Source organism: Tiliqua scincoides, chromosome 8 (assembly GCF_035046505.1).
Source record: "Tiliqua scincoides isolate rTilSci1 chromosome 8, rTilSci1.hap2, whole genome shotgun sequence".
Classification (NCBI taxonomy): domain Eukaryota; kingdom Metazoa; phylum Chordata; class Lepidosauria; order Squamata; family Scincidae; genus Tiliqua; species Tiliqua scincoides.
This window is the reverse complement of record NC_089828.1, coordinates 36,084,285-36,351,471: the sequence shown is the minus strand read 5'-3', so window position 1 is coordinate 36,351,471 and position 267,187 is coordinate 36,084,285. Positions and strand designations below refer to the sequence as shown.

At 46.3% G+C, this 267,187-nt stretch overlaps 7 protein-coding genes and 2 pseudogenes across 13 annotated transcripts; 2 read left to right on the top strand and 7 right to left on the bottom strand.

The window, feature by feature from the left end:
• Positions 1–16,597: 16,597 nt before the first annotated feature.
• On the top strand, positions 16,598–16,714 carry LOC136659876 (5S ribosomal RNA; annotated as a pseudogene).
• A 14,356-nt stretch (positions 16,715–31,070) lies between these two features.
• Positions 31,071–40,578, bottom strand: LOC136659267 (serine protease 57-like). The gene is made up of 5 exons (XM_066636401.1): positions 40,524–40,578; positions 39,857–40,028; positions 37,169–37,313; positions 32,139–32,399; positions 31,071–31,223 (listed from the first exon to the last, which is right to left on the bottom strand). Exons 1-5 carry the CDS (start codon positions 40,576–40,578, stop codon positions 31,071–31,073), a joined length of 786 nt encoding a protein of 261 aa, XP_066492498.1.
• A 15,278-nt stretch (positions 40,579–55,856) lies between these two features.
• Positions 55,857–109,411, bottom strand: PIP5K1C (phosphatidylinositol-4-phosphate 5-kinase type 1 gamma). 6 transcript variants are annotated; one of them, XR_010794792.1, is made up of 20 exons: positions 109,205–109,411; positions 90,536–90,567; positions 87,563–87,655; positions 87,197–87,327; positions 86,764–86,881; positions 86,428–86,580; positions 84,301–84,600; positions 83,666–83,871; positions 81,368–81,451; positions 81,090–81,138; positions 79,302–79,386; positions 78,209–78,370; positions 73,639–73,777; positions 73,348–73,380; positions 71,244–71,372; positions 67,796–67,931; positions 67,388–67,434; positions 64,151–64,225; positions 62,321–62,472; positions 61,077–61,118 (listed from the first exon to the last, which is right to left on the bottom strand). XR_010794792.1 is itself a non-coding variant. In XM_066635031.1 (19 exons), exons 1-19 carry the CDS (start codon positions 109,326–109,328, stop codon positions 60,205–60,207), a joined length of 2,115 nt encoding a protein of 704 aa, XP_066491128.1. In that variant the 5' UTR covers positions 109,329–109,411; the 3' UTR covers positions 55,931–60,204. The 6 variants fall into 6 exon arrangements, 3 of the variants coding, with proteins under 3 accessions (XP_066491127.1, XP_066491128.1, XP_066491126.1); XM_066635031.1 differs by lacking the exons at positions 62,321–62,472; positions 67,388–67,434 and adding an exon at positions 55,931–60,207 and having other exon boundaries at positions 61,032–61,118; positions 71,268–71,372; XR_010794791.1 differs by lacking the exon at positions 61,077–61,118 and having other exon boundaries at positions 61,611–62,472.
• A 17,492-nt stretch (positions 109,412–126,903) lies between these two features.
• C8H19orf25 (chromosome 8 C19orf25 homolog) lies at positions 126,904–136,071 on the bottom strand. The gene is made up of 3 exons (XM_066636134.1): positions 136,002–136,071; positions 129,493–129,654; positions 126,904–128,463 (listed from the first exon to the last, which is right to left on the bottom strand). The coding sequence occupies exons 2-3, from the start codon at positions 129,626–129,628 to the stop codon at positions 128,267–128,269; spliced, it is 333 nt and encodes a 110-aa protein (XP_066492231.1). The 5' UTR covers positions 129,629–129,654; positions 136,002–136,071; the 3' UTR covers positions 126,904–128,266.
• A 4,147-nt stretch (positions 136,072–140,218) lies between these two features.
• MRPL54 (mitochondrial ribosomal protein L54) lies at positions 140,219–143,205 on the bottom strand. The gene is made up of 3 exons (XM_066636381.1): positions 143,065–143,205; positions 141,805–141,961; positions 140,219–140,483 (listed from the first exon to the last, which is right to left on the bottom strand). Exons 1-3 carry the CDS (start codon positions 143,162–143,164, stop codon positions 140,351–140,353), a joined length of 390 nt encoding a protein of 129 aa, XP_066492478.1. The 5' UTR covers positions 143,165–143,205; the 3' UTR covers positions 140,219–140,350.
• A 3,123-nt stretch (positions 143,206–146,328) lies between these two features.
• Positions 146,329–166,775, top strand: LOC136659465 (amyloid-beta A4 precursor protein-binding family A member 3-like). Of its 2 annotated transcripts, none has more exons than XM_066636682.1 (12): positions 146,329–146,498; positions 151,020–151,396; positions 151,723–152,581; positions 154,166–154,205; positions 156,329–156,474; positions 157,309–157,395; positions 159,126–159,284; positions 160,492–160,692; positions 161,775–161,987; positions 162,653–162,772; positions 163,634–163,774; positions 164,405–166,775. In XM_066636682.1, the coding sequence occupies exons 2-12, from the start codon at positions 151,068–151,070 to the stop codon at positions 164,474–164,476; spliced, it is 2,367 nt and encodes a 788-aa protein (XP_066492779.1). In that variant the 5' UTR covers positions 146,329–146,498; positions 151,020–151,067; the 3' UTR covers positions 164,477–166,775. The 2 variants fall into 2 exon arrangements, with proteins under 2 accessions (XP_066492779.1, XP_066492778.1); XM_066636681.1 differs by having other exon boundaries at positions 151,015–151,396.
• A 1,074-nt stretch (positions 166,776–167,849) lies between these two features.
• Positions 167,850–191,490, bottom strand: TJP3 (tight junction protein 3). The gene is made up of 21 exons (XM_066636400.1): positions 191,443–191,490; positions 190,065–190,189; positions 188,865–188,967; positions 186,622–186,667; positions 186,532–186,576; positions 186,169–186,474; positions 185,328–185,431; positions 182,535–182,697; positions 181,700–181,790; positions 181,117–181,181; positions 180,124–180,199; positions 179,880–180,036; positions 178,991–179,099; positions 177,420–177,639; positions 176,186–176,379; positions 175,178–175,273; positions 173,622–173,692; positions 171,714–172,025; positions 169,921–170,181; positions 169,626–169,696; positions 167,850–168,057 (listed from the first exon to the last, which is right to left on the bottom strand). The coding sequence occupies exons 1-21, from the start codon at positions 191,488–191,490 to the stop codon at positions 167,949–167,951; spliced, it is 2,772 nt and encodes a 923-aa protein (XP_066492497.1). The 3' UTR covers positions 167,850–167,948.
• Positions 191,491–193,745: 2,255 nt separating this feature from the next.
• On the bottom strand, positions 193,746–193,865 carry LOC136659758 (5S ribosomal RNA; annotated as a pseudogene).
• A 26,682-nt stretch (positions 193,866–220,547) lies between these two features.
• Positions 220,548–244,814, bottom strand: APC2 (APC regulator of WNT signaling pathway 2). Its single transcript, XM_066635172.1, has 15 exons — positions 244,674–244,814; positions 243,589–243,679; positions 242,683–242,872; positions 242,023–242,131; positions 240,156–240,269; positions 239,690–239,767; positions 234,067–234,159; positions 231,549–231,945; positions 230,438–230,533; positions 229,135–229,274; positions 228,800–228,877; positions 228,083–228,199; positions 227,193–227,407; positions 221,070–226,161; positions 220,548–221,027 (listed from the first exon to the last, which is right to left on the bottom strand). The coding sequence occupies exons 1-15, from the start codon at positions 244,812–244,814 to the stop codon at positions 220,548–220,550; spliced, it is 7,431 nt and encodes a 2,476-aa protein (XP_066491269.1).
• Between the last annotated feature and the right edge of the window lie 22,373 nt (positions 244,815–267,187).

The following is a 267,187-nucleotide window of genomic DNA, read 5'->3' as shown; positions in this document are numbered from 1 at the left end:
AAATGCCCCAGGGAGCACACCTGATAACAAGAGACTTGCATCCTGGTGCCCTCCCTTGCATATGGCATTCTGACATGGCCCATTTCTAAAATCAAGAGGTTGCACATACACATCATGGCTTGTAACCCGTAGTGGATTTTTCCTCCAAAAATTTTGTCCAATCCCCTTTTAAAGGCGTCCAGGCCAGTCGCCATCACCGCATCCTGTGGCAAGGAGCTCCACAGACCAACCACACACTGGGTAAAGAAATATTTTCTTTTGTCTGTCCTAACTCTCCCAATACTCAATTGTAGTGGATGTCCCCTGGTTCTGGTATTATGTGAGAGTGTAAAGAGCATCTCTCTATCCACTCTGTCCATCCCCTGCATAATTTTGTATGTCTCAATCATGTCCCTCCTCAAGCGTCTCTTTTCTATGCTGAAGAGGCCCAAACGCTGTAGCCTTTCCTCATAAGGAAGGTGCCCCAGCCCAGTAATCATCTTAGTTGCCCTCTTTTGCACCTTTTCCATTTCTACTATATCCTTTTTGAGATGCGGCAACCAGAACTGGACACAATACTCCAGGTGTGGCCTTACCATCGATTTGTACAATGGGATTATAATATTAGCCGTTTTGTTCTCAATACCTTTCCTAATGATCCCAAGCATAGAATTGGCCTTCTTCACTGCTGCCGCACATTGAGTCGACACTTTCATTGATCTGTCCACCACCACCCCAAGATCTCTCTCCTGATCTGTCACAGACAGCTCAGAACCCATTAGCCTATATGTGAAGTTTTGATTTTTTGCCCTAATGTGCATGAAGGACACTGATCAACCAAGGATGGGGATCAGAAAACTGGAACTGTCCCAAGGTTGAAGATCAGAAAACTGGGACTGTCCCTAGCTAGCAGAGACAGTTGGGGCATGTACAGGGTTAGGTCCAGGTTGGAGCCTGTGACAGGATGTCAGAACATGGACTCAAGGTCAAGCCTTCAAAAACACACTTCCAGGCTTGAGCCTGGGTGAGCCCTGGCTCAGATCTAGAAAGAAATGCATACACTGAAAAAGGCAAACTAAGGATCTGTATCCTGACCTGCTAAAGCACAGCTGAGGCAACATATTGCAAACAAGCTGATGATGGACAGACTGGCTTTGTTCAGCTTCCAGAGAGAAGATCAGAAAACGGGGACCCTTGACAAGTTGCAGAAGGAGCAGGAGTGGTGGGTGGGATGGTGTGGGGAAGGGGGCCGTGTGAGGTCTGTCTGGGACTTTTGATCCATTCCCCCTCAGTAAGGAGTGGGACATTCCCCCCCCCTTGCCAAAGGCTACCCGAGACAGCAACCCTGTGAAGGAGCCAGCCAGCTGGCATTCAAATCAAAAGGCTGTTTGTTCCTTAATCTCGTGAACTAATCGTTCATTTCTTGTGAGTGAGTCCTCTGCAATTTCCGTCTCGGCAGACACCAGACACTCCCATGTTTTCAACTTTTTCCCAAGAAGCTCAGCTTGGAATTCAGGTTCATTGGAAGGCGGGGGTGTGTGGATTTCCCCTTCCAGCAACTCAGCTTGGATTTGTTCCTCTGACTGCCACCTATTCCTTAAGCATGCTTCCCTCAGTATTATATAGGGCAGGCTTGCGCAGATTGGGACATGCTGAGCTGAATGGGCTTGCCAGCCCTATATAGCAGCCTGCCAAATGCTTGACAAATCGACCTTCTTCCCCTTCTTCCCTCAACCCCATAATTTGCCTCAAGAACATAATGTTTATTTCCAGCCTCATAAGGACTAGAAACTTAGAGCATTAACCATTTCAGTCAGAAAGAAATAGGGACAATCCTGAGCAGACAGCAAACAGATTGATCAGGTTCCTGCTGGCCAGTACCCATGACAAGTGGTTGCCAGTTGTAGAGGTTCCTGGTGTGTATGCATTTATGTCTGTTATTTTATTTCAGTATTATCTTACCCTTCCTGGAAGGGGCTCAGGAGGGTGCTCTCTTTCTTCCTCACTCCAACTTTCTTGGTTGAGAAAGAGAGAGAGAGAGAGAGAGAGAGAGAGAGAGACAGACAGACAGACAGACAGACAGACAGACAGACTGGCCCAAGGAAGTTCATTGCTGAACGGGAATTTGAACTCAGGTCTTACAGTGCAGATGCACCAGCCACTAAACCACATTGGCTCGACTGAATGGTGAAACTTAGCAGCCACCTGTCTCTATTACAGATGATGCAATGCACCATACTTTACATGGGAACTTGATCTGACAATCTTACATAAGAATTACTTGATCTGACAAATTTAAATAAGAACTTGATGGATTGGACCCAGGAGGTCCATCTATTTTGGAATTCAGTTTCCAACACCTGCTAGCTAGATGGCTTTGGGGATCTTACAAGTTGGGCATGAAACCTACAGCCCTCCTTTGTTGTTTGTGCCTAGCCTCTGGTATTCACAGGTATACTGCCTTTAAAACATGGACATCCTCTCCAAGCCCTATGGCTTGCTCCAGAAACATGCTTCACCATGCTAGCACAATGCTAGCACATGCTAGCACCATGCTTCAGAAACATGTCAAGGCCTTTTTTCAATCTGCCTAAGTGTATTGGTTGCCTTCCACATCTTGCAGCAGTAAGTTCCACAACTAAACTCTGTTCAGAGTAAAGCAGCATTTCCTGTTGCCAGTCCTGAAGCTACAAATAACAGTGTGACCAAGACAGTTTGATTTCTGGTGTGTTTTTGCGAACAGGAAAGACAAAGGAAATGTAAAATGATGGTCTTTCTTTTGAACCACAATGGACAGCTCATAAGTTCTCATGCTACCTTCAGCATCCCCAAAAGGTACCTGCCTAGGTACAGCCAGCCCTTCGATGAGGCCAATTGGTCACCTCAGGCTGCAGATTGGCAAAGGGGGACAACTGCCTCCAGCTCCTTAGATTCAGAAAAGAAGAGCAGAATGGAAGAAGGAAAAATGGAGTGGAAGAGGAAGTCTTTGACACTCTAGCCCACCACTCTCCTATGCTCTTTTCCAGTCCAGAGAGGACAAAGAGTGTTGACAGGAAGGTTGACAATGTTCCAGGATTGGCCTGGACTCTCTAGGAATTGGCACTGATCTCCAGGTGAGAACTTGAAGTGACTCAGGAGATCTTAACAGGTCCTCCTTGGTTCATAATGTTATATCATGTCCGGGAGAAAAAAAAAAAGCATAGTTCAGAGAGTAGACGGCAAACCTAGGTGGGGGAGCATTTGACATGCTGCCTCAGGTGTCAGGGGGTCATGGGTTGACCATGTACACCACGTACATCGATCACATGGTATTGCACATGGTATAGCAACTGGAATTGTAATAAACACCATCACAAATGCAACACTGAGATCTGCAAATTCATTTGCATTTCATCCATGCATGTATTAAACTGGTAAACAGTCAATCTGCTGTACTTTTTTCTCTTTGTCTACCAGCACTTGTTGAAACTGTTGCCAGCCGTTCTCTGCCTTCTGAGCTCACAAGTTCCCAGAAGAAACACCTGGCCGCAAGACTGCTTTGGAAAGAAAACCTCCCGACACATGAAACGCACATCTTGGTGCCAAGATTTGTAATTCTAGAATCCTTGTATAGCGACGCATCTGGAGACCAGGTCTGGCTCTCCTGCTACCTTGCCTTCAAAGAGGAAGCATTGTGCAATGCCCCCAAACAGATGGAATGATTAAGCCCCCCACTTCAAAGCAGAGCGTCTCCTTTTGAAGCCTGAACCTGGTTTCAGAGCTTGTCTCATGAGGACTGGGGGTGGCGGCGGTGAGTTTTCTTACTTTAATTTGAAAGTGGTAAATACACAACGGAAGCCGGCGTTGCCGTCTCCACATTTCAAGTATTGGCTACAAAACCCTGGCACTCCTCAGATTAAATGGAGAGCACTGCTGAGCAGCAGCAGTGACAATGGTTATTTTTTGCACGTCTTGGGGGCAACTAGCTAACATTTTCCCCCACAATACCCCAACACAAAGTGCTTTTGCAGGGCAACGTGGGGAAAAATGGCAGCCCAGACTGGTGACAGCCATTTCTTTCTCACAGTGCTCCAGAATGATGCTATGTCAGGGTCATTGTGGGGAGGTGGAAAATGGCAGCTACGTGCAAATTGGTGGCCAGGCCCATTTGCCCCCAGGGAGCCTGGGTGTGGGCAATGTGGACTGGCTCTACTGTGATACTGGGGCACTGGCAGTTGCACAAGGATGTGGGAAATAGCCTGAGTGAAACAGCTGATAACACAGGCCAATACACATTTTGCTTGCTTAAACATTACACCAATTCCTGGGTATATTTGGGGTGCCGATTCAAAAAATGGCATCCGTTTTGGCCTATCACACCTAGTTTTGGAGATATAGTATAACCTCTTTAGTGAATGGTTCAAGCAGCTTCCTCATGAGGAAGCTGCTTGAACCATTCACTAATGAGGCTATACTCAAATCTGCATGCATGGGAAGGCGCCAAGTCAAGGGGCCCTTGACTTGAGTGTTTTTCCGGATCTTCCACGCTCATGACTCAAATGTACACGAGTCAGCAAAAAAGTGCATTTTTGCAACTTGGACTCATCACCTGACTCGAGTTCCCATCCCTGCTTAGAAACTCATTAGCTTTGAATGACAGAAGAGAAAATATGCAAATTTTGATCATATTTTCAAGTATGGGAGAGTCAAATTATCATGCGGGCTGTCCTTTCAGCAGTGACACTTCAGCACAGCTCAGCAGCTGAGAGCAGCAGGTGGTGGTGCTGGGAGAGCCTGAGGGCCGAACAAAGAGCTTCTGGGGGCCACATCCAGCCTGCGGGCCTTAGTTTTTACACCCCTGCTCTATGGTGTCTCCACTTTTAAATAGTGCTGAAAGTTCATTTCTGCCTCCCATAGACTGTATTTAATTATTTGTTTTACTTTATTATTTATACTTATTTTAATTTGCCTGATGATGTCGTTTCCACCATGACATCACTTCTGGTGGGTCTTGAACAGATTGTCATTCTAAAAATGGGTCCCAGTGCTAAAAGTTTGAGAACTCCTGCAATAAGGTGTTAGTAAGTTGACACCCTTGGGGTGGGGGTGTGTGACACCACTAGTGACCAAAATCACTAAATCACAGTTTGGAGGAATAATACAATAATACCATCATGTTATATATCGATCAATGCGTAATTTCATGCAGAATGTGTTCTGCCTTTGTTCTATCAAAAGGTACAGCCAAAAAACCAGTGGGGGGGAAGTGATGGTGCATCACCACACCCACCACCCGGGGTGTTGCCCCGCCCACTGCATGGGGGGTGACGCGCTGGCATCCTGCACCAGGTGACGCAAACCCTAGTGACGCCACTGGTCAGACCGAGGGGTCAGTGACCCAGGAAACCATCTAGACAGCCACACATGAGTGGGTGTTGGGAAATTCTAAAAATGCAAAAGATTCTAAAAGATTTGAGGCAACCAAACTGGATTTTTATTTACTTATAGAAGGCATGAATTTACAGAGGCACACTTGTGATTTCAATGGCTTTTATGAGTAGAAAAAGTCCTGTGTACAGGTCCCTCAAAAGGGACATGCATGTCTACTCAGAAGTAAGATTCTTTTATTTCAATGGGGTGTACTCCCAGTTAAGTATATATAGGATTGAACCTAAAGTCATGGAAGGGGTTCTACATGTGATTTTAAAAGCGGGGGGGGGGGTATTCAAAAGCTGAAAAAATGGAGGGAAGTCCCAAAGATGTCCTTCTTTTAGGGCATCATTGGGTCAAGACTGTACAGGTATGCAGCGCATAACGACCTTTCAGACTATGATGGACCACATATACGACAACGGTCCCTTAAGACTCTAATGGAGTTGAAAAACCTTGTGGGTCTTGTGAAGCAGTGTAACCTTGTGTAGCTGTGACCAGTGGGTCGCAATTCAGTTTTCGGTGGGTGATGGCCTGGTGCCAGCTGTAGTGCCACAAAGCATTCTGGGGTATTACCCAGCTGCCACTCTATGATGTACACATGTCACCCAGGGGCTTACGCTGGGCAGCAATCCCCAGCGGGGAAACAGGAGGACCAAAGGGGGCAAGCGGAAGGAAGGGGTATCCGGACACAGGGAACTCTCCAAGGAATGTCCTGGAAGGACAAGGAGCCAGCCCAAGAGGGCGAGGCTCCTAAGCCTTTGCTGTAGTCAGCCTCCTCACCTCTGGGGCAGGGCAGAGGCCTCCTAAGAGACAGGACAGCCCAGGTGCAACTGCCCCTCCTAACAGAAAGGGTGGGACCTGCAGGGAGAGGACGGGAGATCTCATGAGATCTTAACCCCAGGTGGGGCCAGGAAGAGGAAGGGCTAGGAGGAATGCCCAGGAGGATAAGAGGAGAGGAGACAGCCAAGGAGGGAGGAAGCACCTTCCTGAGCTCCATAAGGAAGGGGCTAGAGAGGGGAAGGGAGGAAAGGAAAGCATTGCCTCTAGTAGAGGAGAGGTAAACAAAGTGGGGAGACAGCCAGGGGCTGGCAGAGGTTCAAGACTCTGGCTCCTTGAGGAAAGAGCTTCCCAAGGGCTTTGGGAGATCCCCAAGTACAGAGGACCCGAGGAGCACCTCTAAGCTGAACCTACAAACCGGGAGAGCGAAAAGGAGAGGAGGGCACCAGCCCGACCCAGCCCTTTCCAAAGAGACTACACTGACGCCAGAACTTACCTGCAGAGAACCCCACACGCCTGACACCTTTCCTGGTGAGGACTGCGGGAGAAAGGTCAGTGGGGCAACTGACCCCTTGATTTCAGGAAACTGGAGAGACTGTAACTGAAACTGTACCCAGGGGGTACTGGGGTTTTGTGAGGGAACAGGACCCCTCCATTAACGTAAAAGCCGCAACTAAAGTAAAGAAGGTAAACAAACCCCTTTTTTCAGCTCCCCGTTATTCGCGCTGACCAGGGAGAGACTGGGCGGGTCTAGACGGTACAGCAGAACCAATACCCTGGGGATCTGCCCTCAATATGGACATTACAACACACCACAATGAAATTGCCTAATGACGCAGGATCACAAAACATATCCCCGTTGTTAACGAATGCATACTTGTATTCATATTTGCCACATGTGTATCCTGCCCTCACCTTAAAGAGCTCAGGGCAGCATGGTCTTCAATTGGCCCCATTTTATCCTCACAAAAGTGTAGGTTGGGCCGAGCAGTTGGCCTGGCATCAGTGAATGAGCTTCATCTCCAGCCTCAGTTAAGCACTTGATTACTCCACACCCTTTTTTTCTCCACTATAGTCATCTGCTATAGCTTGTCTCATGTTGTTCTAAAGAAGGGTGATGCTCCTTTTCTTTAAAGAGATGGTAGAAAAAAGAGAATTGCCCTACAACTTGTTACCAACCATTCAAGGTAAAACTGAGCAGCTGCAGCTGCATGACTGCTCAGGCAGTGCATGATGTACAAGTGTCCATGCGCATGCATTGCTGTATATGTGCACTGGGGACTGCCAGCACATATGGTGGGAGGCCCCATGCCCACACCAATGGCTCACCCAGCCACACCAATGGCTCACCCTGTGCCACCAATGGCTTACCAATGGCTTACCTGAGCTGAAGCAGGTAAGGTGGCAATGGAGGTGGGTTGTAGGCAGTTTGGGAGAAGATCGGGGAGAATCAAGGTAGAAAGTGGGATGGGTTGGGGGTTGCTCTGGACATTCTCCCTGATTGGAAGGAAGCTGGTTCAGAGCAGTGACTCATGCAGATGCCTCACAACCTCCTCTGAGGGCAGGTGATCCTGTGCTCTATCATGGCTGGTGGCTTGGAGGGAGGCAGATGGCTCAGCAGTTTTGCGATGAAGCAGGGAGCCAGTCAACAAGCCTGTAACATAGTGGCAGTTTGCTTACATGAGAAACTAACACAGAAGCTGCAGCCTTACAAGATCTGATGGAATGTGATTGGCTCCATGAATCAGTGGGCTTGACTGAAAGCTGAAGTACCACCTTCCCACCATTGCAGTGGTGGCAGCAGTGCAGCACAGTTGACATCCAGACTACTTCCTATGCATGCAAATCTCACGATGGCACTAAAAGAAAGTTGGCTCAGCTCTACTGTCAAGAGTCCCAAGTTCAAGACTCCTCAGGTCCAATTATTCCAGCTCACAGACACATTAGAACCACCCTTAATTAAGACGATTGGCAGGGCAAAAAAAGTCAGAGAACTGAATCAAGGTCAACCTGCAGGTGGATACTCTGGGTCTATGGGAATGATTTTTTCTTGGTGCACCAGCAGTTCTTTCATGGTAGGCTAATGTGCCCCAAGGCACACTTTGGAAAATGCTGTTCTAGAGTGTTACTTTCTACCTCTCTGGTCTTTCCACCTTGATGTCTGGTATGATGCATTCTGGGATAACAAATGTTTCCAATAGTTGCTCCCAGCCAAAAGGCATCCATAGATCCATTGATGAGGGCATACTTTGGACATGATGCATGAGAAATCTGGTCCCTTGACACAAGCTACAAAATTCCACCCACTGCACCCTGCTGCCCCACACTTCCGTGGTGGTGTGAATAGGCCTTCTGGGAAGAAATTCCTGAAAAATCTGACAAGAAAGACATTCCAGTGCAGTCCTTCATTAATTATGCATCACAAGCCAATGTTTAGGACTGCCAGGGTGCAATTCTATCTTGCGCTGGAACAGGCAAGCCAGGAGGCTTGCGCTGTTTCCAGCGCAAGGTAGGGCACCATAGTGGCTCAGCCGAAGGTAAGGGAATACTCTTCCCCTTACCCCTGGGTAAATCAATGCAGCACCTATGAGTCTCATCGGATTTGCGCCACCTCCTGAGGTGAGTTTGAAGCTTGAAGCTGCTCTGCGTTGCTCTGGGAGCGGGGTTGGGGTCCAGCATAACTATCGGGTCCTGGCCTCGCCTCCTGCTCCCCGCCTGTCTGTCCCTGGGGCCACCCACTGCCCCCCTCCCACTCTGGAATGCCTCTCTCCTGCCTCCTCCCCACCCACCCCAGAGTTTTGAGTCATCTGAGCTCGGCCAACACAAGGCTCGGTCCGTCCCTTGGCATGGAGGTTGAATTCAGCCTCTGCGGGCCAGTGCCTCTCCATATGCCAACCTGTCTCACGGGGAGGTGCAAATGTGCATTAAGGTACATTTATGACCCTCCTGGGCCGGCACAAGGGACTTGTGCCTGCCCAAGGACACCACAGGATTACGCTCCCAATTGGTTAACATTAGTTGATTAACAGCCCAATCCTATGCCCCGGGGCCACTGCAAGGAATCACAGCACTGAAATGGTCACCGTATCCTGCAAGGCCAGGGTAGCCACTGGAGTCTCCTTGGGGTAAGGGAACAAATGTTCCCCTACCCTGGGTTGAGTTCTGGCAGCCCCAATAGCTCTCCCTGGAGCTGCAACAGCAGCTCAGGATTGGGCTCAAAGAATGTTTCTCTTGACCAACGTATCCAATTAAGCAATGAAAAATAAATGCATTTGCATAGTTTCAAAAGCTCAGTATAGGTTCTGTTTTGAGACACTGAAGGCATGGGGTCTCTCTACCAGAGGCAGTCGTCACTCTCTGCTATGTTTCCTTGCTAAATCACTATCACAGTTTTATCTCTCTTTTGGACAGCAACTGCTAAAAATTTATTAGTCAGATTCTTCAGAGTTCAGGACACTCTCTCCTAGTGTCTCTAGCAGTTAAACCTCTCAGGATGTGGACCACAGATGCATCTCATCCCCAGAGCATATGCACATCAATGCGTAGTATGAACATGAAGGCATCGTGCAGCCTGCTGTACTGTACACTTAGCTGTTTTGAACTTCTGATGCCACACTACAGAACAATATAAAACTCTAACCAAAAGAACAGTCAGCACCCTCTTTCTCTTTAAATCAGCAGAGGACAGGTTATTGCAGAATAGATGAATACAGCAGGCAACAGAAAAGGGGGACCTTCAAGCAACTGTTAACACTGGGAAGAGAGAAAATTAATCAAGCAGTTATCCTTGTGATAAAACACAAGTACATCCCCATTGTCCTCCATGAAATGAAGGAAGTGTGAAATAATGTAAGCTTTAACCCTAAGAGCTATCGCTGGTTTAACCCATATTTAACCTTCTTATTTTCTTTTTCATTTCTTATTCAAAGTTGCATGCAAGAACTCATGTTGCCTCCAACCAACCAACAGGAAAGCACGTCCTTGACGTATTATCTTAAAAGTTAAAATGGTCTCACACAGATCAAAGTCGATTGCTACTAGTTTATTCACCAATGCTTGTGTTTCTTCATTGACCAGTTCAATGGAGGATGCTGTGTAAACCCCCTAGGATGCAAGTTCCACAGAGCTCAAAGGGGATGACTGCAAATCTTGTAACCAGACTAATTTGCAACCAAGAAACATAAGCCCCGCTGGATCAGGCCAAAGACCCATCTAGTCCAGCTTCCTGTATCTCACAGTGGCCCACCAAATGCCCCAGGGAGCACACAAGACAACAGACACAACCTGTGTCCCGGTGCCCTCCCCTGCATCTGAGGCAGCCTGCCTCTAAAACCAAGAGCTTGAACATACTTAGTGACTTGTAACCCGTAATGAACATTTCCTCCAGAAATTTGTCCAGTCCCCTCTTAAAGGCATCCAGGCAAGACGCCATCACTACTTCCTGTGGCAAAGAGTTCCACACACTAATTACACATTGGGTAAAGAAATATTTTCTTCTGTCTGTCCTAACTCTCCCAACACTCAACTTTCGTGGATATCCCTTGAGTTCAGATTCAGGTAAGCCTATCGCTCTGGCCATGCTTAGATGCACTCTTTTCTTTCCTAGCTTTCTTTTCTTTTCTCAGCCGTGTCCTAGCAGTGGAAATAGCATCCCAGAATACCGTCCCAGGAGACTGTTCCCAGATACATTCAGTTTGGAAAGCTCCCAGATTTCCTTGGGCTTCTAAAGATCGGTCTTCTAAAGGTGGATGGAGAGGGAAGTGGGACAGTTTAAAATACCCCCACATTTGCTTACCTTCGAAAGGTTCTGCTCCCACAGAGTAGAACACACTCAGCAATAGAAGGCAGATTTTCATGTTGAGTCCAAAGAAGAAATCAAAAATAATGTACCGGCTGAAAGTTCGCTAGCAGCAGCCGTATCTCCACCAACTTCCCAGCAAAGGAAGAGTGAGGAGTGGTCGTCTCACTAGCCAATTTTGAAGAATCCAGCGCTTTCCTCCTCGTCTTGGCTGCTTGATCTTCAAGAAAGGGTCGTTGTCTGTTTCCTCCTCAGAAGAATCCTCAGTTTCACCCTCTCTATATAAAGTACTTTGAGTGTGTGTGTTTGTGTGTGTTGGTCTGCACACTCTGAATCATAAGTCTGGGGTAGGCGGTGTCAACAGCAGCCAGTAATGTGGTTAGGGAGGGCACTGTGTCTCCCCAGGGCCTGGCTGGATGCAAGCATGTGCTGTTACAAATCATTTCTTAGACTCATCAATAATATTGCATGGACGGAGTTGCACGGGGTTTCTTTGGAAAGAAGAAATGAGTGAGAGACAGAGGGCTGGCTCCCAGCTTCTCTTTCTTCCTTTTTTGTTTTCTGTTTCTGTCTGGGTTTTTCCTTTTCTTCTCCTGCCCCCAAAACTTGTTCAGATCTTCTGTTATGTGCAGCAAAGCCGACCTCTTTTTTGTTTTTCCCTCTCAGTGCCTTTCCAAAGGAAAAAGTGTGTGTCCAAAAAAACATTCCACTGGAGTCAGCCGTCAAATGTTTAAAACATCTTATATAATAACCTCTCATACTTCTGCAGCTCAGTTCCCCCATCTGCTTTTCTCTGCTGAACAGAATCATAAGAAAGCAGAGAGGGAGTAGAAGATAATAGGAGGATAGGCTGTGTCTAGAGAATCAGGAGAGTTCCACTGGGAAAAGACGCTCCCCAAATGTCCTTTTCTCCAGGAATTCCATAGAAAAAACACAACTTTTCCCTGCTTCAAGGGAGCCATCAGCTATTCCACCAGTCCTTACACTCACCTCAGACCTATTTGCATTTTTATAAAATCAATACACCTCAAACAAAGGCAAGGTGCAAAGGCCATCATGCTTGATGCTGGGTCACCCCATCAGCAGAAAGCATCCCTGGGCAATTGCTGGGGCCCCAGCTCCCCAACAGGGACCACAGCCCTGCCAGGGAGCGCTGGACCTGGCTCCCATTTTGATTTTCCCACAGTGCCCTGACTGTCTTGTACAACGTTGTGGGAAATAAAAAAATAAAAATCCCAATTAAAAAATGGCACTTGCAGCAGAGGTTGGCCGTTTGTATTTCCCCAAATGTCTTAAAGCAGGGGTGTCCAAAGTTTTTGGCAGGAGGGCCACATCGTCTCTCTGACACTGTGTTGGGGGCTTGGGGGGGGGGGGGAAGAATTAATTTACATTTAAAATTTGCATAAGTTTACATAAATGAATATATTAAAGATGAACTTATATGAATGAATGAAGGTCTTGCAATAGTTCAATGCCTATAAAAGACCTGGCACAAAGCAAGACTGGCCTTTCCTTTGCCGCTGCTACTGCATCACAGACATGAAACAACAAACAGTGGAGGGAGCCCTCATCCCACAGCTCATGTGAGAGGTCAAACAGTCGCCCTCACTTTGAGAGCAGTTGCGTTGGGCCAGTGTGGGCTCCAATGAAGCTCCAGAGGGCCAGAGGCTCATTGGAGACTGGGGGCTCCCTGAGGGCCACATTGAGAGGCCTTGAGGGCCACAAGTGGCCCCAGGGCCGGGGTTTGGGCAACCCTGTCTTAAAGCGATCAGGGGCATTGTGACAGCTGGAGCTTGTCTGCTGAAGCCTCTATCACCCAAGCTAATCCACCTCAGGGGGCCCATATATGCATAAAAGGCAAAACAGAGCACTTATTGATGACCCCCCCCCCCAAACCTGCAGTCCTTCCACACTCTGGAAGCAAAGGGCATGAGTAAATGTGGGCATACAGAAACAAGCAGCAGCCATTCTCTACTTTCTGGAAACACAACTAAGGGTCAGAGAATTGGTGACAGAGGCAGTGATCTTAAGGAAAGAAGAGGAAAGGGTTATTATATATTAGGCTGTACTCAGGTACTCATTTCCACGTATATTACTGTGTTTGGGTTCATTTTTACAGATCAAAAATCTGCACAGTGTACACAGATTGTACTGGTATTGAATGGAATGTGCAAATAACTGCCAGCCCATCCATGAGGCCAACTGAAGTGCTTTCCTCGGGCAGCAGACTGGCAGGGGTCATCCCCACCTGGTTCATCTGCTTGCCTGTACTGCACCCTCCTCCCACTGCTTGGACTGGAAAAGGAAGATGGGTCAGAGCAGAAATGTGGCATAGAGGAGAGCATTTGGCTAGGTCGGAGTGTTGTGAGAAGAAGCAAAGGCACTGAGAAGGTTGAGGATTCTGCCTGGCGTGCAGAAAGAAAGAAACAAAAATACCAGCACTGGCTTTTTTAAATCTTATATTGCAATACAAGGATGCCAGTCGGTGGGTGCCTAAAAAGCTTGCCTGCCACCTCTCTCTTTCAACACATTTTTATACACTTAAAAGGTCCATGCAGCACATTCTTAATGTGTACATAGTTGCTTATTACTAGTAAATATATCATTAACTATTTTAATTCCTTCCAGAAAGAGGCACTACAGATTATCCCTTGTTTTTCCCTTGGTAGGTTAATATTATCTCCATATCTCATTTACCTGGGGTCCTTCTGAGGTCTTCCAGGAACAATACCTAAAATTAGTCAATGCCCCCACTTGACTGTTTGATGGACTTAGCACATTCCTTCTTGCAGCCCCTTATCATCTTGTAACTCAAGGCTCTTCTCTAAATTTTCTATTGTCTACTCACTGTTTGTGTTTGCTCCTGAGGCATTAAGGAGTCATTCCTTAATTTACTTATTTACCCTTCTCTGGAAGACAAAGGAGAAACAAGGAATTATCCTGCTTCCCAGCACTTTGCCATTTTAGTAAAGTTTCAACACATGATGTTCAGTTCATGATGGGGTCTCTAAAATATCTAATGAAAGAACACATTTCATTTAATTTGTTTTATAATATATTCTCACTTCAAGAGCATTTGGTCAAACTTACCGTGGTCATGGAGTCCTTCTTTTGCAGCAGCCTCTTCTTCCTGGTCTCCTGGGCACAGCCATCTTGGACCACACAAGATCTTGCGCAACCCAAGATGGCTGGGCCCAGGAGAGCCCAGATGGAGAGACCATCAGGGACATCCTGTGGCACCCCTGAAAGTGAGGGCGCTGTGGTGCACAGTTTGGGAACCACTGGGCTAGGATGCCAGTAGACCAGAAGCTGGTACATCACAGGTAAAGGGAGCAGCATCTGGCATGCCATCTCAGGCACCCATCAGTCTGGGACAGCCCTGATTGCACCCAAGTGCGGACTAACCATAATTGCACCTGGGTACAGTTTAACGTATGAACAACCTGAAAGAGGGAGCAAAAAAATGAGGCAAAGTTTGCTTGCAAAAGAAGAGGAGGCTGATACCCTCTTTTTCATCACTGAGAGCAGCCATGTTCCCATTCACATCAAGATGGCTGGTCTGCATGTGCACTTGTGCATCAATAATATGGACAGAAACATGCAAATGTACATCAGCAACTGAAATCTGTGAGAAACTGTGCATGCTTCAATTCCAAAATGCATTGTAGAAACTAGTTGGAAAGGAACTAGTGGAAAGGAACATACGTTGGACGGTGCATGAAGAAGGCCAGTTGTGCGCCTGCATTAACACATCCACACACACATTTCAGGACCATTGTTATGGGCTGTCATGGCTATAGTTGAATTTGCTAAGAAGAAACTTCATGCCAGATGCTAGTAAGGACTCCAGACAGAGGAGACACAATAAAAGATAAGTCCACACTTGACTTACTCTATGTCATCCAATCCCTTGTTAAAGCCAGCCTCAGGCATAGGTTTGGTTGTACAGCTAGTGGAAAGTATATTTATTGGATTTGTTCTGGCTGCCTGTGTGCTGGGAGACTCAAGTCAGGTGGCTACAATCCTAAGAACATGAGGAGAGCCCTGATGGATCAAACCAAAGATCTACCTAGTCTAGCAACCAGTTTCCAACGATGGACAGTCATAGATATTTTGAAAGCCTACAGTCCCAGCATGCTTGTAAAGCATAAAATTCTCTGACCCCAGCAACTGGTACTGAGCATTCTGGTACCAGCAAACTGGTACATGCATTCAAACACGTAGTTTCTATGTTGTGATCCCCTGCATCTAGTATTCTGAGGTAGGCTGTTTTTGAATATGGAGGTTCCATTCCTAACCATTATGCCTCACAGAAAAAACGTGTGCCTCTGCTGGATCAGACCAAAAAGACATCTAGTCCAGCATCCTGCATCTCACAATGACCAACCAAATGCTCCAAGCAGGGCACAATGGTAATAGTCTTCACCCACTGGTATACCGCAGAAATTGGTATGGAAGGGTAAGTTGTTTCTGACCATGGAGGTTCCACCTAGTTATCTTGGCTAGCTTGAGAGACCTCTAGAAAGAACCCTGCTGGTTCAGACCAAAGGCAAAATAATAATAATAATAATAATAATAATAATAATAATAATAATAATAATAATAATAATAATAATAATAATAATTTCTATACCTTGGTCGTCAGATTTCTCATCAGACTTTATTCAAGGCAGTTTACATAGGCAGTTTGCATAGGCAGTTTACATAGGCAGGCAATTTAAATCCAATATGCCTTCTTTTACAATTTGAAAGAAGGTTTCTATCTTTCAAGAAACCACAACATTCAGATGTTTCTTTCTTGATCTGGTTTCACATTCTGGCCTCCATCCTCCCACGCTCAGAGCAGATGGAATAACTCGGCTCAGCTTGTCAGCTGCTTCAAGGTTCGGTGCCGGTGGCCTCGAACTGGCGACTTTCGGATGTTATCTTCAGGCAAATGGAGGCTCAACCCTCTAGACCAGATGTTTGGACAGTACATTGCCCGCCAGATTCCTGCAGGCAGCGTTGCATCCAAATTCCAACATGGAGTGCCTCTGCTCTAACTCCTCTACTCCTCTACACTTCCCCTTCCATTCCATCCCCAAGTTCCATTTCCAATTTATGGAGCAGGAGAGTGATTTTCAACATTTTTCTCATCATGACATACTGACCTCTATGGTATTCTCTGTGATCTTTGCCTCTTGTAATGTCACTTCTGGCTTCCAAGAGACTCGTCTGAGTTCCGCAGCTCTGTTTCTAGGGCAACTGTCTATAGCAACTAATTGTCCATCCCTCCACTGGTTTGCTAGCAGAGGAAGAAGAAAGGACAATTCATTTCTAGACAATTGCCCTAGAAACAGAGCTGCACAATGCAGAAGAGTTTTTCCACTATTTTCAATGCTGTGCTCCAAATTCCAGTGGCACACCTGCGGAGCTTCCATGGAACACCAATGTGCGGTGGCCCACCAGTTGAAAATTGCTGGCGTAAGAGGAACAGAGGTTGGCACATCACCAGGTCAGAGGCCCAGGGGGAACATTTGGCACATTGCCTCAGAGTCCAGAGGGTCCCACATGGGTCAAAGGCAGAGGGGTTCTGCCAGAAAAAGCAATATGACAACACTCAATAGAACCTAGGGCTTCAAGATTGGCTTTGGCAGCAACTGTTACCCTGCACATGCCCGATCTCATCTGATCTCGGAAGCTAAGCAGGGTCAGGCCTGGTTAGTACTTGTATGGGAGACCGCCTGGGAATACCGGGTGCTGTAGGCTTATACCATAGTCTTTCGAGACTGAAGGTTGCCAAACATCATCAAGATTGGCTTTAGACTCAGCATCTCTCTCCTTTTCTGTAGAAAGTATACACTGGGGATAGCATCAGTCCCCTAATGGTTTCCATATGTTCTTAATGTGTCTTAGCATGTAATTAGTTTGTGGAACTCTTTGCCACAGGAAGTAGTGATGGCACCTTGCCTGGATGCCTTTAAGAGGGGATTGGACAAATTTCTGGAGGAAAAGTTCATTACGGGTTACAAGTCATAGTAGGTATGTGCAAGCTCTTGGTTTTAGAGGCAGGCTCAGTGGTGTCGCTAGGGGTGTGTGGGGGGTGCGGGACACACTGGGTGACGCGCAAGGGGGGTGATGCGCACTGGGAGGGTGACGCGCTAAAATCGCAGTGGTTAGGTGTAACACCATCATGTTATATACTGTTGGATGTGAAATTTTGAGTGGAATGTAATGCCAAAAATGGGAGTGAAATGTCTCCTTTCTATCAAAAGTTATTGGCAAAAAAACGGAAAACAAAAAATGCATGGAGCCCAATGGAAAGTGAAAGCGAACCGTATTGTGCGATTACTCGTGAGTATGTGAACTTGCCTTAGTCCTTTGGAAAGGGCAGGCTGAGAGGGATCCAACAACACCAGAATGGTAGTGTAGCCCCCAAAAAACACAGAGAAAGAGGTCCCTCCCTCCAAGTTGGCTAATGTATTGAGCCCTGTGGTAAGTGAAACTAAGCCACGTGGTTGCATTTACTCATGACACCACTAGTGACCAAAATCACTAAAATCACAATTTGTAAAAATAATACCATCATGTTATATATCAATCAATGTGTAATTTCATGCAGAATGCGATGAAACAAACTGTGTTGAAATATCTTTATTCTATCAAAAGGTATAGTCAAAAAACCAGTGAGGGTGGGCAGATGGTAGATCACCATGCCCACCACCTGGAGTGTTGCCCCGCCCACTGCATGGGGTGATGCGCTGGCCTCCCGCACCGGGTGATGTGAACCCTAGTGACACCACTGGGCAGGCTGCCTCTGATTATCAGAAGCAGGGGATAGCACCAGAACACAGGTTGTGCCTGTTGTCTTGTGTGCTCCCTGGGGCATTTGGTGGGCCACTGTGAGATACAGGAAGCTGGACTAGATGGGCCTTTGGCCTGATCCAGCAGGGCTCTTCTTATGTCATTGAGTAACTGTGAACTATCAGACCAAGGAATGGGTTAACAGCAGATTCCTGGCAATTGCTTCCCTGGCACTGTTCCTTAAAATGGATACACAGATCCATACTGTTGTTTTCCTCTGTTCTGCTAGGAGTCTGGCTGGGGGCAAAAGGGAGTGGGCATGTTTTGGCTGCACTATTTGGGTCAAAGATTTTTTCAGCCTGGATCCTGGTCAAACCCTTCATTCAAACTCCAGATCTCTCGCCATGCCAGCACTTGTCCTCTCACACTCTTGAGACAGAGTTACAATGCGAAGCCTAGGCAGGTCTGTTCAGATGTCGGTCTCATTGAGCTCAATTGGACTGACTTCCAGGGAAGGGTGTCTAGCATTGCAGCTTTTGTCTTGGCACCAGAGACACTGCAAAATGTGCCAGGCATCAGCTAGTCCTTTTGCAAATCCCATGAAATATGTGAAGCTGCTGCCTTCAATGGACTTCTTCCATTGATCTATTCTTAGCTCAGTAGCATCAACTCCAACTGGTTGCAACTTTTAAGCCCAGGCAGAGCCAACTAAAGCAGCCTCTTCAGGCAGCAAGATTGATGGGGATGTCCATTTCTGTCTACCTATTTGCCTCCACTGCTTCTCCTCTTCCTCCATTCCCAAGGAAGAGGAGGACAGAGAGGAAGAGGAAATGTGGAGGGAAGGAGAGTGCTGAGCTACAAGGGAGAGTTGGGAAGAGCAGAGCAGGGACGTGTGGTCTGGGGGCGGCAGGTGAGGCTGAACTGCCCCATCACAGACCAGGTAAAAGCACCACAGCTGCCCTGCCTGCTTACACCTGAGGAATCTGCACCTCTCAGGGGCAGGAGGTCTGGTCTAGAGGGTAGAGCCTCCGTCTGCCTGAAGATAACATCCACAAGGTCGTCAGTTCGAGGCCACCCGCACCGTGTGACCTTGGAGCAGCTGACAAGCTGAAACCGAGCAATTCCATCTGCTCTGAGCGTGGGAGGATGGAGGCCAGGATGTGTAGCCAGATCAGAATGAAACACCTGAATGTAGTGGTTCTTGAAAGAAAGAACCTTCTTTCAAATTGTAAAAATCCCTATTTAATAAGGGATTTAAATAAAGCCTGCCTATATAAACCGCCTTGAATAAAGTCTTGAATAAAGACCAAGAAAGGCGGTATATACCTGTTGTTGTTGTTGTTGTTATTATTATTATTATTATTATTATTATTATTATTATTATTATTATTATTATTATTATTATTATTATTATTATTATCTCTCCTTACACCTGAGAAAGAAGGTGTAAGGACAGCCTCCTCAGAAGTAAGGAGAGCCTCCTTGGGTGAAAGCAGGTGGGGCAGCCACAGTGTTTTTCCATGGACAATGATGGGGCAGTTCTGCCTCACCTGCCGCCCCCCGCACTGCACGTCCCTGGTGCAGAAGACTGGCACATCATCAAGTAAGGGGAGGAAGCACTTGACATGCAGCTTCATGAGGTCTTGGGTTGGCCCTGAACCCAGGACTTTCCCAGCCCTGTCTAAAGATGCTGGGTTGTGGTGGGTCTGGAGTTGAACTTAATCCAGCTGTAGTGGTTGTGGAGTTGGCCACATAGCTTCCAGGGTAACCTTGGGCTAGTCACCAGCTCTCAGCCTCACCTACCTCACAGACTTATTGTGAGGACAAAAGGAGGGAAGGAACTGTGTATACCACCCTAAGCTCCTTGGAAGGAGGGCGCTATAAAAATGTGGAACATAAATAAATAAACCTAGGATCTTCAGCATGCAAAGTATGGGCATCATTTCACTATAGCTCCTTCCCCCTAACCAGGTATTTTCTGAAGATTGAAAATACGGAAAGTGAGATTCCTTCCCTGCTCTTTCAAACACCTCTAGCCCCTTTAGCTCCTTGCAAAACAGCTGAGTGGAGTAGCAAGGCATAGAGTCCTTTGTTCCCAAAGATTTAAGCAAAGCACTTCCACTTGGAACCTTTGCTAAGCTTGTCGCCCCAGCAGGGGTGTGTAAAACCTGTCCCGTCCTTTTTGCAGATATTGTTGCTTTCACATCAGTTGGCATCACACATTAAGGATGTACAATATTAAATGTGCCTTTTTTAAAAAGGAGATAAATAGTTGCACATTGCATGCACATGGGTACTGCATCTATAACTGAGCTTCAGATTCTCCACTCCAAAGTACAGTTAACGATAAAGATTTCATTTTAAAAGGTGGCCAATACATACATAATCATAAGAAATGCAGATATAAATCATTGTTGCATCTTGCATGCTGCACTGGATTAACTGCACATGCAACAGGACAGTGATATTGATCTGATTCACAGTTGCACTTTAATTGCTCAACAGCTGGTGCAATAAAGCTGCTGACATTTTTGTGGCTAGGGATGAGAGAATTCCCCCTGTTCTGCTCTTTTATTGTTCCTTTGGTTCACTCTACCTTAACATTCCACTTCCCCAAAATTCTGGTTTAAGTAATAGGAATTCTGGATTTGGCTCCTACAAAGTTTGTCTCAATATTCAGTTCACTGGCATCTTTCCCCCACTCTGCATCTCTGATGCAGACATGTATGTTCTTAAAACACTGCAAAAAAAGTCACCTCCATGTGATTATGTGCAAGATTGTACATCATATTCTTTTATGTGCAGTGTTCTAATGATGTACACGTTTTTCTACACACTTTTTCTGTGCAATTTTATGGATAGGTTTCTATGTACAGTCACCAGAAGATTGCTTTTTTGCAGTTTTTCATCAGTGAACACAAGTATACATGTGGATCTATAAAACAACACATAAAAAGAACATTGATGTAATCCTCTGTACAAAAAGCAGTTCAAGACTGCTTTTTTGCATTGTTCTTATGTCAAAGAAGGGGCTTTCCCATTTGCTTGAACTTAAAATTAACACATGAAAAGGAGAAGCATTCACTCCCTTCTCATAGTAATAGTTTCCAATGGGGTTTTTCCAATGCAATGGATTGACAGTAGGCTGTCAGACAGAAAGCCTACTTATTAACTTGTGGAACTCACCACCACAAAATAGGACAGTACCTGCTAGTTTCAGTGGCTTTTAAAAAAAGGATTAGACAAAAAGCTGAGCCTATTGACATCTATTAGCCCTGATCGCCATGTGGAGCTTCCATGCGTCTGAGGCAGTCTACCTCTGAATACAGATTACTGGAAACACAAAAGAGGAAGAGTTACTGCCTTGGTGCCCTGCTTGAGAACTTCCAGAGGCATCTTGCAGGATGTTGTTGGAAACAGGATGCTGGATGAAATTGGTCTGAGCCATCTGGGTTCGTCTGATGTTCTTCAAAGCTCCCTCCCACCCATCCTCTAAGACCCTGCATCTCAAATGGAAACCCAGACAAAGAACAAATCAGCAGAAGTTCACAACATGCAGACTATAAAAGGAAAGGACAGTGTGCCACATTCCTAGAGGGTTTGCGTAAATTTGTTTATGATGACAATTTGGCATATGGCCTGCCTGTGGTATTCCATTTGGGCATCATGCGAGATGTGAGGGGTCCACTGTCAAAGGTACCTTCCTACTCTCTTTGGTTCAGGCTGAAACAGGACCCAGGATGGAGATGAGCAAAACAAGCATCTTTTCCTTGTATTCCCAAAACACAATTCCCATCTTTTAAGGGCTTCCCCAGCAGGCTCTAATTTGACACATCAAATGCACCCAGCATGTTCAACCTGTGTAAAGCATAAGAACTGGGACAGCACAAGTGCGCTAATTACATATATTGCACAAGTCAAAACAGCAGCACCGAGTAGGCCTTTAAAAAAAAATCACCTATTTTTTCACTAATTCAGTGGAACAGCCCAGTACATTAAATGTAGATTGATTGATTGACTGAATTTTTTGTCACACAAGCACAACTTATTTGCAAGCTGTCTCTACTTTCTAGTCATCCAGGTGTAGGACAGTTTATGCCCCTGGGGCTGTTCAGACCCAGAGACACATTCAGCCTTCTGTAACCATGGTTTTCCTCCATTTCACTCACACGGCCTGTCTCATCCTAAGGTTTTCTGGGTTTGCCACTTGAAGACGCAACACACACCAACATTTGATCAGAACGATTTTTGTACCATCTTTTTAAGCGAGGCCGTTCACAAGGTGCCATTAAAACAATAACCTCAAACTAGCCCTTCCTGGCTCACTAAGGACTCCCCAAAGATGACACCAGAACTCAATAGGTCCTTCCTCCACCTTTGATAGGTCTCCCTGCCAATAGCAGCACAAGGCAGGTATGGTGGGGGGGATTCTAAGAGTGCCCCCATACTGTGACTCGAAGTGATTGAAAGGGCCAGGTGACATGAGATGGTTTCAGTCTCAATGTTTGGACAGCTGCTGCTGCTTCTTAAGGCAGTGGCAAGCCAGTCGTAAATAGCGCCGGGTTAAGAAGAAGGTGGAGCAATCCTATTTTGATCACTCACCTGGGAATGATCAGAACAGGAACACTCTACTTTCTTCCTCCAGCACCACTGCTATGACTGCTCATAGCAGTGACACTGAAGGAACAGGCAGGGGTCCTCTTCTCCATACTGTCCTGATCCTCCTCTCGCTCATGTGCTCTCGGCAAGCAAGAAGAGAACTGGGCACACAATGATGCTGGGTGGGCTGATGTGGGTGATCCTTCCTCGATTAGCCACATCCTCCAACCTGCCACCTGATGCAGCCAGTTCACCCTGTAGCTGGGCTAGCCTTGAACGTTGCAGCGGAAAGTCAGGCTCATTTGTACTTTCTGTTTTATATTTGGTGGGGTTTCACTTCTGGTAGGGAAGCTAAATGACTGGAGAGTTATTCCATAGAGAAGGGCACAGTCTTGTCATCTATCTGCTGGCCCAAGACTAGGTCCAATGGCTTTAGCTGTAGGAGGGGAGACTTGAGTTGAACATTTGGAGGAACTTAGCAATCGTAAAAGTAGTTCACCAAAGCAGTTACCTGGGAGGAAGGAGGCTCATTCTGGTTGAAGGTCTTCAAGAAGAGACTCAACAGCAATACTGTACTCTAACTCTGGATTTTCAGCATTGAAGAGAAAGTTGAAGTAGATGGCCTTTGAGGCCACCTTCAGTTTTCTGTAATCTGTGTAGCCTAGCAGCTAGCACTCACCAGCATGTGGAAGATGGGGGCGAATGCTGCAATTAGCATCTAAAATACTTCTCCCCCCCCCCACACACACAAGCATACACCCATCATGTCCAGCAACAGAAACTGCTGGCCTGTCAGTCTTCTGCTAGCATCTCCTAGCAGAGATGCTGCAGGATTTGGTGCAATTTCATTCATATTCACCAATAACAAGAGCAGCACCTCTCTGGCGCCATCAGAATGTTGATTGTGATGTTGCTGAACATTCCATGTTGGCTTTATTTTAAACTGTTCAGAAGGAGCACCCAGCAAACCACAGAGTGGTTCAAGCGGAAAGAAAGAAGACCATGAAGGCAGAAGGGAGGGATGCATTGCAAATATCACCCCTCCCCATCATATACTGTTGACTAAGGGGCTTGTCAATTAACTGCATTTAATCATGCAGTTAGGCTGATGGGAGAGTTTGCCTGAGAATTAAATAGCAAGCAGGAGACTGAGAAACAGACCAAAACCATGGCAGGGGAGAGGCCTTACCAGTTTGCCCCGCTAGTTTTGAGCCCAGTTGTGCCCCTCCCTCACATAATGCCTTTAATCAAAACTTTTTTTGGCATTTCAAAATAGAGCAGTGGGGCATGATCAGGCTTAAAGCCCCCTCCCTGCCACCACAGTTTTCCTCTGCTTTGCAGTCCCCCAACTTGCTATTTAATTCTAAAACAACTCCCCCCATCTGACCTAATTGCATGATTAAGCACATGACTGAATAGGCCCTTATGCGGCATCTTCGGATTGATGTTAATTGTAATATGCTTTGCAGCCAACCTTGTCTGGAAAGTGGAGTGTGAACAGAATACATTCCATTCCCAGCAACATTCCACAAGTGAAAAATAGGGACACACCTGCAGTATTTCTCTCCTCCTTCCAAGAATCCCTGCCCACCACAGTTAAGACACATTTCTGGAGGCTCTACATTTTGTGCTGTGTTCATCGACTTGGCAACAGTGTGCTTTCCACCCATTTCAAAATTAAGATTGGGCTCATGGTAGACTAGAAAAACATAATTTACATACGTCTGTTCTCAGCACTTTGAAATAGACCTTGGATGCTGCCCCGTGTGAAATAGCAGATTGCACAGCCCCTTGGTGTTCATGCGCCCACATGGATATGTACGCGCACTACAGAAGATGCATTTCTTACAGCACACAGACCCCAAACAATGACACAATCCTGTGTGCTTACTCAAACGTAAGCCCTGCGGTGTTCAACAGAACTTCCTCTCCTGTCAGCCTGCTAGGATTGCAGTCTGAACTGCTCAAGACTTGGTGAAAGATCTGAACCTGAATGAAGGACCATTTTAGCAACTTATACCCTGACAGTATTTTAACAAGGCATTCCTCAAATGCAAAAACTGGAACAAAAGAGGGGTAGTGATTTTCCAGGGAGAAGGACCAGAAAATGTGTGCTTTTCAAGTTTCATTCAAAGTTGCTTCCTACCAAGTCAGACCCATGGTTTATTTAGCTCCGTATTATCTACTCTGACAGACAGCTGCTCTCCTGCTGCTTTAATACACATACAGGTCTTTCCCAGCCCTTTTTAGAGATGTTGTGAGGGACTGAAGCTGGGACCATGCAAGAGAGCAGGCGTTCCACCACTAAGCTATAATCTCTCCTGCACATTCTTCCTTCAAAGTTACCACTCAGCAGGGAGCTGAACCCAAATATACCAAGGGCCTAATCCTAACCTTCCTCCCCCCCGCCCCCAAAAAATGGTGACTGCTGCATCCCATGGTGGGGGCCAGTGGCAGAGATCTCTCCCAGATAAGGGAATGATTGTTCCCTTACCCTGGGGTAAGTCTCTGAGGTGCAGAAGGGTCTAATTGGACCAGCAACAGGTAAATAAATGTTGCAAGTCCATGTTGATCTGCACCACAGGAGGTTAGGGGGAAGGGAGTTGGATATCAACAGTGCCAGTGCCACCAATCCCACCCTCCTTGAAACCAATCTGCCCCTCCCCTCCCCCCTGCTCTCCCCCCAATTCCATCCTCCTGCCACCCCTTCCCACCTCTCTGCTGACTTACCTTCATTGGTGATTGAAAGCTCCAACTCAGGCCTTCCTGCCAGCACTCCCAGCAGTGTCCTGAGCAGCACGCTTTCAGAGCCTCTATTGCAGCAGGGGAGAACCTAAGGACATGTGGGGAGTTTAAGATTAGGCTGTAAGCCTGTGCATCTGAGCCCAGGGACTCTTACCAGTAAATGATGTGAAAGACAGCCTAGACTAGTGTTTCTCAAACTGTGGGTCGGGACCCACTAGGTGGGTCATGAGCCAATTCCAGGTGGGCCCCATTCATTTCAATTTTTTGTTTTTAATATATCAGACTTGATACTACCATGATATGTGACTGCATTTGGGGAAATATTACAAATCTGTACTTTTAACAGGCTATGTATATGATTTTAACAATGATAATAAATGGGACTTACTCCTGGGTATGTGTGGGTAGGATTGCAGCCTAGGATTGTTAAAAATGTTCCTGCTTGATGATGTCACTTCTGGTCATGACATTGCTTCTGGTGGGTCCCGCCAGATTCTCATTCCCATGAGCTGATCTGGGAGGGTCGGAAATGTGCTATAAAGCACATTTGCACCTCCTTAGCTGGGGTGGCACATGGATGCACGCTGGCCCACAGAAGCCGAGTCCAGCCACCGCACCAATGGAGACAGGTGAGTTCACGCAGAGCGAGTGTGGCCAGCGCAGGGGTCTGGGGGGCATGGGAAGGATGGGGAGGAGTTGGGCAGAAGGCCTTTCAGGCAAGTGGAGGGCGAGCAAGCCTCTGGGCAGGTGGTGGGCACCAATCTTTAGGTGGCGCAGATCTGAGTAGGCCCATTGGGGCTGCAACGGCTTTCCCTGGGGTAAGGGGAAGTGTTTCCTCTTGCCCTGGGCTGAGCCTCTTGCAGCCCTAAACTTGCAGTGGATACAGCGCAGGCCAACCAGCCTGCCTCTTCCAGGGGAAATTAGGGTTGCTCTGTGAATTGGTTGTTGAATTGCTTGTGAAAGGCATGCAACTGATGAAGTGTGGCCCACAACAGTGGACATTGAAATCAGTGGTTAGCCTCTATGATGCTACAAGACTCTTTGTTGATTCTGCTGCAGCAAGCGAACACAGCCAGCCTTCTGGAGATTTGTGAAATTAGAATTTGTAGTAAGGTTTGGCACCATTTCAGGAGCGGGTCTGAATCATGACTCAGGCTTTTTATTACATTACGGAGTTGATGGACTTAGCATTGCTATGAGTGGAATCGCAAATTGTGAATTGTTATAGTGCTGAGCTTGCAGAATTTTGATCTTGTTAGAGATCAGCATTGATTTGTTTCCTCCTGCTAATCCAATGTGATTTTTACAGCGTTTTTCTCTTCTACAGCCACACCGCTATCTGCTGAAGATTTTACTTCATGAATCTGATGAAGCGGGCTGTGGTCTCCAAAAGGTGATGCTGTGATAAATTTGGTTCCCTTCAAAGTCCACAGGATTCTTTGGTGTTTTCCCTGCTGCAGGCTGATTTGGCTTCCCCTCTGAAAATTATTGTCTTTGAACTGGCCCATCCATGAGGCCTATTGCGGCAGTTGCCTCAGGTAACAGATTGGTGGGGGCGCCCACCTCACCCCCACTGTTTCTCCTCCTCATCCTTGCACTTTTTGGATTGAAAAAGGAAGTGTGGAGCAGACCAGAAGAGGAGATGTGAAAGAGAGAATGGTGAGCTAGCTCTCCTCTACTTCTACTTCACCCCCCCCCCTAAACCGTCTGAATCCAAAGAGCAGGAGAAGCAGAGGCTGGGGCATTACGAGGAAAAAGGGAGGCAGCATTTGGCACACTGCCTCAGATGTCAAGAAGTCTTGTGCTGGTCCCAATTGGAATTGGAGATCCTCTGTTCCACCCTGATCACCTCCCTGTTCCACCCCTCCCCATGTTCCTTCTGCCCCCTGGAGAATAGATGGAGACATGGAGAATACACTGGCATGGAACTGGAGTCATGGCCACTTGCTGCCTGCAGCGGCAATGGTTCGGCTCCTGCAATACAACATCTTTTGCAACAGCCATAAAGGAGCTTATGCTGCACAGCTGACAGGACACTGGTTCAGGCAGCATAAGGCCTGTGTAGGATTGGGACATCAGTTTAGAAAACACACACACTGAGGAATCTGAACCAGAACTGAACTCATATTTTTAAGGCCTGTGCTTCTCAGACTCACCCATGGCTTCCCCTCAGAGACAGCAAGCATTTCACTGCATGAATCCACCCTCACGGTGATTCATGCATCCACCTCTCAAGTTGGCTTTTTGGGGCAGTCGAGATGATGCCGAGCTCACCCATTCCCTTGGCAAGAGGCTGTCCCCAAACCTAACGGGGCCTTCAGTTCTTTCTTCTGCTGGAAAGATATGCCTGTGGTGGGACAGGAGAAATAGCTTGGCATGGAGGAGAAAGAGACTGCCCTGTCCCACTTGGCATGAGCTCTAACCCACTGATCCTGCTTGTCACAGATCCAGATTCTTTTATCCTCGCAAAGGATGGTAGGGCTAGACATCAGGACACAATTAAGAGCAGCAGTTGTTTTGTTTAAATGCCACACTATTAAGTTCATAAGGGATTTTCTTTCTGTCCCCCCCTCTGCCTTCTTTCCCAGCTGTGCTTGGCTAGGATGGAAAGCCCAGTTACCAAGTTGAAACATATGGAAGTGCTTTTGCTCCTTCCTTCCAGTTGTTGCTTCTCTGTTTTGGCACAAACCTACAGGGGCTCAGCCAGGGCTGGGTGAATGGTGGCGGTTCCATAAGAGTACAAGGGGAGACTGATTTCTGAAGGGAGTTACGAACCCTGAGTTCGTTCAGTTTAAGCCAAATTCTGATCCCTGTTTTGTAGCTGTTTAAAAACAGTAGTGGGGAAATGTATCACTAAATAGATGTGAAATCTGAAATAAAAATAAAAAGTTAAGGGGGTCAGCTCCCACCCCCCATGCTCCCCTATAATTCAAGTGCTGAGAAAAAATTATTTTGAGTACAGAATTTGGGGGGGGGGGGGAGGAGATGCTGGAGAGCTGGTCCAAAAGCCAAGACTGAAAAAAGGAAGATTGATCAGAATCTTTCTCAAGGATTCATAGAGGGATGCTTCTGAAATTCTTCTTATCCAAATTTCTAGATGGATTTAAGAGTTCCTAATTACCTGCCCTTGTTTCCAAGCAGCACTAAGAATTCTCTATTGTTTCATATTTTATTTCCACATTTTGTGCTGAGTGCTGTGCATGCCACAGCTTTTAGCTTCTTTAGATTCCTTAATGATGCTTGCATGTGCATTGATAAAACACTGCAAAAAACAATCTTGCTGTGATCAGTGGCGCCCCCTCTGCATGACAAAATTATTTTCCGTAATAGTCATGATATAAGCGCAGACAGCAAACGTTTTCTTTTGTTGAACTTATATATGATAGGGGTCACATATGTAGTGAACATTAGAAATCATAACCCAAATCAAAACAGGGAAGGAATACCCATCAAGATATTATGCAGTGGGCTTGTGTTCTGTCATACATACAGAAGCAGATTTGTTGTAATAAAGAAGAAAGGCAAAACATATGTACATTTATGAATACATTTGGTTTTCTGAAATGCTTGCTATTAAGCAAGCTATTTACTCCCAGTGGCAATCCCAATGTAATCCACTTTTTGTTAAAGTGTACACCTTTCATTACAGGATTCCCAGTGCAATCCTCTTTTTGTTACATAAGGCAGTTGTGTTTTCCTTTTCTTTTTTTTCTTTTTTGCTATAACATCTGATAGAATGGAGATATTTCAACACAGTTTGTTTCATTGAATTCTGCATTAAATTATACATCAAATGATATATAACATGATGGTATTATTAAAACATACTGAGGTTTTAAAAATTGGGAGGCGGCCTCTGTCATGACCCTGCGGCCTAGCAGTCGAGGCCTGCGACCCACCCAGGCCCTCTCATTTGTATGCATGGCTGCTTCAAGATGCTTGCTCTGTAGTGTTTTGCCAATGGCACAGTTTTTTACAGAATCACTTTTGTGCAATTAGTAAAGCAAGAAGAATTTTGATATCTATAGTTGCATCAGGATTGAACACTGCAATAAAAGCAATCTTGATACAATTGTAGGTATGATTGCACCAAGATTTTCTTTGTGCTGTGTTTTACCACACAATGAGCATTGATTAAACACCACACAAAAAGAATCTTGATGCAATCATACATTCACATTGCTTTTTTGTATTGTTTTACCTGAGCACACAAGTGTCCACCGTGAAGTGAAAATGACACAAATGAACTGGAGAGACACTAAAAGCCCTGGTAAATAACTCATGCATACCGCTCTGTACAAAATTTGAAAATAAACAATGAAACCACAGAAGACTCCAAAAATTTTTTAATTAGGAACTGCAAAATTTAAAGAGAAATTTGGAGAAGAAATTTAAAAGTCCCAATCTCTATCAAATCTCTTGTCTGCTTTCTCTGCCTTGATGAAAGGGGGAGGAAAATGAGCCAGTTCTGATGCAATACTTGTACAAACATTTGATCTCCTTGATTATCTCTTTTTCACTGTCCCATGGCAGGAACTAGAACAGGATGACCTCACCTTGTTCTATCCTCACAATAACCTTGCAAGGTAGATTCGGGTGAGAGGGGAAAACTTTGCACACAGTTGGGTTGGGAACCTAACACAGGGAAAGCCAAAAAGGAGAATACTGTGAAACTGCAAAAATAAGCTGAGACTGAGAGGAAGTTCACTAATTCATTGCAAAGAAAACAAAACTTTGGAGAGACCAGTATTTAAAAACTGACACATAAAGCCATTCAGTGTCATTCCATGAAACATATGAAGTTTTGTGGAAGTTTTCATGGAAACTGGAAGTTGATTTCTGAGGCCTTCAGAGGGCCTCAGAACACACCCTGGATGTGGGTGTCAGCCCCCACCTGCAGATTTGCTGTATTTGTTGATCTCAGTATTCCAAGAATGGAACCTCCGCAGATGCAGAGGTTGGGCTGTAATGTATGCATGAACATGCAAGCCACTGAGCCTGACCCTGGAGCCATTTAGTTCAGAACCATCTTGGCAGTGTCTCAGGCAGGATTTTTTCTCCCCCAACCCTATCTAAAGATGATAGAAATTGAATCTGGAACCCTCTGGATGGAAGGCATGGGCTCTCTCTTTGAGCTCTCTCTACACCATAATGAGAACTTGCCCCTTAGTTCATCATTATGGCTGCATGAACACTCATGGAGAAGCAATGCTCATCATTAACTAGCATCCAGTCAATTTCTCAGGTATTTCACAATTCCATGCCCCCCACCCCCCCACCCCAAGGCTCAAAGGACATATTGAATTTGTTCTTGCATAGAACCCATGTTTGCTTGGGCATTTACTGGGCCACTGTGAAATACAGGAAGCTCAACTAGATGGGCCCTTGGCCTGATCCAGTGGGGTTCTTCTTATGTTCTTATGCTGCAAGACTGACCCTTCATATCTCTTGGGGGAGGGGAGACTGTGGGAATCTGAGGATTACCTGGCATTACTTTTCATACAAGGGTTGTACCATTCAGTTTGTTTAAGAGATGTAGACTACATTCTAACTGAAAGGGAGGAAGTGACGTCAGGCCTGCAGGATCAAATTTGCTTTATACTAGATCCCTGAGGCCCACCAACCAGAGCCAGATGTGGAATAATGGCGGGGGGTGACTGGGAAGCGGAACTGGATGTAAAATGGTGGCTATGGAAGGGATAGACTAAGTGTGAGACTAAGAGACACACATGATTAGCACAGGACCAGTTAATGACTGAGAAATGTTTTATTTGCCATATTTTCTGTTATCTTGAGCTCTTGTGGGTCTATTGCAAATCATGCGGAGATCTACTGATCACACCGAGTTTAACTTTCACACACACCTGCCCTAATGGAGTGATATTTATTGGTTCCATAAAGTACATTATACATTGTGTTCTTCCTTTCCAATGAATTAACAAACCTTCCTTGAATGCAGGCTTCCCACAACCTCCCACTAAAGCATTTGCAGTACTCTGCGGGTCCAGGAGATATATTTGGAGATCCGGGTGTAGACATCAGGAGTTCTCCGATCCCCACATCTTCTTCCGTTGAAAGAGACAATACCATGTACTCGCCTTCCACAAATGAGGGGTCCTCCTGAATCACCCTGGGGGGAAAAAAAGCAGCAAAAGGGACAGTGATGGGATGTCAGGACGGGGGGTCTGGAGGTAAGCAGGTAATCAAGCAAGCAGTCTGGAGGTAAGCAGGGATGAGCAGTTTGAGAGCATTTCAATCTATGATTGGCACAGTTGGTACTCAGTTGGTCCCTGTGTGTCACCTGACCCCTGATGAGCTGGTAGCTGCAATTCCAGCCTCTGGCCATCTGCATTGGTGGAGCTGCAACACATCAGAGCAAAGGCCATCAGCTCCTTCTGTTCCTCCAGGGAGCTCCTGTCATGGGCCCACTACCAGAGCATCTGGCTTGAGACCCCAGGATCAGCCTACACTTCTGAGATCAAGGTGGTGGGGTATTGCTAGACAAATGGAAACCTTCTCCTTCCCCTCTTCCTCACTGGCCAATGGGTATGTTGCTCTTATTTAGCAGCCCTACTGCTGCCCATTGTCCAGGAGGAAAGAGAGGGAGGAAGAAGTACCCACATGATATTTGCACAGGCCTCCATCACACTGACCAATAGGACTAGTTTCTGCCAAACTAAGAGCTAAACCAGATGAGCATGCAAAAGTGTGTGTAAAGACATGCTTCCATATTTTATTTGTAAAATATGGCCAGAGTGGGGGCGAGGGATTCTGGGTGAGCCTGGAGCACATGGGAGGAGGATATTCACTCTTCCCCTATACACCATTTTAAAGCTGAAATCTCTTTCCCCGGAAGCCACAGTGAGACCTTGAAGTGCCAACTTGACAGGGCCTTTTTGGTGATAGCACCCTAGCTTGTGGAATGGCACAACTGAAAACTGTGGTGAAATGCTCATGCACAGTAGTCTGGATGGTACAATGGCAAATTCCAAAACCAGGAGGAAATTCAGAGGAGGAGGATTTCAGAAGACTCCCTTGTGCTCACCGAGCAGAATCCACGCAGACCGTCTTTGGTGTTGACTGCACAGATCATAGAATCAGAGATCTTTCCAGCCCATAATACATTGCAGGTCTCCCTGTTGATGATGGTTGTGTTGACTTCCATCAGTTTTGTATCAATGGTTCCAAAATTTGAGATGTCTCCCCAACCGGTCACTCGGCACCTGCGTCCAGGGTGGAGGTCAGCGTCAGGTCGGGGAAGCAGGATGCGTTTGACAAACCGGTTGAAGGTGACTGACCCATTCAGCTGGGAACATGGTGGAAATGGGAGCCATGTTAATACCACTCTAAACTTTGTCTCCCTGTAGTGTATAATCAAGGAATTCCACAATCTACATTGCCTGAAAAATGCTATAAATCTCCTGCTGTGTGATCATCCTGTTGTGTGATCACCCCACATCACCCCAGCTCATCTTAGAAAATCCACACTATAAATAGAGATTGTGCATCCTGTGATAAGATGCTCACAGAACCAGGGGTTCTAGACCAGAAGGGCATATTTTCAAGCTCAGGATCCTTTCCTAAGGATCAGGGGAGATGTTGATCAGGGAAAGACAGAAGGCCAGTTTCCTAGTATGTATACCAAGCTTGGCCAATCTGGGAGCTTCTTATTGCCTACCAATTGGAGGGGCCAATGTTGCATATCCCTGTGCCCTTCTGTATCTGAAGAAGATACCTGAGTAAACACAGTATGTCACAAATATTCACAATGCAATATAGTAATGATGGGGAGAATTTCTGTGAGCACCAATGTAGTATACCACATAGAGACAAACTTGAGGAGACCTGGGTTTAAATCATCACACAGTGCCAAGCTACTGGAACTTATTAATTTTTATATTTATTATTACTAACAATAAGTCCAAATGTTGTCACCTGTTTGTGCTGTTGTGTAAAACCGATATGATTCCTTTCACTCACACAGAAAAAGTCTTTCCCATCTTTGAGATTTATGTCATGGGGAACTTCATGTGCCCGTCAGACATTTTTTTCAGAGGCTTGCACTGCCACTTAGTGGTCAATTTTGAAGACACCCCACAAAATAAACAATACAGTAGCAATGAAGATTTGAGGATTCATGTATATTTAGTTAATTTTTTGAAATGCAATAAACCACGAAGAACTTTAAAAGTAACATTGGAAAACAATTGCCACATACTCTGCACTCATTGGCTACAACACAGGAAGGTTGAGCCTCATAATTTTCTTACTGTGCAATTGAGTACAATCCTGCCACTATATTTTTCCTTATGTTGTTTTCCTTATCTGAGTTTTTTTAAAAATGAAAATCTGAACAATTGGAGCAGGAGAAGCCTCTGAACTTCTCAGTGGGGGGTCAGCCCCGCCAAGTCCTCACTCCATTCCAGGATCTGCTGTTCAAGTCTGAAGGATGTGATCTTGGCAGGATAAAGCTGTCAATGCCTAATTTTCAGGAATTAGTTCAGAGTTAACAGACAGATGGGGTAGAGGAGGATAATCTCATCAGTGATGGCACCCAGTTCCTGAGGTCCATTGGGCAAAGCCCTGCCCTGGCTCTCTGTTGTCCTTACCCAGTAAAGGAGCACTGGGCAGTACCACTTCCACCAATATTGAGAATTCAGAAGTTGGGCCCAGCCAGGTGGGCACCCTGATGGGAATAAACCCTCAACCAGCACCCAACCTGGCTGACCCTTGTGTATCACTTCCAACTGAGAAAACTATTACAAACAGCCAGGACAAAGAAAATAACTTATCTGCAAGCAGAAATCTAGCTCATCAGGGATTTGAACTTAATCCAGTTCCTGCTGTGCTACTTGTCTATTTGCAGAGAGAGAAAGTTTAAAAAACCATTGGGGGGAGTCAACAAATAATCTTGCCTACTTGCAACTTGAATTGGCTCCAACCACTTCCAGATTCTACCATTTGAGTTGCCAGAACTTGGATTTTTGACCTGAAACAATTAGGATTTTTTTCCCCCTGTTTTCCCATTCCTTTGGTACAGGGGCTGCACCCTGGCACCAGATGGTTTTGTTCATTCACTAGTATACAAATATATGACATCAACAGGCACCACCCTCCTGAATCTCAAGTTGGAGTGGGGGTGGGGAGTCTGACCTGGCACCCAAACTACAGGGTGTCTAAAAAAGTACAGATGTGTCTTGGTATACATGGGGGGGGTTCTGGGATACCTGAATCAGTGGATACTGGGGATGCCCCCCATCTTCCTAATGTTTTTTAAAGGCACAAAAGTGTCACTTCCGGTTTTACAAAAAAAGAAAAAAACACACAACTTTTTTTGGCCTAAACGGTCACTCTGAGCCCCACAGAGGCTGCAGGTGGATGCACGTGGCCTCTGCAGGGCTCAACAGAGTCTCCAGAGGCAAGGGGGGGTACAGCTCCCCACCACTAGGATCATCACTAGGGTCATCCGGTGCGGGAGGCCAACATGCAGTGGGCAGGGCAACACTCCAGGTGGTGGTCTTGGTGATCTACCATTGCCCTACCCCCACTGGTTTTTTTGGCTGTACCTTTTAATAGACTAAAGATATTTCAACACAGTTTGTTTCATTGCATTCTGCATGAAATTATACATTGATTGATATATAACATGATGGTGTTATTTTTACAAACTATGATTTTAGTGATTTTGGTCACTAGTGGTGTCACCTCCCTCCAGGGTGTCAACTTACTAACACCTTATTGGAGCAGTTCTCAAACTTTTAGCACTGGGACCCACTTTTTAGAATGACAATCTGCCCAGGACCCATCATAAAGCAAATTAAAATAAATAATTATAAATAATTAAAGTAAAACAAATAATTAAATAAGGGGAAGCCAGCCCTGTTCCACCAAGTGAATTTTCTCTGTAGCCTGCCTGCAATAACACCCCCCACCCACCCAAAAGAGAATCAGTAAGATTTTCACCCCTACCCAGTACCTAGTTCAATTTAAGTTCTTATATTTCAAGCATATCACTATCAGGACCCAACTGGCTTTACAAGTCTGAGAGCCCAATCCTATGCTTTTCTACTCAGAAGTAAGTCCCATTATAGTCAGTGGGGCTTACGCCCAGGAAAGTGTGGATAGGATTGCAGCCTAAAAGCAGAAAAAATTCTCCTTACCCTGTCAAGCCTCTGTTTCATTCTTTTTATGGGCAGGGGGCTGCTTTCTGAAGCATTTGTTGAGCTCCAACTGCATCAAATCAGGACCATTCTTGTGGCCTCACATTTCCCTTTGCCTGAACTGCCCAGGAGACAAGGTGCATTTGCTTACTCATGAGTAAACAAGACCATGTGGCTGAGTTTGGCTTTCCATAGGGCTCAATACATTTGCCAGCTTGGAGGAAGGGACCTCCTTCGGTGTTTAAGGGGGGCTACATTCATTGGATCAGGACCATTATGGTGTTGTTGGATTCTTCTCAGCCTGCCCTTTCCAACGGACTAAGGCAAGTTCACCTACTCGCAAGTAAATGTGCGATATGGCTCGATTTTACTTTCCATTGGGCTCCATACATTTTTTGTTTTCCGGCTTTTTGCCAATAACTTTTGATAGGAAGGAGATATTTCACTTCAGTTTTTCCATTGCATTTTGCTGGAAATTCCACATCCAAAAATATATAACATTATGGGGTTACTCCTAACCACTGCGATTTTAGCGCGTCACCCCCCAGTGCCTGTCACCCCCCTTGTGTGTCACTCGGTGTGGCCCACACCCCCTGCACCCCCTAGCGACGCCACTGCTCCCAACTCCTCAGGAGGGTGTGGGGGAGTGCAGGGGGCACACATCCGCAGTTAAGTGGAACCATGGATACAGGATCCGTGGATATGTGGGCCCCCATACACACATTTTAAGGAGCTCTATTTCATACATACTTCCTTGTTGCAAGCCTGCCACACTTCAACATCTAAGGAAGAAATTGAATAGGTGAATGGAATCATCCCAGCCCCCACATTGATGGAGGTCTGCAGAGCCCTTGGTCAGTGATGTCACTGGTATACAGATGCCAATGGAGAACATTTGGAGCACTTAGTCTCATTTGTTAACTAAGGGCGCAATCCTGACTATAAAGCACATTTGTGCCTCTTCGAGAGTCAGCTGGGCTGGTGCAGGGACATGCGCCGGTCTGCGGAGGCCGCATCCAGCCTCTGCACTGACTTGGGAAGGGAGGGTTGCGTTGGCCAAGCTCGGCCGATGCAGGTGTCTGGGAAGGGCAAGGAGGAGGAGACGGGAGGGAGGTGTTCTGGGGCGAGGGAAGGCAGGGCGGTCTGCGGGGGGTGGAGAGCGGGAGGCAGAACTGGGACCTGGCTGTTATGCCAGATCCCAACCCCGTTCCCTAAGCAGGGTGGAGCGGCTGCAAGCTGCTCCCTTTCTGCTTGGACTTATGCCACCTCATGAGGTGGCGCAAGTCCGAGGAGACCCATTGGGGCCATGGTGGCTTACCTCCTTCCCTCCGGCTGTGCCACTTCTGACCCCAATCTTGTGCCTCCCAACCCGCCTGTTCCAGCGAAAGATAGGATTGCACTGTAACTAATTCACTGGGTCAAGCAACTGCTTCTGTGTGCACTACAAGTAGGGCCTTGATATCCACAAGGGATCCATTCTCGGACTCCCTGCAGATACAGAAAATCACGGACAAGGAAATTCATAGTGTCTGCTCCTTTAAACCCTCCAAACATTGTAATGCCTTTTAAGGCATTCTGAGTCACAGGGAGGGCTTCCCTTCCAGACCTTCTAGCTGCATTGTCGAAGAGTGGACCTGGGGAGGGGCCTTTCAGGCTTCACACAAACTGGGGCAATCAGGAGCCCCTCCCCTCTCAGCAAAAATCCTGTCATCTGACCTGTCCGCCTGAGAGGGAGGAGCTTCCCACATGTGCCACACTGATCCTGCTTGGAACCATTAAGGGGAATTCACAAGCTAAGCTCAAACCTTCCCATTTTGTTGATACGCTTGTATATTTCATTCCCAACCCCTCCTGCCACATTTGTAGACCAAACACAAACCATAATTGGCTACCACCAAGGCTTTCCCCCACTCACTTTGAGTAAACGGATGTCATTTTTCACTCTTTGAGCATTATATCGTGGATGAGCTACTGATTCCTGAATGCTGAAAATTTGCTGCGAGGCCTCTCTGGTCGCGATGGAGTGAGCGCCAAGCACAATACGAACGGAGGATGACCGCCTGCATTGCAAAACAAAAGAGTTGGACATGGTCATCTTTTTCTCCCCCCCCCCCCCATGTACTGAAGTGTGTGTGAACATCTGTCAAAGGATACTATGGAAGAAGCTCAGACTGTTTGTCTTGATAGAATCTTCATTGATAGAATCAACAAATATGTGCGCATCGGTCATGGAGGAAGATGCCAGTGAACAGAAAGAACTGATAGCTGTGGCCAATGGTGGATGGACCAATTTTGGAATTTTAGAAATTCTCTTAGTTAAACCGGACTTTAGGACCGGAAGAATGCAGTACAGGGTGAAATTCCAAAAGAACAAAGAAGGAAGGAAACGGCCTCATTCCTTGCAACAACCTGAAAAGATCTAGAATATCAAACCCCAAAGTAGCTATGAGTACTTCATGGGTTGGCCTATATATGAGGCCAACTGAGGTTACCGTCTCAGGCAGCTGAGCCTGACAGCACCCACCTTCATCGAGCCACTTGACTCCACTTCTCCTCCTATTGCTCCTGCCATCTAGACTGGGAAAGGAAGAGAGGGATGGACTAGAAGAGAAAGTATGGAGGAGAGGAAAGCAGTGGGCTACAGCACTGATATTCTAAGCCCACCACTCTCCTCCTCTCCACATTTCCTCTTTCTTTTTGAGGCAGAGGCAGGGAAAAACAGAGGCTTGCACCTCAACGTGTAAGGGGGGCAGCACTTGGCATGCCCTCTCAGGCCCCAAGAGGTTTTGGGCCAGCCCTCACTACCCCTCCCCAATTTGTGTGTATTTTTTAGATTGGCATCCTACCCTTTCCTTAAAGAGCTCAGGGCAGCCTGTGTAGGGTTCTTCCAATCAGGGCCGGCCCATCTATGAGGTCCACTGATGTGGGTTGCAAGGGGTCCAAAAGGATGGCAGATTTGAGGTGCTTTCACCCTGAGCCTGCCAGTACCACCACTGCTACTGCCTCCCTTCAACCTGCTGCCAATGCAGACTGCAATTATCTGCTTCCCATTCGAGTGACTGGGAAGCAGATCGTTCCCATCCTTACCATGTTCCTCTTGCACTGTCATCAAACCTGGAAGTGAGGGACTTCCAGTTTTATTCACAGTGTGGGGATCTGCATTGTCCCTGAAGTGTAAATCACTGTTCTTCAGCCTTGGGATCCTGACCCTAATGGGATCGTGAAGCTTTGGTTGTGGGGTTGCAGCAACTTACAGGAATGAAAAAGGGTAAAGGCCACTGAACTAGAACACCACCAGATAAAGGGGGAGGCATCTGGTATACCCTCTCAGGTACCAGGAGATGGCGTCCCAGTCCTGCTCAGGTTCTTAGCAATTGTGCTAAAATAGTTTTCACTAGTGCCAGGCCTCATGGTAACATTTTCTGTTCTCTCTAATAAGAAATATTTGGTTACAGTGAACCGTGCTGGAAGGCCACTGAGAGGGGTGTGGGTGGGTGGGTGGATAGGGTCCTGGGAGGGGATGGGGTCAACTGTTGGTTCCCAGTCTCATACTTTATTTATTTAAAAAGATAAAGGTTCCCTCCGGCATTAAGCCTACTCATTTCTGACTCTAGGGATGGTGCTCATCTCCGTTTCTAAGCCAAAGAGCTGGCATTGACCGTAGACAGCTTCTGCGGTCATGTGGCCGGTGTGACTAAATGCCTAAGTGCACGGAACGCTGTTACCTCCCCTCAAAGTGGTACCTGTTTATCTACTTGCCAACTGCTAGGTTGGCAGGAGCTGGGACAAGCAACAGGAGCTCACCCCACTGTGTGGATTCGAACCGCCAACCTTGTGGTCAATAGGCTCGTCGACTCAGCGGTTTAACCCACTGAGTGTAGTTATTTAGACTGAAGACCTTTGCTGTAAATGAAGTCCTGCACTTCCAGGTTTAACAACATGTGTGTGTGTGTTTGGTAGTACAGAGTTAGCAGAACTGAGAAGACATCTGGCAGTGTTCCATGTCGTGCCACCCTGTTCCCAATTACATCCTTTACACCATCTCACCCCATTAGCTACACATATGAGGACAGTTAGAGTCCACCTGTCTCCACTCTGCCCCACGTTGGAAAGTACATCACATGCAGGACACTACAGGGCAGTGCAGGCTGCAGATGAGTCAAGGGCTACCTGATTTAGAACTTGACTTTGTCCTCTTTGACCTTTGGGGATGTGTCTCTACCTGCCTTCCTCCAGCCCCCTTCCTCTCTCTCTTCTTCTGATCCTCCAAATATGCAGATTTCTTTCCTTGAGCTCTGACCAGCTGCATGGAGTCCACCAAACCATGTGGTCTCCCACACTCATGCAAAAGGCATAGCTGTAGGAGTTCCTGTTCCAAATTTTAGGACCTGTACAGTCAACAGAAAGGTTCATGAATTAAAGTATTTTTCTTTGCATTTCCTCTGCTCCTATTTCATCTTTACCTGCAAACTAGCAGGGGTTGGTGGGGGGGGGGGGTTATTCAGAAGAAGAGTCTTCTGCAGTATGACTCTACTTGATTTAGACCCCCTTTTCCAACACTCTACACACAATGTATGTATCATATTGACTTTCAGATGCTTACTTGGGAATGGTACAGTGTGCTGCCGTCATCACCCATTTGCGCTGCACCAGGAATCCACCACAGATATGTGCCCCATTTATCTGGAGGGAAGCCATAAAAGGCAACGAATGGGGTTTTGCTTCCTTGCCCCCAATAATCCAGCTCCCCAAAGTGCCAGTGGGGAGCCAAAGTCCTGTGAAAGGAGAGAAAAGCTTGATCAATTTTTATGACTGTGACTGAGCAACAATGAATGATGAAGAACTTTGAGAAAAGGAGAAGAATGTTCATTGACAGCTAGGAATCTCTCCTTCCCTGTGGACTGCATTGTCCATCAGAATTTTAGGGAAAGCAACACCCTCCAACTAAAGGTAGGGGGTAGAAAAACAGCTGGTTGAAAAAAAATGGCTGCAGCCTCTTACACAGTTGCTTGTCTAAAGGATGTGAAGGAGAGAAATGAAAGATTTTCAAAAATGACATAACTTTGTGTGTTTTTAAAAAATTAAACTGCCAGTTTCACAGTTCAGATTGAAGGACAATTTAGCAAGAGTTAGTTCAATCTGCCCTCAAAGCAGATTGAACAAAAGCACAATATATTTCCAGCAAACTCATATTTGATGAAAACTAAACCCCGAAATGCCATCCCTGAAGGTTTTCACTGATTGGGAAGGTATAAGCAGGGCCGGCTCACTCATGAGGCCGATGGAGGCAATTGCTTCAGGCAGCAGGTTGATAGGATAATCCATCTCTGTTCAACTACTTGCCTCCTATGCTCCTCCTTTTCTTTCCACTTCCTGGATTGGAAAAGGAAGAAGCAGACTGAGAGGAAGAAGATATGGGGAGGGGAAGAGAGTGCTAAGATAGTGTGTTGGTGAGTGAGATGAGCAGAGGCTGGCACATCATCGGGTGACATGCACATCATTTGGTATGTCACCTCAGGCATCAGGAGGGCTTGGACTGGACCTGGATATGAAACATGCAACACTGATGGCAGAAGTGGGTTTATCGTTTTATTGGAGAGGAAATGTGAGAGGCTCCATGAGCCAAGAAGAAGCAAAAAGCAGCCAGTCCTGACAGCTATTGAACCAGCTGACCAGGAAAAGGACATACTTAAAGATTCCCTGAAGAAGCTGCTTATGGGAAGGCCTCTTGGTCATCAACTATTTGAAGTCGATGATCCAATGGAGGACAGTCCTACAAGATGGCCACCTGGTAGAATCCCTGCTATTGTGCTCCTGCTATATGCCCTAATATCTCTCTTCAATTGGATCCATTGACTCTTTTTCCTCCTCTGGATGCTTCCTGAGTCCTGGTAGAGCAAAGCAACACTACCAGTTGTTTCCAGTCTGCAATCTTGTCTTTGGTTTACAGTGGATTCTAAAAAGCTGCTCCGATGGGGAAGAGGAGAAGGCATAAACACTCCCCTGGACAGGGCAACTCTCCCATCAAGTTAGCCAAGCAGCTACGTCTGGAGGACCTCCCAGCATGGTCAGACACAGTAGGTGAGCTCATGAATCTTGCTTCTCCCAACAGATATGAAGCTCTTCATGTTTCTGAATCAGAAGCGGAGAGAAACTACCAGTCTCCCTCCAGTCATATGGGCACGGCTTCAGCCTGCCCTCCTTCACCCACCCCTTCAGCTCCCTCTCCACAAGAGAAGAAGTCATTATCTCAGGAGAATGGTCTCAGCAATTGTTTCTTGTCCTTGTTGGGTGATTACAACATTATTATTGGAAACTCCGTTCTTTTTGTATGTAAACAGCTTAACACTATTCTTGCCCAGCTGGACTCACTTCACAAGGTCATTCAACCACCCTTATCTTCCCTCTCGGCTCAAGCTCTGGGTTTGATCTCTAACAAACCAGGGGAAGCTGAGCTGCTGGAGCTGCATGAGAATCTGGATTGTGGTGAAGCTGCCTATTGCTTGTTGAAAAATCAAATACTGCTGGAATTCCAGGACTCCCCCAACCATAGGGGGCACTGGGCCAACAAACTGAGGGTGAGGGACTCTCTATGCAGATTATTGTACCTTGATCCATCCCAGGCTGACTGTGTTGATCTGCAGGAAATCATAAAACTCCCTTGGATTCCCCAGACTCCAGGTTGGACCCGGCTTTTTTTGAAGTTTGGCACCTCTCGGATCCCAGGCCAGCTGCATGGGAAGAGCTGGTTTCTTCGCTCCTTTGGCATTTTCTTGCAGAGTCTTTGCTGACATGATTATTAAACCTTTGCTCCCAAGGCATAGAATGCAGCCTCCCCCTCCTCTCTTTCCATCAGCCTTGAAGCCTGCGCAGGCTGGCTCTTAGCCCAGTCACTGGAGGAGAGATAACCATCCCCAGAACGTGGGAGTTGCCAATTGCTTTTCTCCTGATTCAAGTCCTTTGGTGCTGCCTAATGTTAATGAGTTAAAGGCTGCCACTGATTCTTTAGGAAATGCTTTGCTTCACTTGATATCTTCACTGCATAAGCCCCAAGCTTTGGCTTTCTCCCAGCCAGTTAATCTAGCAACTGGCTGTTCAACTAGTGCAGTTTCTAATAGCGAATGGCAAACTCAGCCTTTTGGCACTAGCACCAAACCTCAAGCACCAGACCAGGCACATTCTTCGTTGATATCTGAGATGGTGGGAGCTCAGTCACCTTCCGTCTGCATAACCCCCCCCCCAACTGGAGCAGTTGAGCCTATGGATAGCTCTCCTTCTGAAGCCTTTAAGCCTGTGGTGATGAATGAATCGGCCAGTGAGGTGGACTATCTCAATGGGGTGGGTTTGCTGTGCCATTCGACTAACTCGGAGGAGGCCTTGCATCATGTTGTGGCTATCCAACAATTGCCTAGAGACTCAGCCCAGGTCTCGTCATCTCCCCCAGGATCATCGCAGCCTAATATGAACTCCTTATCTAAAGCCCTGGATGGGGTGCCATCGGGGGCAGCGTCTGCTGTTCCATGCAATGAGGAGTTGGAATCAGCTCTTGAGTCCTGTAAAGCTTTGCCAGAGACTCCTGGCTTCCACCTACCCTCCAGGTCCCTTGTGGACACAGAAGTGGATGGCCAAAATTCAGGATCAATTAATAACTACTGACCTCCCAATGCACTTTCCTACTGATGACCATTCACTCATTGCAAAGGCGTTCACAGCCCCCAGAGGCCCCTTGCCAGCAGTACAAGGTTTTAGGGCAGATCCTCCTGCACTGGTGGCTAAAGATCTGATAATGGAATTACAGCTGGAGGGGGATGACATTGTGGAGGGTGCCATCAGTGCCTTTAAGGAACTCACAAGACCAGAACAACTAAATATTATCAGATCCCTGGACAGAGTTAAAGCAGAACTTCTCAATCACAACACGGAAACTTTGACCTATGAAATCCTTCCAGTGCAAGCATCAGCTCATCTATCTGTTCCAGAAGCAACCACGGAGGTAACTGCCGCCCCTCATTCCAGGGATTTTATACCATCTCCTGTGGCCAGCTTAGCCCTGAGTAGCTGTGTGTCTCACAACCCTCCTGGTGCTGTCCATCAGGAAGCAAAGATTGACTAATTAATGCTTCTCCAGCCCCTACTACCTCTTCCCATCTAAGAATTCTTTCCTGGAATATTGCAGGGTGGAAGAACAAGAAAAATGACAGCGACTTCTTAAGCTATCTTAGAACCTTTGACATTATTCTGTTGCAGGAGACATGGGTTTTGGACCATCTGTATATCCCTGGCTACAAGGCTTTTGTAGTACCTGCAACCAAACCCACCTCTAATGGTCGTCCTTTGGTGGGTTTAGCCAGCCTTGTACTGAAGCGGTTTAAGTCATGCCCTTTAGATATCATTCCAGGTTGTTGCAAGATACAAGCACTGAGGGTGTCTTTTGCAGACATTGACTTAATCTGCGACAACAATTATATTCCTGCTTTGCTTAATAGTTTACAAAGGATCCTAGCTCTGGAATGATCTATCGTCAGGTATGAATGACCTTAAGAGGGCCCACCCCCATGCTGAAATTGTTTTGCTGGGCGATTTAAATGCCAGGGTGGGGAATTCAGCAGAAATCTTCCGCAGAGCCTGGGATGTGGATGATGACAGCTCCCTCCCCCCCTTTTTGTGCACTAAGCAGGCAGTCCAAAGATGCATACTATAATGCTAATGGTATGGCCCTCGCTAAGTTTTCCATCAGCTCTAACATGATCTGGCTCAACGGTCTAAAAGAGTTTCCCAATGCTGATGAATTTACTTTTGTATCCTCTCGTGGCACCAGCGTTGTGGATTACATTTTAGTTTCCACTAAAATGAAACATCATATGAAAGTTTTTGCCATTGGGGACCTAACCCTTAGTGACCACTTACCTTTAATCTTGGTCCTTGACCTCCATTCTGGGAGTGTTCCATCACAAGCTGAGGTAGATACAAATCCAGAGTGTAGGTATAAAATTGTGGCTAACAGTGCCCTTTCCCCAAATTTCCATCGTCTAAGTACGGAACCAGCAAGCAGAGATTTTCTATCAGCCATTCTACAGGATTCGGATTCCTTTGTTCAAATCAAATCCTTTGAGGGTTTTATTGGTTAAGTTTTTAAGGTCTTGAGTACCAAGCCCAAGTTGGTTAAATCATGCGGTGCATTTGACAAAAAAGATTGGTTTGACAGTGACAGCTATTAGCCAACCACTAGAACGCATTCAAGCCTGCTTCCTATGGAAGATTTTGGGTTTACCCAGGTGCATTCCCTACTCAGTTCTGTGTCTCGAGGTGGGGTTAATTCGGCTAAAGATGACTGCATGGCTAAGATTACTGAAATTTTGGTTTAGGATTTTATTTAACCCTACCTCCTCTGGACTAATGCACCAATTATTGTCAGATTCAGTCCTGCCATTAGAGATCACTGATTTTCTAACCAAATTTAAGTCAATAGGGCTGGACACTGCAGAGCTAGGCATGATTGGCTGTGATGGTTGGCAACCTTCAGTCTCGAAAGACTATGGTATAAGCCTACCGCACCCAGTATTCCCAGGCGGTCTCCCATCCAAGTACTAACCAAGCCTGACTCTGCTTAGCTTCCGAGATCAGACGAGATCGGGCATGTGCAGCGTAACAGTTGCTGCTTACAGAATCGTCAAAGAAAGAATTCTTGATATTGAACAACAAGAGCTGTTCAGTGCCACCAGAACCACATGCTCTCCACTCTATCTCCATGTTCCAGTCAGTTTTGGGAAACCGGCCTCCTTCTTTTATCACCTGGAGTGCCCGCAGGCTCGGAGAGCATTCACACTTGCAAGATGTAATGCTCTTCCATCAGCCTTGTTATCGGGCAGGTTCAGTGGTATTCCCTACTTGGAGAGGAAATGTAAGTGTGGTAGGGATTGTATTGAGACTATAATACATACCTTTTTCTACTGCCCACTACATGATGTTTCACGCAAGAAATATCTAGGCCCATTGTTAACTAGGATGCAGGGCTGGGAGGACTCAATCATGCTTCAGTCTCTCCTTTCCACACCTGACTCTGAGACCCTTGATAACGTCGCTTCCTTTTTATCTGGGGTAATTGCCAGGCAGAGCTCTGGGATTCTGGGCAGTGTGTGAGGAAAAGACCGATGTCTATGTTGTGTTGTCTTTGTATATTTTTGTTTTGTTTTGTTCTTTCTCTGTATTTTATGCCCATAAAGGTCGAACTGAACTATTTGAAGTCAGCAACAGGGCACTCAGTCAGGCTTGCTGAGGAGATTCCAAAGAGAAGTGAGCACCTCACAAACTTGGCTGGTAGTTTTTCAAGTCATTTGTGAGAAAATCAATATATATCCAAGAGACTGGCACTAGTGATGAGAACAAACAGCTGATTGCAAAGTCCCCGAAATAGGGCTAATAGGAAGCACTGACTGTGGCAATAGACTTAGTTGGCCAATGTATAATTGAGAAGATATGGGCTACCTTGGGATCTGAATTCCAATCAAGAGAGAAATTTTGAATCAAGGGTATATAAAATCCAAGGGATTCATAAAACACACCCTACACTTTGCCCACTCTCTTGGGTAGTGGGATGCAGAGGTCCAAATGTTGCTTGAATTAGAGGGCTAGAGAGAATTGAGCCCCCTTAGATTTTGTGATTGTAACATCTATATTAAACTACTGGGAAAGGTCTTTTGAGGATTTGGAGCTGGGGATCACCCATATGCAGCTGACACCCAGCTCTCTCATGTTCATCATCAGCCAGGGAGGCTGTGAAAGTCCCAAATCATTTGGAGTTGATGGGCTGACAATCTGAAATTAAATGTGGACAAGTCGGAGGTGCCTTTAGTGGGATGGTAAAGAATTGGACGGTCAACCTGATCTGGATGATCTGATCTGATCTCGATCTGATCATTCACCTTGAAGGACCAGGTTCACAGGTGTCAGCTATAACCTGGAGCACCTTCAACCAATTTACCCTGGTGTGCCAACTGCATCCTTTCTTGGATCAGACAGCTCTGGATATAGTTACAGTTGTAACCACTATATGGGGTTGTTGTCACATATTGTACTTGGGACTGCCTCTAAAGAATGCACAGAAACTAAAATTGGTATAGAAAGCAGTCACAAGGCTATCAACTAATGCTAGGGATTGTGACCACACCACACCCTTGTTGAATTATCTGCACTGATTGCCATGTTTCTGAGCACAATTCAAAGTGTTGAGAACAACCTATTAGAGCCTTTAATTGTTTGGGACCTAGGTACGGAAGGACCATCTCTATTGATACAAGTCTGCCTATCTCATGAGGACATGATGGAGTGTCCTGCGGTAGGTATCACCACCTTTAGATACATTGTGAAATGAGACAGGGCCTTTCTTGTGCTGGCACCTGACCTATGAAACTCACTTCCAACTGAATCAGGACTGCCCCCTCTCTGCTGGCATTTCAGAGGGAAGTTAAAATGTTTTTGTTTCATCTTAACTTCAATTGATTGCTTGCTTGACTTGTTGACTCCAGTTCCTTTGGCTTTGTTGTGTTACTAATTTGCTTGTTGTTCTTTGTTATTGTTGATTGACATTTTACAGTTGCTTATTATGTTATTGCTGATATTTATTTATAAGCTGTCTTAAGTTGTCCATCTGGACTTGGAAGGGGGGATACAAATGTTTTTAATAAAGAAATGAATGCAATAAACTAATTTTTAAAATTCTCCTTTTGGACTACAAGCATGGAGGAACTATAATTTCAAGATGCAGACATGAGTAAGGGAAAGCCAAACAATTTCCTAAGAACAAATGAAACGGTTGCATGTTGTAAGACCCAGTGGGGAAACCTTTGGGGGAGGTGGGTTTGGCTCTATGGGTTATACAACCCGTATAAAATCAGGAACCCAAGGAAAATGGCCTGATAACCTAAACTGGGTAAACCTCAAAAGGGGATATAAGTAGAACCTGGAGAACTCACAGTGCAATCCTATGCATAACTACTCAGAAGGAAGTTCCATTATGCTCAATGGGGCCTATTCCCAGGCAACTGCGCCTAGGATTGTTGCCTGTAAATGAAACAATACACCAGATCCAGCTAGATCACATCATCATTCATGAGAACCAACTAAGGACCAATCTTAGTTTCAGTAAGCCAGGAGGTAGATCCTGAGCCGGAAAGCTTCATAACCTGGACTGCAATACTAAGACTGCAATCTTCTCCACTGCCTTCATTGCAACTTACTCCTAAGGGACCCTTGCTAACTGGGCAAGAAGCACCTTTTAAAGTAGTGGATTTCTTAGAGAGGAGAGCAATCACCCCTGGTCACCCCAGCGGAGCATTCCTCCCAGTGGCGCTCTCGCGCGCTCTCTCTCTAAATTGTGAGCCCCTTGGGGACAGAAAACCATTTTTGCTCTTTTTACCATGTCAACTGATCTGAGAACTTTTATGGTTGAAACATGGCAAACTTGCATCCTAAATAATAACAAACAAACAAGCATAGGTTGAATGCTGCATCAACTATTATGTCCATTTATTCACTTTTCCAGAAGAAGATATATTAAAAAAGCAACAATTGTAGTCTGGGGACCAGCTTTTCTTTGAGAAGGGAATTATGTGTGGGTTTGCTGTGCAAGGACTGAATAGATGAATAGCTCTGGTTTTGCATTCAAGCCCTGCCAGATTAGAATTTGACAAAAAGACTGTTAATGTTTCTTAATGATGGTCTCCTGAATGGGCAGTTCAGCTGCAGGAGCAGGGTCTGAGAGGAACATAAGAACATAAGAACATAAGAACAGCCCCACTGGATCAGGCCATAGGCCCATCTAGTCCAGCTTCCTGTATCTCACAGCGGCCCACCAAATGCCCCAGGGAGCACACCAGATAACAAGAGACCTCATCCTGGTGCTCTCCCCTACATCTGGCATTCTGACTTAACCCATTCCTAAAATCAGGAAGTTGCGCATACACATCATGGCTTGTACCCCATAATGGATTTTTCCTCCAGAAACTTGTCCAATCCCCTTTTAAAGGCGTCTAGGCTAGACGCCAGCACCACATCCTGTGGCAAGGAATTCCACAGACCGACCACGCGCTGAGTAAAGAAATATTTTCTTTTGTCTGTCCTAACCCGCCCAACACTCAATTTTAGTGGATGTCCCCTGGTTCTGGTATTATGTGAGAGTGTAAAGAGCATCTCCCTATCCACTCTGTCCATCCCCTGCATAATTTTGTATGTCTCAATCATGTCCCCCCTCAAGCGTCTCTTTTCTAGGCTGAAGAGGCCCAAACGCCATAGCCTTTCCTCATAAGGAAGGTGCCCCAGCCCCGTAATCATCTTAGTCGCTCTCTTTTGCACCTTTTCCATTTCCACTATGTCTTTTTTGAGATGCGGCGACCAGAACTGGACACAATACTCCAGGTGTGGCCTTACCATAGATTTGTACAACGGCATTATAATACTAACCGTTTTGTTCTCAATACCCTTCCTAATGATCCCAAGCATAGAATTGGCCTTCTTCACTGCCACCGCACATTGGGTCGACACTTTCATCGACCTGTCCACCACCACCCCAAGATCTCTCTCCTGATCTGTCACAGACAGCTCAGAACCCATCAGCCTATCTCTAAAGTTTTGATTTTTTGCCCCAATGTGCATGACTTTACACTTACTGACATTGAAGCGCACCTGCCATTTTGCTGCCCATTCTGCCAGTCTGGAGAGATCCTTCTGGAGCTCCTCACAATCACTTCTGGTCTTTACCACTCGGAAAAGTTTGGTGTCGTCTGCAAACTTAGCCACTTCACTGCTCAACCCTGTCTCCAGGTCATTTATGAAGAGGTTGAAAAGCACCGGTCCCAGGACAGATCCTTGGGGCACACCGCTTTTCACCTCTCTCCATTGTGAAAATTGCCCATTGACACCCACTCTCTGCTTCCTGGCCTCCAACCAGTTCTCAATCCACGAGAGGACCTGTCCTCTAATTCCCTGACTGTGGAGTTTTTTCAGTAGCCTTTGGTGAGGGACCGTGTCAAACGCCTTCTGAAAGTCCAGATATATAATGTCCACGGGTTCTCCCGCATCCACATGCCTGTTGACCTTTTCAAAGAATTCTATAAGGTTTGTGAGGCAAGACTTACCCTTACAGAAGCCATGCTGACTCTCCCTCAGCAAGGCCTGTTTGTCTATGTGTTTTGAGATCCTATCTTTGATGAGGCATTCCACCATCTTACCCGGTATGGATGTTAGGCTGACCGGCCTATAGTTTCCCGGGTCCCCCCTCTTTCCCTTTTTGAAAATAGGCGTGACATTTGCAATCCTCCAATCTTCTGGCACTGTGGCCGTTTTGAGGGACAAGTTGCATACCTTAGTCAAGAGATCTGCAACTTCATTCTTCAATTCCTTAATAACCCTTGGGTGTATGCCATCAGGGCCCGGTGACTTATTGATCTTTAATTTATCAATGAGGTCTGAAACATCTTCTCTTTTAACCTCTATCTGACTTAACTCCTCGGTTAGGAGGGGCCGTTCGGGCAGCGGTATCTGCCCGAGGTCTTCTGCCGTGAAGACAGATGCAAATAACTCATTTAATTTCTCTGCCATCTCTAAGTCTCCTTTTATCTCCCCTTTCCCTCCCTCACCATCCAGAGGGCCAACCGCTTCTCTGGTGGGTTTCCTGCTTCTAACATATTTGAAGAAGCTTTTATTATTCCCCTTAATGTTGCTGGCCATGCGTTCCTCATAGTCTCGCTTGGCCTCCCCTATCACCTTCTTACATTTCTTTTGCCACAGTTTATGTTCCTTTTTATTCTCTTCATTAGGGCAAGACTTCCATTTACGGAAGGAAGCTTCCTTGCCCTTCACAGCCTCTCTAACTTGGCTGGTTAGCCATGCGGGCACTCTCCTGGATTTAGTGGAACCCTTCTTTCTTTGCGGTATACACCTCTGCTGGGCCTCTATTACTGTTGTTTTAAGCAGCCTCCATGCACTCTGGAGAGACTGGACTCTTTTTACCCTCCCTTTCAACCTCCTTCTAACCAGCCTCCTCATTTGAGGGAAGTCCGCCCGTCGGAAGTCAAGGGTTTTTGTTATAGATTTGCCTGGTATTCTTCCCCCAACGTGCACATCAAAACGGATCGCAGCATGATCACTGTTCCCCAATGGCTCAGTAACGTTTACATCTCTAACCAGGTCCTGCGTACCGCACAAAATTAAATCCAGAGTCACCTGTCCTCTGGTGGGCTCCGTGACTAGCTGATCTAAGCCACAGTCATTTAGCACGTCAAGAAATCCGCTTGGCAACAGCTTGGCAACAGCTGTAGACACTTCATGAAGAGACCAGGCTGCAAATAAAGTATTTCACCTCTGCCATGAACTCACAAAGCAACCTGTCTCTTGCCCAAGGTGCAATGTGTGGACACATTGTATAGCACTTTGGACACTTTACACTAAAAGTATTATACAAAAGTGTATGCATCCAGTAATAATATCCGGTAGTGGGAAGATCCAGGTTCAAATCTCCACTCAGCTACAAGGCATCCTGGGTGACCTTGGTTCCTTCTCCCTCTCTCAGCCTCATGTACCTCACAGGGTTGTTGTGAGGACAAAAGGAGGGAAGGAGCTACTGCAGATACCTGCATATAAGTCTCTCTCTCACAGATAAGGGGAGGGCAGGTTTTCAGCCAAAAATCGTGGAATGTTCCATGACCCACGGATAAGTCAGTGATAAAACTTAGGGAATGGTGCTTGTGAGAAGCTGCAGCTTCCCCTGGAGTCTGATTGAAAGGAGGGAAAGAGTCTGAGCCATACCACTATTTTTGAAGACATTAACAAGGTGCTTATGTAGTACTGTGTGCCATTCCCCCCCCCCCCAAGCAACAGAATTGAACATTACATTGAACTGCTAAAAAAAAAATCTAAGTTTGAAACTGCAGAAAAGCATTTGCAGTTTTAAAAACCATCCAAAACCAATATAAAGCAGCATAATCAGCTTACCACAGCACAACATCCTGCTTCAATTGCTGCCGGACACCTTTTTATACTGTTCACTGACATTTTAAGAGGGTTTGGAGTTAAGGAGCATACTCAGAAGACTCCACAACTGTAAACAAAGCTGCCTGCTTGTAAGCTGTCTGCAACCACTCAAATGTTCCTCAGGCACTTCACAGATCCCTCCACAGGTATTTTTAAAGCTCCTCCAAGCTTTTCCTGGCTGCCAAGACATGCCTGAACAGCCCTCACCCCCAACTGACCCGCAGATAAGACGAGGTGTCAATCTACACTTGATTTATTGGTAGAAATCTCTTGCTTTATAGGTGCATATCTATGGTATGTACACCACCCTGAGCTCCTTGGAGCAAGGGCAGTATAGATGTGTCAGTAAATAAATATCAGATTGAGTATGACAAAATTGCAATTTGCAGTAGGAATTATGAGAAGGGAGTCACAGGCAGGCCAAAAGCTCTTTGGGGATACAAGGCCTCCAGGGATCTGGTATTGGATAGTGGATTTGTGGCCTTGCAGGAGTTTCTCTTCTCTGACTTACACCCTGCTTGAATACGTGTAAATGAAGCAAATATTACCAGCAGTGTAGCGGGGGGTGTGTGTTTGACATTGCAGGCAGCACTCACCTGCACATTGCTGTCACTACCCAGAATGGCTGCAAAGGTCACTTACACAGCAGGTTGTGGGGCCTACACCTACAGTACTTACTACGCTGCCCCCCTCTGGCTACACTACTGAATATTACAAACACTCCATATATCTCCAATGCACTCTCAATTTAAAGGAAACCAGACACAGATAAATGTCACCCTTGAAACTTCCCCACCACTCCAGAAAGTGTCAGCAGTGGAACTTGGGTTTCCATGGGGAGGAATTATGAGTGGAGAAACTGGGTGGTACATAACAAAATATTTTCATATACATTTTAAGTCCCTTTGACAACGATCTGTTTAGTGGAATTCTAGATTCTGTTTATATGACAGACTGTGAGGTTCTTCTGAAGGTGTTTGCCTGTGAAATCCTATACATTGTGGGTCCTCGTTCACAAGTGGTTCTTTGGACTCAAGGTAATTTATACTTTTTGCAATAATGATAACACAGTGGTGTCATTCAGGGTGTGGGTGTGAGATATCACTACTAGCCAAAATTGTGAAATCTTGGAATTATTTTCAAATACCATCATGTTATATATCATTTGTGATGCGATGTACTGAAATATCTGTATTTTCTCAAATGTTATGGATAAATAACCAGAAAAGGAAAACACAGCTGCTTTATCCAACAAAAAGTGGATTTTCTTAACTCAAAACTAACCAGTGAGACTGGTTGTTCTAAGAGCCGATGAGGTGTTACCATCGTCATCAAGTTGCCCTTATTTTACGGTTGGTCTCAAACTATTTTAAATATATCACTGATTTGGGATATTGGGTTCAATAATGTGCCATGAGGATGGGTTGCTCAGGCAGCAACCTTGGGAATGAGATGGAGGGGTGTGCTCAACTCATTGCTATTTTCAGGTGTGAAATGTTAGAGGGCACAAAACAGCCAGCAAAGAAACCAAAGTGGCAACTCTAGTTAAGGTCTCCAGAAGCAATCAGAAAACAACAGAATTGACATGCACCCTAAACTGAAATTAAAATGAAATTGAAAGGAAATACTTGAGGCATTTTACCTGCCAGGAGTAGGACAAGAAGTAGCATCAGTTTCCTTGTGGGCAGCAGGACCCAAGGCATCTTTGCCATAATACGTCTCTGTAGATGTGCTTGAAATCTGGCTAGGTGAAGCAGAAGGGCCCAGAGCTTACTGGGGTGAGGTGGGAGAAAGGACTTGGTTGGTGCTCAGACTGGATTCTCCTATAGAGCAGAAGCCAGGAGTCTTCAATGAGCAACCAACCAAGTGTCTGGCTACTCAACCAGGAGGTCTGGAGGAAGGAGTTACTCAAGCTAGGGGCTCAGTGTGGTTTTCCAGGCTGGTGGCTTGCACAAAGACTTCCTCAGGGCCTCTTGGAAGAAGGAGGAAATGCTGACCAACGCACCGTTGGATTTCAGTCTCCGTTGGGGATGGCCAATACTTCTGCTTATTTGAGCTTACTGGCTAATTCATTCATTCCCTGTGGTCTACAGCTGCTATCAACTGTCTCTCCCCCTAAGTCTTCTGATGCGCACAGAAGACTGGGGAGAGTTGCACGATCTTCTCTCATTTGTGCTGGGACATAGACTTGCAAGCAACTCCTGCTGCTCCAAACACACTCCTGATGTTTCTTTGCCTTCTCAAAAACTGTAGCAGGAGTGTGGGAAGCGGATCTATGTAGCTAGGTGTCTGGTCTGTCAGAGGGTTAGGCTTGCCAGTGCTTATCCTCTGGGGAACTGATGAGTGTATTTGTGGATGCCTGCTGTGATCATACTCCACTGCCACCCAAGTGGATGACTGGCATATCCTACAGCCACAGTAATCCTTTCTCAGAACACATTTGCCACCCAGAATCCAGGCCACAAATGGTTCAGGTAGCAAATTTCCAACACAGTGTAACAAGTTGACATACATAGGCTAGACTCAGAGAAAAAAGCAAGTCACATTGCTGAGTAGGTACAGCCCAAGGGCAGAGCGAAAAATGATTTCAAGATCCAACATTCTATTTCTTGGTAAAGAGACAAATGGAGGCTTCTAGTTCTCCCCTCCCAAGATCTCTGTGAGAAAGGAATTAAACACTGTAAGATATACCCTCTGTAGTAAAAAATCTTAGAAATAGGGAGGGGATTCTCAGTTCTTTCACTATTTGTTATATACCTTTTGACTTTATACTTAGTACAGTATTTGTGTAAGATACCTATGGTTTAGGATGGTGGATCAGAGGTTTTGTACAGAACTCCTTGGGAGGGAACCAGTAGTCATTAGGGTTATCATTCCCAACCATAACAAGGCCAGGCTCATTTGTTTGAAATAATTGGCCCTGTCTCTTTAGCTGCTATGCAAACTATACCACTGTCTATATAGTGTGGAGCATAATGGGGACGGGAAGGCTTTTGCTCTTTCTACTGCATCATCTCTCATTCAAAAAATACATTTGAACTAAAATCTCAATAGTGGAGCATTCTCAACAACCTCCTACTGTGAGGCAGAAATGCCTTTCACAGCTCTTACAAGTTGGAGATTGAATCCAGAACTTTTGCATGCACAAAGCCTGCTCGTTGCTGACCTATCATTACAGCCTTACTCAAAAGGATTGCTGCTGTATGAAACATTATGTCACTTTTGGGACTGCAAAAGTTTTGTTTGTAAGCTCTTTGCAGCTTCTAACACAGGTGTGTATGATGAGAGTACAGACCTAAAAGCAGTGGATCAGACCTAAGTTCTATCTAGTTCAGCATTCCACTTCTAACAGTGACTGGGTAGATGCAATAGGCTTTCCCTATTTGTCTCCAAACATCCGGTATTTAGTGATACTGTCTCTGACCATGGAGATTCTAAACAGCCAATTGTAGGTAACAGTCATTTATAAACTCATGCAGGGAGAGACTAACTAGTTCCCCTTTAGAGTCATCAGCAACCTCCAACAGCAAGTCTTGGAAGTTAGTTATGCATCATGGTAAGAAATAATCTGCTCAGGATCAACTGCCAACCACTTTCATTAGTGATCTGAGTTCCAACGCAACATTTTACAAACCTGTCATGTCTTTTTTCCCTTTGTAGGAAAGGTGCTCTAGCCCCTCTAGGAATTTTAAGCGGCAATCCTATCCTGAGAATCTTCCCACTGAATTCAATGGGGCTTACTTCCATGTATACATGGAGGATTGTGCTGTTCTTTACTCTATTCTGCAGTTTTTCCTGTTGTACAATATCCTCTCTGAGATGAGACCACAAATCATAAAGGTTCTGCCATCATAATTACAGGAGGTGTAAATTTCAGCTATAGAATCAATTGAAACTTTAATTAGGTAGCATGCCTGGGGTAGGGCGTTTAAATGGCAAACTGATGCCTGGATCTGCCTCACTTCATGCCTGCATGAATCACCCTCCTGACTTCCTCAAAATCTCTCCCCCAAAACCAGCTTCCATTTTGCCTTTAACCCAACCCCCTAGCTCCCAACCCCTTCTGCAACTTCTGTGAGCTTCCAGAGGAGTAACAGTGTTGCCCAGAAGCAAAATCCACACATTTCAGGATAAGCTTTCAGGAACTATAGCCCCTTCAGCAGATGCATGAAGTGTGTGCTACACCTGCCTCCTGGAATTCAATTTCATGCACCTGATGGACTGTAGTTTACAAAAGCTTACTCCAAAACGAACTGGGTAGTCTTTAAGGTGCCCCAGGGCTCACAATCTGCTACAGCACAAACATGGGAACCCCTCTAGTTATCAGATGAAAGTCGGTCATGACCAAGCATCACTAAAAATCAAACTGGCTGTTACTCACTTAAAACCCATTATTTTCAATAGGACCTAGTAATGACCAGCTCTATTTAGATACAACCCAAAATACTGAGGAACTAGTAATATGCAAATTTTAGTCTAAATCAGGTTGAATCATCAACAAGATCCTGAAATGCTTTGACAGCCTAACTACAAACAAACGTGAAGCAGGGAAGCAAAAAAGGAAGGAACAAGCCAGAATGATTTATCATTCTATTTTATTAGATATTTCCAAAAATAAAGGAGGGGGAAGGGATCCCAAAAAAGAAAAAGAAAAAAAAGAGGGACGTTGCATATAAGAACACCCATTTTCTCTGCATGGTTCTATATTTCAGTACAGAAATCAGACAGCTCTGGAGTACTGTCCCTCTTTTCAAAAAGAGAAGGGGGAGGGGGAAAAATCAAGCTTAAGAGATTGTCCACTTACTATCAGGCAAGAGAACTTTAAATGCTGGATTTCTCTTAAATATGTGTTTAATAAATTACACAGCCAAAAAAAAATGATGGCATGAGGATGACCACACATGCGTAACAAAAAAAACACACCAGCACCTGGATCACCTGGGATTTCAACCCATCTGCTTGTAGGAGGTTCAAGACAGGAATGCTGAATAAGACAGAGGCAGCTTAGAGAGTCCACTCCTGAATAGACATACAGCATGGCTAACTCAAGGTACCTGGGGTACCTCCAGGTGGGGGTACGGGGAGAAGAGAAATGCCACTGAGAGGAAAGGATCTGAGGCAAATTCAGTTCTGCAGGAGAATTTTCAGAATTCCTTCCTTTAAAAACAAAAACACTGTACGAGAAAGCTGGAATTTTTCTGCTGGAAATAACAGAAGCCAAGAGACGACTTAGACAAATGGAGGATGCAATTGTCATACAGTTCAAAAGTTATTTACAATTGGGGAGAAGAAGAGGAAAGGATGACCACTGAAGTCTTGGATGAATGCACGTGAGGCGAGATTGCCTCTGGTTTCCATCAAAGACTACATTGTGGTCACATAGCTACATAATAATGCATTGATTTACACATCTTTGACCCCCCCCCCCCAAGTCTTTAAAAAGCCATTTTTGACTCAACAAAAAACAAAGGTACATGACAATTAATGATTGAGTTTCTCTAGCTTTCTTCAACACAACCCCCAAATCCTATACATTCTTTGTACAAAGTGCGCGACATGAAGAACAGATGTCAAAAAAAATGACGTCTGCAAAACAAAAATGATCAGAAAAAAATATATATAACGTATGTACACACACTCGGGTCTAATGTAGACGTCTAAAAGAGTCAGGCGTAATCCCGTTGGCCTGAGTGCTGATTTGTCTGTTGAAAGGGGGGAAGGAGGGAGGGCTCGAGGGGGGGAGATAGTTGTTCATGGGGAAAGGATTTCAGAAGCAATGCAGTCTGTGGATGTCTGAGAACATCATGTTGTTCGTTGTGCACCAAAGCTGTAGCTGACCATCATATCAAACGGAAGCAATTTCCTTACAGAGCTCACAAGGGTGGTCTCAAACAGGAGAGAGAGGAAATAAAAAACAGAACACTGCTGTGATCATGACACATGGGAGGCTCACTTGATAACAGACTTTGTTGCCCAATTGCAGACTAACACATTTCCACCTTGAAACCAAATGAATCAGGAAGACTTGCTACTAGCCTGGGTTTTATTCTGGAGGGAGTCTCCTCAACCCAATGGGATGTTGCAGCCATCCGAGTGCTGCATTCCCAGAAGTGGACGTCACCTGCCTTTCATTCCAGCTCTACCTATAGCGCTAACTGGTGCTACACATGGGCGCTCTGTGGGCTGACATGCAAGGTGCCACATGAGAATCTCTCCCTGCATTCAACCTGAGTTTTGTTTGGACTCAACAGACACTGAGCCTACAAGGCAAGGACTTTAAGGATGGAATGAGTGAGAAGAAATTGTGAGAGTGCCTGAGGTCACTTTGCACCCAAGCTGGATTGAAACAGAAAGCACCTCACTGCATCTGTGAGAAAAATGAAACACATACCAACAACAATGTTGGTATGGAACATTCCCAGGAAATCTACCCAACTCTAGAAGCCCCTGGGTCCAAGGGTGTTATTTATCCCGTGCCCCCGTTAATGAACAAGGGGAAGGTGGCTGGGGAAGGTGAGCTTCCACAGGCTGTCTGGACGTACTTGCCAACAAACTAAAAATGTGCAGTAGGGTGAAATGTGAATTGTTGCTGCCTCCAGCCCACAACTGCTATCCCATCATTATAACCACCACCACACAGTTTCCAACATCATATGCCTTGTACTCTGAACTACAGAGCAGGAAGCCAGAAAGTCCCCATGAACTTCCCACCACAAGATGGTGAGAAGAGTCCAATGCATCTTGAGGCATCTTTCAAGACCAATGTTATTTTCAATTCTGGGTTGTGCAAGACAGTCCTGCAGTACAAGGGACCATCACAGCAGATGCTTAATATTTCAACGCCATCTTAGCTCAGCGCAGCAGAGGTTGTGGCCGGATGAGCATCCCCCCCACTGCCCCTTTATCCAGTATCTGGCCAGAAGAACATGTTATAAAGGAAAGCAAAATGTTACTTTCTGCAAGTTGGAAAAAAGTCCAGTGTTCAACCTCTCCACACAAACCAAAAGTTGTAATGCTGGTTTCAAATCTAGAAAAAACCAGAGGGCAACTGGGGTCAATCCCAGGGAGGCTCTTGTTGAGCCTGGTCTCTATCAAAGATTAGAAGACTTAACACTGAAAATTTAGGATTGTTACAAAAGGATCTCACACCCGAGTGTGACATACAGTACTGCAGAGTTAGATTCCCACCTCTGACAGAGGAGAAGAGTCTGGAGGCAGTTTTTGGGACACAGCCACTCAGCCATCTGGAATGGTAAGATCTGGTTCATTAGGAAAGCAGCACTGATCTTTTGGTATGGTGGCTGGGTGCGAGCTGCAATTTAGGGGTTTTCCCCCCAACCTCCCCACACCACTTGCCTGGACAAACAAAACTGAGATGAGAAAGCACACATGCCATAACAGCTGGGAAGCTGCAGAAATCATCCACCTGCCAACAACCTTAAAAGCTGAAAATGTTCACAAAGCGATTGGGTGAGAGCATGTAGGCATGCACACAAAATAACTGGATTATCCCACTGCCTGAATTTCAGGGTGCAACTGACCTCCTTTGACACCACTGAAAGAGGAAAGTAACAGCAATAAACTGACTCTTAGCAACTGGGGCAGAAGCCCTTGGCACATAAGCCTTCTGCTCTCTATTTGCCATCTTGTCTCACACTGCTGTGAAATTGCGGGACTGAAGTCCAAGTGACAGGGACCCCAAAATAGCCTCAGCTGCCTCTTGCAAAGGTTCTCTCTACCAGGGTCCAGCACTCCTCCTACTGGCCATATTTTGCAGCTAAAGCTAACTACATTTACAAGCCAAATATCATCCAAAAAGCAACCTGAAGTCCAGCTGTCACTGACTCTAAGCAATCCTCTCTGAAACCACTGGCAGATACAGTCACAAGCACACTGTGCAACCCCATGGCCAGTTAAACTCTGAAAACTTCCACTCAGAGGTTTTGGTGCTATCAAGCTACCACTGGTCATCATTGTCAGAACAATGCAGCCATTATTGGGCAGTCTTTGCCCAAGACTGTGGATAAATCTGAACAGTCACAGAAGGCTCTCTTTAATCCTCCAGACACCTTCATGCCAGCCAGGATCTCCAGAGAGTAGAGGTTATCAAGCTTTTGTTAAACATACTCAGGTCAAATGGCTGCCTCACTCTGGGGAAGAAGTCCAATTGCAAACCCACCATCAGGAAGGCGTGCAGATATCTCAAGGTCATTCAACCATGCTGAAATTGTTCCCCTTTCCTGCAACAGCAAACTGAGGCACATTCCTGTGGCTGCATGGTGGCCACTTCTTCCGAATCAGACTCCTGACCGTGCTTCCTCCCTTCCCCACACTGCCCACACTTCTCCCTCTCCAAGTGATGAAACTGCATCCTGTGCAATGGAAGCTCCACTGGCTTGACCAAGATCACAACTATAATGGGCCTTTTGCCACTCTACCTCCCAAAAAGTGCAGTAAACTAAATGTTTCTTTCAAAGCACAAGTGTGCTAGGTCTGTGCAAAGATAAACAAAATAAATACATGATTAAAAAAATAAGGTTCACAGTATCACATACAGAAAGGTAGGTACAGTAGTGCACTTTGGAAAAACATGAAAAAATATATATATACACACACAGAAATTGGTCACTGCCCGGAATTCACAGCCCTCCAGGCTTCAATGTCCCCGGGCAGGGAGCTGCTTGTGGATCACTGCTTGGATAGGTATAAATACATATTGGTGGGGGGGGGGGGGAGGAAATGAAACAAGGAAAGGGAATGTTTGCTCCAGCTTTCTGATGAACAGTCGGAGATCCTGGAGTGCAGCCAACACCGATGCAACAAGTTCTTCTCCTGTTCCATCAGAGTAGCTCCAGGGCCAGCCAATAGGAATGTGTCACACCCGGTGGCAGGAGGGGTACTGGTCTCCATGAGCTTGCATAGAAGTTACTGAAAGAGGTCAAAAGAGAAGTTACTAACAGAAGGTATTGACGTCTGGGAGGAGCAAAGAGGAAGCTAAAAGATGTGCCAAGAGCGAGTAACTCCTGAGAGGCTCAGAGATTCCTCCATGCCGGGATTGCTTCCACCTGAGGAAACTCCACACTGGGATAACCTCAGGGTAGTGATGGCAAAAAACAAAACCACAGGATTAGTGGATCAGCAAAACACATCAGTGTTCAGTTTAAATTTCTGCATCTGCTGTGGAGCATGCAACTATTCATTCCACGCATTCTGGCTGGGTTAAGCCCTGTCACTGAAGAGAGAACACTGTCATCCTTCAAATCCCTTTTTGAGAAAACAATGGATGTCCTTGCTATTTCATATAAATTTAGGGCACTCCGAGGGCCTGCTTGGTAAAAGTTGCGATATAAATGATTTTTAAAATGAATAAAAAAGAACGACCATCATCACCCATTTTACATCATCTTCATCATCATCATCCCCACCACCCTGGGAATTTCAGACAATTTAAGCCACCAGAAATCACTCGCTCTCAGCTGATTTACAAGGGGTTCGAAACAGCAAAAAACAGGCATTCTACACATGCTTAAGTTCTGTATTAGTCAGACATTACTCAAATTAAGTTCCAGTCCCCACCGCTTTCTTTGCAAGCCTAAAAACAACACCTCCCATATGCCATGGGGCTTGTATACAGCATCAGTAGTGGAGAGAGGTGGGGCTGCACTCTCAGTAAATTCTAACTCCTTTCACCTCCCAACTTAATTTATTGTTTCAAGCTTGGGCATTAATAAAAAAACATAAAAACAACTTACTGTATCATTCTCCTCATCCGAGACTGAGTGAATCTGAGTGTTATAGTGGAGAGGAGAGTATACCCAGCTCCTCTCATCTGTTGGTGGCTGGACAGCAAAGCAAGGAGCAAAGGTAGCAGCAGAGCAGGAAGGAAAGAGAGAACAAAAATAAAAGAGAGATGAAAGTAGGACATCAATGAGAACAGCCTTATGACTGGAGAGGACACAAGAGATGGGGAAAAAAGGATGAGAACAGAGCAAAGACTCAACACAGAAGCCACCTCGGTTCATACCTGATCCATTAAATGCAGACCCTGAAGGCCAGCATGTCAGAATCCAGAAAGCCTAAACATAATATAGTAGTCCCTCGGTATCTGTATTCAGTATTCAGTTCTTCCCCCCACGCAGGATATCGATATCCATGGATACTGGAGTCCCTTTTAAAAATATTTTAAAAAAAAATCAAGAAAATAGCCTTCCCTACCTTCGCACTGTAAAATCATGCCATTTGCAGGGCAGTTTTCTGCATTCTCAGAAGCCATTCTGAAATGAGCCAGAGCCAAGGGAGGCGATTGTGTGACCTGGAAGTAGCTTCCGGGAAAGCAGAAGGCTGCCTTGCAAATGGCATGATTCTGCAGCATGAAGGCAGGAAAAGCCATTTTCTTACTGATTTTTACTGTTTTAAACGTTTGAAAAAGGGACCCTGGTATCCACGAATAGTGAAATCCATGGATGCTGGACCCCACAGATAAGGTGGATCCACTGTAAACAGCAGCAATGTGGCTGTTCACTGTGCATTGTTTCTAAAGTGAGAGACTCTGGGGCTCATGCTAAGTTGGGAGCCATACCTTCAGCCCAAAATGCCAGAGGTATGGAAAAGTGGGTTCTTGTCTTGCTTTTGTTAATGCAATGCTAAGAAACAGGTCTTCTGCAGTCTGAGGCGTTGAGTGCTCTCTGTGCTCATGTGTTTGAATTATAGCATTTAATACTGTATACACAACATGGCAAAATGTTCAGGGAGACTCAAGAATACAACAAACTGTTTAGTTGCCACTAAAATCAGTTTAATAACACATATGTTGGAAAATAAATTATTTGCTCTGTTCAGTGTGAATACACCTCAGAGAAGACCACCCTTCCATTTCCTCATGACCCTCTGTTCCTGGCATGGCCACCTAGAAAAGGCAAGTACAGAGTGGCAACTCACCCAGAGATACAACAGGAACCCTCTTGTGAGGGTGGTAAAGTTTCACCATGTCATAGCATTAGGAGTGATTGGATGTTCAAATGAGGAGCTGTGGCAGAATTACCTGGCCTTGATAAACCCTTCTTGGAGAGAGGCAAAGCCAGAAATTGGAACCATGTACAGCTGTGGCAGGCAGCCTCTTCTGAGAGGGCTACTTTAGCTTCATGCAAACCTGATTTCTCACAGCACACAGTTGGAATCACTGACCATCAAAAACTATGGGGACACAAGGAAAAACACCAGGGCAGGAAACAAAAAGAAAGAAGGAGGCACAATACAAAAGAAGAGGTATTGAAAGTTGAGAAATCCACTATCCTAATCCACACCCTGCTTCAAGAAATCAAGAGGAAAGAGACTGCAGGCAGCCTGTAATTTCTAAACTGGCACTTTATGGGTCCAAAAGTAGCACTAGTGAGATGGTGGAACTCTGAACTGCCAGGAAGGGTCCCAATTTACCCCAAACCCCAGATTAAAATCTCAGCAAGTAGTTGAAGCTTCTCTCTCTGCATTCTACACAAAACAGAAAAAAAATCTCCACGCCACCATTAAAGTTAATATAAAAACTTCTTCTATGCTACACAAAGACAGAACTGGTGCATCCATGAATCAGGAAGTTCTCTGTTCAAATCTCACCTCTGCTGTGAATGCAATACGTGGCCTAATGCAAATCAAAGCTTCATGACCTCATGCAATCTGGGGATAACACTGAGTGACCTTATAGGGTTGTTTAAGGATTATGATATTCAATGTCAACTTACCCCTAGCTTCCCTCCCTTCCTCTATTGTATCATCCTTGTTTTTAGATTGTGTCTCCCTTGGGGGCAGGGACCTGTTTTCTTGCTCTTTGAAAAGCACCATGCTCATAGATGGTGTTCTAAGAAGTCACAATAAAGATGTTCAAAGCACTTTGCTTGCAACAATTGAAAGCCCTTATATAAGCACTAAGAATCATTAGTAGGGCCAGCACTGTGTCCAGTAGTAGTAAAACTAGTGGCTGCAAGAAAGTTCATCCAACAGAGCACCCACAGAAGCTTCCTTTTTGTACTCCAAGGTACACAGCCTCTAAAGATGGAGGTTCAGCTTTCATGGCTGATTGCTATCCCTCCATGACAGCTTTCAAAAAGTCACTGAAGTTAAGCGGGCATGGCCATGTTCTGAGATAGACAGTTGCACATTTTTAAGATGTCCACCTCAACACTTTATGCTAGTTTATCCCCAATTTCTGGTCAGTTTTTTCTATTCCTCTGTTCACTCCTACAACACTGGAGATGATACAATAATGTTCTGATGTGCCTCAGCTTGTCACCTGCCTCCCAAGCTGCCTTTGTCTGAGTCAGATCATCGATCCATTTACTTGATCATCCAGTGCCCTTCAAACTGTGGGACCACTTTGCACTGAAAAGGCCTTGCCCATCCTGCACAGCAGCCTCTGATTTCCCCAAAACCTGGAAATCCAGGTGTAGAGCCTGCTGGGGTGACAGGCAGTGGAAGCGGCTGCCCAGCACGAGGGAGATCGGAGGCAAAGATGTGGAGCTGCTGTGCGGGACAGGGAAGGGCTCTTTGGTGCGCCAGATCTGGCCCATGGGCCGTATAGTTTGGAGAGTGCTGGCCTACACTGACAGGCTGTGGCTCTCCAGGGTTTCAGGTAGGGGTCTTTCCAAGCTCTACGGGAGATGCTGCTAGGTCCGAGCCTCGGACTTTCTGAATGCAAAACATAGGCCCTACCACTGGGCTACAGGTTCTTCCCCACTGAATTACAGTTGTTTTTCTCAAGTTTCTAGTCCTTCCAGTGGAAAGCACTACGACCAGCCAGAGACTTTCAGACACACACCTCCAGTGGCATTTCACAGCTACAGTTCAGTTGCCTTTGGTGTTAGCTAGCAAATTCACTTACGTCCCCAGAGGAAACAGAGGCCGCCCGGAGCCTGCGCAGGCGGGGGGAGTAAATCCAGTACTTTCCGTCTGTGAACTGGATGGCGCACCAGGATGAATGAAAGGAAGCGGGAAGTGGAAAGGGGGGGGGAGAAAGAAAAAAGGATGAACAGGAAAAAGAAAAGATGACAATGTTCTTGGAAAGGATGGGTGCACACAAACATGAGAGAAATGAGCACAAGGGAGTGGCAGTGCATGGAATGTCCCAACAAGTTCAGCTCTGTCAGGTTTTTCCTGCCTGCCTCTGTATGGAGGGGGTACCAGGAATGTAACTGGCTTTTAAGGCTTATTACCAAAGTGTTTAGCAAATCTGGAAGTGTATAAAATAGCTGTAGGAAAAAACACTACTTATAATTGACACAGGGCTTTCCAACATTGCCTACTCCCCAGTCCTATGAAGTAGGCAGTCTAAAATTCCTGCCTTGCAGAATTGAGGTGACTGCAAATGCTGGAAAACCCCATGCTGGGTAGATTGCTGATCAAATCAGTCCCAAACACGTCCTAGTTCATTAACAACGAAAAAGCTTAAGTTCTACAGACATTTATTTGCCTAGTCCATAAGCAGGCTGTACAGCTCAGAGCCCCAAAGCTCCCCAATTGTAAAATGGGACTTTATGATTATGACTGCTGACGTAACTTGCTGTCCTTAAAAGCAGCACATAAAAAATCCTCTGCCCTAGATAGACTTAGAGAAGAGCAATTGGCATAAAGCTCAGTGCTCCTCACCTGTGAAAAAGGAGCATTAATTGGTTGTCTTTAACAAAGTCTTTGCAGAACTCTGCTGACCAGTTGGTTAATTGTGTATGAATTCCTAATCTGTAGTTACTCAGATATAGATTTTTACTTGTGTATCTGCAGGTCATCAAGCATTTGGCTTCATGGGATGCTGCAGGCACCTGGCCTCCATCCTAAGCCACCATTTTGCATCTGACTCTGCCCCTCTGTTTTGTCCATGGCTATGGTTGGTGGACTCCAAGGTTCAAAACAGAACACAACAGATCCTGAGAGTCTAAAGTCTACCTAACCATGGTTAGGCCAGGGGTGCCCAAATCCTGCCCCAGGGGGCCACTTGCAGCCCTCGGGGGCTCTCAATCCGGCCCTTGGGGAGCCCCCAGTCTCCAATGAGCTTCTGGCCCTCCAGAGACTTCCTGGAGCCCACGTTGGCCTGATGCAACTGCTCTCAGCATGAGGACAACTGTTCGACCTCTCACCTGATCTGTGGGACGAGGACTCCCTCCACTACTTGCTGTTTCATGTCTGTGATATAGCAGTGGCAGTGAAGGAAAGGTTGGCCTTGCTTTGTGCAAGGCCTTTTATAGGTCTTGAGCTACTGCAAGACCTTCATTCATTCATATAAGTTCCATCTCTAATACATTCAATTATGTAAATTTATTCAAATTTTAAATGTAAATTAATTCTTTTTCCCCCGGCCCCCAACACAGTGTCAGAGAGATGATGTGGCCCTCCTGCCAAAATGTTTCAACACCCCTGGTCTAGGCAGTGGTTCTCAAACTTTTAGAGGCCCTAGAGCAGGCCCTAGGACACTGTACCGTAGCACACTAGTGTGCTTCAAAATGGCCTGCAGGTGTGTTGTGGGAGTTTGGGGGAGGGTCATATATTAGTAGGGCCATTGGGGGATGTGAGTACTTGGCCAGCAGTGCAGTGTGCCTTTTCAATTGTCAAAAAACAGATTGTGTGCCTTGACAATTTTAGTGCCTTCTTAGTGTGCCATGAGATGAAAAAGATTGAAAATTGCTGCCCAATTTATAAATGCAAGGGGGTGTGGCTTTAACGGTGACTGAGCAGCAGCTCTCCCCCCAGTAGTAGCTTGTTTAATCTTTGATTGCACATATCCTAATCTACCTTGTCAGTTTCACAAACCAACAAAATTGGGTCACAACCCACTGGCAGGTCCCAGAGCCACAGCTTGAGAAACACTTGTCTAAGGAACTGAACTACAGAGAGGGCAGGGTTGGCTGAGCTCATGCATGTCCAAAGATAGGAGACCCTTACTGGTGGTGAAGAGGAGAAATACATTCAAGAAACAACAGTGTTAGCAACACAGCAATCAACTCATGCCAGAGGGCCACTTCCAAGAAAGTACATGTTAAAAAATAAAAGGCAGACTGCATTTCCAGTTTGCATGCATTTCAACCATTCTGAGCAGCTTGTAAAAACAAAGAACAAAACCTGAGCCAATTCCTTCTGCAGTTGATTTGATCTTCCTAATGGGCATGGGGGAGTGGATGAAAAGGGGAAGAACAAAGTGCAAGGCATCTGCTGTTTGGAAGTGTTACTATCCTTGGGTTTGGTCCTTTGGGGCTGCTTAGGTTCTTCTCTAGAGTCATCCAACTATAGCTAAGAATACTACAAAAGAGCCTGAGGATGCCCACCAATACACAGGGATATGTCAAAGAGACAACTCAATTCTCTTCACCAAGATTTAAGACCAAGAGATTGAACAGGATCTTTATCAATGTCCCATAAAAGTAGTCCTGGATCAGAGCAAATGTTTGTTGCTTGCAGTGACTTCCAGAAAGCCCACAAACAGGAAATGAAGGCAATAGTTCTCCCTTGCTATTAGCTTCCCCACATACAGCAACTGTTATTCACAGTTAGACTGCCTCTGAACCTGGATGTTCAATTTAGTGTTCCATTCATTTGACAGGAAAGACAGAATATACAACATTTAAATAAATAGCTAATATTCACTAATAGACAAAAATTATATAAATATACATTAACTCTGTATGTGAAGAAACACTTTCTCCTACTGCTCTGAATCTCTTGCCAATCAAGACTTCAAGTCTTATGAATGAAGGAGGGAAAAAAATCATTGCCCTATATACTTTCTTCTATACTATGAATCTTTTTATGACCTCTCTCATGCCACTGTCCCCCTTCTCAGGCCATCTTTTTCCCCTAAACTAAACCTCTTTAGCTTTTCCTTGCAGGGAAGGTGCACTCGCCTACTGACCATTTTGGTTACTCTTTCCTATACCTTATCCAGCTTAGTAATGCTGTTTTTGAGATGTAGTAACCAAAACATGGGTGTCCACATGCTGCCTCTCACTGAGGGATGCCTTTCATGTTTTGTTGGGGCAGGGTGGGGGGAGGTGAGCTCTCTGAGTAAATTCACCAAATGCTGACAGGTGGAATCTGGCACAAGACAGTTCCTTAAAATCCTCTGCTCACTTACTCCTGATCTCGGCCTCCCTAGACTTCTTCCTCTGCATCCTCTTCGGCCTGCAGGGAAATGAAAGAAGTCAGTGCCCACCGAGAGCTCCCTGGAGTCAGCAGTTCTGGGTTGACTTCCTGTTTTTGCACAAGAACCCAGTTGCCAATGAAAGAGCTCCAAGTTCTCTGAATGAGTCCTGCCAGCAACCTGCATCAAATAAGGAAAGTGGAATGCGCAAAACAACCAGGAGCAGTATTTCAAATATCGACACCACCATCAGCAGCCAGTAGTTTACAACTTAAAGATACAAAAAGAGAGAAAAGGAAAAAGAGGCTGAAAGACAATGCAGGCAAAAAATGTGAGAAGAGCAGAGCTAATTACAGCTGACTGAACACTTTCCTGTCCCCAGAGAAGGAAAAGGCTACTTACAAAATAGATATCTGGTACTGGCTGGTCCTCCTCATCTGAGGCTTGGCTGGCAGGTTCGGAGGCTTGGCTGGCTGTCTCCACCTCGGCAGCTGCTGCTGCTGATAGTACAGTGGCACTTGCTAAAGGAGCTGCCTCCCTGGAAAGAAATTAAGGGCAGCATGAACAGAGGGGTGCAGCACCCATACTGTGAAGCACTGGGGGGGGTGTGTGTGTGTCAAAAATCAGGGAATATGGCAGTGGGGCTCATGTGCCTTACTGCCTATGCCACTAGGCAGCTATAGGTTAATCCTTTGCTGTACCACAGTGCCACCCAGATAATGGCCAAAAAGGGTACTGCAACCCATCAGCCCAGTCAGGCCAGGTGAAATGGAGAGCCAAAAACTAGCCTAATGTAAGGAGCCTCAGATTTGGCTCCTTGTCAATGCAACTAGCTGTGCAAATTTGCACCACCTGATATCTCTTTGGGATGCCTCTGATCCCTTGGATCCTAATCTGATTTTTGTGACCCAATCAGCTGCCTGTCTTCACCCCACCCTGCTCCCAGATAGATCTCTGCTCACTATTTGGGACCCAGACTTCACCCTGATAGAGAATATGCCTCAACCTTTGGCCTTCCAAATGATCACTTGCAGGCCTGATTCTGCAGGGCTGCAACAGGTGGTCTCAAACAATTATGTTCTTATACCCCAAAAGGCTTTGCAGAGTAGCCTAGGGGGTAGCAGTTGCACTTCCTTCTGGAAGTTCTGCAAGTAGTCTTGGCTGATGAGATTTTTTCCCATCTGAACTGGTAGACACCAAGAATGTTGGAGTGAGATTTCAGCCTTTAGTTGAACAGATCTGAAAGTGTGGTGCTTAAGTACCAATAATTTTGTCTTAGTCTACACAGATAGCAGAACAAGGTGGAAAAATGAACTCCGTGCAACACATAGGATGAGGGGGGTTTACCATTTTTTAATACTTCCTCTATATTATGTGTGCTTTTAAAAATCTCTCTTTAAGCAGAAAGCTACCACATCATGGAAAACTGCTAGTTTACTACTTGCAGGAACTGTTGCCTGTGTTTGTTTGTTTTTAATTTTGAAGACCAACAAAAAAATTACATCCCCTACAGCCTGAAGCAGTAAGGTGGATTCTATTCTATCCCCTCTTCTATCTACCACTGTCTGGCACTGAACTTAGGGGTTTTCTGCTTCCATGATGCAAAGCCTGCTTATTCTCTGGAATAATTCTCTGGAAGGGGGCATTCCGTACACATGGGAAGCCCCCTCCCCTCTGAGAGGCAGAGTCAATTCAAACAAAGAGTCCTCCTCCTCCTGGGAGGGTGTCCCTTCTTCCCCAAACTGGTTCTGTCTGTCCTCTGAGTAGGTCAGAGAAATAGGTCCAAGAGTTTCCAAAGAGTTTTCTCTCTCCTTTTTTCTTCCTATCTGCTCTGCTTTCTTTTACAATTAGGGCCAGTGCCCTACAAGGATGGAGGGGAGAAGCAGAAAGCTCCTTTAAATTTTTCAACCTGCCAAGGCAGCTATGAGCCTTAGCTCATAAGGTACACATGAGCCTGTGTTGCTCATACTGTGCAACACAGAGGACTTACGCTTCAGAGTAGCTTTGGGAGGGACCCTGGCAACGGACTCTGTCCTGGTTGTGGCAACTCCTAAGGGGCGAGCAGCCCCACCACCGTACTGCTGTCCCTGCTGCCCAGCATAGGGCCAATACACTGTGATCAACTCCATCACCTCCCGTGGTTGCATAATGGCTGAGGCAGGTGAGTGGCCCTATTCACCATCATGCTGCTGCCTGCGCTGTTGTTCCAGAGTTCTCTGGGATGCAGGTGGACACTCCACCCCCACCATCACAGCAGAGGAACCCATGGAGTGTGACACAGACCATCTGGGCTCCTCACTCTCTAGCAGGTATAATCTGGAGCACAAAGAGCTACCCCACTCCCAATCACGCAGGATGGCCAACAGGGGGTTTATGTGCACAATTTCTATCCCCTTAGGGTCCAAGTCCTTTCTCCAGACACCAACTTAAAGACCTGATTAGGGAGGACCTGGCTGCATCAGCCACCATACCATCCAAAAAGACTAGCAAACAGTTGCCCAGCCCTTGCTTGGAGCAGAGCAGATTGTGGTCAACAAGAAGAAAAGCTCCCTTGCCCCAATCCGAACCTTAGAGCATTTGGTCCTTCTCTAGAACATAGAGATTTAAAGGATCTCTCTCACTCAGGAGAGGACGTAAAAGCTCCTGACTCTCCTGAGAGATATCCTGCTCAGATCCCTCGTTCATGCCAGAAGTGAACTCCCTTTTTCACCCGGCCACCAGGAATGTGCTGCCTTCCTTTTGCCCAAACCCATCCCACTCTAGAGAAAGAGTGGAACATGCTCAATGTGAGGCGAGCACTTAGATATTATATTGATAGAACTAAGGACATCAGGTCAACTGAGGCTCTTTAGGGGGGCTAGAACTGGTGGCAAGGCATCCGCAGGATCCACAGCACAGTGGATCCAAGCATGTATTGAGCTGGCATACTGCTTCATGGGACTGGCACCTCTGGAAGGAATAGCAGCACATTCCTTATGGGGGGAACTTACCTCCACAGTAAACATGCTAAGGCTTTCACACCTGGACTATAAAACTTTTATAGTTTTATAGTCCAGTATCTCAATAATCATTGATGGTCAGACATCATTGGTGGAGATATGCAGGGTGGCCATCTGGTCATCAGAGCATAAGCTCACAAGACATGATAAAGGTGGACAGTTTGGCATCGGTTGATGCCAGGAAAATGGTCCTTCATCAAATGGTTAAACACCGAGTGATCACCTCGCCTGATCCTCTTGATGCTAACTGCTCTGACACATCCCATGTGTAAGGAATGCCCCTTTCCTCTACCACAGAACATAAGAATTCTAACCTTCAGAAATCTTCTATTCTGGGAAAAAGAAAAGCGCATTCCACTACAGGGATGGCGCATCACGGTCTTGGGCAATAGGCTACACCTGGGGAGGTAGTCAGTACAGGCAGAGGTGACCAGCAATATGGTCTTTCTACTGTTTTTCCCCTTCTCTCAATTAGTTCCAGTTTATTCAAGACCATGGTGTTCTGTGTTCCCTGGCTCAGTTTGCTATTGTTCAGTTCTTTTCTGTTCCTCCTGTCTGCCTTCTATCGGCACCCACACGCATGAAGACTGCCAGATAAGTCTATGGGGTATAAGAGTCAAGGGTGTTCCAGCTTTCCAGTGCCAGTCTGGGGAAGAGGGGATACCCAGCCAGGAGGAGGAGACTCTTCGTTTGGACCAACTCTGCCTCCCAGAAGGGAGGGCCTTCCCATGTGAAAGGAATGTCCCCTTCCTCTTCCCAGGGCAGGAGATTCCCCAAAGGTAAGAATTCCTATGTTCAATGTTCAAAAAACTATAACTTTCCCAGGGAGAACATGCATCAGTAACATCTACCCTGTAACAGCAACAGATCCTGACCCTGCGTCAGACATGCTGGGAACCACAATCTCAATGTTGCACTTGGGCTTCAGCTCCACTGTGATTTGCTGGAGCTCATCTTCTGGCTGAACCTGCTCGCGAGACCTACAAATTGCAAGAAAGAACAAAAGCTCATTTTCACATTACTGTTCTTGCTCAGCATCCTAGTCCAATGTAGGATTAAGCATGGGCATGGACTGGCACATGAATGCAAACTGCAAAAGGAAACAGATTCTAACAGCAGTGTGAATGCACAAGGGCCACACTGTGCATCTGACATTGTGCATCTGATGTGCTGAGGGCCGTGCAATAAATTTAAAAAATAAATAATAAATACATTAGGGATGGAAGAGGGGGGAACAGATTTTTGAAAAAGGATTTGGTGGAGCAGAAGGCAAAATTGATTCGTACAAGAATTAGGAGGAATGAATTTTGAAAAGGAAAATTAATTTTGGGAGAATTAACTTTTAAAAGAGGAATATGGTAGAGAATCAATATTTGGGGGAAAAATTTGATGGGGGAATTATCTAGAGGGACTGGGGAGAGAATTAATATGTTTGAAAGATAAAGGGTTGGGGAACAATTGAGTAGTAAGTAAAGTTGGGAGAAATCTGAGAAATTAATTTGTAAATAGAAAACATGCTTTCAGTATGTATTGGATCAGGGGTGTCCAAAGTTTTGGCAGGAGGGCCATATCAGCTCTTTGACACTGTGTCAGGGGCCAGGGGAGAAAAGAATTAATTTACATTTAAAATTTGAATAAATTTACATAAGTTTACATAAATGAATATATTAAAGATGAACTTATATGAATGAATGAAGGTCTTGCAATAGCTCAAGGTCTATAAAAGGCCTTGCACAAAGCAAGGTTGGCCTTTCCTTTGCTGCCACTGCTGCATCACATACGTGAAACAGCAAGCAGTGGAGGGAGCCCTCATTCCACAGCTCACACAAGAGGTCAAACTGTCGCCTTCATGCCGAGATCAGTTGCGTTGTGTCAGAGTGGGTTCCAACAAATCTCCGGAGGGCCAGAGGCTCATTGGAGACTGGGGGCTCCCTGAGGGCCACATTGAGTGGCCTCGAGGGCCACAAGTGGCCCCAGGGCCGGGGTTTGGGCACCCCTGTATTGGATAGATGGGACTGATTGGCCAGAAGAGTGATCAGGGTATTGAAAGTATACCCTGGAACTCCTTCACTCAGGTTTTCAAAGGGTACCTTATAATTTTGGAAGCTGAATCAGGCAGAAGTTACTCTTGTGTTTGCTTCTTTCTCCACACACACACACACACACACACACACACACCCCCTTACCCTTCTGGGGCAATCTTCGGGGAAGCCTCTTCAGCAGAAGCTTCTCTCTGCTCAAAGCTCTCCATTCCTGGCCTGTCAGCAGATTATAGTCAAGTTTCCCCACCACATGCCACAGGCTGCATAAAATCCTCCTGTGGGTTGGATTTTGCCCCCGGGGCCAGGGTTTGGAAAACATGCCTTGAGAGGCATACCACTGGTTCATTTAAGCCCAGAGTGACCTACTCTGCCTGGTAGCTGCTCTCCAGGGCCTTGAGCACAGCAGGGTATACGAGGGATTGGACCAGGGACCTTCCACATGCAGAGTCTATACTCCCTCACTGAGCTGTGAATGCTCCTGGTGAGATGCGAAGCCACCTTATGGCAAGGCAGACCACTGGGCCCATCTAGCCTAGCACTATGTACTGTAACCCACAGCAATTCTCCAAGGTTTCCCAGCAGGGAAAGACTTTCCCAGTCCTTTTACCCATGAACCATCTGCTGCAGACTGAATTCAGGGCCTTCTGTATGTAATGCATGAGATCTACCTTCCACTGAGTTATGGATCTGCCGCACAAGCATGCCTTATGAACACATAAAGCTACCTTGTAATTGACTCAGGCCACTGGTCCACTTTAGCAGCGTCTACTCTGACTGGTGGCAGCTGCTCCAGAACACCTAGCCCTGCTCCCTGACATCCTTTACCTGCAGATGTCACCTTGGGACCTGGAGATAGCAGTAAAACATTTGTGGGAACGGCATACCTTGAGTGAAAAAGAAGCATTCCACTCACCTCCCATCCTGCCCTGAGGAGTGAGTACGCCGCCTGCAAAAGAACATGTCAGGTTTACACTAGCAGGACTACTAAAAATTCAGACACCATTTTATACCTAAGGGGAAGATCATACTTAACTGTTGACACTCTAATAATAATTCCGTCAAAGTCATATTTGATTGCTTGGCAGGGAATATTAATTAAAAGCCCTTAATTGAATTGACCTTAAAATCTAGTCACATCTGGCAAGGAGCTGAGAACACAAGCTAAAAGAGAAGGCTGGGAAAAGAATGAGTTCGTTGCTCTTACCTATACCTGGGTTGCTCCGAGGACTCAGAAGGAGACCGCTCAGGAACAGAAAGAGACGTGGATGAGAGTGTCGTGGCTATGGAGGCTGTAGTTGCTTCTTCAAAAGATGGGGGAGTGCAAGGAAGGAGGTCTGGCCGGCCTGATGGGCCCACAATGAAAAAGGAGAGAACACAACATTGAGGTTGCTGAGTTCACAGCAACACAAAAGCAACACAAGCACTCCACATACGGGCTATTCAGCAGGGCATACCATTCACACAACCATTCTACACGAACACTGCAGATACACGAGTACAAGTCCATCTTGTAGATAAGCTGAGAACAAGTTCTGAACACCAAACCATGGAATTTGCTATGACCTGTAGGCAAGCTGAGTGTAAAACTTAGGGACGGTCATCTATGCACGTCAAACAACTTACCAGTAATTGTTACGTAACAACTCTATGGACAAATTTATTGCAGAGTAGTATAGAAGTGAAATCATGAGGTGCATTTTTATTTATTGACTTAATTTTAGTCTTCCTTTAACACGGAACCTGAAGAGCTTTCATGGACTGTAGTCCACTTCATCAAACCGCAGTGCATAAAAGTTTATGCTGAAACAAACTAAGGCAAAGGTTCTCAAATTGGGGTAACGTGATGCCCCAGTTTAAGAAGACCTGCCTCTGGTCCCCTTAAGGGGCAGGGGAAGGCAGCAACTGCAGTCCCCAGGGATCGACGCTGCTGCAGGGCTGGAGGTTCTTTTTCTACTTGCTTGCATCGAGTGGGAGTCCTGGGGGTGTCTAGGAGAGCCCCCGCAGGGCTCCCCATGTCTTCTAAACATCCTATAAAAAAGGACACTTCTGTTTCATGATCATGAAACTGGAAGTGTTCTTTTTTTGGGTGTTTAGAAGAATGGGGAGCCCTGCGGAGGGCTCTCCAGATCCCCCAGGACTCCACTGGCTGCAAGCAAGTAGAAAAACCCTCCTGCCCTGCAGCAGCGTGATCCTGGGGACTGCGTTGCTGCCTTAGCCCCTCATTCACACACACTTACCTCAGTTACAAAACTCCTGAGGAGTTTGAGAACCAAGACTTTAAGGCACAAGACAGATACCGTAGACACTCACCTATAAGTTGGTCTCAGAGAAGCTGAGAGCAGGTTTTGAGTCAATAATCATGGAATTTGCTATGACCCTTGAATAAGTCGGGGGGGGGAGGGGTAACACTTAGGGGCATGTGAAATTCTTTTAAAATTTGTTAAGGTTATAAGAGATGGAACCTTGGCTTTCCCCATGTGTGAGCAGGGTGCACAAAACAGCATACACAGCAGAGTCCTTTAAATGCAGCAGTTGTATTATAGAGCAAGGGTTTTCACAAGTAGAGTAGTCAGTAAACAGTCCAAGTCATATACGATGAGCAGTCAGTCCAGTATTAACAAATCCAAATCAGCTTTCCACAATACACAGTCAGTCCACGGTCAGTAACATATACCTACCTACCTACCTACCTACATACAGCCTCCAAAGTCTCAGGCAGCAGTTCAACAGTTGTCTCCTACTACACTCCTACTACTGCACTGGAGGTTCAGCAGACTAACCCTTAAGTAGTCTGAATAGCCAATCAGTGAAGGCTCAGTTACACCCAGGGTGTGGTAGTCACAGGTGCTGGTTGATTCAGCTGACTCAGCAGCCTGCACCTGTCCCTGAACCAATTTGTTAGCTGTGTCTCTGGCTTTCACAGAGCACTGAGCTAACAAAAATGACTTACCAGGATTTGTTCTGAGGCAGCAGCAAAGAGCCAAAAAGAAAAAATAAAATGGAACCATTTTTACCTTCTTTCCAAGCAGGAAGGGAGATGAAGGGGCTTATGGGAGTTGTAGTCACACTGTCTGATACTTGCTTCCATAAAAGACTGTTCTTATTTAGTGACTATTTAAATGCAGAGACCTTTTATACACGTCTAGTTTGTCCAGTTGTAAGCCTAGAAAGCTAGCTGGGAAGCAGGATATGAATCCAGAAAATAAAAAGTTTTATTTTTATTTCTCTCTTATATTGTTGTCCTCGCAAGTCCCCTATAAATTCTATTTAAAGGAGCGCAGATGGCAAGGAGCAGCAAACAAAGCCCCATTGTCCCCATTGTAATTTTTACAAACTCTCTGAACTAACAATTTACAGCTAATTCATACTGCCTTAATTTGCCACCTGGCAACAGGGTGACATGGCGCATCCGGGCTCCTTGGCAGCTGTACCAGCCAGGGAGCCCCAAGCAGGTTTTGCTGGAGATGGGATGGTCACAGTAAGTCCCAAAGAGCCTGTTCCAGGAAGTACCTAAATTTCTGTTCTTTTATGTGAGTATCTACGGTACATTTTTTGCTCTATCCCACATGACGAGGACTGTTCTCTCCATTTTCTAACGCAAGGGTGTCCAAACCCCGACTTGGGGGCCAAATCAGGCCCTCAGCCATCCCCACTGCCATAGCCCTAGCCAAAAAACAGAGGGAGTAAGCAGTGGCATCAGCCATGAAGGCTGCAGTAGCAGTCTCTTCCTGAGATCAGACTGAGTGCTGTTTCCAGAGCACGAAAGCCCTGGCACAAAGAGAAGAGGTTACAGAGGGCTAAAGGGCATTGGCAGAGACCTCAAAGGTGCACTTGGCAGTGACCTCAATCCTCTTATCTACTAGGTTCTTGGGGAGGCTCTCAGTGTCCAAGGGCAGGACAGAAGGGGAGCCCAGCGTTGCCACAGGCTCATCCACTAGGGGCAACTTGAACCTGAGGAAGTCATCCTTATGCACCCTGTAACCTCTGCAGGAGAGGAAGTTTAGGTCCCTGGTTTTGGCTGGGGTAGCCCACTGCTTAAAGTAATCAGGAAGGGGGAACGCCTGAAGGACTTCCTGCTGCCTAGGGGAGGGCTGGGAAGGTTGGAGCTCCAGGATGCTAGAAATCCCCTGAAACAGCCTAGGAAAAAGATCTGGGGCAAACAGGGCAGTGCTCTGTTGGTCAGAGTGCAAAACCTCAGCATTGGAAATCTCCCCCTTCTCAGAAAAGGAACTGATGGCGGCCTCCTCCTCATCCAGGGGCAGCTCAAGAGAGACTGCGGAGGGACAGGCCATGTTGTTGAGGTTCCCTGATTTTTTGGCCCTCTTGGAGGGGACTCCTTGGGAGACTTGATCCTGGAGAACCTCAGGAGGCACCAGGAGGAGCTGCTGGAACCCTGCTGCTGGGGGGACCCCAAGGGTGGGAAGTTAGCCCTGAATAGTGGCAATAGCAGAAGCCATGCTAGCAGAAACGGACTGACCCATGCTCTGGATGGTGGCCGACAGCTCCTCCCAATTAATGGTGAGCACACACCCCCGATGCCAGGGAAGGGACAACAGGTGTTTCCTTTGTGGAGTTGGCCATTGTCCTCCCCAGAAAACCCTCTTCTTGTCGCAGTGGACCTTCCCTTTGTGGGGGGAGAGCCTCGGGGGGTCAAGCGAGGGCTCACTGCTGGGGGTGACTCATGCAAGAACCTGGACCTGGACTTCAGCAGCGAAACACTGCTGCAAACACGATGTGTTGGGAAGATTTTGTGCCCCCCCCCCCATGATCCCCGTGCATGCGCCCTCCTGGGCGCTGTTAAAGCCGTTGGCTGCCTGGTGGAGCCCGAGGGAGGCCCCTGAGGAGACCACTCACCAGCAGGCTGAGGTGCTTGGCCCTTGGAGGCCTGCGAATATTGAACTCGCTCCGCATGGTCAGTAGGCTGGATGGAGGTGGCGGTGGAGCTCCAAGGCTGGCGACATGTGGGCTAAAGAGCTCAGCGGCGGCCAACCTGCTACAGTAGGCTCAATCGCTCCTGGAAGAATGGGGGCCCTACAGCTGTCTGTCAGCATGCACTCCCCCTCTTCTGGACCGGCAGTAAGAGAAGCAGCAGTAGCACGCATGATCCTGGGGGTGGCCAAGATTGCTACTGGGCTTGGCTCTGTGTGCAGGGAAACGTGGGGAGGTGAGAAATCATGCTAAAAGGGCGTGAAATTTAAGAGATAAATGAGTGACCCTGGGAACTCCAGTCCTGGATGTTCCTGCAGGGCAAGGGGCGAGGTGCCTATCGCCCCTGAGGAAAAAGGTTTGCTGAGGCAGAAAAAGGAAAAAAATCCTAAGGAAAAAGGACTCACTGGTCAGCGTGGCTGGCCAGCATGCAGAAACCCAACCTGCTCTTCTGGAGGTGAGAAGAGCAGGGGAGGCAAGGGAAGCCCCTACCCTCAGGAAGACTTTACCTGACCTGCCTATCTGAGAGGGAGGAGCTACCCATCTCATCAGACTGACTCCATCTCATCAGATTGACCGCACCATGGACAGCCCACTGGAGAAATGGGGCACCCATCTCCTTCCAACTACTGGTTAACAAAGAACACTCTCTACCTTCCCCCCTTTCTTAGTTAACTTTAGCATCTGAAAAAGCACAGCCAAAAGTTGAAGGAAAACAATTTATGGGAGATACTGGTATTTTGGAATTTTGCTGTCTGCATGGGGGGGGGGTGTTGAAAAGGTAAGTTGCTAAGGAATAACTGTAGGCGCCAGGTTAGCTGTGGGACACTAGAAGAGATTTGCATTACCTTCGTCATCCAGAGTGGGGTAACTCCGAGCCCCCCGGAGGTCATACTGAGTTTCATCCTTCTCTGAAGGGATCTGGCTTGCAGAAAATGCAGCCATTGGCCCAGGCGGTTTGACAGCTAACAAGGCACCGCGCCCTTTCTTAGAGGGAGACGATTTCAGAGCTGCAGATGAAAACAAGGAGGTCACAGTCAGGTTAAAAGATTGGAAAGAGGAGCAGGGCGGGAGACTGATATTGAGAGTTCCACTCTTCCCTGAAGAGCATTCCTCCTAGTGGCCACCAGCTGCTGTTCATGCCCCTCCTACCCCATAACAATGTTATATAACACTACAGCATCACTTTGATGCAGGCTTTTGAGGAACAAATGATAGCAACCAACTGCTGGGAGGGGCACTCTTCAGATGTGAATTTCATCCCCCTCCACTTGAGAAGCCACCTCCTACACAGCTGTGAAGGAGGAAGCAATTATGGTGTATTGGATTTTTGATGGCTGTGAGCCACTGTGGGAGCACTGTTTTTGTTTGAAAGGCAGGATAACATAGGTAAAAGGTAATGGTAACGGTTTCTCCTGCACAGTTGTATCTGACTCTAGGGGGCGATGCTCATCTCCGTCTCCAAGCCAAGGGAGCCAGTGCTGTCCGAAGACATCTTCCGTGGTCATGTGGCCAACATGACTAAATGCCGAAGCGCACAGAACCCTGTTACCTTCCCACCGAAGTGGTACCTATTTATCTATTTGCATTTACATGCTTTCAAACTGCTAGGCTGGCAGGAGCTGAGGCAAGTAACAAGAGCTCACCCTGTTCTGCAGCACCAGGGTCTCGAACTCCTGGGCTGCCGACCTTCCAGCCAATAGTCCAGTGTCTTTAACCACACAGCAACCATGCCTCTCAAGGATAAAATAAGAATGCCATAAATCAGATGCAGAATATATCATATTATACTCCATAATAAAAATAAATTATGTCAACTGTTCCAATTTGTGCAGGGGGAGATTAGTATGGAAAGGCCATGGTCCTTTCCCTGATATTACATCACCTGACACAGCAGGGCTCACCCCCCTCTTTAAAAAAAACCAACAAGCATTCACTTACAGGAACTCTTCCGGAAGACCGTGTTCGTCATGAATTTGAAGAATCTCTCCGCATAGAAGCTGGGCCTGTGGACCGACACTGTATCCTAGAAAACAGAGGAGAATAAATGGAAGCAAGTGGCCTTGGAAACATTATCAGCAACTTCCAGCTGGGCCTTAGAGGCCCAATGATGCGAAGCTGCAACTGTGGAAGACACACAAAAAAATAAAAAATTAGACCACCACACTCCAGCTTTGCTATTTCAAGTCTATAAATAATCTCAGAGTGCCAGCTTGATTGCACTTCTGATTAGTTTCCTGCTTTAATCTTCCAAGTTTATTGCTGTTATTTCTGCCAATTATTATTTAAAGAGCACCACCAATGAACATGAAACTTCATCCCCCAAAGACAGATTCATGCCTCAAGGTGCTTAAGATCTAGAATTTGTCAATAAAGGGAGGGGGAAAAAGAAGGTGCTGAAGGTAAACAGAGTAGGGCACCAAACTCAGTTCAGTTTCCTTGCACTCAGGCCTAGAGGATGACAGCTAGAAGACTAAATGGGGAAGGAGTCAGGGAAGAGTGAGATGATGATGATGCGGGAGTGAAAAGTGAAAATTAAGGAGGTGGCAGCCAAAGTTGGGAGGGGATAGGATCAGGTGGTCACATAGGCAAGATCAGAGAAGGGCAAAAGGGTTGTTCAACTTCTCAAGTGAAACAGGGTATCTGGGTCATTTTGAAAGAAGCAACCCAATAACTTAAACCAGGGGTCTCTAAACTTTTCGGCTGAAGGGCCACAACAAATATCTGGCAAAGTGTCAAGGGCAGGGAAAAACATATATAAAATTTAAATAAATGCATTAGAGATGGAACTTAGATGAATGAATAAATTGGCTCAAATTTCCAGGATTTCTCCAAGCACCAAGAAATAAAGCACACACTTAAATGGGCCCCCATTCCCCCACCCCACAAGCATAACTCCGGTTGTATTTGGTCAACAGGGCCAGAGGCTCTCAGGGGATTAGAGGCTGGCCACGGGCCGCATCCAGCCCCAGGGCCGGGGTTTAGAGACACCTGCCTTCAGCAAAAACTCTAAAACTCTCTCACGTCAACCATGCATTTTCAAATGCAGTTGGATTTTTCTGTAACCACTTAAAAGCCTCCACTGTTATCTTTGCACTGACTGCCTAGACCAAAATGGAAAACTGGAATGCAGACTTCAGGTACATTTCCACTCCCCAAATTGACCTTCCCAATTACAGCTCCAGCATACATGCTAAGCTCAGAGAATTCAAAATTGACGCCAAGGAAAAACTTGCACACTATAAGCAGAGAGGCTGATTTGTTAATTTGTTCTATTTTTGCTGGTCGGAGGTGGTGGTGGTGAAGAACAACATGGAGTTCCAAACCTAATTCTGCTTGTATCTGGTTTCATTAAGCATTGACCACACACTATTGAGCATGAACCACCAAAAGGACTAGAAACTTGAGGGTATTTAAAAATAATCAGAATGTTGAGTTTTACACTCAATACTCAAGACATTTAGGGTGTTACATTAGAAACATCAACTGCATTTAGGATCGATCAGCTTCCTGCCACTTCCATGAATGAGGCACTACACACCCAGTTCAACCAGAAAGCAGCATACTACCCCATTCATGGAATTTCTGAATATGTTTTACACTAATTTCATCAGGGAGCTGGCAAGGAGGTCTGTTTGTGTGACAATACTTGCTTCTGAAAGAGTAGTGTGGCCTAAAGAATACAGCAATTTTCAGTTTTGCTAAGCTGCTGATTTATTCAAAACTTACCCCATCATGGACAAGAGCCTTCCATGTGTGCTCCAGTTTCTTAATGAACCTAAATTGAAAGATAAGGAGAAATCAGATATGCAGAAATGCAGATTTGTACCAATCCAAAACTGAACCACTTCCTCTCCTACCATTTCCCTCAGCCAGAAGCTTGGGGGCACAATTTTAAAAATTCCTGAGCAATGGCCCAGCTTCTACCAAGGGAGCTCAAGGGGATAAAGCTGTAAAGCCTTCTTACAAAGGAAGTCAAAGGACAAGAGAGCCACCAAAAAGACTACCTGTAGGACTGGAGGATGTCTATTATGCCCACATGCAGAAGCAGGCGCTCTCCTTTGCCAGTCACAGCTGGAATGCCACCCATCCTGATAAGGAAAGCAAAGACAAGGCTTGTAAGTCATCCCCAACCCAGTTAATTGTGGTCAATTGCCTCAGGGCATAACCAAACAAGAGAGAACAGAAAAAACACGGATTTAGCACTGGATGTTCTCATTTCCACCGCCCAGGTCTTCCCACATGTCTACAAGAGCAGCACAACCTGAACCTCAGCTCCTGCTTACTTTGTTAGCCAGCCAGCCCCCAACCTTCTGCTCCCTCCCTTTGGAAGGAAGATTCTAGACCTGGACTGCATCATTGACTACCAGAGCCCAGATCAGGGGCATAGCTAGGTCATTTGACACTGGAGACCCATAAATTTTTGACATTCAACAAATTCATTTAATTAATTTAATTAATTTTTGCATAATTAATAAAAATTAATTTTTGCATTTTTATATCACCCTTCCTTTAAGGAGCTCAGGGTGCGTGCATGGTTCTTCTCCTTTAGTCCTCTCAACAACCCTAGGAGGGAGGTGAGACAGAGATAGTAACAGTCATGACATGAAATGAATAATAATAATGGCCAGGAAGTAAATGTAGTAAACATTTCCCTACAACCAATGGATGAACACCAGTGCCCTCACCTGCTATTGCTCCCCTGCAATAGTACACAGTTACATACTGTTTCTGGACCTGGAGGTTCAATGTCACCATCATGGTTAATAACCACTGATAGACTATAGCCTACTATGAATATTTAGAATTCACTTTAAAAGTCATCTAAGTCAGTGACCAACACCATCCAACCTTCCCACCAGTGGCATCACTAGGGTTGGTGTCACTCGGTCTGGTAATTCACTGTGTCACCCCTATTAATTTTATTTATTTAACTATCTAACACAGCCATTTTCAACCAATGTGCCATGGCACACTGGTGTGCCATGAGTGGTCCAAAGATGTGCTACAGGAATTTGGGGGAAGATCATTTATTAGTAGGGCCAATGGGGATGTGAGCCGCCCACTGGCAGCATGGTGTGCCTTGTCAATTGACAAAAACTTGATGGTGTGCCCTGACAATTTTAGTGCCTTGTCAGTGTGCCATGAGATGAAAAAGATTGAAAATCACTGATCTAACAGTACAGGTCACCCAAACAATCAGTAACCAACAAAAAAACAGTGGCCAGCTTGATGTCACTCACACCACTGAATAGGAGTTTCAGTATTAGCTCTGATACACAGAAAAGGGGGCTGACACATAGCATTTTACTGGCTCCCTGCTATGTCGTAACACCTTGTCAGCTCTCAGACTTGGTTAGTTTTGAATTATGGAAATTCACTTTGCAACATAAATCAATTGTGTTTTCTTTTTCCAGTTATTTGGCTACAGCTTTAGATAGAACACAGATATTTCAATGTGGTTTGCTTCATTACATTCTGCATTAAATTACACATAAGCACAACTTGAATGATATCTAACATGATGATACCATAAAACACAACTTGAAAGATATCTAACATGGTATTATTCCTAAAAACCACGATTTCCACCATTTTTTTCACTAGCGGTGTCACCTTACTTACTGGTTCTATGCTGTCTCATAACAGCAACTTATTGGCTCTTTGAACAATCTGTCTCATAGATGTTTTGAGTTAAGGAAATCTGCTTTTTGTTACATAAAGCAGTTTATTTTTGTTTTCTGGTTTTTTGGCCATAACGTTTTGTAGACTTGAGATATTTCACTGTTTCATTGCATTCTGCCGTAAATTATAGTACACTGAATGGTATATAACATAACAGTATTATTCCTGTGATTTTCACGATTTTGGTCATTAGTGGTGCCAACCCCCGAGTGGCACCCGCGGTGGCTCGCCCTTCCATTAGCTACGCCACTGGTCCAGATGCTGCTGCAAATGACACTGCTTCTGCAAGGCTGGTGTTGGCACCATAGGTAGCCAGTTCCAAAGTCCATCTACAACTCCTTCTGTCAGGACACATCTGGATTATGTCACTAACCATCAGAACACCCTGCAAGTTAGCATCTTCAGCAGCCAGCCTGTCACTCCACTTCCCTCTGGAGGAAAGAGCCTGGATGCTGGACTATGGCATAACTTCTGGGGGGGGGAGAGGTTTGGAAGACTGCACCACAAATACCCCCACATATCCCTCTTCAAACTGTATTTATGTGCATATTAAATAAGTTGAGAGCCAATTCAGGCTGAAAAGTGGTGATGTAAGTACAGATTAAACAAAAATGGCTTACGTGTCATCTGTGTCGATGGACTCCCCTCGAGCAGCCCCACCCTGGATTGATTCCATGGCGGTAGAGTACAGTGCTTTTTGTCCCACAGGGCGCTTCTCATCCGACATGCTCTGAGCTCCCCCTGTTTGTTGCTCCCGTTCCAGCTGGTCTATGTTGTGCACTCCCAACAGCAGGCTATAGTCCATGATTTTGAAACTTTCTAGTACCTGAATCACCATATTTGGAAAACAAACAAAAGAGAAAAAGGAGTTAACCCAAAGATCTGCTCCAGTTCAGTGTCATTATATAATGTGACATTATAAAATGTCATTATAGCACAAAGCAATAATGTGGCTAGGAGGGGGTTGAATGAGTGCTATAATTAGGGGGAGGTCAGAAGAGGCCCAGCTCTCTTAGCTTTGTTGATAGTTCCCTTTTAGAAGGTTGGGTGGCCATGACTTGGCTAAATTGGGGGGAATTGAGGGGCATGGTTTGTGGTTTTCATTAAGGGGCCTCCTATATTTCCCCAATAATTGAAGCACAGGGTCAACTAACAATATGTGATTGACTTTCCAACCCTAAAAGGTGGAACTGCAGAAGAGTATGAAACAACAAACATGTGCCACATTGTGTCATCCTGCTGTCACTAAACCTACCAAGCAGTCCCTCTGCAGGGTCTTCACCAGCGCGCTGAAGGTGTCCGTGTCCAGCATGATACCTTCAGGCATGTCCTGCATGAAGTCCAGGTCCTTGTAGGTGGGACTTGACTTCTCCTTCTCTTTCTTAGATGCCCTGCGCTTGTAGGTCGAGCCTTTGAGGTCATACTTCAGGTGCATCTTCACCACCCGGGGCAGGATGTTGTTCATCACCACCACTCGGATGTTTTTGCCTCCGGACTGGACGCAATAGAGACCGTAAAACTTGGGTAGCAGCGTCCGGGGATTCTGATTCAAGTTCTGAGAAGAAAAAGACAGAAAAGAGGTGTGTCATTCTACAACAGCCTGCAACACACAAAATGTGCAGTTAATTATTATATAGCACAACTGATGTGAATAGTATGTTACAGGTGGTGCCTCCATATCTGCAGATTTTGCATCCATGGATCTGTTTCAACATGGGTCATTTGGGCTCCACCTGAGCCCTCCAGAGGCAACCAGAGCTGTGTTCTGGTTGCCTCCAGAGGGCTTTCTGAAGCTCCGAGATGCAACATGCGCCCACCCAAGCCTCAGCGAGCTTCAGAATGGCTGTTTCTGGCCGGAAAACAATACTTCTGGTTTCACAAGGAAAACTGGAAGTGACATTTTTATGCCATATAAGGCAATGTGAGACCTCGGGAAGCCTTTCAGAGGGCTTAAGGGGTCAATCGCGGATTTGATTAACTGCTAAATTCAGCATCTGCGGGTGGGTCCAAGAATGGATCCCCTGCAGAGACCAAGACCCCACCCATATACAAAGATCCCTGCCCCAAGAGGCACACAATCTAAGAGACAAAGGATAAGGAAGAGTAGGGAGGTGGAGGCAAGGATAAACTGCAGAAGAATAAGGGATCATTTCATTTATACATAGACTTAGTTTGGACTCTGACAAAGATTTCTAGCATCCTCCATTGTTCCAACAGAAAACTTCTAGTTTTAATGTATTTTAAGGTGCCTTGAGCTATGAAGCACCACATATAGGATTTTAAAAAGCAGTGACACAGATTCTCCAGGTCCTAGGATGTACTGGTCACTATGAAGATAAACCAGAAGACACACAAACACCTGAACCAGAAGCTAAAGTTTTCAGTGTCAAAACAAGGTTTAAATACAGTTTAAACTCCTTGCTCCTTATATTTTAGAAAAATAGAGTAAGTGGAGGAAAAAAGCAAAACGAGGACACCTGCAGAATTTTAATCACCTTACAGAAGACTGATGCAGATTTTTTGGTTTTAACGTAAATATAGTTATTTTAAAGACATGTCAGTTAGTGTTAATAACTTAGTAACAGTTTTACACATATTAGTAGTCATAATAATGAAACAGATGTATAGAAGAAAAACATGTTTAAAGAAATAATTAGGCAACACGTCATCAAATATTAAATGCCAGGATCTTCACAATAGCTCACACCAATCTCAAGTCAATGGAGATATTAAAAGATAATCCTCTGAATTTAACAGTATAAGCCAAAGCTATATTCCATGCTGCTGATGTTTTATCATTTTCATTATTTTTATATATAGACAATTTTAATACAGTAATCACTTCAAATATCTTTCTCCAGTCTTTTCTGGACATCACTGATTCTTGCATGTTCTTACAAAAGCCAACTGTGTTGAAGTTAGAATGCACAATATTGAAATTTTGTTGGGCTTATTATGTTAATGGATACCTAATGGGTCTGAAATGTCTGCTACAAAGTTATGGCTTTCTGAAGGGCAGCAGAATAATATGAATGTATGAAGCTGTTTCTACTAAGTCAGACCTTTGGTCCACTGAGCTTAGTATTACCTACACTGATTGGCAGCACCTCTCCTTCAGATGGAGGAGCTGAACCTGGAATCTTATGCATGCAAAGCAGCTGCTCTACCACCAAGTTAAGACTCCAGCCTCATATAGTCCCTCCTCTACCACATTCACTGACGGTTTGATTGGATGAATCAACAGAGATTAAATTCGGGCTCCATATTGAGCTCCTCAGCTGCAGTTTCGACCCCACATGGAAGTGAGGTGGGGACACAATAAAGCAGCCCTGCATTTGTGCTTCAAATAAACAATGGCTAAGAAGTAAAGCTTGGTACACACCATGTAATAACCAGGAAGAAGCTTCTGAAGGAACTCTGCTTCCTTGTGCATCACCGTCTTGATGATGAACTCGTCATCGCTGGTGACATAGAAGAGGGAGCCACTAGCCCCAGGGTTGGACAGCTCAATGAGAGGCTCATTGCATAAGGAATACTGAGCAGAGGAAAGAGGAGGTGGAAAAGAGAGACAAGAGCATGGGGTCAGCAACAATAGACAGGAAGGCTTCTCCACCCCACCCCCCAAGGACCGAAGATCCACAAGCTAGTCAGTGCATTACACAGATTGCTTTGATACACACCCTCACTCCACGTTTTATTTGAAAAGAGATACACTTACCAAATAATCATCTGGGCGGATGCCAAAAAGCTCCCGAAAATACCGGAAAGCAACGGGTGCATATGTTTTGAACCTGAAGTCCGGATAATGGTGAGCTGGAGTGAGGTTGCTGCCTTCACTGCAAGAAGGGACAGACGGATAGACACAAAATCAGGGAAAACTCTCTGCATGCAATTATGATAAACTACAACAATTTTGCTGTTAATACCAGAGATAGTTACTTCCACTGCAGGCCAGTTCTCACTTATTCAACACTTCCCTCCCTCCCCACAGTCAATCAAATTATACTGGGCTTCCAGGATGCATGTAGTATCCTGTAAACTGAGCATGACTAAGAGAAACTGACTGCACTAACAGTAACGTAATACTTATCTCCCATTTCACACACACACTACTGTAACCTCTTCTGTCCTCATCTACAGTGAGAAATTACCTGGGAAAGAAAATGCTCTCCACCACATAAAAATCCTGCATCAGGACATCCCTTTCAGGTTTGGAACTTAAGTTGCCCACCGTGTAACCAATTCCAAGCTGTATGGCCCCCTTGAGCGTGGTTGAAGTGGTCTGCAATAAACAGAGGAAAATTTCAATCAAAGATTACTATGGGATTGCCCCAGAGAATGAGCCTGCAGAATTCCATAGCCATTTATAATCCTCCAAAAGTATCATCAATTTATTAATGCCTAAACCCAGTTGGTTTTACTATGCTTGCACAAATAAGGGGGGGGGAGACAGTGAGAAACAGAGACAGATCCTTGGCTTCCTTGCCTGGCTCTGATCTCCCATTCTCAGGATGTACCTTCTTGTACGTTGTTTCCCCTGATGCATCAACTCCCCTGTGGCCTATCTTCTTTCCTTGGCCGGCCCCTGGCTGCCCCATCACCAATGGTGCCTGAGAAAAGAACAGATGTGAGATGAGTAGAAGCAAAAAGGGAGCACTGACTCCAGATGCATGAAGAGAAGCAGGATAAGGGACAGATGAGCATCATGGTTATAAACATAGAGACTTGGACCTCTAGGGCAGTCACATTAAGAGATACTATCAATATTCCTCTGAAGACCGTGGGCAGAAATACTGTATAGTGAAGAAACAATTCATTTCTAAATATTATACTCTCCACTCCCAGGCCACAGGTCTCTTTGGAGCAGCCAAGTTTTTAAAGACCATCCTGCAACAGCCTGATGTTATTGGAAAAGAGCAGCATAAAGGTTTGTAAAATAAAAACAGAAAAAACCACAATTTACAGTCATCGAGGGGCGGAGCAGCAGAGACCCATTAAAACACAAAAGAGTAAACAAGGGCTAGGGAAACAAACCATTTTCTAAATAAAATCATCTGATTTTAGACAGATGATAGCCAGAGAGTTCCATGACAGAAGAGGCTCTGGATTTGGTAGCCACCAGGTGCTTGGGCACCAGGATTAGGGCCTCCAAATGTTAAGGGAGAGTAGCAGGTGCACCTTTCAGTAGCCTAAAAGAATCCCTCTCCCTCCCTCCCTCCCACACACACACCACTCTGCAAAGTCTATGAGAAAAAGGAAGGATGACCCAGTGGAATAAACGTCTTAAGACAGGGGATCTGGGAAACATGAAGTCAGATTGGTAGGGAATCGGCAACATTCTGGGACTGAATGGTATTTATATTTTCTGCTAGCATGGGGTGAGCTCCTCCCCATGCAAGAAATGCAAGATAGGAATGTTTCTAAGCACACTGGTCTGTCTACAGGAAAAACCTCAAAAGCCACCTTTTCCACAGGATGTTTGGCTGATCCTCTTAAGCCTCATTTCCCACAGTAACCATTGTTAAGTACACATAATGGCATCTGCTTGCCTTCTACCTGCCCTTTTCTTGTTTCCCCAGGGTTGATTTTAACCTGTAAAAACAAGGACCTGCCTATGTTGCCCCAGGTCCCTCTGTAAAGTGCTGAGGACTTGGGGTGATGCAAAGACATAACCACCATCACCGTTGCCTGGTTTAGCATAAGGAGGTGAGAGGTCCAGTCGTTACCAGGACAGATTATATCCACACACCTGAAAAGCAGGTTGCAACTGTTAAATCCCAAAATTAATTCTTTCGAAAAAGGTACTTCTTCAATTTGCATAATTACAACCAACAAAAGCCTTATTTCTAGCATGCAATTATCCTTTCTACTGCATCCGTTCAAGCTGTTAAGAACCCATCAAAAAACCATCTGTCAAAATGGTTCCCTGAAAAATGTTTTGGGCCAATCTACAGAATGGTCAAGATGAAAACCACCTCTCCAAAAAGCAAAAGTTCCTGTCCCGAACTAGAGGGAGGCTGGCATTCAAAAAGCAAATGGTTTACTGTTTCTCTGGAGGTACAGGACCTAGAATCTCAATCCCTCCCTCCTATTACAAAAACTGAAAAACACCCCAGCTTTCTGGGAACATTGTTCACTTGTGCAAATATGCCAGTTACCACTATTAATTTAAACAGCTTAGTAGCAAGACTGTAATCTTTGAGGGCCTCTCCTCCCCAACAGAGGCCACTTTCTCATAATGCTTTTCCTGGATTTTCACCCTTTGGATAACAAACAGGTTTATAAACGTTCAGCTTTTCTTCTTTGTTTTGTTTTATGCTTTTGGGCTGTAAATGGTAAGAGCATTCAGTGGTAATGGGTAACCTGCTTGTGACACTTAAGTGTTTGGAAATAGACTGGTTTCCTTTTGAGGAAGTAAGAACTCTGTTGGTAGCGCGGTTGAAGAACCCTTGCTTGACATCATCTCCTGTTGGGCTTGGGAAAGAGCTCTGGAGAGCTACTTCCAGTCAGTGTAGGCAATCCTGAGCTACGTGAACCAAGGCTATGCAAACCAAGCTATGTGAACCAAGAACTCAGATATACCTGCCAGAGGGGCACCTGCTGCAAAAACTAGTCTTGATGGAAGGTTTAGGAAAACAGAGTGATAAACTACAGCTCTGTAAGAGAGATTAAAAGGCAAAGGCCACCCCCTAATATGCTGTCCAAACCAGTATACACACAAACTACCCTGGGGTGGTGGTAGGGGGGTGGTGGAGAGAAAAACATTTTTCTAACATGCAGAAATACTGTAGCCCATGACTTGAATGGAATATAAATTGATTATGAGCTGCCCTGGTGGCTCCTGTGGGGGCAAAATGATGGGATAACAATACCTTAAATAAATCATTTTTCCACCCCAACTGCTGTCTACAGCCAGTTGCTGTCTTCAGTCCAGCAGAAAACTGAATTTTTGTTTGCTGGCAATAACTGAAAGTGTAAAATTAAAGTGCTCAACACTGGTGTTGCCAAACTACATAGGAAAATGTTTATTATAGGCTACGTTGCCACCACAGCAGGGAAAAGTAGGGGGCTGTTTTTATCCGTTACACAGATATTGATTCAAGGAACTTTTCTTGGACCGTTGTATTAGTCCTGTTTCCATCCCTCTCATTAGGGCTCAGGGTTTTGATAAGAAATTTCTGGCTGACCGATAAAATCTTTTGTCCATTGTTCAGGTGCCACATGCCAAACCAGCAGCCTGTATTCCTGCAGGTGTATCCATTTTGAGTTGTCTAACAACTGCAGGAACCACAGTGTCTTCAGACTTTTTTAGTTGCCCCTGTTCTACAGGCGGCGGGGGACAACGACGACACAGCTACTTATAATGTGGAGCAACTTTGCTATGCCACAAATAAACAAACATCTCATCTCACACATATACCTCCATTAGGAGGACTGAGGCTTCTTTGAGTTCATATTTGCAGGTTGAAGAACAGCTCACCAGAACTCACCTCCATTAGAACTGTCTTCTTTAGTCCCAGACCTGAGAAGAGAAGGAGAAGAGTTTTATTTATTTACATCATTTATACCCTGCCTTTTCCTGCAAATAACTGAAGTGCTCAAAGCAGTGTAGTTTGAATGCCATAATGCCTGGTTTCAGTAGGTTTTGTCTTTGCACATCTGTGGAGAGATACTCTCTTTCCACCTCCAGGAAAGAATTTTCCTGGGTTGGAAATTCAGGTCTCCCACTCAAAGGCCTGGTTCAGACAATCTACTAAACCAGAGTTAGTTGAACAATAAACACAACTTCAAGGAATGCTGACCCTGCATGCTCCATCCTCCCCAGTTTGGGAGCAGACCTATAGCGGAGGAATCCTGGTTTGCTCAGCCACAGCTGCATGTATTATCCAACCTTAGGAGCTGTGGTTGACAAACCAGAAATTAAAACTGGGGATATAAAGCCCAGTTTCATATCCTGTTTTATACATCACAGCTCCCAGGTTCTCACAACATACACAGCAATGGTTTAAAAAAATGAGGATTCCTTCACACGCAAAGCAAAGGGTAATGGAGTATACAAGTAAGTGTATAGGATTGTAGCCCAGGATAGCAGCAATAGAAAGGCTCCTTCTTCACCCTCTAAATTAGACTTCTAAAACAAAGAACACTTAGGGGATAACCAGGAGTGGATTTTGGGGGGCAAGGATTAGGAGCACAGCTCTGGGACTAAAAAGAAACTCCTGGGGCTGAAACGGGCTTAGAAGTTCCCTGCTCTCTCATTCTAATCACCTTCTACACTGCCCTGAACTTCTTGGAGGAAGTATAATTAATGTTAGTGCTAATAATATGTGGAACTTGCAATAATATATTGTATCTCCCTAACCAATGCTTCATTGGCTGAAGCAGGCCAGTTCCTTCTCCTGACCCCCCCCCCCATGTTCTTTGTTGCCATTTTCCCCCTTACTGGACATCTCAATATTCAGTGCCTCCAGGGGGGCCACTGAACATGCTCAGTCCTTATCAGGTTGCTTTTTTGTATGTGTGTAGGGAGTCCTTTCCCTTTATAAATTTACTTACTTCTGTATATGTAGGCAGTTCTTGCCCCCTCCACATTGTGCCTACAGGTGGCTCTGTGTTTACAGGTGGCTTTGTTCTTCATACAATTGATAGGCACTCAACTATCTACATGTTAATGGAAAACTATGGAGTTTGCCATTAACATGTAGATGGCACAGCAGATTAAAACACCAAGACATCTTTGAATAGTTGTGGTAGCAGGAGGTGTGTGTGGTCTGGCAGTGAGGTTGTTGCCCTGCCTGAAGATGCTAAGCAGGATCAGCTTTAGATGGGAGACCAGAAGTGGCTGACGAAGCCTGCAAAGGAATGTGTGGAATGCGGTGGATGGAGTCAGCTGACAAGAAACTGATAAAAACAGATAAGGACTAAGGTGCAATCCCTAAGACTGAATCCCTGTTCAGTCTCTAATTAGGGCTGGGGAATCCTTCTGTTTGAAGAGCCACTGCCATTCAGCAGACAATTCAGACTCGGTACACTCTTCCCTCTTTATAAGTACTTTCACTATACAGATTTTCATTCATCCATACTGCACATGTTAAGACCATCCCTCTTTATCCATACCAAGATTTCTGATATAAGGTCCAAGAATGGTGGGAGAGAACCAAGTTCCTTGTGGTGGCAACCTTCCATTTTACCTAATGGCAAAGGTGCCCAAAGTGTGTGCATCATGATGCTTCAGGGCACCACAGCACACTCACAGGGATGCCACAGGGTGTCCCTAGTGGCACCCCTACCTGTCCTCTTGGGTGTTGCCATCTTGGATCTCATGAAATCATGTGAGATTTGAGTGCTGCCATCTTGGACCTTCTGTGATCTCGCGAGATCCAAAATGGCAGCACCTGGATGAAAAGGCTGTGGGGACGTTGTGATCCAGGTAAGTTTGGAAACCACTGCCCAACTGGCAGACATTCTCTCTACTTTGAATTCTGGAAACAGAGAACGGGACCAAGTTGTCTTGTATACCTAGGAAGGAGTTCCAGGATCAAATTTTTGATTTCTCCCCCACTAGGACAGAGGTCCAGAAGGGCCCCCTTTTCAGGTATGCTCTTGTGGGCTTTAGGGGAAGCAGCTTCTCGGAGGATAGAACAAAGCAGGGAACAGGTGCCCTCCTTCATGTAAGTTGCACTGCCTGATAGGTAGCATGTCCCCATGCTTTCAAGGCACGTGGATTACACACTCCCTTTTACAGTTTCCAGTTTGTTCTAGTCGAAGCTGGGTAGCCTTCTGAGGCACAGGGAGGACACATGTGGATAGGAAGGGTCCACTGTATTCAGCTCTTTGATCCTTATCTTTCGGTCACATCTCTGTGTCAATCCAGTTGCATCTGGGAGGTTCCCTGAGGCCCTCTAGATGTGAACTCTGCATCTGCAGATATTCAAATCTGCAGATGCGAAGACCATAAATAAGAAGGGTCCACTGTATGTATAAACAAGGAAAGTGGCATATATATGATAGCTTCAGCTATTCAATGCTCACCCAAGAAGTAAAGAAGAGGAGAGGTTTAGCATCTCCAAAAATACTTGTTCCCGAAGCAACCGCACAGAATTCTGCAGGCTGTACAAATCGTGCCCACCAAGTACATTTTCAAAATTTTTCTTGCTTTACATAATTTAATTCACTATGGCTAGGCAGAGTAGCAAATCACCACTTGTGGCCAACTTGTGGCTCATTCAGAAACACCAAACGGCTTCCTGAGACTTGAAGAGTATCTTCATAGCCAAAACTGGGCTCAGGAACCTGCTTCTCTCTTTCAAAACAAAAGCAGATTCTTAGGGAGGTTGTTTTGACATATCACATGGTTTCCTTGGTTCACAAAGGACTGCTCAAAAAAGTGAAGTTACCAGATGTCCATGACAAGGCTTCAGTTAACCACAGAACTTCCACTGTGAAGATGAAAAACTTTACCCCAGAGGCCCACAATCTCATTCGTATCCCTCCTCTCCAGCTTGGAACTTGGAAATACAATTAACACAATGCAGCTTGCTTCCAAGTAAATATGTGTAAGACATCTCTTCAAATTCCTTCCTAGAACTACTTTTTCTGTGAAGCCTTCAACACAACCCTTTAGCCTCCATACTGTACCCAAAGCTTAGGACACCTGTTTATCCTCCCTCCCCCCCCGAGATCTCCCTTGTGTCACTAAACTGTAAGTCTCTTAGGACAAAGACACTGTTCTGCCATTCTTTGCAAAGGGTCACATACACGGATAGTACTAAAACAATGAACTACACTGAAGAGAATGAGCAAGATCCAAGCAATTAAGAATTTGGTTGAGTTACCCAGGTCAGCCCAAATGTGTATCATCTGTTCAGTGTGCTTTTTCACACAACTACTGAAATTCAGGGAAGGGGGATTGACCCAACTAACCCCTCTCCTGCACACTGTCAGAATCCCAGCATATAAAGCCCCACCTAATAAAGCCCCTGCACTGAATCTGGCCCAAACTGGGGTGGTGGTGGTAGAAACAAACCAAACCAGATACTCTGGGGGAAAAAGAACAAGCAGCAGAAGGATCTCTGAATACGCTCAACTTTCAAATGCACAAGGATAAAATCCGATTTGTGAGGACTGCACAGGAAAAAATTGAAAGGGAAGTCTTCCAGTGGCTCCTTAGCAGAAGCATTAAGGGTGCCTTTATCTCTTAAGCAAGCTGACAGATGGCCCACTAGAGAGAGAGAGAGAAACTAATTTACCTCCTGCTTCAGGGCAGTGCTGCAGAATAAGGGAAAGCAAGCAACCTCTAGGTTGGATTCCCATGCACAAGCTTTACTCATTTAACTCAATTCATCTAAGCACATAATTATTGTGTGTGCATGCACACGCATGCCCAGTAGCTCACAGGAGACAGTCACAGTGAATCATGGGGAGCTATAGAAAATCCTGCCACTGGCAGCCACATACAGCCCCATTTCCAGTTTACTGCTTTATCCCCCAGCCCCATGATTGTGATAGGGATGCAGGCAACTGTATCAAGGCACAAGTTCTCCAGTCCTGTCATCTGAGGCTAGAGGTTGAAGCCCTTCTCTGGTGACTAGGAAAGGGCTGAAGACCAACAGAAAGGCAGTGGCGTTTTGCTGGGTTTTCCAGCAGCTAGTCTCTAGCACTTAACCTCCTGGCCTGTTAGCAAGCCGAGGGGATCAAACCTTGTTAGGCACTCTCTAACATTCAATGGGCTATGCTCAAATGCCTCTACTACTTTTTGTTGGCCCACAACTGAACTGGACCTTCTGATAGTAATCCCCTGCTAATTGGGTAAGAGGCACTTTTTCAAGTGGGTGCTCCTTTTTTTAGCTGGGGGAGAGTAACTGGCCCATCTCATCCCAGCAGTGTCTGTTTTAGTGGCTGTCTGCTGGTATTCTTTTTGCATCTTTTTAGATTGTGAGCCCTTTTGGGACAGGGAGCCATTTAGTTACTTGATTTTTCTCTGTAAACCGCTTTGTGAACTTTTAGTTGAAAAGCAGTATATAAATACTGTTAATAATAATAATAATAATAATAATAATAATAATAATAATAATAATAATAATAATAACTGGTCCCAGTACTTAGCAAGGTGTGGCAGCCACATTTCCTGTATGTGAACTTGGACCATACTTCCTACCAATCTGAGACATCAATGTAGCACACCTGTGTTCTCAGCTTCACCTGAAGCATTCCCTGACGCCGATCTCACTTTTTTTCCTTATCAACTGCTATAAGCACATATGAGGATGCCTATACAAATCACTGGTCCACCTGTCTCAGTACGATATACACTGAGTTACACTGGCTTTCCCATTTAAATGGGGTGGGTGGTTTCCCTTCTTGGCTTTATCTGGAGATGTCAGATAAATTGAACCTGGAACCCATTGTGTACAAAGCACATGCTCTACCACTGAGCTACAGCCTCTTGCCAAAATTACCTTGTATCATTTTGTTATTTGGCTTTTGTGCTAGCAATTGCTGTGATCTTAAAAAAATAAATAAAATAGAAAGTGGGATAAAAATATTTATATTTAAACTTCACAAAATAAGAAGGAAAAGAAAGCTTCTCTTTTCATTCATATTTCTCCCAGAAATTTAAAGAGTTGGCCTTTGGCTCACAAGTTACCAATTTTGAGATACCAAGTTACAACCTCACCAATTAAACCTGGTCTCCAACAACTGCCCCACTAAAGCAGTTACTGATTTTCCTACCAGTTAAAAATCCATGGCCCTAATCCATGGCACAGGATCTATTGGGAGCTTAACATTCAAGCCCGACCTAAGAGATAGCGAAAAATCTCAGGAGATGGAAGTTATTTTTCCTGGGTGTCTGATCTGCACACTAACTGAACCATTCTTCAGTTTGTGTGCAGATCAGACACCCAGGAAAAATAACTTTCCTGGGTTAAAAATAACTTATAATATTCATTAATAAGAGCTGAGGAGCACTCTTACGACTTAGTCTAGACAATTAAGGGCATGAAGAGCATGAGCAGGACACTAAGATTAAGTGTCAGAACAGTTTGTTCCAAAATGGCAGTCTGTCTGGGCCAATGGGTAATGCCATGAACAACGGGGATAGGACAAGGGGGAATAAAAATAAAAACATGGGAAATGTTGATAAAGATGAACAGAAAATCATTTACCGAGAAATACATGGCACGGACAACAGAACAGCATCCAGCACAAGCTGAATTTGTCAGGACAAAATAAACCTAACTTCAGTTCACACAAAATACAGGACTAGCTTCTAAATGCACAATGAAGACTTCAATAACAGAGTTTTCCCTAGTTAAGAACATAAGAGCAGCCTTGTTGAATTAGAACACAGGCCTTTCTAGAGTTAAAAAACATTCTAGTATTTGACGTTGTGCATATCCACTATAGTGGATGCTCACAATTGGAATCAGAATTCAGCATAGGCAGATTTTGCAAGCATTCTTAGCATAAATGCATAGGATCTGGCTGCAGGTAGTTTGTGAGGAAGGAACATATAGCTACTTCTCTGAGCAGAAGTGAGGGAAAGATGAGACCAGCCAATTCCAACACACGCATGTACATATCTCCATTGTCTTTTCCTCCCTGGATAGCTATAGTTTTCAGTAGCTCCTATGGATCTGAAAAGAGTTCTGAAGGAACTAAGATAGCCTAGTAGTTGTCAGGTATCACAGCCAGTTCTCAGACCCAGGTCCTCCTTCTCAAGGTCAAATTTCTCTGCTGATTGCCATAATCACTCTGTCTTGCCGCCAGCAAGGAATGGGGTGATGGAAGCACCCCCAAATTGCATCCACTGCAAAGAAGTGAGATTGGAACAACAACAATCCCTTTCCCTTTATGGTGGTATGGAAAGGAAATAGAGATATGGAAAACTCTACTGCATCTTCACTTCAAGGGAGCCATGCTATGCAAAGAAATGGACTGTCACACTCTCCTATTCCAAAGTGTGTGTGATTGGGTGGGGTGGTGATCCTAATCCTGCAAAGTTTCCCTGAAAAGAGGAAAAGCACAAAGCTTCATTCTCTTAGGCATTCTTTACAAAGTGAATTCCATTTCCTTAGGGATGTTTCTGGGGTGTTTGCCACAAGAGGAGCCAGAAGGGGAATTGGTGTGCCCTGCCTTACATCCTGACACAGGCATTCTGGAAGACACCCCACAAAGATAGTAGAGAATAAGGGGACCCAATGCATCCCAACTGAATACATGCACATACCTAGCTCTTGGTCTTCAACAGAGATGGCAACGAGTCTGAGCCAAAGCCCAGACCAGAAGCTGCAAATGCATATCAGAGAGAATGAAGACTTATAACTCTTTAGATTTGCTGGGAAGAAGGACTAATAAGATACTATCTGAATCAGGGCCAGGCTTATGATCCAGGAAAGAATGGGGCCATACAGCTAGCTAAAAATCCTTTTATTTGCTATTTGGATGTTGCTGGTACAAAACCTCTTTAGACTATCCAACTTATAGTCTAGATTGGACACTCTGATTGGAAACCTTTCCTTGCTGCTTCCACAACCTTGCCATGGATTTCTTGCCCTGCTGGACAGCTCCCCAGCCTCAGATAAAACTTCAAGTCCAACAACCCAGAATGATCAGAAATGGAACACTGTCCAAACCACAACAAATAGGTACCGGAAATTTTCTAAAGTGGGTGGGTGGAGTATTTGTCAACTAGCTTTGCTGCTAAAGCCGCTTGGCTAAATCTTCTAAGAGCTAAGCCTGCTCTTGCCATTGTTGCGTGATACAGAGATTTCCCTGGAGCACTCTAAGTCACTGAAACGGGGTGTGTGTGTGAAAGATGATGGGGAGGCAAACGCATCATCAGAACTATGTTAATACTAGGCCTTTTGAGTAGGAAGAGTAAAACTCTTCTCTTCCTTTTTCTTCCTCCTGCCACAACAACTAATTATGAGAATGTGGGAAAATAAAGTATATATAGCCATTACCTGTAGTACATGCATAGGATGGGTGACACACAACAGTTTAGCTTGCAAAGGGTTTTTAAAAGGACATGGCCTAGCTAGACACTCTTGAGTTGATTCTTTTTGAAGCCAGCAGTTTCTAAAGCCTGTAAAATGCTTATTTTGCATTTCAGGCATGGGGGGGCCTTTCCCAATTGGCAAACAAAACTGTGCCACCAGAAGGCTAATATCAGAGTCTCCACACAGAATTGTGTCGCTTCAGGACTCTACATGGGAGAATTGCCTGCTTACATGCTTTTCCTATGTCATAATCACAACTGGTAGATAAGCCAGTTGCAAAATACAGGCTTAAGAACAGACCTAGATTCAAAATGGAGGTTAGGGGCAGAGCCAATTACCCTTGGTGCCCCGTGAACTATATCCTTAGATGACCTTCATATACACAAGTACAAACCTACATCTGAGTTACTACAGTTCAGGGACTCTAACAAAAATTCCAAAACTGACCAGCCGAGCTCAGATATCTGGTCAAAGGCAACTAATGAATACTAATATTTTATAGGGGAGGATCACTGAGAAAGAAGCTAGCGGTACATGTTCAGCTATTGCAGATTTGTTTTACTTGCCATTTTGCTTTCTATTGTTACACCACAGGAACAAAAAACGCAAATCTACTGCAAATCATGCAATCCCAGGCAACCTTCTATATAGTCTTGTTCTACATTGTAACATCCTTGCAGATTTTGTGGTGGTCAATGAGGGGAAAACCTCTGGCCAGAACTGGCTGCGCTGCTCTGATATCAGGAAAGGTAGCTCAGGCAGAAAGTTGTCTGTCTGCCACTGACTGAGCCACAAAGATTTTATAGGGTGAGAGAGGGCAGGCAGAGGGGTGAAGCCGACAGAAAAACCAGGGTCCTAGGAAATCTAAAAAGGCAGTAGGAGTCCGGTGAACACAGAGGGAAAGGTGTATACTGATTTGAAACAGACTGCTATATCTTTGGCCACAACCTTAGAGTCAAGGATGGTCCCGGCCTCTTATGTTTGCTTAATTATCAGTATGCCTGAAGAGCTACCCAACCTCCAGCTTCACCAGACCAAAACAGAGGAAGCATTACACTGCTGAGCATTTCTCCATCTGTGCTCCTGCTGTCTGACTACTAGGCCATCTCCTTGGTGGGCCTCTGTTACTCTCCTTGTAGCTCACATGCGGATTGACAAGAAGCCATGCGTATTCAAAAATGAAAACAGATTAATCTCATGCAAGTATGGTTTGTCAACACTCAGTGTGCTTACCCTTTTGCTGCTATTATTTGCAATAATATCCCACCCTTTGCCATGGAGTTCAGAGTGGCATACATGGGTAGGGTACCCCATCCTTGAATCTCACAACTACCCAGAAAGGAAGATTACACTGAGAGAAAGAGACCTGTCCAACATCATCCGGGAGCTTTGCAGTCTGAGCAAGAATTCAAACCCAGGCCTCTGCAGTCCAAGGCTAACACTCTAACCACTATACTGCTATGATTCTTCTAGTTTCTCTCCTCCACCATGCAGCTCTTCCCTTCATCTCATCCCAAACTGATAATACACGTTTTTGCTGGAGGGAGGAAGAAGTACAGATCAAGTTTGCAAGAACAGGAATGCAAAAGGCTAGTAGCTTGATAAATCAATTGAAAATATAATAGAACGATTCAAGAGGGGGCAAAGGGAGAGGAAGAATATGTATTTCTGGTTCCTCAGAATAAGCATCCAGTTCTGAAGGACCTCCGTGGATTTGTATGGATCCATACATCTGCAGAGAATCCCTTGTTCACCTATTCTACTTTGATAAGTTGATGGTTACCTGAGAACAGGCTCTGCCTCCCCAAGAATTTTCACAAGATCTCAGTGGTACCAGGTTAATATGCTTTCATACCTGAAGTGGAGACACAATTATTTATACCCTAGCCAAGGAGTTCAGATAAGCATACCCCCAGCACACCTCTTTTAACTTCACGACAACCATATGAAGTAATTTAGACCAGGGGTCTCTAAACTTTAAAGTATGAGAGCCACATTGTATATTTTACACATTTTCACAGGAAAAAAAAAATCAGTTTTATAAACAAATGAATTAAATTTTAATGAATGAATAAGTTTTACTTGGATCTTTTCTTGGTAAACAGCATGATATGATTCAGAACTAAAGAGAAAAGTGACAATTACAAAGAAACAATGTCATGCTTCAACTGAGAAATGATATCTAATCAGTAAAAATGTCAAACATTTTTGCAAATGCTTTGACATAAAAAAGGTTGCTACAAGCCAGATGAAATCTTGTGGTAGGCCAGATTTGGCCCCCAGACCATAGTTTGGACTAAGAGCACACAAGATTGGCCTAAGGATCATTCAGTGAGCTTCAGGACTAAGGAGGTGGGGCACTCGGATCCAATTTCTCTAGCTAAAGCTTGGTACTCTAACCTAACATCACATGAGCAATTCACACAACCCTGACCAGTGCTGCAATTCGTTGAGGAGATTTTCATGAATAAGTTAGTGCAGTGGTTCCTGAACTTTTTAACACCGGGACCCACTTTTTTAAATGACACTCTGCTGAGACCCACCTAGGTTTACCAGACTTTTAAAAATGAAGATCTATAAAGTAATATTTCATAAATAATCAGAAAAAAGACCCTGAATCATTTATCTCCCTATATTTACACATGCTTGCAAACTGCAGAAGCTGAGTTCTTTGCAGGGCAATTAGCAGCTACAGCATCTCAAGCCTCAGGACTTGAGACAATCTTTCCATCACCCTTTGGCAACCCACCAAAAATCAGGTCACAACCCACCAGTGGGTCCTGACCCACAGTTTGAGAACCACTGCATTGGTGGAAATCAGAGACAGGAAGACAACACTCTCCCTGGGAACACCACCCTCTGTCCAAAATAGCTGCTTTCTGTTGCTGCAAGTTAAGGCCAGCTCTGGATCATACCGTCATGCTCTACATTACGCACTCTGGCAGAACTAATAGTCCCCAGTTGCTTACGCTATCACTAAAAAGGATTAGAACAGGCTTGGACTGAGATGGTAAAAAATACATTCCCTCTACATAACCCTGGCCATGGATATCATCATGTTTTCCTTTATGCTTGCTGCTCTATCACAAAACATCTGCGGTATGCAATTTTGCTCCCTCTCCTCCTTCAAACCCACCTTTTCCATTAAGGCTTTGCAGTTTAAATCTATATAATACTTCATACATGTGAAGGGCTGCTTACATTCAAAGTGCTTTATATCTATTGTTTTGATTTAGTTCTTACAACACCACTGTCAAGTATAATTATCTCCATATTGCAGCTGGGGAGGTGAGGCTAAATGGCTTGCCCAAGGCCACCTAGTGAGTTAATAATAGAGGCAAAATTCAAGACAGAGAAATCCTAATACACAGCTCAGTCTTTTAGCCTCCATGCTACACCAGTTCTTCCTATGCCCACACCTCCAATGCGGGGAAAAAATCTCTGAGCTGTCTGTGACAGATCAGGAGAGAGATCTTGGGGTGGTGGTGGACAGGTCGATGAAAGTGTCGACCCAATGTGCGGTGGCAGTGAAGAAGGCCAATTCTATGCTTGGGATCATTAGGAAAGGTATTGAGAACAAAACGGTTAGTATTATAATGCCATTGTACAAATCTATGGTAAGGCCACACCTGGAGTATTGTGTCCAGTTCTGGTCACCGCATCTCAAAAAAGACATAGTGGAAATGGAAAAGGTGCAAAAGAGAGCGACTAAGATGATTACGGGGCTGGGGCACCTTCCTTATGAGGAAAGGCTACGGCGTTTGGGCCTCTTCAGCCTAGAAAAGAGACGCTTGAGGGGGGACATGATTGAGACATACAAAATTATGCAGGGGATGGACAGAGTGGATAGGGAGATGCTCTTTACACTCTCACATAATACCAGAACCAGGGGACATCCACTAAAATTGAGTGTTGGGCGGGTTAGGACAGACAAAAGAAAATATTTCTTTACTCAGCGCGTGGTCGGTCTGTGGAACTCCTTGCCACAGGATGTGGTGCTGGCATCTAGCCTAGACGCCTTTAAAAGGGGATTGGACAAGTTTCTGGAGGAAAAATCCATTACGGGGTACAAGCCATGATGTGTATGCGCAACCTCCTGATTTTAGGAATGGGTTAAGTCAGAATGCCAGATGTAGGGGAGAGCACCAGGATGAGGTCTCTTGTTATCTGGTGTGCTCCCTGGGGTATTTGGTGGGCCGCTGTGAGATACAGGAAGCTGGACTAGATGGGCCTATGGCCTGATCCAGTGGGGCTGTTCTTATGTTCTTATGTTCTTCTCCCTGCAAAAATGTAGACTTGAGGCTCTTGGTGGCTGTGCTTACCACATGCAATTACTTGCCATGTTGCTGCAACTTTACAGGACTCTGGCTTACATTATTTGTACATCAAGGGCACCATATCAAAACACAACAAGGCAATCAATATCAACAGCCCTGTATTCATTTACCTTGCCAACTTGCTCCAAATGTAGCATATATGCCCTTCCTTCATTTTGTCCACCAGAAGAAAGTGCAGTGGCTCAATTCAGACATCATGCCACACCAAAGGTTTGCACCAACCATTGCTTCAGCTTCCAAATGTATTGGCAACCCACAGTTTAGAGCTCCTTATCTGCTGGTATTCCAAACTCTAGGTGCAGTGGCTTCCCAAGGCGAAGCAAAGGGCATAATTATGGCATATCAACTCAGGCATCACCAAGGTCAGAGCAAACCATTGTTTGCCTATTCACTGATTCTGATTAATTCAGACATCACAGCAAAAGCACAGATCGTGTAAGGCAAGGTTTGCCAACCCTCTTCAAAACATGATTTCCAATTTTGGTCTGGCAAACTGCAGTTTGGTCATTCAAACATCACATCAAACACTGTCTCACTATGATATGGTGTGATGTCCAAACTGGGCTGATGAAAGGACTCATTGCAGTGCAATGGTTCTCTTACAAATGTGGCGACAACGATCAAGAACAGATTGAAACCAGATCTCTTGCCTTGTCCATCTTTTAATAAGCTGCTATTTGACTTCTTTAGCTGTCCTCCCACCTCAACCAAGCCTTTCTCCCTTTGAAGCATAATCTACTCAGGGCAAGGAGCAGCCTCTCCACATGTCTTCCTAAGCTACTTAGTGCCCTTCAGCTACACTGCAAATAAAACAGCCAGCAGATCTCAAAGACAGTTCTGCAGCCATCTCTTTGCCTAGCAGTGCTTGAATGACTTCCAGGGAAAAGGAAGAATGACGTATGGTTGATGCTTCAGAAGGATTATTTGTAAGGAGACTGATGAAACTCTCCATGAGATAGAATTCACTGCCATAAGCAAGTTTTGTTAGTCGTTGGAATGGACAATAGGCACCCAAATGAGGGGCACACAAGCTCAGCCCTTTGACTTGTGAAAATATTATTCAGCTACCACTTTAACACCTATGATTCCAGCAGGCATTGCCCAAGCATGTTTTCATAATCACAAGGGCTAGAAACTTGCTGGTTAAAAAAAAAAAAGCTGAGAGAAAATTGGATTCTGAGCTTACTACCACATTTGGACAGGGAGGATATAGTTCAGTGACAAGAGTACACAGATCGCATGCAGAAGGTCCCAAGTTAAATCTCTAGATGGGGTTGGAAAAGTCCCTACATGTACCATAGATACAGGGGTATAAAACAGACTCACAGATTAGTCAACGGCCAAAAATCATGGACGTTTTTATAACCCTCAGATAAGTCAGGGGGAACTGAGGGGTGTGCGAAATTCTTTGAAAACAACTTAGCAGGAATTTTTGAAGCAGCACCAAAAAGAAAAAAAGGAGCCATTTTAGCTTCTTCTCCAAATAGGGAGGGAGATGAAAGTGCTTATGGGAGTTGTAGGCTTCATGAGGAGTATAGCACTGCGCTTCCGTAGTAGCAGCCCTCATACAGATGACAATTCGCATAAGCGCCTTCATTTCTTTTCCTGATTGGAGAAGAAGCTAAAATGGCTACTTTTTTTGTTTGTTTTCTGCTGTTGCCTCAGAACAATTACTGCTAAGTAAAATTGCTCCTCCCCCTGTGTCCTGCTTCTCAGCCCAGTCTCACCCCCACCTCACCAAGTAGCCGCTCCCAGAAACCTCACCCACTGCATTGACCCATGTATAAGTCGACTCATGGCTTTCAGGTTCAATCTGAAGGCATAATTTTTGACTTATACACAAGTACAGATCCAGCCTTGTTGTGTGCAGATTTGACTCAACATGAATGGCCACTGCAAATGAGAAGGAATGTGCTGATCCCTGGTGAAGGGGAAAAATGTATCACTTTAAAATCAGTTTAAAAAACTGAACAGTCCTTTAACAACAGCCTCCTTAATGAGAGAGAGAGAGAGAGAGGGAAGCTGGCTGACAATCCATCTTTCCTTCTATCTCCAGGAGACCCCTCCCTTCCTCCTGAGCATGTGAAAGAAAGGTGATCACTTTGCATTGGTGAAGGGAGGGGCTGAGTAAAGCGCCTTTCTAAGCGCTCAGAGGATGACTGATTGATGGACTGTCTTCTTAACGACTCTTATCTTACATCACAAAGTCTGTTTTAAAATCACCAGAGCAAGGGAACTTTGTTTTTTAAATGGATTTGCTTTAGTGTGTTTTTTGCCATCCACGTGACTCACAAATAATAAGACTCAACCTGTATATATGGTGACCCTGGAGAGTCTTGTCAGCACAGGCAATACTGTGCTAGATGGACCCACTGTTTGATTTAGTATACAGCAGCTTAAAATTTTTATTTGATGCTGCATTTTCTGTGCTCTTGCATAATTTCAGCACCACAGAGCCCTGATCATTAGCTTAGAAAACTTTTTCAAAAGCATCTGCACTAAGGATAGGTGAGCACAGTACTCCACAGTGTCACCAATTCCTGATGCAGGCAAGTAAGTGGGGGGTAATGAAACAGAAAGCAGTATCATGCCTTACTACCCAAAGGATCAGTCTGGCTAGACAGTTTGAGAAGATTTGTGGTAAAGCAATAAACATTAGAAGTCAGGCAGGGCTACTGAAATGTATTTGGAGAATCAAGGACAAAAGACAGAATTTAAACATTGCACTGAAGGAATTAGAAGCATTCCGAGAAGCCCAGTTGCTTCCCATCCACTCACAATGACTACGTCTGCTTGAATATGATGCTTTACATTCAATGAAGCAGACTGCAGCCCAAGGAAGCTTCTGCTACAATAAACATAGGTTTTAAAGTGCTTTAAGACTCTTGGTTGCTTTTGCTGCAAGAGACAGAAACGAAGTCGTAATTGCACAGCTCTCATCTCATCCATGGCTTGTCTGTATTTTTTAAGATTCCTTCGACTGATACATATCACATGCTGCCATGGACACAACGGACCCTGTACCAGGATCCCAGCATTTCATCAAGGTCCTTGCCCTTCAAGATGCTGGTAGGTCACAGCAAGCCATCTTGGACCACTCAGGCAGAACACACAGACACACACAGACACACACACACAGTCTCAACATTTTCTCTTGCCTCAACTGAAAAATCACACTGAGAATGATGGCCACTTATGCTAACTCTTTAAGCTCTGCTCATGGTAATGTTAAATATTTATGAGACAAATACGTGGAGCACAACAAGCTTTGATGGCCCCAGCAGAAATCCAAGCTAACTTAACACCATAGAGGAACCACCACTGGTGTTTTGGGCAAATTTACCTTAAAACACAGCCAGGATTAACCAACGAACCAACCATAAGAACATAAGAGCTCTGTTTGATCAAAAATATGCTATTTCTGTACACGAAGATTCTACTAACTTCCTTAGTTGACAAACATTGATGTATTTAACTTCTTTAAAAGCTTTCGAAGCCAGCAGCCATTATCACTTCATGTGGCAGTGAAATCCACAAATTAATTCTGTTCTATGTAAAGGACTTCCCTTCATCTGTTTTGAATCTCTTGCCAATCAAGTTCATTGAATGGCCCAAGGTTCCAATGTTATGGAATAGAGAGAAAAAATTTCCCACATGTGATGCACATGTTTAACAATGCAGCAGCAGCAAAGAGAGACCATTATATGCAAATGGGCTATCACAGATCTTAACACCAGAGGCAGCACTCTCATATCACCTCAAACACAATGCTCTCTTCTGGGATGCCACCATCAGTTGCAAGTCCATGGTGCATCTCTACTGATGCATGTGTGAATCAGCCCTTTGTTATCCTAGAATAAATACCAATACTTGGTACTCCTAAAATTGCTAACATGATTTGAATCCCAACTTCACCCACACATATGTACTGAAAAGGAAGGGGAGCAGAAGCCACCTCATTTCAACTAACCTCACTATCACACGCTGGTTAGAGGGTGTTACAAATGACTCATGTTATGAGGGGGGCTCCAATTTTAACCAGCAACAGCCACTTTTAATTGGCGGGGTTGAGTGCTTGCATTATCTGAGACTATTTTGATTCTGATGCATTACTGTAATAGAGAAAGAGAAGATTCCTTTCTTTCCCCATCCCTTCTTCCTTTGGTATAATGTTTATCGGAATTGTGAAAAGGGTTTACGTCATTTTGTTTAAATTCATGGACAGAAAGAAACTGCAGGCACTTTAACAAATGAATAGTTTCTCCTTGCAACAATGAGAGGGTTGCTTTTTAAAAATATACAGTATGTACTAAATTTCAGTACTCTTATGGTTCTTTTGGTAGCTTAAAAAGGCATCTCCCTCCACGGAGGCTTTGGCAAAATGTAAGGTTACTTACATTTAAAAAGATGAATCTAGTCATTGGTTAAAAGGCATGTCAGCTGAAAATTTTTCTGCAAATGTGTGACAGGTCTAATTTTAACATTTCCAGGAGCATGGAAATGTTAAAATAAGAGCAGTGCCTTTCTAAGCTCCAGGCAATTTTGGTGTTTTGGAGAGATGGGAACATTTCATGGGGTGGAGGGAAGAAACTGAACCCAGTTGTTTGGCCTTAAAAGTAATTCACAAGAGAATGGAAGAGAAAGCATGATCTTGTTTAGAACCAGGAAGAAAGGAGAAAAGAGGATTCCTCCCCCCCAGAGGGGAAGAGAGAAAACATAATTCATATAGGAGGCCAGAGTCCCTATGTATGAGACTATGCATTGTCCATAACTGTCCCCCTTCCACAAAGATCATGTATTCTCTTCACCTCTTTCCCAAACAATGGTGCCTGCGGGTGAGCAATTTTCTCTCCTTCCACACCCACCCTGATGACATTGCTTTCCCCGCCTCTACTTTGACAAACTCCCCAAGACCCCCCCCCTCTCTCTCTCACACACACAAGCCCTTCTCCCTCTGCAATACCAACATCTGCCTTCTCCTTTATTCCAACCCCAGGAATCCCAAAATTTCTCCCTCAGCAACACATCATGTCAACCCTTCCTCCTCTAAAGCCCCATTCCCACTACTTTACCTGCTCCCTCACAATAATACTTCTGCAGGCTCCAAACTGCCATTCTTCTCCTCTTGGCATCCTAGTGCTTCTGCCTGCTCTCTACTCTCCCCCATCCTATTCCTCCCTCCCATCATCACCCCCAATTCCCCCCTTCACCCAGGGCTTCCCTCTTACAATTCTCTGCTATCTCTCCACACCAGCATTTTCCTCCTCCCATCCTGGTCTCTCCTTAAGTTCCCCGGTTACTGTCTAATAGCCCTGACATTCTGAACACATCTCCCCCACCTGAATCTTTTTGTCCCACATTCCATACCAAATCTCCCTCCCCCAGAATATTTTAGAACTTATTATCATCACCACCACCCCCTAAGATTTCAGGTCTGCCCCCCACAGCAAATTCACTTTCCTGTTCTCCATCATACTCTCTCCCCCAACACAAACCAATGTAATTCCATTATTATTAACAGATATCCCAAGGCTCCCTGATTTAGCCATTATTTCACCATTCCCCCCAATATATATTATGCATACTAAGACATCACATATATTGTTATAAATAGCATGGTGGGCTATTAACATTAAACATTAAATTAAATATTAAACATTAAATAACCACCCAATTCTAATAATAATTACAATTATGTCATGATTCCCCCATTGATACCTGCAACACACACAGTACTATGAATTATCCTCTAATAAACCAACATTATCAATGTCAACAGAAGATTCCCCTGGTTGACCTCATCCCATACACAATGATTGTACTACTATGAGTAGAGGTGTCCCCCCTCCTCAATTCCTCCTCTTAGCTATTGTCATCATTCTACCAAAAGATAATGAGTAATACATACCCTCTGCCATGACAGCTCTCTTATTTTCTTTCAGTTCCTCCTACAAACCAATCTTCTCCAGAAAGCCTTTGGCACAACACCCTGGTTCCCATCCTCTACTATGACTAAGCCAAAGTATGAGAAATAATCCCATTCTAAGCCTCTCAGGGCAGGGACCAGATCATCTCAGCCTTTGAAAAGTGACATGCACATAGGGGTCCTTATGCTACCAAACATTTATGAGCCTTGAAGGAGCCAAAAGACTCTTGCTGTCTTACGTGTGTGCGTGCGCGCACACACACGCGCGACTACACACACATATGTACATCTGTCTGTATCACATACACATGAATCTACACACACACACATATGTATGGATATATACTCACACATATATGTATGCCTACACACACGTGTGCATGTATGTATGTCTGTATCTATACACAGAAATGCATGTCTATATCTCTACATGCACATATATAAGTATAATTAAATACACACAGCATATATATGCATGTATGAATATAAACACAGCCCACATACATATATATATCTGTAGCTACGCACATATATGTATGTATATATACTCGAACATATATGTTTGTATGTATGTATGTACATACGTATGTATATATGCTCATATACGTATGCATATATACACACATATATATGTACGTAGGTATGCAGATGTGTGCATGTATACATGTCTGTATCTACACACACACACACATGCGTGTCTGTATCTACACACACACATATATCAATATATATACACATATATATATGTATGCCTGTAGCTACCCACACACATATATGTATATGTACACACACACATGTACATACATACACACACACGTATGTATGTATGTATACAACATATACATAAGCCCAGGCTTCCTCCTCCCCCCATCATTCCCGCGTCGAGCCTCCCACCTTCGCCTCCTCCTGCGGGGTCGGGCGCCCCCCATCCCGCCTCGGGGGTCATGGCTTCAACGGCGCCCGCCCCGGCCTCGGCCCCGCCGGCGCTGCCCGCCTCGTCCGGCGCCTCCAGGTCCATGGCGGGAGGGACCGCGGGCGAGACACGGAGGGAGGGAGGGAGGCTCCGGCCCAGCCCGGCCTCCCCGCGCCGCGCCTCGGCCCAGCCAGCCCCGACCAGCCGCCGCTTCTCCCTCCGCAGCTGAGGAGCCCTCGGCTGAGAGACCGGTAGGGAAGAAGTGCGCATGCGCGGCGCGAGGACCCGGCCACAGAGCGCCTACAGCTAGAGAGGCGTCTGCGAGGGGCCCGGGAGCAGCGGCGACGTGCTGCCCCTCGGGGTCCTAGAGCCTCCGAATCTCAGTCAGCACTAGGCGGGAGGGGCTGAGGCAGAGGCGCGCGTGCCTCCGCCTGCACGCGGGTTGGGCTCAGCAGTGGCTGGCTGCATGACTGGCTCAGGACACCTCTGTGTGGGCTCCCCAAGTGCAGTGGCGTAGCTGGAGGGGGGGACGTCCTGCAGGGGAGCGTGCAAGTGGCAGGAGCCTGCGGTGGGTGGGGAGGCAGGTGAGGCAGAGCCTCCCCACCGGAGTCCTTCGAAAAGCGCCGCTGCTGTGGGAGGCACCCAGAACCCATGCGCGAAAGCCTCCGGTGGGGAGGCTCTGCCTCACCTGCCTCCCCACCCACCGCACGCCCCTAGCATTGTCCCCTCCCCCCACTTCAGAGCCTAAGCACCCACAACTTGCAGTGGGTGGGGAGGCAAGTGAGGCAGGTGAGGTAGAGCTTCCCCACCAGAATCCTTCGAAAAGCACTGCCAGCATGAGAGCCACCCAAACACCACAACCCATGCTTCCTCATATGCCTGCCCATTAAAATGACATGGGATGAAATGTACTTTCTTCACATTTCCATTTCCACCAGTTGTCTGGAGGTACGTATATGAGTTCAGGTGTTCCCTCTCCTGGTTCTGTCACAGAGCCAATAATAAGACAGTCATCAGAGAATTTGTCACTGCTCTTCAATAGTCTCCACCGGTCCAACAACTAATTCAACCTCACCATTGCCTCTGCAGTTCAACTAAGATTTTACTTCTACGGGGCTCTTCATCTGAACTTTGTGAAGTGTCCAAAACAACAAGTGGGACCGCCTCATGAACCTTTTTTGAGCTGATGTAAGATGGGCCTGGTGTTTCATAACATAAGGACAGCCCCGCTGGATCAGGCCATATGCCCATCTAGTCCAGCTTCCTCTATCTCACAGTGGCCCACCAAATGCCCCAGGGAGCACACCAGATAACCCAGGGTCCAATCCTATCCAACTTTCCAACACCGGTTCAGCCACAATGCAGCCCCAAGGTAAGGGAACTATTGCTCCCATACCTTGAGGACGTCTCTGTGACTGCCTCCCCACCAAAGGATGCAGTTCACACACCACTGGCACAGCTACACTGGTCCTGGAAAATTGTATAGGATTGGGGCCCCAATTGGCTACCCAATGCCTGACCTAATCAGCATCTGACCAATCCCAGCCAAGGAAGCATTTTTTCTAATTCTGCCTCATCTGAAGAGATTGTTATAATGGAGGATTCAGAGGAACGCCATTCCTCATATGACAGAGCAAGGATTGCATATTGGTCGTACCCCTCTAGGTTAAATGGACATAGGAACAGTTTTCAATGTCCAGCAAGCACCTGGCCCTCCAAGTCATATCTGGCTGTATCACATACAACAATTTGTTGGAAAGAGACATTGTTGGCCTGGATGAGGGAATTCTTCAGTGAGTTTGCCTCATTAGTGGTGTCTGGCAATAGGATCGCTTGTCGGCATGAGCAAAAAGTTGAGTTGCAGGTGGACTAATGTATGCTTGGAAGTCATCTTAAGAACATAAGAACAGCCCCACTGGATCAGGCCATAGGCCCATCTAGTCCAGCTTCCTGTATCTCACAGCGGCCCACCAAATGCCCCAGGGAGCACACCAGATAACAAGAGACCTCATCCTGGTGCCCTCTCTTGCATCTGGCATTCTAACATAATGCATTTCTAAAATCAGGAGGTTGCACATACACATCATGGCTTGTACCCCGTAATGGATTTTTCCTCCAGAAACTTGTCCAATCCCCTTTTAAAGGCGTCCAGGCTATCTTCAGATCTCATGATGTGGCAGATTGAGCAGAATGGCAGTTTGTAAGAGAGGGCATTCTGTGCTGCTTTTGGACCACTCATGCACACATTTAAAGCAGAACCTATGCCTACAGCTATCTAAGGAGACCACGTTCTCAAACCTATCCAAACAAATTGGCATTTAGAATCTGGAGATACATCCACAGGTATGGTCCAATGCAGACTGTTTGTGCTAGGTGGATTTTAGCAAATTTTCAGAGGCAGGGCTTGCCCTATTTGTAGCATGGTGGGGGGGGGGTCACCTTAGGGCATTGGTTCCCAACCTGGGGGTTGCAAGATGATGTTCAGGGGATCGCGGAGAGCTTGGTGTCACCATCTTGAAAAGCTGGGCACCACCACCTGGGGAGCTCCTTTTGAACAACCATCTGCCACCATTGTGAAAGGCAGAGCTTAAGAATGTGGTTAGTGAGAATTTGAGGTAGGAGAGAGAGAGAAAGAATACAGTGAGAACCTGAGTATTAGCAGTTGTTCTTGGAGTGATCATTTGTGATCATTTACTAACATTATGTAAGATCTCATCCTCCCTGCCCCTGCTGGGACCCCTTTGCAAACTAAATTTGCAAAACTTAGTGGTTGGAAACAGCGGAAATTCCTGCCTAAGGAAGAGGCTTCCCCATTAAACTGTCACTTCTAGCCTTGCCTTGGGCTCTTCCTGGTGTGTGTGTTCATGCGGTGAAGTCTCTCCCAGGTCTCTCTTTGAGTGGATATCTCACGCCTTCCCCGTGCATGCCTAGATGAGTCTCAGCATGTGGGGAAGAGGAAATGTAAATATTTTGAATGTTAAAATTTGGTTTTACCACCTTGATCAGTAATGGCATACCAGATTTTTATACCAGGTTTTTATATGGAAAAAGGAATAGTTCTTGCTTTTCAGACAATTACCATATAAAGAGATCACCCCACACCACCACAGAGGTAAGTAACAATCGTTTCCTGCTCAAACGATCCACCTCCAACCAGTACTATTCAGTTCTGCAGTTACGCAATCAGTTGAGCTTACAATACCTACAAATAACCTAACATGGCTGCCTAATTCAGGATGGAGTCTCTTCTCAAGATGGCATCACTTTGGTTCATACAACATTATTAATAAATCACAATAGGGAGAGTATTTCCTATGAACTAAAAGTTCCAAAATTGGTTTGTCTAGCTAAATAAATAAAGCAACTATATTTATAATTCTATCCTGTTCCATCCCATGTGCTCAAGTGGCTTCCAGTATATTTTCCCTCTACATCAGTGTTTCTCAAACTGTGGATTGGGACCCACTAGGTGGTTCGCAAGCCAATTTCAGGTAGGTCCCCATTCATTTCAATATTTTATTTTTAATAGACTTGATGCTACCCTGGTAAGTGACTGCATTTAGGGAAATGTCACAGATCTGTACATTTAACAGGCTACTATGATGATGCTTTTAACAATGATAGTAAAGTGGACTTAGTCCTGGGTAAGTGTGGGTAGGATTTCAGCCTAGGATTGTTAAAAATTTTCCTGCATGATGATATCACTTCCCGTCATGACATCACTGCTGGAGGGTCTGGAAAGATTCTCACTCTAAAAAGTGGGTGCTAAAGGAATGGGAACACTGCTCTACATGTTCCCCTGTCCCTAGTATCCACACTTACCTGGGAGTCCCATTGACTATAATGGGACTTACTTCTAAGTAGTTGTGCACAGGAATGTGCTGTTAAAGAGCAAAAACTTTTTAGGGCACAGCCACCCTAAGACATCCCTACAAGTATGCACAATGCCAAATGCTGCCATCAGCTTACCTGGTGATGCGCCAGCCTCTCGCTCCTTTGATTGGAAAAGGAAGAGAGAACAGAGAGGGAGAGAAAGTGTGGAGTTCTTTTTGTGTGCCCAGGGTGGCAAGAACTCTTGTTAAATCATCATTAGGGAAGGAAAACACAGGTGTGCTAAATGGATATGTGACAGTTTTGTTTTGATCAGTGACCAAGAGAACATCAAGCAATTTGTGAATTCTTTCTCATGGTGCTATCTGTGAATTTGATAGCCAAATGGGCAGTGTTGATAAACTATTTAAATTGTTCCAAATTTCCTCTGCCAGTGGCCTAAAGATATCAGTATAATGGCACCACCATATATGCTTATATCTTTGGGCCACTGGCAAAGGAAGTTTACCATATAAGTGGTCTGAATGTTTTAGGCAGCTAGTTGACATTCATATTATGCCTGTTACAATTGTTGCTCCCTGCTGCAGTATGGATATTACAACACTAGATTACATTGCAGGGTTGTCATGCACTATACATCCACAATATGGATCTGATCTACCCTAGGGATGTCCCAGGGTGAGCCACTGCCTGACCTGAAACTCCCACAGACACTGCCCCCAACCTGCATCCTGCCAAAACCATGCAGAAGCCTGTGATCCAGCCCTTACCTCCTCAGATTGCTCTCTCCTCACATGGTCCCTTTCAATAAAACAGGAAGTAGGGGTGCAATGAATCCCCTGTGTTTCCCTCAATGAAAGTTGACCCAATGTGTGGCATCAGTGAAGAAGGTTAATTCCATGCGTGATATCATTAGAAAAGGTATTGAGAATAGAATAGCTAATACTGTATTATAATGCCATTGTACAAATCGATGGTAAGGCCACACCTGGTATTGCGTCCAGTTCTGGTCGCCACATCTCAAAAAGGATATAGTGGAAATGGAAAAGGACAGAGTTTGGGGGGGGGGGTCTTCAGTCTTCTAAAAGAAAGGCACCTGAGGGGGGACATGATTGAGCCATACAAAATGATGCAGGGGATGGATAGAGTGGATAAATAGATGCTCTTTTCTCTCTCACAATATCTGAACCAGGGGATATCCACTCAAATTGAGTGTTGGGATAGTTAGGACAGACACAAGAAAATATTTCTTTACTCATCGTGTAATTAGTCTGTGGAACTCCTTGCCACAGGATGTGGTGATGGTACCTGGCCTAGATGCCTTTAAAAGGGGATAGACAAATTTCTGGAGGAAAAATCCATCACAGATTACAAGCCATGATGAGTATGTGCAACCTCCCAGCACACAGGTAGTCATGGTAGTTCCCTTTCAGCAGCCTGAGAACCCACTCTCTGGACTTGGAGAGGAGCACCACTAATTGAACAGCAAGTGAAAAGAGTTGGAGATTCATTCAGACAAGGCAACAACAGCTAGAGAGAATGTCTGACTAGTACGCATCGGATTTTCTGTTTCATTCAGACTGTCTTCCAAAGTTCTCTCTGCTCTCATTTCACCTTTCTTCTCCTGTTGCTTAAACTTACAATAAAACTTCTATTTTTACACTTGATCTGCCTAGATCCTGGTTACCAGGAGGTTCAATGAATCATCACATCTTTTGCTCTGAAGATGCCACTGTGAGGGATTCTGATACTACCCCTTAGGTTTACAGTTCTTCTGGGAGGGTTTTTTTTATGTCATATGGCTCCCTTGTCTGGTCTCATAGAATGGACTGGGGGCAGCCAGTACATTCTACCAAGGCTTTTCCCCATTCCACTGCTTACCCAACAAAGAAAAGTAGGGAGCAGGAATGGGGCAAGCACATGAAATACTAGCACCACTTCCCTGGGTCAGTCTATATTTTGGTGGAAGTCCCCCCTTGTCTGTGACAGTGAGACAGTGCACTTTCTTATTTGTATAAAGGGCCTCTACAAAGGTAAGGGAGTAGGGAAGTGCATTGAAGCTATTTCAACCACAGCAGGCTGGAGGGAGGAGGTGGCAGCAGATGCTGGTTGAAGGGCAACCTGATCCTGGATGCTGATCCCCACAACCAGCTGCTTGAAAATAGCCACATCATCCATGTAATAGATGGCCCAGTTGTGATTTGCCATCCATCCGAATCAGGAAGGGAGGTGGCTTTACGTATCCAGTGATACACTTGGAGGGCTTTTGGTGACAGCCCACAGAATATGAAGTCCCCTGCAACCATTTCCCTCCCTACCAGTACTTCACCAAAGCCATTCCTTCATTTGAGTGTTTTATTCCTCCTTTTGATCTTGTTTTAACGGTTGCTGTGGTTGAGTCTCCCAAAGGGAAAAAAGGCTTGATAAGGTAAGGCCACACCTGGAGTATTGTGTCCAGTTCTGGTTGCCACATCTAAAAAAGGATATAGTAGAGATGGAAAAGGTGCAGAAGAGAGCAACCAAAATGATTACTGGGATGGGGCACCTTCCCCAAGAGGCAAGGCTACAGTGTTTGGGCCTGTTCAGTCTAGAAAAGAGGCGCCTGAAGGGGGACATGATTGAGATGTACAAAAGCATGCAGGGGATGGACAGAGTAGATAGAGAGATGCTCTTTTCTCTCTCACAAAACACCAGAACCAGGGGATACCCATGAAAGTTGAGTGTTGGGAGAGTTAGGACAGACAGAAGAAAATATTTCTTTACCTAGCGTGTAATTAGTTTGTGGAACTCTTTGCCACAAGAGGTAGTTATGGCATCTTGCCTGGATGCCTTTAAGAGGGGATTGGACAAATTTCTGGAGAAGTTCATTACTGGTTACAAATCATAGTAGGTATGTGCAAGCTCTTTGTTTTAGAGGCAGGCCAGATTGCCAGATGCAGGGGAGGGCATCAGGCCACAGGTTGTGTCTGTTGTCTTGTGAGCTCCCTCAGGCATTTGCTGGGCCGCTGTGAGATACAGGAAGCTGGGCCCTTGGCCTGATCCAGTGGGGCTATTCTTATATGGGTTCTAAAAAAACAAAAACATGACAATTACACTGCAGGGTTATTGTGCATCATTCTCAAGCTCAACCCATCTCTGATCTACGATATTACCTCCTGGATACATCACAAGGCTGTTGTGGCCAACTCAGGCCGCAATCCTAACCAACTTTCCAGCACTGACATAAGGGCAATGCAACTCCGAGGTAAGGGAACAAACATTGCCGTACCCTGAGGAGGCCTCCATGACTCCATGGCCTCCTACACCATGGCTTCCTCATGAGGAAGCTGCTTGAACCATTCTCTAATGAGGAAGATATTCACTAATGAGGAAGATACTAATGAGGAAGATATTAGGATAATGAGATATTCACTATATCTCCAAAACTAGATGGGATAAGGTAAAATGGATGCCATTTTTGGAATTGGCACCCCAAATTCATATCAAACCACCATAAAGTTTGGGAAAAACTTTTCTGACCCTCAATTTTGTAGGCCTGTGAAATCAGATGGAACAACAATGGCGAAAAAGAAGAGTCATGCATGATCAGTAGGTAAGGAAAACTAGTTTGAAATAGCCAATCAAATGCAAGACCTTCAGTTTAAGAGAGAACTGGCACCTTGTCTGATAAAAAGTTTTGGGCAAACAGCACAGTTCTTTCTTGACAACAACTGTTACCCTGCACAGGCCCAATCTTATCTGATCTTGGAAGCTAAGCAGGGTCAGGCCTGGTTAGTACTTGGATGGGAGACTGCCTGGGAATACTGGGTGCTGTAGGCTTATACCATAGTCTTTCGAGACTGAAGGTTGCCAACCATTTTTTTTCTTGCCAACTTAACTCCCTTTTCTGATTTTACAAAGTGTTGCTGGGTTTGTGCAAGGTCAGCCCATCTATGAATCTGACTGAGATGGTTGCCTCTGGCAGGAGATTTGTAGGGTGGTGTTCATGTCCCACTGCTCACTGACCTCTACTGCTCCTGCTCCTACTCCTTTGATTAGGGCCCAATCCTATCCAATTTTCCAGTGCCGGTGCAGCTGCGCCAGTGGGGTGTGCACTGCATCCTTTGGTGGGGAGGCAGTCACGGAGGCCTCCTCAAGAAAAGGGAATATTTGTTTCCTTACCTTGGGATTTCATTGTGGCTACACTGGTGCTGAAAAGTTGGATAGAATTAGGCCCAGAGGAGAGAAGAAGACTGATGGGCTAGAATCTTGAGACACTCTAGTCCACAACTCTCCTCTCCCCTAAACTTCCTCTTCCACTCTGTCCCACTCTTCCTTTTCTGATTTAAGGAGTGGGAGGAGCAAAGCTGGCAACTCACCAGTAAGGTGGGCAGCATTTGGCAAGCTACCTCAGGTGCTGGAAGGTTTTGGGCCAACTGAGGCAGGCTGCTGGCAGTTTCGAGCCTGGTGAGTGTTTATGCTGATGTTATAGGCATGTTTCCAAAACTCTCCTCATCCAAGTTATGCCATGAATTTTGGAGTTCCAGAGCATCTGGTCTTATTTCCAAAACAGAATCAATGCCTTAAGAATTTTCCAATGTTTCACTTTTATTTCCAAATTTTATATGGAGTACTGTGTGCTCCACCAATCCTTGGTGTTGTTCCCTTTAATGAATTCTTTTATATTTCTAAACTGTTTTTCAGCAAATAAAGTATGCACAGTAAAACCATAAGCACACATAAGAAAATCACCGCACATCAAAAACACAGAAAGAAGAAAAAACAATTAAAAATCACAACAGCATTAAAAAGACCTGCTAAATGAGATAGTCTTTGCCAAATGCAAATATCTCATAAAGAAAGAAGCAGGAGACCCCAGAGAGAGAATTCCAGAGCCTGAGAAGCCCATGAGAAGGCTCTGACTCATGTGATGCACACATATGTGCTGATAAAAGACTGCCAAAAAATCTCATGACAATGTGCGCACAAGTATAATTGCATCATGATTCATGTGGTATGGTGTTTTGCTGATGTGCAGATGGGCACGGATAAAAGCCAGCAGAAAAATAATCTCAATACATCATGCATCATTGTCATCACCATCACCACCACCACCACCACCCCGACAAGAAGGGGGGTCAAATGGTGCCAGTTCCCAAAGGGCCTACATCTTGTTTATCACCTCTAGCTTCTGCTTATGTGGTGTGCAAGGGATGGAATGATAAAACCAACCCCATTGGTTTGGTCGTCCGGAACGAATGGTTTTCTTTTTGACAATAGTGCCATCTTGTGGCAATTCTCACTCACTTCTTTTTACAAACAAAATAATGCTAGTACTCTTTGTGTATATAAATTGCCCCATTGGAGCTCTCTCTTGGGATTTCAGAAACCTGAAATGCTATAAATTACAAGCAGTTTCTAATGGTAAAAATGAGAGAGTATCCTGTTCTGCTGTGCAACACCGTTTGATTTTGACATTTTAAATGTGTCCTTGTATTGTCTCTAAATTTCTGTTGTGGGCTGGCTTGGGCGCTTCCTATTAGGAAGGGAAAGCACAGGATATAAATATGTTTGAATCATTCAAATAAAGATGAAAGCTCCACTTCACTACCATACCTCATACCTGGTGATAGATTTCTCTGTACAAAACCAAAACAGCTGGATCAGACAAAAGGTCTGATCTTGCATTCTATTTCCAAAAGTGGCAGCTTCTGGGGAATGCCAAGTAGGTCAGCCCACTCATTACATGCCTGTCTAATTCCCTGCCACAGACTGCTTCATAGCATAGAGATTTCATTTAGTTCTTGTGGCTAACAGTTATTGATACACCTGTTATTTGTCTAATCCCCTTTTATAAGACTACAAGAGCAGATCTGTTGGATCAGGCCAGGGGTCCAGTTAGACCAGCATCCTGTTTTCCACAGTGGATGACTAGATGTCTCTTGGAAGCCCACAAACAGGAGATGAAAGCGATACCCCTCTTATGCTATTGGTCCCCAGCAACTGATAATCAGACTGACTCTGAATATAGAAGCTGTCATGGCTAATAGCATGTGACAGACCTATACATGCTATAAGAACCTTTTTTTGTGCAACACACAGATTATCTTTTGAGAAATTGATTTATTGGAGTTGGAAAAATGTGGAGTCCTTCCCATTACATTTTTTCCCCCAAAGAATTTGGGCCCAAGCAGATAATTCACTGATTTAAAAGCCTGGATCCTTTTTACTTACCTGCTGTTTGCAGATGGCATATCAGCTTGAGGAGGTCTGCAGAAAGTTATCACCATTGTGTAGGATGGGTGTGTGTTAGACTAAAAATAATGTCTTCATTTGCTATCTTGCATTACCCCAAACAAGTTAATAAGAACAATGATTGCCCCATGAAGACCTATACAAGATTTTGACTCAAACCATATGAATGCAGGAAGCTGCCTTCTCCTGAGTCAGGCTGTTGGTTCATCTAGGTCAGTATTGTCAGACAGCTGTTCTCCAGGTTTCATAGAGGGGTTTCCCAGCCTTACCTTCAGAGACCAGGGATTGAACCCCAAACCCTCTGAATGCAAAGCTAAGTGATCTGCCACAGAGTTACAGCCCCATCAACAAACTTCCAGGCATCCAATCTGCTTTGTGCCTCTCACTTCTTGCCCCTATGACAGGGGGGCAAGGGAGGGTGGTTGGGGTGAGGTAGTTGTGAAGTCTGAGCCCCGTGAGAGGGGGGCAATGGGTGGATTGTGAAATCTTATCCCTGTGAGGGATTCTGTAAGCTTGAGCCCTTGGGCAAGGGGTGGTAGTTGTGAAGCTGGAAGATCTCCTCCTATTTTTCTTCTACATATATTTTACACATGATCTTTGCAGGTGAACTGCTTGGAGGTTCTGCTGGCTGGTTGGAAAGAGAGGTCAGACCCTGCTGGAGAGTATGTGTATTCCTTTAGGAAGGAGCTTGGGGGAGATGAAGGATGCCACTGTCAAGAGAGAGATGGGCCATGGAAGATATGGTGGTGGGGGGTTGGACAGGCCATTCCAGGAGAAAGAGGGTCCATCATAGACAGATTGCCCCTCTTTCTGATCTTTTGCCCCAACTCTCTAATGCCTGATAGTCTTGGCAGTGATTGCCTGAATCTGAAGCTGCTGCTTCTGAATACCAGGTTGGTGAATAATAAAACCTACGTCATCCAGGATCTAATCCTGGATGAGTACCCTGACCAGGTGTGTATTACGGAGAACAGTTTGGATGAAGCAGGAGGAATAGGTCTCTCCTAGCTTTGTCCCACAGGTTTCCACCAGGTAATGCACCAGCCATGATTACAGGGACGGGGAGTGGGAGTTGCAATGGTGTATCATGAATCCATCTTCCTTGGTATGTGCCCTGTTCAGCAGTCCACTAGGTTCAAGTGTTGTGTTAAGGCCGGAAAAAATTGGGATTCTGTTGATGTAGCGCCCGCTTGCTGCCCAACAGTCTCCCTGCCTGAACTGACAGGGTAACCTTGGGGTAGCATTGAAGTGTCATCGTCCATCCCCCCACTTATTAGTGCTGGAGGACTTCAGTGTTCATGCCAGTGGCGTAGCTAATGATCATGTAGCCTGGTGCCAAGCTCAAAATGATGCCCCCGGAAGTGATGTCACAACCGGAAGTGATGTCACTCCTGGGCTTTTAAAAAAGTGAAAATCAGGGGGGGGGGAAACCTGCCTCCTTTCCCCAGAAGCTCACCACCAACTTGCTCTGCTGCCTCCCCCCCCACCAGTGGCATAGCTGAGGCATCTATCTGCTACCTGGGGTCAATTTTGAAGCCCCTCCCCAATGATAAAATCAAATTTAATTAAGTAAATAAATAAAAAGTGTGCCCCTTGTTAGAGACACTGTGCTGGGGTGAAGAGGGACAGTTATTCTCCCCCTGCTAAATATAAGAGGAGTACCACTTGAAAAAGTGCCTCTTTACTTGGTTAGCAGGGGTAACTATGATACATGGAAGTGAGAGCTGACTCATATTAACACCTTATTGGTTCCATGTTGTATCATAATAACATCTCATTAAGATGTTATTGAGTTAAGAAAATTCATTTTTTGTTCCATAAAGCAGTTGTTTTTCATTTTCTGGTTAACTGGCCATAACTTTTGATAGAATACAGATATTCCAACGCAGTTTGTTTCATTTCATTCTGCATTAAATTACCTTTCCAATAATATAGAACATGATGGTATTATTTGTACATACCAATTTTTTCACAATTTTGGCCACTAGTGTCAAGTTCAGCTTGTTACCCCCCTAAAGCTTGATGCCCAGTGCAACTGCTACCTCCTGCACCACCTTAGCTACACCACTGGTTCATGTCGAGGCCCTACATTTGGTGCAGCTCAGAATTGCATAGCCTCCATGACAACCATGGGCCTGTCCCAAAATATATTGACCCCGACACTCAAGGTGGAACATGTGTTGGACCTGATATTTACAGCTGGACAGGAAGGTAGTGATCTGGATGTAGAGGAGATTAAAATCACTCCATTGTCATGGACAGATCACTTCCTGGTAAGATTTAAGTAAGGCTTGTTGCAGCTTCCTACCACTCCAGAGGCAGGGGACTGCATTGTATGGTCCACCACCAGAGGCTAATGGATTTCCTGAGGTTTCTGGAGGATTTCCTGCTGCCAAGACTGGCGACTCATCTGAAGCCTTGGTTGACCTCTGGTATGGGGAAACGGCCAGGGCAGTGGATGAGATTGCTCTTGAGCGACCTCTGCCACGTCACAGACTCAAAGCAGCTCCCTGGTTTACTGAGGAGCTGTGAATGATGAAGTGGCAGAGTAGATGTCTAGGTCAACAGTAGCAGAAAACTTGTGCCAAGTCCAACCAGACACTGAATAAAGCTCATTATAGAGCCTATTCCATGGCAGTGATAGCAGCAAAGATATTTTTCTTCTCTGCTACCATTGCATCTTCAGGGAGCCTCAGGGCCATATTATTCATAAGTTTGACTAGGTTGAAACCTAGGGCCCATGCAGGACTACAGGCCCATTTTTTTTTATTTGCTCAGGCACTGTTACCTGCGCCCTAGGGCTACAATGGTTAAAGGCACTTGGGGCACACATACACACTATTTTAATGCCATATTGCTTACTGGTTCCTTTTTTTGTCAATATCTCTATTCCAACATTCAGGTGAGAGTAATAAAAGGCGGGAGATGCTTCATTTCAGGTCGTATGTACTCACTCTTCCACCCATTTTAATCCATTATTATGACATGTTTGTTATAAAATTCTCCACTTACCTGTGAATCCCTACAGTCTCTTTTCGTACAATCATATGCTGAACAAGCAGTTGTAAAAAAATGGAGAAGTTGCAAAGCACCCTTGAAGTCAGCTGAGGTTTGTTTTGAGGCATGGGGTTGAGAGAGAGTGAAGGGAGACAACTCTGTACTAGGGTCAGGCTGTCAGCTATAGTGGGGTGAAAGATTGAAGTGCTGGAGGGGACCCTGAAAGCCTAGGGGCTCAGCCATGGATTGATATGGCCCTGGGGAGCTGTCCAGCAGAACTGTTCTGTGTTGTACAAGGCGTACTCTATCAGGTCCCTCCAATAGACTAGGAGGAGCGCATGGTCAGCCACTGTGAGATGTTTGCAAAGCACCTTGCAGATAAAATCACTTGCATTTGCCATGACTTGGATGCTGCAATAACATCTGATGATGTCCCTGTGGTGTCTGCATACCCAGTTTTGTGGAATTCTTTTCAGCTTGTACAGCCTGAGGATGTGGACAGACTCCTTTGGAGTGTGAAGCCCTCTGCCTGCCTGCTTGATCCTTGCCCAGCTTGGTTTGTTAGATCTGCCCAGGAGGGGCTGGCTGACAGGGAGGGTTCATTCCTCTTTGATGGAGGGGGTGCTATCATTGGCTTTGAAATGGGTGGTGGTTCTTCCTCCTCCTGAAGAAGCCCTCCCTGGATTCAAAGGTGCTGGTCAATTACCAGCCAGTCTTGAACATTCCATTTCTAGACAAGGTGATTGAACGGGTGGTGGCGTCACAGCTCCAGAGGGTCTTGAATGAAGTTGATTATCTGCGTCCCTTTCAATCAGGCTTTAGACTAGGCTTTGGGATGGAGACAGCCTTGGTGGATGACCTATGCTGGGGAGTATGTACCTGTTGGTTCTGCTGGACCTCTCAGTGGCTTTCAACACCATTGACCATGGTGTCCTTCTGGGAATATCAGCTGAATTGGGAGTTGGAAACACCATGTTGCAGTCGTTCCACTCCTACTTGGCTGATAGATCCCAGATAGTGGTGCTGGGAGATGCCTCTCTCACCCTTAACGTGTGGGGTGCCACAGGGTACTATCCTGTCCCCCATGCTATTTAGCATCTACATTAAACCGCTGGGAGAGGTCATTCAGGGATTTGGAGTGAGTGCTATCAGTATGCTGATGACACCCAGTTCTACCTTCACCAGATTCCAAAGCTTTGGAGGCCCTGGAGCAACTGCCCAGATGCAGTTGGGATCTGGATGAGGGCCAACAAGCTGAAATCAAATCTGGACAAACAGAGGTTCTTCTAGTTCAGAAATCTATGATATAGTTCAGAAATCCATGATATGAGCAGTGGTTCTCAAACTTTTCCGGCCTGTGGCTCCCATGATCCTTGTGGCCATTGGCCACAGCTCCCCATTACATCACCTCACCTCAGTTACCCCCAAAATGGGGTGAAGGTGTTATAATTATATGAGGTATGTCTATTAAATAACGAGACTGTGATTCCACCTGGTAAACGAAGCAGAACCGGTTATAACTGCATACGTAGTAACCTTGAACTTGTCTGAACCTGCATGACAAGCAGCAACACTCTATGATGTTCAGTTGGTTGTGAGTCACCATTTAGTTTGGTTGTGTTTTCTGTAGAGTGCCAAAAAAATGCTAAGTTTAAAAGTTGAACAATGTGTCAATTTGAAATTTTTAGTAAAATTGCACAAAAGACCAACAGAATGTTTTCAAATGCTTACTACGGCCTATGGGAATGACTGCCTGTCTCATGCGCGTGTGTTTGAGTGGCACAAAAGATTCAGCAAGGGATGTGAGAATGTCGAAGATGATGAACGCCCTGGACGAACTTGCAAGAACCGAAGACAATGTAGAAAAGATAGTCAGATTGTTCAATATCAAGGGTGTAATTTTGGAAGAATGGGTTCCAGAAGGCATAACAGTTAACCAGCATTTTTATAAGGAAGTTTTGAAAAAGCTGAGAGAAAGAGTCAGAAAGAAATGGCCGCAACTGTGGAAAAATGGTTTCATTCTTCACCAGGACAATGCGCCTGCTCACACAGCACTTTCTGTGAAGCAGTTTTTGACCGACAATCACATTACTACACTTGAACACCCTCCATATTCGCCCGATTTAGCACCTTGTGACTTTTATCTTTTCCCAAAAGTTAAGTCAGTGCTTAAAGGGACACATTTTGAGTCAGTTGATGCTGTAAAGAAGAAAACGGCAGATATGTTGAAACAACTGACAGAAATTGATTTGCTCCATGCCTTCAACCAGTGGAAAACAAGACTACAGCAATGTATTAGTGCAAATGGGGAGTATATTGAAGGGGACAAACATTAAATTTGTAATACCAATAAATAAAGGTAAGTTATTTAATCAGTCTTGTTATTTAATAGACATACCTTGTACGCTAGAAACAAAAAAATTGCTGCCAGCACTCTGAGGCTGCAATCCTAACCACACTTACCTGAGAGTAAGCTCCATTGAACAAAATAGGACTTACTTCTGAGCAGACCCGATTGTGGATTAGGATTGTGCTCCGAGTTTGTTAGCAGCACACCTGGAGGGTTTTGGAATGGGATGTTTTTTCTTTCTTGTAAGGTGGGGAAAAGTGATGAATTTGCTGGGGGAGGGGAAGACTGTTTTGTGTGTATCTGCTAATTGCAAACTGATGTGAAACTGAGACCCAGAGACTGTTTGGCTGCAATCCTAACCTCACTTTCCTGCAAGTAAGTCCCACTGAACACAATAGGACTTACTTCTGAGTAGACCTGGTTGGGATTGTGCCTTTTGTCTTATAATAGCAGCCAACATGGGAAGTACCCAGCCCCCCCCAAAAGAACGCAGGAGGAAAAAAGGGGGACAGCTGAAAAGGAATAGGTATTTTTAATCAGTTTTTGGAGACAAAGCTTGACTGATCAAGAGCGGCTTTTTTTTCTTTTTTGAAGAGGGAGGAAAAAGAGAAAGGTGAGGATCCGTGGTTAAGCTGACACTGACCCCAAGCCTACGTAGGTCTACTCAGAAGTAAGTCCCATTTGAGTCAATGGGGCTTACTCCCAGGAAAGTATGGATAGGATTGCAGCCACACCGAGCAAGATTACAACTCACCCCCAAAGTAGATGGGGGCATGCTCACACACATACACCCCAACATGTAGATGCCACCCTTATGCCCCCAGGCAAGACTGAGGAATGCAGGCTGGGACATTTGGACACCCCCCCACTAAGAGCAGGCTGGGCTCCCTCCTTTCCAAGTGGAGGAAAGTGCTGTGCTATCTGTACTTACTGGTAGAGCTCTCTCTAGGTCAGGCTTCCCTCCCAGTTTGAAGCCTTCCAGGAGTGCGCCCTGTGCTGATGAGCTGGATGCAGCTCCTCCATTGCTGCCCAGCCAGCCTTCAGCCTCCTCTCGGTTTGGCAGGGAGAGTCCCCCACCTCCCCCCACCATGTTTCACACGCCCTCCCCACCTCACACTGCCTCACCCACCTCGTTCACAGCTGCAGAAGAGCAGCAAGTAGGGAGGCAGCATGTGCAGCTGAGCTGAGCAGCTATGGCCACCTCTCTCCCCAAGACAACACCCTCACAACACCCCTGGGGGAGCCACACCTCCCTAGGGAGCACCAATGCACAGATTGAATACCTCAGTGCTAGAGTATCATCCTGCACTGAACGGGGTTGCACTTCCTCTGAAGGAACAGGATTGCAGTTTGGGAGCCTGCCTGGATTCCCAGGTGGCAGCTGTGACCAGAGGGACCTTTGCCCAGCTACAGCTGGAGTGCCAGCTGTGGCCATACTTGGATTGTGCAGACCTGGCCACAGTGATCCATGCTACAGTGACGTCAAGGTTAGACACATGCTGTATGTGGGGTTGCCCTTGAAGACTGTTCGGAAACTACAATTAGTGCAGAATGCAGTGGCCTGTGTGCTTGGTGGAGGCAGGTGGCTTAACTCTTGGGCTGCTACTCCGGCGGCTGCACCAGCTGCCCATTAACTTCCGGGCCCAATTCAATGTGCTGTTCTTGACCTATATGGCTTGGGGCCAGGGTGTCAGAGAGACCACCTACTTCTGTACAATCCAGCTTATTTCGTCAGGTTATTGGAGAAGGCTCTCTTACAAATGCCGCCTATGAAGGTGGGCGGTGCAGCAGTAAGGAATAGGGCCTTCTCGGTAGTGGCACCAGCAATATGAAACTCTCTCCCTCTTAGCTTACCAACTGCTCCTCCTTAGAGGCTTTCCAGCAGGGCCTAAAGACATAATTACTTAGATCAGCCTTTCAAGTCCAGGTCTTTTTAAATTTTGGATATTGTGGGTTTTTATGTGTGGTAGATGTTATGGTCTTCCCGTTTACTGTTGCTGCTGGCTTATGAGTTATGGCACCCTATGGAGCCATATCTCGTACAGACAGCAAAGGAAGAACCCTTCTACTCTCAGGTCCAGCATGTGTTCCTCCATCCACCCCAAAAGCAATATAATTTGACAACATTCTATTGCCAACATCTTTCCCACCCACAGAAGTTGAAAGGCTTGAACATTCCATAACATAGTATAGGATTTGATTTACATACATATGTTCCTTAAGATGACAATTCTCTGCAAGTTCAAAAGGAGAGAGCCACACAACTGGACTTGTCCGAAACCTGCTTTTTAATAAGAGCTTCTTAAACTATACTGACAAATCAGCAGCCTCAGGACCTGGTTTTGCTGTTTTCTACTGACAAAGTCCCACTACTGGACAATAACAGAAAACCCCCTCCCCTTCACCTCTCTCCCCAAAACACCAACAACTTTGGAAAGAAAAGGCGTTTTTTCCTTAATTTAAATCCCTCTCAACAATCAGCTTTAGGAACAACTCTACTGTGATCTGTTCACATTTCACCGACCAACGTCACAATGGCGCCTATGTCAAAAATGAAAATGAATCCAACACATTTCTCGCAATGGTTAAGATGGAGCCACCAAGTCAAACACCACTGCCCCATCCCACCCCAGTCCAACCTTCAAGTTTATGAGAAACCAACTCTGTTTGCACTGGAGGCACGCAAGGGCCTCCCTTGCGGCCTGGCTCTTTGCAAGGTCTTGAGAAGCCTCTGTTGGAAAAATTCACTGTGGTATTCAAGTCCATTCAGGTGCCTCAAGGCCAGGGGCAGCTGGTCCTGTGTGATGTCCACATAAACTGGGATTACCCTTGTTCTCCCCTGCTCTATCATGTGGACAAGGTTCCACTCCACAACACGCTTACACCATGGGTCAGCCACCGAGCGGGCTGTCAGGAGGAGGATGGCAACTCGGCTGGTTTGAATGATTTCCGTTGTACAGGCAATGACTGATCTCCCTGCCACCTGGTCCTGGTGCTGGACGTAACCACAGAAGCCTTGATCCTTCAGGATCTTGCAGATGGAGGTGGCGATGGGGTCGTCATCCTCACAGTACCAGAGGGAGAAATCATAACGGGTCAAAGGAGATGTCATGACAACAATGCAGCAGCCAACAACAACAGCAGAAGATAACTTATGTGGCACCCAGAAGCTGCCCCACTCCACACCTCCTCAGAATCTACTTGTTCCAGTCCAACTAGGTACAAGATGAGCACCCATGAGATTTTTTTTCCCCAACAGTGGCCTTTTGTCTTAAGTCTGTGTGAGAAAAAACAAAAAGAGGTATGAAAGATCCACACAATACTGAAGGTAAATCCTGTGAAAGCCAAAGAAAACAAAACGGAATAGCCTAACCACACAATCTGGCATTTCAAGGTGAGCACAGCAAGGAGACTTTGATCTTTGCGAGGCGTGTAGCGGCGGCTGAGTCCTGACACACATTCACAGAACCTAAAACACAGACGGTGTTCAAGATGTGGAGTGGATGCATGCTGCAATCGTACAATTGTCATGAGTCTTTCACTCAAGCATGGCGTGATCCTGAAGAGATGCTTTTCACCTCTCCAAGCTTGGCCCGATGTTTCAGGGTCCAGTGGTTCTCTCCCAAGGGTCTCACAAGGCCCTCTGCTTCATCTCCAAGATGCCCTGCTCCAGAGTGGCCCCAGCCAGTTTCAGCTCCTCACACTTCTCCTTCAGCAGGCTGCAGGCCTTCTGGAGGCGGTGGTTCATCTCTACATAGGACTGGGTCAGCCGGTAGAGGCGTTCCCGCTTGGCCTCCGGGTCTTCGTTTTTGGCCGGAGTGGGCAAGTCTGTGGAGAAGTATGGACAGGAATGATGAAAGAGAAGAAGATAAAGATTCCAGGAGAAATAACAAAGGAAGACCCATACCATTTTTCAAATAAATAAATGGGTGCCCAGAGAAGGAATTCCACAAAAATATTTCGTATTTGCATAGCATTTTTTTGAGCATGCAAAGTGCTTTGTGTACAGTATCTTGACGTAATTCTTGCAAAAGCTGTTTAAGGGAAATATTATTAGCCCCATGTGGTAGCTGATGCCGAGTGGGAGTGATTTGCCTAAGGCTACCTGGTGAGTCCATTCTGGATTCACAACACTGTTAAGCCATTTCTGCCCAACATTGCATATATGCCACAGGAACCAAATGCGTACACCTGTGGGCCAGGCAAAAATGGATTAAACACTATACCACACCAGGGACCAAAACACCAGAGTTGGCTCACCCTCTCACGCTAAATTCCACACTTGTATCTCATTTCCATGCTGCACAGAAGTTGTAAAGTGGGTGATAAAGATAGTGGAAGAGTTCTGCAGAATGAAGGGATGTGCAGGTATGTGTAAAGAGAAAACAGGTTGGAGATGAGTCTAAACACATGAAGTTAGCTTATATCAAATCAGACCACTGGGCCATTTAACCCACTGAGTGGCAGTCTCTCTCCAGGGCCTCAAGGCAGGTCAGTCTCATCATCTGCTATCCACAATCCTATTAACCCATTTTTGCCTGGCCCACAGGTGTACATATTTGGTCATATGCAACGTTGGGCAGAAATGGCTTATGCCCGAGACCTTCTGCATGTGCTTGACCACTAGGCATTGCCTCCAAATATAGCTGGGAACCAAGAATACAACTGGCATCACTTTCTGCATGATGCCTGTGGCCACAGAGGAAGGCAGTTGTCCATCACCCATGACCCCATGCCCAGGGGATACAAAATCTGGCCCAAACTGCACTAACTGATAAGGGATAGTCCAACCCCTCCAGGTGTTTGCTTAGCTAAGCACAAAGTGGATCTGAAAAAAAGGACAAAGGTTGTGTTTACCTTCATTGGGCTCTGCCAGGAGGACAAAGACAGGGTCGTTGGGCTGGGCACGCTGGACATCCTCAAGAATCTGTTCTGTGTTGGGGGGTTCAGGCCTTGTGGGCAGCACCACCCGCTTCTTCGCCTTGGAGCTCATTGCTCAGAAACAGGTGCCAGGGGGCACTGGAACAAAAAAGATGGGGCAGAAGGGGGAACAGGTGGTGTTAGAAGTGTGCTCTACTGAGGTTGGATAGGGACAGGGCAATCAGCATGGGCAAATGCTACGCAAATGAATGGGAATTCCAGTAAGATCACATTACACACACACACACACACACACACACACACACACACACACTATGTTGCCCATTCAATTAGCAACCAACAACTTCTGCTTTTCTAGCACCAAGGATCAGCCTGAATAAGATTTTACAACTCTACTGAAAAATTCACAGACTCAAACTATGGCAAGCCTCCCAGGGCACAGTGGGCAAGCACACAGAACCCCTGAGCATAGAAAGCTACTTTCTACAGCTTGATCCCGATCTATCTAGCTCTGTATTGTCTATTATTATTATTATTATTATTATTATTATTATTATTAACTGGACTTGTAATCCGCCTTTCTCCCCGAAGGGCACCCAAGGCAGCTAACAGCACTTAAAAACCATAAAATACATTATAAAATACAATAATACATAGTAAAACAGCAAGATCAGCAGCATTAAAACAAGCAGTATAAAAGCAATTATTTAAAAAGTAGCCATCATGCCCTCTATCACACATCAAATGCTTTCTGAAATAGGAAAGTCTTCAGGCCTCTCCGGAAGGTTAACAGAGAAGGAGCTGTTTGAACCTAAAAGGAGAGGGAAAGCCACATTACAGGAGCCACCACCGAGAAAGCCCTGTTTCTGGCCGCCATCCCCCTCACCTCTCTCAATGGTGGCACAGCCAACAGGGCCGCTCCTGGTGACCGAAGAGGGTGGGCCGGACTATATGGAAGAAGGTGGTCTCTCAAACTCGCTGGTCCCAAGCCATTTAGGGCTTTAAAGGTCAAAACCAGCACCTTGAATCGGGCCTGGAAATGAACCGTCAGCCAGTGCAGCCGCCGGAGCAGCGGTGTGACAGAGTCAAACCGCCGACCTTCAGCAACCACACAAGCTGCCACATTCTGCACTAGTTGCAACTTCCGGACCATCTTCAAGGGCAGCCCCACATAGAGCGCTTTGCAATAGTCTAATCTGGATGTCACCATGGCATGGACCACTGTGGCCAGTTCCGACTGAGGCAGGTATGGCAGCAGCTGGTGTACCAACCAAAGCTGGGTAAAGGCGCTCCTGGCCACAGCCAACACTTGGGCATCCAGGAGCAGCTGTGAGTCCAGGATAACCCCCAAGCTGCGAGCCTGCTCTTTCAGGGGAGTACAACCCCATTCAGAGCAAGGCGATTGTCCAGCACCTGCATCGTGGATTTCTGCTCCAGGAGGACCTCATCCAGATTTAATTTCAGCTTGTTCGCCCTCATCCAGATCCCAGCTGCCTCCAGGCAGCACTCCAGGACAGAGACAGCCACCCTGGAGTCCAGTGAAAAGGAGAGATAGAGCTGGGTGTCATCAGCATACTGATGGCACCAAACTCCAAAACCCAGATGACCTCTCCCAGCGGTTTCATATAGATGTTAAATAACATGGGGGACAGTATAGAACCCTGCGGCACCCCACTCTCTAAAGGCCAAGGTGCCAAACAGGAGTCCTCCAGTACCACCATCTGGGACCTGTCGGCCGAGAAGGAGTGGAACCACCACAAAACGGTGCCTCCAATCCCCAACTCGGCCAACCGTCCCAGAAGGACACCATGGTCAATGGTGTCAAAAGCCACTGAGAGGTCCAGAAGGACCAGCATGGATGTACTCCCACCATCCAGTCCTCGGTGTAGGTCATCCACCAAGGTGACCAAGGCTGTCTCTGTCCCAAAGCCTGGCCTAAAGCCAGACTGAAAGGGATCCAGATAATCCGCTTCATCCAAGGCCCTCCGGGGCTGAGACGCCACCACCCGCTCAACCACTTTGCCCAGAAATAGGTTAGATACTGGCCGATAATTGTCTAATACAGAGGGGTCCAGAGAGGGCTTTTTCAGAAGGGGGTGAACCACCACTTGCTTTAGAGCCAGTGGCAGCACCCCCTCCCTCAAAGATGAATTTACTATCCTCTCTGTCCACTCGGCCAGTCCCTCCGGGGCAGATCTAATCAGCCATGCTGGGCATGGGTCCAGCAGGCAGGCCGATGGTCTCACACTCCAAAGTATCCTGTCCACATCCTCAGGTTCCACAAGCTGATTCCCACAAACCAGGACTGACAGATGCCATGGGGACATCACCAGACATTACCAATGTGGAGTCCAAGTTGTGGTGAATCAGAGTGATTTTATCCGCAAAGTGCCTGGCGAAGGGTTACAGCAGACCTCCGTGTGGTCGTCCTGATCCACTGGTAGGGTCTGATGGAGGAGACCCCACACCACACAGAACAGTTCCGCTGCCAGCTTTGTGCAGATGCGATAGTGGCAGAGAAGAAGGACCATTTCGCTGCCACTATCGCCACAGAATAGGGCCTGTAATGGGCCCTAGCCTGTGTCTGGTTGGATCTGTCACGAGTCTTCCTCCACCATTGTTCAAGACGCCTGCCCTGCTGCTTCATCATTCATAGCTCCTCACTAAACCAATGAGCCACTTTGACTCTGCTAGCTGGGAGGCGCTGCTCAGGAACAATCTCATCCACAGCCCCAGAGCCTCAGATGAGACAATGGCCTTAGCAGCAGGAAAATCCCCCAGAAAACTATTTGGATCCATCCGTCTCTGGGGGCAGACCATACAATAAGGTCCTCCACCTCTGTGGAGATAGGAGGCCACAACAAGTCTGAACCTTACCAGGAAGTGATCTGTCCATGACAACGGAGTGATCTTGATCTCCTCCACATCCAGATCCACATCCCTTTGCCAAGCCACAAACACTAGGTATAACATGTGTCCAGCCTCATGGCTTGGGGTAGAGACAGGTCCATAGCTGCCATGCCGGCCATGAAATTCTGAGCTGCGCCTACCTCTGGGGCCTTGGCGTGCACACTGAAGTCCCCCAACACCAATAGGTGGGAGGCCTTCAGTGCAACAATGCACTGTCTACACCAGGGGTCGCCAAACTTATTGGCCAGAGGGCCGCATCAAATATCTGGCATTGTGTTGAGGGCCGGAAAATTTTTTTAATATAATATTTAAATAAATAAAGTAGAGATGGAACTTAGATGAGTGAATAAATGAATGAATGGTCTCATTCATTCATCCTCTCTGGCCCTCAGAACACCCTCCAGACACAACCAGAGCACAGCTCTGGTCATGTTCAGTTGAGTGGGCCAGAGGCTCTCAAGGGACAAGAGCCTGGCTGCGGGCCAGATAGAGGCTTGCTGCGGGCTGCATCTGGCCCCCGGGCTGGGGTTTGGAAACCCCTGGTCTACACCAACAGGTTGTTGCTCTGCAGGGTTTTAGAAATGAGTCTTTTCCAACTCTATAAAGACATGCTGGGATTGAACCTCTGTATGCAAAGCATGACCCCTAAGACTGAGCGACACAGAAGCAGTGCACTATATGAAGTTGCCTTTGGCTGTTGGCACATCCCAGCCCAGTACTATCTGCAATGACTGTCCAAGGTCAGGCAGAGAAATATTTCCCATCCCTGCTGCCCAAGGTCCTTTTTCATAGGAGATCAAGCCTGGGACCATACAAAGTATGCACTTTACCACTGAATCAAGATGTTTCAGGCAAACATATGAAGTAGTCACATACAGAGTCAGGCAACTGGCCCATCCAGTCCAGTACTGGCTATTCTGACAGGTGGTGGTCCTCTTCGCCATATCACATATGTGCTACTTTGGTGTGTAAAAGGGATTGCCCCCTTGATTGATCCAAAGATAGTGATGGGACAATGGGGCCTCCTAGATCTTTATTGAGGTAACTTTAATCCACTTTTCATTAATAATGTGTACAGCAGCTGACAAGTAATAACAATTAAACAAGATCATTCTAAAACAATAGCAGTGGTAGGTTTCCAAACAGAATGAGGCACTTTCAAAAGCAATTCAAAATGTATTTCAAAAATATTCTTAAAAGCCTGAGAGAGTAAAAAGTAAAAAGTATTTGCCTGGTGGCAAAAGGACAGCAATGTAGATATGGTGCACTTTAATAGGCCAGGTGTGTAAATTCTCTGCTAAATTAAATTACCAATTAAATTACTGTCTTGAGAAAAGCTAGATTCTGCAACCTGCATAAGTTATACAAGCCAGACAAATTTGCATCCGATTCTCATTTTGCATAATTTATTCTGCACTAGCTAGCTATGGAAAGAGGCAGTGTACTGAAGCCTGCCTACTGCAAAACCCACCCACCTCTTCTTCACATCCAATTTCAAAGATTTCAGTACTGCCCACCTGATTTCAACTATAGATTTGAGGGCTAGAGACATGATTTTTAAAAAAATAAAAATAAGCTCTTCAATCTGACAGCCAGGTATACAACTGCAGAGAACCAATAATCTTATCTTGTTTATTACTTTAATACCCTGTGAGGGATCTACCCCTTGCATTAATGAAATGTATTTAAATCAAGTGGCAAACTGCTCCCCAATCACCTGGTCTATCTTTGTCTGGCAAACCTCCTCTCATTCTTATGTACAAATCTGTTATCCAATTATTCACCTTTGTCAGTTCCCCAAAATCCACTTCTGCTGAAGGGAGAGAGGGTTAGAAAATGCAGCCCAAACCATTCCTTGCTGCATGCTGTAATCTTGCTGCAGGCAGGGCAGCTAAACAAATTAGCTGAATTAGTTAACTGTTGCCTGCCCCAAATCTATTCAGGGGATATTGCAGCCTACAAATTGTCTCTCCCCTTTTAGCATCAATCGCAGTTTCAGGGGGTGGGTGGGTTTCCAATAGAATGTTGCTATATTTAAGGTGGGCAGAGCGACTTCGTGGGGAGGGTGAGGCAGAAGAGGGTAACCCCACTGGGAAATCACCTCTGTCCTGGTTTTGTTAAATAGGGCCCCCCTCCCTCCACACATTAGTTGGCAAGGACAGCCCATCCATTGGTTTCCAGAATGTTCAGTGCTGGCTCTGCAGTCCTCAAAAGGACAACGCGCATGCAGAAAAAAAACAGAAATGGACTACACTAGCACAGGCATCCTTTCTGCAGATACCACACCCACCCAGTGCTAGCCACCCCTCCCTTTTCAACTCTGGTTTCTCTGCCTCGCAACTGACAGTCTTGCTTTTCTGCCTTTCCCCATGCACAAGACACCACCCTCCAAAAACCAGGCTTGTGCCCTGCAGTCCTCCACCAACCCAAGGGTTGTTTTGCCTTCTTCCCTCCCTCTAGCCATCTCCACCAGCATCTTCATCTTACCCCCAAATTTTGCTCTTCTATTGCAACAAGATCTAATTCTTCCTCTTCCACATCTCCCCTCCCTCCTCCATCTCCAGCAGTAGGTTTTGCATTAAGACCTTCCCATCCCTCTCCTCTTGCCACTCCACTCTGTTTCCCTTTGTCTAGCCCTCCCTCCCTTCCAGCTTTCCTCCCACTTTTTCCTAGCCATGCCCATCAAGGGACCTCAGCTAGGCTAGCAACAGACCCCCCCATCTAAGCCCCCATTTTCTCCCTCCCTTCCCTGATTTTTGCTCTCTGAGAACACTCCCCTCCTCCTTTCCCAGCTTCCCTGCCCACATATTCCTCCCTCCTGGCCTGACCCCATTAGCTTCACAACCCACTGCAATCTTCCCTTGACCAGCAGCTCTTCACATCAGATTCCCCCCCTTCTCTAGGAAGCTTAATGCCTTCCTCCTGACACACTCCCTTACCCCCTTTCCTAGATCTGTCCCCATCACATCCCTATTCTCCCCCTTTACTCTCTAAGAAAATTCATTCTCCCTTTTACACAGACCCCTCTAGAAAGATTCCTGCCCCCACCATCACATCCCTCTTCCCCCTTTCTAAAAAGCCCCCCACCCCCTTATCCCCTCCTCTGGCTCTACTCCTCTCCACACACTTCTCCCTCCCTGAAGGCTCTACTCCCCCCACCACAATCCCCCTTCCCCATCCCTTAAGGCTCTACTCCCCCCACCACAATCCCCCTTCCCCTTCTCTGAAGAGATTCCCTGCCCCTCCTCTGAAGGCTGTACTCCCCCCCACACTCCCCCTCCCTAAAGAGATCCCCTCCCCCTCCTCTGAAGTCTGTACTCCCCCCTCCCTAAAGAGCTCCCCTCTCCCTTCTCTGAAGGCTCTACTCCCCCCTTTTACCATCTTCTAGGAGGAATCCTGTCCCCCCATCCCACACCCCTCCTGTCCCCAACCCCATGACACTGTTTGGCCCTCCCCCCCATAAGTAGCCCCTTTCCCTGTTTTCCTTTACCCCAAAGCTCCCTGCAGTCACAACCCCCCCAAAAGGGTATCCCCCCACTTCTTACTAACAATGCCCCCTCCTTTCCTTTCCTCACCTGCTCTGCCGCCCTCCTCCTCCTCCTCTCCACCACCTGATTTCCCCCCGCCCTTCTCCAAGCCACGCCCCTCACAGGCACTTCCACTCCAAAGCCACTCGCTTCCTGTTTGCATCTCAGCCTCACCCACGTGAACAGCAGGAGAGCCATGCTGGGAGGCTGCTCTACCCCTTCAGGCTCAACTCTATGGTGGAGAGGCTTTGCCTGTGTGTGGCTGCAGACACGCAGGCTTTGCCCTCCCCGTGCCTACCACTCCACCTGGTCCACCTCCTGGAAGGACCACTCGAAGTCACTGGTGATGACATCATCACCAGTGTCTTCTGGGGTGGGAGGCCAGGTGGGCCGCGACAAACCCCAGTAAGAGGCTCAGGGCAGACAGCAGAAAAGCCTGCTTTGAGCTCTGCCTGCCAAGCCAAGCCAAGCCTCCTACTGCTGGCTGTTGTGTGGTGTTGCTGGTCTCACTGCCAGGCAACGGGGGCTGGGGGGTACCACTGGGCACCCTCAAGTACCACTGGTGGTACTCCAGGGACGTGTGGTAGGAAGGGATGCGGGTGAGGCAGAGCCTCCCTGCTGGAGTATTTCGAAAAGTGCCACCGCCTTGTGAGGCACCCAAGCTCCTACAACCCACGCGCAGAGCACCCACAACCCAAGCACCCACAACCCACACACTGCCATGTGAGGCACCCAAGCACCCACAACCCATGCACAGAGCACCCACAACTGAAGCACCCACAAGCCACATGCCGCCATGTGAGGCAGCCAAGTGTGGGTGCCTCATATGGCAGCAGCGCTTTTCTAAGGACTCTGGTAGGGAGGCTCTGCCTCACCCACCTCCCCACCCACCGCACGTCCCTGTGCTACTCTTACTACTGGTTGAGAAACACCAGCATAAACTATTTATTGCACTGTCCTGGTGCCACTATCTAGTTCATCACTATAGATGAATGAGCTTTGCTGAGAGAGAATCAGCATGGCTTCTGTAAGAGTAAGTCTTGCCTGATGAACCTTTTAGAATTCTTTGAAAAGGTCAACAGGCATGTGGATGCGGGAGAACCCGTGGACATTATATATCTGGACTTTCAGAAGGTGTTTGACACGGTCCCTCACCAAAGGCTGCTGAAAAAACTCCACAGTCAGGGAATTAGAGGGCAGGTCCTCTCCTGGATTGAGACCTGCTTGAAGACCAGGAAACAGAGTGGGTGTCAATGGGCAATTTTCACAATGGAGAGAGATGAAAAGCGGTGCGCCCCAAGGATCTGTCCCGGGACCGGTGCTTTTCAACCTCTTCATAAATGACATGGAGACAGGGGTGAGCAGTGAGGTGGCTAAGTTTACAGGACACCAAACTTTTCCGAGTGGTGAAGACCAGATGTGATTGTGAGGAGCTCTAGAAGGATCTCTCTATCCCGGCAGAATGGGCAGCAAAATGGCAGTGTTTCAATGTAAGTAAGTGTAAAGTCATGCACACTGCCTGCAAAAATCAAAACTTCACATATAGGCTAATGGGTTCTGACCTGTCTGTGACAGACCAGGAGAGAGATCTTGGGGTGGTGGACAGGTCGATGAAAGTGTCGACCCAATGTGCGGCGGCAGTGAAGAAGGCCAATTCTATGCTTGGGATCATTAGAAAAGGAATTGAGAACAAAACAGCTAATATTATAATGTTGATGTCCAAATCAATGGTAAGGCCACACCTGGAGTATTGTGTCCAGTTCTGGTTGCCGCATCTCAAAAAGGATATAGTGGAAATGGAAAAGGTGCAAAAGAGAGTGACTAAGATGATTACTGGGCTGGGGCACCTTCCCTATGAGGAAAGGCTCTTCAGCCTAGAAAAGAGGCGCCTGAGGGGGGGACATGATTGAGACATACAAAATTATGCATGGGAAGGATAAAGTGGATAGAGAGATGCTCTTTACACTCTCACATGACACCAGAACCAGGGGGAATCCATTAAAATTGAGTGTTGGGAGAGTTAGGACAGACAAAAGAAAATATTTCTTTACTCAGCGTGAAAAGAGATAAGAAAATATTTTTGCACATTGAGGAACACAGTGCTTCTACATGCCACTCACTACAGCTCTTCTGCATGCAACAGAGTGCTAGAAGGGAGACTCACAGCCCAATTCTATGCATGTCTACTCAGAATTAAGTCCCATTGAGTTCAACGGGGCTGGACTTCCAGGAAAGCATGCATAGGATGGCAGCCTGAGGGGACAAGTTGACAGTTGCAACTTGAGGGGTGTTTTGTATGGGAGACTTTTGGACTTGGAATCCAAACCAGCCTCAGCTCCAGCTCTTGCAACTTGAAAAGCTGTAGTAAGCTACCTTCTCAGCCTCACTTTGAACAACTGGCACTATTATTGGTATTGTTTTTTGACTGTTTTTCTCCCATCTTTCAGTCCAGAAGACTCTCCACATCAGCTTACGTGAAATGTTACCATTACAGCAGGGGTGCCCAAACCCCGGCCCTGGGGCCACTTGTGGGGAGCCCCTAGTCTCCAATGAGCCTCTGGCCCTCCAGAGACTTTCTGGAGCCCATGCTGGCCCAGCACAGCTGCTCTCAGCGTGAATGCAACTGTTCAACCTCTTGTGTGAGCTGTAGAACAAGGGCACCCTGCACTGCTTGCTTGCTGTTTCACGTGGTGACGGCATCGGGCCTGGATGCCTTTAAAAGGGGATTGGACAAGTTTCTGGAGGAAAAATCCATTACGGGTTACAAGCCATGATGTATATGTGCAACATCCTGATTTTAGAAATGGGCTATATCAGATGCAAGGGAGGGCACCAGGATGCAGGTCTCTTGTTATCAGGTGTGCTCCCTGGGGCATTTGGTGGGGCAACTGTGAGATACAGGAAGCTGGACTAGATGGGCCTATGGCCTGATCCAGTGGGGCTGTTCTTATGTGAAGCAGCAGTGGCAGCAAAGGAAAGGCCAGCCTTGCTTTGTACAAGGCCTTTTATATGTCTTGAGCTATTGCAAGACTTTCATTCATTCATATAAGTTCCATCTAGAATATATTCATTTATGTAAATTTATTCAAATTTGAAATTCAAATTAATTCCTTCCCCCTCCCTTGACACAGTGTCAGAGAGATGATGTGGCCTTCCTGTCAAAAAGTTTGGACACCCCTGAATTACAGTGAAGCTGCTTCTACTGCCTTCAACACATGATGTTGCTCTGGGATTACAGACCCTCACCCCACAAAAGCCAGTTCTAAAGTAGACCACTGTGGCTCTTCCCAGCACACTCCACCATCTGCTGCTGGATCACATATTCCTGTTAATTTATTTAAGGAACTTATACCCCATTTTCCACCCACCCAAGGGCTCTCAAGACAGCTTTACCCGGCCTTTACCTCTCCCTCTCTCCCCTCCTCTGTTGTCACTTCTGTGTTGAGTTACAAATTATAAACCCCTTGGGACAGGGGCCTCTTTGCAAAACAACTTGCACCATGCACGGTGCTAAGTAACCATTATTATAATATTCTTCCACTGTTTCCATTTCTCTCCCCCTTGTCTATTGCTGTCCTAGGTTGTACAAATTTAGATTCTATGCTGTTCAGGCAGGGGCCTGCCCTTTTATTGTTTGTGAAGAACCATGTGTATTGATGACTATATATAAATTCATTATTAACAGTAATAATATTAATGCTAATACAAATGGGGTTTTTCTTAGCATACGTGGCTGCCAAATTTCAGGTTTCTAGGACATATGGGAATACAGTATTTCAATACCCATGTAAGTAAATCTCAAGTCTGCCTCTCTCTATATGCATCTATATGGGGAAAAATCTTATTATGAATAATGTATATAGTGCCATCATTATGCATATATCCATTTACATATATCTCCAACCTTTTCATTGTCCATTTCAAAAAAGCATATGAAACAGAGTCTTGCTTACAAAAGCTACATTCCAAGAATTCCCTTTCAATCCCACCTTCATCATAAGGAATAGAAACTTGTTTTCTGCACAAGCTGAGGTTCCTGGGATGCTAGATTTCAGATCTTCAGTCACAAATCCTACACTCCCTCCTGTGCTTATGCAGAATCACATAAAATAAAATGCTATAATGTGCTTCATAGCTGCACAACTTAAACTCCCGGGCTTCTCCTGACTGAAATCCGGACAGCTTAATCAGTTTGACACTAGTTCAACATAACAAATGGACTGTGTAAAGATTTTAAGAGGAGTTAAAAAATATATAAGAACAACTTTGCAAAAAAAGCGCTATTTATTGGCAACATTTACACCTGGAGAGAAAATAAAAGCAGTCTGTTTTTTAGGCAATCATAGTTTTTAGGGAAACATCCAATCCCACATGTCTGGGTTCCATCTCTCTCCCCATCAATAGGGGCGCAGCTTTCCTAGTTTGTTCCGTCGCCTGATATTCTGCTTCCGAAGAAGGCGCCAGTATTCCAGGGTCTCTGGGTCTAGGTCTTCTAGCTTCCTGGGGGGGCCAAGGTACATTTGGAAAAGCCTGGAAAGGGGGAGGAGAAAGCCACAAGCACAAATTGAGATAAGAAGACTGTGGAGTAGGCACATATTCAAAAACAGCAGGAGTACCAAAGAAGCTCAGTACTCTCCAGCACAGAAAATTAACAGGAGAAGCTGTCAGTGAAGAAGCCCCTGTTTGCATGTAGAAGATCTCAGGTTCATTACTGACAACATTCAATTCAATTGCTGAGAAAGATCCCTCACGAATCTGAAGCCCACTGCCAATCAGAGAAGACAGTACTAAGGTAGGTAGACCAACAGTCTGACTCTGCATCTGACTTCTGTAGCAGATGGACTCCCTGCACCCAGTAATGGATCCAGCTCATGAAACAATTTTATCTGCTTCACTCACTGGTGCCTTCACTAATTAAAAACCAAGGTGTGAGAAATATTTGGCCTACCTTTTACTCACAAGGAAACAAGAATTGTTTTCTATAGGTCTCTGATACAACAAGGAAGAGGTTAATTTTAAAAAAAGTCTACCATGATACTCTTGTCCAGTATACTAAGGGAGACTTTTTCTCTTAATTTCTACATTTTTATTCAGTTTTTTCCCCTCTATCATGCAGCTAAGGCAGAATACATGAGGGTTTCCCAAGTGGTCTCCCATCCAGCAGTGACCAGACCGAGACCTTTTTAACATCAGCAAAATGACCACGTCCTGTGCCTTCAGACCATACCTTGAAACTTTTTTACTTACCCCTCACAGGATCAAAGAGAGCTCTGCGTCCCAAGAAAGAGAGTCTATGATGGTGTGAGGGACTGAAAGAAACACTATTCCTTGTTGTACACTGCAAGTTAGGGATGGCCTCTGATTTAGCAAAAGGGGGAGGCAAAGAAATAGCCCCACCCTTGCATTTCCAAAGCAGGCCCATAACCCACAAGAAAGCAGTGGCCTATTTTCCACCTCTGCTGGATGAACCAGTTCTGGCCCACATTGCAGCAGGATCCCAAATTCCCATCTCTAACTAGGGAATTGGAGAGAATAGCAGTGTAGCTGAGGTCTAGAGATTCCAACAGACTGTGAGTTTGCATAGCTTTGGGTTGATCATTTCAGCCATAAGAATTAACAACTTGTGTTTTGTTTTGAAAGCAGAAATGGGAAAATGGATGGATTCTGTGCACAATACCAAATGCTGAGCTTTTTCTGCATTTGTACAGAAGATAAACACAGACCTCGATTACTGCACTTGCTCCTTCAGAGAGGGTGCAACTGGTGAGAAGGCCCTGATCTCAAGGCCTGCCACAATCACTTAACGGTGCTACCTCTCTTGCAGTCAGACCCAAGGTGCAATGCAGCTCACCATTCAGGGTATTCCGAGTCAGGCTTTAGGGCCACTTCAGGTCCTTGCTTGTAGATATTGGTCCCCATGGAGTGGCTGGTGAGCAGCACAGGGTCCTTGCAGATCTCGGGGCCCTTGAGATCCTCCTTGGACGCAGCTTTCCCTTTGGACTTTGTGGCTAAACAAATAGATCCAGCAGTTAAGTTTTTTTGGTGCTTGTACCTACTATGGACCTAGTACAAGGTATGCAAACACAGACTGTGTTCTGGGATACAACCTTGGTTCAATGATAGAGCAACTGCATCGCATGCAGAAAGTTCCAGGCGACAGCATCTCCAGATAGGGCAATCCCACTGGAAGACCTGGCAGCTTCAATGGTGGTGGTGGGGAGAATTCTTTGATACTCTTGGATCTCTCTACAATGAGGACCACACTCTTCTGAGCACAGTTTCCTTTGGACTATTGTAATTCCAGACACTCTCTCAGGCCTTATTAGCAACCTGCCTGAGTTAAGGTGGTCTCTCTTTGCAAAGGTGGTATCTTTTTGCAATCTAACACAGTTAAAGCCTGGGAGGAAAAAGAAATAGGTACTGAGAATGCTGCCAAATTCATGCAACAGAATGGGCCTGTCCACAAATTTTTGCCTCCATATTCAGGGACAGCCCATCTTGACTTTCCAAATCCAGTGTGGGGAGGCAGGAGCTGCTGTTCAGCCCTGCTTGTAGACTTTCTGGAGACCATTACTGGAAAAAAAAGGGCACTGAATTAGATGAAAATATGGGGTCTGATTCAGCAGATATCATAGCGCATAATTCTAACCAACTTTCCGGCACCAAGGTAATGCAACTCCGAGATAAGGGAACAAACATTGCCTGACCTTGAGGAGGCCTCCGTGACTGTCCCCCAACTGCAGGATACAGCACATGCCCCACTGGCACAGCTATGCCAGTGCTGGAACGTTGGTTAGGATTGTACCCTTACGTTCTTGACCACAGCTCAGTGGAACCTCCATGTGCAGGAGTAGCCTACATCTGAATACTGGGAGGAAAAGAAATGGGACAGTTGCTGCCTTCTGGTCCCAATTCTGAACTACTTGGGGATAGCTGGTTGCACTGCTGGCACAGGGATGCTGGGCTAGATAATTTTGGTGAGGTCTAACCAGAAACACTCTCACAGGGAGGTGCAGTGAGTGGGGAGGCAGGTGAGGGCTCTGCCTCACCTGCCTCCCCACCCACCGCACGTCCCTGCACTCTCAAGCCTCCGATCAACCTCCTGGCTTACCTGGTTTCTTGGCGTAGCTTCTTACTCCCAGTCCTGGCCAGAAGGGACTGGGGACCAGGGAGAGGCGGCTCGCACTCCGCAGCAGCCCAGCCAAAGCCATGCGAGCCACCCAGCCACGAATTCCCTTCTGCACCCTCTTCGCTCCAGACTCACAGAGTCTGCTCAGTCAACAGAGAGTACCCTGGGAAATGTAGTTTTTGGCTATGCCTTTTGCAGCAATTTTTTTTTAGACATTGCAATTAATTAACTTGCGTTAACTCTAGTACAGTATATGTTGTTTTAAAACCGAACATTACCTAGGTGGTGTGCAGGGTAAAGATCTGTACAAACATGATACTGAAAAACAATCCTTTTGCATTGAATAGGGTTCATGCAGGTTGCAAGCCTAAGCACTCTTACAGGGGAGTAAGGTCCCAACCCTAACCAACTTTCCAGCACTGATGCAGCCACAATGCAGCCACAAAGTAAGGAAGCAAATATTCACTTACCTTGAGGAGGCCTCCGTGACTGCCCCTCTATTGCAGAATGCTGCACACACTCTGTTGGTAAGGTTGCATCAGTGCTAGAAACTTGAATAGGATTGGGCCCTAAACTGGTGGGTGGGGAGGTAGGTGAGGCAGAGCCTCCCTACTGGAGTCCTTTGAAAAGCAGTGCTGCCACCATGTAAGCCACTCAGCCCACATGGGTCGTGTGAGGCACTCAAGTATACTTAACCCACTCACTCTGCACTTGGATTGAGTTTGTTTGAGCACCTCACACAGCAATGGTGCTGCTTTTTGAAGGACTCCGGTAGGGAGTCTCTGCCTCACCTACTTCCCCACCCACTGCATGTCCTGGCCCTACGTGCCAGTGAACTTAGTAGGCATCTGGTGGGATGGATTTGAGTAGCTGCCAAATTTCTACAGGGAACAACCATTGTAGTTTCTTTGTCCCAGTAGTCCTTGGGGAAAAATACAATCTACTGTATCTTGTATCTGGTAGAGTTGATCCAGTCCGAGTCTTCATGAAACCTCCTGCATTCCATTTTAAGATAGTTACAACTGCAATTTCAGACATTTCTACTATGCCCAACTCTCTCTCTGTCTCCACCCCTGTTTCGCTTAAGATCCAGCTTGAGGAAAAGCTCTGTGGAACTCAAGAGCTCACCCTTTTCTGCTATAGGTGTGTTGGTTGTAAAAAAGCTACCATCCTATAATGCAGGGGTGTCAAACATAAGGCCTGCGAGCTGGATGTGGTCCCCAGAAGCAATTTTTCCAGCCCCCATTATAATTGGACTTTCCCAGTGTAATAATTGGGCTCTCTCATATCTTGAAATTATGAACAAGATTTGCACATTTTCTTTTCTGTCCTTTGCAGCTAATGAATTCCTATGTGATAACAAAATGCTTATTTCTGGTCATCATCAGCTTAATGATGTCATCTGCTTAATCATCTGCTTAATGATGAATGATTAATGTTTGGCCCACTATGGGAAACGAGTTTGGTATCTGTACTATAATGGCCAGCAACTGAGCCACCAGCAAATAGGAATTGACAAGAACAGTTGGAATGTATGCAGTCTGCACATGCTCAAAGGTATTTTCCTTGTAGTCTGCAGGGGTAAAAAAAGAAAAACAACTTGCTCTTGTAGCTCTTGGTACAAGAGATACTGATCCCAAAGGCCAGAACAGTTACCACAATCGACCAGGGGCAAGGGTCAGAAAAAAAAAAATACTTCTGCTAAGAGACAGTTGAAGTGTTTGGTAGCTAGAGAAGACTTCTGACTCAGAAGCCTGCACACTGAATTTGTGACTAGTGATCAGTCCTAAAAAGCAGACTGTTTTGCTCTCCCTATAAATGAACTAGCCACCCCACAGCTCTCCCATTTTGTAATCAAATTATTTACTTCTATCCATACTGCCATACATGATTGACTTTAAACCAATTGGACTAATTGCTCTCAATTGGGCCCTGCAATGAAGGCTCCCCCCACACCAGTATAATGTAGTCTTGTATGCAATTTTATATTAAGATGAGATCCATTTGGTCCATTAACTCACAGGCACTTTTTAAGAGCAACTTTTGATCGCTTTCCATTTTACTGTAGAGCAGGGGTGTCCAAACATTTTGGCAGGAGGGCCACATTATCTCTCAGACACTGTGTCGGGGGCCAGGAAAAAAAGAATCAATTTACATTTAAAATTTGAATTAATTTGCATAAATGAATTCATTAGAGATGGAACTTATATGAATGAATGAAGGTCTTGCAATAGCTCATGGCCTATAAAAGGCCTTGCATAAAGCAAGGCCAACCTTTCCTTCACTGCCACTGCTATATCACAGACATGAAACAGCAAGTAGTGGAGGGAGCCCTCATCCCACAGCTCAGGAGAGAGGTTGAACAGTCGTCCTCATGCTGAGAGCAGTTGCATTGGGCCAGCATGGGCTCTAGCAAGTCTCTGGAGGGCCAGAGGCTCATTGGTGACTGGGGGCTCCCCGAGGGCCTGATTGGGAGCCCCCGAGGGCCACAAGTGGCCCCCGGGCCGGGGTTTGGGCACCCCTGCTGTAGAGAGTCTCTATCAATTTTATTTTATATATCTAAGATTCTACAGACCTTGGCTGTGAACCTGGGGCCCCACAAAAATGTTTCCAGTTGACCCAGAGCTACTAAGGCCAACCCTGCTTCCAAACCCCAAGTCTCAGCCCATGCTGGCTCAGTTTAAGGCCAGCATTAAGGCCCAAGGCCCCATGTCAGCAGATGTTTCTGGATGGCGCTTATATTTTCAGGAGTGACAATAATAACACCCTCATGGATTTTTAAAGAGAATTCAATCCTTGCCTCCCAAGGCAACTTGATCTGCACAGGTGATTTTCCAAGCCCTGCAGCATCTGACAAAGAAAACAGGTTAAACTTGAGCAGGGTATTGTGTTTGCACCAGAAAGTGCAGCTTTTGGTTTGATCACTGTGGGAAGGAATGCACAGCTTGACTTAAAATAGAAAACCTCTTTTTAACTAACTGAAACAAGATCAGGGATACATTTCGGTTGGTTCAGCTTCTGATTTTTGGGAAAGGAATTTGCAAACTTCTGGGTGACACAGCATTGCTCATTACTTGGAAAGGAAAAATAGCCAGGCTTCCACTGCTTGGAAGTTGGTGGAAGTTGGTTTCTGGCACCTGGGTCCAAGGACAACCACTATCCCCACCCCAAAAAACTACATCTCCCAGAATCCTTTTTTGAGCTCGTGTTCCATCTGGGAGGACAAGTAACAGGAAGAGAGTAGAGGAGAGAAAAAGTGGCAGGCTGGACTTTTGAATCTGAGCAGTCCTGATCCGGAGTGAGTGGATCTGATCCTGGCTATGTCTGGAGCAGTTCCACCAAAGAGGCTCTGAAGACACTGCAGCCCACAAAGAGTTAAATCCCTTGTGCAGTCTTCTCTGAAACTTTTCTTAGAAGTAAGTTTGCACAGAAAAAGTTTCTATTCTTGTCTTTACTGAAGGAGGAAAGGGGTATGCTTGGATGGAAAAACTTGGTTTGGTCTTGTTTGAGGGTGCAATCCTGTGTATACTTACTTGGAGGAGGTAAGCCCATCAAACTCAGTGGAGTTTATGGGGGAATAGGAATTGTCTGCATTAGACTGCAATCTGAAACCCACTTCACTTAGAAGCTAATTCTACAAAGGTTAACGGGATTTACTTGCAAGAAATTGTGCTCAGGCTTGCAATCTCGCAGCCTAAACACGTGTCCTCGGTAGTATGATTTCAGAGGGGCTGACTTCCTTGGAAGTAATTTGAGAATTGCAACAATAGTAGATACACTAACAGCACAATCCTAATTATGACTATTCAAAAGTAAATTACACTGTATTCATTGGGGCTTACTCCCAGGAATGTGTGTAGAGGATTGCAACCTTACTCTGGGAGTAAACCATCCCCCCCAACCCAGTGGGACATCTGAGTAGGCATGCATAGGAATTGTGCTGCATATTCCAGTGACAACAAGACTTTAAAAAAAATCTGCTTTAAAATGTATGTGAGTTCTTCACATAAATGAGATGTGCAGCTAATATATTGCACAGGCCTGGGAAGCAGAGAGTGTAATTAAAAGTGCAATCCTAAAGCATGTTTACTCAGAAGAAAATGTGTGTTCAGCAGAACTTAGTCTTGGGTAAGCGTGCTGAGAATTGCAGCTTTAATCCTTACAATAGCCTTTAAAAAGGCAATTGAAATCAATAACCAATTCTTATTTCTCTATTTCAGTGGGGAAAAACACAAACCCAAAATGTGCGCATTTCCTTCCTTAACTAAGGCGTGACCAAATCTATTTGTTGTTGTTTTTCCCTAGATTTAGCCTGCCACGTTCACTGTATGCTTGTGCCCTGAGTGGTTGATGGCACTGTAGATCACAGAGTAAATACTCGGAATTGCTTCAGAGCTGAAAACTAACTTTCCATCAAGTTGTGGCTTAGCTGTTTCTGTTACACAGTGTGATTTTTAAGCAGGTTTACTCAGAACCGAACCCTGCATTGTTCAGTGGGACTTACTTTCAGGCAAGCATGCGTAGAAGTTTAGCCTTGCAGCACAAGCCTATGCATGTCAGAAGTAAGTTCTGTTGTGTTCCATGGGGCTTACTCCCAGGAAAGTGTGCATAGGATTGCAGCTTTTAGACTATAGCTCTTGAAGTCTCCTGGGCCAGTAGGTTGGTAAGTTTTAGTCTTACAGAGTTCTTTGCTTGTTTTTTTTTTTGCTACAGCAGACTTGCTACGAGGATTCCAATCTTTCTAGAATTAGAATTTTTAAAAAAGTTTTCCTTTTTATATTTGCATTTTTATATTGTCTTAATTTTCATGGCAATATGTATGGATGTAAATTTTATAGATTTAGGGAAATCCATACTTTAGTCAGGACCATGGTTTAGGACAAGGGTGTCAAACATAAGGCGTGGGGGCCCGGATGCCCCCCCCAAGCTTTTTATCCAGCCCTTAGGCTCTCAGCTGCTGAGGTGCTACTGCTGAAACGGCAGCCCACATGAAAACTGGACGTTCCCAAATCTTGAAATATGATCAAGATTTGCATATTTTCTCTTCTGTCATTTGTAGTTAATGAGTTTCTATATGAGAACAAGGTCTGATTTCTGGCCATTAGGTGCTTAATGATGTCACTTTCTCCTTAATGACATCACTTCCGGCCCTCAGCAGGAGCCCTGTATGCTAACTTTGGCCCTCTGTATGAAACGGTTTTGACACCCCTGGTTTAGGATGTGAGTATTTCAGGAGCAGGAGAGATGGTGAAAGAAGGAAGAGAGGCTGGCTCCCAAGTGGAGTTTGCTGGCTTTTTTGGCAGACTGCTTTTGCACAAGCTAGAGCTTCTGCTTTTCTTCCGTAGGATCCCATGTTTGATTCATGGCATCTCCAAGTAGTGCTGAGAAAGACCCTTACTTGAGATCCTGAGCTGCTGGAATAGCTTAATATATATCTTTAACTGTTGCTTGATTTCCAGCAGTGATTAGGCAATGATGTTAATCTTGAATACCACAAAACCTTTGTTTGTGGATTTCTGGAGGTCAAGCCATTGTCAAAGTCACAAGAACAGGCCAGCCAATTTTTTCTGCTTAGTTGGCAACCCTCAGCTACTTTGGACACATTTCGTTACCTTCATATGTACTGAAAAGTGAAAATTTGAAAGAAGTCCTTCCCTTAATATTACAATTGTATATTTGGTGTTTTCCCCCTTTTTCCCCCTCGCTCTCTTCCACTTCATTTAACATCTCAAGAGGCTGACAGAGCTGATGTTCTGCTAATATGCAGATATATTTACATTGAATTGATTAGCTGTATGCCCCTCTCTCCTGAGCTTTAGGTGCTTTTGTAAAACTCATCTGTCCACAAAGTTGGCTTCAGTTGGTTGATTGGACATCTGGCTGTTTAATCCTACCAGAACCGATTGTTCTGTTTTTGTAATGATAGCTTAATTAGTTTTTTATGGGAGGTTTAGACTGCAATCCTATCCACACTTACCTGGAAGTAAGCCCAATTGACTGTAACGGTACTTATTTCTAAGTAGACATGCATAAGATTGGGCTCTTTAAATTATGTTGGATCTCTGTTTTGGAATACTGTATGTGGCTAGGAAATATGTTAACTGGGATGGTCACCCAGAGAAGGATGCCTTAATCATGTCTTCGTTAACTGATTAACAGCACACTCGTATGCATGAATGTGTGCGCTTGGCAGTCAGTCCCGCTGAACTCAGTGGGACTTAGAGCCCAATCCTGAGGGCTAGGAGTGTCGGCGCTGCTGCTCAGTGCTGGTGCTGGGTGCCATAAAGCATAGTTGCGGCACCTGCAGAGGAAGGGCCATGGCCACCAGTCGGCGTTGAGCCTCAGACTGGGCAGACAGCACTCCTGCAGCACCAGCCGGTGGTGAGTATTTTTGGGGTGAGGGGGAGGCATGGAGTGGGCAGAACGGGGTGGAAGGAGGGGAAGATTGGACTTGGGAGGGGGACGGAGACAGCTGCAAGCTTTGCCGCCAAATCCTAATCTCACTCCTGGCCTGGGCAGCCTGACACAAGCCTCATTGTCTCTGTGCCAATTCAAAAGTGGATACAGATCCGAGGAGACTCATTGATGTTGTGGCTCCATTGCCGAGACTCCTGTTGCTAGCCTGGTGCCCTTTGGATCCGGTAGTCTCCATTTTGACACTGTTGGAGTCGTGGGTGCCGGGAAGTTTAGGATTGGGCTGTGAATGCCCTTGTAAGTGTGTTTAGAATTACAGCATAGATCTGTGTGAGTCTGCATATGAATGAAACTGGTTATGAGCATTAGGGGAAAAGGAGTCATTTTTTTTCTAGAGGATGTACCCATAAGTTGTAGCTAACATTGCCATAGGAGAAGCTTTTCTTCTTGTGTAAGTGAAGAAGAGGATCCCTCCTGCATGAGAGAGGAGTATCTCTGCTAAAATGACACTAGCCAGCTGTGAGTTCTGTAAATACTTGTATTAAAAAATAATTAATAGCATTTTTAGAAAAAACAGTCTTCTGTTTGCTAAATGAGGATTAAAGATTTTAAATTTTGTAATCAACTAACCATTGTAGCCCTCAAACTAATGAACTCAGATGGAGTTATTTATTGTTTCCTTAACCTGTCTTTTTTTATTTGTTTGCTACCTTAAGAATTTTACAAAAATCCCAATTAATCATATTGATAGATGGTAGATGCCATCTTAGGAGAGGCAATCCTGCCGGCTAAGGAGATGGCAAGGGAATAGCAACCTTCTCATGCCTGGAGGTCCTGCTCAGCCTCCCTTTTTGGCTTCTGTGATGTCACCAGGTTTTACCTGTATGGTTTCAAATGTCACATGCTTGAGGACTAGCAATACACTCCCTTTTCAAAAACATACAGTCAAGATGTATGGTAGATAACTCTTCTTGAAACCAAATTCTTTGCTTGTTTATGTTTCCTGCCCTTCTTCCAAGACATTTAGGGCCCAATCCTATCCAACTTTCCAGCACTGATGCCGCTGTGTGCTGTATCCTGAGGTGGGGAGGTAAGTCACGAAGACCTCCACAAGGTAAGGGAACGTTTGTTTGCTTATGTCAGAGCTGTATTGCGACTAAATTGGTGCTGGAAAGTTGGATAGAATTGGGCTCTTAATGAGGTATACCTAAATTATCCTTGCAAAACAACCCTGGTTCATTGAATGACACTAAGAGCTAGCTATCTACTGGCATTTGTGATTCAGCTGGGATTTGAACTCAGATTTCCTGGTTGTAATGCTATTATTAATAATGATGTTAATGTTACCTTTCCTTTAAAGTTCTTAGGACAGTATGTTTGTTCCCCTGTTATCCTTACAACAACCCTTTGAGGGAGATTGGACTGAGATAGCAGGGCTAGCTATCCATTCAGTGGTCTGTCTCCCTGGTATTGTCCAAGTGCAGCCACTACACCAGATGTGTCACTTTTGTTTTCAAGTGTAGGGCTGTTCCTGTCTGGACCTAGGCAAGTGTTCGTGACTGACGGTTAACATGGACTTCAAGACAGACGCAACTGTGGAAGCACCTCGTGAGCCCCTGGACCCCCCTCCCATGGATTTAGAGGAGAACAGGGAACAAGAGGAGGAGGAGCTCCCTTCTGAAACTGGCAAAGACATACCCTCCATTCCTCAGCAACCCAGCTCCCCTGGAAGCAGTTTACAGGCCGTTCCAGTGCCCCTAAACATGACATCTGGGCTCTGTGGTCCTGGAGCTGCTAAGAGACAAAGTGGCCTAGATAGCACAGAGGGGCGCAAATGGTTTTTGGACCCCCAAGACTCTGACCCCCAGAGAACTACAGAAGAGCGTGTTGTAGACTCCAGGTAAAAGCTTCAACTTTTTTGCTATTTAATTCCCTTTATTTCTTCTGCTGCTTCTTCTGCTACTGCCAAAGCCACTAGAGCACAGTTTGTCAAACTTCTGATGAGGAACAAACTAGATGAGATGTTGAACACATATTTGGGACCTGTGTGTCTCAGGGAGTGGAGGTCCTCCTAAATGCCAGCCATGGGAGGGCAGGGATTAGGACTAGGGCATGAAGTCAAGGGGAGGGGATTGAACCCTTTGCCCCAATTGCAGACTTGATCTGATCATCCCTCCGCTACTCAATTTATTGTTGGAGGAGGCTAATCTTTTCTGTTTTCTACAGCAGTAACATGATGGGAACCGCGGGAGATGGCGCCGATGCTGCAGCCCAAAATCTTAGCGGAACTTGGATGAGGAGTCCAGACACGGACTTGGAGGTGGGGAGCACCCCCCAACTTCCACTTGGCATTAATCAGGGTGAGCTGCTGATGGAGTTAGAGGGAGAGGATGCCCCTGAGGCTGACCACATCCAGCTGCAAGGCCTCCTTGCTCAACTGCAGAGACTCAGCCCCACTTTCCATGATAGCTCTCCCACCTCAGAAGATGGGCTGCTGCCTGCCTCAGACGGCGAGGAGGGACTCATTTTGGATGGAGACAAGAGTCCGTTGCTTCAGTCTGCTGCCCAGCACCAGTGCCAGGAGGATTGTGCCCCCTGTCCCCTGCACATTGCCATGGGGCATGGCCTGGGAGCGGCTTCCCATCGGCTCCTGCAGCCCACTGATGAGCCGAGGGGCCAGGATAACCCCAGTTTACTTTCTGCTGAGACCGATCGTGAGGCCGTGCTGAGCCTTTTGAGCTACGAAAGGGGAACCCCTGCAGAGCTGGACACCCCAACACCCCTGGCCCGCTTGGATGCAGTGGCCAGAACAAGCTGCCAAGTGGCCCCACCCCAAGCGAGTGCCATGGCACCAGTGACCCTGGGGTTTCCTGAGGGGCCTCCGGATTCTGCCTCTGGTGGTTTGGAAAGAATGGAAAGGAGAGGACCTTGTCGGTGGTTTCAGAGACAGGGTGACAGTCAGGAGGACCAGGCCTCATTGGACACTAGCTTGGAAGTCAACAGTTGGGAGAACCCCCGAGGGTGGATGGCACCAGAACCAGGATCAAGCCACGGGGATGAGCCACCTGGCAGACCAGAGATAGCTGTGAGCATTCAACTTGCATGAATTCTTACTGGGAGTGCTGGCAAAATTGGTCTTGGTTGTTCTGAGAAAAATGGTAACCACCATGGAGGAATTCATTCTCACACACACACTTTTTTCCCCCCATGTGGTTACCATTTTTTTTTTACCCACATTGCTACCTGATGATGCTGCATCCAGAACATCTAGGTCATGAAAATGGGTGCTGTGAGGAGGCAGCTTCACAATGGTGCTCCAGCTGGAGCCTCCTGTTACAAGTAAGAAAGGCAGTGTAACCTGATGAAAACAAAAACAAAGGTGAATTAAAATAAGAGCAAAACAAAATCATCAAATGAATGAATAAGGCAAGCAATAAACAGGGAAGGGTGTAATTTTTTTTGCCCTAAACACCCCTAGCTAATGGATATGACTTTACATTTTGGGGAAGTTAGGAGCCTGCAGTGGGACAAGGGGAATGTAAAGTTGGAGGAGCAAGAGTGCATACGTGCTGACTTGGCTGACTTACTTAGAGCCATTATTTGCAATCGCCCTCAACCCCCTCTCTTTCCTGAGTCTTTTGCAGTAGCACAGCTACGAGGGGCAGGGTGGTGAACTGCAGGTGTTGTAATGTGTCAGGAGGGGCCGTTATGGGAGAGGCTGGTTACATGGCGCATTGCGGTTCTGACCATGGCACCCCCCATAACTACACTACTGGTCTTTTGACATGCGCAAAGGACCTGGGAGAGGAGGGTGTTGTCTCATTTTCAGTGGAACATGGGGAAGGGGAAAAAAACTAGCAGGACCCTCTACTACTGTTGAGATGGACTCTTGCTGTTTCTTCTCTTAAGAAGGCAGGTGAAACAAGTCCTCTGGAGAAGAGATCTGTGTGGTGTTGGGTGTCCTGCCCACCATAGGTCTGGGAGCCTTTGCTCCGGGTGAGCTGACAAGCAGCTTTGCGGATGCCAAACCTCCCACACGCCCCACATACCTCCCTTCTGTTGGGAACTGGGTGGTGGGGGATGTTGAGAAACGGGAGGCCCTACAAATATAGCACAATCATATGCATGTCTACTTGGAAGTAAGCCCAGTTTTGTTCAATGGGGCTTATTTCCGTGAATGCGTGTAAAAGACTTTGGCCACAGGGTTCCAAAAATAATTAGGTAATATTATAATTCATCATTAACCGTGTTCTTTATTAAGGTCCAAAGGAGTACTGTGTCCACTGCCACTACTCTCAAACCGAAGGTGGCAATGAGAACAAGCAAGGGGGGAATCCTCCCTGCTTCCCCCCCCCCTCACAAGCACACTTGAATAAGAACTTATCCAAATGGAAATGATTTTTAGTTGATAAATTGACTAACAGCCCAAGCCTGTGCACATCTATACAGAAGTAAGTCCCAGTGGAAAATCTGTTCCCAGGTGAACATATTTAGGATTGCAGCCTCAATGTTGCAGCTGTAATTTAAGTCCAGTTATAAAAGGGGGAGGTGGGGGACAAGATACAGAAATGTTGAGCATCCAACTTCTAAAAGCAGACTCCTGTACTTTGTGTTTCTGCTACCTTTGTTCTTGCTTTAGACAATGCTATTTTTTCTCTCTCTTTAACAGAAAAAAACTGATTTGTCTTCCTTACCAGCTTACAAGGAAGGTGAGTGAGGAATTTTGGTTCCCAGAGGCAGAAGTCAGGTCTGTGTGTGGATTTAATGAGAAAGGAAATAGGGCTCTCTGTACCAATAGATGTTAAAGCAAGTCTCTTGTTATGTTCTGAAAGTGCTATGGCAAATTCATGGAAAACAGGCCATCAGCTGCTGGTGTCGTAATAGTTAGACTGCCTCTGACCATGGAGGTTTTGTCTATCCATCTTTGAATGTCAGTTACCGAGGCACAACAGTGCCTTCATCCTCTGCTTGTGGACTTCCTGGAAGTTGGACACTAGTTTGAGCTTTGGTCTAATGCCAGGTTTGCTTGCATAGGCTTTTGTTTACTCTTCTCATGTCTGTGTTGCAGTCTCTCATCCCATTTTTTGAGCACTGTCTTTACACTGTTTAGTTTTTAATTTTTCACATTTTTAACGCTCTTCCTCCAAGAAACTCAAGGGGGTGTTCATGACTCCTCCTCCTTTTATTCTCACAACAGCTTTGCAAGGTAGGCAAGAAGAAAAGATAGTGATAGGACCAAGGTCACATATTATGTGCATGTTTTCTGCCTCTGATTCTCCCACAGCCCTGTGAGGTAGGTTGGACTGAGAGAGAATGGAGCTACCCAGTTTGCTTCATGGCTAAGTGGAGACTTGAACCCAGCTCTCCCTGTTCAAAGTCCAAAGTTCTGTCTACTATGTGGCATGAACACTACTGTTTTATCTCTTGTTTTAAATTTAATCTTTTGTTATCCTTCTTCCAAAGGGCTCAGAGTGGCTTGAGGCAGTGGTTCTCAAACTGGGGCGTGATGACACCCCAGCCAGAGATCCCTGGCCTCTGCCCCATTAAGGGTCGGGGAGGGGGGAAGGCAGCGATGCAATCTGCTGGATCATGCTGCTTTAGAGGGGCGCAGGGGCTTGCTGCCACTTATCAGAGCCTGCAGCAGCCTCCCGGGGAGGTGCGGGGAGCCACCGCGCCATCCTCTGCAGGGCTCCCCCTGCTGTGGAGACCCTCAAAATTGTGATTGTGACCACTTCTGGTTTCGTGAACACAAAATCAGAAGTGGTTGCGATTGCAATTTGGTGGGTCTCTGCAGTGTGGGGAGCCCTGCAAAGGCTGGCACAGGGGCTCCCTGCACCCCCAAGAGGCTGCTGCAGGCTCTGGTAAGTGGTAGCAAGCCCCGGTGCCCCTCTAAAGTGGCACGATCCAGCGGATCACGTTGCTGCATTCCCCCCGCCCCTGCACACACTGCGGCTCAAACACTCCCTGAGAGTTTGAGAACCACTGGCTAGAGGGTTCCTTCTTCTCCCTGATTTACCCTCACAGCTAACCTGTGAGGTAGATTAGGCTAACCGAGGCGGCTGAGTGGAGAGGGGGCTCCCTGTCCCAGCCATTACACTGAATTGTCGGCCTGCTGGCAGGGATTTTGGTATCATAAGAGCATAAAAAGAGGCTTGCTGGATCAGGCCAAGGGCCCATTTATTCCAGCTTCCTGTATCTCACAGTGGTACATCAGATGCCTCTGGGAACACACAAGACAACAAGATACCTGGATCCAGTTGCCACTCCCTTGCACCTGACACTCAGAGAAAACCCAGAGGCTGCATACAGTTATCATGCCACGTAACCTGTGATGAGTTTTTCCCTCCATAATTCTGCCTAATCTCCTTTTAAAGGCATCTAGGTCAGGTGCTGTCACAACATCCTGTGGCAAGGAGTTCCACAGGTTAATCACGTGCTGGGTAAATAAATATTTCCTTTTTTGTTCTGATCACCCTGCCAAAGTCAATCTTGGTGAATGACCCCTGCTTATGGTATTGTGTGAGAGGGAAATATCTTCCTTCTATCCATCCCTTGCATAATTTTATATTTTTGGTTATCAGTAGTATAAACCACCTAATACATTTTCAGATGCTTGAAAAAATGCTACAGTACTGCTGTATCGTGGAACTAGGTCAATAGGAGCTTGAAACAAGTCATGGAGCATTGTTGCAGACCGCATTTGGCTCCAAATTATTCTCAGGAGAGCTAGAAACTTTTGAGTTGAGTTGGGCTAACATTGTGGAACCTGTGGATAATTCTATATGTGTTTTCAGTACTATGTCATTAAACTCCTTCATCATGGTTGTCTCAGTACCAGGTCCCTGTGAGCCTGAGGATCTGCTGGATGGAGTGATTTTTGGGGCCAAGTATCTGGGCTCCACTCAGCTGGTCTCAGAGAGAAACCCTCCCACCAGCATCCGCATGGCCCAGGCTCAGGAAGCTGTGGACAGGATTAAGGTGAGACAGTGACCTGAGAGATGCTTAGCTTCAGCGGTGCGTTGCTCTGTGGGTTGTGGAGGGAGGGGTTGGTGGTTAGCAAGGCGTGTTTTATGGGAGGGCTCCTTGTCCAAGAGAAACCTCCTTTCTCTTCCTCATGACTACTCCAGCTTCCAAGATATGCTTCTCTGGATTAGTGAGGGGAGCAGAGACAAGAGAGGGCTGTGCCTTTGTGTTCCATTTGCAGCTTCCCATTTGGGGCATCTGATTGGCCATTGTGACAAACAAGATATTAGCTCAGATGGGCCATTTGTCTGCTCCAGCAAGGTTCTTTTTATGGAGGCCTATCAATGGTTATTTGCCATGGGAGTTGAGTGGAACCTCCATGTTCATTCTGTCCTTGAATCCACTTGCTGTGGGAAGGAAAGGCGGGGGAGGCCTGTTGCCTTCATTTTCTGCTCATGAGTTTTTTAGAGACACTTGGTTGACCAGTGTTGAAAACTGGATATTGGCTGTGTGAGGCCTTTGTCTTGATCCTGCCATGCTCTTCTGACAGAGGCCTGCCATTAGTCATGATAGCCAAATAGGACCACCATGTATGGGGTAGTCTTCTCTGACTACTAAATGCTGGGTCAGGGGAGAGGTGTTGCCTTCATGCCCTGCTGGTGGGCTTCCCTGAAGCATCTTATGGCCTACAGTGGGGGCCCTAATGGACCCTTGGTCTGATCCAGCTAGGCTCTGAATCTTATCTTCTGTGCAGTGGGCATCATGTTCAGTAGTGGGAATAGGACTCAAGCATTCTGTCTCTCAGCAGCATCCACTTCTGTTCCTGACAACATTTGCATTGTGGTACAGGCACCAGCAGGCGAATCACAACCCATGACTGAAGTGGACCTCTTTATCTCCACGCAGAGGATCAAGGTCCTGACGGCAGACTCACAGGTGTGACTCCGGAAATGACTGTAGTTGTTACTGTGTCTCATGTTTCACCAAAGCGAATGTTCAGATGAATTCCTGAAAGCTGCATCCCGGAAGACATTTGGTCTGACATACAGCCTAAATAGGAAACGGTAGAGAGCAAGGCACTTAACTGACTAGTTACTTTGTACTTCAGAATGCTCTCTAACATTTCACAGATGAAAATGGGGGCACTCTTATATTACCACTGTTAGTTATATCAAGGATCACTGCTTAGATTGTGTCTTCCCCCACTTGACTACACAGTGCTCTCTGCTGTATACATTTTTGCTCTGCAATAGCCTATCCTCTGTTGATTTAGTCTTGGAGGACACACTGTGTGTGTTTGAGTGAGAAAGAGAGTGATTCTGTACTTTCCAAGTTTCCCAGTTTGGAGGCAGTTCAAGCCAGGATACTAAAACTGTTCTTCAGGTTAAAGATGTTGTAGAAAAATGTTCATCTTACATAGGTGATCAACAGTTCAATTTTGGCAGGTGCAGACTGCCAATGCCACGCACTGTATGTGAAATAGTTGATTTGTGTACCGCCTGGCACATGAGCATCTATGCAGGCACCCTAGAGATGAGATGCATTATTTCCCCCTCTCTGAGGTGTAACTTCTAGACCAGGGGTCTCTAAACTTTTCGACCAAAGGACCACATCAAATATCTGGCACAGTGTCAAGGGCCAGAAAAAAAAATTTAAATATAAAATTTAAATAAATATGTTAGAGATGGAACTTAGATGAATGTATGAATGAATGAATGAATGGGCTCAAATTTCTAGGATTTATTCAAGCACCAATACACATCACAGAAATAAAACACATAATTAAATGGACCCCCATTCCCCCACCCCACAAGCACAGGTCTGGTCATGTTTAGTCAACTGTGCCAGAGGCTCTCAGGGGACCAGAGGCTGGCCACAGGCCAGATAGAGGCTTGCTGCGGACCACATCTGTTCCTTGGGCCAGGGTTTGGAGACCCCTGTTCTAGACTCTGGGGAGGCAGCTGAACCCTGAAGAATGACAATTTTGTAAGGTCAAAATGGGGACTTTGAGAGCCTTACAACAGAGTAAGAGGAAGCATGAGGCAGACCTACAGTGCAATCCTATGCATGTTTACTCAGAGGTAAGTTTTGCTGTATTCAGTGGAGTTTCAACTCCTAAGGAAAGTGTGTTTAGCATTGCAACCTTAATCAGGTTAGACTGTGCTTATGGCTGTAATGGAAAAACATAATTATCCCACAACAGTTCAGAACAGACGTCAGGAGCTGTAGTGCTTGAAAATGGCTGGCTGCACATTGTGCAACACCCTAATGTTCATGCGCATCCATTGACATGCATCGGTGCACCAGAGACGCGATGTGCCCATCCCTTGTTCAGAGTTTCAGGTTAAGAAGCACTTACTTGCGAGGGAGCTCAGCCCTGATGAATGACAGCTCAGGCGAGGCAACCTGATAAGATCTGAACAGAGCATTCCACAAGGGCAAAAGCCCAGGACAGTGACTGAGCAGGGAGGGGTACAAGTAAATGGGAATAATCCCTGGTACATATGGACAGCTGGAGCGTCTGGTGGCTCCTTGGGTTTTGTTCAAGGCAGAGCCCTAATTTCCACTCACTATCGCTCGGGTTTGGGCCCCATGGCAAAGATGCATCCTGGCAATTGGTAACTTCGGCCCCCCCTGACCTCTCTCTCTCTCCCACCTCATCCCAGGAAGCCATGATGGACCATCCGCTGCAGACAATCTCCTACATTGCCGACATTGGGAATATTGTGGTACTGATGGCCCGTCGGAAACTGCCTCGCCAGGTGGCCTCTTCTGCTGAGAAGCAGCTGTACAAAATGATCTGCCACGTCTTCCACTCAGCTGATGTGAGCTTGGGGCAAGAACCTCAGGGGCTATGGGTGTGCTTGTCTGTGTGCAAGCCTATATATATATATATATATATTCTTACCTTCTTCATGAACAATTTGGATAATAAGCTTAGAATCTATCATTATGTATTTGCCATTGTAAGTGGTTCCAGGTTCAGAGACCGCCTACCTCTGAATTCCAGGTGCTAGGACAGCTTCTTTCTTCCCAGACTCTGGTCTGAAGGCATATGCTGCAATTGCCTTGCTAAAGCTAACCAGTGTTATGCCTGGTCAGAACCTGGATGGGAGACTGTTTGAGTGCAGCTTCTTTCTTAGGAGCTCCCAGAATCCTAAATTAGTTGGACCAGCAAGGCAACAGCAATATTCTGTTGTATGTAAGAGAATCAATCAGTAAGTTTCTGCCTCTTTTTTTTTCTCTTTTTCCAAATAACTCAACAGTGAACAAAGAAACTTCAAATAATAACTTCAAGATGGTGTTGTGGTTTAGGAGTTGGACTTAGTCCTGAAATAGCCAGGTTCAAATCCCCCCTCTCAGCAGTGGAGCTTCCTGGGTGACCTTGGATCAGTCACCATCTCTCAGCCTCACCTACTTCACAGGATTGTTGTGAGGACAGGAGAGAAGGAATAATGTACACCACCTTGAGCTCCTTGAAGGAAGGGTGGTATAAAAATGTGGAAAATAATTGCAGATATTTATTAACAATTTATTGAGAACAATCTATTGACAGCCATTAGTCAACCTTCATGTTTGGGGCAGTCTACCTTTGGATGCCTAGGGGTCAAATGACAGGGAAATTGTTGCCTTGGTGTCCTGCTTTTGAGCTTCTTGGTGGTATCTGACTGACTACTGTGGGAAACAGGAATGCTGGGCTAAGTGAACCTTTGGTCTGAGCCAGCAAGGGAGTTTATCTTCTAGACAGTAGGAACTATTTGCCTTGGTTTCTGGTCCTTATGACCATAAAGAAAAATGCAGGGACAGGGAGGCTAGAGGGTAGAGTGCAGAGTGGGTGGTATGCCTAACTTAGCTTCTTGTCCCTTCTCCAGGGATGTGGAAGAAACAGTTACATGGATAAGTGAGCCATAACGCTCGGCTTGGAGTAGAACATGGATTATTTTGTTCCTAATGACATGCAGTGAACTTCTCTTTGAGGCATCAGCCATTCCCATACCAGTATTTACCATCTTGTGACCTTCTGTTTCTCAGGCCCAGCTGATAGCCCAAGCCATTGGCCAGGCCTTCAGCGTGGCTTACCAGCATTTCCTGCGCGCCAGTGGTATTGACCCCAGCCAGCTCAATCCCCAGCAGTACAATGAGGGTGAGGATGATGATGAAGCTCTGGCTAAAGGGGAAGAGCAGTACAATGGGGATTTGGCTCACTTCTCCAAGCAAGAGAACTGTAAGAAAGTAAGACTGGATAAACTCTATTGTTTGAAGGGTGGGTGGGGGGAAGAGGTGAGAGGGCCAGCAGAAGGCAAACATGTGGAGGTAGTGTGATGTTCTCACTTGTTGGAATCAAACTGGAGGGAGAGGCACCCCAGGTTCAAATCACCAGTGTGCCTTGAGGTGGACTTGCCTTGACAAGTTACTGCCTCTCAGCTGGCCAACTGGGCAGGGTTGTTGTGGCTTGAATGGAGTAGCTCCAATGGTTGTGTCCTGGGTGCAGATACAAAAGGGGATACATTCTGACATAAGATTATTGTGCCTGCGTATACCGCCACCACCGCCATAACCGTGTTTCAGATAAGATTCATTGAACCCTAGAGTTGGAGAGGGTGTTGTAGGCCATTCAGCTCAGCTCCCTACCCAAGTGCAAGAATTCCAGAGCACAAGTTTCCCCAACTAATAGCTGTCAAACTCCGCTTGAAGATTTTTTGGGAGGGAGAGCGCACCCAATCCCTTACCTGGGAAATTGGTTCCATTGTTGAACCACTCTTACTGTTAAGAACTTGTTCAACTGAAATCTCCCCTCCTGCAACTTAAGTCCATTAAGTCTAATCTCTTTGTCCCCTTCAGCCCTTCAGAGATTTGAAAGTGCTGTAAGGTTCCCCTTAGTCTTCTCCAGGCCAAACATAAGCAACTCCTTGAGCTATTTATTGAGGGATTACTCCCAAGATTGCTGGTGCTCCTTGGCCGACTTCACCCTACCAGGAGAGTTTATATAGAGTGATGTATTTTAAGGCATTTTTGACCCTTACTTCCAGATGAACAGAGAGCAGTTAATCCAATCAGCAGAGTGCAACAGGAGACAAAAACAAAAATGAATATGAGAAATATGCCAAAAAATAAAACCCCAGTGGCATAGAAATCACAATCTGGAAATAGCAGGATTAAAAATTCGTGTAAAATTACAGTCTGATGGCCAAAGGGGAGGGGAGAGCTGAATCTGGAGGATCACCTGGGAAAAGCTAGTATCACATCAGTTTCTACAACTTCGTTCTTTGATTCCTCTCTCTTCCTTTTTCCTGTGTTCTGGTGTCACCCTGCAGGTTATCATCCCTAAACAGAAGGGGGAGATCCTTGGTGTGGTGATCGTCGAGTCAGGCTGGGGCTCCATCCTGCCCACAGTGGTTATTGCCAATCTCATGCACAGAGGGGCAGCTGAAAGGTCAGGCAAGCTGAGCATTGGGGATCGCATCATGTCGGTCAATGGGACTAGCCTGGTGGGCTTACCCCTTAGCACATGCCAGAGCATCATACGGGTGAGCAGCCTGAGAATGGGACCTGTGACATTGGAGGGGGCAGGAGAAAAGAGGTCACTTATGGTTTTTATGAACACGGGAATCTGCTTCTTACTGAGTCAGTTGGTCCATGGACCCAGAATTGCCTGCAGCCATTCTCTAGGCTTTCAGATGGGTAATTTCTTAGCACACCCTGGAGATGTCACAGATTGACTCTAAAATCCACATGCCAAACATGTGCTCTGTTGCTGAGCTGTGGGACCTGCTGCTTACTTTGAACAAACTGGCATAGGGATTCAAGTGCATTTGATAATTGTATCAAGCATGTGTAGAAATATCACAAAAGTTTGGAATCCCAATAATATTTTGCCTTTTGTTTTTGTTTCAAACCAAGTTTGTAGTCCTTATGAAATGAAAGACTTGAGTAGTCTTTGGGCTATGTGTAGTGAAATCTCAGGACCCAGAAATGGGGGAGCTGAGCAGGATTTGCAGGGGTCAGAGGTAGGGCTTCAGGGCCACACCTAACCCATCCCCATGACAGCTGGAGCAATGCAGATTTCAGCCAAATGCATCTTGTTTGAAATGGGCATCATTTGAAAAATAAAAAAGACTGGACAAGCTGAGGCATCATGTTTAATGATACAGGCTTCGACTCTCCAATCTCTGTTTCCTTGTTGCCTTCCCAGGATTTGAAATATCAGACCGAAGTGACCTTGAACGTGGTCCACTGCCCCCCTGTCACCACTGCCATTGTTCGGAGACCTGACACAAAATACCCTCTGGGATTCTGTGTGGAAAACGGCATTGTGAGTAATTTAAGTGACATGAATGAGTAGACCAGGTTACCAGCTTAGTGAAGAAAGGGGAAAAACGCACCAAACTTTTCCCAGTTTGGCCGAAGTGGGGGTGATGTATTTAGATCTTCAAGCAGAGGCTCAAAAGGCACCTGCTGGAGATGCTCTAGGACAGGGGTGCCCAAACCCCGGCCCCGGGGCCACTTGCAGCACCCGAGGACTCCCAATGTGGCCTTCAGGGAGCTTCCAGTCTCCAATGAGCCTGTGGCCCTCCAGAGACTTGCTGGAGCCCACACTGGCCCGAGTCAACTGTTTGACCTCTCGTGTAAGCTGTGGGATGAGGGCTCCTTCCACTGCTTGCTGTTTCACGTTTGTGATGTAGTAGTAGCAGCAGCAGCAAAGGAAAGGCCTTTTGTAGACCTTGAGCTATTGCAAGACCTTCATTCATTCAGATAAGTTCATCTTTAATATATTCATTTATGTAAACTTATGTAAATTTATTCAAATTTTAAATGTAAATTAATTCTTTTTTTCCCTGGCCCCCAAAACAGTGTCAGAGATGATGTGGCCCTCCTGCTAAAAACTTTGGACACCCCTGCTCTAGGAGGATTTCCAGCTACAGGCAGGGGGTTGGACTAGAAGATCTTGTGGGAGCACTTTCCAACTCTCATTCTGTGAAAACAGATGGAGAAACCAACAGCTGGAAAACATTTTTCAATAGACCTTTCTTGTCAGGTTTTGGAGTAACTACCTATCCAGACAAAATACAGCCATATGCTTAACTTCTCAGTGCATTCAACATCAATCAGTCCCTGCCACAATCGCATCAAAATGTACATCTTTTTAATACTCCGTTCCCTGTACTCCATCCAGATCTGCAGCCTTATGCGTGGTGGGATTGCTGAGCGGGGTGGCATCCGCGTGGGGCACCGTATCATCGAGATCAACGGGCAGAGCGTGGTTGCTATGCCCCATGAGAAAATCATCCAGATCCTCACACAGGCTGTCAGTGAGGTGAGAGATTGACTCTTTCCCCATCCCATTCTTGAGTCCCAATTAGAGGCTATGGTAGTAACCAGGACTGGCTACATAATTCACATGAGTGAGCAAGCTAAAGCTTCAAGGGGAAAAACACACACACACCCCGCTCTCTCATTTGTCTGAGTGGTAGAAAATAGTTTTAGCTTTAAAAAAATAGAAGGAAATCCAGAGGTAAATGTGGTGTAGAGAGAAGCAGGTAAGTCTGCCCCCACTGAGCTGGTCAGACTAATGAGCCATCCAATAGTTTTATAAGGCCAGGGGCAAACCTGTTGCCTCTTTCACCCAATTTCTGCTGGGTTGGAGGCAATGGAAGTACTTGCCCCATCTGGCCACCTACAGTGGTGGTGCTATAGCTGAACTAAGAGCAGGCGACCACTTTCCACTGCTTGCAAACCAGCACAGCAATGGGCTGTAATTCAGGGGAGGCTCCTGGTTTGCCTGCAGAAAGTCCCATGTTCAATTCCTGGCATCTCCCCTTAGGGCTGGGAAAGCCTCTTGTCTGCAACAGCAGAGAGCTACTGCTTGTCAGTATAGACAATTCCAAGCAACGTGAACCAATATCCTAACTCAGTAAGGCAGCACCGTCTTTTCTCCCTTTTTCAGGTCCACATCAAAACTATGCCTGCATCAACATACCGCCTTTTGACAGGCCAGGAGCAACCAGTTTTTCTCTGAAGGAAGAAGTCCGTGCTCCCTATCCTATGCCTAACATATGTGCACACACACTCCCACAAAAGCCAGATGCTGTCACAAAGTCTCCAATCTTAGCACAGTGGAGATGGTGACACAGGGCTGCCTTTTTTTCTGAACCACAGTAGCAGAATTTAACACAGGCTTGTTTCTGCACTTTAGCTTTCAACAAGGCTCCACCTGGTACTTTCTCCTGAGCATTTGGGCTTTCTTTACAACTACCCCCTTCCTCAGCCAAGACATGCAGCAGAAGGGACAGAGTCCTGAGGGGGCAGAATAGACTGTACCATTTTAAGATGGTGGTGAAGTGTCACATTTTTTAGTGTTACCCTACGTTTTAAAAAATGCTATGCAAGTAGAAAACTGGTATATCATTTTTGCCCTAGATTTCTACTTGCAGGAATTTTTTTTCTAAAGATACAGTATTAAAAAAAAGCATTCTTCTGAACTTCAGATCCTGCTTTTTAGCAGTGTTTGCAGTGGTCTTCCCATCTTGTTGGGTTTAGTAGCAAAAACAATCTCACACTCTTTGAAGTGTTTTCAGCCAGCTGGATGGGTGTAGGATACAAGACAGAAGAGTGATGGATTGTCCTAGATTCAATATGTTTGGCCAGCAAGTGAGGTTATTGCTGAGTAGTATCACTTCAGAAAGAGATTAAAAAATGTGAATATCTCTGGGTCTCTATTATGCTAGTTTTGCAGTTCTGGTCATCCAGTGCACAGAAGAGGAGGTAGAAAGATCTTTGTCATTGGCAGATCATCTTATGTGGTGCAGCACTTCTTAATTTAAGAAATATAACTTTGGCTTCCTTCACAAAACTGACCATAACTGTGTTACGATCCTGCATATGCAGCTGGCTGTTTTAAATTTAAGTTACATTGGTGACAGTGTATTAACAAACTGGATAAGACTGAAAACAGCAGTAGGTGGTTTGGGCCCAGGTAGGCCCCCTCCTTATGCTACCACTTGAACTATAGATGGAGACCTTGCCAGGTGCACATAAAATCCAAAAGGTGCCTTCCTTCTACAGCCCAACTAGCAAGTCATAACTAATTCCAAGATACAGATGTCTAGAATACAAATCACCATGCAAGAGTGTTGGCCCCTGCACCCTGTCTTGTACTATGGCGCCAGCTCTGGGGTAAGAGCAAGGCACCATTCCTACACACACTATCTGCCTTTCTCTTGCGAATGGTAGAGAAATTGTGGTGCTTTGCAACAAGAATAAACACGGTTTGGGTTCTGCTAAACTGATATGCTCTATTAAATGTAAGACTTAACAAGCTGCTACTAAAATTGGGAAGGCCTGTGCTTGTGTTCTCTCTCTCTCACCCCCCCCATCCCCTTTTTGGAAGTGGTCCTGGAAGATTGATGGGAGGCAAGCCCACTGTACCAAGTATCCTGGGTGTAAAAATATAACAAGCACTTCAGTTTTCTGAAAAGCTTTTGACTTCTGCAAGTTTATGCAGGCTGCTGCATTTGGAGTTACTTTGGCCTGGACTAGTACAAATGTAGATATGAAGCAATGGTACATAACACTTAAGATTTTACCTGATGCCAAAGCCTACCCTACAACCTGTTAACAGGCAGCCCTCAGGTTGATTCTCAAAATGGATATCATGGAAATGGAAAAGGTGCAAAAAAGAGTGACTAAAATGATTAGGGGACTGAGGCACCTCTTATGAAGAAAGGCTACAGTGTTTGGGGTGCTTCAGTTTAGAAAAAAGGCACCTGAAGGGGGACATGTTTGACACATACAAAATTATGCAGGGGATGAATAGAGTGGATAAAGAGATGCTCTTTTCTCTTTCACATAACACCAGAACCATGGGACATCTGCTAACATTGAGTATTGAATTGAAAAAAAAAAGATTTCTTTACTCAGCATGTAGTTAGTGTGTGAAACTCCTTGCCACAAGATGTGGTGATAACAGCTGGCCTGGATGCCTTTTAAAAGGGGATTGGAGAAATTTCTGGAGGAAATGTCTATCACGGGTTACAAGTTTTAGATTTTAGAAGTGGGATATCTCAGAATGCTAGATGGAAGGGAGGTCTCTTGTTATCTTGTGTGCTCCCTGAGGCATTTGGTGGGCCAGTGAGATACAGGAAGCTGGACTAGATGGGCCTATGGCCTGATCCAGTGGGGCTGTTCTTAGGCTTGTTTTCTAAAACTAAGCAATGGGCAAATACTGACAGTTAAGATGATAAATGTGATGAAGCTTGTTTCTTAAAATGTGAGCCCAGTAGTAAGATGGTGGGGGAAAGTGAGCTTTGTTTATAATTTAGCAAAAGTGGAAATTTCCTCCCATTCATTATCCTGGCACAATGATATTGCTCATCCACTAGAGAAAAAAAATGTAACTTAGCTGAAAAGGATTATTTATTCCAAGGCACATACAACTAGCAGAGGAGGGTCTTCTCTGGCATCTCTGCCCCAGAGGAACAAAGGAACTATGCCCACCCTTTTAAGGCAACCAACCAGAGAGCCTTTACTAGGTTGACTCAAAAAGAGATTGCTTCCACATCATCATTATAATTATAGGTGTGTATTCTGAGTTTCAAAAAACCAGTCCAGTGCTGTGGAGATTGAAAACAAACCTTGTAAAAAAAAAGGCAGCATCATTATGATCTCTGTTAAAAAGATACAAGTAGTTAGTACAGTCATACCCCACTTGCAAAACTTAAAGGGGATGGGGGAATCCTGCCCAGGAGGGGCTAGGGAGGCAGGACTGGGTTAGTACATGCTTGCAAAAAATCAACACAGATAAGAAGGCACCCAGAGTCATCAGTAGCACACACCCAACAATGTGGTGCAAAAACAACATACGTTTTCTTTAAAAAAGGACGAGTATAGGAAGAATGTAGAACTGGGCTTCTACTCTTCTTGGAACAACCCAAACCTAAGACATGAGGGACTAGAACAATGCAGAATGTGTTTTATGCTGGTACTGTACATTGGTTGATGTCATATGGCTGAAAGATGGAAGGCATGACTCAAAGGAGGAGCAGAAGCCTGCAAGCATCTTTTCTCCCTGTAGTTTGGAAGGGTCTTTGAAGCTTTTGCTAAGAAACAGGGAGGAAGCAGTCCTACCCAACAGAGCCAGAGGAGACCATGTGGCAGGAGAATAGTCATAACCATAGTCCTGGTCTGATTCATAGGGTTGACACCTTAATCCAAATTACCGTGGTGAGATGGACAGAGAGGAAGGACAAAAAGGGACCAGAACAGTCTTCCAAGGGTTACAGACTGCCAACCTGAGGCAACACGGCAGAAATATCAGGCACAGAGTGACAAGGAGAGGCCGCACATATCCATGTGGCAACACCATTGGCCACCCCCAGTACCTTTTCTTCCTGTTTGGGATGGAAAGGTCTTGAAAGTTTTTGCCCTTGCAGAAGTGGGGAGGATGCACAGCCCCACTTAACTAAGTCAAAGGAAACACCACAGCAGGAAGATTACAAGTCCGTGGCAGGGCCCCAGTCATAACCATAGTCCTGGTCCGATTCAGAGTCGTAGGCTCGAGCCTGTGTGAACTTCTTCTGGAGGGCTCTGTGCTCATATTCCCTGAAAAAGAGAAGGCCAGATGACAAATTCTGCAAGAGGTTCAGTTTCTTAAATCCCCAAGGCTCAGATGCAAAGAATCAGAGTCAGAGGGAATGTTCTCCAACATGCGTTTAGAGCAGTGATTTTCAACCACTGTGCTGTGGCACCATGTGGTGCAAATGGTCTGCAGGTGTGTCGTAGGAGTGTGAGGGAGGGTCATATATTAGCAGGGCCATTGGGGTATGTAAGCCCCTGGCTGGCAGTGCAGGGTGCTTTGTCATTTGTCAAAAAACAAATGGTGTGCATTGATAATTTTAGCACCTTAGTGATAAGAAAAGGTTGAAAATATCTGATTTAGGGCATTGCAATATTAGAAGTTTAAAAAAATCTATATTTGTCTCTAGTTTAGAGCATTCTTATCTTGCCCTTCCTCCAAAGAGCTCTGTGGCTGTATGTACAGCACTGGCAACAAAGTTCACTTATTTAATGGATTTGTATCATGCCTTTTCTCACATTGTGGGAACACAAGTTGCTGAGGCAAAGCCCTGCACTGGGGCCCCTGGGTGCCTCCGCCACCTCTTGGGTGATAGCGCCATTGGGTGCTATCACCACCGCCCATACCAAGAGGCTGCAGTCAGCCTGATGACCCAGGTAACCAGCCAAAGCCACACCTGGTTGACTCCTGCTGCCAACTCTGCATATGTGGGTTCATTAGATTCTCATCAGAACAACTCTGCAAGGTAAGTCAGGTTTTGAGTGTGCAAATGGAAACATTTAGGGATAGAGAGAATTTTCTAGAACAGAGTGGCAGCGATAGTATCCAAGTGCAAAAATTGCACCACATTCCAATAGCATTCCCTATTGTAACAAAACCTATGTATGTATGAAAATAAAATAGTATTTTCCTCCCTTGTGTGCCCATCACTGCAGTTCCCTCGCCTTCTTCAGTCCTTTCCTCCATGCCTAATTATAGATTGTAAGCCCTTCTGGGCAGGAAAGGTATGAATGCTACATACAGACATGTGAGGCAGCTTGCAAACAGCAGCTGTCCTGTCCCATGTCCCGTCGTCCCCCCTGTCCCCCTCGCTTGCTGGTAACAAGGCTGTTTCCAGGCCACCAAATAGAGATGACTTCCCCCACCCCACTTTTCAGGCTGTTGATGTGTCGTAAAACATTTGCACAGGTGAGCATTGTCAGATAAGAACAACTGCAAGGCTTGAACAACTGCAAGGCTGAGTGGTCACTGCCACAACATGGTAGAGAAAGAGTGCTGTAGCAGGTGACCTTGGGCCTGTCACTCCCTCTCTGACTTGTAGAGGGCTGTGGTGGGGATCACCCCATCAGCATCATCAGTGGGGCTGAGTGGACAGCAGGAGACAAATGCAACCAAATGAAAAATTATACGAATCAGTGGAATCTCAGGATGGTCCAGCCATTCTGTCTCCCACTTTGCAACCATGTTCTTTCGGTCTGAGATCAGAAATTCCTGCCCCTTAGAGCACTATAACCCTGTCCGATGTGGCCCCCCCCCCATTCATCGCAGTCATGTTTCACAGCCTGCATCTCAGCAAAGAAGGTGGAGTAGCTACCTGATGTCATAGTCTTGTCTGGTGTCATAGTTCTGTCTCCACTGTCCTTGGGGTTGCTGGTCGCCTTCATGCTGAGAGAGACAAAGCACACAAACAAAAGGGTTAATCCAGGAAGCTACACAATTCCTGTTGGAGGAACGACAGAAACAGAGACCCCAAGAGCCTTAAGGCAGCATTTGGTTTGAACTCAACGCAGTTGGACTCCTAGAGCTCCAACATGGATGGGCAGCCTCTGGATCCCACACCACCCCCTGCAGCGTACTCCAGCAGACCTTGGGCGTCTGCTGCTCCTTACCAGGTTAACAGGGTAGGCCAAAGCAGCTGCCACTCTCTCATTCAGGTCCCGCTCCTCCTGGCTTTGCTCTGTGGGTTCAGAGGAGCGTGCTAGAGCCGGCTCCTGATAGGCCTCGTCAAGCTCATTGTCCGTGTAGGGCTCCCCCTCCACATCGGTTTCATCATAGTCACTGTTGACACGACTGTCACAGGTGAGATAGCCATGACTATCGGCTGAGGCCTCATTTAACAGCTCCAGACTTTCCTGGGCTGGAATGTCCACCTGAGGACAAAGGCAGGGGGGTTAAGCTATAGAATGGAACCGTTTCTGAACAGAAGTAGCCATGTGGAAAGTCAGCAAAGGATCAGAACAATAGCTTTGAAGAGAAACACACAGTGGACACTCTTGATTTTTAGATTGTGCAAGTCTATGCTGCAGCCGGAGACAGTTTAGAAGAGGCATTTTTTCCAGTGTGAGAATGCCTCCAAGATCACAGTATTCTCTCCCTTGAAAGAATGGAAGAAATGCTTTTTTTCAGTTTAGTGGCCCTCTGGAAGAGTGGAGAGGGAATGCCTCTTCCAAGGTGTGTCTGCCATCTGCAGTTTTTATACATATGCTGAAAATAACTGACTTCTTTAAAGACTGCACCGTCCAGCTATGTCCACTTTTACCATAGATTCAAACAGTATTAAAATCTGGTGGATAGAAGTGGAAGCTTTCTATGCTTTAATTTTTTTTAAAAATGGAATTTGTTTTATTTAAATTGGATTTTTGAAAAATGTAAGCACTAGGCTTGTCTCAATGAATAATTCTATCATTAAATAAATTATATAAGCATGTTAACCTGAGAGTAATTCTCTCAACTGAATCAATGCCCTTATTGTTAAAGGAGGCTTTTTGATGTAAATGAAGTTGATTGTTTCTCAAATATGAATATTTATACTCTCCCTACCAAACAGGCACTTCCTTTTCACCTCATGAAAATACTAGTCTGCTCCGTAACTAATCAGGTTTTGCTTTCACCTTTCATTGAACGTACTTTTTGATATCTGGTTTTTGCAAGGATGGGAGCTGAGCCAAGGCAGAGTGAAACAGAAATGGGGCAACACTGAAAATATTCAATATTCCCCTCCCATACTATCATGGCTGCTGGTTGTAAGAAAGACATGCAAATATTTCAGACTTAATTATCTTAAAAAAAATTATACAGGTATCTCCTATATAGTTTCTACTACTTTACTGAGTGGTAAACTAATACAGTTTAGTGATCCCTTGTTTAGCAAACAGCAAAAGCAGCATCAGTGGAAAGCTCAATGTAAATCAATAGATTCATTTCTTCTTTAAGGGGATTTAAACCAATCCTCTCTTTGAAAACAGACTGATTAAAAGAAGCAATGATTTAAAAGTAGCAGCAGCAGCCAAGCTTTGATGTGCTCAAAAACATGAACTTCAGCATCTTTACTCAGACGTAAGACCCACTGAGATCAATGGGGCTTTCTTGCATGTAATTTTTTATTCCTAAGAGTATTTACATACTGCTTTCAAAAAGTTCACTTAGAAAATATGAAGATGGCTCCCTGCCCCAAATCTAAAGAGAGATGACACACAGCAGTTAGCACTGGTAAAGAAGCTGTGTTGGATGGAACAGAGACTGCAGCTCTCTCCCTGATTCTTATAAAAGGGCTAGCACTTTAAAAAGAAGACTCTTGACCCCAGAGTGCCATTGCCCTTCTTGCACATCCTCCTCTCCAGGATCCCATCCCTTCCAAGCCACCATCCACTGACTACAGAGCAAAAAGAATCTGTGTGCTCACCTGCTCTTCTGTTGTCCAGATCGGCCGGGCCTGCTGCACTCGGATAATGTCCTTGAGCTTCTGGTACCAGGTGTTGGAGCTACCAGCAAGGCTGATGGTGGCAGTAAAGAGGTGGCTGCAATTTTTGCGCATCTTGCCAGCTTGAGCATAGAGGCGCCGTGAGCTTTTTTTGGACTCCGGCACCAACCACTGACGCATGGCCTTGACACCCTGGCGGCTGTCAGGTTCACAGAAGACCACAATGGGAAAATACTGCACATAGTTAAGGCGCTCCACAGCTGCAGGAGTGATGTCCAGCAATGCATGCTTCTCCTGCAATCGGCAGGCAGGAGGGAAAGAGGTACATCATACACAATAATGGACCAAACATAAGCCAGTGTTTGTCAAACTGGCAACAGCCAATACACATTTTCCCCCGAAATTCAAATAGGGTAAGCACCCCTGCCTTCTCAAAACTAAAAATATATTTTCCCAACAGTTGCCAGCCATATCCAAGGGAAAGTTACATACAGGGCATGATGGCAATAGACTATCTGCATTGTTTGACCGCCTCCCCTCCCCCCGCATCTGGTATTTCAAGGTAGACTGCCTCTGAACACAGAGATTCTAAAAAGCCATCATGATTAATAGGTAGATAATTCCTCCATGACGTTCTAATTTTTTAAAATCTCCTTTTAAAGAGTCATCCAAAGTCAATGATGCGTTGTCACCACATTTTGTGACAGTGAGCTCCAGAAGTTATTATACACAAGTGTGAAGGACTCTCTTTTATCTGACCCAAATCTTCTGCCAATCAGTTTCACCCAATGACCCCAATTTATATAATAAGAGAAGAAACTTCTGGTTTTTATTTGTATATATGGTCCTCTATATATTTTTTCTTCCCCCAGGAGAATGGCCAGCCTGCATTCTTTGCCTCAAATATTAGAGGTAGACTGTCTCTGTACATGGATGTTCCACTGAACCATCACGGCTCTAGGCAGTTTGTGTGAAGCAGACCCAGATAAGCTCACTCTTCCCTCACCTTTTAGGAGCTGTACCTGGGACAGCCTATAGACAAAAGTACTCTGCTAATGAGCTACATAAGCTCCCAATTAACATACAAGACTACCAGATCCCAAACACTGAGCCCACCCCATTCAGTGCTGCCTACAGTGACTGGCACACAGGGCTGGCTTTAGAGCAATTGGGCCAACTGAGAGCGCCATGGTTGACATCTCGCTTTACAGCTGTTTCTTGCAAGGCTGGTTATGCAAATAGAGCATCTCCGCTGGTGGGCCTTGTCACATATCCCTGCATCCAACTGACCCAAAAGTGGGTCCCCAGAAGCAGCTGATGGTGACATCATCATGTCATAGCCATCAACTTTTGGGTGCCATGCTTCACAGTGGGCACCATCAGCTCTGGGACTGCCACTGCTGCTGCTCCTGGTAAGTGGGGGGCCACGGGGGTGGGGACCCCATGAAAAAGGTTTGCACTGGGCTCTGCAGCTCCTAAGGCTGGCCTGCTGGTAGAGGCTTTCCAGGGCCTTAGGCAGAGCAAGCCCTTCCCAGTTCTGCTCTCTGAGAGTCTTTTAACTAGATATGCAAGAGTCTGAACCTGATAACCTCTGCACGTGAAGATGTACTCTGCCACAAAATAATGGCTCCCCTAGTGTAAGGTGCCATCTACTGAGTCAGACTATTGTTCCACCTAGCCCAGCATTGCATGCTTTGACTGGTAGCAACTCTCCAAGGCAGTGATCTTTCAATTGCCAGCTACCCAAGATCATTCTCACCGGAGACTGAACTTGGGAGACTGAACCAACTTGCGCCCTATCACGGAGCTACCTCCTGAATGATGGAGGCTCTCACTGGGCTACTATCTCTATACACACACGACCCACATGAAGGAAGCTGTCATTCTCACTTGCTGTGCAATTTTCCACACAGAGTCCAGCTTGATGACTTTTGCCGATCCTCCGTCTCTGGGGACACTCTCTGGAAAAAAAGGGCAATGTACACATGTGGTAGGAGCAAAAAAGAAAATAACCACAATTCCACATCTCAAGAACTCTGCCATCATCAACAGGTTCTTTGGGCAGCTAAGTGGTAAAAGGGATTGGTACTCCTCAGAGCCAGCTCATCCATGAGGATGGCCAGAGGCACCTGTCTGGACTTCTCCTTCTGTTCCTAGATTCAGAAAAGGGGAATGGAATGGAAGTGTGACAGAGATGAGACATGGGCTAGAGCATCTCTGACACTCTTGCCGCACCACTCTCTATCACATTTCCTTCTCTACTCAGTTTCCCTCTTTCTTTCCAATCTAGAGAGCAGGATAAAGAAGTCAAGGGTATGACTGATGCACCACTAGGTAAAGGGGACGACGACTGTCTTTGGCACAAGGGGGTCTTGAGCCAGCCTCAATTCCGCCTGCCCCTTTTCCATTCATAGCTTGCTCTTGTCAGGCAGAAGGACAAACTATTAAGACCAATAAAATATCACCACATTAGAAGCAAGCTGTCAGGCTCCTCAGAGCTCTTCAGGCTAGAAGTGAAGCAAAACAAAAAACGGGGACGGGACGGGACGGAGAGGCGGCAGCAGATGAGACAGAGCTGGACATGAGGTTGACACCCCCCCCCCCAAAATGTGCAAGTTTTAAAAAGGAATGTAGGAAGGGACAGGCAGACTCCTTTTATCTCCTGAAGATGGGACTTAATTTTGGGGAGACTACATGCATGCCAATCACTAGGCAATACTACCCAATTTGGCGTCTGCTGGCTGTTAATCTAGGGCACTCTGAGACTACCACATCTCTCTTTAGTTCTAGTCTCTGCCTCACATGGGCCTCATGTGTTCCATTTACAGTTGGAGGTATATCCAAGTTATAGCTAGATTTCATATTTTAAAAAATAAAGAGAGAACATCATTCTAGTTTCTTTCTCCTAGTAGCCTTTGGTGGAGCACAGAATCTGTTTTGTATCTAGCAAAGTCAAATCTTTTTAAGACTACAATCTTAAGCATGTTTACACTGAGAATGAAGTATAGTGGTTAGAGTCCTAGAGTCCTCCCTATGAACAGGGCGATATGGGTTCAGCTCCCCCTCTCATCCACAACACTCACCAAGTTATCTTGGGTCAGTCATCCTCTCTCAGCATAATCTACCCCACAGGCCTGTTATGAGGATAAAGGGGGCAACAGCAGAGGAGGAACCATGCATACCATCCTGAGCCCCATTGAGGAGGGGCCAAATGCCAATCAAACTTGCTTAGGATTCCATCACTATCTCTGTGCTACTAAGATTGTTACAAACCACAGACTCTGAGTCTTCAGCACCCTCTTCTCTTCCCCCTGGCCCCAGCCTTCTTTAGCTTACATCCAGCCTGAATAAGTGCTCTGTGAAATTCAAAAGCCTGCTCCACTAATTCACAATCACAGCTGTTACAATTTATTAGCGGACAATTTTGGACAGTATGTTATACCTACCAGCAATCTCAAACTGATCTGGCATCTCCGCACTCAGTTTCTGCATGGCAATGTCAGCAATGGGGCCCAGGATCACCACGGGCCGCTTAAAAGTTGCTGCAGGGGAGAGAAAGCAGAGAGGCGGTCACGGCAAGAGCTGATGTAGTATGAAGCTGTTAAGTCAGGGGTGTCAAACTTTTTTCAAACAGAGGGCAAAATAGCATTCATGGTGCCTGCCGAGGGCCAGTTGTGATGTCATTAAGCAGGAACTGTTGTCATTAAGCAGATAATTACCAGAAATAAGCACTTTTCCCCTCACTTATCCTCTCCCAGCACCAGCCTTTCAGCACTCGCCTCTTCTGCTGATGTGTCAGCAGGCGGTATATAAATACCTGTTATTATTATTATTATTATTATTATTATTATTATTATATAGCCTCCTGTCTTCTTATGTGGCAGTACAGTTTGCCCTTGGTACCTATGGGGAATCAATTCCCATACCCACAGTGGATACCAATATCCACGTACAATGGAATCTGTGGGGTCTGAAAAACCAGAAGTGCCTTTCAGAAGGCACCAACAGGCCTCCTGAGGTACAGGGAGGCCATGTGCAGCCTCTGAACACCTCAGAACACCTTCTGGATGCAACCAGAAGGCACTTCTGGACACATCCAGGAGGTCAAGCAAGATCCTCCAGTGTGGGTCAGCACCTGCATTGGGTCAAATCCATGGGTGCCAAATCTGCAGATAAGGAGGGCCCATTGTACATTCCTGCTCCCCTCCCCACAGCAATTCTTCTGTTATTCATTAATTTCTCTTACACCACATCTGCTCCTCCAGTCCCTCCTCCCAATTCCTAATTTTAAAGAAGGAAAAATAGAAACACTTCTTATTTTGCTGCAAGGAACAATAAATGCTGCAAGTTTCACCAATGAAAAAATTTGCTGGACTTCAGAACAGAACTGGATCCTAAAATCACACATTGCGGAGCCCGTCATCACCCTACAAGCTTTCATCAAAAGTCCCCACCTTCCCTAAGTACGACTCTCTCATATGGTGGGTAGTGGCCTTGCTTGGTGAGGGCCGACAGATCCTCGCGGCTCTTGTGCATGCTCTTCTTAGCTCCTCGCAAGCCTCGAAGCTTCCAGAACTCAGCACGGGCCCCTGAGGTGGTGCTTGACGTGGCTTTCAGGACAGACTCCAGACTGGCAATCTGTTCGGCCCTGGAATGCAAGCAAGGAATGCAGCCTTGTTTCATCACAGCTTATTTTGTAGCTGAGGCAGCAGAAGTGCTCCTCTCAATGGCCACCATTTCCCTACCCCCTCAGACCTACCCAGTCCAATTGACACTACATATTACTTGGGCAAAAAACAGGTGAGCCTGAAAAAACACCTGCTGTTTTTTTCCTCCCAAACCAGCCCTCTGAGCCAGGGCTGGCCCATCCATGAAGCCGACTGGTTGCCTAAAACAGTGGATAGGTGAGGACTCTTAACTCAGTCTGCCTACTTACCTTCATGGCTTCTCATCCTCCTTTCATTCCCTGGACTGCAAAATGGAAGAGGGAAAGAGAGAGGAAGAGGAAGAAATGTGAAGGGAAGGGGTGTGCTGAGCTAGAGCACTGGAGAATCGGAGGAGTAGAGGCTGGCACATCTGGGAGATCCATTCCCAGACCCACTGTGGATACCCATGGGTCTGAAAAACCAGAAAGAGGGGGCACAGCATCCATCATGCTGCCTCAGGTGGCCTTGGGCTGGCTCTGCTCTGAATAAGGCTCCATAACAGTGTAGTAATGCTCAGACAGGAGGGGGAGGAATGGCCTCCAGTGGGAGAAACGCTGCTCAGGTCTTCCCTCAGATGTAAAGATGACTCTCCCCACATTTTCCCCCTCTTAACAGTCCAGCAAAATGGGCCAGCAATCATTTTTACCCTCGTGGCAAAAATTTAAATGCATATTTATACATATTTAAATGCATAGCAGGTTCTGCATATGGTAATTGTTGTGGTCATTTATTTGTGTCACTGTTTTCTGTGGCAAGCTGCTCTGAGAATGTTTGAACTGAAGGACAGTTTAGAGAAGCTATTTAAAAATAACAGAACAATGCATGAACTGAGCGTGTGCATCCTGAAATTCACCCCAGAATCCCAGCGGGCTCTGTAACAGGTATGTCAAGCGGAAAGACAGAACATGTCCAAAAAGACTCAAAAGTCGAGTAAGAAAGTTTGACAAGGGTCAGGCATGGCACCCCTCTGCACACACGATACCTGCTCTTGTTTGGAATGATGCCCTTGTCCTGCTCCTGCAGGTCCTTCCCCATCCGCACGGCGAGCCAGCTCCCCAGTTTGCCTCGGTACATGGTGTCTACCACATGGAAGACCTCCCCGCGGGTGAAGCTCAGACCGGAAGGAGTGTCCTTCTCAAAGTCAAAGTGAGTGCGGATGTGGAATGAGTCCCCCACATTGGACTTGACCATCTTCTTGTAGACTAGGAGGCAGAGAAAAAGACAGGCTCCCAAGTCTAGTGTTCCGTAAGCAATACCTCTCTCCGTATTGTCCCCCAAACAATGAATAAGCACGAGCAAGTGCAGCTACACATAGTTGCACCCCTATTTACTCAGAAGTAGACCCCATTGCTTTCCATGGGTGTTATTTTTAAGTAATGGTTCACTGAATCGTAGCCTGAGACTTTGTTGCAAATGGAAACGACGATTACATTGTGGTGTTTAAAAAACCTCTGTCAAACATTTACAAAATGGGTGCAGAAGAGTCTGCTAAGAGAACAAGGCTTGCCTGATTTAAATGGAAATCAGGAACCCTGGTTTACTTTTTTCTCAGGAGGAGAATAAAAGATTAACTTTGGGTGCAGCTTGCCCTGAAGGAGTTGCTGTGGAGACTCTCTAAATATCTCTGCATTGTCCTCTTGCTTCTCCCAGCGCAGGTGACTTGCCTTAACAGCCCTGACCGATGAGTGACCTTGCAGATAAGGCAAGGAGATGATCTAAGCTTGATTTATTGTGAAGAATATCTACAGTAACTCTGTAGTCAGAGCTTCTAAAACATTACAATAGGACAATTGTCTCAGGAATAGGATAGTCAAACCAAATTCAAAATGGATTTAATTTTTGTAAACCAGAAACTGAATTCGCACCAAAAATGGTCTGGTTGCCTTGAGCCTGAAGTGGAATCAAACCCTTACAGGCAACAAATAGGAGCTTGTTCAAAAATGTGTAGCTCAATCAGGCCCTTCACCAGCAACTGTATGATTCAAGTCTTGATTTCCTACTTTACTTTCCTATTGTATGGATTTTGCTTGTAAAAGAAGAGTGAGCAAGATCACCAAGGGATGCAAAATATTTGGAATCTATTTAGAGTGGCACATTTCCAATATCCTTAATAATTATTTATAAAAATTAGCACACTTTCAATGATGCATTAAAAATAGCCCAAACACCAAGTCATATTTCTCCAGGGTTCAGCCTCGTGGCATTTGGGAAAACTTGCCGAGCAGGAAGGCACCTCTGTCTTTTTGCCAGCATCTGGGCAGCTTGCTACGAAGCCAGAAAGTGCTTGCCTGTCACTGTTGAAAGTGTTGGAAGAGGAGTGTGCATTCCACTGCCAACCAGGGCCCATAGATTCTGTTTGAGACAGTCCTATCTCCACAATCCAATTGCCCCTAGTGGCAGAGCTGAATTACTAGTCCCAGAAGACAGTGATTGGAAAGAGGCAAATTAAAATTTCTGGCTACCCAGTTGCAGTTCACCCCCAGCACACTTGCACGGATTGGGAATTCTTGTAACTGAGATGGGATGGGGATATCTAAATGGCAAGTTACTCACTGTCCTGTTTATTCTGAGTGTGCAGGGTCACCTCCTCGCCTGGTGGCAGCTCCAAAAGGTATTTTACAGCCTCCTCGCGTGTCAGGTTCTGAAAGACTCTCTCATTCACCTGGTGAAGAATATTACTTTGAGTCACAATAATATCACTGCTCAATTGATAATAAAATCACTGCCAAATTGAGGCACCAGTACTTTTTTATTACGTCAGGAACCACTGCACCAATCATCACGCTCTTCTCAAACCTATCTGGTTGCTAGACATGCAGTACACCACACACACACACACACACCCAGAAAGGGGAATGATTGTCATGCAGAACAGACAAATAAAACTAGGGTCACAGATTCAATGTACAGCACACAGAGGTGAGCCACCACCATCGAAGCCAATGTCTGAAAGCACAACTAGGTGACAACTAGGTGACAATTTTACAACTAGGTAAAATTTGGGGAAGCATATATTAGACAAATGTTCCAGGGAACCAGGAGAAGGAAGCAATATGGGAGAAGAGAATGGTGGAACTCACTGCAACAAGATGCAGTGGTATCCACTAGTTCAGACAACTTTAAAAGTTGACCAGACAAATTCACAGGAGGAGGCGAAGAGATAAACCGATTCTATTAACTAGGATAGCTACATGGGACCCCCGCTTCCAGAAGCGGTCTTCCTGTATGCATCAGATGATAGCAACAAGGAGTAGAGCACCATTGCCTGTAGGATTCCCAGGGCACTTGGCTGACTGTTGCCTGGAATCACCCGGAATCAGGATGCTGGATTGGATTAGGCAGCCTTTTGGTCCAATCTGGGACTGCTTCCAGAAATACATTTTTTGCATATAATAATATCATGCCAGAAAGCCTGCAGGCTGGTCATTTGGCACAGACATACCTGAAGAATCTGATCACCTTCCTCGATACCTTGTATCTCAGCTGGACTTCCCTCTTGCACACCAGCCACAAATATGCCAACGTCGTTGCCCCCGGCAAGGCGCAGTCCAATACTCTTGGCTTTGATAAAACGCACAATGTTGGAATCTGGGCTGTATCTGCAACAGAAAGTGACATCTCAGCATCAGGCACACGCCAGTAATTGCCAGGCCCAACAGCGGCCATGAAGCCAACATGGATCTTACCCATTCTTTCCACTTCTTTGGGTGACGAAGGTATCAGGGTGTGCATCATGACTGCTCTCTGCAGCTTCCAGGGTATCTGAAGGAGTAAACATGAGGGACAGTCCCAAATTTGGATTACTATCCTAGCAACCTGCTTCTAGTAGCATAACTAGGTTGGAACAATACCAGCACATACCATGAGCACTAAACACATTAATCTATTAACACTTGCCTTTTGAAAAGGGGGTAAAGAGTTGTTTTTCTTCCCATACTAAATATTTTAAGCATTTTTTTTTTTTTTAAAGACAGCATAGGTAAAAAGTCAGCTATCAGCTTGTTCAGAGGCTCAGCAGGGGCAGCAGGCTTGGCAGATAATTCAAAGAGTGATGCTATTTTATTGTCTCCATTAATAGCATTTCAAAAAAGGAAAAAAAATCCTCAGTTTCAAGCAGGCATATAGCAAAGTTGAAGTTTTAGATTCAGGTATGTAAGGTCTCAGGCTGGGGGTGCAGTTATGCAATTTGGTGCATGTTCAGAGGCACTGTTGTCTCCATGGGCTTTATAAGAAATGCCAGGCAAGTCTGTTCTCCCCGTTGCTTAGCAGAGAGGACCCCCCGCCCCCCCCAACTCCCTCAAAGCTTAGAGTGGGGTTCATCCCTGGTCCACCAGCCAATTCATGGCTCAAACATGAGATGAAATGGGGAAAAAAATCAAAGTCATTTTACTTATTAACATTTTTAACCTGCTCTTCCTCCATGGAGCTCATACCTGTGTCCGCAGTTCTCTGTTTCCTAGAACTGAGTGTGGGACTGGCCCTGAATCACCCCTGAACTTCACAGCTGACCAGGATTTGAAACGGAGTTTCCTCGGTCTAAGCCCAACACTAAGTACCACATCACACTCTGGACTCTGCCTGGGGAGCCTTACCCAGAGGCCAACACAGCATTGTGCAATATCCCCCTGCCTCAGAGTTGGAGCTCATAAACGCAAGAGACCCCAAGTGCTAGAACTCACCCACAACCGGCGCTGTGGACACCTCTTCCACTGGCAGCCATTCCCTGCTGGACTGCCTCCTTGTCCTAGATGGGAGAAAAGACACATGATTCAGCTGATTTGGGCAGATTTGGGCAACAATGGGCAGATTCCAAATCACCTTTCTCAGCCTGCTTGGTGCTTCATAAACACCAAGTAGGCAGGAAGAAATGATTTGGAGCTGCAGCTGTTCCCCCCCTTTTCCCCCCAGCAGCACCAGTGGGAGAAAAAGGGTGCTACTACTATGATCCTCTTCCAACTTACTCCTAGCAAGTCAGGACTGGAGCACCCAGTGGTATGGTGGACTGAAGAGCACAGTGGACAGACGGGCGTGGGGCTCACCCATTCACCACCTCAAATGGTTGGGCCACCCCTGGGGTTAGGTTTAACCCTGAATATAACCCACTTTTTTTGGAAAGGTTGTGGGCCAGTCATGAACCACAATGCTCTCCTTCGAGCACAGCAGACTGCACAAGAAACCACAGGAAGGAGACAAAAGACAGAATTAGGGAACTCTGGGTTGGTGGCAGCAGCCACCACCTGAGGCCACACAAGGAGCTCTTACGGTGGTGAATTTCTCTGTGAAGAGTCAGGAGACTGTGGCGGGCTCTCCACAGGAGGTGGCGGCGAGATGTCAGAACCAAGAGCAGAGATATCTGAAAAACAGAACAGAGTCACACCACTGGTATCCCCTTGCTTACAAGTGCTAGTCCAACCTTCCGAGTTTTTATGACATACAGCCACATACTCAAAAATTTATATTGGCAGTCATAAGGACTAGAAACTTGTTTTGCAAAAACAAGGAAGGAGACATTCTGTAAGTGCCTAAATTCTACACTACCTACTAGATCCTGTACTTGCAGTTCCACCAAGATGGGACAGAATTAGCTGTTCCACAGCAGAGGCAAATTGGAAACAGACAGACAGCCTTCTCTGAGGGCAGGTAACTGCAGATTTGCTGCACTGGGCATGAGCAAAAATTCCAATCAGATATGCAAACCCGGGGCTCTGGCAAGTCAGAAAGAGGCTGAGACAGAGCAACAACTGACGCAGAGCCATTGCACTGCAGGCAGCCTCCTTGTGGGTTGGTCATTCTACAAATGGGGATGCATGGAAAGATCCAGTGATGCAAATTCAGTTGAGCCTAACTGGAGGGAAGCAAAGCCACAGAAGAGGAACACAAAGAGATCCACTGAGCAGTCTCTGGGGGTGGGCGCTCAAGAATTATGGGAGCCACTTCCTGTATTTTTCATGGCATGATCATCATTTGGGAATAACTGCTCAAATCATTCCCCGCTTCCCTCTAGCTTTGGGACATTCAGTCATTGGAGCCACCCCTCTGGCCCATCTCTCAGTGTGCCCTCATCCACCCAGCTGTTTCTTTCCTCCCACCCCCTCACCATCCAGGTGGGAACTTGCGCTGTCGCTGTCTCTCACTTGGGGGATATTGACCAGGAACTGGCTGTTATCCCGCAAGACCAGCAGGGTGAGCCTCCCCTCCGACTGCTCTATCAGCTGCCGCGTCTCCGTCAGAGACATATTCTCACAGGCCACGCCATTGATCTGAAAGAGAGGGGAGAGGAATACTCACACATTACACTGCACGTGTATTGGGATCTGTGCGTGTGCACAGTCACTTGTATGCTATGTATCATGCAAGTAAATCAACATCTTCCAGTTTCTGGGTTCACTGATAAAATGAACAAGTGTACAGTCATTAACACACATGCATGCACATTATGCATATAATGTGTGCAGCCCTAAGGAGAGGCCATACCCACTGCCTAGCATTCCACCTCCCAATCTTCTCATAGTCCCACATTGAGGCCATAAATCCGCTTTGGATGCTTAGAAGAACCCTGCTCAGGAGAAGGGCCCATCCAGTTCTGTATCTCACAGGGGCCTACCAGATGTCTTTGGGAGCACACAAAACAAGACACCTGGATCCTGTTGCCATTCCCTTGCATCTGGCATTCAGAGACAGCTACCTCTAAACCCAGAGGTTGCATCAGTCATCATGGCTTATAACCTGTGATGGACTTTTCTTCTATAAGTCCGTCCAATCCCATTTTAAAGGCATGTAGGCCAGGTATCATCACCACATCCAGTGGCAAGGAGTTTCACAAATTAAATGCTGGGTAAAGAAAAGAGCGCCTTTGTGCTTTACCCCTGAACTACAGGCAGTTTGCTAAGCCTAGGAGTCTTCCATTTCTCCGACTCGTAGCGGCACTCCAAAGTTTCAGGCAAAGTGTGAAAGAGGTCATTCCCAGATCTACTACTAGGGCTGGCTCATCCTTGACGGCAACTGAGGTAGCAGCCAGTAGATGGGACTCTGCCAATGGCCACTGCTCTTCCCCCTCCCCACACTCCATGAATTGTAAGAGAGAGCAGAAGAGTGTGAAGGCGAGTGTACCACACTTCCTCTTCTGCTCCATCCCTCTCTTCCTCTTCCAATACAGGGACCGGAAGAGGGGGAAGAGCAGCAGTGGAAGTGAGAGGAAGGAACAGGGCTGGTACAGTTAAGGGGAGCACACCGCCTTAGGCATCAGGAGGTCTTAGAAGTTACAGCAGCACATTGCAGTTTATAATTCACCAAGACATCATTAGATTGTACATTCTTTGGAAGCAGGGACCCCTCAGGAAACCACAGAAAGCACATATATGAAGCTGTATAAACAGTAATGGTCAGAAGTAGGGAAGACAGAAATATTTCTGCTTGTCAGCAGATGCCTTTGGGATTTTAGGATCTTGCATCAATGCAGAAGATAGGATGCAAACACTCTACTGCACACTGGATCCAGCAAATCAGATCTTTTAATAGGCCTCCTAGAGCACATTCCTTTGGCACACCCACACCGAGCCCATCCCTATGGAGGAGGGTGAGGCTGAAGTGTTGACATTATGGGGTAAGGCCTAGCTAAGTTTTCCCACTCTCCGGTGACTTCTTAGCTACAACGTTACAAAGAGGGATGCCATTAGTGAGAAGAGTTACACATTTGTGGCAACTGCACCTGCCCACATGTGGTTATGCCAGGTACATAATTCTGAATTACTATTTCATTTTGTAGCTTATATGCAGGGTGTGGTACAATGACTCTAAGGCTGCAATCCTATACATCAGTTATACACCAGTTGTTCCCGAACTGGTGGGTAGTGATTCTCCAGGGAAACCCAAAGCAGGGCACTCCTTCATAAGGGAATGCCCTCTTAAGGGGCAGCGCTGAACTCCTGCAAGATCCTGGAGGCTCACAGCCTCCTCTGATCTCCTCCATGGCTCCCAAAAGCAGCCCTTATCTCTGATTTAAAGGTACTTCTGGTTTTTGCAGTTTTACCCACTCCAGGAAGCCTCAGACCACCTCCCAGATGCTGGGTGGGAGGTGTTAAAAATTTGTGCCCCAGGTGTCAGATACCAGCTGTGCCACTGGCATGGAGCTGACACTGCTGGTCAGCTGCTGAGAGTTCAGGATCCTCAGAAGGGCCCAGTGTTGATCCTCAAGGTCACTTCTGTGCCTATAGCTCAGCTATTTTCAACCAATGTGCTGCAGCGCATTGGTGTGCCATGAAAGGCCCACAGGTGTACCACAGTAGTTTGGAGCACATGGTTGAAAATCTCTGGAAAACTCTTCTGGGTTCTGCAGTTCTGTTTCTAGGGCAGCTGTCTGTAGTAATGAATTGTTTGTCCCTTCCACTGGCAGAGCCGGCAGCAGACAAGGAACAGACAATTTATTACTATAGGTAGTTGCCCTAGTAACAGGGCCACAGAACCCAGAACAGTCTCCCCAAAGCTGGAAGTGATGCCACAAGAGGCAAAGACCATAGAGGCCAGTATGTCATGAGAAGAAAACATTGAAAATAACTGCTATAGCCTATATGTGGTGGTGCTGTTGGAGGAAATCTCTCAGGCAGAAGGAGACCCATGCAGGGCGGTTTGCAGAGGGTCCCCTAAAACCTTGAGCAACTGGGAAGCGTGCCTTTTTCCAACAGGAGAAAAGGAAGCCTTCATCTCTCTAGCTTCGTCTCCTTCTCACAGGCAGCTGGGGGCGAGTTGTTATATTATCGATAACTATGACCACCACCACCGAGTCATCATAGGGCTTGGATTTTCATTTGCACACACACACACACACACACACAGTTGGATCAATCACAGACTGTCGATCCTTAACAGATCACCAGGCCCCATCCCCACATACCTTTAATACGAGGTCCCCCTCCTGCAGCGAAGAATCCTGTGCGGCCAGCCCCGTGTCTGTGATGTGTTTGATAAAGATCTGGCTACCTAGCTTCAAGCCATATTCTGCAGTTTTACAGCAGGAGAAGTTGAAGGAGGAGGCAACAGAGACAGCAGTGAGATAATGTGCTGTTAGGGCAGACAAGCTAGACTTCTGCAAAACAAAATTTAGCTTGCAATGCAATGTATGCAAGCTTCTGAGTTCCACAAACTCTTCAGTAATGCAGAGTTCTGTGGAACCCTGAAGCCTGCCTGCTTCTACACAGAACACCCATTCTCTGTTAGTGTCTGCCTTTCTGGCATAACTTGTACTTAATTTTTTACAATGCCCAGCAATTATATTAGCATCCCTTTGACCCAATGTTGTGGCATTCACTTAAAAAGCTTGTTGAGATGCTTCTTTGGAACTCACTGACACATGATGTGGCAAAGTCCATAAGCTTAAATGGCTTTAAAAAGTATTACATAAACTCTTGGAGGACAGATGTATCAAGAGTTACTTGCTATGATGCCTATGTGGAATGTGTACATTCAGAGACACTATATACCAAAACACCAGTTGCTGACAAAGCAATGGGGTGGCGGAGCTACTTATGGACTTCCCAGTGGCATCTCATTGGCTACTGTGGGTAACAGGATGCTAGACATGCTAGATCTTTGGGCTGATCAAGAACATTGTGTTTTTATGTTCTTAAAGATTTCAGAAGGTTGAATGAATTGCATCCAAGTGGCCTGTTAACAGCCGATACCTCCCCACCCTGCAGGAAGGTCAGTACTGAGAAAAGACCATTTCTGTGCTTTACCTTCACTGTTCTTGCTCTTCACCAGGACAGACCGGAGAGGTTTCATTTGTTCATCTTGCCTTGGAAGCCTCTTGAATCCAGACACTAACGCCAGCCCACTGGAGCTCCCTCTGTGACTATAGCCATTGGTGAACGGGTGCCTGTCGGAACCGCTGTCTTGGCTGCGTCTCCAGTGGCCAGTATCTTGGCTCCTCCTTCTGTTCTTGACTGGCTGCCTGCGCGGAGCATCGTCTTCATCTCGGTAGCGCCCAGAACTCCGCTCGCTGGAGGAGTCGCCATCATAACCTCGGTTGTGATCTGCCTCAGCTTGGCGTTGACCATAGTTGGAGTGTCTGCTGGCATTCTGTGGCAGTGACATGTCACCCTGGTAGCCATTCTCCTCATCAGAGTCATAGCGCCTGGTGTTGGCTGAGTGTGAAGAGTGAGTAGAGAGCGGCATGGCCTTGGGCTGACTGGATTTCGTGAGCGGAAGGTGGATTTTTCGAGGTCTTTTCACCGTCTGCAAAAAGTAAACAGTTGAACTTGTATCAGAAGCACACTGTGCTTGGTACTGTCAATGAAAGACACTTGCAAGGCAGTGGTGAATGGTTCCATTGGTGGAGGGCACCTATTCTTCTGTATTTTGGACCCCATATTTTGGCCTCAGCATTGTCAGATGCAAGAAAGTGGCAACAGGATACAGGTATCTTGTTGCTTTATATGCAGTGGCATCGCCAAAGTGGGCACCACCCAGGGTGGGTGGTGGTATTATTATTATTATTAACAGTATTTATATACCGCTTTTCAACTAAAAGTTCACAAAGCAGTTTACAAAGAAAAATCAAATAACTAATGGCTCCCCCCATCACCCCCTGTGCAGCAAAACATCCTTCCATACTCAATGAACGGCACCCGGAAGTAGTTCAGCAGTGACACAACGATGCTGTAGTGTACATCACTGAATTGCTTCCAGTGCGGTCATTTCCAGCCATTTCAAGCCAGGGGGAGACTGAGGGTTCATCAGCCACCAAATGTGGCACAGGCCTCTGCTCAACATGGGCTTGGGTGGCATGCCTATCACTCCCCAGCATGCATCACCTGGGGCAGACTGCCCCCGCCACCCACTACACTACTGCTTGTGTGTTCCAAAAGGCATCTGGTGGGCCATTGAGAAATACAGGAAGTGACTAGATGGACCCTTGGACTGTTCCAGTGGGGCCCTTCTTTTGCTCTTAAGTCATCCTGATGTAGCAGCCATTATTCTGGGGTCATTATTATTCCCTGAAACCCTGTGAAAGCAGTGCCAGAGCAAGAAGGCCACTTGGCCTATCAGACAAATTGCTTTATGGATTTGTCATCTTTTCATCTCACTGCCCTGACCCTATTGGCAAAATTTCGATGAAGCAAGCGTTAGAGGGAAAAGCACCACCATTTTCCTCCTTTCAACCTGGGACCGGTGCTTTTCAACCTCTTCTTAAATGACCTGGAGACAGGGGTGAGCAGTGAGGTGGCTAAGTTTGCAGACGACACCAAACTTTTCTGAGTGCTGAAGACCAGACATGATTGTGAGGAGCTCCAGAAGGATCTCTCCAAACTGGCAGAATGGGCAGCAAAATGGCAGGTGCGTTTCAATGTAAGTAAATGTAAAGTCATGCACATTGGGGCAAAAAATCAAAACTTCACATATAGGCTAATGGGTTCTGAGCTGTCTGTGACAGGAGAGAGATCTTGGGGTAGTGGTGGACAGATCGATGAAAGTGTCGACCCAATGTGTGGCGGCAGTAAAGTAGGGCAATTCTATGCTTGGAATCATTAGAAAAGGTATTGAGAACAAAACGGCTAATATTATAATGCCATTGTACAAATCGATGGTAAGGCCACACCTGGAGTACTGTGTCCAGTTCTGGTCGCCGCATCTCAAAAAGGATATAGTGGAAATGGAAAAGGTGCAAAAGAGAGCGACTAAGATGATTACTGGGCTGGGGCACCTTCCCTATGAGGAAAGGCTCTTCAGCCTAGAAAAGAGGCGCCTGAGACATACATGGATCTTAAATGACCTGGAGACAGGGGTGAGCAGTGAGGTGGCAAAGTTTGCAGACGACACCAAACCTTTCTGAGTGCTGAAGACCAGACATGATTGTGAGGAGCTCCAGAAGGATCTCTCCAAACTGGCAGAATGGGCAGCAAAATGGCAGGTGCGTTTCATGATTGAGACATACAAAATTATGCATGGGAAGGATAAAGTGGATAGAGAGATGCTCTTTACACTCTCACATAACACCAGAATCAGGGGACATCCATGAAAATTGAGTGTTGGGAGGGTTAGGACAGGCAAAAGAAAATATTTCTTTACTCAGCGTGTGGTTAGTCTGTGGAACTCCTTGCCACAGGGTATGGTGACGGCATCTGGCCTGGATGCCTTTAAAAGCAGATTGGACAAGTTTCTGGAGGAAAAATCCATTATGGGTTACAAGCCATGATGTGTATGTGCAACCTCCTGATTTTAGAAATGGGCTATGTCAGATGCAAGGGAGGGCACCAGGATGCAGGTCTCTTGCTATCAGGTGTGCTCCCTGGGGCATTTGGTGGGACCGCTGTGAGATACAGGAAGCTGGACTAGATGGGCCTATGGGCTGATCCAGTGGGGCTGTTCTTATGTTCTTAACCTCAATTTTGGCTTCCAGTCGCTTTACAAGAAAACTTTTTCCCCTACTCACAATGTTGGCCATCTTGCCACAGCTCTTCAAGGTCTGGATAGCAAAAGAGGAAGACACATTCTCCATGGAGCGGCCATTGACCATGGCAATCTTGTCTCGGGTCCTGCCAACAGGAACACAAGGTGGGTCAGGGCAGAGGACAGCACCAAGAAGAGGAGTCATGTTTCAGCCACTATCAATCAGCAGTCATTACACAACCAAACATGAGCCAGTTTGGCAAGGTGGGGTGGAGGGAAATCTTTTAAATGACCCTTCTTGCCAAAGACTGAGAGCCAGAACGGTGTAGTGCAGTGCTTCTCAGCCAGTAGTATGGGTACCACCAGTGGTACCTGAGGTGGTTTCTGGTGGTGCAACACAAATGCGGTAGGAATGTGACACAAACAGCAATCGGGGGCTCAGCTCAGTGGGCAGAGCTCCAAAGCATGTTTTTCTGTGTTCCAAAAAGTCCACCCGGAGCCTCTCACTGGTGTTTGTTTCATCACATCTGGCCTCCCAACCCAGAAGTAACAGATGATGATGTCACCACCAGTTAGTTCTGGTGGTACTTCAAATAGGTGAACCATGTAAGGTGGTACGGCAGAGGACAAATGTTGAGAAACACTGGTGTAGTGCTTTGGGAGTTGGTCTTGGACCTGGAAGACACAAGTTCAAATCCCCTTTCATTCATGAAGCTTCCTGGGGACTTTGGGCCACTCACACTCTCTCTCTGCCTCACCTATCCCACAGGGTTGTTATGAGGACAAAAGGAGGGAAGGAATTATGTACCCCACTCTAAGCTTCTTGGAGAAAGGGTGGTATCAAAAAATGTGAACAAAGGTCTGTGCCCTACATGCTGAATGCCAACAGATAAGGGCTTGAGTAAGTAAGACAAGGGCCTGGAGTTGACAATTCCATAGTCTGGGCACAACCCAAGAGCCTGGTTGCCCAGACCCACTAGCTGCGCTGTTAGGATGTGGGGCAGAGATTCCACTGAAGACCAGAGCAGGTGGGTAGGTTCATGTGAGAGGTGATGGCTTAAAAAGAGCCATGCAATTGTGATCCCATTCATGACCAGCCATTGGCTATGTTGCTGTGATTGCATGGAATGCTGGTCCCAGTTCCACCCAGATGTCTCCTATATCTACAGCTCAGCTCTATCCCTGTTCAGCGGCAGTTGAAGCTGGTTCAGATGGGATTCCCCATTCCTCTTTCACCACTTACTGGAGTCGGCCATAAGCTGGTCCTCCTGGCACCACATCAGAGACTATAATGGATGTATCTCCATCGATGCCGCTGGGACGGTCCCGGCCACCTGAGATGGCGATGCCAAAGCCCCTTCGGGGATCCTTTATGGAAAGAAAAGATGTCAATGCTGATTTCCAAAGATGCCAAAAGAAGAACCATTTGGACTGAAGACAGGGCCATCCAGCCACAAGTTTCTCTTTGCCTCCCACCACTGCCACACAAACACACACACCAACCCGAGCGAGCAAGGTGCTTTGCAAGTGGGGATAACACAAAATGCAGTAGGTGGTCACACAAGTGAGCCAAGCCACAAGGAGTAGGTCTGGAGTACTCCTCTACTGTTTGACCTGAAGAATGCACCCAAGGCCACCATGGCAATGGCACTTGATGTCTCTCTTTTCTGCTGGGGAGTCAGAGGAATGCCTCCCCTTGGGCCTGGCAGGTATGTGTCAATTCCTCTCTTATGAACACCTTACCCTTGCATCTCTCTTGCCAGATGAGAGGGCCTGGGAACACCATTAGATGGCTCATTCGCAAAGTAGATGGGGATATAGCATCCTGATGAGCACTTATACCATTTAGATCAGCAGGCAAGGAATGACTGAGCTGGCACCATGCATGGTCACACCTGCTGACTGGCCATATCCTTTCACGTGAGCATGGCTTTGGGGGAAACCCCAGGGGTTGGCCTAGTTCCTGCATCTCAGAACCAGTCAATAAGAAAGACTGAAGCCCACGTTCAGATATGCCCTCACAAGGACAAGGCTGCCGGGAAGGAAGCATGCTCATTTTAGAAAGCAGAGCTCATTGACCAAATCAACCTGCCTGTCCATCCCACAATGCTTCTCCATCCTGCATGAATGGATGTCCTGGTGCTGGGAACAGAGTTACAAACAAGTTTTGGATTTCTTTGTATCTTGTCTCTGAACACAAACATACTCCCCCCCGCCCGCCCCATTTTGTACTTTGCTTATTTTTCTTTTTTGAAGAAGCCCTTTCTCAGGCTTTCAAAACAATACTGCTCATCAGGTGAAGACAAGAGCAATTTGCCTACTTACTTCCTGTTAAGATTAGTTGAACTTGAGAGTGTTCTGTGAGTGCCTGGTGAATTCTGCCTCTGAGGGCTGTGAATCTAACATGCCAGGGGTCAGACTGGGCCACTGCAATGATAGCCAGGTCAGGTTGCCACAGTGTGTCTCAGTTCCCCTTGCTAGACCCAAGAAAGAAAGAGAAGCAGGATGCAGAGCAAGTGCGCTGGCACCTTCACCAAAAGTTGAGCGAACAGGATGAATGAAAGAGGAAGATGACAGCAACACCCCCCCCCACACACACACACTCCGTCAGCCCCACGTACTTTATTCAGTGTCACTGTGTACTGCTCCCAGATCAGCATTTCCTCCATGTCTGCGACCTGGAAAGTTCAAGAGGGGGAAGGGAAGGAGAGAAAACCAGATCTGAAGTGAGACAAATACATGCGTGCACATGAGTGCATGCAAACCCTGCAGCCAAAGGGCTGCAACACTCCGTTCGTTTGATGAATCAGTTCAAAATATTTTGAACATCTTCTAAAACGATGTCCTGTCATGAATATGTACATGTAAGGCCTAGGTTAGCATGTGGAGCCTGAACCAAACTAAGTCAGTAAGGGAGAAGTGGCTAGCAGTTCCCAGCTGCAAGAACGTGAGTAAATAAACAAGAATTACAACCCTTGGAATGTTTAACACCTTAGTAGACGGAGAGGCACCTGATCAAGCAGAATGGAACGCAGCTGTGGATCTCCAGTTGGGAGGGGTAAGAACTAGGAGGGCTAGCAACCAGGCCAACTTTAAGAAGGTTCTGTCCTCAAAAGTTTCTGATTGGACAATCTAAATAAGAATGAAGTCACCTCAGCACTATTAGCATAAGAAGTATAATAATGAGTGCCCAAGGGGTGTGTGTGTTCCTTCTTGGACAGAGTTTTTGGGTGCAACATCCTGCACGCTGTGAGCTCCATTGTGCACCATGGGCATCTGGCCTCACAGGTAGCCTTGGGGCTAAAAGATCTACAAGAGTAACTGACCCAGGTGAGAGAGAGGGATTAACAGAGATAGCCGGCTAGCTTTATTATTTTATTGCTGATGTGTTTTCTAGATGTTTATGCCTCTAGCATTTGCTGCCTTACTGTAACTTTATGTAACCGTATGTACTTAATAAACTAAAATATCTTTTACTAAGCTGTTTCATTGTCTGTTGGGACAAGGGTTCAGAATCCTGCCTAGCCATTCAGCAAGCTACCAAGTGCTCATTGAGGTCTAGTAACTTGAGGACTGAAGCTTTAATTGGAGAAAGAGCTCAGTGCCTGCAAGGTTAAGCCTAGAGGGTCTCGGTGTCCCTGGACTGAGACACTGGCACATACAGGGTGGTGGCAGTACTACTGGACAGGGGGGACTTGAGGGCTTTAGGGTTCGAGAACCAAGAACTCTGAGCACCCCAAACCCCCTAAGTTTGCGACATGTCCCCAATTAAAATCTGTTAAATATATGAGAATATATCCCTGTTTGGATTAACATTCCATTTAGACACAAGAGTGTATGAAAACTGCAGTTGGCCAATTCCACCTTCTCAGTGGCGTTCCCTCTTGCATGACAGAGAAGGAACGCCTTTAAGATGGCATCTGTTATGGCATGAATGGAGGTCATCTAAAAACAAAGAAAATATGTGTTTTTCTTTGCAGTCATTTTCTCTCTTACATGCAAATTTAAATGGACCAACCTATTGATTAATTGAGTGGGTTTTGATCAATTTAATAAATGAACAGCCCAATCCTATGGTTGATGAGCACCAGCACTGCATGTCATAAAAGCACCTTAAAGCACTTTTTACACCCAGAGAATAAGCAGCACAAGCAGGAAGGCCTGCATTCTTTCCAATGGGGCAGGTAAATGCTGAGCTGGGTGGCAGGGGAGGGTGGAACAGAGAGGGGAGGGGATGTTTCAGGGAGGGAGACTCAGGCCCAGAGGGGACAGGGATGGTGAAGAAGGCTTCAGCTGCCTCCATGATAGGCCTAGAAGACCTACATGGGGCTACTACACCAGCAATTTGTAGACCCAAGTAGCCCCACTGAGCAAGCTGACACTCTGCACAGTGTAAGGGAACAAAGGAGACCTTACCCCAAAGGAGACCTCCAGCATGCTTAATTCCAGTGCTAGATACAGCATGGACTCAGCGGCCCTGCTTTGACAGCACTGGGTAGCTGCTGTGAGATTAGTCCAGCAACCAGCCCCAGTTAGTTAAAATCGGTCTGTAAGTTGGCTCCCTTCTCTCCACCACTCTGCCCCCATTTCTTAGCCCATTGCCTCCCTTTCATTATTCCAGCACTCACTTTGCCTCAACAACCGCCCCCTTAACTATTCCACAATCTCTCCAGAAAGCTATTGCTATCTTGAGGGCAAGTGTGACGTTCTAGCCCCTGACAAATTGACAGCTTCCCCCTCCCTCACAGTAACTTTGCTCCTGGAGTTTTTTAGAACGTTTATGGACAGACCACACTGTCACACTGGCCCAGCCCAATTGGTGATGGGGGCTTCACTACCTCAACCATAAGCTACACAGGTATACTGTACAAGTTATTCTGAAACCACTGGTTGGCAACCTTCAGTCTCAAAAGACTATGATATAAGCCTACAGCACCCGGTATTCCCAAACGGTCTCCCATCCAAGTACTAACCAGGCCTGACCCTGCTTAGCTTCTGAGATCAGACAAGATCAGGCATCTGCAGAGTGACAGTTGCTGTCACCATTCAAAACTTATACTTATTATACAAAAATAAGTATAATAAATGCACCTACACACCCCAATCCATTATGCCAGCGGTTTTCAAACTCTCTGGGAAAGTTTGAGCTGCTCTAAGACCATGTGGGGGTGGGGGGGAAGGCAGCGACGTGATCCCCAGGTTTGTGTCAATAGGGGGGCTGCAGGGGCTTGGCTGTACTTACCAGAGCCTCCTGCAGCCTCCCTAAACACAAAGAGGGAATCTAAACTTTTGGTTCAAATCATACTAGAGCAGGGGTGTCAAACATAAGGCCAGCAGGCCAAATCTGGCTCCCATTATAATTGGGCTCTCCCAATATAATTGGGCTCTGTCATATTGTGAAAACATGATTTGCACATTTTCTCTTCTGTCATTTGTGGCTAATGAGTTTTATGTGAGAAAGTACTTATTTCTGGGCATCATCTACTTAATGATGTCATTTTCTGCTTAATGATGTCATTTCCAGCCCTCAACAGGCACCATGAATGCAAACTTTGAAATGAGTTTGCCATCCCTGTACTAGAATAATGTTGTGGTCATATCATGTTATCAGCTGTTTAAGAGAGGCCTTGTAAGGACTGAACAGCAGCCCAGTCAGATCAAACCAATGGGCCATCTAGCCCAGCAGCCTCTTGCCCATAGCAACCAATCAGAAGTCCACAAGCAGGGCTTGAAGGCATCAGCCCATCCTTCTTCCTGGTCTCTAACACTTTGCAATGTGATGTAGAGTGCCCCTGTTCATGGAGGTTCTGATCAGTTAACAAGGCTAAATGCCATTGATAGTAAAAGTCATCTAAGCCAGTACCCATCACCACAACTTGTGGCACCAAATTCATATTTGTGGACTGTTAATAAGCATTTCATTCAGGAAAGAATTCTTATTTATATACTGCTCTTCAACAAAACGCTTTTGTCTATCCTGCACCTTCTACCCCTCTATTTTGTCAGGTGACCCTTGTTTTACAGGCAAGGACCACCAGGAACAACAGAGGAGCAATTTGCACAAGGCCACAGTAGGTGGAGATTTGCATTTTTCAAATCTGCATTTGTTTATCAGAAGCAAGCACAGAAGTAAGAAGTAAATAAGCACAGAGCCCTTCTGCAAAAGCTTTCAGGGCTGCATCCAATCAAGAGTGAGAACAGTACAACAATACAGTACATACATTATGCCAACACCAACAAAACAACTCCTTTATCAGTGCTGCCTGTTAATGCATTTCCAGGCGCAGTTCAAGGTAGAAGTTCAAGGTGGCCCTTTAAAGGTGCTTTCCGTTTCACCATCTGAATCTCTCTGTTCCACTGATCTGGATTTTAGTAATGCCATTTTATATAGTTTCAACTGGCACTGCTGGGTTTATATTAAGATCTGTCTGCCATTTTGCCTGTTAATCTTTTTTTTAAGTTCGAACTGCATAAAGAAGAATTCCAATTTCAGTGTAAGCCCTAGTGAAATTTTCTTCTTAAAACACAAAGGGCGCAATCCTATCCTGCACTGGAACAGGCAAGCCAAGAGGCTTGTGCTGTATCCAGCGCAGGAATAGTGGCCACAAGTGGCTCAGTCAGAGGCAAAGGGAAAATTTCCCCTTACCTCTGGGTAAGTGCCACTGGAGCCTATGGGTCTCCTCGGACTTTCACCACCTCTTCAGGTGGCACAAGTTCGAGGAGAGTGGAGCGGCTTGGAGCTGCTCCGTTCTCCCTGGGAACAGGGATTGGGATCTGGCATAACTGCCGGATCCCAGCCCCACCTCCCACTCCCTGCTGGCCCCCAAGGCCACCCACCACCTGCCCAGGAATGCCTCCTCCCCACCTCCCTTTCATCCTTGTGTCAGCGCATGGAAGCTGATGCAAGGCAGTGGGAGGAAACTGGCACAGATGCTTCCGTCAGTCTCCACAGGCTGGCACTTCTTGGAGTGCCAGTCTGGCTTCCTCCTGAGGAGGTAGAAATGTGCCTTATGGCACGTTTGCAACCCTCCTGGCTGGCGCAAGTCTTGTGCCGACTCATCAAGGGCAGGATTGTGCCCTTAAGATAGTATCTTCAAATAAATAATGAGGCTGGAGGACCCACCCTGATCCCACCCCATCCTGGGAACCAACCTGCCCACCCCACCACTTGTGTCCTCACAACAAGCCTGTGAGATAGCAGCCTGAGCAGGGCCAGCTTCAGAAGCTGCAAGGGAAGACAGCAAGAAGAGGCTGTGCAGGATTATAGCAAGAACTCAGTTTTGATAACGCAGTGGCATTATTGAATTGGAGCCAAGCCCTCTCCTGCACAGGCTTTGGAAGGCTGCTGGGACCTCCTCCCCAAATGAGGAGATCATTTCATGATCCAATTAGAGTCATAACCCACAGGTTGAAGAAAGGAAACAGCAAAACTTGCAGCAGGTCCTAAGACAGACATCAGGAAATGTCTGGGCAAATAAATACTCCTCCACCCAAAAAGGAAAAATGGATGACACCAGGTATGCATCTCTATGAAGAGAACATGCTAAAGTTGGGAGGGGGGGGAAGAGCTCAACCAAAAACCACCCTGGCCACCACTCAGGGTGGTGAATTGTTATATCAACTGAGAGTTAGAAATCATTGTCAATCCCTTGCAAAATAACCAGAGATTTACCATCTACTTTTCTGGCAACCCCTTGATTGAAATTCTCTTTAATTAGCTCCCCTGTTTGGGTCAGAGGGGGGGAGGGTGTAATGGAAGATCAGAAGATCATCAGGTGGATGATGTGGTGTTGACAGTGATCCCATGTTTTGACAGCTGTTTGACAGCTCTGGGAAGGGCAGGGCTGGCTCCACAGCTGTAATCAATCAAGGCCAATGGAGACTCTGATGGACACCTGAGCTTCATTTGACCTTGATGAGACTTTGAATGGACTGAAGAGATGGCTCAGCTGAGCCTAACTTGGACTTCTCACAGTTGAGCTGGATTTGGATTTAACAAGGGGCTGCAGGATAAAAGGCAGCTTCAGAAGGAGCAAAGGGCTGGTCAAGCAGGACGCTGACCCAGCCGGAAGCCGGACGCTGACCAAGAGGGCTACCTGACCCAGACCTACAGGAAGAGAGGACTGCCAGGACCCTGCTGGAGGAGACACACTGCTGGAGAGGAGGAACTCTACTGCAGAAGACTGGACTGTGTTTTGGAGACGGGATTGGACTTGGACTGGAGGCTTTGGACCTTTAACCACGGAGTTAAGTGGAGTTTTGGGGAGGAAAAGCCTCTGGACAAGAGGACTTGCAGGGAGTGTCTGTGTTTGTTGTTTAATAAATTCTTGTTATTTGCTATAGATAAGGAGTTCTGTGTTCATTCCATTGCACACTGCAGCTGTGCTTCTTGGAAAAGGGGGGTGTTAATTAGCCAAAAAGCGGGCATTAGAAGGGAGTTGGGATATTTGGCAGAACAGAGGGCGGATGGTCTGATGCGAGGGATCCCGCAGGGAACCCCTGCTAACTGGGTAAGAGGCACTTTTGCAAGTGGGTGGTCCTCTTTTATTTAGCAGGGGGAGAGTAACTGGCCCACCTCACCCCAGCACTGTCTGTTCTAGTGGCTGTCTGCTGGTATTCCTTTGCATCTTTTTAGATTGTGAGCCCTTTTGGGACAGGGAGCCATTAGATATTTGATTTTCTCAGTAAACCGCTTTGTGAACTTTTTGTTGAAAAGCGGTATATAAATACTGTTGTTGTTGTTTCGCTGCTGCCTTCACAGTTCTTTCTGTCTCTCCAACCTTCTTCTATGAATTTATGAAAACAATTCATGGGGCATTCGGGAATAGTTGCCCCAGGTGGATTCTCCAGGAGCGTTGCTCCCTTCCCTGCCACAGTCTCTGAAATAGAGGAAGAGGAGCGGTTGCTTAATAATGACTGGAGCTTGAAGACCAATTAAAAATGCCTTGATTGTGAAGGGGCAACACACAGCTGATATTTTGAGGCAATCGTACTATTAATTTTCCAAACACAAACTGTACTGGGCCTTTGTTGCCCATCAATGTAGCCCATCTCACAAGGTTGTTTTGAAGATAAAGGGCCATGCAGACCACTTTGAGTGCCTTAGAGCAGGGGTGTCCAAACTTTTGGCAGGAGGGCCACATCATCTCTCTGACACTGTGTTGGGGGCCGGGGAAAAATAATTAATTTACATTTAAAATGTGAATAAATTTACATAAATGAATATATTAGAGATTGGAACTTATATGAATGCATGAAGTTCTTGTAATAGCTCAAGGCCTAGAAAAGGTCAGGCACAAAGCAAGCCCGGCCTTTCCTTTGCTGCCACTGCTGCTTCACAGACGTGGAACAGCAAGCAACGGAGGGAGCCCTTGGCCTGCAGCTCGTGTGAGAGGTCAAAGAGTCACTGAGAGTAGTCGTGTCGGGCCAGTGCAGGATCCAGCAAATCTCCAGGGGGCCAGAGGCTCATTGGAGACTGGAGGCTCACCATGGGCCAGATTGGGGGTCCTCAATGGCCGCAAATTGGCCTGTGGGCCAGATTTTGGGCACTCCTACCTTCAAGGAAAGGAGGGAAAGAGGCACACAACTTTTGCTTGGTGAAGTGACCCTATCTCCTTTTATCATTGGGTGCAAACAAAACACTACCTGCCAACATTCCTGAATGACGCAAAGCGCATACAATCACAAGCTCAGGGAGTCATGGATGCAGACAGCACATAAAGAATGATATGCTACTAAGGGCACAATCCTAACCCACTTTTCAGCACCAACATAAGGGCAAAGCAGCTCTGAGGTGAGGGAACAAACATTCCCTTACTTTGAGGAGGCCTCTGTGAGTGCCACCCAACTGCAGGATGCAGCACACGTCCCGTTAGCACCAGTGCTGGAAAGTTGGTTAGGATTTGGGCCCAAAACACGTGTTTAAGTGAAGGAAAATCACTTGAGTTTGACAACACAGAGTTTTTATTAGTAAAGTGTGGGTATTTATGGTTCTAGCAGAGGTGAACTAAGGGTGAAAAGGATGTCAATCTGACACTCAAAAGAATGGAAATGTGTTAATAATTGGACCAGTTCAGACAGGAGAGAGAAAATGTAAAATTAAAAAATAGAAGGTCCCAGCAGAATTGCACACATCATCCTAACAGAGCCAACAACCTCCCAACCCAGTGGCATAGCTAGGTCATTTGACACACGGGGCTCATAAATTTGACACACCCATACAACTTAATTTTTCACATTTTTAAATCTCCCTTCCTCTAAGGGGCTCAGGGTGGTGTACATGGTTCCTCCCCTTATTTTGTCCTCACAACAACCTTGTGAGGTAGGCAAGACTGATTAGATGAAATAATAGTCATGACATGAAACGAATAATGATAATGGCCAGAAAATCAATACAGTGAAAATTTCCCCACAAGCAATGGATGAAATTCTGCATCAAACTGTATATAACATGATGGTATTATTCCTAAAAGCGGCAATTTTCACAATTTTGGTCACTAGGGTATCATTCTCTCCCACTCCCCCCCCCCCCCGAGGGCTCAAGCTCAAGCCTCTGTTTATTCTTTTTTTGGGGGGGGGGGCTGCCTTCTGGAGCATTTATTGAGCTCAGATCAGATTGGGACCGTTCTAGTGGCCTCTCATTTTCTTGGCCCAGACCTGACCACGAGCCAAGGCACGTTTGCTTACTCACGAGTAAACACAACCATGTGACTTAGTTTTGTTTTCTATAGAGCTCAATACACTCATCAGCTTGGAGGGAGGGACTTCCTTCTCAGGTGTTTTTGGGGGGCTGCCTTCATTGAATAGGGACCATTCTGGTGTTGTTGGATTCCTCTCAGCCTGCCCTTTCCGATGGACTAAGGCAGGGGTGTCAAACTTGTTTCATATCGAGCAGCATTCATGATGCCTGCTGAGGGCCGGAAGTGATGCCATTAGGCAGGAAGTGATGTCATTAAACAGGTCATAACCAAAAATAAGCACTTTTTCTCACTTCCAAACTCATTAGCTGCAAATGACAGAAGAGAAAATACACAAATCTTGATCATATTTTCATGGGGACTGCCCTTTTAGCAGTAACACCTCAGCAGCTGAGAGCCTGAGGGCCGGATAAAAAGCTTCTGTAGGCCGCATCCGGCCCCCGGGCCTTATGTTTGACACCCCTGGAGGTAAGTTTGTAAGGTAAATAGGTACGTTTGCCTATTCACGCGTAAACACACGATATAGTTCAGATTCACTTTCCCTAGGGCTCCATGCATGTTTCTTGTTTTTTGGTCAGAAACTTTTAACAGAATGGAGATATTTCATTCTGGTTTTCTTAATTGCATTCTTCTGTAAATTCTGCATCAATTGTATATGACATGATGGTATTATTCCTAAAAATCATGATTTTAGCTATTTTGGTCACTTGTGGTGTCACCCCTCTGAAGCTGCACCTAGAGCACTGTCCCCTGCCCCTCACTAGCTACACTACTTCCCCACCTAGAGCCAGGCTAACAGAATGATGTTGTACAAAGCTATCCCTGCCCTACATTGCAGGGACATTCCCAATTCATTTGGTTCCATCACAGATTTACACGCTAAAACAGTCATTCCCAAACCACAAACCCTCAAGAAAATACATACATTCACTGAAGGCTCTGTGAACTCAAAAGAGGTGCCCATCAGAGGAAGCTTCCTGTCACAACTCTGTGTGATTGACTGTTCCAGCCATGCCTCCTTCCACACAAGTTAACTGCATCATGTACCTGCACTGGGCAATTAATCTGTCCTGAATCTCCTGCCAGTTTCAATTTAACCCCAAGTTCTTCTATTATGAATGATGGAGAAGGACCACACTATCCACACCATGCCCTTTATCAGCTTTTGACATGACCTCCCACTTGGTCACCTTTTGCCCCCTAATAAAAACTCTTGACCATTACAGCCCCTCCTTGTAGGGAAGGTGCTCCATCTTGCCCACCCCCTGATCATTTTATTGATAGTTTTCTTTTTTCGGCCACTATTCCAGCTGCACGATATGCCTTTCGAGACAGGGCAACTGGAATGGTACACTGCATTTCAGGTATGGCTGCACTATCAATTTGTATAATGATAGGATTTCTAATTTCAGCTTTATTTTCACCCCCTTTCCCAAGGATACTTAGTGTGTGACATTCGCCTTTTTGTAGTTGCCATATGCTGGGCAAGGTGCAATAATGGGGAGAGGAATCAAGCTGGATCAAGCCAAAGCCCCATCTAGTCCAGCATCTTATTCCCCACAGTGACCTACCAACTGCCTCTGGAAAGCCTAGAAGCTGGAGAGAAAGGCAGACTTCTCAACCTTCCTTGCTTCGCTCCCTGGAAAGCAGCAAGTAGCCATCACAACTGGTTGCCATTGATAAACCTGTCCTCCAAGCATGTGTCCAATTCTCCTTTAAAGCTGTCCAAGCTGTTGGTCAGCCCCACATCTTGTGGCAGCGAGTTCCACAGACTAACCACAAGCTGCATGAAGTAACATCTCCTTTTGTCAGTGTTAAATCTCCCGACAGTTTGCCTCAATAAACGACCCCTGCTAGACAGGAAGAGAAGTTGCTCTCTCTTCAAACCAGTCATAACTTCATAGGTCTCAATCACATCATGCCCCCCCTTAATCACCTTTCTAGCAAGCTGAAAAGCCTGAAACACTGCAGACTTACCTAGTAAGGAAGGTGCTGCATCTGGAGGCGGCCATGTGGTAAAAGACAAAGCACACACAGAGCAAGGAAGTTTGTCACTACACCCACAGCCTGGGCAGCCCACATCAGCTGGAAAGGTAAACAGTAACTTCCAGGAGGTACAATTGCCATGGGAGCCTCTGGTGGCAAAGTGACAAACCCACATTCCTGGGAGATTTACTGGAGTTGAAACTACAGCAGCCCTGAAACGACAGCCTGGAAAGAGTTTTTACTGGCCCTCTAGAATCCAGCATACTTTTATATGCATATGAAGCTGCCATATTGAATGAAGTCACAGGGCCATCTAGCCGAATGTTGTCTGCTTAGACTGGCATTAACTCTCCAAAGTCTCAAACACACACACACACACACACACACACACACACACACACACACACAGAAACTTTCCTATCATCTGCCCCCTGAAATCCTTTCAACTACATATACCAGGGACCCCTTCTGCATGAAAACTGGTGTTCTACCACAGAACTATGGGCCATCCTCCTGAAGCAACAGTCAGCCTATTCTTTGCCTCTAGCCTTTAGGGGTTGACTGCCCCTGAACTTGGAGGTTCTACTGAGTGACCACAGTGAACATAATCTGCAACTACCTGAAACATTTTGCATTCACCATCTCCCACCCCTCAATAAGGCTTCAGTGACTCACCAAGAGAGGGCAATGCACCCCCCCCATCCTTTTGCAAATGTCAACAATATGAATGGATCTAGACCTTGACTTTCTCTTTCTTTCAGGGATTGAACTACAGGTGTTGGTCCCTTTATATTTAGCAGGGGGAGAGCAACTGTCCCTCTTCACCCTAGCAAAATCTATGCATCACTGTAACCTTTTCCAAAAGCTGTTTGCTTGAATTTCCCCTGCAGCTTTTTTCAAATGGCAAGCCCTTTTGGGACAGGGAACCATTTCTACAGCTACGTAAAACACTTTATGAACTTTTTTCTTTGAAAAGGTGCACCATATATCAATGTCCTTAAACAGCAGCTGCAACAACTTGGGACCGTTTGCAAACAAAGTTTGTGCTCTCCCATTCAACTAGTGGTGCCCCAATGAACACTTGAAGCTCTCTTCTCCATGTCAAGCAGGCATTCTACCACTGAGCTAAGGCTGTGCCACCCTAAGGGCAATACAGCATTGCTCTATCCCCTCCCCCCACCCAAACACCAGGTTGCTCAACAACATAGCAAACAGCTGGCTCAAATAGCACAGTTGTGAAAAGCCAGAGGAGCTCTGCTAGGAGAAGATAAGATAGCATGTGTTCATTTCCAAGAAATTTTGGGGTTCAGAGAGACAAGCGCAAAACCAACTGTAAGGATAAGGTCCGAGCAATAGAAGAGAATGATAGAGGGACTCAATCACAGAATGACCCCCAGAAACCATTCACCCCTTCAGTGGAGAGTGGAAATGCACTCTGCATGCGCTCAGAGACAAATATGACAGAGTACGGTCCAAGTTTCTACCAGAGGTTTGTGGGACCAAAGCCTATCACATTCAGCATTTTACTCCTGGCAGAAAAAGCATCTGAACATATGCAGAGTGCCTGCCCCTCACTATCAAGTCACCATCCCACACGCTTGGGATGAATGGGTTACAAGGTCAGGTCTCCAGATTCTGACATGGCAGGCCAGAGCCTTGGCACCTTTAAACAACAAGTTCTTCTAGAGCTACAAGAAAACAGAAAGAAAAAGGCAAGAATGTTCTAACTAAGCTTCCCATAACACGTGCCCAGAGATAAGAGCATTTTGGCATTCTGGAACTGGGTCGCTAGACACATACACTTGCCTGGAATCTCACAACCATGTCGCTCAGCAACCCCCCAGGCTAGTGCACCATACTCATGCCACAGCTGCTCACACAGGGCTTCCTTTCAGGGTTTGGAGCATCTGGTGGGCACCACCTGCCTGCAGGGCTCACATTCCTCTCCCCAGGCAGCTTTGCATTCCCTGGCCAGAAAGAGGCAGCCTTGCAAGCAGCAGGCCTTCCCCTTCCTCCGCCTCCCCCTTTCCAGCCCACCCCAGCCCCACCCCCCCGTCACCAAGTTCCGGTGAAACTCACAGCAACACACCTAGTCCAGGTGAGGCCAGAGCACTCCAGTTCTCCAAACAAAACACTCCAGGAGACCCACAGCGTGCCAAGAGCACATTCAGGACCATAATCTCAACTGGCAGCTGCCTGCAAACATGTTCACAGAAGGGAAACTGGGGCAGCTACGCAGATAGGACTAACACTTCTGCAAAAGAGTCCTGTGGCTCTGGCTGGAGCCTGGTCAAGGCCAGAAGTCACACTGAAAGTGCCACCAGCTGGACTCCAATTTCAAAAACAAGGGCTCATTCTCATACCCACCCACCATGAATTTGCTACTTATTATGAAGCTACTGTATCATCCCGGTTTTTATTTATATACAATCTTTCCACAAAAGCTTCTCATGGCTTATGTGGTCTGATTAAGGTAACAATTTAAAGCATGCCAAGCAGAAACTAGATGGGGACCTACTGTTTGGTCCCTAGGCAAGGATTTCTGGCTCCTGGCAACAAAAACATCTGAGAATGCTGCTTAGTTGCCTGAGCTGCAGGCAAGTTGCATCTCTCCGAGTCTCAGTGCTCCTCACCTGTAAAATGGGAACATTCATTAGTTGCCTTTGACCAGGATTCTGAGCAGAGAAAGAGTTGTGTGTTTGGACTCCTGATCTAGAGACAACTCACAGAGGTTTTATCTGTCACCCCAGTGTAGGGTTCATGGGTCACAGTGAGTAACTGGCTCTGCCCTGAACCCTCATTCTCTGTCTAGCTCTGACTGGTGGGTCTCAGGGTCCTAGTAACAAACAAATAGATCCCACAACTCCAAAAGCAGTGGTAAGGTACAACCAACAGCAAAAAAAATCAGTCCTCAGTATAGCCACTCAGAGGGCCTAAAAACACTGAGATTAACAAGTCTTTGCTTGCTACTGTAAAACCAACAGCAAAGGGATGGAATGCACTTCCTCCAAAAAGGAGTTCAAGAGCCTTAGTGCCACCACAAAAAAGGTCCTTACCAGGTGAATCATCCCTGTACCTAAAACAGCTAGGGGATCCCAAAGCAGGATCGCCTAATGAGATGAATCTTGCTTCTCTGCATTTCCATACAGTTGTACTTGACATTTGGAATTCTTGCATCTAAGTCATTCACATTAAACTGAATTTTGGTGCAGTATTTCGGTTCTCTCACTGGAATTGATTCCATTAAGTCTTGACTTTTCTGATTTTTAAAATTCTGAATTAAGCTGCCTTCATGGTACAGTATATGGCAGTGGTTCTCACACATTTAGCACTGGGACCCACTTTTTGGAATGAAAATCTGTCAGGACCCACTGGAAGTGATGTCATGACCAGAAGTGACATCAAGTAGGAAAGTTTTTAACAATTCTAGGCTGCAGTTCTACCCACACTCACAGGAGTAATTCCCATTTACTATCATTGTTAAAATAATATACATAGTAGCCTGTTAATAGTACAGATCTGTAACGTTTCTCCAAATGCAGTCACATGCCATGGTAAGCATCAAGTCTAATATATTAAAAATAAAATATCGACATGAATAGGACCCACCTGAAAATGGTTCACGACCCACCTGGTGGGTCCCGATCCATAGTCTGAGAAACACTGGAATATGGATTAACAAAACGGAAACTGCTAAATGCATAAGAAAACTATTCCAATATCATGGGATTGCTTTTGCATTGATATTATGCTTATGGTTCTATACGGTATTGTGCTGACAGGCTTGAGTTCATTTTGGCTGAGAAAGTGAGATACAAATATCAAGTCAAATCAAACCAAGGAAACACTAAATGAGCACTTGACTTGGGAGAACAGGACATAATAATTCTTCATGTTTATACACCATGAAGCATGTCAAGTGCGTCACATGTATTCTATTGTGATGTTGCTCTTAAAAACAACCCTGTAAGAGACAAGTATTATCAAACCCATATTGAAGCTGGTAAGCTGAGAGGGAGAGTTTTGCCTGAGGCCATCGAGTGAGTTCGGCAAAGAGAAAATCTGAATGGGAAACTCCAGATTTGCAGGTTTGCTGCTTCGCCACTGCTCTGGACCAGAGCAGATGAACATGGGAAGAACCACGGAATCTGCCACAGGCCTGGCCAATGTGCAGATTTTAGTTGGCAAGGCTTATGATCATGGAAGAATCCCCAATTTGGCCTCTGGCATTAGCAGAGTGCTCCCCTCTCCCCAATGCTCTTTGCTGCAAATATTGACGTACAGACCAAAAGGGGACATTTGTGCTGCTTTTGTGGTACTGATGTGGTACTGATGTGGTACTGATACCCCTGTTTGCACAGGGATGCAAACAGACATGAGGCCAGGAGTTTGCTGGATGAAACGCTGGGGAAAACCAACATAAGACTTAACAAATCCACCTCCCTCCCAGGGCTCAAAGGGCAGGCACAGAGATCACAGAGGGATAAGAGGAAGAACTTTTGAACAGTTCACTCAAAAGTTACCTCTTCTGCCAAGCTCAGTCTTAGTCCCTGGGACCCATAATTGCTCTTTGCTTACCCACATCCCTCTTCTGCTGTCTTCTTCCCCACATCTACCTCTTCTCAAAATTTGGAATCTCCAGTTAAAGGGCCATGAAAGAGACCGTCACCTAAACCCCAGAGAACTGCTGCCAGCCTGTGTAAACAGTACTGAGCAAGATGGACCAATGGTCAGACACAATCAGGAGGCAACTTCAATTGTTCTGACTCCAAGATCTTTGCGGCAGAGGCCTGTCTCTTCCAACTGACTAGCAGTGGTTCAGGATCAGCAGAAAAGAGCACACTTTTCAGACATGGCATACAATGAACTTAGGCAACTCTCTGCCACAAGATGCAGTAAAATCTTTTAGATGGCGAGCCCTTTAGGAAAAAGGGGCCATTTAGTTATTTGGAGAGGTGCTTGAAAATGGTGTTATTTACCATACTCAGAAGTAAGTACATTGTGTTAAGAAAGACTTAGGCTGTAAACCTATCTTACTCACTGGAAACAAATGCCTCCAATGCTTGGAGTTGCTCTGTAAACTGCTTTGTGAACTTTTGTTGAAAAGAGGTTTGTAAATATTCTTAATAATAACCATAACAGCTGCTAACTTAGATGGCTCTTTTGAAAATGGCCAACCCCTCTGTCATTTTTGAATGAGTCACTGATCTAGACATTATGTCTGAATGGAAGGAAAGCCCAGACTCCTACAGAGAGGCAACTGGCAACCTCCTCCAAAAGCGCCTAGTTCTGCTGCATCTCTGAATTGGAAGGGATTGGATGATCCAAATGCACCCAGGGTAGAATTAGCCTCTGTAGGGGCTGCTTAGAAGGTGGTGATGAACAGAGCAGTAAATCATGCAGAGCCACAACAAACAGCTTCTTTTGTGCATGGATACTCCAAGCTCACTACTCACAGGTGCCTTTAATTTTTAACCCATTCCTCCCTATACACCAGCAATTATCTTGCAGAACATGGTTTAAAGCAGTGTTCTTCAACCTGTGGGTTGTGACCCCAATGGGATCACAAAGTTTCATTTTTGGGGTTGTGGCAATCTCTCAAAGCCTGTGCAAAAGAGGACTTCAATCCAAGAGGACTTCGATCCAATTATGGTTCTGTGTTATCAAAATGGAGATATAATCCTGCACAGTCTCTTCTTGCTGTCTTGCCCCACAGTTCCTAAGACTGGCCCTGCTCAGGCTGCTACCTCACAGGGTTGTTGTGAAGAAACAAATGGTAAGGGGAAACATGTCAGGTGAGCTGGAAGATGGGCAGATCAGGTCCTGGGGGCAGGACAGTGGTAAGTCCCCTTCAAACTATTTACTGGGATTGTGGCATGAAAAAGGTTGAAGATCACCAATTATCACTCAAACAATGACATACAGACAGGCGTGCAGTTAGGCTGGATTGTGGACCAAGGTTCATTTTGTCTAGCACTCTGTTTCCCATGATGGCCAAAGAGATGCCTCCAAGAAGCCCACAAGCCAGCTAAGCTCTCCAGTAGCAGTGTCTCTAACATGGAGGTCCCTTTTGCTTCCATGATTAATTAACAGCCGGTAATAGATCTCCTCCCCCCTTCCCGATTTCCTCTAATCTCCTTTTAATGCTGTCTAAGCAACTGGTCATTACCACATGTTGTGGCAGTGAGTTCCACAGGTCAGTTACACACAATGTAAATAAATGTTTTCTTGGATCAGTCCTGACTCTTCTGCAAATCCATTTCGCCCAGTAACCCCTGCTCCACTAAGTTCTACTATTACAAGGGAAGAATAATTCTTTTGAGCCACTTTCTCCATACCATGCATCCTCCCGTAAATGTCTATCCTGTCCCCATATCACTTTTTTTCTAAACTAAAAGTCCCAAATGATTTTGCTTTCTGTCACATGTTCCAGCTCTTTCACTTTTACTTCTAAAGCTGTGCAGGTCTGGCTCAGTAAGACAGCCTGTCTAGATGTCCTGGCCTCCAGCTACCATTTCAGCAGCTCTGAGTTTCTTCAAATGTATGAGCCAAATCCACCCCCTTCTCTGTGTGGTTCCATTTGGCATCCCCCCCTCCCATTCCAGAAGAGAAACAAAGGGTGCAAATGAACAGCACCAACATGACAACACAGCCTCATTGTGGGGGAGGAAGGATAGGTGGGGTCTTGGCTGAACAAGTCCAACATTCTCAGCAAACTAGTCCTCAATAAGGAAACCACAGCCAAAAAAACACACAACCAACAAGAGTCTGAAGGTTGCATCTGAAAGCCTACCAGGTATCAGAACAGGAAGGCCCAAAGCTTAGCCTAAAAGGGTGTTTCCTCAACCACCTCCACCCAACTGGTTTGACCAGAAAAAGAACTTGCAGGAGCACTCCCTCCCCCCCCCCCTTGTTCGGCCAACTTTCACTTTTGTACACAACAAAAAGGAAAGCTATAAACCAGAGGGGCTTGAAGAGCAATCTCATGCATGTTTACACTGGACTGAATTCCACAACGCTTAACAAGATTCACTCCCTACAAAGTGTGCCCAGAGCACAGCTTTTGCCTATAATGCTTCTCTGGTGCTGACCACAATGGCCACAAGCAAGGAGCTGCTCTGAGAAAGGTACAGATAAAGGGGACATGAAGCATATCACAGATCCTGGTTGCTGAAGCAAGAAGACATTTTCAGTCTCCTCTTGACTCCACCCCACATTCAAGACCATTTGTACTGTCCCACAGAACTCACGGGGAGTTGAGTTCTGCCACAGGGGGTGGTGATGGCACCTGGCTTAGACACCTTTAAAAGGGGATTGGACAAATTTCTGGAGGAAAAACCCATTATGGGTTACAAGCCATAAAGGGTATGTGCAACCTCCTGGTTTTAGAAATGGGCTATGTCAGAATGCCAATGCAAGGGAGGGCACCAGGATGCAGGTCTCTTGTTATCTGGTGTGCTTCCTGAGGCATTTGATGGGCCTCTGTGAGATACAAGAAGCTGGGCTAGAGGGGCCTATGGCCTGATCCTATGGACTGTTCTTATGTTCTTAAGGAGAGGCTCTCCAAACTAGCCCTGTGGCCACGGGTACACACCAGCCCCAAGACCACAGATACATGCACCTGGCTAAACCCTCCAGAGACTAAAGCGACTGTGTGAAAGGAGAAGAGAGCACCCCATGGCTCCAAACCCCCTTCCCAGGTGGCTTTGCCTATTCTGCCATTCCGTACAGTGGATGCCATTCTCCAAGATAAACATTCTGTTCTGGGCTGTGACTGTTCACTGTAAATTATTCCAGTGAGAATTTTCTAGTAACTAGGATGCAGGCCAAGGGGACCAAATTCCAGCTTTCTGGGGGACATCAAGGCACCTCAACTATTTGGGTCCCTTTCAGGGAGAAGGGCGGGATACAAATAAAGTTTATTTATTATTATTAAATTTAAAAATAAACATTTTTCCAGGGTCTTCCTCCATGGTGTTCAGTAAACTAGCCCCCCCCCCCCACACACTTTATCCTCATGACCACACTGCAAGATAGGTCATGTCAAAAAATGTCAGGTCAAGAAAGGCAGACAACTTCTACAGGGACCTCAAGCAGTAGCCAGGTCTCCTGGTTCCAACACTTTTACCACTAAACCTTGCATGTACATGTGTGGGTTTGTTTTCTAAATGACCAGCTACTTTGGATCTCAGCCTTTCAGACTAAACAGTTGGCTCAAAAATTCTCAAAAGAAAAGTTAGTTTGTTAAATTAATCAGATTAACTCACTGTAACAGGACATGCTGCTTGAAAGCTTAGTTCTTTTGCCTGCATGCAACAAGGTCCCACCATTCACAGGAAGTAGAAATTGATGTCTGCCTGTTACACATCCTGAAATTCTTTTTGACAACATAAGAACATAAGAACAGCCCCACTGGATCAGGCCATAGGCCCATCTAGTCCAGCTTCCTGTATCTCACAGCGGCCCACCAAATGCCCCAGGGAGCACACCAGATAACAAGAGACCTCATCCTGGTGCTCTCCCCTACATCTGGCATTCTGACTTAACCCATTCCTAAAATCAGGAGGTTGCGCATACACATCATGGCTTGTACCCCATAATGGATTTTTCCTCCAGAAACTTGTCCAATCCCCTTTTAAAGGCGTCTAGGCTAGACGCCAGCACCACATCCTGCGGCAAGGAGTTCCACAGACCGACCACGCGCTGAGTAAAGAAATATTTTCTTTTGTCTGTCCTAACCCGCCCAACACTCAATTTTAGTGGATGTCCCCTGGTTCTGGTATTATGTGAGAGTGTAAAGAGCATCTCCCTATCCACTCTGTCCATCCCCTGCATAATTTTGTATGTCTCAATCATGTCCCCCCTCAAGCGTCTCTTTTCTAGGCTGAAGAGGCCCAAACGCCGTAGCCTTTCCTCATAAGGAAGGTGCCCCAGCCCCGTAATCATCTTAGTCGCTCTCTTTTGCACCTGACAATGAACCCAGAACTCTAAACATCTCCAACACATATTCAAATTCTCTAACCAACTCTGAAGTTCATCAAGTCACAAAGTCAATCATAACACACAAGTGGTCAAACTTATCCCACAGGTTTGCTGAGAGGCTAGAATGGGGGAGGGGTAGAATCTTGGGCCAGAAACAAGATCTCAACCAAGCCTACCTGGAAGGGTTATCACAAAGATAAAATGAGAGGGGGAGAGGGAACCTTGGGACAGTTTCTCTCTCTTTGCCCTACCTCACAGAATTGTTGTGCGGCTAGAACAGGATGTGTAAGGAGGAAAGAACTTCAGACACTGCATGAAGGAAGAGTAAGATAAAAGTATAATAAATAAATAAAACAAATAACTAACCAACAAAAGAATGCCTAGAGGTCAAATTGCACCTCTGTGTGCCTCTACTCATTTAATGCTGCCCAGATCACAAAGGCAAGAGGTTATCTGGCCCAGCGCTATATTAAACTAGGGGTCCCATATATTTTTTTTTGCTGAGGCACAGTTACCTGCGCCCTAGGTATTCTTCACTTCAAAATATTACAGTATTGAGCAATTATATCCCCAAAGCATGCTTTCCTGAAGAGTTCCACTCATGCAATAAAAAAATTGTGATTAGAATTCATTAGGAGACCCTCAAAATGGATAGAGGGCCATATACAGTACTGTGGTCAAGCACCTTTTGTGCCAGGGTCAGGCTGTCAGCTGTAGGGGGGTGAAAGACTGAAGTGCTGGAGGGGACCCAAAGTCCCTGAAAGTCAAGGGGCCTGGGCCATGTGGCCCTGATGTGGCCTTTCACAGACCTGGCTTTGAATGCCCTCCTCTTGTTTCCTTAAGGCAAGTTTCAGGCCAAAGAGACACAGTTTGCAAATAAGAGAAGGGGGAAGTGGAGACTGAGAGGGATTGTTTAGGGAGCAGCAAGAGCCCTCCCCTTCCGAGGACATATGCAGGCACAAGGAAGTCCATCTGCCACCCAGATTGAGATCAGGGACATGCAGTGGGTGGGAAGGCAGGTGAGGCAGAGTCTCCCCACTGGAGTCCTTTGAAAAGCACCGCTGCCATGGGAGGCACCCACAACCCACTTGCAGAGCGCGTGGGTTGTGGGTACTTGGGTGCCTCCCATAGCTGCGGTACTTTTCAAAGGATTCCAGTGGCCTCACCTACAAAGTATGGGTGCCTCCCATGGCAGCAGTGCTTTTCGAAGGGCTCCTGTGGGGAGGCTCTGCCTCACCTACCTTCCCTGGCCGAGACTAGACACAGGAAAAGTTGTCAGTACTGTGAGCAAAATGCTAGACAGCTACAAGCAGGGGGTGGGTGGGGGAGGGGTTTTCCAATCGAGGCTTCCCCAAGTCGGCCACCCCCCACCCAGGCCAGGCTGCTCTTGCTTCCTGCCCCCTCCCCAAAAGGGATCCTTGGCAGGATTGGGTCCCTCCTTTCCCAAAGGAAACCCAGAGCCTCATCCTCTGCATGTCTACTCAGAAGTAAGTCTCATTCTGTTCAGCGGGGCTGACTCCCAGGATTACAGCCCCAGGACGGCTGGGGCTGCTGCTGGGCGCGTGGAGACGCCGAAGTTTCCACTTACCGTCCAGCGGCGGGGCTGAGGAGTGGCCGCTGCAGAGCCCACTTTCCCCCACCGGCCGCCCGGCCAGCGCGCAGGTGAAGCCTTCCTTTCCGCAGGTATGCGGGAGCGCCGCCTCCAGGCTTAACCCTTTGGGCGCCTGGTCCGGGAGGAGAGATCCGTCCGGCAGCTGCACTCCAGGGCAGGGGAGAAAAGCCAGCAGGACTTTGTTGCGGCCCGCTGGCAATACTGACGGTACTACTGCAGCACAAGCTGTTGGAAAGGCAGTGATGTGCAGTGGTTAGAGCAGCGATGTCCAACCAGTGTGCCAAGGCACGTTGGTGGGCTGTGAATGGTCCCCTGGTGTGCCGTGGGATGGGAGTTGGACAGCCCAATCCTAGCCACACTTTCCTGAGAGTAAGCCCCATTGACTCTAACGGGACTTACTTCTGAGTAGATACGCATAGGATTGGGCTGGGAGGGGGTTAGGGCCAAATCCTATCCAATTGTCCAGTGCAGCTGTGCTAATGGGGCGTGCGCTGCATCCTGTGGTGGGGAGGCATTCTTCAAAGTATGGGAACATTTGTTCCCTTACCTTGGGCTGCACACCGATGCTGAAAAGTTGGATAGGATTGGGCCCTTAGAGCCCAATCCTAAACATGTCTGCTCAGAAGTAAGTCTCATTATAGTCAATGGGGCTTACTCCCAGGAAAGTGTGGATAGGATGGTAGCCTTACAGCCCAATCCTATCCACACATTCCTGGGAGTAAGCCCCATTGACTTTAATGAGGCTTACTTCTGAGTAGACATGCTTCTGAGATTGGGCTGTTAGTTATTAGTAGGGTGACTGAGGATGAGTCGCCCACAGGGTGACCAGATGTCCTCTTTTTCCAGGACATGTCCTCTTTTTAAGCCTCCTATCTGGGAAAATAACTAAAATGTCCTCTTTTCCCCTGTGAGCAGTCCCCTGCAGGCAGCGCATAGCATTGTAATAAATAAATTATATGTAATATAGTTTTAAATTTAATAACAAGCAATATAATGTTTAAATTAATCACATGAAATCAAGCATTTTTAGCTTTCATTTTGTCACATCCTACATTTTTCTTGGTTGTCCGATGTTTTGGGGTGCCCTGTCCTCTTGCGGTTATGACATCTGGTCACCCAAGACCCCCATCAGCAGCACGGTGTGCCTTGTCAATTGTAAAAAAAAACACCAGTGGTGTGCCTTGACCATTTTAGCACCTTGTCAGTGTGTTATGAGATGAAAAAGGTTGAAAACTGCTGGGTTAGAGTAGGGGTCTCCAAACTCCAGCCCAGGGGCCAGATGAAGCCTGAGGTGACCTTCTATCCAGCCCCCTGTAAGCCTCTGGCCATCTTGGCTGAATGTGAACAGAGCTCTGTTCCAGTTGCATCTGGAGGGTGTTCTGAGGGCCAGGGAGGTCATGCCTCAGAATGTCTTCTAAAGGCAGAAAACATCACTTTCTGGTTTTCCTGAAAAACCAGAAGTGACATTTTTGGGCCCTCTGAAGGCCTTAGGCCAGTGGTTCTCAAATATTGAGGGAGCTTTACTCCCTCACTAAGTTTTTGTGGGGGGGGGGCAGGGGCGTTGGCAAGGGCAGGGAAGTGATCCCCAGGATCATGTCCCTAAGGGGGGTGAAGGGGGTGTGCTTGCACTTACATTTATGTAGTTAGGGCTACTGGAGGCTGTAGGAGGTGCGGGTCACCCTGCACAGCCCTCTGAAGGGCTCCCAGAGGTCTGGAATGTTCAAACAGAGACATCGCAAAGCAGCTCCCGGAAACTGGAAGTGCTTTGAGATCATTCCAAGCCTCAGGGAGCCCTGCGGAGCGCTGCACAGGGCTCCTTGCACCTCCTGCAGCCTCCAGCAGCCCTAAGTACATAAATGTAAGTGCAACCACCCCCTTGCCTCCCTTAGGGATGCAATGCTGGTGGTCACTTCCCTGCCTCTCTTCTTCCCCCACCCCTTAAAGGGACAGGGGAAGCTTTACATGAACTGGTGGGTCACAACCCACCAGTTTGAGAACCACTGCCTTAGCTTTTCTGAGAGTGGGAGAGGTCTCCATCACCAACAGAACATCCTCTGGGTGTTTCCTGTGATGTGCTGGTTCTATTTACACCTGTACATGTAAGTAAGCTGCTTGTGGGGTGTGGGAACTGGATTCCATTTGAGTGTGTGCTTTATTTCTGTGGTGTGTGTGTTGGTGCTTGGAGAACTTAGAGCCCATTCATTTATTCATCTTTGTTCCATCTGTAATGTATTTATTTACATTTTATATTTAAAATTCATTCATTTTTCCAGCCCTCAACACCATGCCAGATATTTGATGCCGCCTTCTGGCCGAAACCCCTAGGGTTTGGAGACCCCTAGGTTAGAGTATAGACTTCAGACTGGGGAGTGGTGCTCAAATTGGGGAGAGTGGGTGGGGGCTCAACAAGAATCTGGCCCTCTTACCTTGTGCTCTGGCCCCCTTTTCCTAATGTTTAGGGCACAGTGGGCAGCATAAGGAGGAAAGCTTGAGGCAGGGGAGACTGGATTAATGGACTAAGGAATTGATGGCTAATGGACTGCCATGGTGAATGGACTTTGGAGACTGCTGGAACAGACTGCTGGAGACACTGGAGTTTGGTGTGTGGCTACTGTGCCCAAGACCTGCTGATGACCCAGGGTCTGCTGTAGTGGCGGGAGGCTGCTGGCAGGAGAAAGGACCTCTGCAGGTTGAACAGGTGAGCTACCCTGGAGGTGGGGTCCAGCAGGACTGCAGGGCAGAACCAGGGTCATTTGTTGGGGAAAAGAAGGGGAGCTAATTTGCTTAAATTGGGCATAATTCTCCAGGCAGAGCTTGGCCTTGGAATCTGGTAAAACAAGGTGCTAAAAGTTTGAGAACTGCTGCCATAAGTTGTTAGTAGGTTGACACAGGTGTGTGTGTGTGTGTGTGTGTGTGACTCTACAAGTTTTTAAAATCATTAAATCAGAATTTGGAAGAACAATAACGATCATGTTTTATATCAATCTATGCATAATTTCATGCAGAATGCAGTGAAACAAACCACATTGAAATATCTGTGTTCTAACAAAAGGTACAGCCAATAAACCAGTGGGGGCAGGGTGATGGTACATCACCATGCCCACCACCTGGGGCATCGCCCTGCCCACTGCATGGGGTGACGCACAGGCCTCCTGCACCGGGTGATGCGAATCCTAGTGATGCCACTGGGGTGCTGATTCCAAAAATGGCATCAGTTTTCCCCTATCATTTCTAGTTTTGGAAATATGGCATGGTCTTGTCAGTGAATGGTTCAAGGAGCTTCTTCGTGAGGAAGCCTGTGCTATGGCCATTTTTGGAATCAGCAACCCAAATTCATTAAAAAAAAACCACCATAAATTTTGATAAAATGTTTTTCTGACCCTCAGTTTTGCAAGTCTTTGATATAGATTAAAGATCGTCCTGAACTATTTTTTGCCAATAGCAAAGAGTGGTTAACTTGATAACTGTAGGCACAGTATATTTTAGTGCATTTTACATTAGAACAGTGTTTCTCAAACTGGGTCGGGACCAACTAGACGCTGTGCCAGAACCACGATTCAGAGCGCGATACCATAGTCTTTCGAGACTGAAGGTTGCCAACTAAGGGCACAGTGGCAAGCAGATAAGGCTGAACTGGGGAGCGAGCAAGTGGGGCTTGTGAATTTCAATAAAGTCGAATAGGATTAGGCCATTAGTCTTTAAGATGCCATAGGAATAGGAAGGCTTTATGGTTTCTGCTGCAACAAATAAGGCCTCCCCTCTGAAAGTAATATATACCTATGGCTGCTGCTGAAGGAAGAGGAGCATTCCAGGACCTGGGACTGAACATCTGCTCAGGTCCTGGGCATAGCTCTACAGATAGGACCATCCTAAGATCTCCTGGTCCCCGAGGCAGCATGGCAATTACTGCCCCCTATGCCAATGCGCCAGCCTGTTACTCCACCCACTCCCTGGGTTGGCATAAGGAAGATGGGGGCAGAGTAGAAGAGAAAGTGTGGAAGAAATGGTGGGCGAGAGTGTCTCTCTGCATGTGGGAGGAGAAGTGGAGGTAGGTGGGTGGATGGAAGGGGGCACCTCCCAGCAATGTGTTACCTGAGGCAACTTCCTCAGTCAGCCTCATGGATGAACTGGCTTTCTGAGCGACTGTGGAAAAGAAAAATAATGGCACACACTTCCTTTCTCCCTGTTTTGTACATGGGCAAGCAGGGGGTGAAGCTGGTGTGGCAGGACCTCTTGTTCTGGATGCATGAGCAATTAATTGGCAGAACAGCAGTCTGGCTGATCCTCTTCATATGGCATCCTCGGATTAGGACAGAACCTCAGACCTTGCAGTGGTTCCTCTTTTGCAGTGGGTTTGGCATTTTTCTGTGCTGGAGGCTTGCAGCAAATCTGATAAGCAAAAAGCGCCACAAACCCAAACCCCAGAATGAGCAGGGATCAAAGAGGAAAGAAAGTGCAAGGAAGAGAATCTGATTGAAAATGCAACGGAGAGAAAACGTGTGTGTGTGTGTGTGTGTGTGTGTGTGTGTGTGTTTTGACCTTAGAAGAAATGTCACCTGGTTTCCTGTTCCTGAGAACAGATATGGTCCCTGAGGCTTGCTTCCCATTGTGGCCAACAACATGCTGCAAGAAATGCACAAAATGTACAGGTCTCCATGTTGTTTGACCATGTCTTACTAGACGTACACTGCCTTCGGGCGTGAAAGTTGTTTTGTGACCACTGCTAATAGTACAAGAAGATCCCTGTTGGTTTGGACCAAGGTGTCATTCTGTTTTGCACCCATGGTGGCAAACCAGATTCCTAGGAAGTTCACTAGCAAGGCGAGGTGGCAATAGCCTTTTTCCTGTTGCTCGTATCCCAGCAGTAGACCTTCGGAGGTAGACAGCACCTGATCATGGAGGTTCTATTCAGCTGTCATGGCTGATAGTCATTGACAGAACTCTCCGCTATGAATGGGCCTAGCCCCTCTGTAACACTATCTCAGCAGGTGCCAACTATCTTTTTGGCAACACATTCCGTGTATTAATTGCACATTATGTGAGTCGCTGCACAGTACCAAACAAGCTCATCAAGGAAAAAGGCTGGGCTGGAACTCTTCTCCCTGACATGTTACTTTTCCTGGGGCAGAGATTTAAAAAAAATAAAAAATCAAAACTCTTTACCATGGAGCCTTGGCACAACCTCTTAGATCCTGTACCCTCCTGTAACTAAGCATAAGTACACATCATCATTCGGAACAGGCGGGGCACATGCAGCCCCGACCACATTGTGTACTGCCTCTGAAAGAGGCAAGCCCCACAGGCCTCTGGGTGAGATAGGCCATGTGAGAGACCTGGGGAACAGTTTCAGTTCTACTGCAATAACCTGTAGAAATGGTTGATGATTTCAGGGCCTAAACATATGATCTTTCAGGGCTTGAACAGGCAGGGCTGGCTTTTCTGAGGAGGAATGACAAATGCTGCCCCCCCTTCCCTGATGATCTGCCAGTCTCTATTCCTTCTGCTCTCCAACATTTTAGCAGCACTCCCCTCCCTTCCACATTTCCTCTTTGCCCTCTTCTTCCTTTTCCAATCCAAGGAGTAGAAGGAGGAAGAGGAGCAGTGAAGGCAAGCAGGTAGACAGATGGGTGTCCCCACCAATCTGCTGCCTGAGATGACCACTTCGGTTGGCCTCATGAATGGGCCGGCCCTGTGAACAGACCTAGGCCTGATGGACTAGAAAGCAGAGACAGTTTGCAGATGAGTAGTACTTGGTTTGCTTCACTTCCCATCTAACCTCTGTTTATAAACTAGGCTTTTCCAGTGAGCTGTGAGCTGTCAATAGTTAGAAGAGGTCAGCTGTATGCTGTTCTCACAAATACAACAGATCAGGACCGACCTCCTTGCTTCCAAACCCTCTCCCTAAGACACCATTTTATCCAACCACTGAGCGTGATGGTGAGCTGTGCAAGCAGCTGGTTGCAGATTTTGCCCTCTTAAGATTCGGCAAAGTCTTGGGGTCTTTTGTTTGTTACGCACAGTCAGGCATGGCCTCTGAAAGAATGCAATTGTTCTCCCATCTAGCTTGATTTTCTTGAGTTTACTTTAATAATGAGTTCAAGAAGAAAGGACTGGGGAGAGTACAAGCTTCTGGGGAGGGGGGAAAGCCCAAAAGTGTGTCTTTGGGACTACTACAATTGCATAAACTGAGACTTTCCCCCCCCGCCTTCAAAACACATTCAGAGACACATCAGATACAGACAGCTGGTGTGGCGTAGTAGGGAAGCGACTGAGTTGCAAAGTCCCCTGTTCGAATTTCTCCTCTTGCCATAAACTCCCTCATTGGCCTTAGCCCTAAACCGGATGTCTGTAAAATGGGGAGCTCTAATACTGACCTGCTGTACAGCAATGACCAAAATGATGCACAGGGTGCGTTTTCACATTACTCCACAGTGTGAAGATTGTTACAACATTGACTTTCAGCTGACAGCCAGGGTGGAATAGTGGTTGAGCGTCCAGCTAGGAGTGGGAAGACCTGAGCGCAAATCCCCGAAGGGGCCATGAAGCTCATTGGGGCAATCTTGCACCAACTGTGTGCTCTCTCCTCCCAACCTGCTAGGGATGTTGTGAGGATAAAATGAAGGGGGGAAGGAGGAAGAGCTTTCTATGCCATCCTGAGCTCTTTGGTGGAAGGGCAAGGTATAAGCATCACTAACTGCTGAGTTGCCCCTCTTTCTCTCCCCCCGCTTCTGTGACTCAGGCAGCTTCCTCCCCCCAGCCTCATTTTTACTCATGCGCTGAACTGCAGCGTAACCATGATGACTGCCTCTCTTTTGTGAGTGTGTGTGTGTGAGCGAGCTAGATTACAGTGATGATACAGTACTATATATGTCTCCCATCCCTAAGACGCCCAGCACCAACAGAAACACAGCAGGTTAGTCATTAGCAGATTAAGGAACTGCTGTAATTAGAAGACAAGGCATCATACTGATCGCGGGTTCCATTGCTGCCACCCCACCAGAGCCTTTTTGCTGACGCCTTCTTTTTTTCACCCACCGCCTGCCACTCTGTGCCTCTGCTTCTTCCTCTCCCTCCCTCTCTTCTGTTCTTGCTCCTCTTTTGAGCCAGAAAAAAGTCTTTTCTTCCCCTCCCCCAACAAGCGAGCTGAGATCTTGTGTTTCATTCTTAGATATTAGTGCCCCACGTGAGACTAAAAACATGCAGCCAGAGAGTTGAAGTTAAGGCTCGTTTTTCTTGCGCAAAGTGTTCTGGTGTTAGTTTGCTTGTGTCTTGAAAAGCATCACAACTGGGTCTCTTCTGTTGGCAAAAAAGATGTTTCTCTGCTTTCCCCAAATGCTGAAATGCTTGCCTGCCACATTCTGGTTGGAGATCTTTCAAGATTAGGTGGGCCTCCTATTGTTGACCTACACCTTTATTGGTCAATACAGTTCTGGGAGAGGGGGGCCAAAATGAGGCAGAAACTGGGTCCTGAGGCTGGCAGGGGGGAGATCCATGGAGATGATCTGTGGAAGCTGGACGGAACTGTTGAACACAGTAATTTGCAGAGCAAGTTTACTTGGAAGTAAATTCCACTGTGTTCAATGAGGGTTACTCCCAGGAAAGTGTGCACAGGAATGTGGCCAACAAGGTTAAGGTTTTGGACACTTGGTCAAAAAGCAAAGCAAGTTGCTACAGGCAGAAGAAGTGAAATATTGTGTTGTGTATATTTTTTAAGCCTGGGCTGCATTGCTTGTAAATGGCGTTGATACAGGACAGAAAGTGGGAGGCAGCCATTTTCTGCTCTAGGCCAAGATACATTTTAAATTCAAATTGATCTTAGCCAAACAGATGCAGGAACCACAATATTTAAGCATCTCTGTGTGGAAAGAACCCTGGCCTTGGGCTCCTGAGATGAGCCACTGTGGGAGGCAGTTGTCTGAAAGTTTCAAGTGAAATTCAGTTAGGGAGCTGTGCAAACAGAACTAAACCTTCCATTTTCATTTCTCCGTATGACAACTGAGAAAAATGCAACCCTTAGGAGCGCAGGGTGAAACCCAAAAGGCTTCTGGAGAACACTGTACAGCTTAGTAGCACCATCGCCAACAGCGAGCAGCTGATGGGTTTCATTGGGCCTCTGGAGAGGGTTATTAATGCAGGTTTTCTCAGCCCTCCACTTGGTAAAATGTTCCAACATTCCATTAGACAAGAAAGAAAGCTGAGTATTGGGATAAAATTAAAGAAATAAATATTGTCTTGCAAAAAAAATGCCTCCACCAGTTCTGTGTTAATAAGCATCATTGTCCCCATATCCTTCCAGATTTGTTAAGCATGAAAATAAAGGATTAGCGGTTTCTCCTTTTCTTCAAATTAAAAAAAAAAGATCAGATGTCAGCTTTGTTTTCCACAGAAGTGCAGTAGCTATGATTGTCCCAGTATAGTCTGCCACACCTCTAACGATCCCATTGGGTTTTCAAGCCTGCATCTTCTCCAGCTGTTTGTCATTGACTGTTGACATCACCATGGGGCTGGGAACGTAGTTGAAAGGGGTCACCCTGGCAGCCCGGCTTGGAGAACTGTGTCGACTGGGAGGGAAGTTTCCGAGAGAGCCAACAGGCCCTTCATGACCAAATGAGATGGGCGCCCCTGCAGCCTTGCTGGCGCTGAAGCCCTCCGCCTCGCAGCTGTCTAATGCCACCTTGAGCATCTCCTGCATCTCCAGGGTTGGGGAGGTGCTGGAGTTGGTTTTGGTCATCGAGAAGTCTTCTGTCTGCACCACAGCATCACTGGTCTTCCTTTGGAGACCCTTCTGGATCTTTTCTTCCTCCAAGGTGCTGACCAGTGGCAGTGCTGTGGAAGGGAGAGTGCTTTTTAGGATGTGGGGGATGTCTTCATCTCGGATCCTTTTCCAAGTACCTTTCATCATTGCTGGCTGCTGCTCTTCCACTTGTTTCTTCTGAGTCTCTGCTGGAAGAACCACAGGTAGTTTGGGGACCTCCTCCTTCTTTTTCCCACCTAATGACTCAGGGCATGAGGAAGGGGTTGGTATGGGACTGGCGGCCCTTTTGATGACATTGATCTGTGGAGATGATGAATAACGTTTGAAGGGCTCTGGTGGGACATTGTTGTTCTTCACAGGAAGCCTGGAGGGACTTTCTGAGCTGGTCCGTCTTGGAGGCCTTGAGGCTGTTGGGACTCTCTGGCTAGGCAGAGGCGTCCGGGAGATCACAGGCCTTTGGCTTTGTCCTGCTGGCTGGTTCACCTTGAGGTCATCACACCGGGATGAGCAGAGGAAAACTGTTGGCAGGCCGAGCCTACTCCTCCGGGGAGAGGCACCCTGTGACAGCGAGGTCATGGGCTGTGACGATGAAAGGTCAGCACGATGCCTCATGATGAAGCTGGATGACTCCTTGATGAAGGTCAGCTGCCTCAGGAAGCCTGAGCGGTCTGACTCGCTGCCAATGGATCTTGCTGAAGACATGCGTACCAAGTTGAGGTGGCTGGTCTGAAGAACACCTTTCCCATTTAACTTTGGCTTTGGATCACTACTGCCTCCTCTTCCCACGTGCTCCTCCAACACAGGCATTGTGCTCCTCACTGGCAAGGCCTTCTTGTTGGGTTTCTGCATGAAAGGGATGCGAACTGGTGATTTTTGGGTTTTGTGTTGCTTGGAAACAGGTGACTTTTGCACTGGTTTGGGGTTGGGACTAGGCATGGAGCTTCCCTTCCTACCCTCGCGGGATGGGATCTGTTTGTTGAGCTGTGAAGGAGATGTCAGCTTCTTCTGGCTAGTCTGGGAGGGTGTGGAGGTTCTGGATGACCCAGAGGAAGGAGCTTTGGTAATCCGGGCAGGTGGGGTGGCACTCCTCTTGGGCAAGGTGAGGTCGACCATTTCTGAGATCTTTCCTGGCCTGTGGAGACTCCGTGATCTCTGCTGGTTCAGGCTGAGATTCTTCACAGGGGCTTCCTGCTTTGTCACAGGCCCTGTTTTCCTTGGTGTAGACCTGGGGCTCTGTGAATCTTTTGCCCCATTGGGCATGTAGATCACTGTTCTCCCTCGGAAGACCACTGGCAAGTTTGTCACCGGTTTCTGGGGGCCTAGGTGTTTCTCTACCTTCCTGTTGATGGCAGCTCTGGCTTCCATCAGCTTCTTGCTGTCCTGGAAGGCCTTGGGGTGCTCTTTCTTCTCTGTATGACCATCAGTGACCTTCTTGCCCCGCTTCTTGTCCTTCTTATCCAGAGACAGCTGCAAAGTAGAGCCCGCCGAGAGGCCAGACATGAAGGAGAGAATAGAATCTGACTCTGAAGAAGGGTCTTTTGCAAAGGAGGAGGCAGCCTGGTGCAGCCAAGTCACAATAGAGTTAGCCCCTTCCTGGATGGCTTTCCACTCAATGCTGTCAAGGTCTGACCCCCTTTCAGAGCCTGCTTCATCCTCTACAACCTCTGGCTTCCACTCCTTGACACCGGGGCCTTTCTTCTCCTTCTCTGCATTTCTCTTCTTTGCTGAGGGCCGCCTCCTCTTGGGAATGGCCGTGCCAATGCACTTCTGCAGGAGGTCATCATCTGAGTTGTAGCTGAGGGAACTGGCAGAGCTATCCCTCCCTTTGGACATGGCTGCCTTCACCTCCTGCCTACGACTCAAGGTCAACTGGCGGTTAGCCCTGCTAAAGAGTTGTGTTCTCTCTTCGTGCTGCTCATAGAATTCCAGGTCACTCAGGGAACTCATGGAGGAGCTGAGAGAATAACATGGTGGAGTCTCGTCCACTATAAGGTTGCTGCGGAGCTTGGCCGCCATCTTGGTTTTTGCCTGAGGCAACTGTCTGGAACTGAGATCAGGCTCCTTCTTGGCCCAGCTTTCTTTCTTTTGACCTCTGTTGGCCGCATTAGCCTTTCGCTTTGGGGAATTTTTCATGCCTAGCTCTGTGAGGTCGTCTGAGTCATTCTCATAAAAGCAATAGACAGCCTCCTCAGTAGGTGTGGTGTGGCACAGGGACTGGAAGACCATATCATTGCCATGGCCACTGTTCTCTCGAGAAGCCTCCTTCTTGGAATGGCTGCTCTCAGAACGGGCCCCCATGCTGCCTTGCCTCACGAGGGTGAGCTCCAAGTTCTTGAGAGGAATGTGGCCTCTCTTAGAGTCAGCGGATTGGGCCCTGCCTGCACGAAGAGGACTAGTGTGATTGGACCCAGTTTTGTGCTTGTAGGAGGAAACCATCTTTGTTGGAGTTGAGTGGCTGGAGGTTATTCTTCCAGCACACAAGCCACCTTTTTCATGTGGCATCCCCTCCATCCTATGCCCTGCTCCCCGTGGCCCTGTCACTTCTCTGCGTTTCCCAGGGCAACACCTGGAGTCCACTTCCTCTTTCATGGGATACTGGAGGGTCTCGTCACTCAGAGAAGCAGCACTCGAGAAATTGACTGGTGTTCCTTCTGCTGAATCTGTGAAAGAATCCTCATCTCCCATGCGGTTCTCATTGATTCTGGTGGCAGGAGCTTGGCGATGTTTAGGGATGCCCAAGTGGGGATTGGCAGGGACGAGCATGTAGACTGGCACATGCACTGGCTTCTTGGATTGGGGGTTTAAAACCTGGCCTGGGAAGCCAGTGACCAGGGATGTCCGGACCTTCCGGAAACGGGATGGCATGGCTGAATTGATGCATTCCTTCAAGATCTCAATGTCTTCATCGGATGTCAGCTCAAGGCGCTCTGGCTTCCTCTGACTCTCAATTGCCTTCTTCTCCTCATGCGTTACAAAACTCAAGCTGTTCCTTTCAGGAAAAGGCGTAATGAGCTTCAGTTCAACATCCTTCTGGATATAGTGCTCATGAAGGGGCAATGCGCTCAAGCTGGAGGCACAAGAGAAGTTCTCATTGGGTTTCTCCACAGTAAAATAGACCATGGAGTCAAGGTCCTGGGGCATCTGGAAATGCTCCTTGAAGTCAGTGATCTCCATAAATTTCTTGACATTGTTTTCCCACTGGATGTTGAACTGACTGGTCTCTTTCTCTGCCTGGCCACTCAATTCAAACAGAGGTGTCTTGCTTCGGCTAGGAGGCATGGTTTGCCCAGGGCTGTCTGGCAACTCACTGGGACTGATAGTACCACTGATCATCTCACTACAGGGTTCACTCTGGATAGAGCTGGCAATGGATGGGCTCTCAAAGCTGCCCAATGAACTGACGGAACTGCAGCGACTCATCACTAAGGGCGTCTCCTGGATATAGTTCTCGGAGGAGCTGGATGGTGTCAAGTCACCATGCCGGGATGGCGAGATTCCCCTCAGGAATGTTTTCTCCTTCTTGGGAAAGGGGATCGCAATGGGCTGTGAGGCAGGAGGGCTGGGCTGCACCTCCATCTCTGTCTTCTCTTCCTCTTCCTTAGAGGCATCTTCGACCTCGGTGATCTCCTCCACCTCGAGGATCTCCAGTGAGGAGTCGCTGTCCATCTCGTTCTCACTATGACTCTGCCCATCTAGTACATTGTCAGCTGAGGAAAGGGATGAGAGAGAGCTGCATCGGGAGAAGCAAATTGGTGTATCCTCCACTGAATATTTCTGCAGCTGCTCCTGCTCCAGCGGTGCTGGTCCCAGTGCTAGGACTGGCAGCTTCTCTGGGATCTTGTTCAGATTTTCTGCTGTCTTTCCAAGCCCAGGGGGCAACCAGTCTTGCTTCTCTCCTGGCAGATTTGGGTAGAAAGAACTGGTTTCTGACAGTTTCCTAGTCCCGGCTGGTGGATTGGTATTGTCTATGTTCTCCATGAAGGGAATGTGCTGGTAGGAAGGGGAGAGTTTGATTGTGTGGACTTTGGGGTCTGGAGCCAGCTTGTTTCTTGGATCTTTCTTAGATTCTGATTCCTTCTCAGCAGCATCACAGCTGGGAAAAGCGATCTTGTCCTTCTCAAGAGGCTCTGGTTTCTCCAGGACCTCACTGGGCTTTTTCCCCAGCAGTTCCATCTTCTCAGGGCGGTTGACCAAAATGTTCTTCAGGTCGAGGCGACTGGGTCGCTTCTGATAGCGGTGCAGCTCATCCTTGAAATCCAGGAAAGTTGTCCGGGTGCATGGTTTCATGTGCTCCTTTGTACAGTAGCCATCGCTGGTGCTCCCACTATTGAGGCTGTCATTGGACAAGCTGGTGTAGGCCGTCTTCAGTCTCAGGAGGGTGTGAGCCCGGCTGAGACCTTCCCGCCTGACAAATCCACTAGCGTCCGACAGCCTGCATGGAGAGCAAGACTGCGCTCGGGCCTCGTGGACTTCATCGGAGCCATACTGCCAGTCCAGGCAGTGGTCCTCGGAGCTGAGGCTGAAGCTGTCATCAGAGGAGGTATGGAGTGTGGTGATGTCTTCAACCAGCTTGTCGATCTTGGCAACGGTGGTGGAGATCTTGTTGGCCAACTTCTCTGCTGCCACAGAGACATCATTGTCTGGCGGTAGGAGTGATGGAGGGACTTTCTTGGCTTCTGGTGGCTTGTTGCTCTCATCCTTCTCTGGTTCTGGACATCTCCTTTGGGCCATGGCCCTAGGTAAAGCCTGGCCTTGGAGGAAGGAGGAATTGAGGAACATGGAGAGGACAGAAGCATTTCCCGTCTCTGCACCACCACTGGAGACATTGGGGACCTCGTCATCATCAAAGCAACCAGAGTCAGAAGCGTAGTCCTTAACCAAGCTGTCCATGTGTCTCATGGGCTTCTTGGCACTTTGGCTTTTCAGGGTCTGCTTCTCCATGGTGTCAAAAGTCTCTGCCAAATGCTTAGCATCAAGCTCAGCCTCCAGAGCCTTCTGCTTCCTCATATACAGTGAGGGCATGCAAGATCCTGGCGAGATCACCATGGTGTCTTTATATTTCAGGGGCCGGTTGGCCAGGAGGTTCCTGAGGGCGGCGGCACTGCCCATGGCAATCATCTTGTGCTTGGAGTGGACGAGGTTGCGGAGCATGCTGACTGCCCCCAGGTCCCACAGCAGCTCCTGGTCTTTGGAGCTTCGGGCAGAAAGGTTCCATAGAGTCCCACAGGCGTTGCTGACGATGGTCAGGCTGTGGGACTTGAGGTGCTGCAGCAAGGTCTGGAGGCAGTTGTGATCCCGAAGGACTTGCCTGAAAAAGAGAGCAAAGTTTCAGTTCTGTGTGAAATAAACACCTTCCTCATAGGTTAATAAATCTGTGTAGTTGAAGTGTTGGTGGGGAGGCAGTGAGAGTGCACCAGTAGGTCCCGCCCCTTGTATCAATGAGCACCAAAGCCCCACCCACCGCTATGAGTACACTGTTGCAGACAAACACTGTATTTGTAGTGAGTGGGGCTTTGGTGCATATCGGCCCTTTGGGTGGGTCTCACAGGAGCATTCTTGCTCCTCCCCTCCAACTATACGTTTGGATACCCAGATCTGTAACTAAAACTAACAAAGTGTGGGTGAGGCTGTAGCTTGGGGGTGAAGAACTGCATTGCTTGAAGAAGGTCTGAAGTTCAATCCCTGACATCTCCGGGTAGGGCTGAGAAAGACCCCCTCTTAGAGCTGCCCCCAGTCAGTGTAGACAATACTGATTTAGATAAGGCAGCTTCAGCTGTTTTAACAGAGGGATGAAGATCTGGGAAGAAGAAGCTGTGTTCCAACCCAGTGCCACTGGGGAAAGGGCATTGGTTTGGAAGGGCAGATAGAAGAGAGGGAGCTCATTGCATTGAGGAGAGAATGGGCAAAAGTGGAATGGGCTGAGGAACAATATGGCAGGTAGAGTGGGTGAGGAGGACTAGACCAAGGTAGGCAAATAGAAATAGTGGGCCATTTATTAAGTTATACAGATTGCAGAATTATGGAAATAGGGGTGAGATGATTTTGCCCTTTCTGTTGATCTATTGCTTCATGAGTTGGCTCTGCTCTGCTCTGCGCTCTACTCCTAAATTCTGGTTTGATGAGGTTCTTTTTCCTAAAATTAAATTTGACATTGGACCAGGTACAGCTTGCTGCATTTTCAGTGACCTTATTAGGATAGTGGCCTGCTTCTGCCCCTAGTTCTGTAATGGTAGAGCTTGGTAATAAAGCTCAGTGTCAGGGCAGGGACACTTAGCCCCCCCCCCCCAAGGACTGGACTTTGAATGCAAGGGGAGAGAGACAATGCCATGAGATGCTGACCGGTAATCTTCTCTGGTGGCGATGAGGCTGGAGACATTCCGTAGGATTCCTCCTCCACTCTCGATGATGGCGAGTGAGTTGCTCTGGCACTTGTAGGTGAGCGTGCTGACCAGGAAGCCCAGGGCACAGTCCACCCCACAGATGGCAGCCTTGTTCTCAGTGCTGTGGGCCGACAGGTTCCACAAGGCACTCAGGACACTCTTCAAGGTCGATTCCTGCCATGGACAGCAAATGTTTTGGAAACATTTAAAAGACCATCTACAATCAAAGGTAGAGGGACGGGGTCCATTCTGGTGGCTTTGCATTCACTTGATAAGGGCCAAGGCACATTTACCTACTCACGAATTAACATGCATGTGTGGTTCAGTTTCACTTTCCATAGGACTCAATACATTTTCCTAGGGGGGAACTTCTTTCTCAGGTGTTTTTTGGGGTTGCTTTCATCGGATTGGGACCATTTTGGTGGCACTGCATTCCTGTAGGCCTACCCCTCAATGTGGACTGAGGCACACCTGCCTACTCGTGAGAAAACATGCACAAGCAGCTCAGCTCCCCTTTCCATAGGGCTTAATACATTTTCCTTGTCAGCTATCAACCTGTTAATTTCATGACCCACCAACAATCAGTTTCTGACCCACTGGTGGGTCCCAACCCACAGTTTGGGAAATACTAATATAGAGGGATGGGTGGAAGAATGTATTAAAGGATAACTACAGGACCCAGATCATGATCTGAGGGCATGTGATTCAGGCTGAAGATAAGCAAGTCTTGGTATGGTCAGCAACTGGATTGAGGAACCGCTTGGAATCCCCATGTATGGGACCTATGGAAGAACAGTGACACACAAATATAAGATAAATAATTAGGGGGAGAAGCTGTTCCCCACTCACCTTGGCAGCCCGTAAGGCGCACTGCATCAGCGCTGCCACACTGCCAACCTCCCTCAAGACCTTCTTGCTGTTGATGTCGGCTCGCCAGGAGAGATTCCGCAGGATACTGGAAACCACCTTGGAGGAAGACAGATGGGAAAGCAAGCAGATTACAGGAAGCAGGAAGCATCTGGGCTATACACCGTATTTCCTTGCCTGAGATCTACCTGGGCAGCAGGGCCCAATCACTGCACAAATGGTGACCAGTGGGACCTATTTATTGGCAGCAGGGCCCAAGCTGCATTCCTCTGGCCCTGGTGCAAACATGTACCACCATCCCGTGACCCCTGATGTGATACCCTGCCTGTTTATAGTTCAGAGTGAAGATAACGGATTGTTGGAAGGGTGGCAGCATGTGAGCTGAGCCCCCCCCCCCGAGTATATAGACAGCAAGAAGTGTTGATGTTGGCCTCTACCAGTAGGTGGAACTTGTTCCTTGATTAAAGGCTTGTGGGTTGCTCTCTTCTATTTTTAGTAGACTTTTTCCTTTTCCTGTCTTGTTTTCTACCTATGTGTAGCAATGGCTGCAGTTTTCTCTACATACAAGTTCTTAAACAAAAGTCAGTGTGATGTGTGGGGGGCTTTTCCACATGAAACTGTTCCAAGCAAGCCCATGCAACTGGGAGGGCATCAAGAGGGCATCTTCCTTTTCCTTCCAGCATTTTTGTTTATGCTTACCTGGTGTAACTCCTCACTGTTGGATGCCAACTGTGCCACAATAGCTTGCATACATCTCCGGCGGGAGCACAAAGTTGCCTGGGTAGTAGTGGACAAGAAAGGACAGGGGCATGAGTGCAATATTTGAAAAGCCACTGGTACCTGCACTCAGAACTGCTTGTAGGCAAGATATAAATGCATTAAATAAATAAAATAAATTTCACTGCAATGTTGGGTGAATCTGTATAAGAATCTACTCTCCCCCCCCCCCCCGACACACAATTCATTTATAACTATGATTTCTCCTCTGCTTCCTCCCAGGTTCCAGTTTCCTATCCCTGATGCTCTTTGATCACCTTGTTGACCACGTCCCCAAAGGTGAGATTGGTCAATGCCATGCCAGTGTAGCGCCTTAGCGCCAAGTTGAGGGGGTCGCTGGTCATCCGGTGCATCTCATAGTCCACCTGCAGCAGCTCTGCAATGGCCTGCAGTCCACCTAAAAAGTGAGAAAGGGCAGAGAAAGAGAGCCAGTAATTAAAGAGAGAAGACACAGCTACAGGGTTAGCTGAAATTAAATTGTTCTTTTCTGTGGGACCAAGGATGAAAATAGGGACATTCTTTGACAAAATTCATGGTGGAACACATGGTTCTGGACTCCTTTCATCCCCAATGGATTGAATTTTATTAGACACAGAGATGTCTATAGGTTCCATGCATTTGGTACATTTCCATCAGAACACGTGTTCAGAATGTACAGAATTTTCAATATCTCATCTCTCTAGCTGTTTGGGTAGGAAATACATGAAAAATCTTGAAATAATCCACTGGAATTATTTAAAAGACTTACTAAAAGACATATTTTACATGAATTATATAAATATGAGGGGGTAGAAAGATATATTTAGTGGAAGGAAACAGAACAGAAAGCAAAGGAAGTTCATTGGGAACAGAAGAAGTGAGATCTATTCATCCATAAGTGAAACTAGGCCAAGATGGCATAGGAATAAATGGAACAGAGACTTTTCTGATGATAGAATCCGGTTCAAATGGAATTCAATGTTCTGCAGATGAAAATGGACAGAGGACTCCGATTGTCAGAGGCAATTCCTGCAGATGATTTTGTGCAAACCAGCTTAGTAGTTAGAGCTGGGATGGGGAATGAGATCCAGAGGCATCTGCGTACCCTACCTCACAGGACTGTTGTGAGGATAAGATGGAGGGGAGGAGGAACTTTGTATGCCATCGTTTCAGGAAGGAACACAAATGCTGTTTTGTTCCATGCTCGTTTATACATTTGTTTTATAAATGCATACACCGTCCTCCCATGGCAGCTCACAATCAAAACATTCAGTAATAAAAAAGTACACAGTAGAAGTCTGGGGGACATGAGGCTAAAGGTCAGTAAAGGTCGTGAAGTGAGCAGAATACATCATGAAAACCATTTTCTTTGTTTGTTTGCATTTTTATGTCATTCCGTTATGCCCAGGTACTATAATCTGGAGGTGTGCCTGATTTTGAAAACAGCATTCTTAATCCAGTTCTGTATTGTGACTGACAGTCATTACATGAGATGCTTTCAAATGGAGGCAGCAGGGCTCCTTCTACTTTACCAATGAGCTAAAGTGACTTCAGTGGCCCCCACCTCCAAATGTAGCTTACCCAGCTCATTCATGGCCCGGCGATATTCTTCATCAAATGAGAGCTTCATGATGGCACAGGTGGCTTGGCAGATCTGTGGCTCAATGGGGACAGGAGCTGTAGGTGGGGGGTAGAGTGGGATAGGTGGCAGCAGCATGCCAGGAAAAAGGTTATTGTAAGGGTTCAGCAAGGAACTGAGCAGGTAATTAGCCTATCCATCTGCTCCATAACAAATTGCTTTCTGCTGAGTCAGACCAGTGGTCCAGCATTATCTAATCTGACTAGGAGCAGCTCTCTGAGTTTTCCCAGTCATACTAGCTGAGATCCTTCAACTGGAGACTGAACCTGGGACCTCGAACCTACTCTGTGGCTGATTCATGGATGATCCTGATGGACACAGGGAGCTGAGTCAGATTATTGGCTCACTGATCCCACTACTCTGACAAGGGCCAACCCACCCATGAGGCCAACTGAAGCGGTCGCCTCAGGCAGCAGTTTGGTGAGGGACTCCCATCTCTCCCCTCTTGCATGCCTCCACTGTTCCTCCTCCTCATTTCACTTCCTGGATTGAAAAAGCAAGAGGGGGACAGGGAGGAAGAGGGCATGCAGAGGGGAGTGCTGAGCTAGAGCATTGGAGAGGAGAGGCAGAGGGTGGTACATAATCTGCTAAGGGGGGCAGCATTTGGCATGCTAGCCCTGATTCTGTCGGGCAGCAACTTTGCAGGGTCTCAAGCAGAGGTCTGCTTCATCATTTGCAGCCTGCTCTTTTAAACTGGAGATGTCCAGGATTAAACCTCGGGGATGCAAAAATCTATATTCTGCACGCAAAATCTATATTCTGCCACTGAGCTGTGGGCTCTCCCCAGAGGAAAGATGATGAGTTTCTCAGACTGAGGAGCCAGGCTCAATAAGGTCAGCTGGGACACTATTGCTGCCTCATGTCACCTGATTGGCACGATGTGGAAAGCTGCAGTACCACCCTCTGGTCAGCTGCTGTGGTGGCGCTGTGCTGCAGCTGAGATCAGAGCAACATCCCCCCCCCCAACCCCGCTCTATGATACTGGAGTCCCTGCTTCACCCATTCCTCTACCCAAGCAGAAAAAGACATTCACAAGCAAGGTGACAGCTGTACCTGCGCCACCCTCTGGTGTCTTGGACCCTTCAGTGCTGTGCATTTTGAGCCAATCCCAGCAGGTCTCCGAGTAGGATCGAATTTGTTCCAGGACATGTAGCACTCGCATCTCCTTCTTGGCCTGCCCCTCATCAGGTTGGGAGAAGACAATATTGTGCAGGGCAGCATTGGCACGCATGCGGCAGTCCTTCCCTGCCCCTTCACGGGTCCCCGGGCTGTCGGGGGCACCTAGTTCCTGGTCTGTGTCATGGAGGATCTGGATAAGCAGGGGCAGGCAGCCTGATTTCCGCATGGCCAAGCAGCTTTCCTGGGAGCTGGACATGGCCAAAAGGGTGCGGGACATATCTTCTTTGTCACGCGTGGCCAACATGGAGAGGAGCCAAAAGACCACCTCCACCTGTGAACAAAAACCAAGGTTAGGATAGCAAACAGAAATGTAGCATTCAATGAGGCCACCAGGTGGCAGCCAAGTAAAATTTAGACACAGTTCCAGGAGACTTCCCCATCTGTTCTGTTAAACAGCTCTGGCAGATGTCATATGCAATGAATGCACATGCACACATTTTGCAGCATGTACATGCATGTGCAATTATCAGCCATGACAAAACATTCTGCTTCCCTCAACTGATTGCACTCCTAGTGTTCTCTGTCTCAAATTTGCTTAGGAGGCCACAATCAGGTACTGGGTGGGGGGATTAATATGCCCATGTCTCTCTCTCTCTCTCTCTCACACACACACACACACAAACACACACACAGTCTTGGGTGAGCTGACGTTCTTGCTCAGTCTCAGAGCCTAAGCCTTCCTGAGGGATTATAAGACAAACATACCTGGCAGGGCTGGTTGTAATGACAACTGAGGGGTAAAGTACCAAAAGCGGTAATATAACCCTCTTCCTTTTCCAATCCAGGGAGTGGAATGAGGAGCAACTGAGGCAAGTAGGGAGAGATGTGTGTGTTCCCCCCCCCCCACACACACACCATTCTGCTGCCTGAAGCAACTGCTTCAGTTGGTCTCATGGATAGGCCGGCCCTGGCAAAGGACCAAGCCCCCCTGAACCACTAATATGTCTGGAATATCACAACTGTCCCTTGTCTCCCTTAACATACTCTTGCTTGCACTTACTAGAGTACACAGGGTGTCATAAAGAAAAATGTTTCAGCAGGTCCTCACTCAAAGTTGTTTTGTTTAAAGTTGTTCCATTATAAAGTTGTTGAGGGAAAAAAATCAATTCCCGCATCTTTGTGGAGTTTGCACATTCTCCCCATGTCTGTTCAGATTTTGTGCAGCCCGGAAAGCACACGTTTATTTCAGAGTTTAATATGAGACGTGTTTGGTTCTTTCTTTAGAAATTTTGTATGTTTTTGTGACCAGAAATTTGCTGTAGGAACAAAACTCTTGTTTACATATTATCGATTGCCAACAGTAAAATTGGTTTCATTATAAGTCGTTTGGCTTTAAGTTGCAGTTTCCAAGAACCTATTGACAATTTTAAAGGAGGACTTCAGTATTAGATTTCAACAACAATCGCATTTATAGAATCCCACTGTGGGATTTCCTCCAGAGCGGGAAATTGTTGGCAGATAGTTGCATCAGGCTGTAACCTGCCTGCTCCCAAATGGATTTGTTCTCAATTCACCAGCACAGCCTAAAGTATAATCAGGAAGGGAATAATGTAAACAGAAGGCAGGTAGAGTTCAGCAGTGTATGTAGAACAAAAATAACATCTCTTGCAGGAACTGGAGGGCTCTGCCTTTGACTCTGCCCATTTTGGACAAGCCCATCCCAACTTTGACCACACCCCTTGAAAGAAAGAAAAATGCACTTATGTATACTTAATGTATACTTAACAGAATGTATACTTAACAGAATGTATAAAAATTCTTTTGTATAAAAGAATGTATAAAAATTCTTAAAAAGAATGTATACTTAACAGAACCGATTGCAACTAATTTTATTTATTGCACCCTTTTATTGTTCTTCCACAAAGCTCAGGGTGGTACACAGTGATTTTTCCCTGTCATTTTAGCCTCACAACAATCTTATGAGGTCGGCTAAGATAGAGAGTCACACTCAGTGCAATTCTATGCATGTTTATTAAGAAGTAAGTCTGGTTCTGTTCAATGAGGCTTAGGCTGCACTTTCCTACTATATGCACTTTCCTATGAGTATGCCCCATTGAGCACAATGGACTTGCTTTTGAGTAAAACATGCCTAGGATTGTGCAGTCGCTCTCAGGAAAGTGAGAATTGCAGCCACAGAGCTGAGTGAAGATTTGAACCCAAGCTTCCCTAGTCTCCAAAACTAGATCACTCCCAACTCTTATTTTCATTATGTCAGTTATGTCACTGTTTTTCTTTCACATTTGCAAATCATCTTTCTAAAGCTGTACACGACTCCTTGAAAACAAAAGTGATGAAAAGGATCCACAACGCACAGTGACTGGCAAACCATCTGCACCCTTAAAAATAAAAGTGAATCTGTTGAAATGCTACATTTGTGAGCAAATCTTGTAACCTTGCTGTTGCCTGAGTGATTGCCTGCTTCTTCAGGATGTGTTGGGAGTTCAAGGTTCCCATCTCCTTCCATGGCAGACAGTTTTCCACAGACCTACAAGAGCAAGGGAAAAAAGATGTGAAAGCCATTATAGAGAAAAGGAGCCTTTGTGGAGAGTTACTGGCTGGCTGGCACCCAACAGGCCCCTGCGATTGGCTAGGATGTGCAGGTTCCAGGCCAGCGATTTTCAACCACTGTGTCCTGGAATGTTAATGTGCTGTGAATAGTCTGCAGTTGTGCCACAGGAGTTTGGGGGAGGATTGTATATTAGTAGAGCCATTGGGGGATGTGAGCCCCCCACCCCCACTGGCAGCACAGTGTGCCCTGTCAATTATCAAAAAACAGATGGTGTACAGCAGTGGTTCTCAAACTGGTGAGTTGTGACTCACCAGCCTGAGAAGCCCTGCCTCTGGCCCTTTAAGGGCAGGGAAGGCAGTGACATGATCCCCAGAAGAGCTGAGAGCACAGAGTTGAGAGTTTCCATGTTGGGCTGGGAGGCTGCAACTGTTTGTTTCCCAATGTTCTACAAAGAGCTGTAGTGCACAATTTACTACAGCTTTTCATTCCTTTGTGACTTTTTCTCTTAAAAACATGTATGCACACTGATAAAACAACACAAAAATATTTTGCTGTAACTGTAGGTATGACTGCTCTAGATTCTTGTAGTGAATTGCATGATGTATCACAGCATGATGTATCACAAAACACAAGTCAAATCTTGATGCAATCATCCCTGAGACAAATACATCAACTTTGCTTTTACTGGCAGCATTGCTTATCAATCCGCATGCGCACATTGGCCCAGACCATTGGTTCCCTTGGCTCAGTATTACCTATGCTGACTGACAGTGGTTTTCTAGCATTCTGTGTAGGGGATCTGCAACATAGTGGAATAGCTAGAAGGAACAACAACAACAGTATTTATATACCGCTTTTCAACAAAAAGTTCACAGAGAAAATCATAAATCTAATGGCTCCCTGTCCCAAAAGGGCTCACATTCTAAAAAGATGCAACACCAGCAGACAGCCACTAGAAAAGACACTGCTGGGGGTGAGGTGGGCCAATTACTCTCCCCCTGCTAAATAGAAGGGGGGTCAGTATGCTAAGTTTTTCATGAGCCTGAACTGTAAAGCAGTTCCCTCCCTTGGCCTTCAGAGCCATTTGGGGCAGCATTTGGAACCCTCTCTAGCTATGCCACTGCTCCAGCATTTTCCCAGCACCACCTGAAGATACCAGGGATTGAGCTGGGAACCTTCTGCATGCAAAGCATGGATGACCAATGGCTATGACCAATGGCTGCTCCCCAGCCTCCAAGGGAAAAGAAGGAGGTTAAATAAGATTGATTTACAGTGATTTCCAAGGGCTAGGGGTGAGAAAATAGGGATTTCCCCTAGTCAAAGGAGTGCACGGAGTGATGCATGCTTCCAATGTTACTTCAGCAAAATAGTGTGCTTCAGCTCTCAAAAGTCTGGTAAAGTCTGGTAAACTAGGAAAGAGCTATTGTCAGGGCCTAGTCTCTGAGGAGCCATGGCCTGGCCTCATTTCCCGGTGCTTGGCAGAAGTATATACTAAACTGGTGCTATCCAAGCCTCAGTTGGCTCACATTCTGGTAATTTTCAAGGAACCGAGGTGTCGCCAGCTAAATATTGGCTTTCTCACACACAGCCGCCCATGCTGGCAGCTTTGTTGAATCTAAGTGGCCCAACCCTGGCGCGGACGCCACGCTGGTCCATCCTTTTGTTGGCCTACTTGTTGTCTCCATAGCAACTGCTCCTTTTCCAGGGCACTGGAGAGAGAAAGACACACACAAAAGCCAAACTCTCCTCCTCTGTACATGCAAGCAAGGAGGACAATGCTAGAAGACCCTCCTGCTGCTTCCTGGAGGGTTTCTGGCTGCAAGCAGTCACTGCAATGTGAGCAGCAGGAAAAAAAAATATTGGGAGGACATAGAAAAGTGCAATTTGTATGCATGTGTATCTGTGTATGTGAGTGTGTGCATGTGCGAGCTTTGTCCTGAAATATTAGATTTCTGAAAGCGAAATAACAGCACTGTATTTAATCTGAGAGGCATCAGGAATGCTCACAAGCAGTGCATGAAGGCAACAACCCTCCCCGTATGTCTCTTGCGCCTAGTCCGCTGAGGTAGACTACCGCTATGCAGGATGGTTCCATTTCACTGCCATGGCTGATAGTCATTGATGAACTTCTCCTCCGTGAATTTATCAAATCCACTTTTAATAAGAAAATCAAGGAAAGCCATGCTGGATAAGACCAAGGGTTCACCTAGTCCAAAATTCTGCTTCCCACAGTGGCCAGAGGTGTCACTAGGGTTTGCATCACCTGGTGCGAAGCTCATTGCACCCCCATGATGGACTCCTTCCTGTATCAGACCACACAGAATATAATATGATATACACAAACTAAATGCAGTGGCATCACTAGGGCTGGTGTCCCCCCATTCATTTTGTTTTAACATTCAACAAATCAATAACTAACAAAGAACTAGAGGCCAACTTGGTGACTCTCACACAACTGAATAAGAGTTCTAGTTTTAGCTCTGATGTATGAAAATGAGAGCTGACTCATACTAACACCCTATTGGTTCCCTACTGTGTCATAATACACCTCATTGGCTTTCTGAAAAATCAGTCTCATTGGTCAGTTATAAGTTAAGAAAATTCACTTTTAGCTACAGAAGGCAGTTGTGTTCTTTTCTGGTTATTTGGCCATAAGTTTTGATACTGTACAGATACCTAAATGGGGTTTATTTCATTGCATTCTGCATGAAATTCCACATCAAATGATATATAACATGATGTATTAATAAAAAATACCAAGATTTCACAGTTTTGGCCAGTAGTGGTGTCACACCACCCCCAAGTGTATCACCCTTGTGACATCCCCTAGTGACATCACTGCAGACACTATTCTGCACCTCCTAGTGACATCACGGACAGTGGCTAATCAGATACCTCAATGAGAAGTCCATATGCAGAGCATGAAGACAACCATTGTCTCCTGCTGGTGCTCCCTGGCAACAGTTATTCAGTGGAACAGCCTCTGAACACAGAAATCCCACTTAACCAAGAGTGCTAGCCTTTTATAGACTCCCTTCTTCCCATCTGTGAACTGGTCTTTTCAATTGATCTAAGCCAGTGCTCATTCAACAGACAAAAAAGGGAGCGATTTACCTACCATAAAGTAATAGAAATTGCAGCAGGAGCGAGTGAATTTGAAGTTAAAAGCTGCGCATCTTTTTCCATGCCCTGCTTTGAATTCAGGGTCAGATTTCTCGCCTAACAAGAGGTGACACCTTGTAGAATGACACACAAGGATCTGACTGCACAGGTAGCATAAGGACTTCAGTGACTCTCTGTAGGACAAGCTGTGGCTGGCAAGGGCATTAGTTTCAGCAACCACACATCTCCTTCTGGATGCCAGGAATTGTTAGCATCACCTCACTGCCTCTCTCCACCTTAGGGAACAAGTGGGAGGAATGGCCACGTGCGGCCCATAAGCCATGTGATGGAATAGGCAATACTGAGCTAACGGGCCAATGGGCTGGCTCTGTACAAGTCAGTTTCATACACGCATCAGAAAAGTACATCATTCAGTGGTACAGCACCTGAGCTGCCTACAGAAGGTCCCAAGTTCAGGGCAGTAGGAGTGGGAAACAGTCTTCTCTGTCCAAAACTCTGGAGCATTGCTATTGGTCACAATATAGAGCTTGATGGACCCATGGCCTAGCTCAGTAGGAGTTAGTTTCCTATTTTCCAATCACAGTCTGTAGTATGGCAAGGAGTGGAAGGGCTCACCTCTCACACTGTGCACTGTTTACCAAAACATTGGTATAGATCCACCTAGTAAGGGTGCCATAATGTCACAGATGCCACTAGAAGGGTACACATATGCATGCAATCCAGACCCCAGTATGTTGCAAGCAGGGTGCATGGGGCAATGCAGTGTGTGAAAATTCACATAAAGTTCTGACAAAACAAGAGAGTGAGTCAAGCAATGTTCAGCTTTGCACATGGGGCCTCAGAGTTCGAAATGCAGCTCAGTTTCCTGCCTCTCAGCTAGGGATGCTTCTGAAATGCTTCTTATCCAAAGTTCTCGCCAAATTTGGAGCTCCAAATATTTTTGCCAATGCATTAGAAATTCTTCACTGGAATCCTTCACTTGTGCGTTTAAACACATGCAGCTATTCGTTCTGTTCATTTCTGTCTTTTCCCCTCCACAGATGCATTGATAAAACATTACAAAAAAGCTATCACAAGTATGATTCAGTTGGGATTGTGGTTCAGTACTACCCAAGAGCATGTGAATGCATCCCTGAAATACAGCACAAAAAGAATCTTGATCTTGATATGCAAATGAGTATATTGTGATTGCTTATTTCTAGTGTTTTATCAATATGAATATTAGCAAAACTGGGGGGGAGGGAGCAGGGAAGGGGAAGATGCAAGTTAACAGAAAGCTATGGCAAACTACCGATGCTCCAGTTCCAGAATAATTTTTACACATTTTCCTATCTGAACTGAAATTCAGGAGTCAAACATGATGCAGGACAAATTCCACTGATTTCTATATATTATCTTTTTGTAAGTCTAATGACAACAACTTTTAAAAGTATATGCACATTATTTTCCCCACAGCGCAGGCTAAGGGGTGAACGGAGGGAGTTTGACCAGAAGTGAGTCGGCAATCGCAGTGCAGAGTGAAATTTCAAAAGGAAGGAATTGGAGGGCTCTGTTCATCTTCTAGGGCAGTGGTTTTCAAACTGGGGCATCAGGACACCCCAGCCTGAAGGCCCTGGCCTCTGCCCCCTTAGGGAGGAGGCAGGGAGGAGACAGTGACGCGATCCCCAGGATCGCATCAATAACGGGGCTGCAGGGACTGGGATGCACTAACCAGTCTCTGTAGCAGCATCCTGGGGGTGCAGGGAGCCCTGCGCGAGCGTCTGCAGGGTGCCCCAGCCTTCTGAAAGTGAAAGTGAAAGCAATCTCGCTCCACCTCCGAGCACAATTGCTCCACTTTCACTTTTGGAAGGCTGGGGAGCCCTGCAGACACTCACTCAGGGCTCCCCGCACCCTCAGGATGCCACTGCAGTGCAGACTGGTGAGTGCATCCCAGTCCCTTGGCGACATGATCCTGGGGATCACGTTGCTGCCTTCCCCCCATCCCCGCTGCCTCCCTCCCCTCCCCTCCCCTGCAATGACTTACTGCAGTTTTTAAACTCCCGGAGAGTTTGAAAACTAGAGTGCTAGGGAATCAAACTAAAACCCAAACCCAAACCCCAGCATCAGGTTGGAGAAGTTTTAGAGACAAGCGATAGCATTTTGATTTCATTCTGCATGAAAGCCTATGCATGTCTACTCAGAAGTAAGCCCATTGTGTTCAGTGGGGTTTACTCCCAGGAAAAATGTGTTTAGGATTGCAGCCTATACCAGTTCAAAGGATGACCAAACAACTTCTGAAAATCGACTTCTGAACTGGAGGCTTTAAAAAGCCACAATTGAAATGGAACCCACATTTTTAATGGTTTGGCTCCCTGCCTATTCCTTATGCTACAAACCTCCTTACCTGTGGCTCTGATTGCTGCACCTTGTCTTGTGCTTCCATCAGCTCCTTGTCAATTTGCTCCAGCCGCGATGCTCGAATCTGCAAGGCAATGTTGCATTTGTAGCCAATTCCCCCACCCCAGGGACAGGCAAATGGGGCTTCCCCATGGGTCCTTGCACATTGCTCTGATTCCAAATCCCATTCCAATTTCACAACTCAACAAGGGCCCTCTAGCTCCTTCCTTCCCAGCATGGACAGCAACAGAGCCCGCTGTTAATGAATTGCCATTCAGATGCAGGCAGTCTGACTCATGTGCTGAGCCAGTGAGAACTCTGCCAAGTATTAGTGGGGGAGGAGGAATTGCAAGACTCAGACTGATGCAGGAGCAGGCACCATTCGATGTCAACTGCTGTCTGAGACACTCCTGTACCGTCACCCAGAACAGGCTGAGCAGGCAAGTGTTCCATAGAATTTAATTCCGCCTCACCTGCGCTCTTTGCACCATTTCGTCGGTTGTCCCAAAACGCTCCTCCATGAGAGTGCGGATGTGCTGGGCTTCAAATTCCAGCTGCTGGCGGATCAGGTCCATCTGCATAGAGAACTGGATGGAAGGGGTTGGGTGAGGGAAGAGGCAGGATTAGAGACATGAGCCTGAGTGTGGACTTCATCTCCAAAAGATCCCCTGACCTGAGACTGTGCTGCATCCTTGCTCCTGAGCCAGTAGTGCCCCCAAAATCATGTCTCTGGGCTGGGTTACAAACTTATGACAAACCTCATGTCTGTTTCAGAAACTGGAGGATTGATCTTGGAGCCCCATTCACTTATTTAAGTCTCTTTGTTTACGCTCTTTCTACACTGAGTGACCTGATTTGTATTTATAGGCAGACATGGCCTGTGTTACACACAAGTGACAAATGTCAGAAATCAACACCCTCTCCCTGGCCTCTCAAGTCAGTTCTTTGAAGCAGTCTGGGGTCCACAAGCCTAACTTTGGGCCCAATCATATGGGCTCAGTCTGCTGGTGGAACACACATTTTCCCAGCATAATGTGCTTTGTGGCTGTTGCAAACACAGCAGCACCAGGGCACATGACTTGGCCACTGTCGCAAGGGGTGAGCAGACAGGCCTGAGCAAAGATGGACCAAGGATGCCTGCCGCTGCAGGTGAGACTGCCCAGGAATTGAGAGAGAGGTGTGGAGGGGGTGGAATGGGCCAGACGGTGTGCAGAATGGGGAGGAGATGAGGCGGGGAGGGCCGCTTAGGCTCGGGACGGACGCAGGTTCAGCAGCAGAAGCACTGCTAGTGCAGGTCCGTGTTGACCCATGGCAGCCGTAGTGGCTTACCCCATGGGAAAGGAACAAATGTTTCCTTCCCCTGAGGAGGACTCAGCTTGCCAAAACTCCCCCATGGGATACGTTGGGAATTACAATGGATTGGGCTATCATGTATGTATTATGTATAGGTGGGCCCGCTGTATCAGCAGATTCGGGATCAACAGATTTCAGTATCTGTGGGTCCCTAAACCTGTGGGTTGGACCCACATGGACCCTCCATAGGCAAAGGGAGCTGGGCTACCCTCACCTCCGAGGTTCTCAGAGCTGGGGAGGTCACATGTGGCCTCCCTGGCCCTTAGAACACTTTCTAAGGCCTCTGGGAGGCTGGTTTTTCCATGAAAACCAGAAGTGACATTTTAGAGCCTTCAAAGGCCTTTGGAGGCCCAGGGAGGGCTGTGCTCCCCTCTCCACTGGAGGATTACAGGGCCCCCAACATCTGGGGGTTTCCTTATCCACAGGGGGTCCTGGAACAAAACCCATGTGGATAATGAGGGTGCCATGTATGTATGTAAACCTAACCAATAGCATTGGAATCTTCCCACTGTCCTTTGGATCATGTTCCCAGTTCTTCAAGTGCTTGCCCCTTCCTCCTGCTGCCTGACTCGGTTGGGTATGTGCCTGTGCACAGGGCATAACTGCAGGAACTAAGAAATTCTGGGACTTGCAGTTGTCAAGAGAGCATCTCATAGGGGAGGCTCATGTCTCTGTGTCTCTAACTACATATTTAGATTCCTTTCATCTCTCTCCCTCCCCCCCCCTCCATCCCCTGGGCCAACACTCCTGGTTCCAGATTTTGCTTGTGCTGTTCTCACACTGCTTCTGAGCAGCTCCCGCAAATCTGGCAAGATCTTTCAAAATCTTGACACTCCCTGCAGATACAAGGAAACAAGTTGGAATCTGCACTCTCTGATCAGTCAAGGAAATAGGCTCACTGGCGAGGATCTTCTGGACTTTGGGGCCAGAAGTGTTCCCTCTCCACTATACTGGAGCAGACTCCTGACACCCAAATAGGCAGCTCACCGTCTCCACGTGAGGGAGCTCATCCAGCCGTTTGGAGAGGCTTTGCAGCTGAGTGTAATACCACAGTTTCTCCTTTTCCTCCTTCTCAATCTCACTCAGCAGAAAACACCTGGGGAGAAAGCAATACTCAGAGAAGAGAGGAGGAGAGAATGAGAGAGGGGGAGCTCCAAAAGTGAATAATAGGTAGATAGTGGAGCAAAATGGAAATGGAGTATGCACAGAGAGTTGGACCAGGGTCAGCCCAAGACCTCCTGAGGTCTGAGGCAGTGTGCCAAATGCTGTCCCCTCTTACCTGATGATGCGCCAGTATCTGCTCCTCTCACTCTCCAATGTTCTAAATCAGCTCTCTCCTTCCCTCCACACATCCTCTTCCTCTCTGTCTCCTTCTTCGTTTTCCAGTCCAGAGCAGAAGGAGGAGGAGGAGCAATCGAGGCAAGTAGGCAAGCAGAAATGGGCACCCCAACCTATCTGCTACCTGAGGCAACTGCTTCAGTTGGCCTCATGTCTGACCCGGCCCTGGGTTGGACTCTTGCACACAGCATTATGTTGAAAGGAGAAGGGATAATGGGAAGACAAGAATAGGATGTCTAATTTATGCCTACCTTGCCCTATCACCTCCTAGCCAGAACAATGCTCCCTTTCAGTTTATCAGGTCCTTACCTCTCTCGGTCAAGCTCCTCCAGGAGCCGGATAGTGGCTCGACTCAGATCACCCATGCTGTCCTTTCTCTGGAGAGTGGATGGATGGTCAGGGCTGTTCTCAGTGCTGTGCCCCTGGCACATGGGCTCAGGGACAAGGGCTGGAGGCTGGAATTTCAGGTTGTACAAGCTGGTGATGTCCATCTGTAGGGCTGGAGGAAGAGGAAGAAGAGGAAAATGGGTTGTAATTGAAATTGAATTATTCAGAAGAACAAATGTTATAATTTCCCTGAAATTTCATCTTCTGGACTTACTCTTCCACCTCCTAAGTTTCTAATATCACACCTTGCATTGCATATACAAGCAAACCAGCAAACAGTCACTAGAAAAGACAGTGTGCTGGGGTAAAGGGGGACAGTTACTCTCCCTCTGCTAGATATAAGAGGAGGACCACTTGAAAAAGTGCCTCTTTGCTCAATTAGAAGGATTTAGACATTTATTAGTTACATTTTGACCCTATCTATATGGTCCATGTTCAGTGGGTAGTTCATTGGATTGTTATGTCTCTTCACTCTGCAAAAGCTACTGTGGCTGTGATTTTTAATTTTAAAAAAACAACCCGGTGGTTCAGCATTCTCCTGGGAGAGTTTTTTTCCTAAAGATGGCCCTCCCCTACCTGGTCACTGGAAGACAAAAAAAACTATTATGGTTTTTTCCCCATTCAGCTGCTGATCTAGTAAAGGAAAAGAAGAAAGCAGGAAGGGATGCATGAGTGCTAACCACTAGGCACTACCCTCCTCAATTAGCCTGCCTCTTCCGAGACTTACTTTTTCCCCTTTCCTTAGCACCAGAGCTAGGCTTCTGAGCTTTTTCTATGCTTGTGTCCAATCACAGGATACACACCAACTTTCTCTGGGCTTTTGCTCACCTTTCAACTGGTCCAGGACCTCCATCTGTCCCGAAGATACCATAACCTTGGCTTCTTGTTCTAATTTGCCCTGCAAGTGCTTCAGAACTTCCTGAGTGCAGACAAAAATATCAAAAGTGAGGACTCAGAGAGTGGTTCCAATCATGCTTGTTAGCCTTAAGAGGTGGCCACAATCTGCAACTGGACTGAAAAAAAATGTTCTGGACCTCAAGAGAGAGAATATGAGGCCGAAGCACTCTGGGATAGCTTAAGAACCATCTCCTCTCCTAGCAGCCAACTCAGGGCCCAATCCTATCCAATTTTCCAGCACTGGTGCAGCCACAGTGCAGCCCCGAGGCAAGGGAACAAATGTTCCCATACCTTGAGGAGGCCTCTGTGACTTGCCTTCCCAACACAGGAAGCAGTGCATACCCCATGGGCACAGCAGCACCAGCACTGGAAAATTGGATAGGATTGGGCCCTCACATGCTTGTACCTTCTACCATGTACCATGAAGGAATCATGTACCTTCTACATGTACCATGAATTTATTGGAAGAAGGGCAATATAAACATGTAAAAAATAAAAATAAAATTCTTCCTCCTGGGGGAGGTGTGCAGGACGAGGCATCCATTTTATCAAATGTAACATAAGAAGCTGCTTTATACCATGTCAGGCCTTTGGTCCATCTATCTCAGTATTGACTACATTGACAGGCAGCAGCTCCCCAGGGTAACAGACGGGGGTCTTACCCAGCCCTACCTAGAGATGTTGCTACCTAGAGGTGTAGCAGTTAGATACTGAAAGATATCAATTACAATGCAGATGAACTTTCACAGTTTCTTCTGTCTGCCTGCACTGTGAGGCCTGGAGTTCAGATGAACTTCACCATGTGGTCTATACAGGGATGGGAAAATCTAGTGGGGCACAACTCAAGTCGAGTCAAGAGTCTCTGCCCCCACGACTCAATTCAAAAACAAGTCATAACAGGGGCACTTTCCAAGTCGCCCTCTCACAACACAGCAGGAGCTCAACTATTGAACGATGTCCCATCCCTTAGAACTGCTGAAGTGCTTCCCCACTCCCTGCCCACTGCAGTTCCTGACCTTCATGTCTGAGGTCTCATTTTCTAACTTGGAGAGGTGATTGGAGTTGTCTTCCAGTTCCCGGCGGAGGTGCGTGTTTTCTTTCTTCAGTGCCTCTACCTGCCTCACCAGTTGGTCATAGGATGCAATTGATCCGGACATCTTCAGCTCCTCCATTGACTAAAGGGGGATAGAAAAAGGGAGGAAGCATCAGTTATGTGAATCACAGGTGCCAGCAACTATAAGTACAGGTGGAGCCTATTTATCCACTTTAGTTCTGTTCTGTGACTCTGCGCAAAAAACAACGCATTGTGCTTAATTCCATAGAGGTATGCAAATACGCTGCAGCCTGACACTTGGGGCTGGAAGGAAACTAAGGCAGCTGTTATCAATCCCCTTCCCCCCGCCGTATGCCGTACTCAGCTCTCAGCCCTCCTGTGGCCAGCTGTCCTGCTTCTTTCACAGGTGGGATGCTGAGCTTTGAAGAGTCCAGTCCTATGCGTTTCTACTCAGAAGTAAGCCCCATTCCAGTCAATGGGACTTACTCCCAGGAAAGTGTGGAGAGGATTGTCGCCTTGCTGGGCTGTTTTGTTTCCATAGGCTGGAGCACAGAGAGCCTGCACCATCTGGGGGGGGGGGGGATTGGGCAAACACTCCCTGGGTTTTTTAAAGCAATTCCCTCTGTTGCTATGACACCTGCCCCTGTGTGTGTGTGAGAGAGAGAGAGCGCGAGAGCGCTCCACCTTGCTGCACATGCTCTGGCTACAGAGGTTTTCCACCACCCCCCTTCAACTGGCTCAGGGGCTCCAAGAGTGTTATTGTTCCTTCTCAAGGGGAACCTCTTCCATGACTCCAGGGCTATTTCCCTGCCTGGGCAAGGTGGAACCTTTTGGCAGTGTTTTGGGCTACCTGGAAACTTAGCGAGACACCAGCACAGGGCAAAGCAGGCAAAGGTGTGTGTGATTTTCAGTCGTCCCCCCCCCCCATTTGCAAATCCGCAGATAAAAAATCTGTGGATAAATAGGTTGCACCTGTACTTACTTTGTATATCATGCTTGTTGCAACCATTTGCCTGGTTGCTCAGGGTGGGGTGGAGTAAGTAGGATTCATGGCCAGGTAGGGATGCTCCTGAAAGCCAAAAGTCAGCCAAAAGTCTCTTCAGCCAAAAGTCTCCCTAGATTTTGAAGTTCTGATCTCATTCCCAAAGTGGAACCAATGCATTGGAATTCTTTATTGCTGCACTTATTTTTCTTATGTTTTGAATGAGTGCCGTTCATTCACAGTTTTCCACAGCTTTCTGATTCATCCATTCATCTCTTTTCCCCTAAAGTGCATTGATAAAGCACTATAAAAAGCCATCAGTGAGGCGATCTTTGGTAGGATTTTCTTTGTGTGGTGTTTTACCAGTGCCCAGGAGCGCACGTGCACATCAGTAAAACATGGCTCAAAAAGAATCTTGCTGAAATCATCCTTACAATCTTATCCAGATTACTTTTGTGCAGTTTTTGTCCATGTGCTTGTGTATGTTGGTAGAGAAAACTGTGGCAAACTGGGCATGCTCCAGTTATGGAATTCATTTTTTGGAATTAGCCTTGTAAAACAGGAATGTGGAGGAGTGGAACACTGCACAGGACAACATTATAAAACAATAATGGAATGGTGTAGGGGACATTGCCTAATCTAGTGTTTCCCAAACGGTGGGTTGGGACCCACCAGTGGATCGTAAGCCTATTTCTGGTGGGTTGCAAAAAGATTTTGAAATGTTTAAAAAAAAGTTGCCCAGTTTGCAGAAGAAAATCATTAGCTGCTGTGAGGTCATCTTCATATCCCCAGATTAAAATGCCACATTTTTCATTTTTCTCTAGTAAGTGGCATACTGTAGATCACATGTGAACCCAGTTTCATCCTTTTGTTTGGCCTGGTGACTGTAAAAGTTTGGAGGAATAGTCCTTGAACTCCATTTCTAGGGAGAATCTAGCAAATGTCTACATACACATTCTATATGTAAGGTCTCTAGCAGCCTCAGGAGCACAGTACCCAAATTAATAATTAATAATATATTAATTATTAACAAATAAAAATATTGTTTCTCTCTATTTGTGTGTGTGTGTGTGTGTGTGTGTGTGTGTGTGTGTGTGGCTGCAATCCTAACCACACTTTCCTGAGAGTAAGCCCCATTGAACAAAATAGGACTTACTTCTCAGTAGACCAGGTTAGGCTTGTGCCCTGTGTGTGTGTGTGTAATGGGTCATGATAGATTGTTGTTTTAAAAAGTGGGTCCTAGTGCTAAAAGGTTTGGGCCAGATCTTTATGGCCAGGTGACCAAAGGTCAGTTCATTAATGCACAGAAAAACAAGTTACTGAAAATGGGTTGAGGATTAACCCTGGATGGATCCAACAAGGCTCTTATATTCAAAATATAAGAGCCTTGCTGGATCCACCCAGGGTTAATCCTCATCCCAAAGGTAGCAAATTCAACTCTTACCCCCCATAATCATCCTTGCTGTATTCTCGCCTTGGAAACTCATATAATCCTTCTTATGTTTACATGTACTGGTGGTAAGGAATGAAATAATCTCTTTGTTGGATCATACCTAGTATCTTGACTCTGGCAGTGGTTAACCATTTCCATCTGGGAAGCCAACATGCAGGGTGTGTAGGCAACAGTCCTCTACTAAGCCCATCACCCAGCCTCTGGTGCTCAGGGGTATCCTGCCTCTGAACACAGAGGTTTCATTCAATTCTCACAATGGATCATTACTGCAAGACCCATCCTCTATGAGTTTGCTTCCTCCTTTTTTTTAAAATTCTTTCCCTTCTGCCCACTTTTCTTAATATAAACCATCTCCTCTCTCTGTCCTCCCAATGATTAACCTAGTGCTTAATCTGCACCTAGACTCCTTCTTAAAACCAATCTTCTGTGCCTGGCCTCATCCCTATGAAGTTCCTAATGAACTGGGAAACAATAAAGAAGGTTACCTCTGAATACGGGCAAAGCTATCTCTTAGCATGGACAAGTCATCAAAAGCAGCCCCTGCTCCTCTAGGATTTGGGATGAGCTTTCAAATGGCCTTCAGCCCCAGTTGTTATTTTGTAAAGGAAAATAAGGCTAATGCAATGGGCTACCTTTTTGTTCACCTGCCAATCATGTCTGTTTGGCATAAAAGATTCAATCAATTCTACCTACCAAGCACTTGGACATGGTGCCCGAGTGTTCTTCTGATGTCTTCCCAAATGTCCGTGGATGCAGTCTCTGCCTTCTTTGATCATTTCTCCCCAATCCTTCCATTCCTCCCTTTGTCTCTCTCTCTCTCTCTCTCTCTCACTCACTTTCACTTCTTTGTCTCCCGTCTCTCCAATCCCCATTATGAAATACCCAAAGAATGGTCCCCTGCTTTCCCTGATATTTCACCCACTTTTATTCATTCTTCCAGCCATGTCTATGGACCATCTCTCTCCATCCTCCAAGCCACACCTGGGTAACCAGTATCTATTTTGGCCCCAAGTTGCTCCGTTAGAAGCCCAATTATTATAGGAAAGAGAGCACAAAGAATGCATAGGGCAAAAAGAAAACAGCACACATGCACATACAAAGAAGAACCTACTCACAAATGGAACAGCAATATTTGCAGGTGCAGGCACAACCTATGACCTTAGGTTATTCATTCCTTCAGATTCATTCTTCCCTTTATTGTCTAGCAATTCCTTTATTGTCCCTTTATTGTCCACAGACTTCTCAGTGGTCCAGTTCTCCTGGGGGTTACAACTTCCAAGTCTCCCCACCCCTGCATCCATTATTTGTTGAAAATTCTATGAAAGGATTGGAATGGTTAAAATTCCATTACGCATTGGTTCTTTCTCAGGGTCCTCGATTGCTAATGACATGTCATGTGATCAGTGAATTGAACTGCACAGCTCTGCGGAGAGACCCCCCCCCCAAACTCCCCTCCTCTCCCCTCCCCCTGCCTCTCCACCCCGTAATCTCAACACAAGCAGTGGGTCAGGCTTTGTTTACCATGAGCTCTGTGGCTGCACGACTCATTCCATCACTTTCATGTGATCAAAGGGAAAGACCTGCGCGCAAAGACTTTCTGTTGTTGATACAGCTCAGTCTCCCTTTAAAATATCTACCACTTGGGATTTCTAACACATGGCCTGAAAGAGCAGACCAGTTGGAAAGCCCTAGATCTGTTTTCTACTAGTTCTGATCTTTTTTTCTTCAGAAAAAGGTGACAGAGCACACACCTGGCTAGAAATATAATCTACTGAGCTGGAAGCCCTGCTCCACTCTCCCAGGTGGAAGGTAGGGGTGGCATTTACTCAGAGGGAAAGGCACTCTGTTCATGCTGAATGGCACTCTTATTTTGCAGTTGTTTATGCACAATACACACTTTTCATTGCTTATGAGCAAAATACAGCTTACATAGAAGTTTAGATTGTAAACCATTGAGGGAAGATCCTAGTAAAATACTATGCACGTTGATGATATTATATAAGAAGAGTCCTGTCACCCAGTGACAGAATCCTAGATGACTTTAGTTAATTGATTTCTTAAATTTACTTATGTGGAAAGCTATTGTTCCGAAGCAAAAGGCATACTTGTTTTAGAGTTGTAGCAGGCATCATATTAGAAAGAGGCATTCCTTCTTTGGGGGATGCCTAAGGTAACACTTGCTATCTGCACAAGTGGGTTGTAGCAAGTACTACTAAATCTAACCCCTTTATCAGTTAAACATTGCCGCTATAATAAACAGGGTTGGAAACCCGAGTCAGGCGAAGGCGACTTGGACTCAAGTCGTGAAAATCCACGTTTTTTGCTTACTCATGGACTTGTGAGTTGCACACGTGGAAGACTCGGAAAAACACTTGAGTCAGGGCCTCACATTCCACTTTGATGACTCGAGTCATGTGCAAATGGCCACAAGTTGCACCACCACCCCCCACATGAAAAACCTCTTGTGTTCATCTGGAAAGCCATTTTTTGTGTGTGCAGGCTCCAGCACCAGCAGCTGGCAGGTCATGCTATGTTCAGAGATGGGCTAGGGATGTGAAGCAAAAGGATTAACTTTTTTTGTTGGTCCGCTAGTCCTCTGCTGCATCCACTGGCCAAAGGACATGTCTCTGGGAGAGGGAGGAGGGGAAGGGCACAAGAGCAGCTATTTTTTCCCATAGGGACAAGTGGGATTTGCAAGGAGAAGGAGGGGAAGAAGGAGACGGAGACAAGCGAGGGGCTTGCTGTTCTCGGAACAGAAAACAGTTATCCCACAGCTCACATTCTCATTCCATGTTTTGCACCCGCTCAAAGAAGTTCTCTCCCAGCATAGCATCCAGGCAGGCAGGCAGGCAGCAGCCTTAGTTTTCCAAACCAACTTTCCCAATCCGCACACTCTTGTAAATACAAATATAATACATTGCATAGATTGCTGAGCTGGGATGTGTCCATGCTGCCTCCCTCCCTGCCATGCCCAGGGAAGGGGGTGGGTTGGGCTGGGGTCATAACACGGGAGAAGGGAAGGGGTGAGGGCATTCCGCACTGCTGCCTGACAGGTGGAATGGAGGGGGTGGGGGACATTGGGGAACACTTAAAAGGAACACTGAGACACATATACTGCCCGGAGCAGCCCCGTTCCCCTCTGCGGAGCTGTGGCGGGCTTTTTCTTGCTCGTGCTGCCCTGGCACCCTCTTGCCTGCCAAGCTGGGATGCACCCTCACTCCCTGCCATGCCCAGGAAGTGAAGGGGGAGTTTCCCTCATCGCAGCTGGGGTGGGATTGCACGGGGGAAGGGAAGGCATTTGGCACATTCCGCGCTGCTGTTGGACACTGGGGTGAGTGGGGATAGTGGGGGAGATTTGAAAGGGGCCCTGATGCATGCACACCACCCAGCAGCAGCCCCATTTTCCTCCATGGAACCGCAGCAGGCTTTTTAAAGGGGGTGGGGTGACTTGACTCAAGTCCTATCGAGTCACAGAAGGGCGACTCATCGACTCAGAAAGTACCCCCATTATGACTCATTTTTGAGCCTAGTCACAGGGGGCAATGACTTGTGACTCAACTTGAGTCATGCCACACTGGGTTTTCCCATCCCTGATAAAAAAATAATAAAATTGCAACACTCCTAACTAAAAGCCACCTCCCAAAAAAGCCACATTGCTGACCAGAAATCCAGACTTTCATCCCAACCACAGCAAAAACTAATTGGCTTCAATTCATACAATTGTATCCACTAAGAAAAGGAAATCATTGTTTCATACACTGTGCTCAGCACCACCCCAAACTGTAAAAAGTGAAGAGGGAAACCATCACCCTCTCATCTTTATTATTAAGGCTGTAATTAATCTAGGCACTCTTTGTTATTAAACCAATTTTAGAATTTGCAGTTTTGGAAAGGCTTCAGAGCCGTTCTGAAGTTTGGAGCTGTCTAGAGAAGGGGTGCTTACAGTCCAATCCTATCCTTGAGATATGCCAGTATATGTCCACGTATACCGGCACAATGATGGCCACACTGGCACAAAAGTCCATCTTCCGATGGATGTGCCACAAACACCAGTGCAATACATAGCTCAGACACCAGCATGACTCTGCCAGCAGAGTGGCCAAAACAGAGAGGAGACTGGTGAGGGACCACTAACATGCCCCCCAGGCCAGAAAAATGCAACACCAATGACTGAGCTGGAATCAGTAGGACGCCAAAGGAACAACAGGGAAGGGGGAAAACACCAGAAAATCACACCTCCTGGCAATCCCTCTTGTCCACTTTCCTGTGACAGAGCATAGGACTCACTGCAGCACACCAGCCCCAGTATATAAACCTCTGCCAGGGAGACTAGAGCTCAGATGAGAAAATGCGCTGCACAGGGCTATACTTCTGGCCTCTCACAAGCAAATTTTGCTTATTGTCACTCTGCTCCCAGGGGGAGCACTTTGCACAAACAGCCTCTTGTCCCTCACAACATATATGGCAAGGCATTAAGTCAACATTGGTCTTCCAAGAATTCTTATTGCAGGCATTCTGCCGCAGGATGATCCATGCTCAAACACCCAGCTGGAATCTCTACTGCACCACCTCAACAGGGGAAGCAAGCACAATGCACCCCACACAGTTAAGCAAAGGGGGGGGGAAGAGAATTCCATGCTGCCCCAAATTGGTGCCGCATCTCTGTCTCATGTCTCTGTGCCCACCACCACCACCCATTCTGACCTTTCAGGATTGTCACATGTGTCTCTGCTCTCAATGGTGTAGCTTAACCATCCTTTCCTTTTGCAACAGCTAAGAACAGGGACTGTCTGCTCCCTTTTGATGAATGCCAGGGATTCCAGCCATTGCTACTGCTGCCAAACATCTGGATCCCTTTTATTTTTCAGGACAGCACCATTGTCCCAGGGGGCTGAACAGTGATCCTCTCTAGAGTTTCACTGCAGCCCCACCCCAGGAGAGGAAAAGATCATGTTCCAAGTCACTATACATCTGCCCCCAAAAGGGCACCACTCTCCCTTAGAAACACTGAGTGTGCATCTGCATCCAGAGAACAGGTATGACTGATGCTGTTGTCAGGTTATGTTATTTAACCATGGTTATGCTGTTGTCAGGTTATGTTGTCAGGTTTGTTATTCTCTCTCTGCTTATCCTTGCTTCCCACAGGCAAAGACACTATGCAGACCGCAAGGAAAACCAGCCTGCCTGCACTGACCTCTGTGAGCCCTGATGCTGCTCAGCCAGGTCGCTGCCCTACTTATTTCAGTCAGACCCCTGTGGCCTTGCAAACTCCATGGCAGACAGTGAACCAATCGGGGCTGCCAGACCTCACTGGCACCTGTTTGTTGGATGATTTGCAATTGCATGACAGCCCTGCTGGGAGGAGATAGGTGGCAACCCCACTTGCGTGTTTCTCTTTTAGATGCTGCTCAATTGCTGACACAGTACAATAAAAACTTCGACTCGATCACACTTGTGGCTTTGTTAGCACAAAATCTAAGATCAAATGCTGAGATGCTGCAATAAATTTGCCACTGAAAATCTAGAAGGTTCTTCTTAAGTATCATCCCTGGACTGTACTTGCCACTTTATGGGCTATAAAAGGGCAGAAAGTGACACAAGGGAGAGAACTGAGGAAGAGGAGGGAAATCGAGGTAGGGTAGATGTGAAAATAACATTTCAGAATATGAAGACAGGTCCCTCCCCAAAGGGCTTGCATGCTAACATTCAACTTATGGGTGACAAAAGAGGAGGAGGGGAATGGAGATGGGTCAAACAGGCAGAAAAGGTAGATTTTGTGGAGGGATTTCAAAGAAGTGAGAGAGGAGACATCATGCAGGAATCTGTTTATCTTACAAAGAGAAAGACACAAGCACTGTGGGGGCAAAGAAGGAGAGGCAACAGATATCAAGCAAGCATTTATGCAGCAGGCATTCCACTAATGGAAAAAGTAAAATAAAATCAGTAGTGACTGGTTGGGAGCAAGCCATCATATCTACAGAGGTACATTAGTAGCTTTGTTTTCCACAGGAGATGCATGTGGGAATTCAAGAGCCTCGTCTCAGGCCAGGCTTTCAATCTGCAGCTTGAAATGTGAGCCAACTAAGAAAATGCTGGAGAGGCACGGCAATGTACCTTCATCTTTCCAGGCTTCCTTGGAACACAGACATGGCTCTTTAGAGCCAGTGTGTTATAGCACAGACTAGGAGTGGAGAGACCCAGATTCAAATCCTGACTCAGTCACAAAATTCACAGTGCATTGTCTCAAGATGACCTTGTGAGGATAAAATGCTATGAGGATAAAATGTTGGGGAGAACCATATATGCCTTGAGTTTCTTAGGGAAAAGGCAGGATAAAAATAAGCAAGCAAGAGACCAAACTTGAAATATTAGATTGTATCCAGAATGTGCACACCAACATGTCCCTGGATCTTTCAGCCTTCAAGGAAGGACCTGCATGACAATGCCCTCTACACTGTCAGGAGCCCCCCACCCCACCCCAGAATGAGATCCCAGAACACTTGGCTCTGTATGCAGGTGCCTTGTAGTGCAATACCCACCAGGATGCAGGATCAAGCATCTTTCTGAGCAATAAGGACACCTGGCTGGATATTTGTTCCTTCTAAACAGAAAGTGGCTACAAAGACTTCCTGCCTTGAGCTAGGACTTTGCCTGGATGGCAATTGTCTTCCCCGTTCTGGTGTGACTCCTGCCGTGTGCCCCTCTCCCAGCTCCTGACTCGAACTCAACAGCTGCCTATGACACAGCTCAGATGTATATCTTTCCTCTCCAACCATCAAAATGGGACACAAGGGGGAGGGGTGGGCAGGGGTATCAATCTGATGTTTCACTTTGAAATGCAGAATTGCATTTTGAACATGGGCACCCAATTTCTTTCTGCTGTCTCTGCGTTCAACGGAAAAGGTTCCCAGTCAACCAATATGCCATCAAGGAGAGTGACAAGTTGGTAATTAGAATCCAACTCTCTTTCCCAATGCTTTGTTAGGGAAATTACAGTAGTCTTCTTGCAGAAGCCCAAACTTGCTGTCTCTTCACATGAGAACGGAAGGCAGAGAAGGTGGTTTGGTGAACTGTGACAACACTATCATTGCCCTGAAGCTGCCTCAAGGAAACGTCGCTTGCTGACTGCTCTGATAATTCCAAGCAACCATTGAGAAGAGGGATTTCCAAACGGAAGAGCAGTTGCACCTTCCCAAAGCCCATAAAAGAATATTAGCAGCTGGACTTTTGACTGCGTGTGTTTGCACACATCTGTGCCCCACGTGTCCCCAAGCATGAATGCCAGTATACATTCATCATTTTGTAGCTGGCACATGGCGGAAGCAGCAGCATGCATGGGTGCAGATGCTGGGACCCAGAGGCATGTCAATATGATGGCACATGGTTGAACATGTGCACCTTTTGGTAGCATTGTGTTCCAACAAGGGGCATTCTTCTGATTAGTTGGGATCTGCTCTGGAAAGGATTCAGGATCACTGTCAAGGTATTCCAAACGGCATGATTTCTCTTTTGGAGGCATTACTGATTTATTAATTCTGATAGTCCTGGACTCACACTCTGACTATTAACATACTTTGATTTTCAGTCATCCTTCTGGTTTTGGAGATTGCAGCAGGCATGCCCCCTCACTGTCAATTTTTAGCTTAATAGGAGCTAGAAACTTGCTTAAGAAAAAAGATGGTTGAGATGTTCAACAGCCAAATTCTCCATCTATTGCCACGTTCTGTGGTCTTTATCTCTACAGCAAAGGGGAGCACTGTGGTTCCAATAGCAGTCAGCCAGGTTCCCCCAGGGAGCTCATAAACAGAGTACAGAAATGACATGCCTCCTCTGTTCCTTATCCCCAACATCTGGCAGTAAGAGACAGACTGCCTAGGAAGCTGGAGGTTCCATTGAGCAGTCATGCTGACAGACCCGCCTCCCTTGAATGTGGCAAATCCTTTCTTAAAAATGATTGAATGTTTTGGTCATTGCTGCATCCTATGGCAGTACATCTATAGGTAAAAGAAAGTCACATGTTGTACAGAGAAGTGTTTTCTTTTGTCTGCCCGGAATCCACTGTCTGTGATCTGTGACACTGTCTGTGATCTGTGACAGATCGGGAGAGAGATCTTGGGGTGGTGGTGGACAGGTCGATGAAAGTGTCGACCCAATGTGCGGCGGCAGTGAAGAAGGCCAATTCTATGCTTGGGATCATTAGGAAGGGTATTGAGAACAAAACGGTTAGTATTATAATGCCGTTGTACAAATCTATGGTAAGGCCACACCTGGAGTATTGTGTCCAGTTCTGGTCGCCGCATCTCAAAAAAGACATAGTGGAAATGGAAAAGGTGCAAAAGAGAGCGACTAAGATGATTACGGGGCTGGGGCACCTTCCTTATGAGGAAAGGCTACGGCGTTTGGGCCTCTTCAGCCTAGAAAAGAGACGCTTGAGGGGGGACATGATTGAGACATACAAAATTATGCAGGGGATGGACAGAGTGGATAGGGAGATGCTCTTTACACTCTCACATAATACCAGAACCAGGGGACATCCACTAAAATTGAGTGTTGGGCGGGTTAGGACAGACAAAAGAAAATATTTCTTTACTCAGCGCGTGGTCGGTCTGTGGAACTCCTTGCCACAGGATGTGGTGCTGGCGTCTAGCCTAGACGCCTTTAAAAGGGGATTGGACGAGTTTCTGGAGGAAAAATCCATTATGGGGTACAAGCCATGATGTGTATGCGCAACCTCCTGATTTTAGGAATGGGTTAAGTCAGAATGCCAGATGTAGGGGAGAGCACCAGGATGAGGTCTCTTGTTATCTGGTGTGCTCCCTGGGGCATTTGGTGGGCCGCTGTGAGATACAGGAAGCTGGACTAGATGGGCCTATGGCCTGATCCAGTGGGGCTGTTCTTATGTTCTTATGTTATGTTCACTGCCCATCCATTTCATTAGATAACCCTTAAGATGTTGTGTTAGAAGACAGGAACAAAAAGTCGTTCTCACACAGTCTTTTGCCATATCACTCAGAACTGACATTCCCTGTTAACTTGGCAAAAGGGCACCTTTTACATGGTGGGTCTCTTACATTTAGCAGGAGGAGATCAAATGTCCCTATTCATCCCAGCACAGCATCTCTTTCAGAGGCTGTTTACTGGTGCCCACTTTGTGTTCTGTTCCAGATTGTGATTCTTTTGGGCAGGGCCTCTGAGAGGAATTTTATCAGGGGGTACAAAGTTTCTTTTGGGCCCCTTCCCAAAGAGGGGGTGAAACAGACTGGGGTGTGTGTGCCAATGAGAATGGAGGCAAAGCAGGCAGTGGGAAAGTGGCAACAGCCAGAATAGTCTTTGGAGCTCAGGTCTACCAGTCTTCCCAATGCAGAGCTCAGCTCTACCTGCCTGCCCAGCTTTGGCAGCTAGATACAGTAATACAGAAAACCAAACACACTCCTAGGTCTCTCTAAAATCTTTCAAATATAGAAAATCATTGCAGGAGATTAGCATCATTGTATTTAGGCTCACACTAGAATGGAAAGTGTCCTGTGCACACCAAAACTGAATTCTGCAGCAGCTGCTGTCCCACACTCCTGTCACTGAGCTCCTGTATACTCCTGTACTTGTCTACACTCCTTCATGGGAAGTGAATCCACAAGCCAAAGAGTGACTGTAGCAGGTCAGTTTCCTCTCAGGTGTGACAGTGTTAAGGAATGTATGCGTTCCTGGGCCTGGTGTGTATGGCTTGTAGCAGTAGTCACTGCCACATGCCCATGGTAATAGCCCCAGCATCCCATGTGGGCAGTGAGTCTGGGTGAGATTGGAAAATGGAAGATCCTAGGAAATTTCTGGCCCCCTCCTTTGGCTGCTGGACCTCCTTTCTGACCCTAGACCTGGGTACAAATTACCCCCTTTACCCCCCTCTCCTAGGCCCTGCCTTTTGACAGGGAAGCATCTTCCCATTCTCTTTGTGAACTTTGTTGTTGCCATTGAGAAGCTGCATACAAATATTGAAACCAATGATCATTGTCCCATTACAACTGACTTCATTTTCCTTTTCTGACCCCTTTTCGGTCACTCTGCTGGGCTTGGGTTGGCAACTCAGAGGTGAAATTTCATCCAGGGATTTGATCCAGCTCCAGTCTTCGCTAAGGCAGTCGGCCTGCAAGATGGCTTTGCTTTGCCAGACTCCCAGTGTGCAATCTGATGAGTGAGGCAGGGGAGGAAATGCATGGTAGTGGGACGATTGGCCTTTAAAAGCCAAGGAAAGGTAGTCTCCAATTAAATAAAAGCTTTCTTCTTTCCTCCCCTCCCTTCTCTTGCATCCCCAAGTGTCCATCACCCCAAAAGAGACTCTTTAAACTCTTTAAAGCCTCATTCATCTTGCATTGCAAAGTGGCTCCCAAGTGGCATGTCCTGTACACTGAATAAATCAGAACGAAATGGGGGGGGGGGGAGAGAGAAGAGAGGAACAGAAGAATGCTGCCAGTCAGAACCACCAATCGGAGCCTGGAGAATGCTCTCAGGTTGCCATGGCAATGACCAATGGCTTCCAAGCAGCTGGGATATAAAGGTAAAGCAAGGAGCGGGTCTTTGCTCCCTGCCTCACTTCTCTCTCTCTCTCTCTCTCTCCCCCCTCCCCTGGTCCTTCTTGCTGGGTTTCCACCCTCCCCCCTCCTTGCTAGCTTTGTCATGAAAAATAAATGCATTTGCATGGCAAAGTACAGCTTCTGTCTTTTGCCTGCCCCATTCCTGGGACCAGCTTGGGACATGTCAGTGAGAGGAAATGAAACAAGGGAAAAGCTAAGCAGAAAATGGAGCAACAGTGTTGGTGGCTGAAAAGACCACTAGAATCCCCCAACTGTCTCCTACCTTCAGTTCTCGCAAGGTCCCTGGCCTGTCATTTGCTCCCCCGGCTCCACTGCCCTCAGACTCCTTCCTTAAACATCTCCGCTCTTCCTCCCTTATGACTGCACCTGCCTCCCAGAGTCCCACAGGTCTGTTGATCTTTTAAAGGACTGAATATTCTCCTGTGCTGCCCCTCTTGCCCTGTTAGAACATAAGAAGAGCCCTGCTGGGTCAGGCCAAAGGTCTATTCCAGGGGTGTCAAACATAAGGCCCGGGGGCTGGATGCGGCCCACAGAAGTCTTTTATCTGGCCCTCAGGCTCTCAGCTGCTGAGTAGTGCTGAGGTGTTACTGCTGAAAGGGCAACCCACATGAAAACTGAGCTCTCCAATATCCTGAAATATGATCAAGATTTGCATATTTTCTCTTCTGTCATTTGCAGCTAATGAGTTCCTAAGTGAAAAAAGTGTTTATTTTTTGTTATGACCTGTTTAATGACATCACTTCCAGCCCTTAGCCGGCAGCATGAATGCTATTTGGCCCTCAGTATGAAACGAGTTTGACACTCCTGGTCTATCCAGTCCAGTGTCCTGCATCCCATGGCAGGCCACCAGCTACTTCTGTGAAAGTCCACAGAGGAAGGCCAACTTCTCTCACACCATTGCTCTCCTTCAACTGCCATTCATGGGTATACTGGCACCGAACACATAAATACTGGTTTCATGGTCTACTGAATGACTCCTTGCGCCATGGCTATCCTGTCCATGAGGCCACCTGTTGCAGGAGATTGTGAGAGGTCCAAGGGGGCAGCAGATTTGGGGTGCCTTTTACTTTGAGTCTCCTGCTGCCATTGCCACCATCTCTCTCCAATGTGCAGCCAATGCATTCTGCAATTATCTGCTTCCTGCTTGTTCAAGCAGGAAGCAGATAATTCCCCTCCTTACCATGCTCTTTGCAGGCTGTTGTCAAATCAGAACATGCGGGACTTCTGGGTTCATTTACATTTAGCAAGTTTGCGCTCTTCCATGAAACCAAAAGTCCCATGCTTCTGGGTTTGTCGGCAACATAGAAGGAGCATGATAAGTGTTTTTGGTTTCTTTTTCCTAATGGAGAAGGCAGTGAACCTGAGACAGCATCAGGTGGTTTTCTGGGTTGCCTTCCACTCTCCCTTCCTGCCCATTATGCCTAAATACCCTCCCAGAATCTTATAGATTTCCTGGTCCCTTAAATGACTCTACCCACTCTCCCCTGCTGCCCATTATGCCTGGAACTACCTCCCAAAACTCCCATCTGGTGACACATCTCTTTCCTTTCCTCCCTTAGGAAACCCAGCCTTTTCTACAAAACATGTTGGTTGGGGATGACAACTAATCATCTTAAATCAAAAGAAAACCTTTGCCAGCTGCAACTTCATTTGCTCAGAGTCATCTGCTGTTCTCTCCTAGTTCTGGGGGGGGGTACCCATTATCCCAAAGAGTATATAGTCACAATTTGATTGTAAGTGGAGACAACAGAGATGGAGAGCAATGGAAGAGGGAGCACTGGCAGCTCCACACATATTGCCATGACCAAGTAAAGAAGCTCTTTATTCATCTGCCTTTCCCTCTCCCCTCTCTGTCTCTTTTAAGCTCTTAAAAAAAATAATAACCTGTAGCAAATTTAGATAGTGATGGGAGATCTGGTTTATTTTAAGCCTCTCTATTCATTACCAATTGATGCCACACACACTCCCAAGAGAAGTGATACATTCATCACAGCTGCCTGTCATTCCCTCACACCTCTCTCCATGTGTCAGTGAAACCCTATCTACCAAGCTCTTCATTACATCATCATTATGTCTTCCTCAATTAACCCATGCCAGCAGAAGATCCAGAAATGGCCCAGGTTTCCACAGGAGGGCATCTGTGTTGCGGGCAGAGGGTCACAGTTTCAATCTGTGACATTTCCAGGTTACAAAGGGGTCACAGCTACAGAAAGAACTCAGTCTGAGACCCTGGAGAACTTCTACTGGTTCGTGTAGGCAGTCCAGAACTGGATGGGACACTGGTCTGGCTCAGGACAAGGTGGCTTAAACAGAGGGGCCTCAGCTCTGTGGCAGAGCACTGGCCTTTCCAAATAAAAATCCCAGAATCAATCACTGACATTATCAGAGAGAAGATCTCAGGTAACAGGGCTTGGAAAAGCCTCCTTTTTCCTTTTTGCCTGAGCCCTTCGAGTGTCACTGTCAGTCAGACAGGGTCAGCCCGTTCACGAGGCCAACTGAGGCAGTGACCTCAGACAGCAGATTGATGGGGGACACTCACCTCTGTCCACTCACTTGCCTCCACTGCTCACCCTCTTCCTCCCACTAGCATGGATTGGAAAAGAAAAAGGGGAATGGGGTGGAAAATAATGTGTTGAGGGTAAGAGAAGGGCAGGCTAGAGATGCCCCAGCCCAGAGTTGCTCAAATATTTTTGTCTCCAGAATCCTCTATACTCCTAAAAGGAATCTTAGCCCTCGGGGTGCACAAGCAGAGTCTTGGGGAGTCCAAGAGTGGTGGCACATGTACTGAGTGGTACACACAGGGCCGATGGTGGCCTCTTGTAGTGTGCTCCTGGAGTCCCTGAAAGGATCTCAGGGAGCCGCAGGCCTCATCCTTTGAGAAACACTGCTCTAGCCCACCACACTCCTATCCTTAGTGCTTCCCCTTCTGCTCCATCCTCCTCTTCCTTTTCCAATCAAAGGACCAGGATGAGCAGAGGCTGGCACAGCATCAGGTAAGGGGGGGCAGCATTTGGAACACACCAATTGGAATACGCCAATACCCAGATTCACAGACCAATCCCTTCCTTCCCCTGCCAATGCAGTGGCATCAAAAAGGCTACTGCTGTACCCTCTGTAAGCCTCTGCAGCGCAGGTTCCATGCTGTGGGGTTGGGTCTGGGAAGGGGGTTTGGATTCTGCTGCTGTTGCTGAACCTGCCCCCTTCCTGAACGCAATCCCATCACTGTCCCATTGCCTCCCCCACCAGCCTACCTTTGTAAGGGCCCGTGATCATCTGCTGGTGTGTGAGAGGTTTTTTTGTCATATAAAATGGTGCTTCTGTGGGGGAGGCATAGCTCATGTTTTGTACACAGAAAGTCCTAGGTTCAGTATCTTACAACCCCTGGCAGGGCTGGGAAAGACTCTTGTCTAAAACTCTGTGGAGCCCCTGCCAGTCATTCTAGACAAGACCGGGATGGACTAAGGCCCAAAACCTAACCAACTTTCCAGCACTGGCATAGCGGTGCCAATGGGGCATGTGCTGCATCCTGCAGTTGGGTGGCACTCAAGGAGCCCTCCTCAAAGTAAGGGAATGTTTGTTCCCTTACCTCAGAAGCTGCATTGCGCTTATGTCGGTGCTGGAAAGTGGGTTAGGATTGCGCCCTGGATCTGACTCTGTAGAAGGCAGTGTCATTCAGTCACATATGCAGCTTGAGCCTGACTATAATATTTCCATGGAACAAATACTGAGAGAGAGAGCTGCCCAAGACCCTGCTCCAGCAGGGATCTGAAATGTGAATACTGTACCAGTGTTATCAGTTCCAGCTCTGTGTGCTTCCTCTCCCCTGTGCCTCTCCCTTTAATTCTGATTTCCCAAGTTTAACTATCATGTCAGCCATGGCACATTCAGAAGATGCCAAGTACGTCTCTGTGACAAAAAGACCTGCCAACATCTCAACAGATGCAATCAGAGCCACTTGAGTGATTCCTTCATTTTCATAACAAGGATCCTGGCCTGAGCAGTGAGTCCCATAGGCTGCAATCCTAACCTCACTTTCCTGGGAGTAAGTCCCATTGAACACAATAGGACTTACTTCTGAGTAGATCTGGTTAGGATTGTGCCCGTAGTTGCCCAGTGCTGAAGGCTGCTGAATATGGGTAAATGCCTTCTGCTGAGTCAGAACTTCGGTCTATCTGTCTCACAATTGCCTCTACTATGTCTCTCTACTCCACTAGCTGCATGCTGTATTCATTTACTCCACAGTAGTGGAGCTTGTGTCCTCCATTACTTGGAAAGCAAAGAGGTAATTTATGTTAGGGCCCTAGATATACGAGAAACACATCATTGTCCTGCAAAATATTATCAATATATTACCAACTGGAGTGTGTTCAAAGTATACTTCACCAGTTGCAGGATGTGAAAAGGCTAGCTGAGCTCTGCATGGTGCTGTAGTATTTGTACACACACATTTATGCATAGTGTACTTTGCTAGAGACACAATGCATCCACCCCACCCCACCCCCCCTTGTAGAGAGAAAACTAGAGACTCTAGTAAGGAAGCGAAACCCTGGAAAACTGAGAGCTTCTCTACTCATACTAACAAAAGGTATTCTCCAAAAGCAATAATGACAAAATACTGTAATTTACCAGGGACAGGGAGCAAGAAATAGGGAGGGCAGGAGCATGTGCTACCATTGGGTTTATACCAGTTGCAACTGTCATGGCTTTCTTCTATGAATACTGGTAGCTGTAGCTTGCTGATTGTCCTGACACTTCTTAGAGTTTCTTTAGGAAGATGGAATGGTTGTTCAATTTGTTTGAATTTGTACTTTAGATTTGCTGATAGTCATACAGTGTTGATTCACGTCAGGGGAGCCAAAAGAGGCATCTTCAAGAACTGCAAAGGCTGGGTGGAATTTCAGCACCATGGACAGAACTTCAGTCATTCTTTAGATTTGTATTGATACTGATTCAGGATTCTCTTCAGTGTGCGGGTACTTTGCTTGGCTACAGACTGACAATTGCTTTTTTCAGAGACTGGAACACCGTTTGATATTGGCCTGCTTCCCATGAAGAGCACATTCATTTCTGTTCTCCTACTGCTATCTCAAGTCAAGCAGGTTTGGGGAGTAATATACTATCCTGCCCAACCTATTTATCAGAGAAGACAGTGGGATGAGTGCCCACATGACTCTTTTATGCCACATTCAGCTCTGCAGAGGAGGGGGGGGGATCTACTTCTGGACTGCTACCTGAAACACAAGAGAAGTCCTGCAGAATCCAGACCAAAGATCCATCTAGTCTAGCATTCTGCTTTCCACAGCAGGCAGTCAGAGGCCTCCAGGAAGCCCACAAGCCAGGCAAGAAGGCAATGCCCCTCTCTTGGTCTTCCTTCCATGTAAGATTCCCAGAACATGGCCTGACGGCAGATGATATAGTCATCTTGCTGAAGATTTAGTTCTGGTCAGTGCCTAGGAGATCGCCTCAAAACCACATGTAAGCTGCCTTGAGTTCCATGATGGAAAAAAGCTGATAGATGCATGTAATAACATAAATGAAATACTTACAGGAATACTGCCTCCAAATATGGAGGTTCTATATAACTATCATAACTAATAGTCATTGACAGACCTTGATTGATTGTAAGAAAAATCTTACTAGATCAGATCAAAGGTCCATCTAGCACACCATCCTACCAAATGCTCTTAGGAAGCCCATAATTAGGGTATGAAAGCAACAGCTCTCCCCTGCTGTTGCCTACATTAGCATTATTATTATTATTATTATTATTATTAACAGTATTTATATACTGCTTTTCAACTAAAAGTTCACAAAGCGGTTTACAGAGAAAAATCAAATAACTAAATGGCTCCCTGTCCCAAAAGGGCTCACAATCTAAAAAGATGCAAATGAATACCAGCAGACAGCCACTAGAACAGACAGTGCTGGGGTGAGGTGGGCCAGTTACTCTCCCCCTGCTAAAAAAAGGAGCACCCACTTGAAAAAGTGCCTCTTACCCAATTAGCAGGGGTAACTAATTAGCATCTGGTCCTGCCTACTGCCTCTGAACATGGAAGTTCTATATAGCCATCATGACTGATAGACCTGTCAACCAGAATGTTTCATCTGCCATCTTTTCCTTCCAGCACTTCCATACACTCCAATCATGTTCACAGAACACATTTTATCACTTGGATGATCAGGGGAGGACCTGCATGTGTGAAATAAACTAGAAAAGGTCAAACATCTCAGGCAGTGATTTCACATCAACAGGCACAGTGTCTTTCTGATGGAGACTATTTACATGTTCACTTGTGAGGCATTAAGTCTTCAGAGGTCAGGAAATGCACATGGATATACATAAATATACTGGCCTACTGTGTCCATGTGAGTTGGGTTGTTCTAAAACTCCACTTGGAAATGAGTATAGCTGGGTGTTCTTGTATTTTTTTTAAGCATTAATGTGAACTGTACTACCAGGTTTTGAGATTTGCACAGATCACAAACCTGATTACGGATTTCTTGCTCCCCTTCCCAAAGAGCTGGGCATTTGTATCTGCCCTCTTGCCACTCTAATTTCTTAAAATTAGAATTAAATTTATGGTTGAGGCCCAAGATCAACTGATCATATTAAACTGCAGCTCACAGGTCTTAGCTATGAACCCAGATGTTCTGGAGAGATTACTGGGGTGGAAGAATAGCCATCTGTCCATGTTTTACCCTCATGCCTCATTTATTCAGGAAAGAGAGAGAAAGAGCACATTTGAGGAGAGAAGAAGGGAGGGTATTGCTTGAATAAAAGAAAAAGGAAATATGTCCCATCAGAATTTAAGCTGCTCTGTGAAATGTTATATTATTAATTTATTCTGAACTTGGTTGTTGAAAAGGGGGTATGAAATATTTTAATAATAATGCATTATCATCATCATCATCATCATCATCACACAGTCAGGTAGATGTTATTGACTGGTTTGCTTTATCCAGACATTGAGTCCCTCCCAAGGACCTGGGATACCTGGTTTTTGTCCTGTTTTGCTGTTATAAATATCGTCGCAAGATGTACGCTGTTCCCAATAAAGCTGCTTTTTATAGTTGGTGGTTGGTAATTTCTGGGGCCCCTATGCTGTTCAGGCGCTCTTCAAGGTGTTTTGGAAGAGTACTGAGAGCACCAATCATCACTGGGATCACTTTGGTCTTCTTCTGCCAGAGCCTTTCCGTTTCTACTTATAAATATTTTGTTATTTTTTCCAGCTCTTTTTCTTTCACTTCTCTATCTCCTGGTATTGCTATATCAATTATTTTGACATCTTTCTTTCTTTCTTTCTTTCTTTCTTTCTTTCTTTCTTTCTTATTATTGTGCACAATTATCTTTTCAGATGTTTTGTTGCAAACTGTTCTGATTTTATAAAGGTGAATAAATGAACTAACAAATGAATGAGGACTATGCATAAGAAAGAAAGAAAGAAAGAAAGAAAGAAAGAAAGAAAGAAAGAAAGAAAGAAAGAAAGAAAGAAAGAAAGAAAGAAAGAATCAGCATATGAAGCTTCCCCAATCAATAGAGCCACAGAGTGACCATGGGCTTCTCCTTTTCTTCCACACCACATATAAACCCCAAGGGGTGTTAAACAAACAGGCTGTTGTTACCAGCTTCCACTAATTGAAATTTCAGTCAAGATCTGGGGCACTGAGAAGATAAAAGGAGGGAAGGGAAGGAGGAAATTAGACCCTGACAAACAAAGCAGCCCCAAGGGAAGGAGGGGCTTCCAACTAGCCTGTCCTACCATTGCCAGCAGCAATCACATTTCCTCCCTTCCTGAGTAGGAGCACACGCATGCGCGCGCACACACACAGATCGCCTCTCCATCCCCCATCTCCCTCTCATGTTCTGCATGTTTCTAACAGATCCCAGTTTGACATTTTCAAAGCAAGGTCAATGCAATTGATGGTCACTGAAGAATCAATACAACACCCGCCCACAGACAGCCAATGCATGAGGCTGGGGACAGAATGGGAGGAGAAAGCAGCCCGTCATATAAACAAATGGGACCAGGGGCACTGTGGCAGCCAGACCTGGTGGCTTCCCAGGGTTTCCCTGATTCTCCATTTTTGTACCAGTGGATGGGAGGCAATGGGCCTGCATTTCCGTTTCTGCCCAATCAGCCTCTGCCAGGGGTGTGCGGTTGTGCTGTCTCTCTGCATCATGTGTGACTTGAATATTCAGTCATTCTGGCAGTATATAGCAGAATGACACCCCCCACCCCCCCAAGAGAATGTGGAGTCTCTTGGGTGGGGGGTGTCATTCAACCAAACAGACTCCCAACATGAATGCATGCTCAGAATCACAACATGCAGAAGCCCAGAGGACAAGCTGCTAATCTCCAACTCCATATTACCCCATACTTGGAGGAGGATGTCTGCTGCATCTCTCCATGAGTCACTGCTGTGGGCTTGTCACCTTCCAATAGGAAGGAAGCATGTACAGAACAGCAGTGAGCAGAAAGGGTGGGTGTAGAGTGCTGGGGTGGGAGTAACCGTGTCACACCAGGGCTCAGGCGCCTTACAGTCAGGAAAAAGGGATGACTGGTTGACCTGAGCATACTTGCCAACTGCCAGTGGCAACAGATCAGCTCCTAAATCTTAAGGACTTAAGAGCTGCAGGGCCCAACTGGAAACCATTTTTGATGGGCTCCAGGTTCACAACCCGGGTCTGAAGAATCTTAGAGATACAAATAAAATTTATGATAGTTTTTATAACTCTACAGTCAAATGGAAAGCAAAATGTGCTCTTAAAAAGTGCCTGTGAGTTAATGGACCAAATGGATCTAAGCACACTTTAATATAAAATTGCATACCTGTAAGCCTACAAGTAAACAAACAAAGGGCGTAACCCAAACAGTGCCTTATGCTGGCCCAAGTCCCTTGAGAGGGTCACACATTTGCGCCTCCTCCTGGGAAGCCAGACTGGCACTCTGAGAAGTGCCAGCCTGCAGAGGCTGGCATAAGCCTCCGCCTTGGCTTCCCCACAGCCGCTTGTGTTGGCACACTCACGCTAGCACAAGCAGCAAATGTAGGTGTGGGGAGGCGGGGAGGAGGAGGGAGAGAGGTGTTCCTGGGCGGGGGGAGGGTGGGCGGGCGATGGGCAGCCCCAGGGGCGGGTGCGTAGGGAGCCGGAGGCAGGGCTGGGACCCAGCAGTTATGCCAGATCCTAACCCCATCCCTGCAGAGAACAGAGTGGCTTCAAGTCACTCCGCTCTCCTCGGACTTGCGCTACCTCCAGAGGTGGTGCAGGTCCGAGGAGACCTATTTGGGCAAGCAGCCCTTACCCAGGGGTAAGGGGAAGAGTTTCCCCTTGCCTTTGGCTGAGCTGCTACTGCCCACAAACCTGCCTTGGATGCAGCACAAGTCTCCTGGCATGCCTGCTCCAGCGCAGGTTTGGATTGCTCTCAAAATCTGTAGATTGTCTTAAATAGAAGTAC

Excerpts from the sequence above, each read along its gene's own strand:
- APC2 (XM_066635172.1), bottom strand. The coding sequence starts at position 244,814 with ATGTCCGGATCAATTGCATCCTATGACCAACTGGTGAGGCAGGTAGAG. Across the intron at positions 242,132-242,682 it reads GAGGAGCTTGACCGAGAGAG|GTGTTTTCTGCTGAGTGAGA; the intron begins GTAAGGACCTGA and ends CTTTCTCCCCAG. Across the intron at positions 240,270-242,022 it reads AGCTCCCTCACGTGGAGACG|TTCTCTATGCAGATGGACCT; the intron begins GTGAGCTGCCTA and ends CCTTCCATCCAG.
- LOC136659465 (XM_066636682.1), top strand. The coding sequence starts at position 151,068 with ATGGACTTCAAGACAGACGCAACTGTGGAAGCACCTCGTGAGCCCCTG. Across the intron at positions 152,582-154,165 it reads CTGGCAGACCAGAGATAGCT|AAAAAAACTGATTTGTCTTC; the intron begins GTGAGCATTCAA and ends TCTCTTTAACAG. Across the intron at positions 157,396-159,125 it reads TCCTGACGGCAGACTCACAG|GAAGCCATGATGGACCATCC; the intron begins GTGTGACTCCGG and ends ACCTCATCCCAG.
- C8H19orf25 (XM_066636134.1), bottom strand. The coding sequence starts at position 129,628 with ATGAGCTCCAAGGCGAAGAAGCGGGTGGTGCTGCCCACAAGGCCTGAA. Across the intron at positions 128,464-129,492 it reads CCTGGCAGAGCCCAATGAAG|ACTTGCCCACTCCGGCCAAA; the intron begins GTAAACACAACC and ends ACTTCTCCACAG.
- PIP5K1C (XM_066635031.1), bottom strand. The coding sequence starts at position 109,328 with ATGGACCTGGAGGCGCCGGACGAGGCGGGCAGCGCCGGCGGGGCCGAG. Across the intron at positions 83,872-84,300 it reads CCCTGCAGAGGGACTGCTTG|GTACTAGAAAGTTTCAAAAT; the intron begins GTAGGTTTAGTG and ends ATGGTGATTCAG. Across the intron at positions 81,139-81,367 it reads GACATCCTCCAGTCCTACAG|GTTCATTAAGAAACTGGAGC; the intron begins GTAGTCTTTTTG and ends CTTTCAATTTAG.
- LOC136659267 (XM_066636401.1), bottom strand. The coding sequence starts at position 40,578 with ATGGATTATCCTATCAACCTGCTGCCTGAAGCAATTGCCTCCATCGGC. Across the intron at positions 37,314-39,856 it reads GCACACTGTACCATTCCCAA|GCGGTCATCCTCCGTTCGTA; the intron begins GTAAGCATCTGA and ends TTTGCAATGCAG. Across the intron at positions 32,400-37,168 it reads ATGACATCCGTTTACTCAAA|CTGAATGGGTCAGTCACCTT; the intron begins GTGAGTGGGGGA and ends CCATGTTCCCAG.
- MRPL54 (XM_066636381.1), bottom strand. The coding sequence starts at position 143,164 with ATGGCTTTGGCTGGGCTGCTGCGGAGTGCGAGCCGCCTCTCCCTGGTC. Across the intron at positions 141,962-143,064 it reads AAGCTACGCCAAGAAACCAG|CCACAAAGTCCAAAGGGAAA; the intron begins GTAAGCCAGGAG and ends CTATTTGTTTAG. Across the intron at positions 140,484-141,804 it reads GACTCGGAATACCCTGAATG|GCTTTTCCAAATGTACCTTG; the intron begins GTGAGCTGCATT and ends CCCCCTTTCCAG.
- TJP3 (XM_066636400.1), bottom strand. The coding sequence starts at position 191,490 with ATGGAGGAAATGCTGATCTGGGAGCAGTACACAGTGACACTGAATAAA. Across the intron at positions 173,693-175,177 it reads AGATCAGTTTGAGATTGCTG|AGAGTGTCCCCAGAGACGGA; the intron begins GTAGGTATAACA and ends CTTTTTTTCCAG. Across the intron at positions 172,026-173,621 it reads TGTGGAAAATTGCACAGCAA|GAGAAGCATGCATTGCTGGA; the intron begins GTGAGAATGACA and ends TGCCGATTGCAG.